General features: G+C 36.6%; 3 protein-coding genes across 7 annotated transcripts; all 3 read left to right on the forward strand.

Annotated features, from left to right (window-relative positions):
• The first annotated feature begins 6,048 nt into the window (after positions 1-6,048).
• On the forward strand, positions 6,049-7,620 carry LOC131032176 (anthocyanidin 3-O-glucosyltransferase 2). The gene has a single exon (XM_057963106.2). It carries the CDS (start codon positions 6,049-6,051, stop codon positions 7,618-7,620), a length of 1,572 nt encoding a protein of 523 aa, XP_057819089.2.
• Positions 7,621-45,691: 38,071 nt separating this feature from the next.
• Positions 45,692-175,444, forward strand: LOC131032188 (uncharacterized). Of its 5 annotated transcripts, none has more exons than XM_057963128.2 (16): positions 45,692-46,246; positions 46,338-46,397; positions 47,787-47,896; positions 50,302-50,421; positions 51,123-51,215; positions 51,336-51,378; positions 86,135-86,244; positions 118,830-118,963; positions 132,435-132,507; positions 142,355-142,438; positions 142,561-142,659; positions 155,965-156,053; positions 156,213-156,357; positions 164,105-164,254; positions 174,757-174,924; positions 175,054-175,444. In XM_057963128.2, exons 1-16 carry the CDS (start codon positions 46,066-46,068, stop codon positions 175,192-175,194), a joined length of 1,800 nt encoding a protein of 599 aa, XP_057819111.2. In that variant the 5' UTR covers positions 45,692-46,065; the 3' UTR covers positions 175,195-175,444. The 5 variants fall into 5 exon arrangements, with proteins under 5 accessions (XP_057819111.2, XP_057819112.2, XP_057819109.2 ...); XM_057963126.2 differs by having other exon boundaries at positions 45,694-46,246; positions 164,105-164,275; XM_057963127.2 differs by having other exon boundaries at positions 45,697-46,246; positions 164,105-164,275; positions 175,069-175,444.
• Positions 175,445-213,487: 38,043 nt separating this feature from the next.
• Positions 213,488-221,140, forward strand: LOC131032180 (ATP-citrate synthase beta chain protein 1). Its single transcript, XM_057963116.2, has 17 exons — positions 213,488-213,873; positions 216,485-216,613; positions 216,752-216,854; positions 216,953-217,018; positions 217,256-217,379; positions 217,617-217,751; positions 218,018-218,078; positions 218,173-218,249; positions 218,471-218,626; positions 218,741-218,869; positions 219,141-219,273; positions 219,376-219,503; positions 219,640-219,745; positions 219,935-220,011; positions 220,160-220,230; positions 220,332-220,616; positions 220,724-221,140. Exons 2-17 carry the CDS (start codon positions 216,514-216,516, stop codon positions 220,797-220,799), a joined length of 1,827 nt encoding a protein of 608 aa, XP_057819099.1. The 5' UTR covers positions 213,488-213,873; positions 216,485-216,513; the 3' UTR covers positions 220,800-221,140.
• Positions 221,141-288,358: the final 67,218 nt, after the last annotated feature.

The raw sequence follows: 288,358 nt of genomic DNA on the forward strand, positions 1-288,358 counted from the left end.
AATCAATAACAGAGTTATGCTGGTAGGGTTGGTCAGGGATGACTATCTGAAAGAAAATCTCCTTAAAGATCAATATGTGGAGCTGCTAAATAGAGAAGAAGTTTATTGGCGAGATAAGTCGAGAGCGTTATGGATTGCTGAGGGTGATCGTAATACATAATTTTTTCATGCGACTTCAAAAGTCAGAAGGAACAAGAATAAAATCACTGCAATCATGGATGGTGGAGGGACTTTGAGAAGTACTGAGGCTGAGTTAGAACAAGCGGCACTAGATCATTTTGTTAAATTATTGGGAAATTATTATTAGACAGGGGATGTGTCAGATAACAGGCTCTCCGAACTGGTGCATAAGTTAGTCTCTGTGGATGAGGCTAAAATGCTTTGCGAACCTTACTCTTTGGAAGAAGTTAAAAGGGATACTTTCGAGCTTCACCCTCACAAGGCTCCAGGCCCGGACAATATGACTGCTGAGATTTATCAGAAAGGTTGGGACTTTCTGGGAGATGATGTCTGGTTGGTCATAGAAGAATTCAAAAAAGAGGAAAGTTTGTAAAAGAAATGAATAATACAATCATTGCTCTAATTCCCAAAAAATAGGAATGCACTTCAATGCACGATCTTAGGCCCATATCGCTATGCAATACCATATATAAAATCATCTTGAAAGCTATGGCTAGCATACTGAAGAAGCTCTTACCTCACCTCATCTCAGAAAATCATAATGGGTTTACCCCTGGAAGAGAGTTAGCGGACAGTATTATATTAGTGTCTGAAGTCATGCACTCCATTCATAAAGAGAAATTAAAAGGTACGATCATAAAGATTGATGTCGCAAAAGCTTATGATAAGGTGGTATGGCAATTCTTGGTTAAGGTTCTTAGATGTTATGGCTTTCCAAACAAATGGATAGACTGTGTTAGTTTCTGCATCTCCACGGTTAGTTTCTCTCTACTTGTCAATGGTGCGGTTTGTGTCTTCTTCAAAGCCACCAATGGATTAAGGCAAGGGGACCCTCTATCCCCGACTCTCTTTGTTCTCATGGCAAAGGTCCTTGACAATTTAATTAAAGCAAAGCAATCCACCAGACATTGGAATGGCATTCGAGTTCACAGACTGATAGAGCTCATCACCCATTCGCAATTCGCTGATGACACAATCCTGTTTGGTGAAGCAACGATGAAAGAAGCCAAAGGTATTAAAGAGGTGCTTGATGAATATTCGAGGTTATCAGGCCAGGAAATGAATGTGGATAAATCGCAAATTTTCTTTTTTAACGCAAGAAGGTTGATACAGAACTGCATTTTGTATTTTCTTGGCTTCAAAATTGCTAATCTTCCTATCAAATACCTTGGGATCAGAATTAACATGGGTAGTAGGCAATCCCAAATTTGGGAGGATGTCCTAAACTCTTGTAAGGCCAAATTGAAGCAATGGAAGAATAGATGGCTTACCCAAGCTGGACGGCTATTAATGATAAAATCTGTGCTAGCAGCGGTTCCAATCTATAGTATGCAATGCATTCAATTATCCACTTTGGTTGGCGTGAAATTAGATGGGCTTCTAAAAAATTTTGTTTGGGATGGGGCCAAGGATCATAGGAAGATACCTCTGATAAACTGGGATACCATGTGCATGCGGAAAGAGGATGGGGGAGCAGGGCTGAGAAAAATGAGTATTCAAGATATGGCACTAGGAGCGAAGCTGTCTTGGAAGTTCACTATTGCAGACACAGACAGGGGCTCTCCTACTTGGAATTTTCTATGGAATAGTAGGGGTATTATCATGAACCACATCTGTTGGAAGATTGGCAATGGAGCTAGGGCCAAGTTTTGGCAGGACTCATGGGATGGGGAACTGCTGCTAACAGAATGCTTCGAAGATCAAGACTGGGTCAACACCATCGAAGCTGCTTTAGACACACAAGTTGCCAATTATTTTGAGAATGTCGAACACCATGGCATGAGGTCCTGGAAAAGGATAGCTATCGACAACCCGCAATTGTGTAAGAAACTCGAGGAGCTACTTAGCAACAAATCAATATTAGCATCAGATGAAGATGATAGCATATTCTAGTGTGCAACAAAGTCAGGGGAGTACAATGTTAAGTTGGGCTATGAAGTCCAAAGGCATAGAGCTTTCAATCCAAATTGGCCTAGCAAGCTATGCTGGAATAGGTGGGTGTTGCCAAAGGCAGGGGATTTCCTATAGATTGCGTTGAATGGGAGGATACTCACTGGGGACAGGTTGAAAACCATAGGTATTCAAGGTCCAAGCTGGTGCGTGTTATGCAACATTGGGGAAGAAACAATGGACCATTTACTCTTCAATTGTAGGTTTGCTCATAGGTGTTGGGATTGGTTCCTAGGAATGGTTAACCTATATACAGCTAGAAGTATGACTCTAAAAGAATTCCTTGTCGCATGGCCACTATTCAGTCAGTCAAAATGGGGAGTCCTATGGTTGATCGGCCCAGCAATGATTGTTTGGGCTATCTGGAAAGAGAGAAATAAACATATATTCAAATAATCATCCAAACCAATGGAATTTGTCATAGACAAGCTCAAGGCAGACATAGAAGAAGTCATTTGTGGCAAGTCACGAAATGTCAGAAAAATCAAATTCAATGATTGGGACATGGAAATGGAAAGGAATTGGTCCTTCAAAAATTCTTTATTTCATTATCCTAAGAGAAGAATCAACAGAAAAGAGGTCAGATGGGAGAAGCCTCATAACAATTGGGTAAAACTGAGCTTTGATGGGGCTTGCAGAGGCAATCCTAGTCTGGCTGGCTTTGGAGCAGTCATTTGAAATGAGGTTGGGAATGTGGTGAGTGGTACGTATGGAAATATTGGCTGCGCTACAAACAATGAAGCATAAATAAGAGCCATTGAGGCTGGGTTATTACTCTACAAAGAGAAAGGCTTATCCAATGTATAGATTGAGGGTGATTCTCAGATAATAATAAACGAGGTGACTACCGGTAGACTACTTAATTGGAAACTAGCCAAATGGTTGCCTCGCATTCGGTCTCTACTCCAAGCAATTAAGCCATATGAAATATCACATATACATAGGGAGGGTAATTGAGTGGCAGACCTGCTAGCTAATCTCGGGGTCAATTCACATGTTGCAGAAGTGTCAGTGGATCCCAAGTCATTGAGTTTGGAGATTACGGACTTGTGTAGAAAAGACTTATTGATAAGGAAATGCGACAGAGTGGGATGATGGCCCTTTTAGCTAGGCCTATGATCGTAGGATAGATGATAGAAGTATTGTGCACTCTACGTAGGTTGATTCCTCGAAAAAGTAGTGACGGCGGTCCGGGCTGCATACGATAGATAGAAGTGATTGAATGAAAGATTCTTGCAGTCTGTGGGAGCTAGGTTGATTACGCAGGAAGAATCTTCTCGAGCTTTGCAAGCCTTTTATTTGCCTTCTGCATGGTTGGAATGTATGGTGAGTTAAGCGCTTTGTTGGGCCACATACCTCTGTTAGTGCATGAACTAGACTGTGACCTTTCTATGACTTACTTTGGAAACATCGGGTGCATGAACTGTGAATAAACATTGGATGCACAACTTCACAACTTGTTTGTCGTAGAGGGACATGTTCATGATGCGGTAAAAGGGCTCGTAGGGATCACACTAAACTTTGAATGCTACTGGTGTGACGTCACGATTTATGAAGTTGTTCTTATGCCCTTGGTCGACATCATTGAGTGTAGGGAAAGAGCGGTGGCGATGCTGAGTGGATTCGTCAAGCCAATCAATGGTAATAGCATTGCAAACTCCATCCTAAGTCTGCTAGAGAATGAATGGATCAACATTCTCAAGACCTACTTCCAGCCAAATTTTTGTCTTCCTTTGGACTTTGAAGAGGAAGAAGAGGAGAGTGAAAATGATGGAAGCGATGGTTCAGATGAGAGTGAAAAAAGCCTGGCAGAGCGCAGACACGTAGAAAAGGAAGAGTTAAAGGATATGATGAGAACATTTGGGGAAGATGCCTGGGAAGTTTTCAGGTGCGTTGTGCAGAACGGAGACATGGCCCCATTTCACAGAGTAACCAACTCAGAAACATGGTGGTTCTCGGCTGGAGCTACTGTTAATGTAATCAACATCAAAGAATTTGCTGGGGTTATCATGCAGACCCTCAATGGTGATCAGTAATATGCAAAATCAAGTCTAGCCCTGTCATTGGCAGGTGGGTGTAAATCGGGTGTCTGTTGTTCGATAGGAAGGGTAGGTAGTAGTACCGACTACATGTAGCAATTTTTGTATATGGTCTTGCTAACAGGCAGTGAAGGTTTCTGTAGTTTCTGTAATCTTGATTTTAATTTATACAAGGGTGCTATCCCCATACTGATAGCTCTTATCATTAAAAATAAAATTATATATATATATATATATATATATATATATATATATATATATATATATATTTCTCATTCATGTCCATTATCGCCCCACTAAATTATCATACATTAATGTAAAGTGAACAATTTAACGTGAGTGGTGGGGCTAATTTTGTGAATACAACAATCTTCTTCATAGCTTAGTCATAGGTTGAAATTAAAGAGTCACATGCAAATATGTGCTTGTATTAGAGGTGAGATACGAACATCAGCAAAACCCTTTGGGTCATAAATAATTTATTGTAGGTTGTATTTGTGAGAAAATGAAGCATGGAATGAGATGTGTGGTTACATGATTCTTATTTTCTTGTTCAAATGGAATCCAAATAAGGAGCTTAAAGTTTTAAAGGAATTCTTGGAGACTCTACAAGTGTAATGTAATCATTGTTCATGAGATAATTCACTGATTGTGTAAGTATTTTGTGGGGTTGAATTTTTTGTTCACGTGAAATTTCTTACGGTACATCTTGTTTCATCTTGATGATATGTTTGTCTTTCTCTTACATTGTAAAATTTTAGAAAAAAATTACTTGTTTTTCTCTTAAAATTATATAAAAATAATTAATTATGACTACAAATTTCATTACAATATCTAAATATATAAGATGCAAGTTCATCGAAAAAAAAATTGAAGTCAATTCTAAAATGTAAATATATCATCTTGTATAACATTTTTAATAAAAAAATTCAAATTACCTTAGCGAATTATTGGCCATTATGTATATCAATTTAATAGATACATAGTTTAAAATAAAGGATCTCTCATACATTTACGTGAGATTGTTTGGTTGCTTATCCTATGGTTGTCACCTCTAAACCTAACCAAAGAAAATTAAAATGGTAAGAGGAGAATTCATGGGACACAAGTGTCTAGTTATTCATTACCAAGAAAAGTGGTAAAATAATTTTTGTCCGTCTAGAAAGACTTTTGTGAACCTACTTTTCACTTTGCCACTAGATTTGGTGATGAAATTAGTTTTCAACAAATGAAATTCAAAGAAAGTCAGCTCTATTACAAGTCTATATATGTTGATATGGCTAAGTTGCCTACATCGTACATGAATGGCGACAAATTGACAAAACTATGCATCAATAATAAGATTGACTTCAAACCACTTCAATTATCATATATTTTTAAATTTTTATATCATTCTTATGTGCAATTATGACTTCAAACCAATTCTATTATCATATATTTTTAAATTTTCATATCATTCTTATGCACCACTTCTATTATCATATATTTTTAAATTTTTATATCATTCTTATGCGCAATTAATTTTGTATAGAAAGAAAGGAAAAAAACAACAAATTTTAATATCTATGAAGTCAAAAATAGTCTATAAAACAACCTGTTCAATCAAAACCCACTTCTTGTTCAATCAAAACCCCACTTCTACAAAATCTTTTCTTATGCAAATTGATGATGAATATAGTAATGTAAAGTGAACAATGTAACGGGAGTGGTGACGTTAATTTTGTGAATACAACAATCTTCTTCATAGCTTAGTCATAACGACAAAGACCTGGGTCGAAATTAAAGGGCTACGTGCAAATATGTGCTTGCGTCAGGTATGATGTTATACGAACATCACCGAATCTCTTTGGCTTATAAAACTGAACAGAGAAACATAAAAATGACGAGGAAAAAAGAAATGAGGTCACATGTGATGATGCTGTCGTCGTTGGGGCACGGCCATCTGATCCCCTTTATGCAACTCGCCCAGAAAATGGCTGCCGAGGGTTTAACACTCAGTTTCGTGACAACCTTTCACCACATCCCTTCATTACGCAAGAAAGTGGAGGACGCCCGGGAGGCCGGGCTAGAAATCCACCTACTCGAAATGGAGATTCCCCGGGACCACATGAACATCAACAGTGCGCAGTGGAACCAGATGCCTCCAATGCTCAGCGCTAACGAGAGACTTCAACCCCATTTCGACCACTTTCTCGGGCGCTTTTTAGCAGGAGAAATAAGCTTCCTGCCCAGTCCTGTCTGCCTCATTGCAGATTTTCTTCTGGGCTGGTCATCCGCTGTAGCTCAAAAGTTCGGCATACCCCGAGTATGCTTCGAGACGTCGGGCATGTACGCGGAGTCAGTGCATCAGGTCATATGGGACACTCTTCCACGGAACCTCCCGCGAACGGAGTCGGGGCAATACTTGGTGCCGGGCATGCCGAGGGAAGTGAGGCTGAGCCGCCTTCAGATTTTGCCCGAGCTGCCCGAGGCGACAACTGAGAACGGGACGTACCAGTTCTGGCTGAAGAACAGGGCTGGGAATAAGCAGAGCTGGAGGACCATCGTCAACACTTTTGACGAGCTCGAAGGGGAGTTTGTCCACCATTTTGAGAGGGTTAACGGAACGCTCAGAACAATCGGGCCTCTGCTCCAGCCTGAGGCGTTTCAGGACGGGGAATGCAAAAGAATCGCCCTCACGGTGGACATGGGCGTGAGGGAGGACGGAGATAAGTGCATGCAATGGCTGGACGCACAGGCGGAGTCTTCTGTGCTTTATATTTCATTCGGGAGCCAGAATTCGATCTCGATCGTGCAGATGGAGGAGCTCGCTTTGGGGTTGGAGTCCAGCGGGGTGAAGTTTTTGTGGGTTCTGCGCACGCCCTCCGACGCCCTTCAGAATTCCTTCGAATCCGTGTTAGACTTTCTCCCAGCCGGATTGCAGGGTCGCATGGTGGGGAATGACCAGGGATTGTTTGTCCTTGGGTGGGCACCGCAATTGGGCATTCTCAAGCATGCTGCCATTGGTGGGTTTCTTTCTCACTGCGGTTGGAATGCGGTTCTGGAATCTACCACCATGGGAATTCCCCTCATTGCCTGGCCTCTTCGCGCAGAGCAGCATTTCAATTCCAAGTTCGTGGTGGATGAGATCGGGATAGCCCTGGAAGCGCCCCAGAGAATTGAACAGAATTGGCTGGTGACCAGAGATGACGTGGAGAGAATTGTACGGTTGCTGATGATCGAAGACAAGGGCAAAGAGCTGAGAAAAAGGGTCAAAGAATTGGCGGCGGCTGCCAAGACTGCGGTGGCCGAAGGTGGATCTTCTTCTCAAAATTTCGATCTGTTTGTTTCAGAAATCATGGCACTACCAGAGGCAACAGATATGAAAGGTAAAACAGTTAAGTCAATCATTCACCAGGTGGGGCAGCCCATCGGTATTTGTAATGAGTGCGATTCTTCAAATTTGATTTAAAAATCATAAGGAAAGACATGGGGATGTTCCGTGTTTAAATTGGTAATGGAAGTCATTTTACAGTGTACAGTGTACAGTGTCGGGTGGATTATAATGCGTATGGGATATATCATTTATAGTTGAAGCTCAACAGATACTTAAAAATATCAAATATTGAGAACATGGTCGATGAGGGATTTGATATTCGATTTCTCCAATATCAGTTTTCAAGTGTCAGATTTTGAGATGTATGAATTGTCAAAACAAGCATCATATTCATTAGTTGTTCGCACCAACTACCATGGAATAATACTACAATCAAGAATCTAATACAATCGTTTGCATCCAAATGACTCTACTCTAATACGATGGTGACAAAAGCGGTCAAAATGCTCCAATTAATTTTGTTTCTCCATAATGTGAACATTTCATTTTCTGTATTAAAAAAAGTTCATTGTGATTACTACTCACTCTACTAGAACCATTCTGAACGAAGCTTATGCATGTTGCTACACTTTGAACTACTTTGCAGAATTCACTTCAAAAACCTGCCAAAAGCAGTAATTGAGTTAAACTAAAAGAAGTAGTAAAATTCATGCAAAAGATATTATTATGTTTATTATTATAATAGAGGACTTGAAGTTAACTCACATTTCAATAATCATAAGTAGATCAACTTTGTATCAAAGATCTAAGTGAACTAGAGGAGAAAAATTTAAGTTTTGGTGTAAATGACGTAGGCCTTAAAATATTTTTCTTTTTTATTATGTCATGGAGATTTGAATGTAATTTATATTTGAGTTTTTAATTTTTTTTTGAGATTAGCAATTATTGTAGGTAGTGGAATTGTCAATTATATGTATTTAAATGATGTTTTTTCTAATGTTGATTTTATATCTAGGAAAGAATAAATTGTGTATCTCATTTCATTTTATTGTAATCGAAGAGTACAATGTTTTTCTCATCATAATCTTTAACTCAACTTAAAATCTTTTATCTTAAATTTTTTCATACACTTTTTTCAAACTTTTTTATTTAAAAATTGTGAAAGAGATTCATTCAATTGATGAAGATGATAGTGTATCTAAATATTCATTAAGAGACAAAATTGATTTCAGTGTATAAACATGTCTTGTAAACTAGGTGTAGATTCTTCAATGGAACTTCCAAAAAAAACAGTTCATGTACACTACCTTCTATGAGAGTTAGAATATATATCCTATTCGAGGCATATATTCAGCTTATAATGTTCCATTAATACTTAAGTACACTAAAATTATTTTTCCATAAATAAATATACTTCTAAATATGTGATCTTTGTGTGTCATATATATTATGTTTAATATATATATGTGCTAGTAGCAATGGGAGATAGAACATGTGGGATAAATAGATTAAATTTATATTAATTATAATTAAGTATGATAATATATTATAAGCATAATATTAAAATTAATAATTCCTATGAATAATATTATATGAAATATCTTTATTACATGTTATATTAATATTATATTATAGAATTAGTATTAGTATTGGTGTTTCAAATAAGTTTAGTGTTAGGTTTAGGTTAAGTGGAATGGTTGGGGATTACAAAGTGCTAGGGTCAGGTTAAGGGTTTTCTTTAGGATAGGCTATGGTTAAGGTTAGATTTGGATTAGGATTATTTAGGTTTCATAGTTAGGTTTATATTTGAAATAGGTTTGCAATCCAATAAAGGTTCAATTAGGATTATGTTTAAGCTTAGAGACTAGTTAAGTTTACAGTTGACTACTTATGGTTTACCATTAAGGGTTTAAGATATATAATTTCTATTATTATATTATTATACAAGCTTATATTTTATTATTATTATTTATCATAATCATAACCCTAAGCTATATGCATTGAACCTAAACACTAAACGTAACAATAATTGTAAACATAATCTTAAGTGAAGTTTTATTCTACAACCCTAACCTAACCCTAAACCATAACACAAATTTAAATGAATTCTAATACAAAAATATATCTATAAGCTTAATCATAATTGTAAAGTCATATTTATCCTAATATTTATATATTCTCAATAACACTTTCAATATAGATATTGTTGACGTCTTTTAGATAGATGTATTTGATTTTATTATTTTTAAAGCACTTTAAATACTTACAAATAAAACATGATTACTAATGGTTTCAATTGTGTATGTGGTTGAATTTTTTAATGAAAAATATGTTGCATTTCACTTCTCTTTTTTATCTATTTCCAACTAACACATGCTTATACTCTAGAGTCACAAAATAGAAAAAAACATCTTTAACCTCTTCATATACAATTATTTGTTAAATCATTATATTTTCTATAAATTATCTTTAATGAAAATATTTAAATTGATTTTTACATATATGTTTTCCATTCTGGAGTAAAAATAATAAATCAAATCATTTATACTACAAACTCTTTTTTTTGGAAAAGGGGTAAAAATTTATTCAGAATAAAACATAAAGTACAAAGAAGATAGTGAAAGGCCTTCCAAGAGCAACCACCAAATAATCAATAAAGGGCCAAAGAGGACCCATAAAATAACACTCAAATAGGTCAGTCATCCATAACTAATCTATCCAATGACTCCAAGTATTCAAGGGGAAGGACCCCCCAATTATCCATATCCCATCCATCCAGGCCCTCAGACGCCCATTTAGCCAAGCAGTCAACCACCTTGTTCCACTCACGAGGAATGTGAAAAAAAGAAATCTGATCAGCAAAAGAACATAGATTCGGGATTTGCTTAACCACTACAACTAACTGTCAAATAACTCCATCCAACTATCGATCATTCAACAGGTCAATCTGTTAGGATTAATGCTAGTCCCAAAGATACTGAGAGGGGGGGCGGGGGGGGTGAATCAGTATCTAATCGGTTAACAGATTCTTTAACCTTAGTAAGTATATTGCATTCCAAAATAGTGTACCGATAAATAAGAATTGATGCAGTAAACATGAACAGTAAAGACAACATAGAAAACACACCATAACACAAGATGTTTAACGAGGAAACTCAGTGTGGGAAAAACCTCGGTGGGATTTGTGACCCACAATATTCACTCACTGGCCAATGAATGGATATTACTTACAATGTGGTGCCTACACATGCAGGAAGGCCAACTGCCTAGAGCTCACTGCTCAATCTACAAAATAGAAGTCTCACTGAGTTACAAAATGGATTATGAGAATCCAAGATAATGTACTACTAAAATTCAACATCTTCTATGCTAGGTTCAGTATCGGTTTAAGCTCATACTATAACCATAACCTTATACAAAATATGCCTTAATATTCGCTCATCACTTCTACCATATCCATCATATGTCCATCATTACAAAATGATTTACAAGATCTCATACATATATGAGTCTATTACAATATACCATGTCGGCTTTACAAAAGATATTTATAATTAAATACAATAAACAAAATTTTATTCCTGTCGGCTGGGGTGTCGGTATGTATTGTTGTCACTGTCGGTGAAGTGTCTGTCAGTGTCGGTGCCTGCTGGTGTCTATACCAGATGAATGTCGGGTGGTTGCCTGAAGGTTGTCGGTAGGTTGCCATCGATGACAACACCTTCAATTCTCACTAGAGTGTAGAATTCCAACACAATCACAATCTGGGAGTTAGACTCACATACAATTCTTCACCATCCCAATGAGTATCCCCTTTCAATCATCTAAAAGATAGAAAGAGCCTCCATAATATTATTAGAATGCTACCTCATATAGATGGAGAAAAAGAACACAATATTACCATCATCATCACACCCAATTCTCTTGACTCCCACATGCTCAGGGTTCCCCCTAGAAGACCCATCAATGTTTACTTTTAAGACACCTTCAAGAGGAGGGAGCCAACGACCCTCCCTATGAATCCTTTGTTTAGCACGACTTGATCTCTTAAAAGCTAAGTGAATTAATCCATTGTCTACTAGCATCATGTTCCTAACAACATCCAAATCATTTCAACAGTAACTGAAAGATCACACTTAACCGAAATAGTCTCCTGGAGCCTATTAATAATCTTTCTCCATAAGAAGCTACTACTTATGCTAGTCCCTTGAAAAATGTGACGATTCCTTTCCAGGTAGATGTTCCAGATGATGAGAGAGGGACCAATGTCACAAGCCACTTGAGGAAAGGAGGACCTTACAGATGGTCTACCCATCCTTTCACATAACTCGGCTAGAGAGGTAGCATGGACACATACATGATTCCACACTGCCCACCATAGATACCAAACCTCTCTGAAATTTTGACATTGAAAAAAGAGGTGGGAGATACACTCCTTATTGATATTACATAAAACATAGATGGAAGGGCCCTGGAAATTGCACTTACACAAATATTCCCTAGTAAGGCACTTATTCTAAACCACCAACCAGATGAAAAAATTACACTTAGGCCATGAAAATCCATTCCAAACATGCTTCCAGTAGGGAACACCAGCTGAATCGTGCAATTGCCTATCCAATTCTGAGTACCCCAAAGAAACTATAAATTTACCTTTAGGATTTGGGCCCCAAGAAAGAACATACCCATCCTTAAGAGAGCTACAAGACCTGTTAGCTAGAATCCTAGCCAATTCCATATGATTTTCCATAGTACCACCCAAAGGCCACATTTGAGGGTCCTTCTGGCAAGTCATCTCATTCTGACCCTTAACCTTAATAGTCTTAAAATGCTCCATTGTCTTCTGCCAGCTGCCATTATAATATTATACAAAGGTTGAAGATGAGGAAACTCATATATAATATAAGGATGGCCATCCCAAGAATCCAACCAAAAAAGAGCAGAAGGTCCCTTGTTGCAAATCCAGAATAGACCATCTTTGACAAGATTAACCCCTCTCTTAAGGGTATCCCAAATTATAGATCCCTTCCTTGAGAAACTATATCGAGGCACCTCAGACGCACAAACCCCCAACAGGTACTTATGAGTGAGAAATTTGGCCCACACCTGATTCAGACAAGTACACCACCTCCAATACATTTTAGCAGCAAGAGATTGACAAAATAGCTTGGTTAATCGGAGCCTAAGACCACTTTCTTGCTTCGGCCTACACACATAGTCCCAACAAACCTAATTTCATTTGGAGGAAACAAGATTACCAGACCAAATGAACTAGCGGGAAAGAGAATCAAATTCTCTGATAAAGTTGGAAGGAGCCCCCTAAACAAAGAACCTGTATAAAGGTAAGGCCTCCACAACCGCCTTCAAAAGAGTCACAATACTAGTAGTGGAAAGCCATCTATGAGTCCAATGATTGACCTTCTTGCAAAATTTTTTAAGGTCTCTTGCCAAATTCTTTTTGATGGACACCTTTCTCAAGAGGAATACCAAGATATACTAAGGGGAGAGACCCAATTTGAAAACAAAGAATGCGAGCAATTCTAGCTTGGATCAGATCAGGGATTTTTAAAGAAGAAGATGGAAGAGTTATCTTCATTAATCTTTTGACCCAAGGCAACCAGATACGTATCCAAAGTTCTCATGAAGTTTGCAGCCTCAATAATTATAGCCACGCCCATTAACACAGTATCATCCACAAACTAAAGGTGAGAGATATGACGGGAATTTTCTGACCATCTCCAACCTTGAAGGAGCCCCTGCTGAACATGGGAATGAATAAATCTACCAAGCCCCTCAGCCATTATGATGAACAAATAAGGAGATAGAGGGTCTCCTTTCCTGTGGCCCCTAGATGCCCTCAGAGGGCACACTATTGATCAAAATAAAAAAAGTAGAGGAAACATGACTCGTGATCCAATCCACCCAATCCGTACTAAAACCAAATGCCAATAAAACCTTCTAGAGGAAAGACCATTTAACTCTATCATACGCCTTAGCCATGTCAAGTTTGATGAAGATGGCCTTCTCTTTGGTGGTCACCATAGAATGCATAGCCTCTAAAGCTATCACAATACCATAAAAAATCTATCTCCCAGCAACAAATCCACCTTGTTGAACATATATCAAGGCATTTAGGAAAACCTTCAACCAGTCTGCAATTAGTTTAGTGATAATAATGTAAACAACAAATTACACAGGGCAATGGGTCAGAACTTGTCAAGCTTGTTTTCACCATCCTTTTTAGGAATGAGAGCTAAAAAAGTGGAATTCATAGATCTCAACATTTTCTTATTTCTATGAGATTCTTGGACAATCTCTAATTGGTCGAGTTTAATAATCTCTCAAAATTCTTGAAAAAACTTAATAGGAAAACCATCAAGGCCAAGGGCTTTACCTTTTTTTATATGGAACGCCACATTTTCAAGTTATTGGAGAGTGATGGGCCGAATAAGAGTACCATTCATCTCCAGAGATATCAGAGAAGGAATACATGCCCAAAATAGATATTTTATCCTCATAAGTTTGGTTAGAATCCTCTGTAAATAGTGCTTGAAAATATTGGGAGGCTTCACGAGAGATGTAACCTATAGAGGAGAGTTGAACTCCTTCTATAGACACAAGAGAAGTAATGAGATTGTCATTCCATCTTGCCTTGACTGAATTATGGAGGAAATACATATTCCTGTCACTCTCCTGGAGACAATCTATACGAGACTTTTGCTTCTATAAAATTTCTTCTAAGCTCCCATTCCTCCAAATATTTGATGGAAGACTACTCTTCTCTTTGCAGGTCCAAAGTGAGCCCCTAATCATGAATTAGGTGAGTAATGTACTATCCAACTGGATTTGAGCATTATCTTTATTAGAGTGAAGATCAAGCCACAACATTGCTTATTCCACCACTTCAGCTTATATTTGACATATTGCAATCTTTTGATAAAAAGATTACATTGCCCAACCATGGGCAAGCTTCCCTTCAAGACACCAAATAGGCATCAAGTCCTGTAGAGAAAGATCATGCAACTACATAAGTTGGAACTTGAAAGAAGGGTTCTTTGAAAATTTAAAATAATTTATCAAAAGTTTGATTGGCCAATCATCTGAGCCTCTCCAATCTAAAATCTCTAAGAAAGTAGACCAATGAACTCCCACCTAGAAGCAAGAAACTAAGAACATGTCCAACCTTTCAGAGATAGCCCCCTCACCACACCTCTTGTTGTTCCAAGTGAAGACACCATTATTTGGCTTAACATTCATAACATTTAGAAGATCCATATTGGCATTAAGGAAGAGAGCAGAGGGGTCAAGCTGTGATATACCACCTCTTTTCTCATCTAGACAATAAATGGCATTGAAGTCTCCAGCTAAGATCCAAGGAAGAAAGGGTGCCAGAGATCGAACATATATGATCCCACAACTGAGACCTGCCCAGAAGATCAGTAGGAGCATAGTCATTGGTAAACATACAAATTTCACCTGATCCTAAACTGGAAATAATCAGAGAAATAGAAGAGTGACATGAAATCCACCAAAGGGGGACCACTTTTCTTGGATCCCGGAAACAAGCCAACCAACCATAACTACCATGAGCCCCAATAAATTGACATGAGACATGATACTATATCTAGGAGCTCTATCCAACATACCATCCACTAACAATTTAGTCTCTTGGATGAAAACAACATCCGAAGAATGAGAAAAAACAAAGTCTCGAACAACCTTTTGTCTAGGGACGTTGTTCGAGCCTCTCACATTCCAAGATAGCTCACTATCATTTATGATACTGGGGAGAAATGTGAATCTATGGTTTTCACTGACCCAAATTCCACTAGAGTATCAACCATCAACTTAACCTTCTCTTGGTCCGTTTTACGACCTATCTTCAATGATTTCTCCAAAGGTCCCTTCTTTAAAGATTTTTGTTCCAAGCCTAGCCCTTGAGAGACCTTATTGTTCTTCCTAGAGTTAGGGATACTTGTTGTTTGAGAAGCAACTTGATCACCAGAAATATTTCGCTTTGGCATCATCTTCCCATTTAGATCTAGCTCAACAGAGGGATGTGGAGACAAGTCATAATCTATATGTCTTGTCGAATAGATCATCGGAGGCAAAGTAGGTACATCACCCACCCCACCTGCATTTACATCTTCTCATATATCCTTATCCCCTGAAGATAACTCCATAGGAGTTCCTTCTTCCTAAGTCAAATCATCCAGCATGTCAAATCGATTATAGATCTCATCATTCTATTTGTCCCTCAAAGTCCTCTTTTGTCCTCTTTCTCTATTGTGGGACTTAACAGGGATAAAACTATCCTTATTTGGAAGCTTTGATTGCACTAAAGCCTTCCCTTTATCCATCTTTAGGTCAGAATTGGAGGGGCCATTAGGAGTCCCCCTTGACTGATCAAAGCGAGGGCACTTCCTTTGCAAATGCCCATACTCGTGACAAACTTTGCATCTAAAGGGAAGTGTCTCATAGTCCAATTGTTGGACCCAAGAAGAATATCCTAAACAAATCTCAACTAAATCTAGCAAAGGTTTATAAAAATCAACTTCAACACAGATGCAAGCAAAGAAAATTACCTTACGATCCAGAGTTTGAGATGCAGATCCCACACGTTTACCAATCAAAAGGGCAATCGGATGAAGAATATCACTTTTCCAAAATTCAAGCGGAAACCAAGGGAGATGAACCCACAAAGGCACATGTGAGGGAATCTCCTCAGCCAAATTAAACCCCACATGCCAAGGTTTGATGAACAACCCGACCTGATTGAAAAATTATGGACCCCCCTCAAACACTCTATTTTGATTTTCCATGCATGAGAAAAAAACTAAAAAATAATTGTTTGCAGCAACCAAAACTTCAAATCTCCTTCAGGGTTCCAAACCCTATGAGCCGATGACTCCAAAACTGGAAGAGAAAGGTGTAACCCCATAAATTTACAAATAAGAGCATGATTGCTCCAATACACAACATCTTCCGCAATTGAATCAGGTTGGATTACCAAATTTGAGCGATTTGAACTCCTTTCCAAACACCCATTAACCTTATTAATATTAGAAGTTCCCTTTGACGATTCACCCATCAAGGGTTTGGATTGAAAATCAACTCCACTTGCATGCACCAAAGGAGAAGAATGCAAGGAAGTCATAGTCTAAGGGATTGTCTCACCCCACTGAGCCCCTCAATCTACCATACCAAAAAAGAGAGGGATTACACACCAAAGGGGAAGCGAATCCCCACCAAAAAACACCAAAAGGAACAAACCCAAAACCCTAGCACCAAGAGAAAATACCTGCACATATAAGAGCCATAGAGTTGTAACCACACGCACCAAACACTAACCAAAATATAGATAAAAAGGGCAGAAGACCTGTTGCACCTCCTACCCAAGCCTCCTACAGAATCCACACCAAACAACACTACCCCCCGACACCCTTCACCATAAAACCCCAAGCACAAACTCCTCAATGCAACGATCGCAGGAACTAGGTTGGCTAGAGTTTTGATTAAGTAAAAGAAGGTATTTGAAAGGTACCCGAACCTTTTACAAGCCAAGAAAACATAAATGCTAAAAAAAAGTGCCTGATCACTTCAAAAAGTCAAAATGAACCCACCGGAAGGGCACAACTTAATACATCATTACATTAAAAACTCGGAATAGATAGCAAAAGGAAAGCAAAAGACAGCAAAGAGTCAGAACCAAGGACAACAACTGGAACTAAATACTATTCAGAATCTCCTCAGCGTGAACAACCATTTGTTTCATGTTGTTCGCTGAGGTCTTCATATCCTCCAGCTCACGACCATCGATGTTGACCTTATTCTTTGTGTTGGCTCCGGTCCTCCTTTCATGACCCTTCTTGTTCACCTGCTCTTTATCACCATCCTTCTCTACATTATTCTCAAACCTGTTGATAAAGATGTTCATGTTGTCCACCGAAGATTTAAGGATTTGGAAATTTTGATCAGCAAGCTGCTTGACATTGTGCTCCAGCTTGTCAATTCTGCTACCAAAATCTTTCAGTTTGTTTTCTATTTCCTTTCTATCTCCCATCTCATTGACCTTTTTTTCCGTGGCTAAGATTTTTCCAACCATACATTCAATAGCTTGCGCATTATGCAGAACGACCACTAACTCTTTAACATGCTCCACCAAGGGCTTGTCACCAACTGTGATTCTTGGCATGGCCTGTGTATCAGTTTTCAAACTATTAATATCCTTCACCAAAGTAGTAATGGTCTCACAGAAAGCCTTAATAGTATCTTTATCACCACTATCACTTTGACCCCCTTTTTCCTCGTTATACCGACTAGTGGTATTCACGGTCTCCACGGTTTCCAAATTATCCTTAACTAGGGTACCCTCCCCTCCTTTGTCCTGACTATCAATCCTCTTATTATCATCATCCTCCTCCTCAGTCTCAACCAGAACATAATTGAGATCAGAATTGCTACCCTTTTTAGTGTTCTTTTTCTGAGCCTTCTTTCCAGAGGCTTTCCCTTTCCTCTTTTTAACAGGTTTTTTCCTCAAGGGATCCAGTTTCAGAATCTGACATTTCAGATTCCACATTTCAGGTTGGCTAGAGTTTCCCCTAGCGGGCTAAAGAAAATTTACTTGAGCACGATGTCATCCTCATTCCATCTATACTGCAATCTCTAATATTTAAAATAAAAAATAAATAAAATATCTTTAATCTCATGAAAAACAGATTCAAAGAGCTTTTCAGTAATATAACATTCCTTTTAAAAATAATTCAAATCTTTCTTTGTTATCATTGAACTCAAAATAGACTTTTCCATAAATTGACATAAGTGAAAATTAATTAAAAAATATAAAAATATCAAAGTCATAATAATAAGTATGGCCACTCAATGAAAAGGAGATAATCCCAATCATTTCTCTAGCCAACCACACAAGAAAGTGGAATAATTACCACCCATAGTTGTAGTTGTACCAACCCTAGACTCTACTGGCTTAGTACAAAAAAGTAAATATAACAACACCACCACCATTTAGTAAATACTACAAGAACCAAATTAAAAAATACATAAATTACTATCCTTTTTTGTCCTTACCAAATCTGGGGACAACTTCTTTATTAATGAGTTTGAAATATACAATTATAAATATGCAAAATATTACATTGGAAGAACAATTGCACACCATTTATTTGCATTTGTTACAATTTATTCATACACCATTGTTTACCAAAAGCATGCAAAGCATCTTGACACATGTGGGGTACCACAACGTGCCTTCATCATTCTCACCACCACTTCCAACTCACTATGATATTTTATTATTGAGTCAAACTTTGGAGGATAAAAAGGCATAATTTTTATAAGGGATATAGGAATGAGGGATTTGACAAAATGCTACCCAAAATTGGACAATTATGGACATCTGAAAGGAAGTTAAGGTAGTGGAACAACTTCCTCCACTAACCTTTTATGAATATTTACAATAATTATAGAAACTTGGCATGATAAACATAAATAGCATGCATACCACAATACAATGATTTACATGGGGAAAGCCCTTTCAAGATAAAATAATCTACTTTCCAAAAGCTACCCAATGTATTATTCAGAATTCAATGTTAGATTATGATATACTTGCATGGCAAGCTTCTCATGGGAGTATATCACCTATAGAGATCCAAAGGAAACTCGACAACTATCAAACTCTCATAATATATCACAATACATAGTCATAGTACAATACTCTCATAAAATAGGGTTGCCTTCTATGGCGAGAAAATCACACAAAATATCCATTGGTAGATTTTTGACCTAATGATAAACAATCAATAAATACAATGATAAATTATACATAAAGTGTGGATTTCAGGGGCGCTACCCCTGAACCCCCACAAGGGCATACTCAACCCTCAAACCCCGCAAGGGAGGTACCCACCCTTCCAACCCCCATGCTCATTTATCAATATAGTAAAATTTTATTATTGTAAGGTTGAGACACCCTTTTTTAAACAAATCTCCCACTTGTCAAACACTTGGCAAGAAAAATGAGAGGGGTATCAACATCATGTTTTAACCGCTAGAGGCTAAGAGGCCCATACACTCTGAACACAATGTGAACTTCTTTGTGTTGATAGCCTTAGTTAAGGAGTCTATAACATTCATCAATTTTTCTACCTTAACAAGCTTCACCTTTCAATATTTGACCATAACTTTAACAAAATGACATGGAACATCAATGTGCTTGGTCCTGACATTCAATGTTGGGTTCTTAGCTAAGCAGATCATACACTAATTGTTACAATAAACTATCATTGACCATCATTTTATTCCAATATTTGAATATAATCTCTTACTTGTCAAATGGATTCTTTACAATCATGAGTAGTTGTCATATACTTTTCTTCAATAGTGGATAAAACAACCACAATTTGTTGCTTACTCATCCAGCTAATTGTACTACCAAATAAAGTAAACAGATAAGCATTGGTAGATCTTCTGCTATCAACATCACCTGCTCAGTTTCAATCCACATAACCATGAATATCAAGAGGAATCTGATCTCCTATCAAATTACCATGATAACTCAAACAATTCTCTAAGGTACCATTAAATTATGTGAAGACTCTTTTAAGTACATCCCAATGAACTCTACTAGGATTAAACCTATATCTGTAAAGAAATCCCATTGCTTGGCAAATGTATAGTCTAGTACAGACCATAACATACATTAAATTTCCAACTGTACTCTAGTAAGACACTCTTCTCCTGTCTTCCATCTTTGATGTGTATGTAGGACAGTCTAAAACAAATAACTTCATTCCAACCATAAAGGGAACACATAATGGTCTACAATCTTACATATCAAACCTCTACAAAATTGAATTCACATACTTACTCTAGCCTAGCCATAGCTTTTCATCCACTATATCTCTTTCAATTTTCATCTCAAGAATGTGTTTAGTTGCACCAAGATCTTTCAATTGAAATTTAGCAAGCCGAGACTTTAGTTCCAAAATCACACCTTTCCCTTTACCAATGAATGAAATAACATCAACATATAATGTAATGTATAGGAAATGATCACCATCATATTTATAATAAATACAATGATCTAATTTAGAATGCTTAAATCCAAAACTTAACACAAATGTATCAAATTTCTAGTACCACATTCTAGAACTTTGTTTGAGGCCATACAACTATTTCTTCAATTTACAAACCAAATTACTCTTAGATTTTACCACGTAGTTCTCTAGCTATGTCATATAAACATCCTCATCCAAATCACCATGAATGAAAGTAGTTTTCACATCCATTTTCTCAAGCTCTAAGTCATAAGCAAGGACAATAGAAATAAAAAATCTAATGGATGTCATTTTTGCAATAAGAGAAAATATCTTATCATAATCAACACCCTTAACCTAAGAGTAACCTTTCACAACCAACCTTGCTTTATACTTTTTAAATGCCTCAATTTGAACAATGTTTTTCTTAAACACTCATTTGCAACCAACAAGTTTTCTTCCTTCAGAAAATGGTGCAAGATCCTATCTATCATTATTTTTCAAAGTTGTCATTTCTTTATCCATAGTAATTTCTAGGATTCTGTATCATTCATACCTAATGCCTTTCTATAGATCTATGTTCATTCATGTTAGCATTGATTTTAACATTTGCATCTACAAAAGAACAACCTTATGAGAATTTTAATGAATTGGGACCTGCTAAATGACCTTCGAGATTTTAGAAGTTAGCTCTTCATGTATTTTGGGGGGGTGGAAAGGGATAAAAGAAATATCAATTTAGAATAAAGTAATCACAGGCAATACACCAAGAACTTTTGAAAACTAATCAAAAGATGAGAAACATGATATTTCAACAAATAATCGCATAACACTACTATTTGTTCATATTTGGAAAGAGAACAAAGCTTATAATGTCATGCAAACACATAACAAAATATTTAGATCCTTCTGTGAAACACATCTATTAAGGCTTGGTAGAGATACATATTTCTCAATAGCTGCAAAACATCTTACTAATCCCTTAGTTCATCAAGTAGCATGATATTATATCAAATCAAATATCACAAATTACCAAAAGAGTGTAATTACACATGATTCAAGAATCTGTGTAATTTAATTGAGGTCATAAGAGCTAGAAATTGCGATCATATATTATACTCATTGTGACATAGAATATTAAATCATTCATCAATGAGATCTAACACACAGTAAAGGCGAACTTGGCACAATCTAATATGTTTTCCTTCATTCATGTATGAGTTTAAAATTAAAGTCTTTAGAGAATTAATAATATCGGTGAACCCTTACAAACTATAATCTATAACTTATAAAGATCAAAATCATTAAGTATAATCAATGAGCATAACAGAAAACATGCTAGCATATTTACCGCGTGTATTAATCATCATGGCATTTGTTGAAACATCTTGAGCTCACAATAAAATATCATCAGAAAGTTAGTAGAGAGTTAGTAGAAGCCCAAAGTGCCTGAGAACATGAAGAAAGTTGTATCTTAACATCTCTTGAGGAGATCTTGGGCCCAATGCATGAGTCAAGATCAGATGGCAAAATATTTGACCATTGTTGTAGACCTGATAAGCAATTCCTTTCGTGCTCCCATGGGTGCCCAGTTAGATATTATGAATAGTAAAGGGTCAATATATCATTTCAATTCAATTATATTTTTTAGTAAGAGAAGGACTCTCTAGAGGTAGGAACATATCCCGTTGCTTCAGGAACTAGTCTTTTCATGTATATTTATGTTGTAATTCTTGATGTGCATAGGAGAAATAACCAAGAGAAATGTTTGAAATGTCTTATTTGGCTTTAGGGTGGTGAAAATATAAGAAAGTTGGGGTGTAAAGGAAGTTATTTTCAAAAGACAGTTAATGGGTCTATTTAGCTTGGTCATTTTTTAGGGTTAGAGTTAGGTAGGTAGGATGTTCTTTTATTTTCCAAGAAATGCTATTGCATATTTACTGTTTCCCTTTGGGATAGTTTTGTACAGTCATTGTGTTTTTACGGTGTTCGTTGGGTGGTGAGCAGTGAGTGTAGTATCTTTTGTTTTCATGAGGTTAGTTTGGGCAAGGTGAATATCATTTGAAATGTTAGACAAGTTATTTTCATCTTGTATAATGTTTTTTTAGGAAAGCAAATGTGCTGAGGCTGGAACCTAAATTATGATGGCATTATTGTATTATTTAACCAGGGTTGGTATTAGGTACCCTCTCCCCTTCACTAGTCGTTGTATACAGTGGATGGTGGCTATCATTATGATTATCAATGTTTTTTTTTTAATATAAGAATGGTACCCATTTGCCTCATGTTCTTTCCATAAATTCAATAGAACTCTTGGATGCTACATTCATCATAAATTGTTAAAGCATGCAGTAAGAAAGAAATGAACACAAATTTTGACAAAATCTATATGCATTTATTCATTATCATAGATAGATATTTACAATACATGTATATGCTTCCTCTTGAAAAATTTTAAGCAAAAGTTGTAATATGTGCAAGTCAAACAAGGAGAAAAGGATTAAAGGGAGTGCAATGTGAGTGAAATATGGATCAGTCTGATGAATCATCCTCCTCTTCTTCATCAGTTACCAAGAGCTCTTCCTCCCTCGATATATTGTTATCCTCTATGTCCCAGCCTTCATCATTGTAGACCAAGGCTCTGAACTCCTCTATCGATTCCACATCGAAAGCCATGTTCACACAGGTTATTTTCCTCAAGAATTTGCAGGTAAGTCTAGAGTGTTCGCAGTGCTCCCTGATGCTCATGGTCCAAATATTTCCCATAAATGGATGTCAGAGCATTGCAGTATTGATTTTCACATATTCCTTTAAGTCAATAGCCATGGGAATGCCAACGACATACTGGGCCACCTCCAAAATTTGATCCTATCCTCTAGTATACTCTGTCCCGAATAACCCTCGCATCATCAAGGCTATATCGGGTTTTGACTCACCCAAATCTAGTAGGGACCCCACAAAACATGATGTAATATCAGTATTTACCTAATATCTATCCTTTCTAGTAAGAAAGTCAACTCCAAGGACCCATTTCATTGCCACAATGATCAGATTATTGTCAGTTTTTAGCAAAAGTTTTAGGCTATGGTCTGTAATAAGTCCTACAAATCCACGTTGGGACTTGTCAGTTGTCAACCTAATTGGGGTATCCATACTAGCTCAGCTTGGATACTTAGCATTGATCCCTCTACAAATTTTTGTTAATTTGACTTATTTTGGAACATTTATCTTTTGAGCTAAGCTTGCCTATTTTTATAGCTAGCCAAAACCTTTTCACATGCACGATAGGTTGCCCAAGGGTTAAAAATAGAGGCAAGAAATCACTCCCAAAGAAGAGTTAAGAATTAATGTTTTGTTATGTTCACTTGGGTAAAAATTGGGCATGACAATTAAGACCTATAATTACTTGTAGAAAACCAAAGTATCTAATTGACGTTGATGGAAATATTTTGAAGCCAATGCCCGATAATATTCCCAAATACATTTGTAGAAGAATAGCAAATAGAATATAGAAAAACTATTTTGATAGATTAAATCAAATTGGAAGATGACAATTAATTGTTTAAATGATAAATAATCTAAATTTTAGACACACAATGAAAATTCTTGGCTTAAGATCATCTGAAAATAGTTAAAAAACTATAGTGAGAAATCTATTTGATGTATATCAAGCAATTGGTTCAAAATCACACATTAAAGATTCCAATGTTACTCGATGTGTTCTTATGTCAATCCTATATAGCAAGGAAACTAAAGAATCTTATTTAATAAGTAAAATAAGTAAGTCATTAAAAATAAGTAGAACAACACTACACCATGCCTTAGGAAAGCATGAGAAAGTTGAGGATCCTAACAATAATTCTCTTTTGGGATTCTTGGGTAAACTTCCATGCAAATACAAGGTTGTTGTTGATGCATTAAGAGCATTAACTAAATTTTTTGACCTAACAATACATGAGCTTTTCCCAATCAAAGAGATGTTGTTAGAAGGTGAATTGGATCTAGAAATTGTGAGCGACATCCAAAACACTTTTTGGACATGACTCAAACACAATTTTATGAGAAATTCATTCAAAGCTCTCCTCATATAAGAATTAGTCAAAGGTTTTTTGAAATAGAAAAACCTTTTTATGTTAAGATAACTCATGCACACATTGGATTTTCCATGCATTATGATATTTATTGACATATATGTTGTACTTTGCAGACTGGCGATGTTTTGCATGAATGTGGTATACAAGTACCTCCAAAGTCATCAAGACATTTTATTTCAAGTGTATTATGTAAAAGAGATGATGGTTACATTTTTATAAGATGATGTGTTTGAAAGAGTCATGTGCTACATGTGGTGGTTTATGACACTTTCAAAGATGTGTGCATTTAGATAGTACACATGAAATTTAAAATAAAGTAGTCTCTTTTAGAAAATATAAGCTAGTTAAACATGGGGTTAAATATGGAAAAGAGTTGAAGAGGCGTGAGTTAGTGAGTAAAGATATATCTATATTCAAGAATTTATGATGACTTTTCAAGAGAAACGAGTTTATAACTATATTATCTGTCGGTTTAGGGTTTATTGGCCTAGCCTCCCTCAGCTGCACTCCTACATTTCAGAATATTGGGAACCTATCATTACTGGTAAAGTTCATATTTACCCCATGGCTAAATGGTTTTTTATAGCAAATTTTGAGAATGCTTAGGACAAATATATTATTATATGTGATCATTATTTTAGTTGGGAGGATAAATTTATGTGGATGATTAAGCCTTGGCACGCTGACTTTAATCATTATTCGAAAACGTTCAACAAGATCCCGATTTGGGTTTGGCTTCCTAATCTTCCACTTCACCTATGGACTAATTCTCTTTTGGAGGAAGAGGGTGAAGCCCTTGGGGATTTTTTGATGGTGGATGATGAATCATCCACCGTATTCTTCATTCCACCTTTGCCCACATTTTGGTTGAAATGGATGTTTCAAATGGGCTGCTTGCTGAGATTTATCTCAAATCTTCCAAGGGTTATTGGGTTCAATCTTTGGACTATGAAGAGATACCCTTCCAGTGTAGAAGATGTTTTAAAACTGGTCATGCGGCTACAAAATGTGGATTTGATAAAAAGACAATGATGTCGTCATGGTGGAATGGGGCTTCTGAATAACATTATATAGTTGAGAAAAAATCTGAGCAACAAAGAAGCTTTTCTCAGATGGTTGCGATGGATTCACAGGGTTTTGTGGCATCCTCTCAAGATGTCACAAATGGAGAGGGTATTGATGTTGTGTTGGATGGTCATGTTGATTCCCCTAATGTGAATGGGAAGGGGCCTTAGAATGTTATTTCTTGTGACAACGTTCCAGTTGTTAATTCCAGTGGCTCTCCTGATGATGTTATGGTTGTAGGAAGGAAAATTGATAATATTAAGGGTAAGAAAGCCAAGCTTTCTAAACCCTTTTTTTATATGACCCTCTGCTCCCACAAGAGTAGTGTTAAATTTAAATCTTGATGGCTTTTGGTTGGGGAGCTTTGGCTAGAAATTTTTTGGTCTTTCTCTGGTGTTGTTTGGGTTATGGGAGCCTATTTTTAAAACCCATGTATTGGCTTTTGGGAGTTTTATTTCTCTAGTTGTCTATTTTTTTCATGTTGCTTCTTTATGACAACTTTTTGTTTGTGAGTCTGTTTTGTGGCTGCCCCCTTAATGTAATTTTGAAAATCATTCTTATGGGGTTGTCTATTTCTTGAGGTTTGTTTTGGCTTAATGTCTTGTTAAGCCAAAAATGATCTTTTTCTCTTGTAAAGGGTTTCAAGGCCCCTTCAAAACCTATTTTTGCCGTAATCCAAAACAAGTTTATGATTATGTAATGCACATACATAGAGCTTGGTGGTTGGATGAGCAATACAAGTTATGTAAGGATACATTTCCTCTTGGTACCATTGTCTCTATTGTATGTTTTTCTAAGAATTATACCACTACAACCTCAAAATAAAGTGAAATATCAATATTACCACTCTAAACAAGTTACTACTTTCATACACATAACATTCATGTATGCACGTGATAGCATGAAGGAGGATGGAAAGATACTAAGAGAGTATGAATTCTACATCAATGATGATCATAGTCATTCAACATAGTTTGTGCAAGGATTCTTCCAATTTTACTATGATGATTTAAGGGAAATAAATATTAGATACAACTAACACATCATATGGTCAAATAAATAAAAGCACAATTCAAGAATGCAAGGATGTTCTATTGGTTGAGTAGGATGCATGTGATGAGTGTTGTACAATATTTTTTGGAATTTTATCGAGGTTGTAATGGAGTTGGTCACTCAACCCACAACTCCCAAAGATCACCTGCAATCAAACACCTATCACGAAACAAGAGAGAAGCAAAAAGTTGTGGAGTCCAAAAGATAATTGATTTAGAAATAAGAATCATATTGATTATCTAATGATTGAATGAATAATAATTGTACAATGAGGTGCTTAAGCAAAAAGCATAACTAAATGTTAAAAAGCAACTAATAGCTAAATTTCTCTAACACCCCCTTAAGTGAAACTTGGGGTGAGTAAAAAAACTCTAAATGCATGAATGTAGTATTGGGTTTTGACAACAAAAGGTCTACTAAGGTACTCATGCACAAAAAAGAAGGCTCTCTAAATGGAGAAAAAGAGAAAAACCACATGGGAAAGTGTAGACACCTAAAAATGTCTCATTAATCGCATACTAATTATTCGTCCAATTAGTTAAATAATTCTTTAATTATTTAATTTAATTAATTAATCTTATTCTTCTAAATTCATATTTCTTCGTTATCTTACTAATTATTTCCATTTCTAATCAATTAATCATTTAACCCTTTTCTAAATATTAATTATTTAATTAATTGTGATTTAATTCCTTTGATCTGAATAAACTTTATTATTTAATTAAATTCAATTTCTAAATAATTAAATAGTTTCTTTAAATTATTTAATTAGCTAATTCAAATTCCGAATCCCCAAATTCTAATTTCATTATTTCTTCCAATTTCATTTAATATCATTAATTCTTCTAATTTCATCTAATTTCACCAATTCCTCAAATTCAAATTTCTTCTAATTTCAAATACATGTGCATAATTTCAAAAATCAAATTGAAAATCAAAGTCAAGTTCTAAATAAATTCAAATAACAAATTGAGTTTAAAATAAATTCAATATTTGAATTATATCTCATGCAAAGATTAAATTGAATTTCTAAATCAAGATCAAGCACATGCTAAATTAATTAATTCAATTATCTTTCCAATCCCTATTTCTATTTTCCACCTTGCTTTTTTCCTAAATGATTTCAATTAGTTAACTATTCCATCTATTTTAACTGATTATTTCAATTAATTGATTAATTACATCATTTTCTTTAATTTCCTCCAATCATTCTTTTTCTATCTTCTAATTAGCTTTTTCTAAATAAAGCTTTCTTTGTCATCAATCAATTATCCTTCAATCATTCTTTTTCATCTTTCAATCAACTTTTTTCTCAATCAGTTAACTCAATTAACAATTCAATCTATTCTATTCCACCTCCAAATCACTAGTTCAACTATCAATCAACATATAAGCTCACTTGAGTTCCACCTCTTGATCAATTTGTTCTACCTCTCAACCAATCCTCCCCAAAAATCTATAAATTGAGCATTCAATCTCCATTTTGAACAATCATGAGAATCACGATCAATCAAGAACAATCACGAACTTTGAATCTTTGTGTCAATTGCAAGTTGCCAGCGTGATATCTGAGAGCCATCATACCACAAAGAAGAGAAGAACAATGGAAGCCATATTCAGTCATGGAATAGGGAGTTTTTAATTGAATATTTTATATTCCTATTGCATTGTTTTCTATTATTTCATTGGTTTATGTTTGAATTGCTTGAATAGTTAAGGAATTCATGATTTTCCTTATTTTCTATTAAGGATGAATTTTAAGCATACACATTTTGGTGAACCTGACATGAATCAACAACTAATTAACCCTCTGTGTTTTCTGTGTGAATTTTGCAGATTGTACGATTTAAAAAAAAAAAAATTTGCATGTTTTGTATGAATTTCAAAGGCAGATTTAATCATCACGCAATGGTGCAGATAGAATCACACAATCGCATAGACATAATTATGCATATGCTGAGACAGGGTGACACATCCATGCAGATTCCTTCATGCATTCATCTAGATAACATTACACATTTGTCAGATCTATTTAGGCAATCAGTTTATTTTGTTTTTCTGATTTTATATCCTTTTTTCTGTCTTAATTCTGCATTAAATTTTGTAAATCTAAAGATTGTTTATCCTTATATGATGCTTTCAATATAACATCTTATGACACATAAGGTAAAATTTAAGATTTCAAGTGCTCGAAGAATAGCAGAACAAAGGAGGCAAGTCAGACACTATCCACGAATTCTAAGGGTAGAAAAGAGGATACAAGACCTAGAGGACCGAACCACTATTGACAGATACAACAACCTAGTTCTTTCATACAATGTGAAATATGAATTACTTAATATAGAATGGTTGATGAGAGATCTGACTAGGGCCTCACAGTCTGTTTTGCAGGTTTCTAATTAAATTTAGGCTTTTTAGATTTTTTTAAATTGTTTGTTTGTATGTCATTCATTCGCCTTGTTGTTTTCATGCATTCGAGCTATCAATCTACCACATTCACCTTGTCAGTTTAACGCAATCACTCAAACAATATCATGTAATCACTCGAATAGTATCACACATTCACTCAAGTATAATCACACATTCGTTTAAATGGTAGTTTGATTTTCTATTTTTGCATTTTGTTTTTGTTATTGATTCCTTGTTTGTAGCATGTGGCGAAATTATAGAGAAGGCTTGATCATCCCAATTTATTTTGGAAACCACTAATAATTTGATTGCGGGATCCTTTAGGGTTAACTCACTTTTGGATTTTGGGTTTAAAATGGACATGCATGCTTTCACACTTCAATTTGGTGCTTAAAAAAAATCTAGTTAAAATTGACATGCATGCTTTCACACTACAGTTTGGTGCTTAAAACAAATTTGGTTAAAATTGGCATGCATGCTCTCACACTTCACTTTGGTGTTTTAAAATAGACATGCACATGCATATCTCACACCTCAGTTTGGGCTTTTAAAATTGACGTGAATCTGGCTTATGAATAGAATAAATCACACATTGCGATATTTAAGGGAACAAGAACTTTTTTGTGTCTTAAGTGGACCTATTGTTGCATTAAGTACCTTTCCACCCACCTTCGGGGTCTTGGGAGAGAGGGAAAGGTGATAATGACACCCACTTTTCTTTTTAGTAGTGGGGTATCTTTGATTGGGGGTTTCATCACCCCACAGAGGTACTTCAAATTGGGATGCGTTGTAGATATTATCTCTCCCAGTGTACTCTCGAGCGGGTCTTTTGAGCCACTATATAAATATATTGGTCAGGTGGCTGGAATGTTGAGTGAATTCGACGTTTGTGGGGGCCTTCCTTGCACTGATAAGCTTAACTAAAGTCTTAAGTGGCTTGCTTTGAGAATTCATCGTTGGATCGGGATCCCTCGAAACTTACAATAAGAACCAACTTAGTAGCCCAAATCTCACATTCATTGATTTCGGGAGTGTGGATCATACCCCATAGATATCCTTCATGTACCTTGCATTATGCGATAGAAATCCCTCAGTGATAAGATCTTCGAATCTTCGGGGTAAGAGAGATTGGCATGCCCGAGAAGTGTGTGTCATGGAGTGGAGCCAGTGCTACCAGACTCTCTAACTGTTCACCTTTTTTCGGTATTTTATTGTAAGGGCCTAATTAAATGGTTTCCAATATACAACCTAAGATTGTCTTTTGTGTTCTTGTATGCATCATTGTGTAAAACTAGTATTGAGTCAGTATTTGGGCTATTTTAGGTCCTACCTTGCATAGCTCTAAATACTTATCTTTAGACAATGTTCTCAGAATCTATAAATAGACTTGTCCTATAAACATAGTTATTTGAAACAAAGTCTACCTTGAAACATTTGACAAATCCAACGAAGTCCAAAATTTTGCATACTTTTGACCATAGGTGTTCTTAGAGTCCTTAGTCCTTGCATAGTCCTCATTATCGTCCTCATTATAGTCCTCGTTTATGTCCTTACTTTTCATAAGTCCTTGCATAGTCCTCATTATCGTTCTCATTATAGTCCTCATTTACGTCCTTAATTTGCATAAGTCCTTGTAGTCCTCATTATAGTCCCCATTTACATCCTTACTTTGCATAAGTCCTTGTGTAGTCCTCATTATTGTCCTCATTTACATCTTTACTTGGCATAAGTCCTTGCATAGCCTTCATCTACGTTCTCATAGAGTTCCCACATACGTCGTCGTAATCTTTGCATATAGTCCTTACATAGTTCTCATTATCGTCCTCATTATAGTCCTCATTTACGTCCTTTGTACAAGTCTTTGCATAGTCCTCATTAAAGTCCTCATTCGTATCCCATTAGCATCCTCATAATCTTCACATAACTCCTTGCATAGTCATCATAATCTTCACATATAGTCCTTGCACACTCATCATAATCTTCACATAACTCCTTGCATAGTCATCATAATCTTTACACAAGTCCTTGTACAGTCATCATAATCCCAATGTTTTAGTCCTTGCATAGTCTTCATCCTCATAATACATAGGGTCAAATCATTATCTCCATTTTGCATTATCTTCAAAATTAGGTTGTTCCTTAGTCCAAGTCCATAGGTTGCATTATTGTTCTTTATGATTTGATCTTATCATTCCTTAATCCAATTTGCCAAAAAAATTCAAAAACATAGGTTGCATTTGTCATCCTCAGTTGCATTTTTCCATTTTCAAAATTCTCAAAATACAAAAAAATAGGGTTGCACTTTCATCCTTTAGTTGCATTGCATTTCATCCCTGAACTTCAAAAATCCAAAAAAAACAAAAAATGGTATATAGTGCGATGGTTGAAGCAAGCTCTCAAAATTCTAGGAGACAACATTACCCTTATCAAACTTCCAACTTTCGTGAGACCATGTCATTGCAACCAAACAATCAATCATCTCAATCCAACATATACATGTCCCAAAACGTGCATCAAACTTATCAAGAACAAATAAGTGTCATACCTATTTCTTCACCACTTGAAGAGAAACTAGCTCGAGAAATAGAGATCTTGGAACAAAATGTTAAAAAAAGTGAAGAGAGTAGATCCCAGATGTTCAAACTATTTCAAAAATTCGGATATTCCAATATAAACTTAGAACCAGATGATGTGCAAGCTCTTATTATGAAATCAAACATACCATCTATTATCACACGAATAAACATGAGAAACCAATATCAACAACAAACACATACAACAATGCAAGTCCAACAACCAATACAACGAACAACACAACTCTCAGCACCACAAATTGTGCAAACAAGTCAACCACTACGAAGGTCACACACAATTACACAATAAATTCTGCCTTCAGTCACATCACATGTCTGTGAATATCCTCCTATGTCTTCAAATACACCACCAAGGGTGTCCCAAACGAATGCAAGTGTATTTACAAACACATTACCCTTTGGACATTAATCGAACATGGTCAATGTGTCACCTATCATGCAATAAGGTCATCTGCCCATGTCTAGCAATGACTCTTCCCATCAAGACTTTGCACCTCAAGTAGCCTCCATATCTTCCACCATTTCCTCATACCCTGAAGTCACACACGAGTAGTTCACACCATCTTTATGCAATAAAGCAACCTCCCAAGGGCTATCCATAATACAAATCCAATCTAATCCAAGACATGATGCTAGTCCTTTCCATGCTTCAAAAATTCAAGATCCAATACCATCAAATATTCCATTCCCAAGAAAACCCACTTCAAAGAGTCTCATTCAAAATCCTTTCTCATCAGGCCAAAATGTTGAAAGCTTCCAACAATCTCCCATTCATATTCAAACTCCTTCCCCATGTCAAGAAGATGATCCAAAATCAGAAGAAATGAGTCCTGAAACAAATAAAGATCAAGAACAAACCCTTCCATCCTACCCAATTTTTGATCAAGATCCCACCAACCAAGAATCTTATGATGATCCCCTCATTCTTTTCTATTCCATTTATAATGATACCCTTTTTTCTTAGGAACAAAGTGTACTTTCAAGTTTCATCCAACATCCATCTCCTAAGCAAGATCAAGACATCCCTTCCATCCTTCATATTAATCCCTTTCCAAGTCAAGATCAAAGTATTCCTTCACCTTCATGTCCTAAGCAAGATCCCATTATTTCTCCAGATCTTGATCCCTCCATTCCTTCATCTCCATGCCATAACCCTCCATGTTCCTCACAAGATTCCCTCTCAAATGAACATATCATTTCTCCTAGCCCCCCTCATGATCCCAATCCCTCTACACAAGTTTTTCATGAACCCCTTATCAATGAAATCACCAATCCTGGTCATACTATAGAGAACAATTTATCAATGATTGTATGTGTGCCATTTTCACATGCTAGTGTGGTGACAGAAACAAGCATAACACCAGCTAATGAGATCAACACCTGGTTGACTTCATCATCCTCTTCAAGTGCATCAATAGAAACAGGTATAGCATCCGCTCATGTCACAACTTCGGAACTAGAATCTATTTGCCTCATACACCCACACTTGATGAACTGGGGGCAAGATGACCTACCACAATTGGATTTCTTTAAAAATGATAAGGCTATAGCTGAATTCACGAGTTTTAGAGCTGGATTTCCCTTTGATGATCCATAAAATCCAAAAACTAAGGAAATCAACATTGGAGATTCTGAACATGTACACTTTGCTGAGTCCTTATATCCTATTGAAAAAGATCTTTATCCGACTCTTCAAACAAAGACCAATGAACTACCTACACAAAACTCACCGACCCTATGAAGAACATGCACCTTAAACGATACTATATCTAAGGGTTGGGTTAGTTTAGGTTTTTCTTTCCGCATTGCATCTCATTTTCTTGAAAGCACTACATCACATATAGTTACTTTTTCAAATGCATCACATTTGCAAAATTCTTGCATTTGCATATATCAACATCAATAAAACAAGGCAATTGTCCAAGTTTATCATTTGTTTGCATTCAAGAGAAACAAGGGTCGTCTCCTTTCTTAGATATTTAGACATGAATTCTTTGAGGTCCTAAGGTCATTCATTTTCAACATTACCCTGTGACGGCACTTTACTCATGGTTGGGGAGTGATTTCACTATTTGAGACTCGTTAACCCAAAATCTATCAATTGCTATATCTTAAGCACATTAACGAAATCTCTAAGTCATTCTAGACACCTAGTTGATCATATGACTAGTGAAAAATCTAAAAATCTACTTTAGCGTCGCTTTAATTGTCACACCCAGGTAGGTTTCATTACTTACAAGTCTAGGCAAGAAAAAAAGAAAAAAGAAAAAAAAAAGTGTTATGTCAAATATTCATCTCAAGGCAAAAGAGTAATGATATATAACTGAAATATCACACATACAGGTGCGACAAAAAGCTTGACTTTGGGAACATGCGAGTAACTCCATCAGGGCTATGGACACCTACTGGCAATGGAGCAATATTTGAGAAATTACAGTCTATAACCTCGTCGGAGCTCTAAAAGCTTGTTGGCAGCGAGACTCTATTCGGGATGGTTTTGAAGTTAGGATAATCCATGTAGCTAGTCATATAGGATGCTAAGGATCTTTAGTGAACACAAGAGATAGAATTAACTCATTTGCACACACATGGGCAAAAGAAGATCAAAGTTTCAAGTTTCAATGGGGAAGTTTTTTCGCATCTCCATTTGTAAATCCTAGTCACTAAGTGTGTTAATTTGGATGTTCCAAGGGACCTCGTGGATCGATTGACCACTTATCTATGAAATGTTTGTACCTCCAATTCAATTGGTGTATTACGAAATGCTAAACAAACACAATCATCCTTGTTCGAATAGGAAATGCATCTTCATCATGCATATTGAAATTAACATAGGTCATGTCAAAAATTCATTGTCTCTGCATGCATTCTACAGATCATCATGTCATATAGGTCTGCATACTGGGGGCATAACTAAAATAATCATAAAAATCATAAAAAGTCCTGAAAAAAAAGAAAAAAAAAGTTAATAAAGTCCTAAAAAAATCCAAAAACATTTAGATAAAGTCTTGAAAAAAAAAACCAAAAATATTGAGATATCTTTCAAAAATACCAAGAACATTGAAAAATCCAAAAATCAATAAAAAATATTCAAATATCAATCCACAAAATCCAAAAATCAATCAAAAACATCCATATACGATCCTGAAAACATAAAAATACCAAAAACATCCATATAAAGTCTTGAAAAAATCAACCAAAACATTCAAATAAAGTCCTGAAAAAATCATTCAAAAACATTCAAATGTCAATCCACAAAATCGAAAAAAAAAAAAATCAACCAAAAAACTAGCAATAAAATATCTCACAAGAATAAAAAACCCTAGCAGATATCCAACAAACACTTCGCACGAAGTGAACAAAGGATACAACTATCCAGTCAAACATCTGCAATCAATTGATCAAGTTGTCTTATCAATCGTCAAATATCCATATCAAGTGATCATTATCTTGTCTTAAACAGAAGAGGATACACTCGAAATCAGACAGGTCAGTCTTAAATGGGGTTCACAACTTTCTGAGATCAAACATTATCAACTATCAGATCAAGCAATCAAAATGAAGACACAGATCAGTATGGCTGCTCGATTTTGTCCTAGTTAGTCTTTATCTTTTATCATTTGGCGATAGGTCATGTTTCTATGCTACTCAAGGATGTCCACAAGTGACTAGAGGAGCCAGGATGGTCATGATATTTTTCTTTGTTTGCTATTTGTGGTGTGGACCAATGAAGTTCTGGGGAAATAGTTCCAATGGGTATCTGTGTTGGTAAGTTCATTTAGCAAATATCCTATGCAAAATTCAAGGATAGTTATGCTTGTGATTATCCCACATACCTTGACCCTTGGCATTATTCCTAGAATGGAGGGTTCACTCCTTGTCTGTTGCATGTTTGTTTCTTCAATAAGATATGTTTACATCTTGGTTCCTTATACCCTGATGTGCAAAGCTTCATTGTTACATAATAAGGCTCAGTGATGAATATTTATTGCACTAGGAATAAAGGCACAAAAGTTCATGAAAACCATCATCTTCATTTTCAGTCTATCATTATCAATCTATCATTTCATATCAAGCATCCTCAATTGCTTCTAATTCTCATCTTTCATTCTATTTCATTATAAGGTTCATTCTCTCATATTCTATCTCAATATCATCTTCACATTACCTATCTCTATCATCTTCACATTACCTATCTCTATCTCACATTTTTCTTCATTCAAGAGATCATTCATACCTTTAATGCATAAACAATCTCTCGAGGGGGCATTGCACCCTAAGCGTTATTGGGGCATAATTTTTTTCGTTTTCTTTGAAACAACATCGTTCCAACATTCCAACATTGTCTCAAAGAGGGGCAAATGTAGTAGACACCTAAAAATGTCTCATTAATTGCATACTAATTATTCGTTCAATTAGTTAAATAATTCTTTAATTAAATTAATTAATCTTATTCTTCTAAATTCACATTTCTTCATCATCTTACTAATTATTTCTATTTCTAATCAATTAATCATTTAACCCTTTTCTAAATATTAATTAAATATATATTATTTAATTAATTGTGATGTAATTCTTTTAATTTGAATAATCTTTATTATTTAATTAAATTCAATTTCTAAATAATTAAATAGTTTCTTTAAATTATTTAATTAGCTAATTCAAATTCCAAATCCCCAAATTTTCTAATTTCATTTAATTTCATTATTTCTTCCAATTTCATTTAATTTCATTAATTCTTCTAATTTCATTAATTCCTCAAATTCAAATTCTAATTTCTTCTAATTTCAAATACATGTGCATGATTTCAAAATTCAAATTGAAAATCAAAGTCAAGTTCTAAATATATTTAAATAACAAATTGAATTTTAAATAAATTCAATATTTGAATTATATCTCATGCAAAGATTAAATTGATTTTCTAAATCAAGATCAAGCACATGCTAAAATAAATGATTTAATTAATTAATTAATTAATTCAATTATCTTTCCAATCCCTATTTCTATCTTCCACTTTGCTTTTTTCCAAAAAGATTTCAATCAGTTAACTATTCCATCTATTTTAATTGATTATTTCAATTAATTGATTAATTACATCATTTTCTTTAATTTCCTCCAATCAATATTTTTCTATCTTCTAATTAGCTTTTTCTAAATAAAGCTTTCTTTGTCATCAATCAACTATCCTCCAATCATTCTTTTTCATCTTTCAATCAACTTTTTTTTCAATAAGTTAACTCAATTAATAATTCAATCTATTCTATTCCACCTCCAAATCAACAGTTCAACTATCAAACAACATGTGAGCTCACCTGAGTTCCACCTCTTGATCAATCTATTCCACCCCTCAATCAATCCTCCCCAAAAATCTATAAATTGAGCATTCAATCTCCATTTTGAACAATCATGAGAATCACGAACAATCACGATCAATCAAGAACAATCACGAACTTTGAATCTTTGTGTTAATTGTAGGTTGCCAAAGCGATATCTGAGAGCCATCATACCACAAAGAAGAGAAGAACAATGAAAGCCATATGCAGTCATGGAATAGGGAGTTTTTAATTGAATATTTTATATTCCTATTGCTTTGTTTTGCATTATTTCATTGGTTTATGTTTGAATTGATTGAATAGTTAAAGAATTCATGATTTTCTTTATTTCCTATTAAGGATGAATTTTAAGCATATACAAAAAGTACCCCTCTCCAAAAGAAAGAGATGGAATGCATGAAAAAACATGATCTTCTAAAAAAGGAAGGAAGGGATAAGAAGCCTCCAAATCAATATCCCAAAAGAATAGGAACATGAAGAACATCCTTGAAGCACAAAGAACCTATAGACAATTGTCAAATGATAATTTCTATAATGTTCAAACCTCTAAAACTAAGACGATGGTTGGGATCAAGAAGAAAACAATATGCATGAGTGCCCCCATTGACACTGCTCAAAAAATCATATGGAAAACAAAGAAAAAACATCTATCCGTTGAAGATATAGATGGCACATGAATCTAGATGAGTGACCTCAACGATACTACTCAACTATGCAAAAATAAACTGCCTGTTGAGAATACAAATGCCAATAGTTTGAATAACACTGACCAATAGAAGATGGAAGGTCGCATCCATAAAACTAGAATATAAGACAAATACTAAACATACATCCCATTCCAAAGCAAAGACAAGGAAGCAATAGCACCAATAGTAGAAACCCCCCCATAATGCTGACAAGGAAGAGAGATGATCCAGGTTCACTAAAAATGACTGTTACCAAGTAGTGCATGAAATAGAATTTGAATGCGCATAAGAAAGTACCTGCAACTAAAAAAAGGTATGTAATCAATACACACATGCATGGGACAAGGATCACAAGGATTTGATGCTTTTATTTAGGGACGCTCATTGGACAAAGGTGTGATGGAAAAACAAAAGGCACTACACAACCCCCTATGCCACTTTATAATATAGTGCATGTACAAATGAGGTACAATACAATATGCAAAATCCCCAAAAACTATACACAAAAGTGGCACTTATATTAGTGCATCTACAAGCAAATAAGTGCATGAAAAGGATGCTCAAAATGTCCAAATATGAAAAAATACTAGAAATACATATAGAATAGCCTACAAGAAGCCATCCAACGTAACCAAAAAGTTTCTAGTAGCCAAAATGAGTAATCATCCATAAAGTGAAAAAAAAAGATTGAATAAAAACTACCAAGGACAAAATATAGAAAAAATAGAAGAAAATTTGGATAGAGAATTGAACCACCTTTCCAATGATATCTGGTTTTTAAAAGAAAAAAAAATTGAATGTGCAAGTTATGGCCTCAGAAGCATAAAAAAGAGAGCTGAATTCAATGACTTGTTGTAGTCGCCAAGAGAAAAATCAAATCAAACCACTTATAGATTCGAATATCCCTCTAAACTAGCTTTCCAATGATATGTGGAAGTCAACAAATGGATGCCATATGAGCAAGTTATAGTAAAAAAACCAACTACATGTTAAAATAGGCTTAAAGGCTTGAAAGGGTTTCTAAATATACAAACTTTATGACAACAACAACTTTCCAAAAATAGAAGCTTCCTAAAAATATAAAAAATTTGAAATAGCAACTTACCAAAAAATTTGGATGCCCATTTTGCTCCAAAAGTTGATAAAAAATCTCCCACCTCTAAATCCACACAAGAAGGCAAATATGAGACCCTACAACACTTATGAGAAAAGAAACCCTCAAATCTTGAGAAGGGGTTTGTTGAATCCACACTATGATACCATGTTGGAGTTTATCACTCATACCATAACTCCCAAACATCACCTGCAATCAAACACTTGTCACGAAATAAGAGAGAAGCAAAGAACTACGGAGGTGATGTAGGGGCATCCTTGGATGCATTTTATGTCATGTTGCACAATTTTGGTTTTTGATGAGGTTTGACTTGTTTTGGGCAAATAAGGTCATTTCAAACCATTTGGGGCCATTCAAAACCATGTTTTAATGTTTTAGTGGTTAGGGGTGAAAGTTGTCAAAAATTGCAAAATATTGTCAATGTTGTTAACAAAAAAGATTTAAAATTTGTCATTTTTGTTAAGAAGGAATTTCCGTATGGGTATCATGGTACCAGGACAAGAGATACCAGGTTAAATCCCTTTTTGAGGTGATGGCATGTGGCAACACTCTTTCCTACACGTTTCCTAGTTCCTTAAGCCTTGCTTTGATTGGCAACCTCTAGTATCTTGTTATCTTGAGCTTTTTGGTTAAGCCTTGTGTTGTGGCATTGGTTATGTCCCTTGTGGCTGGTTTCCAATTGTGGTTGTTGCCTATGTTTATGTCCTTTGGTTGTTAGGTGTCAGCCTAGGTTTAGAGTGTGTGTGGGACCTTATGTCATTCTCCTGAGCACGAGGGGTGGACCTTATTGGTTCCACATGGTCGGGTGGTTTGATGCCTTCTTCCATTGGGATTTCCCTTCGTTGGATGTTTGTGAGCGTGATGTGGATTCCTTATCTTTTCAACTTGATCTTGGATTATTGGAGCAGATTATCATGTATCTTGTGATTGGAGACATCATTGTAATTATATGTACTTGAGATATTAGAATTGTAATTGAGGCTATGATTCATCACTATAGTAGACATTCTATATAGGTAGAGATATTCTTGTAAGACATCATATGAATCTTGGATGATTGTTATTCTTGTAGATAGAGTTTATGGTTCCTTGTTGGAATAGATAATGTTGTTTGGACTAGAATTATGTGTATTGTATGTTATTGAGATATGAATAATGTATTAGAATTGTATGAATTCCTCTACTAGAAAATAGTTAACATTAATACTTTAGAAATTTCATGAATATCTTATGGTTGGGATCATTGGGTAGGAATATTTGGATTTGGAGCTATAAGACGAACCTCTCATATTAGTTGTATTTTATGCTTAAATAACATGAGTTATTGATATTGTGGGTAATGGATTATTGTAGATGGAAATATATCTTATGCTTGAATGATGATTTAGTAAAATATTTATTTGCCTATGAACTTAGTTGTAATGCATATTGGGATTAATGTAGGAAAGAAAGTGGTAGAGTTCTATGATGTTGTTTATGTTCTTAATGTTATGATGAGTAATGGTGTTGAGATACCCTAGGGAATGTTAATTCTATGTGATGTGAGTTTATTTTTACTTGCGTAATTATGTTCACTTGTTCATGTTTAATTGATGTATGCATTTATTGGAGATTATGTTAGTATGTATGTGTAATGACAGATCTTAATTTTTTTTAATCTCTATTTTCCTTGTTAGTTGGTTAGTTCTCTATGGTATTTTGGTGGGCATTACACGCATGAAAGAACTTTGTGGTTTTGTCTCCAACAATGAGAGAGTTCTCTCTAGCTTTCCCCTCGCTAGTATTCCTCTTTCCTAGCAATTAGTTCTGAATATTTTTCCTTCAATTATTTCTCTTTATTGAAGTCTTTTAAGCATATTCCTTTTTTTTATTACTTTTTCATTAGGTTCCTCTAATTCCATTTCTATAATCTCTTTCTTCTGGAATATTTTTTTGAAGGTATCTGTATTCCATTATTTCAATTTATCTTTAATGAAACCTAAACGTTTCACAAAACATAAGCTAATCGTACCTTGAAAAATGTCACTATCCTTCCACCAATTCCTTAATTTGTCCTTTAGAGTAGGATCCCACCACTACATGTTTTCAAATTTAAAGTATCCTTTCTTTGGTCTCCCACCTTCTTTCAGTTTGAGTTGTACGAGGTGGTCCGATAGGGACAAAGGAAGTATGGTAGATACCCATTATGTGTCTTTTCTAGCTCATGTGCCTCTAATAAAAAATGGTCTAACCTTTCTGCAATACTGGTGAACCCTACTCTCCTATTTGTCTATGTCAAATTCTTTGAGACATAGTATATCACTTCCATATTTTGAACGATTAATTTTATTTAGTCCTCCGCTCTTTTCTGATTAATTGAAAATTGAATTGAAGTCCTTGCCAAGGATGAAGAAATCCTTATTTTCCTCCTTGAATCTATGTTGGATAGATTCCCAAAGCCCAACCTTTTCCTCTATTTTTGTGGGCCCATAAACATTAATCAAAGTAAAATTTGTATGTGTTGCCTTGCATCTTACTGTATACATTATCCAACTATCTTCCTCCATATTCATTGTAACCTCTGAGGAATTGGGGTTCCATATAATCCCAATCCCTCTTGAACTACCATGCACATTCACAAATTCCCCCTGCCATCTTCGTTTGTATTTCATGAATTTCTGACCCTCCTCTTGACTGATCTTTGTCTCTTGAAGTATAACTATATCTATTGCAATCTTATCTAGGATGGTGCTTAAGAGCGCATCGCTTGAGAGATTACTGACATTCCATGTGAGGATTTTTATTATTGTCCAAGGGATGCCTTTGCTCCCTTGGATTGTTTTAGAAATGTTGTCACCCTTATCAACCCCTTTTCCCTGGCCTCTTCTTCTCTTTTTTGGTTGTTTGTTTTCCTGTCCCTGCTTTTCTTTGCTCTTCCCAACACTTGATCCATTGATTGGCTAATGCATCTTGGGTCCAAATTAGCCAATTTGTCACTTGCGATCCCCTCATCATCCGTCTATCATTCTTCATCGTTGTCCTTTCCTTTCTCTTTTTTAAAGTCATCTCTAATTTTTCCTTGTTATTCATTGTTTTCCCTTGGGCACATAGGAGAGGAGCTTGGGGCATTGTCATCTTCCATCCCCGATTCCCATCTTTTTCGTGGTGGATCCATTGTCTTTCTCTCCTATTTTTTGTTATTTATATCAACAATTGTTCTAGACTATTCCTTAAGGTTTGGATTCTTCAGAATCCACTTCTCCGTTGTTTTCAAGGCAACTTTGCAGTTATTAATTTTATGATCCCTATGATTGCATCTTAGGTAGAAGAATTTGTCCTCTTGAATTTCTACTTTTTGAATCCAGTGTTTTCCATCAATGCAGAGAAGAATTTCCTTGGAATTTGTTTGACAACTATGCAATATTTATTCTTGCATATAGATATGAATCACCATTCGCCAAGTCCGCGTCTATTTCCATACTAGTCCCCAGTGATCTACCAAGTTTTTCCAAACATTCCTCTAACCAATATTCTAGGGGTAGATTATATAACTGAATCCATAATGGAGATTCATATGGATCCAAAATTAATCGGTTAAAATTTGAAAACCACTTCTGCATGTATAGAGGGTGTCCATCCATTTCCCATAATCGTCACTATAATACCTTCTTCCTTTCCTCTTGAGAGGCAAAAATCACAATGAAAAAACCTTTTGGCATAAATCTTGTAATGACTTTTGTTTTCCAAGAATTTGTGATCTAGGCCCTAATTTTTGCCCTCTCATTCCTTGGCCCAATAAATCTACATATAATTGCCAATTCCTCCAAAAATCTAGATCCAAAGAAGTTTCATCTAATAAATCAATGGTTTGTAGGACATGTTATTTTCACGCTCTTGGATTTGTTGCCTCCTCAAGGGTTCTTCGTTTCTTCACACTCTTTTGCGCCCATTTTTTTCTCTCACCAATTCGCTCCTTCCGTTGCCTTCACTCACTCCATTAGTATTATTATAATTTGATTTATATTTTAGAAGGTTTTTTAGCTAGAAAAAATAATTTAATTAAGAGGTTGGAATATAAATAAGCTTTATGGTTGAAAGACGTAGTTTGTTTTGTAAATACAAAAAGATTGTTCTTACTCTTCTTATGCTTTTATTAAGATCAATTATAATCAATATTTTATAAATATAAATAAAATTATCTAATCTTAAACTAATAATTAATAAAATTAAAGTTTAAGATTAATTTTATTATTATAATTATAATTGTATACATTTTTTAATTAAATTAGGATTATGTTTTTAAGAAAAATGTATATTTTTACTATAATTATTAATACTATATGTTATTAAAGTGAGTTATAATTAATATATGATTATGTCCTTTCGAGATTAAATCCTTTGGGCCACACATTAAACCCACAGACCCCACCTGGGTGCGACTGGGTAACTCGACTCTTTCGGCCAGGACAAGGTTTGAACCTGCATCGATTGTCTGTGTCTTTCAATGGCTCAACCAACAGGTCTACACTTTGTGGGTGAGTTATAATTAATATTACATAAATGTAATCAAAATAATATAATTTTTAATTAACACTAATTTAAAATTATAATAATTAAGAACTACAACATACACATTTTTAACATATAATATAGAAATTATTATTATCAATTTGTAAAACTCTATCCATTTTAAAAATTTAATTTATTTTTAATCAAATTTTTAATATTAAGTTTCAATTTTTTTTTTTGATTGGTAAAAGTCTAGTATTATATTGATACTAATACGAAATTTACATAAGCAACTTACAACATAGATATGGTATCCCACAATTTGATTTTGTTACAAGAAATTACTTCTTCCCCTTCAAAATGGGAACCACAACTTCATACCCAGTTTAAAGATAACATAAACATCTATTACAAGTCCAATATCATAAACAACCAAACCCTAAAATCTAAATCCTTCATCATACTCATCAAAACCACCAAATTCAACAAAAAATCTTACTAGTTCAAATCCTTTCCTCTCGACATCTCTTAGTTGATCTAGAAGTCTTCCTTTTTGAAGATTGTTTTCTAGTTTTCTCTTCTTGGCTTCCTTGGAACTTGAAGCATGCTCCATTTGTTTCCAGTTGCAAAGATACTCCTTGATGTGGTTCCATCCTCCTTGTGCCTCTGTCCAACATGTCTCTCTGTCACTATCTACACCCCATAAGAGGAATAACCTCAATGACGACACAAACTCTGCATCACGAACCCATTCCCCACTCTTTGTGATAAACCCTTCTCCCATCTGGCCATTGCCATGAAAGCATCCATCCCAAACTTCCATTCTTCCCTCACACACTCTCACATTACCCATTTCACGTCTTCCTTATTCCCCAACTCCAAACAAAAAGCAATAAAGATTGAGGCAACATTTGTATTCATGCGATATCTGAGTTCATATAACCCTCTCCCAAGAACACATCCACTATCCTCAGAAATGCATGTCTTCAATCTTAAAAATATTCCTCATTCTCTCTTCTGAGATCTTTCCCATGAATGCAAGTTGTTGCTTGGCCGTTAGGAGTGAAATGTTCATTTCCATGATCGGTTTGAAAGCACCTGTCAATACCAAACTCTCCCTATAAATACCACCACCCTTTCAAACTACACCACTTTCCTAAAATAATTGCTTCAAATACCTTATTTTGTGGTTATTTTATTCTATTTCATCATTTCTTAGTCAATTTACACCAATTCATACGAATATGTCACCTCCATCAATAAATGCAATTACTTCATCATCAGTATTCTTACCAACGATGGTGTACTGCATGTTAATCCACTTCAACATGATTTAATCTTTCTCTCTTTGTCCTCACACACTTGAGGAAACACCCATCCCATTAGTCCTTTCTCCACTCTTACATTACTTCTGCATCAAGTTGCACTTCTCTAAAATCTTCCCATCATTTAAGCATATTGCCTTCTCTATTTACACAACCCCAGTTCAATGGCTTATCCACCACCCTGTTGCCTTCTCGCTTGATATGAGAAATTTTGAATTCTTGAAAGTGATTCAATTTGGAATTAATAATCTTGATAAACTTGTTTAATTTCTAATTTTGCGCTTCTCCCTTCACAATTGAGTTTACTATAACTTGAGAGTTGCCCTCAAACTAAAGTTTTGATACTGAAAGTCGAATAGCTAGATTGATTGCAAGAAGCGCCACATGAGCTTCTGTTTCATTATTAGTTACTTCTTCCAATTTTTGGACACCGATTGCTCATATGTTTCCAGATTCATACTTGGCTACACAACTCGCACCCGAGAGGTCAACAAACCTTTTGACGTCCCCTCAATTTAATTTTAATCCACCCTTTCACTAACCTTTGCCATACAACTTCTTCTTTTTATTGCTAAAGTAGATCAACCCATTGAGACCCATTAATAGACCAGTATTAAGTGTCAAATTTTATTTTTATTATTTTTAACTATAAAATATTTACATATAGAACAAATATTTCTTGAAATTTTGTAAAAAAAATTAGATTATGTTAGTGGATCCCAATTAAAAACATTTTAACTAATCAAATTGTCAAAAAAATAATTTTTAACATATAAATTTTTAAAGTAAATTATTTTTAAAAAATAAACAAATACTTACCTTGAATTGGTTGAAATAAATTTTTTATAACTAATTATATCAATTAAAACTAACAATAATCACTAGATAAAACCGAATACTTTTAACCATGCTCAAAAACTTTCATTCGTTCCCTCATTTATAGTGTGCCAGGCCCATCGTGCTTTTAAAACATTTAAGTGTGTAACGGTAAACAACGTTGAAAGACAGAGAGACAAAGAAAATGTTTGTTGGGGTGAAGGAATGAAGTGAAGGCGACATCCTACATGAAATTATCCGTGATTTTTTTCATCGACAGAACATCGAATGTAGTTTCTCTGAAGCTCCTCGGATGACATAGCGTTTGAGGTGCGTTTTACATGGCTGCATAGCCGCTTTTCCTGAATGCCCAATGAAGGCTGTCGTCAGAGGAAAGCATTAGAAATTTACAAATAAGGCAGCCATTAATCGACAGAAATTACATCAAATGCAGTGTCTCCGAAGCTCCTCGGACATGCCCACCGGAGGCTGTCGTTGGTAGTAATTAGAAGAAAGCAATATAAATTTACAGATAAGGCAGCCAGGCTATGGCAAAATCCAGCTTGTGTTTAAGCTCCTTTACTGTCAATTCCCTCCAATGTTTTCCTTTTAAAGGATATGGAACACACACAAAATATTATCTAAGACTAGGATTAAAAGGCCATGTAAGACAACGCAGACGGTCTACCCTCGCTGGTATCGTTGCCATTTCCTCTGTTGCCTCTTCTGGTAAGTATACGAAAAAGATTCAACATGAATTAGAACTAATTGAATGTTTTATAATTGATAGATGAATGTATATGGGTTTTGATCTTCACAGTAATTGACGCACGAATTGCTGCTGCCAAGTGTACAGGAAGGTTGGACCTTAGTGAATGTGGTGAGTATATCAAAACTTTGGCCCTTGAATTAATGGTGATTATGATAGATGCGGTCGGGGAAAATATCTGAAGAGTTGAACGAATTCTCGGTTTGGGTATTGGTCATTTATAGAAAAGGCATCATCAAAGTGCATTCATATCCGAGATTTATGAGTAACTTCAAAATGAAGCGAATGGAGTAGATTCTTAGGTTCGTTGTATATTTGGTTCTTCTCTCTCTCTCTCTCTCTCTCTCTCTCTCTCTCTCTCAATCAAGTAGTAACAGGGAGAATTGGGAAGCCTCTGGGGTTCTAAAAATTTAACGGGCACTCCCCTGTCTGGCCGTAGGTTAGCTCTATTATGCGTGTTATTGCCAAGGTCCAAACACACAGCCATTATTCACGTCTATCAATGATGTAATTATTTGGTCTATATTCCTGGGTTTTCTTTGGCTCATCATAGGTGAGGTTAAAGATTGCAGGCCTTGGGGTAAGTAACATGGGTAATCCTTGAATTTACTCCATAATTATTACACTGCAATGTCATTCTTTAAGATGCATATATCTGTATCTCTAATAAATATACATTCTAATCGTTAACACAAAAACCTTACCATATATTCCATGAAGTTATAGGTCACCTTACTGCTTGGAGAGGGATTTTGAACTTGAGTATCCCACACTGCAACTCTAGGGATTTCGTGCATGTTATTTTGATTGAAGCATTTTCTTGATGTTAAATTTCTACATGTTTTTTAGAGTCATTCCCTCAGCATTTCCTAATTAGACCTTATAAAATATGCTGAAACTGTAGACCATGAATAGTAACAGTCAGCTATGCAACTGTATCATATTTAGAAGCGAGCAATCTCAGCTGTCTTTATGAAAACAATATTCATATAATGCACTCTTTGAACAAAACAGATTATTGGTGTAGTTTGGATTGTTTATTAAGGAGAATCATAGAAACACCAATGGGTTGGCAGCATATGGAGGCAGGAGAGTACCAAAGTTGTTCCTCTAATAAAGTCAACTTTCTTAAAAATGTTTTCATGTAGACTCTTTTTATATCTTTAGAGTTATTTGGACAGTTATAAATTCTCTAGCCTATTCAAATTGTTATTTAATGATGTTTTGCTTTTATCAATGGAGATCTGTACCGATGCTTGCTTAAATGATCAATACTGTGTCATAGGAACCCCAAAAGCTGGTCCTTGTAACTTTAATTTCCTTGACAAGTGAGCTCAGATATATTATGCCACAAATAATGCTGATAATAGATTGGTAGATGGTAGCATTTGGGATACTGACATCTTACCCGATTTTAATAAATCCAATGCTTTTTTAGTTGGAGCAATTATTTGGCTATATATAGCTATGATCTTGAGCTTATGCACTGAAATATTGCAGGATTAAGCGAAGTTCCCAAAGAAGTATTCTATATTTTAGATCTAGAGGACCTTTCACTCTCGGGAAATAACATCAGTATCATCCCCAATGAGATTGGAAACCTTAAAAGGGTATGCTCCTTCCTTCAGCTTTTTAATTTGGAGACTAGAGCTATATGCTTTAATTGGTTTTTATGCAGTACCATAGACATTTGGTTTTGTATGTTACATACTGGGTCTATACAGGAAAAAATCAAGGTACTAATGATCTTCCTAGTAAGACATGATATTTCAATGGTCCATGAAAGTGTATCATAATGCTTTGGGCAGATTGCATGATTCTTGTATCAGTGTTTGGATCACACTTCATGCCTGTCATCAGAAAGAAAATAAAAGATGATGACTTGCAGAGCCTTGTTAATGGAAGGGGAGGAGGAATATGAAAACTGAGTTGAACGTGGGAGTCCTCTCTCTTTGGCTTAGTCGTTTGTTGGTTGAGTGCCTAAAGGCTCTTGATCTCAACGCCCTTGCATCCCTTCTCTCCCTCCATAAAGCTGCTAAGAAGAATCATGGTAGTGATTTTGATGAGCACATGTAATGTTCCCAGTTGGACAACCTTAGGAAATAGACAGATTTCCTAATACGTGAAAGTTGAAATATAAAATGCCAAACTAGATGCTAAGTCCCAATGAATAAATTCCAAACAGCAGTATAGTTAGCGGTAATCAATTGGAAAACCCTTATTCATAAAAAATATTCAACTATGAGACAGCAGATCTAACATTCACTGTGCTGTCATGAATTTTGGAAACTCTCAACTGCCAAAATATTCAAGTTTGACAGCAGATCACTGGCAGATATAAATATGAACAACAGATGTAAAGACTAGAAGCATTTATAAATTCTCCTATCTGGTTTATGGCAGCTGAGAAATGCCCCTTTTGAAAATATTCATAAACTGTTTGCCTTTGTATTTTTTAATTTAATGCAATAATGCAATAATGAACAACATCAAAGTCAATCCAACATTTTTGACCAAAATTTATGCAACATGACTAGAGACTATTGCCTAGATCCAGTGCACAGCTGATTGCTTTTCAAAATATTCATAAACCCTACTATGCATTTGTATTTTCTGATTTAATGCAATAGTGGAATAATGAACAACATCAGGGTTTACTCTAGCTAACGTGCGATAGGAGTCCTAAATATGACCTCAATACATACAACGTGAAATTTTTTAGTATCTATTATTAATAACGACCAACATCACAACCAAACCAATTTAACCAAAATTTATGCAGCATGACTAGAGACTATCAGCTGATTCCTTTTCAAAATATTCATAAACACTACGCCTTTGTATTTTGTGATTTAATGTAATAGTGGACTAATGAACAACATCAGGATTTACTTTAGCTAACTTGCAATAGGAGTCCTAAATATGACCTCAATACATATGACATGAAATATTTCAGTATCTACTATGAATCCATGCTGTTTTACTATTTGGAAATTTGAATACAATCATGAGAGCATCCATACAACAGGGTTTACTTTAGCCAATTTGCAATAGAAGTTCTAAATATGGCCTCAAAATATACATAAAATCCATATTAACAGAGTATATGGAACTGATCCATGCTGTTGTAGTATTCAGGTACATTTTTGATAGCCAAATATGGATACCGTAGGAGTAATAGAGAGTATCTAGTAACTTAGGCTCAGAGTTCAACCATCAGCACTTCATCAGAGTTTCTGTATTACTATTTGGAAATTTGAAAACAATCACGAGAGCATCCATACAACAGGGTTTACTTTAGCCAACTTGCAATAGGAGTCCTAAAATATGGCCTCGATATGTACATCAAGGCCTTATCAACAGTATATCTGGAACTGATCCATGCTGTTGTAGTATTCAGGAACATTTTTGATACCCAAATATGGATACTGTAGGAGTAATAGAGAGTATCTAGTAAATTAGGCTCAGAGTTCAACCATGAGCACTTCATCAAAGTTTGTTTAGAGCTTGTGTGTTTTGACAATCTTTTAAGTTTTATTAGTATTTCCGGTATATTTAAAAATATAAGTTTAGTAATCTTCAATCCTCACTTCATTAACTGGCCATATTGTTCTTCTCTTAGGATTTATATATATGTTGATTGTTTTGGAAGAGATACATAATTTTTTGTTGTTTGTTGTTTTAGAATTCAACATAAGCAATGATAGATTTAATTATTCACAGTTGTGTAGACTTGGTTTAGCTGGAAATAGGCTGGAGGAACTCCCCGCATCTATAGGAGAGCTGAAGCAGCTTAGAGGCCTTTGTTTTGACAATCTCTTAAGTTTTATTAGTATCTCCGGTATATTTAAAAATATAAGTTTAGTAATCTTCAACCCTCACTTCACTAACTGGCCATATTGTTCTTCTCTTAGTATTTATATATATGTTGATTGTTTTGGAAGACATACATAATTTTTTGTTGTTTGTTGTTTTAGAATTCAACATAAGCAATGATAGATTTAATTATTCACAGTTGTGTAGACTTGGTTTAGCTGGAAATAGGCTGGAGGAACTCCCCGCATCTATAGGAGAGCTGAAGCAGCTTAGAGGCCTTTGGGTGCATGGAAATATTCTGAAGTATCTTCCTGAGGAGGTGAGTTCTGATTTCTAAATGTTTTGATGATTGTTAGCAATACATTAGATATGGACCATTGTTATTATCTTATCGTGGTTTATTAAATTGTGATCATGATGTGATTAATTTGTAAGAGTTGGGCACAATACTTATCACCCAGTAATGGAAACGATTACTCATTGTATTTGGATTAAATATTTTAAAGTATCTTGAGGAGATGAGTTCTGGTTTCTAAAGGTTTTGATGATTGTTAGCAATACATTAGATATGGAGCATTGTTATGATCTTATTATGGTTTATTACATTGTGATCATGATGTGATTAACTTGTAAGTTGGGTGCAATACTTATTACCCAGTAATGGAAACGATTTACTCAATTGTATTTTTATTACATCAAACTTTTTGAGTTTGTTTGGTGTTTTGAATTTGTAAGACTCAATGTTCGAAGGCGATTATGAGCAAACTTTGTGACATTAATTAATTTGTATTTAAGGATATTTTGTTCTCTTGGAGAGTTTATTGTTTTTAATGAATAAGTGACTTATTGAATTGTTGTCTCTTTTTCATCTTACTCTTCAATTTTCGACGAGAGAATCAATTCTAATTTCATATATGTAATTGTTGCTTTGCTTATCAATTACTTATACTGTTTGAAAACCAACATGAGGAACTATATTCGAAGTCTCTCCTTGTTGACAAATTCTATTTTATGTATCAGATTGGTGATCTTCCTCAATTACGCATTCTAGCTCTCGCAGGGAACAAGCTTAAGAGCCTTCCAAATGCAGTAATGGAACTTTCTAATCTGCAGGTAGAATTACTGTTTTACATTTTAAAGTTTTGACAACAAATGAACTGGAAGTTCAGACTCTGATCAATATAATATTTGTTCTGTCTGTTCATTTATTAATAAATGGTGAACCGTTTGCAGGTTCTTTCAGTTTGTGGAAATTGCTTGGAGAAAATTCCTCTAGGTACTATGCATTATGCTCTTATTTCTAGTGATAACAGTTCTATTTACTGTTTTTCCTTCCTGATATGTGAACAGCGAACAAGTGCTGCATATGAAACAACTAGAGTTGACTGAGAAAATGCTTTAAATTTCAAAGTAACTTATCTTTGCCTTGTCTGGTTTTGTTATTACTGGAGTACAAGAGAATGGTTGAATATGTTTAGAACTTCAAATTCTAGAGGGGTAATAATGAAATATTATACACTTAATCTAGCTTTATTAAGGGAATTTGGAATGTATTGAAATCAATCCATAAATCCATTCTTTTAGGTAATTTTGAAACTCTGCCTGCAAAAAAGAATTTACGATTGAAATTGATATCTGCAGATATATTCTAATCATAGGTCCAAATTTTACTATGCTTGTGGGAGAACTGCACTTTGAACAAAGCCGGAGGGATGAAAATGATGACATTATGAGATCTTCCTTTTGAGATCAGCTACAATCATAATTATCAATCTTTATAAATTTTTCACAAAATTACAAACTCATGGTTTTCTTTTCCATAGAAGTTACCAACAGACTTCCCTTCACAAAACGGGGGATCAACTGCTTCTTCAATTTGTGCTCTGGAAGGTCAAATAGCAAGAGCTGCTACTGCTGCTAAAGACTCGGTCAAATCAGTTACCATGAATTAATAGAAGCCCAATCGAAGAAGGCAGTCAATATAAGCATTAGAGTTTGATTGACTTCTGTAGGAATTTAAATTGTGTAGCTCAACCTCTACAAAGAACTTATAGTTGCTAAAGGATTTGACAAACCAATTTACACAAATCAATGTTTGACTATGAGCATTTATTGTTTACTTAAAAGTTAAATGTTTTTAGTGATTACATTGTTCATCATTAGTATAGTGATGCTATACTGTAGGACAAATGGGAAATTTCGGTTGAGGGATAAGACTTCACCTTATGGGTAAGGAGGAGCTCAATATGTGGGACCATGCAATGTCCTGTTTCAGATTTAGAATATTTATAAACTCTACAACTGTTTTATATTTTAAATTTCTATGCAATATTAAGAATTTCAGACAACCATAAACATATTGAATAGTAGCAATTATATATTAAATTATTAATATTAACATAGAAACCCTTAGTTACATCCTATTCTGGCAGCAAACTATATCTTATTAAATACTAGTGCAACAACAAATTAAAGGAATACCTGTACAATATCAAATGATGATCAGGGATCAAACTCACACATTGCATTGTAGCTATCAACTATATGGTGTTAATGCATGATAGCTTCGGTAAGATAAATGATTGAATGAGAGATAAATGAAGTCTCTCATTCAATCATTTATCATATCGATAATTATGATGAAAACCTTCAAGCAATTAATTCTTCATTTGATAGCCATTTTACATTTGCATATAATTAACCTATTCGGTTCGATCAAATGCTTAACATCGATTATCATACTATATCATTGTTTATGTTCATCGATTACTAAATCATGCTAATGCATTCCGATTTGTATTGATTAACATAATTGATAATAAACAAATGATTAATAGAACACTGATTGATATCGGGTTATATGTGCACTGATTAATATCGGGTGGCATGATAAAGTTACACTGATAGTTATCGGTTGTTAAGCATACGCCGATAGTTATCGGCTGTTAAGGTTAAGCATACGCCGATAGTTATCGGCTGTTAAGGTTATGCATACACCGATAGTCATCGGTTGTTAAAGTATAAACATATACCGATTGGCATTGGTAATTAATATGCATCGTTTGTTATTAACAAAGAGGCACGATCAAGCAATGTCTTGATCGGTCATGACCGATCAAGGCATTGCTTGATCGTACCCCGCTTGTTATATATATATATCGAATGGCATTCGTGAGAAAGGACATAGAAAACAACAAATGCTCCTCTCACCTGCCACACAAAAGAAGATAGTCAGATTCATATGTTAATTCAGTAATATATAAAACAAGATAATATTAAATAGAATATAACTTGCATATTGAATGTAAATTGAACATCATTTACATGGTATCAGAGCTATAGTTAAATCGAACCTAAGGCTGTTCAATTTTACGTAAAATTCAAATCAAGTATATATTCAAAATCACAATCCTATCAATGGCTAGCGCTACCAGATTTGAAGACAGGCTTGCAGGAGGTGATGACTTCTCCGCATGGAAATTCAGAATTCAAATGATTCTAAAAGAAAATAAAGTTGAATAATTTGTAAAAACTGAAATTGAAGAACTCGAGACTGAACCTGACAAAGCAATCTGGAGAGAAGGAAATGATAAGGCTATCAAAATCATAGTTGATGGGGTGAGGAACAACATTATGCCCATTATAAGGAAACATGAAACAACCTTCAATATGTTCAAAGCACTTGAAGATGCTTTTGAGATATCTAATGCCAGTAGAACCTTGGCTCTAAAAAGAGAAATAAATCACATAGCCATGACAAAAGGAGAATCAGTCAATGCCTACTTCATGCGAATATCAGCCCTAAGGGATGAACTGGCAACCCTTGGATATGAGATCCAAAGCAAAGAATTAACCCTCATTGCTCTAGATGGGTTGCCAGCATATGGAAAACATTCGTCCAAGGCATCAATGCAAGGGATAACTTTCCAAAGTTCGATAGGCTGAAGGCTGACTGTCTCCAAGAGGAATCAAGACAAAATAAGAAAGGGATCAAACAAAAGAATATAGATGAAGATCTCCAAGTTCTTAATACGAACTCAAATAAGAAAGGCAAGCAGAAGCAATTCAGGAAGAGAAAAGGTCGTCACGACAAGAACTCCTTCAAGAAGGACCTCTCTCAGATTCAGTGTTACAGATGTGACAAATTTGGGTACTATGTTGCCAAATGTCCAAAAAGAGCTAAACAAGCCACATTTGCCAAAACAGGAAAATCTAAAAGGGAAGAGGACTCCGAGAAGTATGTACTCTATTCAACACTAACAAATCAAGCATCAAACAAATTGAACTCTTGGGTGATCGATAGTGGCTCATCCAGGCACATCACAGGATTCAGAGAAGTACTAGACTCCATGAAAGAGGAGAATGATGAGGAAGTAACTATCGGAGATGATTCTACACACCCTGTCAAAGGAGTTGGAACCTGCACCATCAAACTAAGTCAGGTGTATCATTACAACTTAGAGGAGTGCTATATGTTCCAGGCATCAAGAGAAATCTAGTCTGAATATCAACACTGGAGGACAATGGATACAGAGTAACCTTCATGGACAACAAAGTACTGGCTTGGCCAAAGAACTCATCCATCAAGAAAGCTAAAACAATTGGTCAAAGACAAGGCTATTTGTATGAGCTATGTACAGAGCCCAACTTAGCCTTAATTCATGAGACCACAGATGCCAATGAAATCTGGCATAGAAGACTAGGCCACCTAAATTTTAGAGCTTTATCATCAATGAGGGACCTTGTCACAGGTCTACCCAAGTTAAAGCAATATCATTCAGGGGCATGCACAGGATGTGCCCTAGGTAAGAATACTAAGGGTGCTTTTCAGAATAGTACTAGGAAAACAAGTAAAATTTTAGAGTTAGTTCATTCTGATGTATGTGGACCTATGTCCGTACCTTCATTGGGGGGATTTCTGTATTATGTAATATTTGTTGATGACTACTCTAGGAAAACCTGGATCTACTTTCTGAAATGTAAAGAATCAAAAGAGATCCTTAATAGGTTTAAAGAATTCAAATCACTAACAGAGAACTACCCAGGAAATAAAATTAAAACCCTAAGAACTGACAATGGGGGGGAATACACATCAGAATTATTTAAAGAGTTTTGTAAAAATTCAGGGATTAAGAGGGAGTTAACAATACCTTATAACCCCAACAAAATGGGATAGCTGAAAGGAAAAATAGGACAATCGTTGAAGCTGCCAAAGCTATGATTCTTGATCAGAATCTAAATATCAATCTTTGGGCAGAAGCAACTAGCACTGCTGTATATATTCAAAACAGATGTCCCCACTTTCATCTTGAAGATAAAACCCCTGAGGAAGTCTTTACTAAATCAAAACCTGATATTAGCCACCTTAGGATATTTGGATGCCCTGTCTATATTCATGTACCTAAGGAGAAAAGATTAAAACTAGAGCCTTCTGGAAAAAGGGGAATCTTTGTAGGATATAGTGAAACCTCCAAAGCTTACAGGATCTGTATACCTGGCCAAAAGAATATTGAACTAAGCAGGGATGTGATCTTTGAAGAAGACTTAGCCTTCAAAAGAGCCCAAAGCTCTCTAGACCCTGAAGTCTATATCCCCACCCCTAACATAGATAGAGATCCTACTTCTGAGCTTCAGAGGGAGAATCCTGAGGAAACTATAAGTGAAACCCAAAGTCCACCTAGAGAAAACCTCAAGAAAAGACCACTATGGGCCACCAAAACTCTAGCAGAAGCTCAGAAGTTTGTTGCTCCTTCAGGGACCTTCAGGGAAAGCAAAAGGCCTAACAAATTCACTAGCTATGTTGCCCTTATGAATAATCTCTCTAAAGTCGAACCAAAGAATGTATCAGAGGCTCTCGAACATCAAGTTACTAAGGATGCCATGTCTGAAGAGTGTCAGTCCATTATGAAAAATGATGTTTGGGAGATTGTTCCTAGGCCAACTAAGAAATCTGTTGTTTCATCTAAATGGCTTTTTAAGATTAAACATGCTGCAGACGGTAGTATTGAAAAACACAAGGCTAGATTTGTAGCTAGAGGTTTCTCTCAAAGGGAAGGGATAGATTATGAAGAAACTTTTGCACTAGTTGCCAGATATACATCATTAAGAGCTGTATTAGCCATTGCAACAACTAAGGGGTGGAAGGTACACCAGATGGATGTTAAGACAACATTTTTAAATGGTGAGATCTCAAAAGAAGTCTACCTAGAGCAACCTGAAGGGTTTGAAGTCTATGATGCAGAGTCTCATGTGTGCAGACTCAAGAGAGTTCTCTATGGGCTTAAACAGGCTCTCAGGGCCTGGTATGAAAGAATTGACACCTATCTCTTAGGACTAGGTTTCTCTAAGAATGATGCAGATCCTAATCTCTACTACAAAAGAAATAAAGGTGATATGCTAATATTGATTTTATATGTTGATGACTTATTAATCACATGAAATGATCATCTTATAGATCAATGCAAGAAAGATCTATCCAAAGAATTTGACATGAAGGACTTGGGACTCCTTCATTACTTCCTAGGATTGGAAGTATGGCAGAATTCTGACAACATTATACTAAACCAAGGAAAGTATACCTTGGATATATTGAAGAAATTCGGAATGCTGAACTGTAGGCCCATGACCTCTCCTATGGAAACCAATTTACATAAACTTAAAGAAGCAGCAGCAGAGTCACAACCCACTGACTCTACTCATTAGAGACAGATAACTGGGTTCCTGATGTACCTGGTGAATACAAGGCCAGATATCTGTTATGCAGTTAATGCCTTAAGTCAGTTCATTTGTGAACCTAAGGAGATACACCTGGTTGCAGTAAAGCACATCATGAGATACCTACAAGGTACTCTAAACCTTGGTCTCAAATATGAGAAAGTTGACATAAACCTCCATGGATTTATAGATTCAGATTGGGCTGGAAGTGTAACTGACAGAAAAAGCACTTTAGGGTGTTGCTTCAGTCTAGGTTCAGCCATGATATCTTGGATCAGCAGGAAGCAGTCTTCAGTAGCTCAAAGCTCCACCGAGGCAAAATACATTGCAGCTTCTATGGCTGCCCAAGAGGCAGTATGGCTTAGGAAGTTGCTTGTGGGGTTGTTTGGAGAGCCTATGAAACCCACTGTTATACATTGTGACAATCAGAGCTGCATAAAACTTTCAGTAAATCCAGTGTTCCATGACAGATCCAAGCATATTGAGATTCCATACCACTATGTGTGAGATATGGTAGACATGAATGTGATCCAATTAGAATATGTTTGTACAGAAGATCAAACTGCAGATATTCTGACCAAACCTCTTTCCAGAGTGAAGGTTGATCACTTCAGAAAAGGTTTGGGTATGATAGAAAGGTAATTTGCTTTGTAATCTGTATTTGCATATCAATAAGATGTTTAATGTGTAAACTTCTTTGTCATGATAGGACATTTTGGATTTTTATCCCCTGCGTTCTTATCTAAGAGGTGACGATCTCTCAAGATAATGAACACTTGTATGGAGACATTATAAGGTGACGATCTTATAATGTCCAAACCAGTTATCATTTTGGATCTTTGGTGTGTCATGGATGTGCCATGATTGTGTTGTGATAAAACATTTGTATAAAGTGTTAGTGCACATATCACAACTTGGATAAGATGAGAAGTTAATCCTTCTCATATGATTATCCTTAAGTATTATGTGTTTAGGCAATACTGATATCACATGCTTAAGTGATATCCTGTCATCACAAGATTGACGTGATGGACATCTGTATCACGTGTTTTGGTGATACTTCATATCATGTGATTAGGTGGTATGATTTTCTAGAATGTCAAATTGAGTAAAGAATGCTAACTATCATTTGAATTGTGATGCTTGAATATATTGTTTACATTTATCTTACCTAGCTAAGAGGGAGTGTTAATGCATGATAGCTTCGGTAAGATAAATGATTGAATGAGAGATAAATGAAGTCTCTCATTCAATCATTTATCATATCGATAATTATGATGAAAATCTTCAAGCAATTAATTCTTCATTTGATAGCCATTCTACATTTGCATATAATTAACCTATTCGGTTCGATCAAGTGCTTAACATCGATTATCATACTATATCATTGTTTATGTTCATCGATTACTAAATCATGCTAATGCATTCCGATTTGTATCGATTAACATAATTGATAATAAACAAATGATTAATAGAACACTGATTGATATCGGGTTATATGTGCACCGATTAATATCGGGTGGGATGATAAAGTTACACCGATAGTTATCGGTTGTTAAGCATACGCCGATAGTTATCGGCTGTTAAGGTTATGCATACACCGATAGTCATCGGTTGTTAAAGTATATACTATAAACACATACCGGTTGGCATTGGTAATTAATATGCATCGTTTGTTATTAACAAAGAGGCACGATCAAGTAATGTCTTGATCGGTCATGCATACACCGATAGTCATCGGTTGTTAAAGTATATACTATAAACACATACCGGTTGGCATTGGTAATTAATATGCATCGTTTGTTATTAACAAAGAGGCACGATCAAGTAATGTCTTGATCGGTCATGAGCGATCAAGGCATTGCTTGATCGTACCCCGCTTGTTATATATATATATATATCGAATGGCATTCGTGAGAAAGGACATGGAAAACAACAAATGCTCCTCTCACCTGCCACACAAAAGAAGATAGTCAGATTCATATGTTAATTCAGTAATATATAAAACAAGATAATATTAAATAGAATATAACTTGCATATTGAATGTAAATTGAACATCATTTACATATGGCAGTGTATGGCAGCAATAGACTTAGTGAGTGGGCATGACTGCTGGAAAATAGCTGCAGCAAAAACAAAATGGGACAACAGCAGCAATAAGGACTCCTAGATGACTGTACAATGGTCACAAGAGATGATTGGCTGCTGAAACCAGTACCTAACAAAGCAAACCTCTTTATGAAGCACTGAGTTGCTAGTTTAATGCCATAGAAGATATCGCAACTGCAGTACTGGTGTGAATGTGGGCTTTTCTTCCCCACATTCCAAGTGTCCAAGTGAGTAATAGCACAAAATATGTTTGGAAAGAATCAAATTTGCCACTAATGGATACTTCGCAGCATTATAATTCACTGAGAACCTAGGCATCCTAAATTATGCTCAAATTTTTACCAATATGAACATAGATAAATCACTTGCACAACAACCAATAGAATTTAAAACTGGAATCTGCAATCTCCAGCACACAGAAAATCTCCAAAACCCTTTTTTGAACCAATTGAAATTGAAAACAAATTAAATCTTTCAGCAAACCTGTCATGTCCCCTCTTTAGTATGTGTTGATGTGTATTTTGTACACTATCAAACACAGAATAAAATACCTAAGGGTACCTTATCCTCTCTTGAATAAAGCCTCTGATTGCTGAAGATATCGCGAAAAAGGATCAATCAGGATGACTCCAAGGTTCTTGTATGTAGGGTCTCTACGTGTGGATAAGCTCTCTGTGGTATAATGTGATTTGCTGGAATCACAAGGGGACTTACATTTGATGATTGAACGTCTGATCTGCTTTGAATATTGCTGGAACACAGGCTCTTACTAGCTTTGACTTGAAAAAAGGAAAAAAGATGAGGGCGAGGAAAAGATCTAATCCTAACACTAAGAATGTAAGAGCAATGAATGATCTTTGATGAAATTCTAACTAAGTCTTGTTTTGACATCACAGGAACATCTCCACAAGGTTAGTGCGATCTTCGAAGGAAAACTTTATGATGTTCAAATCATCACTGCAGGTATAGACACCATCAGGTTGATGCATATCGATGAAGAAGCGACAATTGAAGTTAAGCTTAAGCTGAATGATTCCAGTTGACTACACAAGGCAAGTCTGCAATCAACAAACTGCTAGTAGTATGGATATACGAATTTCACCATTAATCAAGCACATTTCTTCCACTCATCTAATAACATGAAATCAAATATGAGAAGTATAAAGACCATGCAAATTGTCGAATCGACCCATAAATTTCACCATTTCTTTAATGAAGTTACAAGTCTTTTACAACAACATCTTGGCAACAATCTTTGCCTTCTCTCTCTACTCTACTCCAATTGCTATTCTATCAACTAGCTAATCACCTTCTAACTACTCTCTATCTATCTTCTAACTGTTTCCAACTATATCTCTTATCTATTGCCTTTACAAAATGAAATGCCAGGGCTTATATAGTGCCCTCAATACAATTAGATGGCTTAGATCAATTCGAGATCAATGGCCAAGATTCAACAATGAAAACCCTAATTAGGGTTTGTTACAACCATTACATAACATTTAATGCTTGACCAATGATAAAATTGTATTGCTTGGACACATGTCCTCTCTAGAAAATTCCACCAATGGATAGCTGGGGTAGGTGCATCGGAGTTTGTGCCACCTTCCATGAGTTAGGTACATTGAATCTGGAAATGCTGAGGTGGACCACACTGACTGGAGAAGTGATGACTAGGATGTCACCTCGTCTGACACTTGTAACTTGGGTAAATATTCAACTTGATGTTGTTGAGAAGCTAGCTTTAATTAATTCATCTGGAACTATTTGCTTCTTCAACGAACCCTTGTTCTGACTTCTTGTGTCCTTGATTTGCAGGATGATGATGTACCTCGCCTTGGAATGCTGGATTGGAAGAGGTCGCTCTTATCTTGATGACGTTAGTCCAAAGAATGCCGTCCTTGTCGATGCTAGGCTGGAGGAGGTCGCCCTTGTCCTTGCTTGATCGTCCTTGATCTGGCTTGATTTTCCTTGAGGAGAGTCTTCCGACTTGTAGATTTTTCGAGCTTGGGAGTCACCATCTTGATACCTACACAACATTTCAAAATTAGTAATATATCTTGAAATCTAAAAATTAAACTTTAAAAGAAAGATTCAAGATTTTAATTAGGAAACCTCATGATAAATCTTGAGTTATCATTTCCTAATTTAGGACTTTCAAAGCAAAATTTAAATCTTCAAAAATGGTGCCAAGGTGATTACGCCATACCTCCTCTTGGGAATTAATTCTAAAAAATGATGTAAAAATAGATGAATTTTGCTAGGCAAAATGTAGATCAAGACTCCCTTTAGCAAAATGCGCCTCCTTTAGCTTGGAAAAGAACTTCACCTTCCACTAGCTTCTTCAAGATCTGGAAATTCGCCTTCAAATGTCTTCAAAAATCTGGAAATTATCCTCCAATCTAGCAAGAAAATCTCCTCTCCAATAGCCTTCAAGATGAATTTTGCCCTCCTCAAATTGCTCTTCAAGTTCGCATGAGAGATAATGCAAGAATGATTTGAATTGTGAAAAAACACCTCCAATATATAGAGCGCTCACCTTCCACTTACCCATGAGGCCGACCTTGCAAGTAAAGGCAAAAAAATAAATAAAATTAAAAAAAAGAAGAGGTCGACTTAATTAAGCAATAAAAAATGATACCTCAAGCGCTCTTCTTTTTAAATTTTAATTTAATAATAATTAATTTCGAAATGCCTCCATTAATAAAAAAAAACGATTTTCCAAGGCTCAAAATTAATTATTAAATGCTATGCGCTTTTCATTAAATGCCAATTTAATTAAATTTTTTTAAAATATTTCGAAGTTTTGGGCGAACTTGGCATCTAGTGCAATTTGCTAAAATAAGGCAAAAAAATAATGAATTTTGATAACTTCGCTCTGGTCCCTTGGAGAGGGACAGGAGTGTTTTGCCTTGGTCCCTTGGAGAGGGACAGGAGTGATTTTGCAAATCCAAGCTTATCTGTCCCTTGTTAGCCTTCCAAATTATATTCAATGGATAAATCATGTTTTCCTTGGTCTCTTCAAATCATAAAATTGTCTTGATCCTGCAAGAACAGTGCAAATTTGAAATTCAAGCTCTGGTCCTTCAGTGAGGGACAGGAGCGAATTTTGTCTTCTAGGCCAAAATGCTTCACTTTTCACCATGAAATGTCTTGGCTAAGGAAGATATCATTTTGTTACACGCCATGAATAAGAGTTCAAGTCTAAGAAAGGTCTAAAAATGTGTATATAAAGAAAATCGCTCTAGTCCCTTGGAGAGGGACAGGAGCGAATTTGACCTTTGTAGACAAAAACTCCATCATTTCATGGTCTTTGATCAAGTCTGGATGCTCCATCATGCTCATTTCGTCCTTCACCATGCTTTTGATGTCTCAATTTAACCAAACAAGGCTAGGAATGGCTCAAATAAGTATTTTCGCCCTGGACCCTTGGTGAGGGACAGGAGCGCTTTGCCTTGGTCCCTTGGAGAGGGACAGGAGTGAAATTCGCTCTGGATCCTTAGTGAAGGACAGGAGCGAAATTTGACTTTTTGAACTCTCTATCAGGATAATTTTTATGGAATATAACATTTAAGTATAAGTGACATTTAATAATGTCACTTATACTTTAAGTTATATTCCATATATACTTTCAGGATGTTTGAGAGTGGTTTTAGACCTCCAGGAGTTATATTGCAAAATCTAGTTTTTTGAGGTTTTTCAGTTTCCAGACTCAGTCAAATTTCAAGATCAGGGCTTTCAGACTTAGCCAAATTTCAAGATCAGGGCTTTCAGACTTAGCCAAATTTCAAGATCAGGACATCACTCAAGCCGGACTTGCTATCCTATTGATCTCCCCGACAACACTCAAAATGCAAAGGCTAACTAACAAAACCCTAAAAGACCTAGAAAACAAACCCTAAAAAGCAAAAAGCAAGGGTCCCCATTTGCAATGGGGCGATGTGTGAAAACGTCACAACAGTATGACATGACACTTTACGTGGATTTGCCTATTCCAGACTCTCGTAGGCAGATGGTTGTGATGAGAGAGTCATTTTGGCGTTTATTTGGTGATTGGATGGCTCATTATGCTTTTGGAGACATTATATTTATTATTACTTTTTATTTGGGGCCAAAATGTTATTGAGGTGCACTTTTTATCTAAAAAGTGCAATGAGGCTTCTAGAAGATTCTATCATGGATACTTCTAGAAAGTCATGGATACTTGTAGAAAGACTAAGAGGCTTCTAGAAGATTCTATTATGGATACTTCTAGAAAGTTATGGATACTTCTAGAAAGACTAAGAGGCTTCTAGAAGATTCTATTATGTGTATAAATAGACCCCATGGGTCTCTCATTTGGCATCGAAGTCTATTTTCTCTAGTGCATCTACTTGAGCATTTGTGGAGCTTGAAGGTCCTGCAAATATCATTGATCTTTGGGAACGATAACTCCCTTAGGTTAGCATAACTGAGGAAGTGAAATATCTTCTAAAGGGTTGCGTTATTGGAGATGGTAGTCAGCCATTTCATGTTGGATTTCAATTGAAGGTTGATTTGAGGGCTTGTATTTGGTGAAGAAGGGTTTTTGAATTCATCCCAGCTCAAAATTTGGTACTGCAGCCGCACAGTACGACCCAGGTATGGCCTGCAGCAGGGACAGTACGGTAGTGACAGCAGGGCATTCTTGGGACAGTCCAGTCCTCCTTAATCAGCATTTCATAATCGGAGTTCAAGGAGCGATTTCCAGGTTTCATTGCATGGTTTTTGTTGTCAATTTTTATGATAGAAGTGCACAGTTGTAACAGTCATATATGTATTCAGAAAACAGTCCATTGTAATCAGACATTGCTATCTTGTAGTTGGATTGATATAGTAAAGAAGGTGCATTGCAAGGTCATTGTTCATGTGTGATAGTTTATACATTCTCTTGCCATAAATTCAGTGCTCATGTGTAAGAGTTTGTAACAGTCATACATTTTTAGAAAATTAGTCTACTGAACAATGCAATCAGAATTTGGGAAATTCATGATATATTAGCATTGAAGTCCTTGCATGAATATTTAGAGTTTCATTATTGTTTATTGTGTTATATTTCAATATTGGTATTGTTATCTCAATTGTACTTGATGCTCAAAACAACTATCATATTGAAACACTACATCACAAACAAAACAATTCAGTGCATGCCAAGTGTTTGACAAATTGTCTCAGTTCAGATTTGGGGTTCATTATTGGCCTTTATAGTAAGGGTCATTACAGTGGTATCAGAGCGGTGTTCTTGCCATCCTTTTGGGTAAGAAACATTTATGCATCCATCAGCATTGGGGCATCACAGGTACTACACACGCAGAAGAGCAGCACTAGAGGGTGAACAGGAGTACAGAAACATTCTTACCATGGGTGAGAGACAGTCACAGAGTCCGCCTAGAGTTCCCAGGAATGAGGATGATGAGGCTAGGGACTTTTTTAGAACCATGGCTACTGGACAGCAGGAGATAGTCCAGTCATTGCGTGCTTTGACCACTATGATGGAGAGAGTGGTTCAGCCCAGAGTTCAGGAGCAGGGTAGAGTTACACCTGATCATGACAATAGGAGTGTAGCAGGTTCACAGGGTGCTCCTAGGCATAGGTCTTGGACAGCGGATAGACCTACTCGTCCTACTTTCCTTAGAGAGGAGGCTCAGGAGGCAGGAGAGGGCGATGTACAAGATGAGTTTCAGGATGATCTTAGAGCTGCTACTGCAGAGTGGCAGGCATTACCACCACATGTACGTGAGTTACTTAATTTTGATCGTTACCTGAATCAGAGGAGAGAGCACATGAGGAGTACTCAGCAGAACAGGAGACCTAGAGGCCATGACAGTGAGTTGCAGCGAGCTGCTAGCAAGCTCACTTTACCTTCCTTTGATGGTAGTGGACGGATGACAGCACAGGCATGGATACATAAGTTGGATACCTTCCTAGCATTGAGGCCCATGTCGGAGATAGATGCCATCAGATACGCCACCTTGCATTTGGAGGGCGCAGCTCATGACTGGTGGTCACATGGTATGGTTACTTTACAGCACAACCAGGTGACTTCATACCAGGATTTTGTAGACAGATTGGTGGAGCGTTTTGATAGGAAGGATCCTGAGATATTCTTTCGTGATCTTGCACAGTTGAGACAGATAGGCAGCTTGGAGATGTATATCAGTGAGTTTCAACGGTTGTCAGTTATGGTACAGGATGTATCAGAAAGACGGTTGGTCATACTATTCACTGAGGGATTGTCTGAACTCCTCAAGGGTTGGATCAAGGCATTTGAACCATCGACATTACAGGAGGCCATGAGGAAAGCTCGCAGTATGGAGCTTACAGCACCTTCTAGCAAATTCACCCCTAGGAGTTCTACTTCTTTCAGAGATAATAAGAAGTTTGATAAGGAGAAAGGGAGGAAGGTTGATACCAAGGGGAAATCCACCACACCCTTGGATACTGAGGCACTTAATGACCTACGCAGGAAGAAGCTATGCTTCTATTGCAAAGGCCCTTATGACAGGGATCATGACTATCCGTTGAAGCCTAAGGGTAAGGCCAATAGAGTTATGTGGGCATACTATGAGGACTCAGATTCAGATAGTGCAGTACATGAGGATGAGCACAGTGACACAGAGCCGGAGGTAGAGGCAGAGGCTACAGAGCCTAAGGATGAGCTGGAGTTACATTTGCAGCAAGCATGCTTGTCCAGTATCCAGCAGGAGGGGTCCTTTAGATTGCGTGGAGTTCTAGCAGGATAGAAGGTGATTACCCTAGTTGACACAGGTGCTACGCACAATTTCATTGATGCACGATTGGTTGAGCGCCGTGGCATTGAGACAGAGGAGTTTGAGGGTCTTCGAGTACAGGTTGTTGATGGTTACACTCTTAAGTGTAACAGGATGATTAGAAACATGCCTCTACGCTTGAACAATTATGAGTTCAAAACGGATTACCATGTAGTTAACATAGGTGACCTAGACATTGTATTGGGGATGACTTGGTTACATTCATTGGGTGAGGTCACTCTCAGACTCAGAGACATGGAGATTAAGTTTGAGGTTGATGGGAGACAGCATGTATTGAGGGCTATCAGAAATAGTGATGTTAGAACTATTTCTTGCAGGCGCATGGAGAGGTTGGTTAGACACGATGGGATTGGATGGGCAGCCATGTGTACTCTCATGCCTACACAGGAGGAGCATCAGAAGGCAGAGTATCACCCTGACATTCAGAGATTGAGAGAACGGTATGATAGGGTGTTCAGTGACATTCCACCTGGGACACCACCTGACAGGGGAATAGAGCACATCATTGAGTTAGAGGAGGGTGCTAAACCCGTGATGATCACACCATACAGGCATCCTAAGAGACTCAAGGATGAGATTGAGAAAACCATCAAGGAGCTGCTTGAGATGGGGCATATTAGACCGAGCAAGTCTCCTTTTGCTTCTTCAGTAGTGTTGGTGAAGAAGAAGGATGGCTCGTTACGTATGTGCATTGACTATCGGGTGTTGAACAAGAGGACTATTAAGAATAGATACCCTATCCCACGGATTGATGAGCTGATAGAGAGCTTCATGGGGCATGCTACTTCAGCAAGATAGATTTGAGAACAGGATATCATCAGATCAAAGTTAGAGAGTAGGATGTGGAGAAGACGACATTTAGATGTCATTGTGGACACTTTGAGTTTGTGGTCATGCCATTTGGGTTGACCAATGCACCAGCTACTTTTCAGTCTACGATGAATAAGGTCTTCCATCATCAGTTGAGGAGATTTGTATTTTCTTCGATGACATTTTGGTATACAGCAGATCATGGCAGGAACATCTTAAGCATCTGGAGACAGTATTAAGCATATTGCAGAAGGAGTCCTTGTATGCCAAGGAGTCCAAGTGTGATTTGGGTATGACTGAGCTCTTGTATTTATGACATATTATCAGTGCAGAGGGAGTAAGGATGGATCCTGATAAGATCCGTGCTATAGTAGAGTGGCCTATTCCTGAGAACTTGACACAGTTGAGAGGGTTCCTGGGCCTATGTGACTTCTACCGCAGATTCGTTAGTGGATACTCACGACATGCAGCCCCTATGACAGATTTGCTGAAGAAGGGGGCCTTTGTTTGGACACCGGAGGCACAGACTTGCTTTGACAGGTTCAAGGAGATCATGACCTCATGCCCGATGTTAGCCTTGCCTGATTTCTCGAAGCCATTTGAGCTTCAATGTGATGCATCCGGCGATGGTATAGGTGTTGTGTTGATGCAGGACAAGCACCCTATTGCATATGAGAGCAGGAAACTCCGTGGTCCAGAGAGATCTTTCAGCATCTATGACAAGGAGATGTTAGCCATCATGCACGCATTGGCTAAGTTTAGACAGTATCTAGTGGGTGGTAAGTTTTGTATTAAAACTGACCACAACAGTATGAGGCATTTCCTTAGTCAGAGAGATCTCAACGATAGACAGCAGAAGTGGGTGAGTAAGCTACAAGCTTACGATTTTGACATATCATATGTGAGAGGGACTCAGAATGTGGTAGCGGATGCATTGTCACGTAGACCACATCTCAGTGCATTGATTGAAATATCAGAGGATTGGAGACATATGATAGTGGCAGAGTATGCTAGAGACCCATGGGCGTCAGGGATAGTTGATGGGTCAGTTATTGATACCCGGTATACACTTGTAGATGATTTGATTATCTACAAGAGCAGGATATTTCTAGTCCCAGGATCGAAGGTGAAGCAATCTATATTGAGGGCTCTTCATGATTCACCTACAGTTGGTCACCCCGGGTACTTCAAGACATATAGACAGGTTCGGGAGCGGTTCACTTGGAAAGGGCTTAAGTCAGATGTTTTGCAGTATGTTCGTGAGTGCCCTGTTTGTCAGCAGAACAAACAAGAGCACACCTTTCCAGCTGGGCTCCTACAGCCACTTCCCATTCCGGATCAGAAGTGGGAATGCATATCTATGGACTTCATTACGGGCTTGCCCAAGGCTCAAGGGCATGATTGCATCTACGTAGTAGTGGATAGACTGACGAAGTATGCACACTTCTTTCCCATCACTACTACTTACACAGCAGTACAGGTAGCTGAGGTCTTCTTCAGAGGGGTCTTCAGATTGCATGGGATACCCCACAGCATAGTGAGTGACAGGGACAGTAGATTTTTGAGTCACTTTTGGCAGGAGGTATTCAGACTTTGTGGCACTGAGCTTACACCTAGCACTAGTTATCATCCACAGACGGATGGACAGACGGAGATAGTGAACAAGTGGGTGGAAGGTTATTTGAGGAATTACGTGGTTGGTCAGCAGAGGGCATGGGTGAGATGGATTCATTTGTGTGAGTATTGTTACAATACCACATTCCACATGTCGATTCAAATGACACCTTTCAGAGCTCTATATGGGTATGATGTGCCTAACTTCATTGATTTGCTGATGTCTGATGTTAGAGTTCCACGTGCCGGGGATTTGCTTCAGGAGAGCAAGGACATTGTTGATGCTCTCAAGGATAATATGGCCAGGGCACAGAATCAGTACAAGCAGTACACAGATCGGAAGCGGATTGAGAGGAGTTTTGAGGTTGGTGATATGGTTTACCTCATGCTTCAGCCCTATAGACAGTCTACTCTTAAGAAGAGTGGGTCAGAAAAGCTTAAGCCGCGCTATTATGGGCCTTTCAGGATTATCAGGCGGGTAGGAGAGTTGGCTTATGAGCTTGAGCTTCCAGCAGATAGCAGGGTGCACAATGTGTTCCATGTGTCACGCCTCAAGAAGGCATTAGGACAGCATGTTGTGCCTTCCACAGTGCTACCACCCTTGGATGATGAGGGGAAGTTGATATTGGTGCCAGAGTCTATTTTGGATAGTAGGGAGAAACAACTCCGCAGGAGAGTTATCAGGGAGTATTTGGTGAAGTGGAGAGATCTTCCTGTTGAGGATGCCACTTGGGAGACTGAAGCCATTCTGCAGCATCCTGCATTGAGATTGCTTGAGGCCAAGCAATTTCAGGAAGGGCGGACTGTCATGTCCCCTCTTTAGAATGACATGACACTTTATGTGGATTTGCCTATTCCAGACTCTCGTAGGCAGATGGTTGTGATGAGAGAGTCATTTTGGCGTTTATTTGGTGATTGGATGGCTCATTATGCTCTTGGAGACATTATATTTATTATTACTTTTTATTTGGGGCCAAAATGTTATTGAGGTGCACTTTTTATTTTATGAAGTAACTTTTTATCTAAAAAGTGCAATTAGGCTTCTAGAAGATTCTATTATGGATACTTCTAGAAAGTCATGGATACTTCTAGAAAGACTAAGAGGCTTCTAGAAGATTCTATTATGGATACTTCTAGAAAGTTATGGATACTTCTAGAAAGACTAAGAGGCTTCTAGAAGATTCTATTATGTGTATAAATAGACTCCATGGGTCTCTCATTTGGCATCGAAGTCTATTTTCTCTAGTGCATCTACTTGGGCTTTTGTGGAGCTTGAAGGTCTGCAAATATCATTGATCTTTGGGAACAATAACTCCCTATGAAATGCTGATGAAAGGAGGACTGGACTGTCCCAAGAATGCCCTGCTGTCACTACCGTACTGTCCCTGTTGCAGGCCGTACCTGGGTCGTACTGTGCGGCTGCAGTACCAAATTTTGAGCTGGGATGAATTCCAAACCCTTATTTACCAAATACAAGCCCTCAAATCAACCTTCAATTGAAATCCAACATGAAATGGCTGAGTACCATCTCCAATAACGCAACCCTTCAGAAGATATTTCACTTCCTCAGTTATGCTAATCTAAGGGAGTTATCGTTCCCAAAGATCAATGATATTTGCAGACCTTCAAGCTCCACAAATGCTCAAGTAGATGCACTAGAGAAAATAGACTTCGATGCCAAATGAGAGACCCATGGGGTCTATTTATACACATAATAGAATCTTCTAGAAGCCTCTTAGTCTTTCTAGAAGTATCCATAACTTTCTAGAAGTACCCATAATAGAATCTTCTAGAAGCCTCTTAGTCTTTCTAGAAGTATCCATGACTTTCTAGAAGTATCCATAATAGAATCTTCTAGAAGCCTCATTGCACTTTTAAGATAAAAAGTTACTTCATAAAATAAAAAGTGCACCTCAATAACATTTTGGCCCCAAATAAAAAGTAATAATAAATATAAGGTCTCCAAGAGCATGATGAGCCATCCAATCACCAAATAAACGCCAAAATGACTCTCTCATCACAACCATCTGCCTACGAGAGTCTGGAATAGGCAAATCCACGTAAAGTGTCATGTCATACTAAAGAGGGGACATGACAGTCCGCCCTTCCTGAAATTGCTTGGTCTCAAGCAATCTCAATGCAGGATGCTGCAGAATGGCTTCAACCTCTTTATGAAGCACTGAGTTGCTAGTTTAATGCCATAGAAGATATCGGAACTGCAGTACTGGTGTGAATGTGGGCTTTTCTTCCCCACATTCCAAGTGTCCAAGTGAGTAATGGCACAAAATATGTTTGGAAAGAATCAAATTTGCCACTAATGGATACTTCGCAGCATTATAATTCACTGAGAACCTAGGCATCCTAAATTATGCTCAAATTTTTACCAATATGAACATAGATAAATCACTTGCACAACAACCAATAGAATTTAAAACTGGAATCTGCAATCTCCAGCACACAGAAAATCTCCAAAACCCTTTTTTGAACCAATTGAAATTGAAAACAAATTAAATCTTTCAGCATCAAAGTATTCCTAGATGAAATTGCCAAAAGAACAGTTTTTTGTTCTCCGATCTGGACTAGATATCAAGAGGGGTTTCATCCTTGGGTGAGCAGATGAACACAATTGCTCAATCTTTGAGTATTCTATGCTTTCCCAAGTTTCTGAGATAGGGATGATGGGGGATGAGGGGATGCGTTTCTGATATGGTGTTTTTTTTGCCTTTTTTTAGGGGATGGCAGAGGATGGCTATGAGAAAAATAAGTTAAAAATCAACATATAAGAAAATTTCAAATATTCATATGATAACATTCATAAAGCATTCATTGTTATAGAACCTTAATACAAAACATTAGATTTGAGTTGAGATTTCACGTGAGAATTGATAAACAAATCAATGAAATTTAAATGCTTTGATTGTCAACGTGCATGTGTATTATATAAGAATTACAACAAAATACCCAAAGCTGCAAGTTTCAACTTCAAAATGACAAAAAGAGAGAAAATATATAATTGACTTTAATCAGCATCTGCCTTTGGTAAGTTTGAATCAATATCAGAGTTCTATTCTGAGTCACTCCCACTATGAGGGGTCACCTCATGCAATGCAACCCCAATAAATATTTCCCTTACCTTTGTGTAGCATCTTTAGGATCAACATCCCAACATGAGGTTGAAGTCTGGTGATGCTCAGGGGTCTACTGATCTTGCAACCACAAGGCACTATAATGGCCACTAACTTCTCTAGTCATCTAGATGTAAGGTTGTTTTGACCGACTGATGATGCTATATGTGGATCAATTTCTCTTTGCAGCAGATGAATCGACAACCTGTGAAAGGAGGCAAGTTGCAAGTATCCCCAACTCTAGTGCATTCTTGCAAAGTCACATCCACTATCCAATAGGGTTGGTTTCAGATAATATCAATACCCCCTTGCCTCTGTTTTGCTCAAGGTTGGACCATGGAGGTTGACAAAGGTAAGCCATTATGCAAAATAAAGAAGACTCCTCATTAGTATACATTTTTGGAAGGTCCTTTGTGAGCCCTTCTTTGACCTCTTTATTTTGAGTTTGAGGTAATTTTAGCCTACTTTTATTTCCATAGGCTAATTAAGTTGTTGAAGCACAGGAACTTTTTATTTAATTAATTATTTTATTTTTATAAAGTGAATAGTTAAATGGAAAGAGTGACTTCTGGGGCTTAAAAATATAAAGTTAAATTAATAAAGTCACTTGGTGGGAAATTGAATATTATTTTTGGTGAAAAGCATATAAAAAGAGAAGTTGGAAAGGAGAATGGTATTCTTGACATTTTATTTTACAAACCCTATTGAAATTGGCTCATTCTTTAACCAAAGGATGATAAAAACAATCAAAAATCAGAATTGTGAATTAAAACCCAGCTAGTTGATTGAGCGGATTCACAGGAAGAAACACGACGCACCAGTTGAGAGACACATCAAACATTTTAATATAAGGTTGAGACACATTGATTAGAAAGGATGCATGGGTGTTATTACTAAGAATTATCTTTACTAGGTAGCTTCTACTTATTGTAGATACCACATTATCTTTACTAGGTAGCTTCTATTTTAGCTTCTACTAAAATAGCTGCTATAGTCACAGGAGTTTCTTAATAGAAACTGCTGCCCATTAGATACCTGCTGCACAAGCCTAAAGGGTCATGAAAATACCGGACAGACATGGAAAGAGTCACAATAATCTTATTAAGGCACTCCCTTCAAGATTGCTGTCACCTATCTTGGAGTGTCATCTGTTCTACATATGAACACAACAATGTTATGGTGCACAGGCAGAGTCGTGGGAGTTTAGGGAGGTAAAAGGAGCCGCTGTTTGCCTTATAAAATATTACATATTTAATATTTGCACATTAATTTCTATCTTTATCATCAATTGGGACGTGTGGGTAACAACCAGCCACAAGGGAGGTTGCAGTTGGAGGCCCACAGATTTTGTAGCAGTAGTGGGAAGGTTTGGAACAATGCCCCTGTGGCAATAGTGGTCTTGGAAAAGAAACAAACTGCGTATGACTGATAATAACAATCACAAACTTGGACTCATTATTGAATTGTCAGAAAACTTTGTTAGCAAATGTACTAAAATTTAACTTGTTGTGCAATTTGTGTCTTTTAAGTTGAGTAAATCATATAGATTCTATTATTTCAGTTGTTTGATTCATGCATTTTGCCAAACTCTTCAAACCTTCTACTCAATACAGAATATTTTCACTGCAACGTTTCTTCAAAAACTCGTATTAAAACAAGCAAGTAGAACCCAATTTATTACAGAGCAACCATATTTGCAAGTGTAAACAAGTTGCAAATATTAAAACAAAAAAAAGACTAAAAATTTAAGACTCAAATGATACAGTGAATGCTTATACAAAGAATGAAAGTAATTTACAAGTTAGGAATATTAATAATTTTTTTTTTTCGAATTAATAATAAAACCAGCAATTTTTTATTCCATTTTGAATTAACCAGCATTGGAAGGGAGGTCTGATGGTTGAAAATGAATATCTATTTATCTCTAGCTTCTGTTAGCACTGTCTTCAGCCAATTTATCTTCTTGTTGTTCTTACCATGCATTGTTCAATGCATGAACACAACATGGGGTCAAACAAAGTGTTTGTAAACAGCTTTCATCGTCAAACCAACTAGCATACATACACAAGTTAATTCGGTCACCACTTGTAAAATATTAGAGGATCCAACTTCTTTTATGACATCCTTTAAAATTTGAAATTTGAAGTTTGTATCCTTTTTCTCTTAACAATAAATAGCTCTAAGAAAATAAGAGCCAATTGAACATGTGATAATGATTATGATGAGTGGTCGATTTTTTGATATTGGTTTGCTCATTCATGATGATAGAGCAACCATCCCTTATCCAAGTTTGCCTTATTTCTTCCATCGACACACTCACCTTAGAATATTCTCTATGTAGGGTGGTGCATAGTTTATTTTCTCTAGGTGGAACAAATGAGGCACCAACACCTATCACATCTTTGAGCATTTGTTTGAAATAGGGAGAACGTGCCATAGGAAATGGTATGGCATTGAGTATAAATTTTTTTGGCAATCGAAGACTTTGCCACCTTCCGTGGTGGTGTATTAAACAATCTTGCAACACTAGTAGTTCTCTTCTTTCCTTGTTAGAAGTAGAACTCTCTCACTATAGAATTCCAACATATTGTTTTGATAGGCAATGCCTGTAATGTCCCCTTCTTGGACTTAGTCAGCTGTTGATTCTCGTTAGTATAATCTTGGGTTGTCGTTGGCTAGTTGTTGGTGGCTAGGGGACTCTAGCTTTCTTGGAGAGTTTGGTATCAATTTTCTTGTCTTCTGACAACAATGTTTTGATCAGTTGGTGGCAGCGGTCTTTGTAGTGTTTTTGGCCTTTTGAGTTCTCCATAGGTTTTGGAGGACATTGCTATTTGCAATAAGTCCCTGATTTAGTACCCAACATCATTCTTCAGTATTAGTAACTTCTTGATGTGATCAGTTTCAGCTTTCAATGCCTTGGTGGTACTTTTCGAAAATGTGATCAGGATTATTTTAATTATCACATTAAAGTTATAAAGTAACATTATATTATTTACTTTAGTGTTTTAATTTTAATAAAGTGACGTTATGTCCCCCCATGTTGGACTCCTAGAGGAAAGGGGGACTTGGATTTAGTTAATTTAAAATTGTAAAAGGCCTTTATGAGGGAAATGAATCAATTTGAATTTTTAAAAGGGATTTTAGCTCTTATTTGGATTATTTAGAGTGTACACATAATAAGATGCTGTAGGAGTGAGCAAAGAAGTTCTTGCAGGGATTGATTGAGGATGGAAATCCTCATCAATTCACTAGTTTTAATGGTGAAAGATACATCCTAGCTGGTTGGTTCAATTTTGTACAAGAATCACCATTGTTTTGGCAGATTTTTGTAATTCAGAGGTGTCAAGAAATGAGGATTTTCATAGTTTTTTTTATGGCAGATTCGAAGATGACTTTTGGTGATTTGTAGGGTTTGATGTAGAGTTTTTTGGAGTGTGTTTTTAGTGGACTTGGGACTGACTGTACAACTTCAGGAGGAGGCTTTACCCTATTCTTGGTGATAGAATTGCAAATAGAGGCTGAAGCTGAAGAGGGAAACTTGGATAATCTTATCCATTGCTGGGTGACTCAAATAGGAGCAAATTTCAGAGTATTTGCAGCAGATATCAGTTTCTTGAGGTACCATACCTTCCCAGGGGTTCCTAATGACTCTTCTAGGTCCAAGTGCCCAGGGTTTGGTGCTCAATCTTGGTCATTGTAGGGTGCCTAACTTCGAAGAAACAAATGCAACCAATTTCCGAGAGGATAAATGTTTTATGGAGGTTTAATGAATTTTATAGGAGATGATCTTTGCTCTTCCAGTGTGCTATGGTTGGTCGGGTTTTAGAGAAATAGTTGTTGTAGACTAGTTTGCTTCCATTTTGAAGAGTTTGAAGGTGTTTGAATCGAGTATTAGAGTTGTAAATCTGTCTTGAAATGTTCAGTGGGAATTGCATTCAACATTCAAAGAGTTGTGGAACGTTTTCGCTGTTGACCTGCTTGTAGCAGCATGATTTTGACCCATGTTCAGACCTGTAATTGTCAACTCTGACCTGGTTTGTAGGTATTTTTTAATGGGCTTTCTTATGTCATCTATTAATGTAATGTTTATTTCAGTACTGAATGAATATCCTTCAAGGATTTTGTAACAGCTGTAGCATTAACATTAAAAATCTGTTTCAGAGCTATAACAGCAGTGTGTTTCAGTATTTGCAAGTTTATATTGTGATATTATTAGTCAAAAAACAAAAAAAATTAAGGGGGCGTCTTTACACTGGTATCAGAGGCTGTATTTTCTGCTAGCTTGTGTTTAACCATTTGCATTCAGCTGAACGTCATCTATTTAGTGATAGAGAAATCAGATTCTACAGAGACAAAAAAGAAATCAATATCAGTTTGTTGATAACTCACAAGATCCAACTATTGATCCTCTTTCAAACATTCAAGAGGTACAAGGGGTTTGGTTGGTAGCAGTGACTGTACTATAGGGTCTTCACATCACAACCTACCTAGAGACATGACGGATAAAATAAAGCTGTTTGAAAATGATTGTCTGCATCAACAATAGTGCTCACATAACTGTTCTTCAATATCATTGATGCATAAATTTTAAATAAATAGCAATAGTAAGTCATATTTTTTTATTTATTGTTGATATTCTAACTGTATCAAATTTACAGTATTCGTCTTTTGTGAAAGGGGAATGACAAAAGCAAGGAATCAAAAAACGAATGATGCACATTGCGAAAGACAATTGTAGAAGGTGAGACAAAATATATTTCATCTTTTCATTTGAATTGCACCTATTTTTTCTTATATTTTCTATATGTAAAATAATAGAAAATTAAAAAAATCTCTTTATCCATATTGTGGGATGTTACTTTTTTTGCAACAAATTATTTTGTTTGAGCATTTAATAGTTTGCGTTTCTATTGGCAACAACTAGTTGTTCTCAGTTTAATGGACACATGTAGGTATGGTTGGGGGTTGACTTTTTCGACAAATTTTTTGCTGTTTACGTACATTGATATGCGTGCACATGTTTTTCCAATGTCCTAGACAGTGATGGTTGGTACGAAATTATAAATTTACTGTATTGCTATCCCAATGCTATCCATAGATTGTGGTATCCAACACTTTTACAAGGAAAGTTTATTCAGTGGAAGAGGTCAATAGGATTCCTGAGCATGTTATAGAAAAGGTGAATGAAACATTTCCAAGGAACCAGTTGGTTTTTTATTACACCAATATTTTCACTCAAACATGCAGACCACATAGAGGGCAACAATTTTGGAGGACATGAACAAGGAACTCCACTATGAATAATATGATATGTCTGCAAACAACAATAATAGTCCGTTGTGAGTTTGATGAAGACCTGGGTGATGACCATGTTGACGTCCTCCAAAATTGTTGTCCTCTGTCTTCTTTATGTTCTAGTGAAACTATTGGTGTAATCAAGAACCAATCGGTTTGTTGGAAATGTTTCAGTCGTCTTTCCTATAACATGCTTAGGGACTGTATTGATTACGTGAATCCTATAAGCTTTTCTTGTAAAAGTGAAAGATACCGCAATTTGTGGATAGCATTGGAGCCAATAAAAGACTATTTATCAATTTTTGCTGATCATCACTGTCTAGGACATTGGAAAACCATATCCATGCATCCATTTCGATAGCAATGTACATGGCCGGTAAATAATTTGTCCAGAAAGTCACTCTCAACCGTACCAACATGTGTCCTTCGTTAAACTAAGAAGAACAGTTATCGCAAATAGAAAAACAAATTAATAAATGGTTGAACCTCATCATCTATTGCTGAAGAAAGTAACATCCTACAATGTCAAGAAAGAGATTTTTTAATTTTCTATACTATACGTATAGAAAAATATGAGAAAAAGTAGGTGCATTTAAAATAAAAAAGGTGAAATATTTTGTCTTACCTTCTGTGCTTGTCTTCTATCATATACATCATTGCTTCTTTGCTTTCTTGCCTCTATCGTTCCTGTCCTAAAAGAGAAAGGCTGTAAATTTGAAATATTTAGAACATAGTTGAACTACTCACCAAAAAAAAAAAACGAACGCGCCTAGGCCCCAAAAAAATTCAGCAATAACTCGACGAAAACTTGGCAAAAACTCGGCAAAACTCGACAACTTAAAAATTTGCTTAAATTTAATTAGAAATGCATTTTTTCTCCAAAATTCAGTGAGGAGTTGCATCCAATGAGTCAATAAATGAGTACACAAAAGAAACAAGCTAAGTCTAGATATATTTGATTGATTTAAATGCGAATTGGGTACAAAATGGCATCCTCTTGTGGAATGTTGATGGCTGATAGACTGAAACAAAATGAAATAGCAAGTTGTTTTTGTAAAACTAAAAGTAAATACTACATCAATGTTAAATTTTACACTTTCAGATTAATAGAAAACTCAGAAAACAGAATTAACCTTTAACTTTGATAGTTTGCTGTTAGATTTAGTAAGTTTCAGATTTAGGAACAAACAGAAACATAACCAAAATTGAATAAGACACTTATTACCTTGGGAAAACCTCCTAGGAGGAAAAATCCAGCCAGAAAAGATCCTCAGATCTGATTATGGATTATGAATAATATTCTGATTACAATACCTATCTCAGTTCATCCTTAGGGCTGATATCATCTTCAACTTTCGAGTGGTCTCAGATCTGCCTCTTAACAAGTTTCAGATCTGCCTTTTATTGCACCAACCAGTAGGTATACATAGCAACCAAAGATTTGTCCTTGAATAGTAGATGGATGATATATATGTCTTCAGCTGATGACTGTGACCAACTTCAGAACAGCAGGTCCTTCAACTGTCAGTTCGCATGATGAGGAGAAGACTAATGGATGTAAATTCGCCTTAATGTTTGCATGAATGAACACCACTTTTGTGGAATTCACACTCTCCTAACAACAGAGATAACAATGGAGAGAAGTTGATGGAGTTCGCACTTTGCTGAAGATATTCGCCTTAATATTGATGTATTTCGCACCTCTTGCAGACAAAATTCGCCTTTTGATGTGTGTTCTAAAATGAATGACTTACTTCATCTTGAAGTACACATATATATCTTTCTCTTGGCGGTAGACCTCTAGGTCGGCTTGCAATAAATATTTTATTTATTAATTACTTTTCCCTTAACACGTTTCATTTGGGTGAGAGGCATATCATGAGGCGTGAGTTATAGGGTCGGCCCTATTGGAGAGTGGCGTGTGAAAAGGGCCCAGCCCTAAAGGGCGGATTCCAATGTTGCCTTAGGCAATTGGAATCCGCTCTTCACCCTAATTAAAACTAATACTCCTTCTCAATTAGGGAGAAGAGAATATAATCAGAATGTCACTATCTTCCATCTTGCACACAAGCAAAGAATGGATTACATAATCAGAACATAGTAGACTTCCATCTTGCACACAAGCATAGAATGGAATTACATAACAAAAATCTTCCATCTTGCACACAAGCAAAGGCTGGAGCCACCTTTCATTGCTTGCAGAGGGTGGCGAGGATCTTTTCTACCATCTTACATTGCCCGCAGAGGATGGTAACAATTACTCTTCTCCCTGAGAAGACCACCACCTTACATTGCCCACAGAGGGTGGTTGATGCAACACAATGCATCACTGAGGTTGAGACTCCCTCCCAACCAAGGTTTCATTTTCTGAAACCCCAAGCCTGTCTCTGAAGTACACAAACTTCACCTTGGATAGAGGCTTGGTAAGGATATCTGCAATCTGATCATCAGTGCTGACATACTTCAGCTGAATAGCACCTCTTTGCACCATATCCTGAATGAAGTGATAATGAGTTTCCACATGTTTTGACCTGTCATGGAACACTAGATTGACTAACATCTTTATGCAACTCTGATTATCACAATGAATGACTGTGGGTTTCCAAGGTTATCCAAATAACCCAGCAAGAAGTTTACGAAGCCATACTACTTCCCTAGAAGCAACACTTGCAGCAATATACTCAGCTTTAGCTTTACTTAGAGCCACTGAGGACTGTTTTTTGCAAGCCGAAGAAATCACTGCAGATCCTAAGTTGAAACAGATGCCTAAAGTACTTTTCCTATCTTTTACACTTCCTGCCCAATTTGCATCTGAGTAACCTTCCAGGGTTATTGGAGTTTTCATTGGATACTTCAGCCCAAAGCCAACTGTGCCTCGCAAGTATCTCAGGATGTGTTTAGCCTAAACAAGGTGAACATGTTTAGGCATGCTCATGAACTGGCTGAGAGCATTCACTGCATAGCATATATCTGGTCTAGTGTTAACTAGATACATCAACGATCCAATCAACTGCCTGTACTTAGAAGGATCTGCAGAATCAGAGTTAGTTGCAGAAACACTCAACTTCTTTAAGTTAGATTCCATAGGAGTAGACATAGGTTTACAATCCATCATTCTAAATCTTTTCAGAATATCAATAGTATACTTTCCTTGACTTAGAAAATTTCGTTAGGTCTTTGCCATACTTCTAGACCTAGAAAATAATGCATTAGACCTAAATCCTTCATTTCAAATACTGAAGCTAATTCTTTCTTACATCTAATAATGATTTCATCTTTACCAGTAAGAAATACATCACCCACATATAGAACTAGAATTAGCATTTCATCATTAGATACTTTAAAGTAAATGTTAGAATTAGCATCATTTTTACAAAACCCTAAGCTTACCAAGTACTTATCAATTCTTTCATACCAAGCTCGAGGGGCCTGTTTGAGGCCATATAGTGCTTTCTTTTCTGCAAACATGAGTTTCTCTTTCATGGATCTCATAACCCTCAGGTTGTTCAATAGACTTCTTCCTCAATGACTCCATTAAGGAAGACAGTCTTAACATCCATCTGATGTAGCTTCCAACCTTTAGCTGCAGCAATGACTATTATAGTTATAATAGAAGTATATCTAGCAACAGGAGCAAATGTTTCTTCATAATCTATGCCTTCCTTTTGAGAAAAACCATGAGCTACAAATCTAGCTTTATATTTCTCAATACTACCATCAGCATCATGTTTAATTTTAAATAACCATTTAGAGGAAACAACAAACTTACCTTTACGTCTAGGCACAATATCCCAGACATCATTCTTGATGATTGACTGATATTCTTCATCCATGGCTAACTTCCAGGCATGATGGTTCAAGGTTTCTTCAATATTGCATGGCTCAGACTCGATGAGATTGCTCATCAATGCAACATAGTTGGAGAATACTTGAGGTCTCTTGCTTTCTCCGAAGGTAGCACTGGGGGCTGCAAATCTTTTAGCTTCTTGAATGGTGTTTCTCACCCAAAGTGGCCTCTTTTTGCTAACCACAATGTCACCAGGTACATCCGTGGGATTCATAGGCTCAGGTGGGTCATCATGCACTTCTTGAGGTGGAGGCACAAACAGACTCCCTTTGAACCTCAAGGTTTGTATCAACATTCATATCTTGATTATCATTAGCCTCATCAATAGCAGGAGAACCTTTGACTTCTTAAATGCAATGTCTTCTTCAAAAGTAACATCCCTACTTACCTCAACATACCTTTGACCTGGAATGTAGATCGTGAAGGCTTTGGAGGATTCGCTGTATCCAACTAGCATTTCTTTCTTTTCGGAGGGCTCCAACTTAGTTTGTTTTTCTTTAGGCACATGAACATATACAGGACTTCCAAAAATTCTCAAGTGGCTGATGTCAAGTTTGAATCCTGAGAGGGCTTCTTCAGGAGTCATATTCTTTAGAACACGGTGGGGACATCTATTCTGAATATAGACTGCTGTTCTAGAACCCTCAACCCAAAGAGAAGTTTGCAAGTCTTGATCATGCTTGATCATGGATCATGGCCTTTGCAGCCTCAACAATAGTCCTATTCTTTCTTTCAGCAACTCCATTTTGCCGAGGATTGTAGGGAACACAAAACTCCCTCTTAATTCCTGACTCAATACAAAAGTCATAAAAACTGCAAGAGGTATACTCACCTCCATTGTCAGACCTTAAACATTTAATTCTTTTACCAAAGATGTTTTCAGTCAATGCCTTAAATTCTTTAAATCTACTTAAGACTTCATCAGATTCTTTAGTCTTTAAGAAATAGATCTAAGTTTTCCTAGAGAAATCATCTATGAATATTACATAATAAAGAAATCCACTAGGGGATGCTATAGACATAGGGCCACATAAATCAGAATCAACAAGTTCTAGTTTTTCTTTAGCTCTAGTTTCACTTCTATGAAAAGGACTTTTAACATTTTTACCCATAGCACAATCTTTACATGAATCATGAGATTTACTGAGTTTAGGCATACCTTTAACTATCTTTCCAAGAGAGGGAAGAGCTTGCAAGTGTAAGTGTCCAAGCCTTCTATGCCATAGCTCACAGGATTCAGGGGCCTCATTAATGAGGGCTTGAACAGGGTTAGAGGAAAGCTTATACAAACTATCATATCTATTTCCAATGACACGAGCAAATTTAAAACTAGATTATTAGGCCAAGCAAGTACTTTACCCTCAGAAAATGCTACTTGATAACCTTTATCTTCTATAGCAGAAATAGAAATTAAGTTTCTTTTAATTCTAGGAACAAATAAGATGTCACTAAGGTGAAGTGGAATACCAGAGTCTAAATTTAAAGTAGTAGTGCTAGAACCTCTTACTGAGTATCGAGCATCGTCACCAATTACCAAATGTAGACTGGTATCCTTTTCTACTAAGTCTGAGAGATGTTCACGATAGCCTGTGATGTGTCAGGAAGCACCACTGTCAATTAGCTATGTGTTACTATCTGAAGGTATGTTGCTTGATAAGGCAGAGATGAATAAGAAGTCTTCATTTTGTTCTGAGACTTCATTTAGGTTGGCTTCCTTTTGCATGGGTTCATTCTGACATTCTTTAGCATAGTGACCATATTTGTCACACTTGAAACATCGAACACGAGAGAGATCTCTTGGCTTCTTCCAAGAATACTGAGAGCTACGTGATCTGAAATCTCTACTCCTCTTGGGATTATTCTTTTTCCAATTACCACCTTTCTTGCATTGGGCTGCAAGCATATGTTGATCATCCACTTGAGGACTTTTGAGTTTTCCCCTTGTGGCAAGGTGAGATTCCTCATGAAGGCAATCGTTCCGAAGACAATCAAAGGTTGGGAATTCAGATCTCCCACTTATGGATTGAATGAAGGAGTCCCATGACTCTGGAAGACCATTTAATGATATCATGACAATATCTTTGTCTTCAATGTCACGACCAATTGTGCCTAGTTGATCTTTTAGTTCTGAGATCTTCATGAAGTAAGACATGACTGAATCTTCCTTTGTCATCTTAATATGAAGTAATTGTTGCCTTAATGCAATTGCTCTACTGAGGTTATTGATCTTATAAATACCTTCTAGATGTTTGAATATCTCTCTAGCTGTAGTGAACCTGGAGATGGAGGTGACAAGGTGATCTCTAACTGAGTCAATGATGAGCTTTCTGGCTTTGAGGGCATTCCTTTTGAATTGCTTTAATTTTTCTTGATCTGTGGGCGTAGTCAGCTCTTTGTCTTGCACAAACTGAAGGAGATCATCTTCCTTAAGAGCAAGCAGGATACGAACCTTCAAGGAAACAAAGTTAAGAGCCCCTTCGGGCCTATCTTCAACTTTCAATCCTGTCATTGTTCTGACTGAAACTGAAACAACAAACTTAATAAAAGGCTACTGAAATCTGAAAGTTAATATATATATGTATGTATGTAACCTGGCTCTGATACCATGTTAAATTTTACACTTTCAGATTAATAGAAAACTCAAAAAACAGAATTAACCTTTAACTTAGATAGTTTGCTGTTAGATTTAGTAAGTTTCAGATTTAGGAACAAACATAAACATAACCAAAATTGAATAAGACACTTATTAACCTGGGAAAACCTCCTAGGAGGAAAAACCCAACGAGGAAAGATCCTCAGATCTGATTATGGATTATGAATAATATTCTGATTACAATACTTATCTTAGTTCATCCTTAGGGCTGATAGCATCTTCAACTTTTGAGTGGTCTTAGATCTGCCTTTTATTGCACCAACTAGTAGGTATACATAGCAACCAAAGATTTGTCCTTGAATAGCAGATGGATGATATATATGTCTTCAATTGATGACTGTGACCAAATTCAGAACAACAGGTCCTTCAATTGTTAGTTCGCATGACGAGGAGCAGACTAATGGATGTAAATTCGCCTTAATGTTTGCATGAATGAACACCACTTTTGTGGAATTCGCACTCTCCTAACAGTAGAGATAACAATGGAGAGAAGTTGATGGAGTTCGCACTTTGCTGAAGATATTCTCCTTAATACTGATGTATTTCGCACCTCTTACTTGCAGACAGATTTCGCCTTTTGATGTGTATTCTAGAATGAATGACTTACTTCATCTTGAAGTACACACATATATATATTAATTACTTTTCCCTTAACATGTTTCATTTGGGTGAGAGGCATATCATGAGGTGTGAGTTATAGGGTCGGCCCTATTGGAGAGTGGCGTGTGAGAAGGGCCCAGCCCTAAAGGGCGGATTCCAATGTTGCCTTAGGCAATTGGAATCCGCTCTTCACCCAAATTTAAACTAACAATCAAAACATTTTACATCGTCCTCTTCCTAGATCTAGTGAAACTAGGTGAGAGATAGAACTAGAGGTTCTAGTCCTAGGAGTCCAATGTGGATCCTCCACCTCGCCAAAATGAGGTTGAGGGTAGCACCCCTCTCCAGCCCTTGTGGGGTCTAAGGGTGAGAGAGAGATAGGTCTAGATCTTGGGGGAGAGAGGAGAGAGTGGTAGAGAGAGGGGATAGAGGAAGATTGATAGGGAGATAGATAGGTCTAGAATTTGGGGTATATAAAGTGAGTGAGATAGAGAGTGCTAGAGAATGCTGATAGGAACCTATTGATTACTAAAATTTGACAGTCTGAAAATATAGAAAATCTTCTAAAACCTAGAATTTGCATTATAACTCTTAGAAATTTGAAACCACTCTCAAACATCCTGCAAATATATACATGAAACATAACTTAAAGTAGACTTATACTTAAATGTTATATCTCATGTATATATTTTGATGAAGAGAAGAGACTGACTTTAAAAAAAAAAAGATAATTTTTTGATGTGTTTGGGCCTCTTTGTTTATGCAACTGAGTTTTTGCCAGAGACTCATCAAGTTTTTGTGGCGAGTCAATGGTGAAATTACTCACCTAAGCCAAAAATTCGCGAGTTTTCGACGAGTAGTCCATGTATGAAACTTTAGAATATCCTCAATAACTGAAAAATATGACTTAGTAATGCTAGTTATTTAAAATTTATGCACTAATGATACTTGAAGAACAATTATGTGAGCACTATTGTTGATGTAGACACTCATTTTGGGACAATTTTATTCAATAGACTTTTATAGTACCATCACCCTAGGAAAACACCCTAAATTTCAAGTATCATCTTTTCCTTGTCTGGTTTTGTTATAATCGGAGTACAAAACAATGGTTGAGTATGTTATGAACTTCAAATTTTAAAGAGGTTATAACAAATTATTATACACTTAATCTAGCTTTCTTAAGGAAATTCAGAATGTATTGAAATCAATCGATAAATCCATTCTCGTATGTAATTTTGAAAGTTTGCATGCAAAAAAGGAAGTTACAATTGAAATTGATATCTATTTGCAGATATATTCTAATCATAGGTCCAAATTTTACTATGCTTGTGGGAGATCTGCACTTTGAACAAAGTTGGAGGGATGAAAATGATGACATTATGAGATCTTCCTTTTGAGATCAGCTACAATCATAATTGTCAATCTTAATAAATTTTTCATAAAATTACAAACTCGTGGTAGGATTGTTTTCCATATAAGTTACCAACAAAATCAGTTAACATGAACCTAAGTAGAAGAAGGCAGTCAATATAAACATTACAGTTTGATAGACTTTTGTAGGATTGCAAGTTGTGTAGCACAACCTCTACAAAGAACTTATAGTTGCTAAAGGGTTTGAGAAACCAATTTACGCAAGTTGATGTTTGACTATAAGAATTTATTGTTTACTTGAAAGTTAAATGTTATTAATAATTACTTTGTTCATCATTTGTATGGTGATGGTATACTGTAGGAAAAATGTGAAATTTTGGTTGAGGGACAAGACTTCACCTAGTGGGTAAGGAGGAGCTCAACATGTGGGGCCATGCCATGTAATGTCCTGTTTCAGAATATTTATAAACCTTACAATTGTTTTGGATTTTATGCCATATTCAGAGTCAGACAACCATAAACATACTGAATAGCAGCAAGTAAATATTAATATTTAACATTGAAACCCTTAGTCACATCCAACATCCATATTCTGGCAACAATCTATATTTTATTAAATATTGATGCAACAACAAATTAAAGGAATACATGTACGATATCAAAAAATGAGTTAAAACAAAATAAATTTGCTCTAATTAAAAGGAGCTTTAAAGTATACATCACATGGAAATGTGCCACAAAAACCTATATGTATTTGAACTGAAAATATGATTAACATAAACTTTAGGGCATGATGTAGAATACTATTTTGTTTATTTCATATGGTCTTCTAGGTTACGAGCAATGGCTTACTATGAATTGGGATTAAGTAACATTGTTAGGCTTAGGAGCATCAAACAAACAAGCTGAATCATACTCATATAAAGGATATCCTTAAGTCAAGATATATATCACAAGCAGAAGCAGCAATTAAGTGATATATAAAATGATACTATTTCAAAAATGGTACCAAATGTGATTTGGACATAAGACCCTAACATAGTTCTGGCTTTTGTTTTTTTATATTTTACCTGTTTTGCAGGAATTGGATGTTTACAATCTCTGACATCTCTAGCATTGCATGGGAATCAACTTTGTGAATTACCGGAAAGTTTAGCTCATTTGTCATCCCTACAAGAACTTTGGCTGCAAGTATGTCCAACTTTCTGATTCTTTTTTTTTTAAAAACGACTATAAACCTACTAAAGGCATGTAAAAACCAAGTTGTGTTTTCTGTATTTTGATTGGGCTAATCAAATTTTCTTAATTAAAAAATAAATTACTTTCTCACTAGAGAGTAATTCATACTTTAAATCACTGGACTCAAACTTTTTGATATAATGTGAAACATGGAAACAAACGAATTAAAATCTACACCTATAATAAACTCTACTCACTATATAAGATTTTTGATTTTCAGATACACCCTTGACCGCTTTTTCATATCGATATGACAAGGTAGGGGACAACCAATAATAATTATGATATTATCAGCTTTTGCAATGTTACTTATAAGTTCAACCTTTATTAAAGCACAATTCCATATTATATGGCTTGATCGGTTTTGAAGAATTTGGTTTCCTCAATTAATAGAGTTTAAAAATCAGTATTCATTTTTCTTGAGGTATGACATAATAGATTATAATTATCATTTGATCCAAGAGGGTTAAGTAATATCATTTTATAAATTTTTTGGAACAAGAATATACAGTTGCCGACTAAATAAATAATTGGTATAATCTCTGGGTCAAGCATAATTGTCCTTGGCAGCACAATTAGCTCAAATCTACCAAACTTTCTCAAATCTTAGCTGTTTCTGATCATCAAGCTCTTCACTTGGGCAAGGTGAGAGCACACAGAGACTAGAATAAGGACAAAGAAAATAATCAACAAGATATTGATGGGTAGCCAATCAAATTATATTAATAATATCAAATCTGTTAATTGATCAATGCCAAAATGATAGATAATGATATACAAATTCCGATCATGCCAAACTGGTAGATGACAAGCAAAAATGAATCAATGCCAAAATGACTGGCTATATCATTTGATTTTGATACATGCCAAACTGGCTAATAATGATATGAAAATAAAATGGATCTAGTGGATAAACCTGGCGGGATCCTCTTATTGTGATGGTAGGGATATGACTCTGAATCATCTAGGATCTTAGATCAAATAAAATCCAACTACTTATGGTAAACTGTCTGGTGATTGCAAAGTTGGTTTTATGTCAATATTTATATTCAAATTATTATTTTGTAAATTCTAATAAATTGACAAACAACATTCGGAAAGCTGATAATGAATTGGTACCTCTGAAAATAAGCTGAGTCTGAAACTGAAAGGTCAACATATATTGCTAGAAATTGAAATGGAGAATCCTAAAAGTTGTTCGGCCAAATTAGGAGAACAAATATGGATTAATCAAATTATTATAGCTGCTGATAATGAATTGGTACCTCTGAAAAGAAGCTGAGTCTGAAACTGAATACTCAACATATATTGCTAAAAATTGAAATGGATGATCCTCAAAGTTGTTCAGCCAAATGAGGAGAACAAATATGGATTAATCAAATTATTATAGTTGCTATATGACAGTGTCTTGGTGCTCATATCAGTCAATAGTAGGTTGTGATTCTCTTAGGAACCCAGAGGCCTCCTTCCAAATGCAATGTACGGCCTTTTGAAAGATAGAAACCCAACTGTACAGCTAGTGCAAGGACAAAAAGAGGTTATGATCATAATTAAGTATTGTACGACTAATAGGAACTATCATATTTATTTTGACTTAGTCACTAGTAATGCTCAAATGGTCTAGAATATTGGCCATAAATTGCTATAATCAGGCCTGAAAATTTGTGCATACTATTGGTAATTGTAGGGACCATGTAGGGGTTGTACAATGCTACAAACATCACAATTTTTTCCCCAAAAAGTGCAAATAGTACAAAGGTGCAGCCAGATGAACAATGGTACGACTATGTAGGGACCCAAAAACTTTTCTCAAAATCTGTAAATAGTACAAGGAGAGGTGCGGTGAAATGAACAGTTGTACGACACTCTAATTAGTTGAATTTCCTTATTGGTATGGCTTGCAGTGGAGGTGAAGACTCAACCAAAAACAACTGGAAAAAATGCAACAATTATTATATCACTTTTAAATTCAAACTAGAAATATTTAATTGTGGGAGCTGTTATGATTAATCAATGTTGTATTAAACTATGGAGACAAAGTCTTCTTAAATAGATTTACAAAGACAATGTTTCTAAATGAAACAATCGTGAACAAAAGACAGAAAAGGAAACTACCTAAAACAACTAAGACACCTAGATGACCATTAGAAATATTACAATATTTTAATATCCTCCCTTAATGGTCATCATGCTAACTACCAAGAGAAAAACAAAGAAGGCTGCCCGCTTCTTCTCAGAACATTTTGCGACATGAGCCAGGCACTGACCTTCCTAGAATTTGCAGAATTTTTGGATATCACCACAAATCATCACAAATCGTCCAACCAGATGTTGGGTAACAAAGGTATCACTCCTTGTAGCCAGAGACACCGAGATGAAGATGAAACTGAAACCATGATTTTGAGGAAAAATCGACAAACCCTCAACAAACTTTTACAGATGAGCATGACGCCCTAAAACTATTAGAATAATAATTTCTTATATTGTTAATGGTCAACTTAGGTTGTTAGATTTCATTAATGTATCTACAGTATTAGGTAGATAGAGGTAGGTAATATCATTAATTTCTAGAGTGTCTTCTATTTCTATAAATTGTAATCTTTACCAGTTAATATGAACTAAGATATTTTACCAGTGAATCTGATTTTCACATGGTATCAGAGCTAGGGCACGGAACCTGTTTTTCTCAGAAAAATCTGCATTTTTTTAACGACCTTGGGTTTTTGCAACTTCACCTAGGGTTATGATCCTCTGTTTCAAGGCAAATTTTTTTTTTGATCGCAGATTCTTGGTGGGTTTTTCGAAACCTCAACTGGGTCACCGTTAGATTTTTTTAGGTCTGCAGATTTTTTTTCGCCTAGGGTTTCTGCACATTTGAAACCTCAATTGGGTCACCATCAAATTTTTTTCGCCTAGGGTTTCTGCAACTTCGCCTAGGGTTTTGACCCTCTGTTTCAAGGTGAATTTTTTTTCAGTTGCAGAATCATTGTGGGTTTTTCGAGAGCTCAACTGGATTGTTGTCGGATTTTTTTGGGTGCATTGTTTTCCATGCCTCATTTTTTGAGCTCGCTGATTTGACCCATCATTTTCAGAAAAATTATTTTGATTGCAGATTCTTTTTGGGTTTTTCACAAGGATTTTTGGGTCTTCGTCGGATTTTTCTGGGTCAATCGAAAATTTTACCTCGAAAAATGTGCTAGGGTTTTGAGATTATCTCCTTCATTTCAAGTCAGATTTTTTTTTATTTGCAGAATCTTTATGGGTTTTTTGAGATCTGAACTGGGTTGTCATCAGATTTTTCCAAGTCTTCTGAATTTTTTTTGTCTCGAAAACTGTGCCAGGGTTTCAATTTCTGGCTCTGAATTCGACTTGCAAAAATTTGTTTCTAAAAACCCTCTGTTTTCATCCTCTGGTTTTCGTGCATTCGTGCCTTAACTAGTTTGACCTTGGGCTACGTGATGGCATCGCTGACGGACATTATGCTCGAATGCAGCCAAAAGTTCAATGGCCACAACTACAACACTTGGAAGCAGCGTATGTTGGCGATTTTGGAGTACGGATGTCTTGATGCAGTTGTTCTAGGCACGTTTGAACGTCCAAACACTGTCGGAAAAGATTAGGACAAATGGGATGAGCGCAACCGGGAAGCCGTCATGCTCATCAAACTCTTTGTTACTAATGAGCAGCTACCTCAGGTACTGTCCGACAAAACTGCGAAGGAAATATGGGATCATCTGAAGAGTCTTCATGAAACCTCTGACAAGAGTAGAGCGTTCTTTCTTAAGAATATGCTCTTCACGATCATGATGGATGAGAAAACATCATTCAGGAGCATCTGACAAAGATCAAGGATATTCGCGACCAGCTGGAAGCTATTGGTCGAAAAATGGAGGAAGAAGATATGGTGATCATTACTCTGAAGAGTCTCCCATGCTCGTAAGAGCATTTCATCGAAACACTCAATATCACTTCCACTGACGTCGATTTGAAGTTTTCCGATCTTTGTAACAAGCTTTTACAGCAAGATCAGTGGCGATGACAGTTTGGAAGCAATACTAGTTCTCCCTCCACCGAGCAAGCGTTCTTTGCCAAATCTTCTGCTAAGAACAAAGGGAAGGCTCAATCTTCTCAGCCGAAAGGCTCTGGTTCTTCTTAGGACAGCAAGAAGAAGAGGAACGTTCAGTGCAATTATTGTCACGAGTTTGGTCACATGAAGGCCGAGTGTCGGATTCGATTGGCTTTTGAACAAAAGAAGCAGGGAGGGTCTCAACAAAAGGCAAACATCGTAGAGCACTTTGAGTAGAAAGAATCTGCATTCTATGCTTTTATGGCCAAGAGAACAACAGATCTAGTCCACTCTTCTACGTGGTATATTGATTCAGGGGCTTCACGACATTTTACTCATCGTCAGGATTGGTTCACGAAATTTGAACCATTCTCAGATTCAGTCATCTTCGAAGGAGGAGAAGAGTACACAGTTGCTGGTAAGGGCACTGTCCAGATTCACTCAAGAGTTAGAAATTTAATTTTTCTTGATGTCTACTATGTTCCAGGCATGGAACATAATCTCCTCTTCGTCAGTCAGATCATGAGGCATTCTCCTCAATTAGATGTTGTCTTCAGTTCGTCCATCTGCAGCATCGTTGATAGGGAGACTCGTACTACAATCACTATGGGACTTGAAGATCATGGTTTGTATAGACTTGCTGATTCCGATGATTCTCAAGAGCATGCTTTGGTTGCTAGGAGTACATCCATCAGAACACTTTGGCATCAACGTTATAGGCACATAAACGTGCACTATCTCTCTCAGTTATATCAGGAGGGTTTGGTTGCTGGTTTACTTGAGATCCAACCTCAAAATCATGGAGTTTGTGCAGCCTGTCAAGCAGCATTGGACACCATTCTCAGATGGTGATTCTTGGCGAGCCTCCAAGGTCCTTGAGTTGGTTCACGCTGATGTATGTGGGCCAATGAACACTCCATCTCTTATTGGTTGCAGGTACTTCTTGTTATTTGTTGACGATTTTAGTCGTAAAATGTGGGTGTATTTTTTGAGAAATAAATCAAATGTGTTCAGTACATTTTAGCAGTTTAAGGCCTTAGTTGAGAAATAATCCGGTTCTCAGATTGTCACTCTAAGGTCAGATAATGAGGGGGAGTTTTGTTCCAACGACTTCTCTACATTTTGTGCTACACATGGCATTAAACACCAACTCACCACAGCATACACCCTTCAGCAGAATGGTGCCGTTGAACGTAGAAATCACACCATTACTGAAATGGCTTGTCCTATGATAGAGCATCACAATGTTCCTAAGAAATACTGGGCTGAAGCAGTTTACACTATAGTCTACCTCCTGAATCGGTCACCTACCCATGCCGTCAAGAAGATGACTCCTGAAGAAGCCCGGTCAGGACGCAAGCCTAAAGTGGGCCATTTGAAAGTCTTCGGTTCTACGGCTCATGTATGGATTCTAGATGCTAAGCATGCTAAGCTGGATTCAAAGAGCCAAACACTTATGTTTATTGGTTACAACAACAACCACAAGGCCTACAGGTTGATTGATGTGGAGACAGATCGTCTCATTTTCAGTTGTGATGTTGTGGTTGATGAGACTACTGGTCCATTTATGCCTTCTACTACTCCTATTCCTGTGACTCCGTCTATGAAGACTCTTGATGTTGGTGTTCATCTTCATCTTGGTTCCCATGATGGGAGGGCTTCAGAGCATTCTGACTTTGAAGATGAGGAATCTACCGATCCAACACCACCTGATTTGTCACAGGATTTGCATCCAGATGACTTTGTTTCAGAAACTCTAGGGAATGTTGTTCCTCCAATGCTAGATGTTGGTACTTCTACCCTCAGGCCATAATGGTGGGCCAAGACTATAGGAGATCTTCGTGATGATGAACTTCTTGAGGATAGAGCAGTTCGCCGCAAGAGAAAGCAACAAAATACAGTCAACTTTGCACTTATGGCCAACATCCACAACATCCATGAGCCCCAGACATATTCCGCGGCTAAAGGCATTCCTGAGTGGGAAAAGGCTATGAAGACAGAATACCATAGTCTTCTGAAGAATAACACTTGGGTTCTTTCTGATTTGCCTCCAGGGACGATACCTATCAGCTGTAAATGGGTTTACAAAGTCGAGTATCATGCAGATGGCACTTTGGATAAGTACAACGCCAGATTGGTTGCTCGGGGCTTTACACAGCGGGAGGGCATTGACTACAAGGAGACTTTTGCTCCTACTGCCAAGATGAGTACCATTCGTCTTCTTCTTGCCATTGCAGCTCAGTTTGGATGGAAACTTCACCAGATGGATGTTAAGAGTGCATTCCTCAATAGTGAGTTGTAAGAAGTTTATATGACTCAACCTCTTGGCTTCAAATTTCTTAGTAAGGAACATTGGGTTTGCAGATTGGTAAAAGCACCCTCTATGGCCTGAAGCAAGCCCCTCGGGCTTGGTATTTCAAGATTGATCAGTATTTGGTTGAACATGGTTTTCAGCGCAGCCCCTTTGACACTAATCTGTATGTCAAACTCTTCGGTGTTGATATCCATTTTCTTGTTGTCTATGTGGATGACTTGATCATTACTGGCAATTCAGCACATTTGATCACAGCCATCCAACAGGACTTGTGCCAAGCTTTTGACATGACAGATTTGGGGCTTCTCCATTACTGCTTAGGTGTCGAAGTGTGGCAGACTGGTGACAGTATCTTTATTTCACAGTCCAAGAATGCCCGTAGTTTGCTTGACAAGTTTCGAATGCAAGATTGTAAACCTGCTTCCACACCAATGGAGAAAGGGCTGAAGTTATTAGCCAAGTCTGATTCACCTGCAATAGATGAAATCGAATTCAGGCAACTAGTAGGCAGCCTCATCAACCTCACTACCACTAGACCTGACATTTGTTTTGCTGTCAGCTACATCTTTCGCTTCATGATAGCCCCAATGTTTACCTCACTGGGTAAACAGGAAGAATACAAGAATCGAACAGCAATGCACAATGCAACCACAAAAGAAGTACCAGAATAAGTCTGCCATTAATGTCAGAAGATGTTCATATTATAATCTGTCTCCAATATTACATGCCCTCCAACACCCGGAGGTGGTACAATATATGACAGCCGAAGGGGTGCGACACAACCGTCGCGACTCCAACTACCTACCCGTCGGCTAACTAACTATTGATAATTAACATTACTAACTATACACTTTTTCCCGATAACATCATCCCCCCCAAAAAAAGAAGTCGTCTCCGACGACTAACAACAAAATGGAGACAATGCATATATACACCCAAACCAAAGTCAAGGATGGGGCTGAGGAAGCGTCCTTGAAGTTGAAGGCTGAGATGCGGGTGTCTGGGCCGCCAGGCGGGTGCGGAGCTCATAGACCTGCTGGGTGCGTGCTGCCACATCCCGCTCTGCCACCAACACCTTCTCTAAGGCCGTCTTCACCATAAGCGCAACCTCCAGTAGCTCCTTCTCCTTGGTATCGGCGGACTCTGTCATGCGAACCAACTGAGCCTGAACAACATCTAACTCTTGCTGGACGAGACTCCGCGCACTCTGCTCCTCCGAAAGACGGGTGTCCACCGCAACCTTCTCTGCGCGGGCTGTCTCAAGCTGTGCTACCAACTGTGATCTCTCGGCTGCCCACGAGGCTTGTTGTCTGGCCATGTCCTGCTCTAACTCAACTCGAGCAGCCTCGCGAACCGCAGACTCATGCTGCGTCTGGCGTAAGGCATAGTAGGCTTCCCTGTAAACCTGCTCAATCTCCCGGACGAGAGTCGTCACCCTACTCTCCACGACGGGCTGAGGCACACTCCAAGCCTCCAACATTGCATCCGTCTGGATAACTGGCCACCCTCGTGCCTCAAAACATGAAGTGAAAGCTGCGGGACAGCCGTCTCGCATAAACTGGAGGACCTGCTCTAATTCCTCCACAACCTGCTGCAGAGCTCGTGTCTGAGCCGCGGCCACCACTCGCCGACCCCTCGTCACCATATCTGCCAAGTAAACCTCAATATCCTCCCCATCCAGCCCCGATGTAGGTACAGGAAGCCCACGTGGTAACTCAAAAGTCTCCTCAGGGACCACACCTGTTGCATCCTGCTGGCACAATGGTGTCTCCCCCGCCCCCTCAAGTATAGCAGTCGCCTGCTCTGGGCCGGTAGGAACACCCTCTCCAGTCACCTGTCCCTCATCTGGTGCCTGTGTCTCCGCCGAGGAATCCTCCAGATCCACCACCTCAGTGGGAGGCTCTCGCCGAGGTGAGAATACAGCTGCTCCTATGGGTGGCATCACTGTCATCTGGAATCTCCAGGTCAGCCAACTCCCCATAGCCGCCACCGATGGAGCTGCACTCAACACCTCCGACCCTCTCTCCCCCTCGGAACCATGTCCTGCGATAGGCTCCTCCAACAAGGAGGCAGCAATCGTCACCACTGCCTCGGATCCCACAACGTCCAGTCGCACCTGAGGCTCCGTCTCAACCATCTCCTCTGCCACGCCTCCCTGCGGTGGACCACATGACTCCGCCCTGCTGTCAGTACATGCCTCTGCGGGAGTCGGTCCTGCGGCTGGTGCACGAGCTTGCTGCGGTGGTATGGCGGAAGGTGATGCGGCCGGCTACATGGGCCCGAGTGTAACGGGTGTGCGGCTCTGCCCAAATGCCGGAATCGAAGTACTGCCCACTGAGGACCCCACAAGTGTGCCAAGTGGGAGTGTGGGTGGTGCAAACAACACTCGCTCTCCGGCGGGCTCCATCCTCCCCTCGTCTGTGGCCCGACTGCTACTGTCCTCCTCATCCTCCTCATCCTCCGAATCCTGTGCACTGCTAGAAGTTTCTCGCCCACTATCAGATCTGCTGCTGAGGTGGTCTCTAATATCCTTTTCCGCTTCGCGGAAGAGTGTCCAATGTCTAGGTGTCTCTAGTGCATGATAGGAGGCTCACCGTCTGCCAAAGGTCCCTGCGGCCGTACCTCCAACTCGGCCTCTGGCACAACCTCCCGCGTGGCCTCTAAAAACAGTCCAATGGCATACTGGGGCAGGAAAAACGTGCGATGCTCCATCATCAAGAATGCGCACATCCGCTCTGATAACAAGGTAGCCCAATCATACACGACACCGTTCAGTAACCCGTTCATCAATACGATCTGTGGCAGAGTGATGTCTGATGCCCTACCCGACCCTGTCAACCTGCTTTTGATGACGTCCATTATGCACCGCCAATGACCCTCTGCGACAAAGGACCTACGCATCCCTCGACCCTTCGTGGCATCAACAATGCTCTCCAACTCTGCTGGGGTCAAGTCTCGGGATACTTGTGTAATCCAATGTTCCTTTTCCTCCTGTGTCATCTTCTTAGCCTTCAAGTCCACTTTCTTGCCATGTATGCCCGGGATGCCAAACACTCTAGTGAAATCTGCAGGTTTGAAGGATATGGTGATATCCTTCCCAAGGTACTCGAACGTACTCGTCCGTGAGTGGCTATCAAAGGTATCAACCATGTATCGTAATGCTCCCACGTACTCGCGGATAGCGAACACAGGCATCCGGATAGCCCATTCTACCCCTGCTTTGCGGAGACTCGTCTTCACCAAATCATCATCCGGCGTCTCCTGCCACCATTTCCGACATTCCACCCCATTCAATCCTTCAAAGGTGATACTCTGTGAAGTCAAGGTGTTCTTCCCTCGTGCAGCATGCTGCTGTGGTGTCTTTTTCTTCTGCCTGGCGTCCATTGTGCCACTTGCTGTTCGAACACCCGAAGGAAGAATATGTGTATCCGGCCTCCTATGGCTGCTATCCTGCAACTGTTTTTTCCAATTCCTTTTTCCCGCAGACTCCATTACTACTACCTGGTACCCACTTCTTGATTTTGCCTTGTCGAACGAAAAGCACCTAACTACCTCCTGGCAGGTAGGCCGTACGGCGGTAATCCCCAACTACCTCCGGCTAGTAAAAAGCTGAGCAAAAGTCCTCTTGTCCACCTCCTGCACTATATATATCTCCGCCTATATTTGTGAACACCGCACGGTAGCCTCTTGCTCTATCTTCTGTGTACAGTCAGAGGTAAATTTCAACATCAAGACAATATTAACAGCTTCGGCACAAACAGATCACAAAGGAAAATATAGCTTGTTTCACAAAGGACACGATGACATGCTGCACTGCCTTGCCACAGCAAGCTCATCCTTCATCTCCCACACAAGGTTATGGGTTCCCAGAACGAGGAAGCCTGCATTCGACCCTAACAGCCCTTTTGTAAACCCAGCGGCCCCCCCGTCCAGGTTGCAGGTTTATGAGTTTAATGAAAAGGATGTGAAGAGCGAGAGGAATTGTTCAGGGGCTGAAAATGCTGTTAACCGGCATAAGACCGTCCGCTACAGGGAGTGCCTGAAGAATCATGCGGCTAGCATAGGGTCACATGCCGTAGACGGGTGTGGGGAGTTTATGGCGGGCGAGGACGAAGAAGAGGCGCTGAAATGCCAGGCGTGTGGGTGTCACAGGAACTTCCACAGGCGCGAGGTGGATGGCACGTGGTCGTATGGGGGCCTGGTTAGGCCCTTCGCGGCTTTTTTGTAAAAAATGAAGTGACACAATTGCCTCCTATCCAGAAGAAGCCCTAAAACAAGCCGTTCGGAGAAGAGGCCCCCGCTGCTTCACTTGCCCGACACTCCCGAAGTTGACAAGGAGGCACGGCAGAAGAGATTGATAATTCTGTTACAATTGGCCCTTTGTATTTCCCTGTCACGTCATCCAGAAGGCCGCCCGCGGACATGGCATCGATTTTTCTCGACCAAAAATGAGAGTGCGGTTCGTTTTTATTATTTTTTTTTTTCAACGTGCGGTGTCTTTTTCCTTACCGTGCGGTGTCTTTTATTTCCTCCGTTTGGGTTTGGGCGGCTTTATGTTCACGCTGGCCTTCGGTGACTTCCACCGTCGGTGGCTTCCACCGTCTGTGGCTCCCACCGCACGGTGGTTGTTTTTTTTTTTTTTTTATATATATATATACTTTTTTTTCCAAATTTCCATATATATATATATATATTTTCCATTTTATATATATATATATTTGTTTTCAAATTTTCTAATTTTTAGCTGCGGCCGTCTGACTGGAGGTTCTCAGTTCCCTCCGTTCGTGATAGACCTTCAGTTTGGACCCGTTGACTGCCTCTGGTATCTCTTTCCCATCCAACGTCCATAACTTTATCGCCCCGTTCGTGTTGACCTCACGTATCCGGAAGGGCCCTAACCATCGGACTTTGAATTTCCCCGGTTTAATTTCGTTTCGTCCATTATATTTCAAGACTAACTGCCCCGGGGTGAACCTCGCCCGCCGAATGTGTTGGTCGTGCCAATGTTTCCTTCGTTGCTGGGCCACGTCTGTCACCCATTGTGCCATCGTCCGTCTTTCATCCAACTTATTTAGGGCGTATAGTCTCTCTCGAAGGCTTTCCATGTCGCCTAGCCTGTTGTCAATAGCGATTCTGAGACTTGGCACCATGAATTCCACCGGTACCACAGCCTCTTGGCCGTACATCAATTGGAAAGGTGTCTGCCCGGTGGTTACTTTGTAAGTTGTTCGGTACGCCCAAAGTACCGACGGCAGACGCTCCTCCCAGTCTTCTTTTTCAACCCCACAGGACTTATAAATTACCGACACCATGATTTTGTTGGTCGCCTCAGCCTGACCGTTTGCCCTGGGATAGTACGGACTTGATAGGGAATGAAAAATTTTGAACTCGGTTGTCAGTAGTCGAATAATATGATTTACAAAGTGCCCTCCTCTATCACTTGTCAATTGAATAGGTATTCCATACCGGGTGATAATCTGTTCATAAATAAATTTCGCCGTACTGACGGCAGAGTTGTCTGCCAAAGCCCTCGCTTCGACCCATTTGGTCAAATATTCTGTCGCCACGACAATGTATCTACATCGTCGGGCGCGACTCGGTTTCAATGGACCAACGAAGTCTAACCCCCATCTTTCGAACAACTCTTGAGCATGCGACGGGTTAAGTGGCATGAAATCTCTCTTTAACGGTTGCCCAACACGCTGACATGTATCACAACTTGTCACCCATTCTCTGGCGTCATTATGCAGTGTCGGCCACCAGAAGCCCGCTAGTAGGACCTTCCTTGCTGTCGTATCCGGTCCCATGTGTCCTCCAGCGGCCCCTTCATGGGCTTCTCTCAATACTCCTGGGATTTCCTCTTCCAAGACGCATCGTCGTAGGATCTGGTCAGGTCCCATTTTGTAGAGAAGGCCATTTATAAGTTGGAATGTTTGGCTTCTTAATACAAGTTTCCGTCTTTCGCCTGTTGACATTTCCTTAGGAAATTTTGACGTTGATAGGTATTCACCCACACTCGTGTACCAGGGAGGAAGGATGGCAATGCGGAAAAGATGGGCGTCTGGAAAATCCTCGCTAACGCCTTCGGCTGGCTCTCCAGACTTGATCCGTGATAGCTGGTCGGCTATGACATGGCTCCTGCCAGGTCTGACAATGATGTTGAACGTAAATTCTTGTAATAGCAACAGCCATCGACTAATCCGCCCTTGGATGATTGGCTTGTTCACCAAATACATCAACGCCTGGTGATCCACATAAAATGTGAATGGTGTCGCCAATAGGTAATGTCGGAATTTTTGGACGGAGTATACCATGCCGAGGGCTTCTCTCTCCGTCGTGCTGTAGTTCCTCTCTGCATTTGACAAGAGTCGACTTGCAAAATACACTGGGTGGTCCAGCTCGTGGCTGCCAACCTGTGCCAGGGTGGCCCCTATGGCGAAGTTGGATGCGTCGACATGTACATGGAACTCTTTGTCCCAGTCTGGGTATGTCAAGATTGGCGCACCCACCAACCGTGACTTTAACTCTTGAAAAGCCTCTTCTTGGGCCGTCCCCCAGACGTATGGCTCCCCCCTTCGTGTCAGCCTATCAAGTGGGTATGATACTTGGGCAAAGTTCTTAATAAACCGCCTATAATACCCGATGTGTCCAAGAAATGACTTGACGCCGGTGTCATCGTCGGGTGCCTCCATCTCCACAATGACCCGTACTTTGTCAGGGTCCGTCTTCAGTCTAGCCTTGCAGACGATGTGCCCTAGTAACTTGCCCTGAGGCACCATGAATCTGCATTTCTTGGGATTTAGGGCGAGGCGGGCTCGTCGACATCTCTCCATGCATTCGCCAAGTGTGGCCAGATGTGCCTCCTCCGTGCTGTAAATGGACCAATCATCCAAGAATGCTTTGAAGTTTCCTACGGACATTTTATCGAAGATATGGAGGATTATCCGTTGAAAGGTAGTTGGCGCGTTGCACAACCCGAATGGCATCCGGTTGTATGCATAGACGCCATCTTCTACGACAAAGGTGGTCTTCAATTTGTCCTCCTCTGCAATGGAAATTTGATTATATCCGGAGAATCCATCCATAAATGAATAAATTTCGTGACCCGCGACTTCCTCGAGGATGGTGTCTGTGAATGGTATGGGAAATGGATCTTTAATTGTGACAGCATTCAAACACCTGAAGTCTACACAGATTCTTATCTGATCGGCCTCCTTTTTCAAGGATATCACAATGGGTGATACCCATTCACTCGTCTGGACCTTGAAGATAATCCCTGATTCAAGCATGCGGTCAATTTCGTTATTTACCCTGGCCGCATAATTTTTGTTCATCCTGTATGGCCTCTTCCGTACGGGCACGGCTCCGGGAACCAGAGGGATCCGATGTACACAAAGTTCTTGTGGTACCCCCTTGAGGTCCTTATACGTCCAAGCGAACACATCTTTGTATTCTGTGAAGATTTTGAACGCCGCCGTCTTTAAGACCGGATTCCAGTCGTCGCCGACTAGAATGTTTTTCTACTCTGAAGTTTCTCCAAGGTTTGTAACTTGAAGTGCGGATTCTTCGTATCTTATGGGCTTACTTTTGTCGAATTGGTGCGCTGGTGCATCATCCATAGGGACATCCCCTTCCTTGTATTGTCCGTATTCTGGGGGAAACTCGTTCATGTCAGGTCCTTCAATCCCTAACATATTGCACCCGTACAATAATTCATAAGTCTTCCATTTGCCAATGGAAGAGCCCTTTCAAAGAATCCGTCTCATCCTCAGAACAGGCTTGAATTCCTAAGATGCCTTCGTCATCTGGTTCCCTGCCATCTTTTCCTTCGTCGATATTGTTGTCTCCGTCGGACTCTGACTCTGACGCCAACTCTTCACTGACTTGTTGAGTTTTGAGGTCAATGGTATACCTTCTGCCAGCCTTTTCCATGGACAAGGTGTTCTTCTTCCAATTGTGGTTTGCTTTGGCCGCCACCAACCAGCCTCTGCCGAGGATGGCATCATACCCCTTCTTCTTCAATGGGATGACCACAAAATTCAAGACGAACGGCTGTGTTCCGATCGTCACTGGTTGCGCCATGAGTGTGCCAAGCGGCTTGATGCCATGTTGGTCTGCTCCCAATAAATTAAAGGTGGACGGCCAGAGAGTAGGTTTACCCAATTTTTTCCATGTTTCCTCTGGCAAGACATTTACTCCCGACCCGCCGTCGACAATTGTGTCGGTCAGGATGGTGCCCAATATACCCATTTCCACCACTGCTGGGTGTCTACCATTATTGATCGTCAGGGTTAATGGGTCTGCCGCTGTCTCGCCAAGGTTGTCCTTGCCATGTATTGGTTGGCCTACTGGGGTTATCATTGCGGATTGCAACAATGTCGCTCGCAAGTGCAGCATACTTTCCAGGAGGTCCTTCATTTTGACGGGTATCTCGACCTGTAACAGTTGGTTTATAATGTTTGTTTCTCCTTCAGAGCGAGAAGTACCCGCAAGCCCCTGTGCATCCTTGCTCGTTGACATCTCCTTCTCCAATTCCGCTCGTGCCTCCAATGCCTTTCGTTTTTCCGTGCGGGGATCTGGATAAGTGGCTGCTTTCGTCTTGGACCTTGTTATGGTGAGTACATCCTCCGTTTCTACATTCAACAGGTTCACGCCAGATTTGGGACAATTGCCATCATCATGGTCCCCCGGACCGCACCACTTGCAAAGTTTTTATGGTGCTTCCTCCACTGTACAGTCTCTGGCGAAATGCCCCCATTGATTGCAAGCTCGGCATTGTATCATCGGCCGCCCTTTAGCGTCGTATTGGATTCGGCTTCTATTATTCGTATTGTTATTGTTACCTCTTCCTCGCCTGTTGTTTCGATAGCCGCCAGACGAGGCGTTGTTGCTCATAGGCTGGGACGTGCCGGCTGACGCAGATGGTTCTGTAAAGAGAACTTGTTGGTTACGGGTCCTCATATTGTACGGACACTCCTTGGTAAGGTGTCCGGCAATCTGGCAAATATCACAAAATGCTTTTTTCGGACAAGACCCCTTGGTGTGTCCGTCGGTACGGCAGTCCGTGCACCATAACTCCCCTTCGTCGCCCTTGCTTGTGCTTCCTTTGGTTGCCTTTATCTCTCTCATCATTCGCTCCATATCTTTCTGGAGAGCCCGTACCTTCCGATTAGAGTCGTCATCACTGCTATCACTTTTGTCAGAAGAGGAATCATCCTCCGACGAGGATTTATTTTTCTTCTTCTTGGACGTCTTCTGTTCACTCTCTAAATCCATTGCCCTGTTATAGGCGTCGGAGTATGAAGAGGGAGGTACTATCTTCATTTTTCGTCTAAGGGATTTCTTTAGACCTTCCACGAACCACCGTTTTTTCAGTCCGTCTGCCGGCTGGTTCTCCATCTTTCCTAGCAGCTCTTTGAGCCGCCGGCTGTAGGTTCGAACAGTCTCGTCCTTTCTCTGTTTCGTGCCGTAGATTTCGGCTACGATCTCATTATCGTCTCTTAGGAGACGAAACTCTGCTTGAAATTCCTTCTTCAAGTTTGGCCATGTGCCAATTTTAGCCTTATCCGTATCCGAAAACCAGTCGATGGCTACGCCCCTCAGGGTTGCAGGAAACTGTGTTACCCACTCGTCCTCATCGGTAACACCATTCGCTCCCCAAATTGTTTCACAAGTGCGACAGTGGCGGACAGGGTCTTCTTTCCCATCCCCATGGAACTTTGGAAGTTTTTGTTTTTGTGCCATGCCTTGTCTTTTTACTACTGGTGGCTGTTGTCCTACTCCGGATGGGTCAGATCCTATAAGGGGTGCTTGACTGCCGTGCCCCGGTGTCCCTTCGACACTCCTGGCAGCCCCGGTGTCTTCTCCCTCTCCTGCCTCCTCCCCACTCCTTGGAGTTTTCCTAGCCTCTGGTGTGTGTGGCAAGTCCCTCAAATCCCTCAACTGAGTTTTGGTACACTCTATCCTACGGCGGGTTTCCGCAAGTAACTCCTCCCGACTCCGTGGGTGGCCGTTGGCCTCAACGTCCCCTTCGGAGCGTTCCTCCTCTCTTCGCTTATACCTCTGTCGCCTTTCCGCTTGCTGTTCAAGGATCAAGGCACGTTGGGCTACTGCACGTTCATCTATATATTGTTGCTTATTTTTGTCTTTATTCAGTGTATTGGGCATTAATTCCCAGACAACTTTCTATATACTTAATGACATAAAAAGTAGAACACTTTTATTCATTCATAATGTGGAAGACAAGTTTATGCCAACAATATGACATAATTATTACAATAAGTGTTCTTTATTCCGCCCCGTATGGCTCACGGTTCAAATGCCCCTGACCTGGCGCCATCTCGTTCTGCTTCCCGTTCCTCGTACTGTTGCAAAATTTGTTGGCGTCGCTCTTCCCGGGCAATCTCCTCCAGGCGAGCTTGCTGTGCCAACGATGCTTGTGCTAGCAATCGGGGGAGATGGTTCATCAACCGATTTACCTCCGGACTCACTTCCAACGCTGTCCACACGGCACTTGGTGGGACTTCCGCCCCCACCGCCTCTCGTCGAACGTAGGTCTGAATGGCTACTTGGAGTAGAATTGAAAATTCTCTCGTCGCGGTGTCTTCTCCTACGTAGAGTTCTGTTTGGGCATCATCGACTTCTGGGTTTATTTCACCAACGGGTAGGCCCATTGGGTCTGTGCGCCATCCGTGTCTTCCGTTCCGAGTTCGTCTAGGCAACGGCGCTAAATGTTTACCTCACTGGGTAAACAGGAAGAATACAAGAATCTAACAGCAATGCACAATGCAACCACAAAAGAAGTACCAGAATAAGTCTGCCATTAATGTCGGAAGATGTTCATATTATAATCTGTCGCCAATATTACATGTCCTCCAACACCCGGAGGTGGTACAATATATGACAGCCGAAGGGGTGCGACACAACCGTCGCGACTCCAACTACCTACCCGTCGGCTAACTAACTATTGATAATTAACATTACTAACTATACACTTTTTCCCGATAACACCCAAAAGTTGATCATTGGATTGCAGCGAAGCGAGTGCTGCAATATGTGAAAGGCACTTCAGACTATGGCATTTTGTATGGCAAGTGCAACGATCCAAAGCTGATTGGTTATACCGACTCAGATTGGGCAGGATCAGTGGATGATAGAAAATCCACTTTTGGGTACGTATTCAGTTTGGGTACTGGTGCCATCACTTGGAGCAGCAAGAAGCAATAGGTCGTGGCTCTTTCCTCGACCGAAGCTAAATATCGGGGAACAGTCAAGGCCGCATGTGAGGCAGTTTGGCTCCAAACGATGCTTTTTGACATGCAGATGCCGCAAGCAGGTCCTTCTCACTTGTATACTGATAATCAAGGGGTGCTCAAATTGGCAAAAAATCTAGTCTTCCATGAACGTACCAAGCATGTCGAACTTTATTGTCACTACATCTGCAAGCTGGTAGAAGACGGATTTGTTCAGTTGCACTATGTTCCGACAGCGGATCAGACTGCGGATATTCTCACCAAGTCTCTAAGTCCAGATAAATTTGTAAAACTCAGGGGGTAACTTGGTGTTTTTGATAGATTGACCATTAAGGGAGGGTGTTAGAATAATTCTTATAGTGTTAATGGTCAACTTAGGTTGTTAGATTTCATTAATGTATCTACAGTATTAGGTAGATAGAGGTAGGTAATATCATTAATTTCTATAGTGTTTTGTATTTCTATAAATTGTAATCTTTACCAGTTAATATGAACTAAGATATTTTACCAGTGAATCTGATTTTCACAAAAATAGACTACAAGAAGCCATGATTTTTGATGAAAAAACCGTCAAACCCTAAAACTAAAGTTTAGAAAACATCGTTTTTTCGGAAAAAAACGGTAAAAGCCCTAAGATAGGAACACATGTGCCCATGATTTTTGAGGATAAAATCAGGCAAAACCTGGAATCCCATGTGAACATCATGAATTGTAGATGACCAAACACGATTTTGAGGAGAAAAATCGATCAAAACCTGACACGATTTTTGAGGTGAAAAATCAATCAAAACCCAAGACACAAAATACGAGACACGGATGAAAATACAAAACTTCGTTTTTGAGGAAAAACGGTAAAACCCTTTTACAAAACAATTTTTGAGGCAAAAAATTATTAAAACCCTACCAAATAATCTTTTTAAGGGACAATTCTATGCCCACTGATTAATTTTTTAAGGGCAAAAATTAAAAACCCCCAAATAATTTTTTTTGTAGAAAATTATGAAAACCTAGAAATCCGAAACCCTTGTTGTAGGTTCTTAAAAAAAATGGTGCTAAAAAAAAGAAACAAATAGGATCGCTGCTGCCATTGCCCAAAAGAAATGGGACATAAAACGTGAAAGAACACGACCACTTATAACAACTTTTTAATCAATTAAATATATATATCATGTTTTTAAAATTATAATATAGAAGATATTTTTCGACAGCTTAAATTTAATTATTTCCATTTTTCACCATCCAATCAGCCAATGGAAAAATTGAGAAAAATAGGCTACGGTCTTCATTAATTTTATGTTAGAGCTTGGGCCATGACTCCTAGAGATAATATGTCCTTGATTATGAAACAAGAATAGTTTGACACAAGATTCCAAAGCTTAAGGCTATAGGTTTTCCATAGTTTATTTATCTATAGACATTTAGTTTTTAAGATGTTGAATGATGTGATCAAATTCTTACTCCTGATAAGACAAATCATATAGGAAAACATGTATCCATATTTTCATCTAGTTTTAGATTCTTTTTAAATATTTTGTTAAAGTAGTTATTATTTAGTAATGGTCAATTACTTTTCAATTGTAGGCTTTAATAAAATTGATTTGACTTTAGGATAGGCTTTAGAATATTCTTTCTGCTTTATTGGTTTATTCTTGTTAATTCTACATGCATAAAGTGGCTTGTCAATCTTAATTGTAAAACTATCTTAGAAAGATTTTGCTTATTATTTTATCAATGGACATCTTGGTAATCTTTATTTGCTCAATTTTTGTAATATAGTAACAGAGCTTAGCTAGAGCTTCAGAATTTGTGAGAGCATGAAGACCTTGGGGTTGCTGTCATTAGGGACAGATTGAATGATCGCTAATTGCACATTAAAGAGCCAAAAGGTGTTGTACATCAGATTCATATCATATCGCAATAGGTTTTTTTGGAAATTCATGTAAGGGTCATGTATTTTTTAACTAAAATTGCATGACATTTTTTTGTTGAAATTGTAGACTTCAAATAGTGAAAAAAATGAAGGGTTTTAAAAAATCATGGATATTTAATTCAAACTTTGCCGCCGTTTTTGTGGGATTCTAGGCCATATGGATGGAAGAAATTGTAGAGGTTGTGAGGGTTAGGGGTCTCTAGTAGAAAAGCTGTAAAATTATATTTTTTTGGTGTGACTAGGGCATGTCACTAGTAGTTGCAGAATTGTATTTTTTTGGCATAGCTAGGGTAGGTCACCAGCAGTTGTAGACTGCATTTTTTTCTTAAGGCTGCATTTTTGTGTAAGATTTGTAGTCAATGAGTCTACTGAAATTGCAAGTTTGCAAGAGGGAGGTATTTAAAGGAAAATGGCTTCAATACCCAACATATTTTGAAAGGTAGCCAAAGATTTTTTGGTAAAAATTACAATACATGGAAGCAATGTAAGTTGACTAATTTTTTCTGGAAAGTCATGCAGGGTCATGTGGGTTCCGTATGGTCAAAGAAAATCATATATTTTTAATTAAAATTGTACAACATTTTTTTGTTGAAATTGTACATTTTCAAATTGTGAAAATATCAAGGGTTTTCAAATCCTGTCTTCATTTTGTGGAATTCTAGGCCACATGTTTGGAAGAAATTGTAGAGGTTGCGAGGGTTAGAGGTTTCTAGTCAAAAAGTTGTAGAATTTTATTTTTTGGTGTGACTAGGGCACATCACTAGTAGTTGCAGAATTGTATTTTTTTTTGGCATAGCTAGGGTAGGTCACTAGTAGTTGTGGATTGCATTTTTTTGCTAGGGCTGGGTTTTTGTGTAAAATTTGTAGTCAACGAGTCTACTGAAATCTCAAGTTTGCAAATTGGAGGTATTTAAAGGAAAATGGTATCATTCCAGCATTATGTTGGAAGGTAGCCAAAGGTTCTATGGTAAAAATTACAATACATGGAAGTGATGTATGTTGACTAATTTTGAGTATAGATGCCTCGTCAATATTGTCCTTGGTAAATATTCTCATTCAAACACTATGGTTTTAGATTGGGACAAATTTGATGAACATGACAGAAAAACAATCATGTTGACTATTCACAGTGAATGAGTCTACTAAAATCCCGAGTTTGCAGAAGGGAGGTATTTAAAGAAAATGGGAATCATTACATATGTTGGAAGGTAGCCAAAGAGTCTACTGAAATCCCAAGTTTGCAAATTGGAGGTATTTAAAGAAAAATGGCATCATTCCAGCATTATGTTGGAAGGTAGCCAAAGATTCTTTGGTAAATTACAATACGTGGAAGTAATGTATGTTGACTAATTTTGAGTACAATCATCTATATAGTCCTTGGTAAATTTGATGAACATGACAAAAGAACAATCTTGACTGTTCACAATGAATCAGTCTACTAAAATCCCGAGTTTGCAGAAGGCAAGTTTTTAAAGAAAAATGGAATCATTACATATGTTGGAAGGTAGCCAAAGATTCTTTGGTAAAATTACTATACATTGAAGCAATGTATGTTAACTATTTTTGAGTACAGATGCCTTGTCAATATTGTCCGTGTAAATATTCTCACCCAAACAATATGGTTTAAGACTAGGATAAATTTGATGAACATGCTAGAGAAACAATCATGTTGATCAAGTTATCTGTGATGGATGAAATGCTTCTTGAAGTCCATTCAAGGACGAATTCAACTGACATTTGGAAGTTGTCGTCATTTTTATGACATCCTTGGTCCATCAGTGAGAATTGATTAGAGATATGTTCCATGGACCAACATGTTGTGACGTTTTCACACATCACCCCATTGCAAATGGGGACCCCCTACTTTTTAGGTCCTTTTGGTCTTTTGGTTTTTGTTTTTTGGATCTTTTTGCAGCAATTCCTTTGGTCTCCCTTGCTTGCAACTTGCTTGCAAGTGTTTTGATGAAATTTGATCAAGTCTGCAAGTCATTTGAGCGAATTTGGCTAAGTCTGGAATTCGTTTGGTCCATTTTAGGGGTTTTCCCTTTAGACTTAGATTCGAGGACTTTTCCTTAGGGGTTTGAAAAACTAAACATTGCGTTGGAATTAGGACCCTTCAATGAAGCTACCAGTGAAATTTGAGCGAATTCTAAGCAACTTTCTATTTTTAGAAAGTTCCTATTTTTTATGGAATTTCACTGCCTCTCGGATTGTCTTTATTTTGCCAAAAATCAAACTTATTATTTTAGCAGTTTCTATTTTTAGTAAGTTTCTGTTTGTAGTAAGTATCATCCTGCCTCGGTTTGCCCTAATTTTGATGTTTTGAAGTACTTACTATTTTTAGTAAGTCTATTTTTGCTAGGTTTTTCACAAGCAGGGGTCCCAACACTGAAGACTGAACATTCCTGAAAATCCATTGCTAAATCTAGAAAGTTGAAAAAGCAGACAACTGATAAAAAATGGCTGTTTGGATTCTTTCTTGAAGTGGAAAAAGCATGAAAATCAGTCCAAGGCAGAGCAATCTACATCAAATCCAAAATTGGCATCCAAATTTGGAAAAAGGTGAAAAATGGCTAAGTAAGGGAAGAAAATCAAGAATATCCTTAACCTTGGATGTATCCCAAAAGTAGATGGGCGCTAGATAGGGGTCAGGGGTCTCGGAGGAATTTTCCTTCCGAGACTAAATTTCCCCACAACATGAAATCCACGCACAAGCATGGAGGATGGGCGCCAAATGAAGGTCATGGAGGATTTTTCTTCGAGCAAATTTTTTTCACCTAATGGATTCAACACCCAAGGGTGGATGTAGGGTGCCAAACTGAGGTTGTGGAGGATTTTTCCTCCAAGGCACAAATTCCTGCACAACATGGTTTTAGCACCCAGGCAAAGGTGGAGAGCTCCAAATAAATTTTCTTCCCAAAGAGAAAATTACACCCAAGATGAAAAAATTCTTGGAAAAAGTGAAAAAAGTGAAAATTTGATTGTGTTGGAAATTCCTTAGGACAAAATTCTAGGAAAGTGAAAAAGTGACTAAGTGTTGGAAATTCCTTCCTTCAGGACAAAATTCTAGGAATGTGAAAAATTGAATAAGTGTTGGAAATTCTTTCCTTCAGGACAAAATTCTTGGAAAGTGAAAAAATGACCAAGTGTTGGAAATTCCTTCCTTCAAGACAAAATTCTTGGAAAATGTGAAATTTGGCTAAGGATTGAAGAAATCCCTTTCTTAGGCGTAAAGTAGAATCAAGGTCAAGATTGGGCACCAAAATGAGGTTAAGGAGGAATTTTTCCTCCACATCAATAATTCCTTCACCATGGAGAAAATGTTGCCTACAAAAGGAAGAATAGCAAGTGCCAAAACTAGGTGAAGGAGGAATTCTTCGTCCAAGGCACAAAATCCTACATACCATGGATTTAGCACCCAGTTTAGGAGAGGAGCACTGAACAACAAGGGTAAGGAAGGAATTTCCTTCCATGTGAAATTCCTCCACGTGAAGAAACTGGCATTGGAAGAGGGGCATGGAAATCCCAGTCAAGGAAGAAATCAAAATTGGCCAAGTGAGAGAAGTCTTCTCTCTCCTGAATTTCGGAGCTAAAAATGAAAAATTCCTAAAAAATAGGAAAAGTGAAAAATTGATCAAGAATCTCCCTTAGGACATGATGAATTCAAAAAGCACAAAAATTTCCTTCCTCAAGGAACAAATTTCCAAAATTTCTTCTCCAGTTCCAAAATGTGCCCAAGGTTGGAAGCAAGACGTGAAAATCAAGGTTTAGGAAGAAAACTTCAAGAATTCAAAAAATTCCTTCGAGAAGAAATGTGCTCAAGGTGAAGAATTTCAAGGCACAAAGAAAACTGGCCAAGTGAGAGAATTTTCTTTATCTAGGACTCATGTTGATAAAATTCCTTAGGCGTGGAAGAAGTGGTCAGTTGATTGAAAAACCTCCCTACAAGACGAAGCGTGCACAAAAATTTTCCTTAGGGGCAAAATTCTTTGTGGAAAGATTTTCTCTCTCCAAAATTTCCAGGCATTCAAGAATCCTTCAGAAGCATAAAAGAATATGATATTGCTATCAGGGTTCAACTATGTAGTTTTTGAGTCAAACTCAAATATACTTAAAATACTTTTAGCAGCAGAAAAGATTGTTAAAATACTTTTATAAGCAGAAAAGATTGTTAAAATACTTTCAAGGCAGGAAAATCTTCCAAAATGTCTTTTGTGAGCCCGGAATAGAAAGATTCTTGTAAGGGATGAGTTGGTGACATGTAGAGAGAATATTCCGTATTAATGAAGCACAACCAGAAAAATTATAAATGATGGCGGGGTCCACTTGCATGGCGAGAATCTATTGAACGCATGGCAACATGGTGGCGCATTCATTACTGGAATATTTGACCAAGTGGCGGCTGGGTCAATGCATGCTAAGGTAGTGGAGCATCTTTTTGCATGTAGCCGTCACATTTAGGATATGATGGAGCATTTATGGCATTATGGCTGATTTTTGCATGGAAGAATATTTAGTACACATTAGGCAAATTTGAAAGAAGTGGTGCATTTAATGCACAATAGATGCTATTTTTGGCAAGAATGTAATTAATTGTAAGAAGGCATGATGGGCATTTAATTTTTTATTCCCACCTTGTTGCATCATGTGTGTGGAATCTTTTGGGTCAAACCCTAATTAGGGTTTACATGTAATCAGGGCTAGAGGCCTATATAAGGGGGTGAACCCTTCATTTGTAAAGCAGGGAGATTTGTATGAAATTGTTGCGATAAGTTATTGAGATAATAACAATGATACATTGTTCTTTGATGATGTTCACTTAAGTTATTTTTCAAAACTTGCATGGTTTCACCTTCCTCACTTAGAGTAATTGTGCTTTGATTTCAATGGCGAATGTAATGGTGTTTGATGAATTTCATGGTTCATACTTTTTGCATCTTGTTGATTATAAGTTGCAATGTAAAGTTAGCCCAAGCCACTAAATTTGTGCTAAGTTCGATTGTGGATAGTTGTTTGGATTGCGTCGTTTTGGGTATTCAAATGTAATTTCTTGATGTGAAAATCCTTCAACATCCTTGGAAGATTGCACCAGTTCTTGTGGAGTTATAGTTAATCTTGGAGAAGTAGAACTTGGTTTATTTGGAATTCGTCTAAAAGAACACTATCTATTGATATCACTGCCCTTAGGAGTAGATTTAGATCCTTCTAACCCTTTCTCCTTTAATTTCAGCTCATTCCAATTCATTTCATTTGAAGCAGAAGCATCGCAAAATTGCTATATCCGATGATGATGTTCCAGCCACAGCAAAGAAGTGAAAGAATGATTCAAACGTAAGTCCCCTTGGATTACCAGTCAACATCAAATCAACTAAGTCACGTCCATTGCATAATCAGAAACTTGGAGTCAATTGTTTGAACTTATTGCAATCTTAGCATACTATTGAACTTTGATCAAGAGAGAGTAAAGTGACCGTTGGAAAACTTTATTCTGTGTTTCGTGGTCACAAAACGTACGTCAACAAAGCGCTGTCCCAGTTGATCAAGGATAGGGCCAATGGTCATGAAGTATTAAGTGTTGTCTTGTCGGGAGGCAAGTTTCCCAATTCTTCCCTTCATGACCCCATAATCTAAAAATCCACGAAATCCCAAATTCTTCCCTTCATGACCCCGAAATCTCGGAATCCTAGGTTTCCCAAGTCTTTCCCTTCATGACCTCAGAATTGTTACAAGATTCGGTGTCCCCTCCACCATCATATCAGATAATGCCAGGGAATTTGTTGGAACCCAAATCAATTCTTGTGCAGCTAAGCATGGCATATACTTAAAGACATCATCCAATTATTACCCTCAGAGTAATGACTTAGTTGAATCTTCCAACAAAAACCTCATGAGGATAATCAAAAGGACAATTGAAGACAATCAGAGGTCTTGGCATACTAGGTTGAGGATAGCCTTATGGGCTGACGGGATCACACCCAAGAGGGCAATTGGTAACTCCCCTTTCATGCTGATATATGGGAAGGAAGCAAGACTCCCATCTTCACTGGAGTTACCCTCCCTTGAACTAGCACATCAGTTAGAATTGATAGAGAATGATGCCATGGCAGTAAGACTAGCTGAGCTAATAGAGTTGGAGGAGGTTAGAGGTAAAGCTATGCATATGCTTGAGGATCATCAAGAACATGTCGAAAGAAGTTTTGACAAAAAGGCTACTAATAGGGTTTTCAAAGAGGGAGATCTAGTTCTCACGTGGGATACAGACAAAGCCAAAGCCAAGCGACACTCCAAATTTGATGCTATCTGGAGTGGTCCATATGTCATCACCAGTTGCAAGGAGGCCAATACATTTCATCTCTCCAAGCTTGATGGTGAAGTTCTTACAATCCCAGTGAATGGGATTCATCTGAAGCCTTGCTTCTAAAGAGGGTCTTGATGACAATGTAAATATTAGATTAGTGGTTGTTTTGCTTACATAAGTGCTTTTGCACTTGCTGCATTCTCCTTAAGAGGGTGTGTGCTCTAGTTTCTAGCTTCCCTCCAAGTGATGGCATGCACATGTTTTGGGTCCTTCCAGTGACTCAGTGCCCAATGGATGCTTAAGGCGTATGGATTCCATGCTTAGCAAACAAGCATCCCACATAGGTCACCAAAATGTTGTCATTTTTATGACATCCTTGGTCCATTAGTGAGAACCCATCAAAGATATGTTCCATGGACCAGCGCTGTCCCAGTTGATCAAGGATAGGGCCAATGGTCATGAAGTGTTAAGGTGTTGTCTTGTCGGGAGGCAAGTTTCCCAATTCTTCTCTTCATGACCGTGGAATCCTAGGTTTCGCAAATTCTTCCCTTCATGACCTCGGAATCCCGGAATCCCAGGTTTCCCAAGTCTTTCCCTTAATGACCCCAGAATCCCAAAATCTTCCCAAGTCTTTCCCTTCATTTTCCTGGAATCTCAGATTTCCATGTCTCCCAATTCTTCCCTTCACGACCCCAGAATCCTGGAATCCTAGGTTTCCCAAATCCTTCCCTTCATGACCTTGGAATCTCGGAATCCTAGGTTTTCCAAGTCTTTCCCTTCATGACCCCGAAATCTTGGAATCCCATGTTTCCCAAGTCTTTCCCTTCATGACCTCGGAATCCTAGGTTTCCCAAGTCTTTCCCTTCATGACCCTAGAATCTTAGGTTTCCCAATTCTTCCCTTCATGACCCCGAAATCTTGGAATCCCAACTTTCCCAAGTCTTTCCCTTCATGACCTTGGAATCCCTAAATTCTCGGTTTCCCAAGTCTTTCCCTTCATGACCTCGGAATCCCCGGTTTCTGACTTCCGACTTCCGACTTCTGACTTCCAACTCCTGATGACTTGCAACACTTTCAAATGACGTGATCAACACTCAAGGCTCTTAATGCTCCACCAACCCTTGCGACTTGTCTACTTTCTTTCATGGAGCTACAGGGGTGCATTTAATGTTTTTTGTAGAATGGCCATCGTGTGGAGTATAGGGCCATGTTCATTTATGGTTACTCAATGATCCACCTTCTAGAAGTACTTTCTTCTTGGGATTGCCTTGTCAAGGTATGGCCAGGTTGTTGCTTGCACGCACACCATGCCAAGTTTGCGCATTTCCCTGCCTTCCCTAATTGACATCCCTCTACACACACAAGGGTCGAAGCTTCTCTTCCTTGACCATTGGTCTCTTCTCTGCGACAACTTGCTATATAGAGGCTGTTAAGCCTCATTGTAAAGGGTTCTCTTCCTGTTGGCTTGGAGCTATTCTTTTCTCTTTCACTTCTCTTCAAGACTTGTATTTCTTGCATTTCTGCAACTATAAGTTTGGCCATTGGCCTTCGAATGAACTGAAATTATCTTTCTTGCTTCCCTTCAACTTATGCATGTTGTGTATGTTTCCTTACCTTCATTATAAGTGTATGTTTTGTGGATTTTCTCTCATGTATATGGTGTGTTAACTTGTTTCTGAATGCGACTTGTGGGAAACCTTCTCCCCTCTTGACATTCAACAAATTCTAACCTCCATACATTTGTTTGGGGCCATTCATGCAACTAAATTTTGTGCATCTCCTGGGTATTTCAATTGATTCTTTGTATCTTGGTGCATCACCTCCTTTCATTTTTTGCATTTCTTTCTTCCCTTTTCCTCAGCAAGCTGTTAGGGTAGGTTTAGAAGTAGAATTTGGAGTGTTGAGTTGGTTCAACACCTGCACTTGGATTGAGAAGGAAGCTGGCCTTCTTCGGAGATTCAACCCCCTTGCGCAAGGTCCCACACTTCTGGTTGTTTCCATGTTTCACAAGGTTGCTGAGTTGATAGCTCAACAAGGGCACAAACTTTTGTGACATCGGAAGCATTTGTGAGATTTACATGAGACTTCATAGAGCCTTTTTTTTTGAAGAATATGCTATTTTTTATCACAATGGTTGGGAAATTGTCCTAGTAGGAGCATTTACTCAAGATCAAGGACATCTGAGATTAGTTATTAGCTATTGGCAGAAAAATGGAAGTGGTCATGGTGGTACTCATGTTGAAAAGCTACCATGTGCTTATAAACATTTTATTAAGAGACTCAATATCACCTCTACGAAGTCTGACTTGAAGTTTGAAGAACTATGCAATAAGCACTTACAATAGGACATATATATGACACAATCCAATAGGAGTGATATAGAGGGTGCATAATAGGCATTTGTAACGAAAGACAATGCCAAAGACAATGGTTACAAGAGGAAGGAGAAGACAACAATGATGATGCATCAAAGAACTTGAAGAACATCACATATCATTATTGTGGTAAGATGGGTTATATGAAGAAGTATTGTAGAAAAATGGTTGGCTGATTTAAAATTCAACTAGAAATGGCCTCAAAAAAAGTATCATATCATAGAGCATTTAAAGGAGTCAAACTTCTATGCATTTATGGTCAAAAGACCAACATATCAATCTGAGTGATTTGCTTGGTACATAGATTCAGGAGAATCACGTCACTTCAACACTAGCAAGATTGATTCATGGAGTACCTTACTTTGATATAGTGACCTTTGGTGGTGGGGAGTGTGTTGTTATGTGGCATTTGATAATGCTATTGGGATTAAATTTTGGTTACTTTGTTAGCCACATTTTCCCCTCAAATCAATTGACGAGGGAGTGCAGGGGGACTCTAGGGCAGTGCCCCTGAAGCAAAAGTTGCCCATTATTTAATAAAGGAGTTGGCTATTATTTTTGGATGGAAACCGACCTTTGCAAACCACCAAAAAAGACTTGATAAATAAGTGGCTTTGGAATATGAAAAATCATCAGATTGTAGTTTTCTCTTCAGTAGGTAATAAAAAAAAAGTGGAGGACTATTTCTCTTTGGATGTAGCCTGCATTGGGTGAACCATGTGAAATCTGTCCTAAATTCATAGCATGGGTTCCTTGATTGTTAAGGAATCTTTTTGTCTTTATATGGATTAAATATGTTTGGAAAGTTCAAGTATATGTCTATTAAAATACTCATATAGTTTGAACAAGGCCAACCACCCGAAAATCTCAGGACTTACATACACAAAAGCCTTAAATGGTGTTGTTATAGAAGAGGCATGCTAATGCAGTTAACATCTTTGTAGGATGGAGACTTACTGGATGCAAAACGTGTCCGACAAACTTATAGAAGCCAATATACCAGTCCATACTGTTAGAGGAAACCAGATTGTCATTTTTTCCTAAAGTGTCCTTTAAACCACATGTAAATACAAATCCTTTTGTGGATCTATTCATCCTGCACGATCTTCATTTAGAGAAAGACTGGGTTCTGCTTCTTCAAGTAGAAGAAAAATATAGCTTTTTGTTGAAGTTGAATATGAACATATAAACTAGGGTCTTGATCAATCTTTAAAACACAAAGGTAAGGCCAAAGAAACAAATGTCTGACTTTGCAGAATGATTCGAAGTCTATGTAGAGAAAATACAATGGAATAGTAGAAAGACATAGAAGTTTCTTTGTACAAAACAGAGGAAATTATAAAAGCTCATGATGGATCTGAATATATGTTTCAGTATGATTTCTAGCCTGCAAAAGAGAAAGAAAAAGAGTCTGCTTTTGATTTAGTTCAAACACATAAATTATCTCTAGATTTTGTGACCATTTGCAAGAAAATCTAGATGATATGTGTAAAGATATTTTGTACATTAGACATAGTATAGACAATTTGAATTTTCAAAAGTGGGAAATATTGTTATCGATAACAGCTCAAATATTTTAGCTATCAAGAAAGAAATCTCAGAGGTTATAGTCAAATCAGATCAAGCTCTTAATAATATCCATAGTTTGGGTGATGAGTTCCGTACTGTTATTTCAAAATTCTAAACTACAAGAGTTTGCAACCAGTCTCGACTGGTTGGAATAGAAACAAAGAAAATCTCAACTATTTCCACTGATGTCAAATTGTCTGAAATTTTTCATTAATATGAGAAAGAACTGTCTAAATCTGCAGTACCAATTTCTTATTTATGATGACAAGAAATTTTCCTGTACAAGCCTGTTATCTTAACATTGATGATAATTGAACATTTCCTAACATGGATCAATACTTTCATAACAGTTGGTAACTTGGAGCAAATGGATGTTGTTCACATTGCTAGACTTGTAAACATTTTTGTGGAATCACAGCAGACTGGTGGCCTGCTAAAGATGCTACAGCAAAAACCGCATTAGTTTTTTTTGTCCCCACATTAATAAAAAGTTTTAATAATGTACTAATTGATTAATTTTGTCTTGAAGTTCAAATGAAGAAAGAACAATTGGTATGAGATCCGTACTGTTGCTGTCAAGCAAATTCAAAATAGGATAAGTAATCTCCCATGTCTACATGTGCCTACAACTGATGAAATTGTATTATGTACAGATGTTTCAGATACTGCATTGGAAGGATTTCTTGTCTATATCATAGATAAGAAAGAGCTTGTTTCTGAATATGCAAGTGGAATCTTCTCTAATGATTAAAATTTAAAACGATGGATTTCTTTAGACAAAGATATCCATGGATTTATAAAATGTTTGAAGAAGCTTTGTTTAAAACTCATGCATCTTAAACATTCATCTTCGAACATAGTGCAATAGGTTTCTCACATTCAAAGAAAAATATCATGGCAGGAGAGATGGTCGAGATAAATGTGTGAGATGGCAAGCTTATCTCAATTAGTTCAAAATGAAGTCCAACATATAGCAGGAAAATATAATATTGTAGTGGATCATATTAATGGAAATTTACCAAGTGCATTTATGCATACTCTAGCTAGATTATCAAATCCTGGATTTAATATGGAGAGAAAGTTCTGATGTCTCTTCATTAGACAACTTTTAGAAAATGGATCTGTTATTGTAATGTCCCCAATTCCCTGACAGTCATTTGGTTGTCAAACTCTAGGCTATTCTATTCCCTGGGTTAGAGTTATGAAATAATTAAAGGGAATATGTGAGTGTGGGCCAATAAAAAGCTCTTTTGGCAAAATTATTATTAAGGCTCACTTGAACATTAAAAAGGGGGACCTAATAAATTATAATGTTATTGTGCCTAGGCGGCTATTCATGGGGTCTAACAAACATTTAATATTAATATCATAAGCTTGTCCAAAAACGTGATTTTTGGAACCTTCGAGAAGATCCGATGGCTTTTTGGATGGATTGAATTTATAAAATGGTTGGATGCTAAGGAAGCATTCATGGAGCTTGTTTATTTTTATTTATTCTCCCATTGAGCTTGATAGTGCTCTCCAGGTTGAGACCCCTGGTCTGTATGTTGGGATGAAACCCCCAGCATATGTTCGATTCAATCTTCAGTGATGCACAGAGGAATCAATACTACCAGCGGCTCATCATCCTAGTGAAATCGCAATCAAAGCCTTTCAATAATATCAATTCATGGAAGTAAAAGGGGCAGCTTTTTGTGTGATGCATGGCCAACATTTGTAGGGTCTGCAAGAAGATAGTCCAGAGCCGAGAAATCCTACAGTGAATAGTTTCAGATGCAAGGCAGACTGTCAATCTGAGTTGCAGCTGTGAGAAACCAATTCTGAGCAAAGGTGATCAGCAGTAAGGAGTCAGGACAAACTTTCGATTTGGTTTAGCAACCAGGTTGATCCGGGTATGAAATAAATTCCTTAGTCCATGCATGTGTTTCAGCGATATGGTTAATTTGTATCGAATATGAGATGAATGAGTTCAATAAATGCAATTGAATTTAGTTTGTGCCTGTCCCAAAGTCATTTGATTTTTGAATAAACATAGAGTGCATGTACAATTTAATAAATAAATTTGATAAGAGGAAACTGCGTTTGATCAGAAAATAGAGTTAGAATATTTCAGTTATGCTGTAGAATTGTCCAACAATCAACCGAAGTACAGGCATTCTTATCAAGTCATTGGGTGCTGACAAATTTGTAAAATTTTGGGATGAGCTTGGTGTGGTTAATAGATTGACCATTAAGGGAGGGTGTTAAAGTAATTATTATTTAGTAATCGTTGATTAGCTTTTATGCATATGTTTTAATAAAGTTGTTTTAACTTTATGATTGACTTTAGAATATTCTTTCTGCTTTATTTTTTTCCTTTTTTATCCCACATTCATTAAGTGGCTTGTCGCCCTTCATTGTAAACCTATATAAGAAAGCTCTCACTCCTTATTTTATCAATGAATATCTTGTTAATATTTATGTGGTCAATTTTCATGATGTAACTTAATGAAATATTTTATCAATGGTCATGTAGAATAGTAACTATTTTCCATGGGAACAGTACTAGATTTTTGAAAAGGCTTTAAGATGATTTAGTCAATTCTTTTGACTATTATTTATTTTCTTGGAAATTGTCCATATTTTCCATTTTACTGCTTATAATTCATGTATTCTTTGTTGAGTAGTAGTCAACTAAATATTTGTAGTCCTTGTTGCCTGACACTTTTTTTTTTGCAATTGTTAACCATTTAGGGTAATCGATTGGAAGCATTAACACTTGACTGTGGTTCTCTCAAAATGCTGAAGGAGTTGTCATTGGCTGACAACAAGATTTCTTGTATATCAGAATCTATTGGTGAACTTCAAGCTCTTGAATCTTTTTGGTTGTGAGTTACTGTATCCTCCACTTTGAAAACAAAAGAAATAATCAAAAGTAAATATTTTATTGCTGGAGAAAAGAATATTAGAACATTTGGGAGGATGGCTCTGTGTTATTTATTTGTTTAATATGTAAAGGTTCTTGATAATTTCTTCTAATTGTTTGTTTTCCTTCTTACATTCAAGTTTTCAACAGTGTAAAATAAGAGATTAAACTATTGTGTATATTTTAACAATTTGCTGTTCTCTATGGTTGTAATATTGCTTTTAGGATTTTTTGAAAATAATATGTATAGTTTTAAATTTTTTTTGGTTATGAGAATGATTGAAAGCAAACCGAAAATAAATACTGAAGTTATTAGTATTCAACTAAATCTAATTTCTGAATTTCACTTGCTATCTGAACATAATAATCAATGTCTGGGGTAAGCAGCGATCAGTACAAATGGATATGTCAGGTCTGATTCAAGTAATAAATAACTGAATTTTAATGGCCTCTTAAATTCCTAACCCTGACAACCTTGACAGCAAACTAAAATGATATTTGTGCCTCAACTAATGGCAGCTTTTAACAATAATTTTTTTCTTTTTGCAAATCATTAGTCAAGTAGAAATATTTGTTGAGATTACTATTCAGATTTAGGTTGCAACAGACAGCATCGTATAATGCAGAGCAGTTGAAATTAAAGATAAAACGTGGTGCTGGACAACAGGACCAAGAATTCAGCGAAATTAGAACAATGAGTAGTCTGTATATTATGAACAGCAACAAGAACTAAGGTGCTGAGCAACAGTATCTATCAGGAAATATGAAACAGCAACACAAAATCACTGACCATATAGTGGCAGCTGATCCTATTTCTGATTCAGTTTGGTGCAGCAAATAATGACATAAGTTTGCAAAATTCATCTTTACAATTTGCATTTAGCAGATAAAGAAGAATTGAGAGCTTTCATCCCCAATTCAGAATGACCCCAAGAGAGTTTTCGGCCCCTCGGAATTGCCAACAACCAAGGGTTTCCGCCCTTGAGATTTAAATTTGAAAATTGAATTTGTGATAATGATAATGGATGCCAAAGGAGGGTGCTAGCTTTTTCCTTAATAGGAATTTTTATTTCTGCCCTTACTTTGTTTTTCCCTCCAAAAAACAAATAAATAAAGTACCTTTTGAGTAACTAAATAGATAAGCCAAAAAGTATCATTTAGACAGCCTCATAAAGTAACACCAAAATTTCCCAAATAAAGCAATATTCTGGCCGCAAAATCTGACCAAAATTGTCAATTTTAAGAAGGGGACATGACATTCGTACTCCAAAATCTTCAAGTATTTATTGAAATGCTATTGTCCCGAACAATAGAACCCTTGTAAAATGTCATTGCATATGTTTCTTCTGTAAGTCTACTATGAAGGAAGCTGTGTATGCTATGGATTTTATTAGAGCAATGTTTGGTGTAGATATTAAATCATGGTTTAAAAACCTACTTAACAAAAATTTGATGAGTCCAATATTTGATTTGGACTTGAGATTTGACAAATTTTTTAATATTACATAACACATGAATTTGTAAAGAAGACTTTAAAAACGTGTAAATGGTAGGATTAGGTGCTGAACATTTTGCAAATCTAGTTAGATATTGTATTTATTCAAATATTGTATATGTTGTGTTTTGAGCTGCATGAAAGAAGGTTGCCCCACTTTGTAGAAATCCGAAGATTCTTGGGGATGAGATATTACTCCACATGGCATTTTTCTTATGATGTGTGTAAGAGCACCTATGACATTGTTAGATGTGTAAGATAATCTATGATGTTTAAGAACATGTAATAGGGAATTACAATTTAGACTAGAAAATTCATGGAAGACCTTTGACTAGTTTATGATGTGTAAGAATGATGCATAGGAGTATCTTGTAAGAGGTTTGAATGGATAAAAATGGAGTTCCTAGCTTTGGTAGGTGGAATCTATGACTATCAAGAGTTACATGCTATTCTCAACGTGTTGACTCACCATGAGAATGGTGTTGGAATTCGGAAGACCAATTTGGGTGCTTGAATTGGGCTTATTGATTTGGTTCATGGTTTTCGGTTGGGCCTATAATAGATGCTTGGAATGGAGGTATTATGCACTTATAGATATGTAGGGTTATGTTGCCAGATTTTCTTCAAACATAGATTGAAGGGATTGCTACTTAGATATTGTATTGTAATTTGGGTGTTGAGATTACTTCATTGATTTCTCCTTTGATATTGGGTTTTTTTGCAAAGAGTTTTCTTAGAGTACCCCTTGTGTTGTGTTGCATGTGTCTCATTCTTTGTAGAATTCGTAGATCTATTCTTGCTTATCGTTACTTCTTTCATTGGGTCCCAAAACCACTGCTCTGCAACCTAGAATTGCTGTTCTAGGGGTTTCATCAATAGACTTAGGAGGATTAAAGATCAATTGATTATAGTGGGTAGACTCTCCTATATTTCGGGCTCAACTTAATCTAGGAGGGTGTTCCTAGAGGTGAGCTTGATAAGATCTTTTGTAACAGCTCAAAAATAAATATTTAATAAATAAATTGTAGTAATACCCAAATGCAAGTTTTGATTCCAAAGGTTGTCACTAAACAAAAACCAACCATCGGTATGACCTCTTATTTAGCTGATGAGAACATCATTGCAAGAAACACAAGATGATGGTACAAGGACACTATTCACTAAAATGGATAAGTTGATAAGGCTCACAAATAACTTTTTCTTGTTTAAACTTGTTGAATCATTAATTGCAAAGGAACCTACTTCTAATCCTAAACTATTGGATTTTGATTTGTGCTTTTAAAGGAATATGATGAGTCATATATTTCCAAGTTCGATGCTTGTCCATTGGGTGTCAAAGTCACGAACTATCAAAGGAAAATCACATTGAATTCAAAAGGAATAATGGGCTATGCACTTATATACATCAAAGATTGTAATAATAGTAACAAGACATTTTTGTTAATTTATTAAAAAATTGCATAAATCTGTGTACAATACGGAAGAGACCATCACAAGGCTTGACATACATTAGAATGTTGTTACATTCGTCAAATCCAGTGTTGCACTTGTGCCAACAAATGTGATAGAGAAGAAACATTAGATACGACTATACAACTAAGAGATTGTAATGTCCCCACTTTGAAATAGAATTTAATGTTAAATATTAATAATAAAATTAAAATTTAAAAAGAATAAAAATAAAATTAAAATGAAAATATAAAAGAATATAATTAAATATATAAAAAAAATTAATTAAATTAGTAAATGGGCAAAAGGCATGAAATGATAAGTTGTGACTCTTCCAAATATGAGTTATAAAAGGGAGAAGAGAGCCTCATTCCAGAGGGGATAATGTGGGAAATCAGAAGTGCAGAACTGACTTAAATAAGAAGTGCAGATCTGATTGTGAAAGGTTGTGTCCCTTTCAAAGGGCAGAAATAATGAAGAGTTGCACTCTTTCAAAGAGTGCTGATGGTGAAAGGGTGCGTCTCTTGCCAAAGGGCATACATGATGAAGAGGTGTGACCTCTCCCTCACATTGAGAGTTATAAAGAAAGGAATCAAAGCATCTAGTAACATCACCATCGATCAGTTCAGATTAGAACTGTTATTAAGTTACAGGGAGTAACATTTTTGTTCCTGGTGGTATGCATAGGAATGAACTTAATATGTATGCTTAATACGAAACCTTATAATGTTCATACTGTCATATCTCCCTCCGATATTCTGGTTAGAGGAGTTTTGAATATATTCATGTTTTATTATGAGCAACCGATAATGATTGCATTTAAGGGTATCGCTGCCTTAAGGAAGAAGAATCAGATTGAAGAATGATTAGTTAAATTAGTGATAGGATCCTTAAACAAACAACCAATAATGATTGACACGACCAAGCAATAACAATTGAGGGAAAGGCAGTGACCTTTCAAAGGGGTTGCTGTCACTAAAGTCATGACCATTTGTTGGTGGCCTTCCACCATGAATGGAGGGGAATAAATAGCCTCCAAGCAATTGAAGGAAAAGAACAGAGAACCAATCTGCAGGAATAAGAATCGAAGAAGGGAATCGGGTAAGATAGGGAGGTTGCCGGCAAGGATTAACAGCGAATAGGATCAGCAACAGGTATGTGAGGATTCTGATTTAGCATTCTGACTTAGCATTGGAGCGTAACAGCTGATATATTCCTATCTTAAAGTCATTTATATGGTTGAAACTAAATTGCTACATATGATCCTAATTAAGATAGATTACATTAATATGATATAAGGATGGATAATACCACCAAAATCTGTTTATAATCTGGAATAATACCGTATTTCAATGCAGTGCTGATGATATAAGGGACAACATAACAATTATAATGAAATGATAGCAAATAAAGGACTAATGATGATAACAAGATATTATTAACATAAAGCATTGATGATAACCTGATATAATGCACTTAGATAATATAATGGAACTTGTGATAACAATATTAAGTATAAACAGTTATAGTAACTGTATATCTGTGATGGACTGAATTGGACGTTAAATATAATTTCATTGGAATATCATAAACAAGATTGCTCATTGTATATAAGGGATCTTGTAAAATTCCCTCTTATTTTTTTTTTGGATTTCAAGCACAACAACATTACAATGCACCTGTTAAAGTTAGGAAATATAATTCCAATGCCACTGAAAGGTAACCCTTCCACTTTCTGATCAGCAAGAGCCCAATGTGGGAAGGTGAGAGCATACGGTGACAAGGGGTTCATTAGCTTTCTAATCCACTGGAAATTACAATGCAATTACAAAACTGGGCGGCAAGCCAACCCCTTCCACTTTTCAGCAGGATGAAGAACACAAACTTGGCGGTAAACCAGCCAAGGCAACAAAGCATAATAGAACCAAATAACTCTACCGCTTATGCAGCGGGAGGACTTTTAAATGAAACTATCACTCAACCGCATATCTCAGCGGGAGGACAATATCACTCAACCACTTGCTCAGTGGGAGGACAAAACTGAATTACAAACATACAGGCGGCTAAGCCATCCTCTTCCACTTGTTCAACGGGAAATACAACATAGAATGAATTGGTCAGTACTACTGAAGCAATTCTTACAATGATAGAAATGTGAAAGGAGATAGAGTGAAGTACATATCTTATGGATTCACTAACACATTCTAACCAATAATACTACTTGCTGTTTTGAAATCAATTACAAGGAAAACGCAGAACCAGCCATCCCGAAACCCACTAAATTGCTTGTAACTCACTCAAAACCCCATAGAGTCATGCCAAATCAGAAGCAAATGAAGTGTATGACATAAGCAAACAAAACAATACCTCGAAATTGTAACTGCAGAGCGCCAACAGCAATGCACGCATCCCAATGCAATTCTGGAAATGGTGTTTTTGCTGAATAGTTCGATTTGCAACTAAAAATTGGAGAGTTCTCCAAATGCCACGCCAATATAGGAGACTCATCGTCTCCCCGGTACGCTTCCAACGAGCTCTCACCTAGAATGATGCATTCAACACACAGGCAGCTACGAGCAAAATACACTTTCAGCCGGCGCACACCAGCAACACCAGAAAACCAGCAGCACACAAATATTTACCAACACACCCAAAAATCACCAAAAAGCTCACAACTATGCACCACAGCTAGGAGTGATGTCTCACACTTGAAACCGGAAGGAAAGATCTAGGAGGTATTCACCCTCGAAGAATGTCTGGAGTCATTCCGACAGCATAACGATATATTTTCTCTGGATACCCAAATGAGGAGCCCAACCTCTGTTTATATAGCTTTTCCAATCTGAAATTCAAATGAAACTGCCTCCCAATTTCGCCTCATTCCAATTGCATTTCATTTCATGGTGGACCCAAAGTGGTGCCTACTTTCCTAAGTCAAAATCACGCCAAGGAGAGGGGCCACGATTTTTGGCATTATAAACTTTTTTTAAAATATAAAGAATGAAGTCTCCTTTTAATCTCCAAATAAATCGCCCAGGCATGACTTAGGAAAAATATCATATTTTGCACAATTTCCCATAGCATCAATAAGTAATAAAATAATTAAATAATAACCTTAGGATAAGGAATAATATTTAATTAAATTGCTTATAGTTCCAGTACTGATTATTAATGGAATCCAGATGAGGCTGAGCAATGAGGATCACTGAATTGTGCTTGGACAGGACCAAATCCAGGACTGCCAAAAATAGAATGCCCCAAACTGCTACTTACTAAAAATAGTAAGTCATGAAATAATGCTCTAAAAATCGTTGTCTTCGCAACCAGAGAAAGATCTTGGCGAGCTTAGCAACTCTGTACCATCCTGACAGTAAAACCCTAACTTACTAAAAATAGTAAGCTCACATTCCACCCCTGACAAGTCTGGTCGGAACTCCAAGGAACATGGGAACCCTTAATTCACCTTTCCACATAGCCTACGGGTCTCCGAGATAGGCCAATGGACCATTGAATGCAACATCACAAGGAAGGGGACATTACAAAGAATGCCACTCCATAGTGGATGCTTAAAACCTGCCACATGGAGCCAAGAGGGGTATAGCATATGCTCTTGGGCTTAAGAGAGGAGGTAGTTGTGATGAGGGGGAACGGTGATAGGACACCTCACTGGGTATGCCACTCCATGATGGATGCTTAACACCTGCCACATGGAGCCAAGAGGGATGTAGCATCTGTTCTTGGGCCTAGGGTCGAGGATCTCTTGGACACCCTATCCAACTATCCTACCCTAGTGCACTAAGATTTGGATAATAAAGAATGGCAACTAACCTGCAATCTGATTTTATCTAGTAAATATAATACTAATAGTAGTCAATATATCAAAAAATTGTATCACTCAATCTAATTCATTAGTATATGTTTCAATTTATAAGTATTTTTTTAATTTATTTAAGGGGTAAATGCTTTTCACCTAGAGCTATGAACCAGTGAGGCCACAAACGGGGGACCTCATCCCCACACTTCACTTGTTCAAATCCGCGAGCACAATGACCCAACGAAGGCACAAAGGCCCAGTAGGGATTTGAGCCTTGGTGGCCGCTTCACCAACGAAGTGTTTTAACCGCAACACTACATGTCCGAAGACTCAGTTTATAAGTATTACTTCGTATGTGCTCTCTAATTTTGTGTTGCAAGAAACTAGTATACAAAGGTACCTCCATAAACTTCAGTACCTATTTTAGATTTGGGCAAATTTAGGTTAATTTAAAGTATAACTAATTAGGGGACATTACAAAGATTCCTTTAAAAATACACAAACTATCATGGAGACATTTCATTATAATTATCGCTTACAATATTAACCTCCTTTTAATTTCAAAGACATCAATGTTTCCAAAATGAATTGGATTGGCATGGTTTGAAAAATATATATGAAAACATGCCCAAGATATTGAATTGTGTTTCTAGGTAGGGAATTGACTTTGGAATGTTGCAAAGATCAAATTGAAGCCTTAATGGTGACCTGGAAGTTGTTGGGGTAGATGGACGAGTGAACAATGCAAAATATGGGATGTTTTGGGGGTCAGGGATTGGGTGTATGGCATGTCAAGTACCGTTGGAACAAAAAGGCCAAAAAACTAACAAGAATAATGGAAAAGAGTGGGAGATGGGGTAGAAGAGGAATGGGGGATTGGGGGACTAGGTACCCAGGTTAGGCCAATCTTGAAACTTCAATGCTGAAGGGGAAGTGGAAGGAATTGGGGTTTTGGAGGTCTCAAGGATGAAGGAAATGGTTCTCGGGGAAGAGAAACCGAGAAAAAGTCAGGTTTACCTTTCGTTTCGTCAAATTTTGTTATGTTTTGTCTAATCTACAAGGGTTTCAAGTAGGGTTTGAAGATGCTTGATCCAAGAGGTACTTGATTATTCAGAGTATTTTGAGCCTAAATTGTCTTTTTTGTTGCATCCAGGGGGGTGAACCAATGATTTTGACTATAAATTTGCCTATTTTTGGAAAGGTTATTTTTGAGGCAATTTTTTTTGCCTAGGGCAGGCTATACAGCCTCTTGAGTGCAAGGTAAACATATTATTTTTGTCAAAAAAATATTTTAATTTTTGTGCTTTATTTTTTGTATGGTCGGTTGGAAATATTTGTTTAGTTGATTTCAAAAATTTCATCGGTCAGTATAAGTAATAATAATAATGTGTTTTATAGTCCATGATGCCAGCCATCTATGTATGGGTGTATAGATGGGTTACAACAGTATGGGACTACCTCGTACTCCTTGCGGGAGGTACCTAACTGCACTACAAATGAGGCATACATACCTTACCCCCTTGTGGGATTTGAACTTGTGACCTCTCTTATAAAAGCATTACGAGCAAAAATTAAAATAATAGGGTATGTAAACAATACCACCAACTTTGTAGTTGTCAATTCGTTTTGCATTCTGATTGGCTCCTGATAGTCAGCCTGAGTACTTTATTGGCAATGTTTTTTATTGTTTGGCAAGTGCTTTACATTTACTTTGGATAGCTAACATCTTTTTTGGTTAGTGCATTCATAGTCGTTTGTATTGGTTAAGGCACTCAGGGCCCACTCATATTGTATTTGGGTGTGTGTTTGTTTTGGTGTAGATACCTTTGGCACTCGTAGCATGGTCTAGGCATTAAGCACCCTTAAACCCCTACCACCTACATCCCTTCTCTTCTAGCTACGTGATCTAACACTTAGCACACTACCACCCACACACCACTCTACTGGTGGCGGAACTCTTTTTTGCTTGACAGATAGGGTCATATGGGTGCTTAGGGGGGCCATAACTTTCACATATGGAGTGGGTTTTTCAAAAACAATATATCTTTGGAAAGTTGGTGCAGTGTACTTTCCAGTGGAGTAGGTATTTTTTGCAAGTTCTATTTGTGTCCTTTGTATGAAGGGAGATTGATTGGATTTGTGATGGATCTATTTCATGATGGATGTAGTTCTTGGGGGTTATCATTGAGTCCTCCATGAAATCCTTGATTGTATCTTTTCTCTCTTTTGGAAAAAGGAATTTTGTTCCAATGGGTTTTCTACTTTTCTCCATTTACGAGGATTGCATTTGCATTGTGCATGGTTACTTAACATGACCTAGTAGCTGGGACCCATAATCATCATAATAATCTTGTATCGTTGCATAATAGTCTTCTCCCTAAGTTGCTGTTTAAGCGTGGGTATTGGTGTAATTAAGGTTTTGAACCTAGTAAAGGTCTTCTACATAGAGTTTTTCGCTAGTTCCTAGAAGGGGACTTCTTCACATGACTTAAGTTTACTTAGGTCCTAGTTGTTCTTCTAGAAGATTGATTAGTCATCACATGATCTTATTTATCTATGACAACTACTTTTAGTTACCTAGGTCAACATTGTAATGTCCCCTCTTCTTTATTTGCCATTCAGTGCCCAGATTCACCTGTCATCCATCTCCATAGGTGAAGTTCGGTGTTCGGAGATGAATTTGCTAGCCAAAGGGGACCTAGACTTAGTCATTTTATGACTTTGGTGGAAATAATAAAGTAACTTTATAATATAAAGTTAAATAAGTCACTTTTTTCTAAAAATAGATTGTATATATGTAGTCGTGGACAGACTGAGATTGTGAACAAGTGGCTTGAGGGGTATTTACACAACTATGTGTCAGGACAGCAGTGTTCATGGGTTTGTTGGTTATATTTGGGGGAGTTTACTACAACACGACACATCATATGTCTATTGACATGTCTCCTTTTCGTGCACTATATGGTTACGATGCTATGACATTCATGGATTTGGCACTTGGAGATAGTAGAGCACCACTGGCACATGATTGGCTTCAGGAGAGCCAAGACATACTTAAGGCACTTAAGGAAAACATCCAGCGAGCTCAGAATCAACAAAAGTTATATGCTGATCGCCATAGGATTGAGAGATCATTTGAGGTTGGGGATATGGTGTTCTTGCGCCTCCAACCTTACCGACAGAGTTCTATGAAGATGAGTGGGGCAGAGAAGCTCAAGCCCCGATTCTATGATCCGTACCGTGTTTTGAGGAGAGTTGGGGAAGTGGCATATGAGATTGAGCTTCCACCAGAGAGCAGGATTCATGATGTCTTTCATGTATCTTGCCTCAAGAAGGCAATTGGACAGGGCACAGTGACTTCTTCAGTGTTACCTCCCTTAGATGAGGAAGGGAAGTTGGTTATGGTTCCAATTGAGGTCTTGGATAGGCGGGAGAGGACATTGAGGAACAGGGTGATCAGAGAATTTTTTATTAGATGGAAGGATTTGCCCATAGAGGATGCCATTGGGAAGGAGAAGTTATTCTACAACATCCAGCTCTTCAGTTGCTTGAGGACAAGCAATCCCGGGATGGGAGGACTGTAATGTCTCCTCTTCTTTAGTTGCCATTCAGTGCTTAGATTCACCTGTCATTCAGTGTTGTTAGAATAATGTCTACACTTTTACACTTATAGAAAATTGAATATGACAATTCTTCTGTATAAGGTGGATGAAACGCTGGTTATCTTTCTTCTTCATGTCTCTATATTCCCCCCCCCATTTTCTCAATGCCTTTTTTAGATGGTCAACTTCCCATTCTTAAAATCAGTCCCCAGTTGTTTTGTTCTTCTCCTGTTAGAATATTCCCTACTGTCTATGATTAAGGGCACATCCTCCTTCAAGAATGATCTGGCCATTTTCTTCTGTCCCTGTTTTCCTATTGTAAAGGTCTTGGGATCAATTCATTTGCCCTAAAGCCATATTATGATGTGGAAGAATAATTTCATCATGGCACACAATTTGGTCATCTATAATAATGAACAAGTTCATGTTGGGCCGTTTTTATCCAAGATATGCTTCTATTCAACTTTGTTTGACCCCAAATGTAAATCAAGATGAAGCTTCAATAAATGCCAAGTGTTTGATAAAATAACCGCAGGAGGATGATGCCCATTGAGAAAACTATAGGACCTTGTTGACAACTGGAAGCTTAAAGAAGTCAATCTGGATAGAAGACAACAGCAGGTGTCCTCTGGAATGCATGCCACCAAAATCATCTCTGTCAATAGTCAACATGTCTTGCTGCTAGAGCCATCCTTGTTGTGGCTGATGTTATGTTGCAGCTGAAGTGAATACAAGATCTTGAAGTTACACGTAGCTTGCTGCCAAATATGATATTGTTGCTGTTGGATTAGTTGTCATTGATGTCAAAGCCATCTCAAGAAGGGTTTCGTTGTCTAAGCATTGTATCATTGATGTATGGACAAGATTATTAGAAGTTTGTCATTGATGTCAAAGAAGAGATCCAAGTATGTGGTGCCACAATGTCATCAAGATTATGTATAAGATCGTGGAGCAAGATTTTATAGTTAACGGGAATTATTCTTGTGAAGACTAATTCTTGAAATTAGTCAAGCTTATTCTGAAAATATAACTACATATGGAAATTATTCATCTATGATACAAGGAGGACTGTATTTATTGGGAATCTTCCATTTGATGTGAAGGATGAGGAACTATATTAGCTACTTGTTGGAACTGTACCTATGTGTCTGGTGTTGAAGCTGTTCAGGTTATAAGAGATCATGAACAAGTATGGAAAAGACATTTACATATTTTCAAGAGCATGGATGCTGCTAATCTGGTTCTAAAGAGGAAAGACTAGAAGTCTTAGGTGGTGTATGGCTCAGCCTGATTCAAATGAAAGGCCAAGATATGATATGACTCCAAGAGATCAAGCAGCAGTGATTGACAGTGATTAATTAGCATAAGGTTTAGCAACTAAGGATTATATTGTAAGAGCAGCGACTCCTTTACAAGGCAGAAATATAGAAGCATCTATTTATTTTGTAGACAGCAATTTATAATAAAGAAACAGCAACTACCGTTGGTAAGATGGAGCAAATTATATGAAAGATTAAGTTTAGATTTAATTATGGTTGCAGCATGTGAAATTGTGGATTAAAGAATTTCAAACAATAAAATGATTTGAAAGTGAGGCCAACTCTTTTTGAAGTGGTGCGATTCCTCATATAGACAAAATTTGTCTTATTCCTATTTTTTCCTAAGGATTTTGTCTTATTCCTATTTTGTCCTATTCTCATATGAAGTATGTTAAACGAAGGATTGTATCTATTTAAAAGAGTGCATCTCTTTACAAAGCTTGGAATGATATATTATACAGAGTCAAAGCAGATCTAGGGCAAATCTTGAAGAATTTTTTTTGTAGTAGATTGTGGTAAGTTAAAGATATATCAAAAATTACATCAGAAAAGACATGAGAATATATATGCAGATATAAAGAAAATATATGAAGATTCATGTTAAGGAACATGAAAAGATTGATGAATAGGAATATGTGAAGATTCGGAAGGAGAATGTTTGCAGATTTGGTAACAAGAATAAATAAAGAGAACAATATGAAGTGAGTGTTGAAAACAAGATAAAATATAAGCACACCAGCAGGCTTATAATTTGTGTGAAAGATATAACAGCAGATCTAAAAAAGATTTAAAGAGATTTATGAAGCATATGTGAGCATATTTGTGAAATGTATTCAAGCATATTTTTCTGATGTATGAAGAGCAGAAATAAGGACTTATTACAGCATATTTATATCACTTATGTGAGTAGATTTATGAGATTAAATTAATCTCATCCTGAGGATGATTTTGTGCAAGTTGTATGAAAGTTGCTTGTGGTGATTTGAAGATCTTGAGCAGATTTATGAAGCGTTATTGATCAAGAAGTTTTCCCTCATTCATATTCTGTTGTAAAGGGATCAAAGGCTGGAGTCTTATTGCGAAAGAGATTGGAGTCTCTTACTGGATTGGAGTCTGGTGATAAGGGGATTGGTGTCTACGAAGCTTGTAAGAAGATAAATATAAAAGCAGTATTTTGCCATGGTTTTCTCCTGTAAGGGTTTCCATGTAAATCGTGTGTGCATCTTGTGCTCACTGCTGTTAGATCTCACTTGTATGGATGCTTTTGATCAATGTTTTGTGATTGCTAAAGTTTAAATAAATGGAAATTGTTGTATGCTGATTCACCCCTCAGTATAAGTGTGTGTGTTTTCTTTAGTTTCCAAAGTGACTTGGTGTTGAAGATGCATTGTGTTATTGTTGTTGCTGAAGTCAGTTGGAACATTGTGTTGATCTTGTTGATTCCTCCAAATATCCATCAAAATCTATAGACAGCCAAAACTCTTCTCAGCTTATTTTGTTTTTGGGTGAGTAATCCAAATGATCCTAAATTGTAGATCTGTCTCCATGTCTTTATTGTTAATAGAGTGAAAGAATCATTGATGTATGATTTCAAAAATAGAATAAAATCTTCTTGAATTAAGTTTTCTTAATCATTTATGATATAATAACATTTTTCATCATCTATGTATTGAACTTTGGTATCTTTATGCATTTTACATTTTTAGTTTTTATATTCATATCATTATAATGCAATTACTTACTTATATGTGTAGGTATGGAAATATGCTCTCAAAGGTTCCTTGTAACCTTGCAAATATGAAAGCACTATCTAATTTATGGCTAGAGGTTAGTTGTTAGCTTCTATCGTTCATGTTGTTTTTGTTAACATACAAATAAAAGGAAGTGAGATGTTCCTTTTTTCTGAAGAAAGCATGGCAAAAATAAAGTGATAAAATAATAGAATTTTTGGAATTTTCTACCCATTTCAGTTTGCAAAGAAACTTATCCAAGAATTGTCCACCGCAATTAATTGATCATAATAGTCTTAATAAATAAACAATGCATGGCCTACAGTTCTAAAAGGTTTTGGTAAGATTATCTGGAATTTCACTACGTGAATGAAATCATCAATACTAAATCTACCTTGAAATTGAAATCCATTGTTTAATAGTTTTGAGTAAATTCCCCAAGTGAGTGCAACCATTGTACACCCAAGACTCTATACATTTCTTTTATCCCCACAACATTGAAATCATCCTTAACTTGATGCCTTCCCATGTAAGTTGAGTTGCTATATTTGCTTCCAATAAGGAATAATGTGACCATCTGCAACCATGACATTAAACCCATTCGAATATTTTGTATCTAAACCTTTCTTGAAAATGAAATCTGAATTTATGAAGTTATAAGTAGGCCCACTATCGCCGTCACTTCGTCACCTTGCAAAACTCCTCAAACTCGAAAAAGATTGTATTTGGGCACTTCAAAAAGAATAGTTAGGGTGCCTCTTGAGGACTCTCTTTATTCCTTGCCCTCGTGCGATATCTCATCAATCACAATCCTAGCCTCAGGTTCTTCTTTCTTTGAATCCTTGTTTGAAAAACCTCTATGTAGTGTATTTTCCTTTTCCCAAGCATCTATTTCCTGGCTCCCATGGCTCTTTCAAGAAAAGCACATTTTCTTCCTTTGAAATTCATTCTTGGATTCTTTGACCATGCTTGGTTTTGGAGGTAGTGCCTTAGTTTGAGAGAGTCCTTTTTGAAATGGTTTCTTATGCTGCCCTGTTGGGGGAATCTTGTAGTAAAATTTATTCTTGGCCACTTTAATATACACCCTGTTTTTCTTTTGTTTTTATGTTTTCTGTTTTGAATGGTTTTAAAGTAGACGAGGATGCAGAAATAGTTTTCACAATAAACTCATTTGCAGTAATATAATAACAGAAATATACTTCGAAATTGTTGACATGGGACCGCATAGGTCTGAGTGAATTAGTTCTAAAATAGATTTTGATTTGTGCTCGCTTGAGGGAAAAGAAACTTTCACATTCTTTCCCAAGGCACATCCTTTGCAAATGCCTGTGTGTTCAGATTTTAGTTGGGGCAGTCCTGAAGTAATCTTCTTTATGTTGGATAGAGCACTATATCTTAGGTGTCCGAATCTTTTGTGCCATAATTCATTATTATTTGAAACTTCAAGATTTAGTGCTTCCTTTTGATCACTGCATAGTTTGTATAGGCTACCATCTCTTGAACCTATTGTTATGGCATTTTTGATATTTGTATTTTTAGGCCAGAGTAGAACTTTATCTTCATTGAAGGTAACCCGATATCCTTGATCAGCTAGGCCTGAGATTGAGACTAGATTTCTTTTTATTCTAGGTACAAACAGAACATCCTTTAATTGTAGAGATACTCCATTTCTTAGTTTGATAGTACAGGTCCCAATTCCTTTCACAGGATATGTGGAGTTATCTCCAATAGTAACCTCTTCACTTGAGTGCCCGTTAAGTGTTTCAAACTTATTTCTGAATCCAGTTATATGCCTTGATGCTCCACTGTCTACGATCCAAGTGTTTTTATTTGTATTTATTTCGCTTGATAGGGCTAAGAAGAAAAGTGAGTTTTCTCCTTTGACTTCGGCTAGAGTAGCTTGTGTTTTCTTCCTTTCTGGACAATTCCTATGAGTGTGCCCATATTTGTTGCATTTGTAACACTGAATTTTAGACATATCTCTTTTCTGATGGTTTTTATGTCCTCTCTTCCGTTTGGAGAACTTTTTCTTTTTGTTGAAGGTATTTGTATTAAGTGCTTGGATTTCTCCTTTATTTGGCCCTAATCCTCTTGAGATTAGTCGAGATTCCTCTTGAATGCACTCATTCTTAAGTTGTTCAAATTTGGGTAAGGCGGGTGTCCTGCTAATACATTGAATGTAGGATTCCCATGAAATTGGTAATCCTCTTAGGGCTATCAGAGAGATTTCTTGATCATCTACCTCATTTCCAATAGTTTGTAATTGGTCTTTTACTTCAGATATCCTTGAAAAGTATGTAGATATTGTATCATCTTTATTCATCTTTATGTTTAAAAGTTGTTGTTTCAAGGTTAACATTTTGCTCGCATTGTTAACTTCATATGTATTTTTAATGGTTTTAAATACTTCATATGCTTTAGGCAGTCTGGCTATAGATGGAAGAATATGATCTTTGACTGAGTCAATAATTATTTTCTTTGCTTTATTATTACGCCTTTTCCTGTTGGTGTTGGAAATAAGCCACACTCGGACCGACAATGGACTGGTCCAAGAGGGGCCAGTAGCTCAGTGGTAGAGCACTCCAACAACGTATGGAAGGTCCTAGGTTCGAGTCCTAGCTGGTCCATGTCTCAACATGGTATTAGAGCCAGGTCCAGGCTAGGAGTCCCAAGCACACTAGAGGTGTGGCTTAAGGGGGGGTGTTGGTGTTGGAAATAAGCCACACCCGGACCGACGATGGACTGGTCCAAGAGGGGCTAGTAGCTCAGTGGTAGAGCACTCCAACAGCGTATGGAAGGTCCTAGGTTTGAGTCCTAGCTGGTCCATGTCTCAACATTTCCAGGTAGATTTCTCTAGATCATCATTTGGCATGTCTAGATTTTCTTCTATGTAAGACTCTAATTCTAGTTCTTCAAGAATGGCAATGATTCGTATCTTCCAAGAAACGAAGTTGGAGGCTCCTTCGAGTCTATCTTCCACTCTCATATTACTTGACATTTTGAATATTTTCTTAGTCGGATATATCCTCTGCGTATATAGCCTCTGCGTCAATTTGTTATTTACTTCCGATAAATGCTTATGAGTAATATGGCTGTCTAATTTATTCTCTTAATAACTTGGCTCTGATACCATATTGTGAAATATGGATCAAAGAATAATGACAACGATTCTGGAAGACTGATTGCCGTGAGTTATTGATCGTCTCCATCATTGAATCCGGTTTAAATACAAGAGGAAAGGTTGCCTACGTAGGGACATGTCCATACGTGGCAGTTGCCACGTATGGACGTGCCCCTACGGAGGCAACCGTTCATAACAATTAGTTTGTTTATGTTTAATTTCCGAACTGCATGCTCCGTTAATATAATGCGATCGAGAATCACAAACTATCGTGCCCACTGTGATTACATTGCAGTGTATACAAGGTTTATGTCCATCTGCATATCGGGACTGTGTGTTAATAGCACTCTCCAGAATGACTTTCAGGCATCGATCATATATATATAATAACCGATTTACCATCAGTTAGATTCATGAGGGCTATATCTTAACAAACATTAGACTTCTGTTGTTCATCTTTAGTAGATTTTGAGCATTGACCTTCATGGCCAACGCCACTTTTATCAAGAGACTATTTATGAGAGCTTAACAAACCATCCAAAGTCATAGTACCTTTTTGATAAATCTTTTCATGATTCAATAACTGTGAAGATTTATCCAGCTTTCTTAAAGAAACAACTTCAGCTTGAAGCTTCTCACAGTTTTGTTTTTTGTCCTTAAGCTGTTTTCCAAGATCCTCTTCAATTTTCTTTGCTTCTTCAATCTAAATCTTCAGATCAATGATCAACTTTTTTGCCACCTCTAATGCAAGAGATTTTTTGAGAATTTTTTGTTACTCTCTTCTTGTAACAACTTTAAATTTTGATTTTTCTTTCTTAACTTCTTAATTTTACTTAGAGCGCTTATAAGTTCTTGCTCAAGATCTACTTCTTCCTCTTCCTCATCAAAGTTGTCTTCTTCGTCTTGATTTTCAGTGAAGGTCTCTTTTAAAGTCATGAATAAAATCTTGTCATTCAAGGACTCCTCTTCACTACCATCTGATGAAACAACTTCCCTCTTTAGAGTAGAAACTTCTTTTGAAATTACGAGTCTTCTTTTCTTTTCTTTTCTCATGAATTACTTAGGATCCTTCTCATAGCTGTTGTCCTCATCTTCATACGGACATTTGGCTGCAAAATGTCCTACCTTGCCACAGTTAAAACACTTAAGAGGCAATTTACCATTATATTTATCAGAACCTCTCTTCAACTTTCTCATGAACAATGCCTCTTCAGATTTGGAACTATCATCAGAACTATCACCAGAAACTTGTACCTTTTGTTTACCTTTCTGAGAAGCTTTAGATGTAGTTTCTTTCTTCAAAGAAGATTCGGTATTCTTTCTCATCTCATAGGCCGTTAGGATGCCATGAAACTTGTCAAGATCAGCCATATCTTCAATAGCTAAAACTTCAGCATCAAATCTTAAAGGTAGAGACCTTAGGATTTTTGGAACCACAGTCTTATTTTCAATCTTTTCACCTAAGCCTTTAAGAGAATTTACAACTTCGTCAACTCTTAAAAAGTAAGCAGCAACACATTCTTCTTCCTGCATTCTAAGGCTTTCAAACTGTATTCTATGAGCTTGAAGTTTGGCATTCTTAACTTTTTCATCTCCTTCATATGCATTTTGAAGTTCTTCCCACATAGTATGAGTTGTATTCATAGCTTTAGGAGTATTTTCAAATGCCTTCTTTCCATCAGCATTTGTAGGAGGTGCAGAAGGAATAGTATAACCATTTACCACGCTCATCCAAACGTCAAAACCAAGAGACATCAAATAAGTCTTCATTCATACACTCCAAAAAGAATCTCTATTAGTTGCAAGTCCTTCAAGAACACCCATGCCGTTTGCAAAATCGATCAATCCTTCAATCTTTTAAGCTTTAAAAGAAGGTATCCGACTCTAATACCAATCGAAAACCAATTTAGAAGTACTGAGAGGTGGGGGTGAATCAGTATTACAAAAATATTAACAAATAAAGCCAAACCAAATTAGTAGATTGAATATTCAAAGAGAAGACACAAAATTTATCTCGTGGAAAACCCTCTCGGGTAAACAACCATGACACACAATAGCTATCATTTTCAAAAAATGGCCTACAACCCAATTACATACAAGAGATACAACTCTTAAAGAGCATCGACTCCATGCAACAGAGGCACCAACCTCTAATTGAGCTCCAACTCAATATAGAAAAACAATATTTTTAAGAATATCCAACATACAAAACTACTCTATGCTCTGTCAATTCAAACAATGAGTATAAAGAGAATATATAACAACACCGTTGTCTTCAAAACTATCAAACACACTCCAGTGAACAAAGACTAAAGGTCTGAAAAAAGTTTTCCAGTGCTTAGTAGGTTTGTCAATGGACTATCTTTGTTATAACAACATCATGAAAGACTATAAAAGCACCCCTCTTTGTGTACAGTATCACTGTGTTAACATACTGCTGTCAAACGTCACCATCTGAAAAATAAAACACATTATTCACAAGTATTCTCCACACACGCCTCTTCAACAAACTCAGAAATTTCTTGTCACAAAAGTTCTTCAGAAACCCGGTTAGAGAGAGGATAAACCTGATATAAAATATTTATTAAGCCATAGTGAAACCCACACATACTTCATGCAACCAAAAACATGTTGTGTTTCCTTATGTTTCGAACAACATTAACACACCAATTTTAACCTCACAGAATTACCGACTTGTCATACCATAAAAAAGTTAAAGTTTGGATCACCTAGTATATACATTCGACACAACAAATGTCAAAGTAATTCTTTTTTTAAAAAAACACTGAACACTTGCCACCACTCATAAAGAAAACGCCAACACAGAAAAATGCCATGCATAAGAAGCAAGTCTCACGCACGCTTAGATTTTCAAACATATTCACCACTCAAAAACGCACCAAGAAGAACTTGCTTTGACCATCTTCCAACAAGGATACAAACCTATCCAAAAAGAGCTAAAAAATGCATTCCATACTGCGGTAACAAATTTCTGAAGAGGACAGCACTAGAAAGTAGAGTAAAAAATGTATTTGAACCTAACAAAAACAATTGTCATAGTGTAACATATGATGTTGTTGACAGGAAACTACCACCACTTCACACATTCTGCAAAAACAAACAGTCGATTTAAACTCCATTTCTAACACACACAACAGACATTTAAAAACATAAACTTTGACTGCTACCACGTGGGCATAGGAAAGATAATGTCCTGGATGCTGCAAACACAGTCATGAAAACGAACAGTTGAAAAGCTGACGTTCACTCAAATTGACATTCATCTTCTCCCTTTTTCAACCAAAGTACAACTTCCATGTCAAAATCTCACAACCGAATTCATGGCAAAGGGAATGAAGATGATTCGATACAAAACCAATCTTCAAAACAACTACATTCACATTCCAAGCACCACCTTGTATCAAAGTGAAATAGAATTCCCAAAACAAGACAAGTAATCACTCTGACATAAGGATATCATAACAGCAATACTAAACAGCTCTGAACACAACAATCCAACCCAAACGAACTGAACAAAACACAAGATAACATCTGACATCTGATTATCTGAATAGCCACTCTCCACCAATCTGAAACAAGGAACAATGCAACTCAACAAGACTGAGTACACACCTGGACATCAACCTTGGACATCAATGACGAAATACTCAACACTTGATTCATACAAGACTGAAAAGTAGCTAGTGCATTGGTCAAACCAAATGACATCACCAGAAACTCAAAGTGATCAAAATGGCATTTGAAAGTTGTCTTTTTCTATATCTTTTGTTCTCATTCTAATCTAACGGGTAAGTTGATATCAAATCAATTTTAGAAAAATAACAAGCACCATGCAGGTCATCAACCAACCCATCAATTCTAGGAATAGAATACCTCTTTTTTATTTTCTTTTTGTTCAGAGCCCTATAATCAATGGACATCCTCTTTGTGGTTTCCTTCCTTTTCACCAAAACTACTGCTGAAGCAAAAGGGCTCTTGTAATGTGCCCCATATCTAGTAATTCCTTAAAAGCCTTTTCAATCTCATTGGTATGCTTCTTCAAATGTCTATATGGCGTAGTGATTATTGGTTTGGGACCCTCGTCTAGCTCTATCATGTGCTCAATTCCCCTCTCAGGTGGGAGTCCAAGTTGTATACTCCCAAACACATTGCTATGCTTTGGTAGCAGCTTCTGAACTTTTGGATGATAAGTATTCGTTTGTTGATCTGCAATTTGTTGAATATTTTGTCATCGATGTCAAAGCTAGTCAGCGATTTTCTTAATTAGCGGCAATTATGTTTTATCTGTGCTACTGTTTGATGAAATAAATATCATCTGTTGGACGTGGTAATATGGTATTATTCTTGGTGTATGACGTCTGCAAGTGTCAGTATACTCTGATAGTTTCAGACTTTGATTCTTGGTAGCGCATTAATTTATTTATTCTTTTTGAGCGACGGCAAATTCTTTGTTTCACTGTGAGTGGGGCGGCTTCTTCGTGACAACAGTTGTGTAACGTCAACATTAAAAAGGGAATCATTTTGAATTCCGAAGTAAATGATAAATACCTCAGTCATTCCTTCCTTGTTTAGAGTTTATGGAGACAATCATGTATGCTGCCTGTTAAGCTTTTCAAGATTATTTTTCTGCTGTTAACCGCTGTCTTCATTTTTGGTGTGGGATATATTTTGGTTGTCTTCTCAACTTGCTGCAAATAAGAAGGCAAGAACTATTTTAGCGGGATGTGTATAATTTCTGTATGGTGATTGAATTGCTCAGTGTATTATGAATAGTGTTAATAAGTTTCAGTGCTTTCGAGTTTGTGTGAAAACTGAAGTTGGTGCTCTCTATGGGCTGGTGCTCACTTTTGTAATCTGGGTTGGTGCCCATTTGGTTAATGAAAGCTATTTTGTGTCGTAGTTTTTTACCCGAAAGGATTTTCCATGTGAAATTCAATGGTTGCATCTTGATGTTTGCTCTCTATGTTTTATGTGTTGACTCCCTATGGGTGCATTATGAAAAATCTTCAATATCTTCACCTTAAGTTGTGAATTAGGCACCAAATAGATCCTCTCCTTGTAAATAATTAGCTAATTGAGCATTGTGTACTTGTCATTGTGAATAGTACCCTCAAGGATTGTTGCTGCCCAAGAGTCCTTAGTATACTCTACTGAAATCATCTCTCTCCAGTCAGTAGTGATCTCAACACGAGCATAAATGAGGCCTCTTGGAAAGTGCATCAACAACTACATTCTTCTTTCCCTTAATACACAATACCAAAATTGTAGGCATGTAATTTGCTCACCCACTTATGTTTACTATTGTTGAGATATTTTTGATTCATAAAATATTTGATGCTATTGTGATTTGTTTTGATGATGAGTTTGCTCCCTACCAAAGATGGTCTAAACATGGCCAATGCATGCATGATGACCACCATCTCCATGTCATATATAGAGTAGCTCTTCTACACACCTCTCAACTTCCTGCTCTCAAAGGCTATGGGACACTTCTTCTACATCAGTACAACACCAATCCCCTCTCCTAAAGCATCACACTCCAACACAAAAGGTTTGTAAAAAACTAGAATTGAAAATATTGGGCATGCAAACTTCACTTGTTTGAAGTGATCAAAACACTTTTGTGCTGCATTGGACCGCCTGAAAGCTCCCTTCTTTGTCAAATTTGTAAGTGGAGCTGCAGTCTCTAAAAAAACCTTAGCAAATCTCCTGTAAAAACCATATAGACCAAAGAATCCCTTAAGTTGAGAGAAATTTGTAGGTGTAGGCCACTCAACAATAGCCTTGATGTTCTCAAGGTCAACTCTCACTCCCTCTGCACTAATAATATGACCAAGGCAGAGAAGTTCTATCATGCAAAAGTCACACTTGGACTCCTTAGCATACAAGGACTCACTCTCCAATATGCTTGAAACCTCCTCAAGATGCCTCATATGTTCTTCCCACGTCTTGCTAAAAATCAAGATATCATCAAAAAAGATTAACACATACTTCCTTAATTGCTTCTTGAATACCTAATTCATATAGATTAACATAAACTTCCTTTGCTTCTTGAATACCATAAAATCAGTAATAAATAAGCAAATTAAGCATTAAATATAAGTACATTCCTCAATTCCTGGTGACAGCTCTAAAGGATGTAAGGGAGTGAAAACACATCAAAATATGCACTACAAAATATTGATGTCACTGAATTGTATTTGTTAATTCTTGTATAGATGATATTGGGGATAAGTGAACCACAATAAGAATCAGATAGATAGTCATGTTTAGACTGAGCTCACAAAGACTCGATGCCATCAATTGATTCTTCCTTATGCTCATGGCAAGCATTCATCTCTTACAAGTATGTGTATGGGACTGAGAATTTAATTACTGGCATTTGTGGATGTATCTCATATAACAAAATCATACAATCTGCTTAGATTAACCTAAATAGCTAGATAATTGACCAATAATCCATGGATGCATTTTCTTAGCATTTTTGGTCTATATGTATTATGAATAAGAAGTATGAACAAAATTTTTGATTGGATTTTTTTTTCTTTCATTTTGTATCATTTAAAAGTTGTATCTCAAGAATTAATGCATCTTTGATATTGAGACTTTTAGTTTACGAGCTTGAATTGAAGGATCAACATTCCATATTTGATGTGTGACCATTGTTGAAGAACTTTTTTTCTTAAATGGTTTTTTCTCATTTTCATATCTAAATTTTTTGCATATCTGAAATTATTCCTTTTTTTTTCTGATTATTAAAATGTTTGCTTATCTAGTTCTATTTTCTTTCTGCCAACATCAGGGAAATATGTTAGATTCTGTACAGTTCGAAAAATTATTACCAAATTTCAGTCATCTAAGAGCTTTGGGTATAGACAACTCTGTGGTTAGTATTAATTAAGAACAAAGTTCTTAGCATTTTTCTTTTACTTCCATTCCTTTTTGGAGATGTTTTTATAGCATCTGTTCATGTATCTCTAATCAACATCAACATTTGTTTACCTCTAGAAACTTGGAAGAAATGTGCCAAGTGATATGCAAAAAGTCCTTAAGGTTTCAGAGATTCTTGGAACAGGGGCTGCACCACTATGCGGTGGTTATTTCAAGGTTAGAAATTTCATTAGTAAAGAATATTTCAAGTTTACTACCTGCCAAGTATGCATTCGTATGCATATAACAGTCTCTTTTTTTATTTTTTTTGTTTTGTTTTGTTTCCAGCATGTTCATTGATATTGGTCCAATTGGCATTGCCTTGTCTGGCCATTTAGTCTTCATAATTAGAAATGAGGAAAATTGAACTTCTGAGTTAAGATGAATTTGGCAAACTAAAGGAGGGTCAAGTTAATCATATTTTCACTAGAAAAATAATCAGGGCTATTGGGATTATGTAGGAATGCACATTAGTGATAGAGGCTCTCAAGAACCTGGATTTGATAGGACAAGCCATCATGCATTGATGAAAGAGACTGAAAAATAACAATTTTTTTGGAACTAGAAGAGTTTAAACATTCAACAAGATTATTTCCGTGGAATTTTGTCAATGAATACCACTACAAGAGAAGCCAATAAGCAAACTGTTCCTATTTTGACACTTGGAAGGGTTGCTGTTCCTCTTGGAGCAGAGAGGAGGTGAAATTCGGAGATTTGGCATTGAAGGAATTCGACTTAGAAAAGGAGACAATCCCCAATATAAATGGGGAATTGGTTCATTGGAGGCTTCACACATCCTATAGTGATTCAAGATTCAGTGGTAGTAGAAAAAGCTATGAGAAAGACACCAAAGAAAATGTTAACAATTCAAAAAGAGCATGATGGAAGACGAAGGAAAGGTATCCACTTCTACAACCCCATCAATGAAACATTATATCTAACACCATAGAGGTAGATGAAGTCCAATATATGGAAACTTACATGAGAACATTGCAAAAGCAGTAAGGAGAAAAACAAATAAGGAGATGTGGTACCTATTGTATTGTTACCCTAAACTTGCACTTGGAGTGATAATATGCACGTGTTGATTGACAAAAGCCAAGGTGCATAATGAATTGATGATGCACATATTTGTCAAGAAGTGGAATTTTCATTAGCTGTTTAGTGCTATGTGTTCAAGAACTTTGCTGAAAAGAAAGAGAACATGGTAGTGGAGTACAAGTTCCTTCACATCTCGTATGAGTTAAAGGATTGGGCATGTCTAATGGGGCTTCCCAACATATGGAAGAAGGTGGAAAAGGAGATAAATATTCCAAGTGAAGCCAAACAACCATTCGTTGATGAATTTTGTAAACAAACTTTAAACTGTAGAATGAAAAAGGGAGTAGAGTGTTATAAATTTTACATTGGTAGAGATGACATACTAGAGGGCTAATAAGTGAGATTAGAGACTTTGACTAGGCCCTTTGGCTCATTCTGTAATATCCCTTGTCCAATTGATGACTGAAACAAGGAATATTTTTGCCAATAGTTTCCGAATTTGGTTTATATGAGCTGCTGATATGTTTGTTTCAGACTGAATGCAAGATGTTAACAGTGTCTATGAACAATATAAGTGTCCTTAAATGTTTGGAAGACAAGTCTAAGATGCTTATACAACTAACTTGAGAGTGCATTACCAAATTAGCCCCTTAGAAGACGCAATAACTTTTTCAGTCAACTGACATTTTAACAAACACTTGATGTGTGTCCTCAGATAATGCACTTACAATATAATGCAAACCCAACTTCTTATTCATATGATAAATCGAATTACATTCCCATGACAAGACTGCTAATCAACAAATTCATTGACTGTCATAATCAGATTTTTCTGAGTACCTAAGATCCTGCAGTCATATATATATAAACTCATAGACTGAAAACGAGTTAATGTGAACCTGATTTATGACATCTTCAAGGAGCATTCGTGAATAGTTTTTTTGACCTTGCACCATACCATATCGGACTCTTCCTTGGCCGCCCCTGCTGCTGCATAGTTCGGACTGAGATCATAGTGAATGACAGCTGGTATCACCTCAGACTTTCACCAAAATGATCGCTTTGTTGCATCAAGTATAGCGCCATTCTCAATATGGAATTTGGAGGTCAAACTGAAAAAGATAAGTGCAAAATCAATGGGTAATGGCAGACCTGGTTTGATTTTGTCTTCAGTCCATATGTGGCCGATTATACCCCTATTCACCTTCAATTCATCCAAAGGGAAATCGCCTTGATCTTATCATCAAATCGCTGACCTCCAATTTGACCTTTGTAGCTGCTATGAGATGATTTGGGCAAAATCGTGAAAATATGACAGCCTGATTCAAATTCTGAGAAAACTCTGATTGGTAGTTGATTCACTTGCAAATTGCCCATAAATGAATCGCCTCTCCTTGCTGTTCAAATCGCCTAACTCAAATGATGAGTTCGAGGCCTCTTGACTAGTAATAAATAAAATCGAGGGCTACAGCAGTTGATAAACTTCAGACCTGCAAAGGTAAATCTGCTAGCTGTGGTCGCCCCATAATCTGTCTGAACAATTAGGCCTTTCTCCCTTGAATGTTATTGATTAGCTATGAAAGCCAATATCGCCATCTCTATAAATCCTTCAAGATAATCACCATGGCAGCAACAAAATCTCAGTAAGCACAAATAAGAAAGACTGAAATGTCTCTCTCTCTCTCAGCTGTAAATTTGTCTTCAAGAGAAGAGTTCACAAATTTAAGCACCGATGTAGATCCCGTCACGAACCTACTCCAAGAAGGAAGAACTAGGGTTTCATCCAGCCCTTCCTCAATCTGCTGAAGGTTTGCGCCCTCAGAGATTCAACCAATGCCACACATTAGTCATGTCATCCTATTAGCCAAAAGGCTAAAATTGGGGACATTACAAATCCGCCCCTCCTGAAATTGCTTGACCCCAAGCAATCTCCACAGCTCAACCAAACACTCTGAAAAAATATCACCACCTAGATCCCAAATGAAAAACTGTGTAATGTCCCTGTCAACATGCCAAAGCTCATGTAACACCAATTGTATCTGCTAAATCATTTCGAACACCTCATCATGTGCCATAGGAGTGCAAGCCTCAGCCCAGACAATACCTGGATCCCAAACCAATCCATCAATCCTACCATATATGACGAAGATGAGATGACTCCTCAAATCACCATGAATCACCCATCCATGAAGGTTGACCGTCAATGAAATGTGGAAATGAACTCCCACATGCCAATGAAACAACACAAACAGCCACTCAACATTGCTTAGATGATTCAGATCAGCAACATGAATGATGTCATAGAAGTCAACATACCATTGTAAATCAAAGAGATCCATCTCATACTTACTGCCCTTCAAATAGGTATGTCCGTACACACTCTTGTGCTAATGAACAGCTGATGTAGTCCATGCCAAATCTGAAAATGCTTTGGAAAACAAATCATGACAGCCACTAACCCATGCATAATCAAGGAAGATTAAATCACCCAGCAAATAGATAGCTGCCATATCATAAGAAATAGGATGACAATGACAAGGGATATCGCTTTGTAATGTCCCCAATTTTAGCCTTTTGGCTAATAGGATGACATGACTAATGCGTGGCATTGGTTGAATCTCTGAGGGCGCAAACCTTCAGCAGATTGAGGAAGGGCTGGATGAAACCCTAGTTCTTCATTCTTGGAGTAGGTTCGTGACGGGATCTACATCGGTGCTTAAATTTGTGAAGTCTTCTCTTGAAGACAAATTTACAGCTGAGAGGGAGAGACATTTCAGTCTTTCTTATTTGTGCTTAAATTACTCCTATTAGCCAAAAGGCCAAAATTGGGGACATTACACATTCTCTATGTAACGCCCATGAAAAAAAATCTTCAATTGGAGAAGATCAAAGCAACATTTATGTGTTAGAATGATTATATATATGTACTCTATGACAAGGCATAGGAGGTTGATATAGTATACAAGAAGAATAATATTGATCTCCAACCAGCTCAAAAGAACACTAAGTTGCCCATAATAAATAGGTGGAAAGTTATGAGATTAGAGATATCACAACATGTAATGTCCCCACTTTGAAATAGAATTTAATAATAAATGATAATAATAAAATTAAAATATAAAATAATATAATGAAATGTGATTAAATATGATTAATTAAGTTAATGAAAAGTCAAAAGACATGAAAGGAAAAGTTGTGTCTCCCTCAACAATGAGATATAAAAGGGAGAAGAGAACCTCATTTGAGATGGGGATAATTTGGAAATCAGAAATGCAGAGCTGATTTAAATAAGTGCAGATCTGATTATGAAAGGCTGTGTCCCTTTCAAAGGGCAGAAATAATGAAGAGTTGCAATCTTTCAAAGGGTGCTAATGGTGAAAGGGTGTGTCTCTTGCCAAAGGGCATACATGATGAAGAGGTGTGACCTCTCCCTCACATTGAGAGATATAAAGGAAAGGAATCAAAAGCATCTAGTGAGAGCACCATCAATCAGATCAGATCAGAACTGTTATTAAGTTACAGGCAACAACATTCTTGTTCTTAGTGGTATCCATGGGGATTAAGAAAAAGAAAGGAATGAGCTGGAGATTAACACGGCACTCAGAAATCTAGAAAAAGCAACGAAGGTATTCAGGGACTGGTATGATATAATCCACTCTGAATATTTTATGAGTCTGAAATATATCAAATCTCTCATTCAAACAATTTAATAATTATAATCAATCACAAGTACAACCATAGTCATGTACCATAAAGAAGGAATAAATACAAATAATAAGGTTACAGAGAAATGATCAATCTGTTATAATTTCAGCATTCTAACAGTGTATCAGTATATGATCAGCATTAGTCATTGACGGAACTATAATGAAAATATTATATTGGCCTTTCATGTACTTTCTCACTTATCATGTATTATGCATATCAGTTTCATATGAATAGAATCTAGTGCCCATTCTGATTTGATTTTAGTGCCTGGATATTACATATTCAAACTCGTCATGGAGGGAAGGATGAGGGATGTAGGAAGAGGGTTAAGGCTGCCAACTAAGTAGGCCACCTTGTTGGGTGCCTAAGTTCTGCCATCAAGACCAAGAGGGTCAATGTTCCGCTCTTGGGCTTAGTTCGGTTAAGCTGAGAATTCCACTACATTCCCCCCTACTGGACCTACCTTGATAAGTTGGTAGCAAAACGGAAGATAAGGCATGGATAGGAAATTAAGACCAGCATCTTGCTAAGTAGGCCACCTTGGATGGGGCCTAAGCCTGCCACCAAGACCAAGAGGGTCAATGTTCCGCTCTTGGGCTTAGTAAGGTTTGGCTGGATCACTCTTATCATGTCCAATCGCAAACCTAGAATAGGTTTAATATGATTATAGCTAAGTAGAATATTGATTTGCATGTTCTAATTGTCAGCATTAACAGCTTAATTTGTATATATATATGCACTTGTGTTTTATGTGTGATAATTGGAAGGCTTAAAAGCCAAGAAGTTGTTGGAAAGATAATTATTACAAGTAATTCCCTTAACCCTAATCTCCTGAATTTGCATTTGTAGGGTTTAATTTGAGGCAATTAGAGTAGGGGATATTACACAACTACCCTAGTATGAAGAGAAGCTTGAAGAGGAGCCTAATGAGAAGAAGGTGGAGGTAATGAAAATGATCAAATTTAAGATATCTTTGCAAGCAAGGATGACATAAATGTCCAAAGTAGACCAAATGTAGAGATATTTTGGTGCTTCTTATATAAAAGTATATGAAAAAGAAGCTAATTTACAAGGAAAGGGGTCCAAAATGAAAAGTGCTAGCTTTAGAAGAAATTGTAGAGGTTCTTTAAGATGATGAGGATGATGGTGATATGTCACACAAAGATATGTTTTTGTATTTGGACTATGGTTTGGATGATTCAAGGGAAGATCAAGCTGATAAGGAGGATGCACATGATAATAATGAGCAAGAGGAGGGTCAATATGTAGCATTACCCCCAAAAATGCTTCAACACAAAGCAAGGAGTCCACTAGAAGTGGGAGGCATAATGCGTCACACTTTGAGTCTCAAGTATACACTATTTAGTTTAGTCTTTGCTCATCATGAACTAATTCACTCGTGGGGAGCACAAGGATGGGGTCATTACTTCACATATTATGTATAGCAAACCCTATGTTGCCAATTATTTAATGTAGAAAGGAATATATAGGAATAGAATGTATCACATAAGGATTTTGATCCATTTGATTATCCATGGGGTATGGTCAAGATAATTTTGATCAATGTAATCATGATAATGTGAAGAATGTAGACAAGGATAGGAACGTGATCATGATGTTCTTTGAGAAAAATTGAATTAGAGTTGCATGATAAGATGCATGCAAAATTGGGGCAAGGGAAAACATTTTACATGGAAAACATTTTGGCTTAGAGAGCTTGGCAAACACCAACCATTACTCCAATTTCAATGTCTTCAAAGGATTTAATCTTTGGAAGCTTTGGATTCTTGGAACAAGTACTATGTGATCCCATGGATTGTTAAATCACAATTGTCAACAATATCAGCAAATGCTCAAGAAGAGGATAGATGTGGGAAGGTGTATAAACTAATAAAGTATTGTGATAGAGGAATTCAGATGTGTTTATTTTGAATGTGTTATGTACACATAAATTAACTCTTGTAGTCAAGGGACTTATATGGGCGATGGTTGTTCTTTATTTGGGGTACTCCTTTGTATTGGAATATGGCATATTAGTAGGCATAAAGGGTGATGTCGTGTTAATGTCATACATGGAAAGGCACTATGTGGATAGGATCTATTTGCAAGGGATGTATCCTTGTCTAATGTGATATCTCCGCTATTGTATTACATGATATGGTTTAGGAGCATAAGAATCTTTCTCTATATTGTGTGTTTTATGTGATGTGAACTATACTCATATGTGTATGTATTAGTGTGCACAGTCACTTAATATGATGGCAATGCAAATACTATCACCTTCTTAGCATCCCTCAGATTACAAGATTCTCTTCAGGTCAAACACTATGCACCCTCCCATATCCCAGAATCACCTCCTGATTATTGTAAAAATATGCCTCATCCTGTCCTCCTACTTAACTCAATCATTATAGCTTGTCTTTCTGCCTCCAACATTGTCCTTAGATGTGCTTTTTCTTTGCTTCCATATACTTAAAATATTATATACATAAGCAAATCTAGGACGGACCCCTGAACTTTGAATGACAAAGGCGATGGCTATATAAAATATAGGGAAAATTTAAAATATATAAGAAAATTCTAAATGTTCATATGAAAACATGGATAAAGCATGCATATATACATTAAATTCATATGAAAACATGGATATAGCATGTGTATGATACTATGAAAACATTTTAGAATGTAAACTTTGAACATACAACATTGTCAATAGACTCAATACTCAATATGCACTCATAATTCAAAATTTCAATTCATTCACACTGTCAATATGCATATGATAATAGATATTAAAGAAATAACATACAAAATGCCCAAAGGCTACACTGCTGCCATATTGTTTCATTGTCAATTGCGATATGAAAATCAAAATAGTACTGTAGACGTACACAAGTACTAAGTAAATACAAAAAAGCAAAGTATAATGCTGCCTCTAATCTGCATCTCCTAACATTGCATCAAAATTAGAGTCCTTTGAGTCTATGCCACTGTCATGGTACACGTCCACCTCATCCAATGGAATCCCAACCGATCCATGTGGTGTCTCCTCATCAACCTAGGCCACATCTTCGGGATCAACATCCCATCGTAATGGTCGAGTCTATCAATACTCTGGAGTCTAATGATCCTGAAGTCGAAGAGCACTATGCACGGCCACTAGCTTCTCTGCTCGTCTAGAGGTAAGTCTATTCCTCTTGATAGAGTGGATAAAGCCATATGTAGACCAATTCCTCTCTGCAACAGAGGAACTAGCAACCTGTGAAAGTAGGCGAGTGGCAAGCAATTTCCTTTGTGGTGTATCCCTCCCATGCCATGCCCACCATCCAATAAGGTCTCTTTGGGCTAATATAGCTATGTCCAACCTCACCTGTGGTTTACTCAATGTAGGACCACGAAGATTTGTGAAGTCAAGGAATTGTGCACGAAGTATGGAAGCCTGCTCCTATGTATATATCTTATGAATGGCCTGTGTGAACCCATCTAAAACCTCATCATCATCACATGGAGGCACCCTTCCATCTCTTGGTGCATACCATTTGGGATTCACTGCATAGGCTGCCATATGAAGCGAGATGTTCATTATGTTCCACCTCTGTGTCACAATGGGCCTAATATGTTGCTCATAAAACCCTAAAGTAGGATCCTTAGCCAAAATTGTTTTCTTAATCTTCCCAAGCATACTGTCAAATGTCTCATATATCTCTCCAAGACTAGGAGAGTCTGTATCAGCATATTTGATGACATCTACAATAAGTGAGATGACAGAGCAAACATATCTACAAGTGCAAAGTTCAAAATATTAAAATCAGAATATGAAAATTAGCAATCTAATATTTATTTTTTAAAACAATCAACAATTTAATAATAAAATCGGCAATGTCTTACCTCATAGTGGACTACCACTTGTCATCAAGAATCTTTCGTATGGCAGAATTTCCTTTAGTAGAGTTTGATTCCCGCCATCTAGCGCACTCAGCATTCACCACAATCAACTATAGAGGATCATGCACCTCAAGCATCCTCTCCAACAAGATGAAGTAAGTGGCATACCTACGTTCATTAAAATAATAAAAAAATTAAGTGGCATATCTATATTTTATTCAATGAGAATTAAAATAAAGAATGAGAATTAAAATAAAGAATTGGAAGTTTGATACAAAATTAAGTGGCATTAGCAATTTAGCATACCTTGTTTCAATGGGTTTGAGGAACTCCTTTGAAAATGATCTAAAGAGAGCAAGTGAGGTGTGGTGGTTGCAAATGAACATTTGAATGTCTCTAGCTTTTGCCACCACTTGCTTCACCCAATCTATTTTTCCTATGCATTTTTCAATGCATGAACACAACATGGGGTCCAAAAGATGTGCTTGTAAGCACCCTCCACCATCAAACCTGCTGATTTGCACACGTGTTGAATCAGTGATCACCTCTACAACATTAGCAGCCCCAACCTCCTTTATGGCATATCTTAAAATGCCAAACTGGAACTTTGCATCCTTACGCTTCCCTGAACAATCCACAACTTTCAAAAAATAAGAACCAGCAGGGCATGTGACAATGATATTGATGAGTGGCCAATGTCTAACATCAGTCCACCCATCCATTACAATAGAGCGACCTGTCCTCATCCAAGTTCGTTTCATATCCTCCATTAACACATTAACCTTAGAATACTCTTTGTCTAAGAGAGTAGTCCGTAGCTTATGATTTCTAAGGGGTGTGACTGTGGGACCAAAAGTGGCTATATCCATGACCATTTGTTTGACATAAGAGGAACGTGCCACATGAAATGGGATGGCATTAGCAAAAAAGAATCTACCAACGGATGATTTTGTAGCTTCCCGTCCTTTTATATTAAACAAAAATTCTATTGACCCTCCCTTCTCACTACTCAGCGTCCTCTTTCCTCTTGTCTCAATTTGACTACTACCAATAGTGGATGTCATAGGCTCAAATGTTTGTGAAGATGCAAAAGAAGGTATTAGGACTGCCACACCTTGTTTCCCCATTTCTACCTCCATGTGCATTTTATTACACTCTATCCTCTCCTCATCTGTTAACTTTGGACAAGATATGACCCCATGGCCTGGAACACCCAAAAAGTGAGATTTTACCCTTGTGTAGCTGCCCCTAAATTCTTTCAAACAAATATGACAATCCCACACCCTACTCCCTCCAGAAGTTTTTTTCCCTTCACTCGTAGGCCTAGGTGTAACATATTGGAGAAGAGGTTTGTTTTTATTAAAAGGGCCCTCTGCATATGTTCCCATAATTTTTGAAGGGCATTTAAATATGTGAGGTTGTTGCCCACTACTTCCTTGTCACTACTACTGTCACCCCCACTGTTGCTCATTGTTTATGATTTTGATTTTTTGAATGAACTAATAAAAATAAATAAAATCAAACATTTCTCTCATAATATATCAGATGCTAAAAGATTCATTGAGTATAAAAAATAAAATACAATGGTACTGGTAGCAATATATGCCCTAAAGGCTAGAAATTTAAAAACTGGATTCTCAGAAATTAGTAATTACATAATGAATCATGATAAAATCTGAGAATCTAGTTTTTTAATACCTAGCCTCTATGGCATGTATTTTAAATTTTAATTTTTAATTATTAAAACTTAAAAGTTAAAACTATAAATTAAAATAATAAATTTTAAAAGTCTTTATCCATTGTCAGTTAATGGTGAATGGACAATTTGAAGCCAAACGTTGCAGCAGCCTGAAGACCAAACAAATTTGAAATTTGCTAACCCTAGGCGATGCTACGTGAAATCCACCCTGCAGCAACCAGTCGGTCCCTCCCTCCCTCAATCACTAGTCAAAGCCCTGAAAATTGCTGGTAATAGAGCAATATAATATTGAACGTTATAAACTTATAACTTATAAGTTATATGATATACATATACGATATATATCATATATGATTATATTGCATGGTAAGACTTAAGAGTTAAAACTCAAGAGATGAATTAATAATTAATTATTTTCTATTTATAATTTATTATTTATTAATTTTATTTTTATATGTTTGCCCCATTTGAAACATAGATATTAAATTTTAAAAACGTTAACATTTAATATTTAATAATAACAATTTGAATTAATAATTTAACATTAGCTTATATTTAATATTATTATATTATTAATTTATTATATTAACATTAACTTATATTATAATATTAATAATTTATTAATTTAAAAACGTTAAACATTTAATATATAATAATAACAATTTGAATTAACAATTTAACATTAGCTTATATTTAATATTATTATATTAATAATTTGATATTCATATTATTAATTTATTATATTAACATTAACTTATATTATAATATTAATAATTTATAAATTTAAAATCGTTTCCTTTTAATTTTTTTATAATTGGAACGATTTAGGGGGCCAATGTGAGAAAATTCAAAATAAAAATTGAAAATATGACATTTTTTTAATATTTTTTACTAGTTTTAGCTATGGGGGATGTTTGGGCGTCCCCGGGAGGGATTGGGGACGTCCCAACCATTCCCATCCGTCCCCCATAGCTAGGGCAAACGCCCCCCCCCCCGTTTCAGGGACGTCCCCCATAGCTAGGGCAAACGTCCCCTCGTTTCGGGGACGTCCCCTCCAAATTCTGGCAATTTAGGGATAGGGGGAAACGCCCCCTGGCTGTCCCCCATTCCCAAAACATCCCCGGGACTGGGATGGGGGTTTTCAGGCTAGGGATGCGTCCTCGGGTTTTGTAGGTTTTTTTGTCTGTCAGGAAACACAATCATAAACACTGGCTGCATTAGTGTAATTAATTTGATGACTTTGTTTTCTAGTTGGATTATGTCTTGTTCTCTCTATTGGTGCACTTTGCATGATAAATCATTTTATTGCTCTTACACAAATCTTACGTCAACGGATTGTTGGTCATCAAGTGATCACAATGATTGTTCCACAACATATTGTTTCAAACAAGTTCAGGTATAACCATGGTTTCTTGGGCCTTCTCTTGAAAGTATTGGTTAATTGCACGTTCCAAGCTAACTAAAAAATTAGACCAACAAATATTATCTTGTTTAGTTTGTGGCACCTCATATTCTCCACCCATAAAATCTTCCTATACTGACACTTTGGACTTTGTCTTCTTTGACTTCATTATGTTCTACAAGCTTTGGTTCATAAAGTGTTTACTGTCTGGTCATAGCTAAATTTGACTAGGCAGTAGCACCAAAGTATAAAATAATATTTGAGTTCTTACATCCAAACCAAGTTGATAGACACATTAATATTAATGCCTATAAAAGGAATAGCACTTGATGCTTTATTTATATACTTTTTTTTTAATATTCCAGATCGTTTACAAATATTCTGCCCATATAAGCATCAACTTGAAACCATTACATGACACTAATATTTGCTCATACTACAACCACAACCATGACACTAATACTAGCTCATTTTGAGCAACTACACTAGAATCAACCTGTGGAAGACCAAGTGTCACAAATTAGAATCCACTTATTAGAAACCACCATCAGCTCATTTCGAGCAACCACACTAGAATCAATCTATGGAAGACCAAGAGTCACAAATTAGAATCCACTTATTAGAAACCACCTAGAAGCCAACTGTGGAAGACTAAGAGTCACAACTTTGAATTCCATATTAGATGTCCCTTTGGGATTTGAACTTTGATCTCCACAATGAGAACTCAATGCTTTTACCAATAGAACACAACCCCTTGGACTTTATTTATATACTTGAAAAAAAATATGTATATTATGGATTCTATGTAAGATCAATCACAACTAATGAAAATAACAACAATATCCCCAAACATGTGCCTTTTCGTAACGTGTATAGATGCCATGAAGAACATGTTGGCTGGACAGCTGTCCAACAACCACCTGGATTGGACAGTACCAGTCAATCATAACTAATTCAAACACTAATTACATCCTTACATACACATTCATGGTCCAGAAACATAACATGCCAACTTACTCAATTATTACACTAACTTGAGCATAACAAAACAAATTAATGATATCAATCTCAAGAATTCCAAATCACTGTATTAAAATTGATGTCTGCAATACTGGAATGCCTCCTGAAGACTAGTGTATGCAAAACAGTTCAATAAACTGACCTTGCACACAGAGTGTTTGCTCAGCACCACAAACTTGTATGACTTGTGCTGGTTTTTGCACAGAAGCAACAACTCATTTTTTTTTACAACAGTAAGGTGATGTCTTTGAAGAATCCAGCATCAGTTTGATCTCATCTTGGAATCTCTTTCCAGCAGTTCTATATAATTCATAAGCTGCTATAGGAAAATGGATACATTTGGACTCAGATTCAAGATTTAATTGACCAATGGTTCGTGGTCTGTATGTGTCGACTATCATGCACTCAACAAGGTCACTATTAAGTACAGGGATCCTTAACCGTGCAATTGCAACCTCCTTACTAGCTTCTGAGGTGTTGAATACTTAACAAAAAATAATTTATTACAAACATGTGTTTACTTTAGAAAAAATGTTTAGGGTATATAAAGCTACTGAACTCTTAGGAAAGTACAAAGCTCAACATTTCAATGTAATTCCTAGAATTTATCTCCACATTATGTACGCTATTCAATTATAAATATTATTTTCAGCTATAAATAAAATTTTCTATTTATATTTTTCCTTCTTAAAATGCATGTTGAATGCTCTTTAAATTTTGTTTTCAGCTAGAGCATTCTGTGGGGACAGATCAGGTCCAAATCAATACAAACACTGTTGTAGTTGCATTTGGAAGTGCACCTGGGGTTCCCAACTGGTAAGAAACTTGAAGCATCTTACATTGGGACCTTTGTCAAATCATATATGTTATTTGTCTTTATTTTATTGATTGAAATTTTGTTTTTGAGGTAAATATTGTGATTCTTGTGATTTGTGATGGTAAAGGATACAGCCTAACTTTGCTTATATCTTCCAGGGGTGGATTATTGCGCAGAGTGAAGGCAGAAATGACTGCAAGTAACATTCTTCCAGCATTTGACATATTGTATGTGGTTGATGGTAGACGCTCATGGTATACAGAACATCAAAACATGATTAAAATGCCTTCAAAAATAATCCCGGTAAAAATGGATTTTATCTTGTAAAATCTAAGTTTCCCTGTGTTTCTGAGAATATAAAGTTGGACGGCTAGTTTAAATAGAATCCTTTTTGATAACCACGTGATAACTGGTACTATCTTAATCCAGTCCTCTAAATGGTTAGAACATTGCTTTCTTCAATCATTGGAAATTGTGGCAGATATTCTTAAATCCCCAGAAGTTTGGATAATGTCTTGTAGCTACAAAATTAATTTCCCTACCTACCTTTCCATTGATTTATTGCAATTTTAGGTGCCACATATTCTTATATACGAGGCAGTCATCTTCCTTGATTCCATCATCCTCCTTGAACTCCTATATATTATGTTTTAACTTTGTTTTTGATCCATTTTCTAATGTGTGTGATTTTCTTATTAAATTCCAAGGATGTTTTTTATTGAGGTAAGTAGGGGTTCTGAAAAGGCCCAGACCCCTTTACAATAGAAGGTTTAGCAATAAGAACAGCAGGACAACAAAGGACAGCCAGGAAATAACAAAGAAACTGCAAAAGACAAGACATGACAGAACCTAATAAGCACCCAACGCAAAGTTAGAGTGGCTAATAAAATTGTTCCAATGGTTTTTATTTAACCGCGGTAAAAGCAATCCAACCTTGTACTGTCCATAGGAGATTTTCCTTTATTGTCTTCCTCTTGAACCTCCTCAAAGGATGTAATAGACTTCTCAATAGTAGCAAGAGTATGCTCCTTTTTCCTCCAAACAAAATGGTGTTTCTTGTTGTTCAAGCAACTCATAGAAGTATGCCCCACTTTATAACAACAATGACAGATAACAAGAGAGTGTAGAGTGTTCAAATTCAATTGTTGCACCCAAACACCATATTAGGAAGATATGATAACCCGAGTAGAGAGGACCTTGTTCTTCTTTAGAAACACACAACATCTAGCAAACAACAAACACTTTTTGAATTTTGTGATCAGATCAATAGCACTGCAATGACTAAATGTATTGGCAATAAGCGTAAAAAAAAATTCATTCTAGAAATCCAAAGGCAGCCTGAGCAATCTAACACAAACAAGAAACTCGAAGCTAATATCATTCATCAGATTAAAAGTCCATAGACCAATTTTTAGGACAAAGGCCATTCTTCCCAAAAAACCAGGGACCATTAGGAAGAATCTTTGAGCAATCTTCCAAATTGAAAAAGAAAAGAGGAAAAGATTGTTCATGGTAGTGTTGTGTTGTAAACACACACGCCTCATTGCAATTGGGGACCCCCTCTTTTTTGCTTGTTAGCATAGGGGTTTTCTTAGTTTTGTGTAGCTTGGCAGTGAATTTTGTCTCCTAGCTCTGAAAAGGAAAGTGATATCTTGTCAATCTGAATGAATGCATTGGTTAATCTATTAAGCAAGTGTGAAGTTTGTCTTTGGAATGGCCAGGTCAAGTCAAGAATAAGAGAGTCAAATTGGGAATTCCAGCACTTGGATGAGGATGAAGGAAGAAACCTTAAAGTTGAAATGAATAATGAAGAGAAAGTTCCTAGGTGAGAGATGGAATGAGCAAATTTCTCAAGAATTGAGTTTTACAAGGTAAAATCCATGTTGAGGTGCTAGATCACAACCCTCCAAAATTCCAGGAAAAAATGATGTAAAGTTCATCTTCATCATGGAATTCCACTTCGAGTTTCGTCTCCAAGATGGAATTGTGCAACAAAATCCTTCATCAAGTCCTGGAAAGGTTAGAAAATTCTTGACTAAGACATTTTCATGCCCCATATTCCTTGGCCAAGTTGTGAGAAGGTAAGTAATTCCTTCTCCTAGTCATGAAATTGCAATAAATTCCTTAGCAATTCCACTTCCAAGTCGTGGAATACAAGAAATTCCCTTTCCATCACATGGAAATGGAACAAAATCCACCTCCTAGTCGAAATAGCGCTCAAGGAATTGCCTCTCAACCACATGGAAATGTTACAAATTTCCTGTTGTGCGTTGCACACACTCCCCATCGCCGACAAGGTCCCCCTTTCACTTTTTGACTTGTTTTCGTCTCACCCGGTGTAGGATTTTGATTTTTATCCGCCATTTTGAGGTGCAGCAGGTAGTTGTGAAGCAATAATCCTGCAGGAGAGTAAGCCCTCCCGTTTCCTCCAGTCCTGAGGTGTTCGTAAGAGGTCAGCAATGATCCCCTCCGGGATATGAGGGGATTAAATCATGAGCTATGTAACCATCTCTGAGACCTTTTCCTTTTGTCTTTTATTTGAAGTTCAAGTCAGTTTAGTATTCCAGTTCTAGCAAAGCACAAGTCGCTTTGTGATATCAACAAATCATATCATTCACTAAGTGCATCCAACATAAAGTCGAATTGTTCGCATAATAAACCTTAGGGTTGCCTTATTTGATCAAATTGTTTAGCATTTGAGGTTTCCTTGTTCAAGAGAGGATAGAATACTTGTTATTTTAGTTTGTGTTGGAGAGTCACAATCAACAAGTAGCAAACCTAAACTTTTGTTTTCCAACTTTGAAGCATCCATCTTTCGACAGCATCAAGGTTGTGGCAATTGCCAAAGAATCTCCCAATAAGTGATTTCCGAAGCCAAGAAAATAGTAGTAAGGGAATCCAAGATATCAATTTGAATCAGCACTTCCACCTCATAAACCCTAGGGCAATGTAATGTCCCCTTTTCCGCTCTAGTTTGTTTTGAGGACCGTTAGCCTATTTCGGAGACCTGTAGGCTAGTCGGAAGCATAAATTAGGGTTTCCTACCTCTGGGAGGATGTTTCTTCATTTTCGAAGGCTTGCATGATTGGAATTTGTCATTTTCGAAAAGTTATAAATATAGGCCTTTGGCTCCCATTTGGGTATCCATGAAAATTTGTATAACGAAGTGCTGTCGGAATGGTGCCAGATTTGTGCTTCGAAGTCGCGAGCTTCCTAGCCTATGTTAGTTTCATGCTTGAGATATAGCACCTAGTTGTGGAGAGGCTATTTCTCACTCAGAGGAATAGATAGAGCATATTGAGAAGAGTTTGCATTAGTTAGTTTTTTGTTTTGTGTGAAATTTTATGTGCTTCCTGGTTGCTGGTTGGCGTCATGGCTAAAGCATATTTTCATTCCTAGTTTCCTGTGCGGGCTCCTATTGATTTTGGGTATTGGCTCTAAAGTTTTCTATGTATCCAGCGAAAAGATTTGTAAGTTTCTTAGTTTTCAGACCTTAGTGATGAGTTTCCAAATTTTAAATGCAAATCGTATTTTCCAGCCTAGACGTATTTATTAGGGAGGTGCATTGGGAAGCGCATTGAGTGTTTGGGGTCATATTTCTGTTGTTTTCCAGTTCGTACTTGGTTGCTCAATGCTTATTGTTGGTTTGGGTGTGTTGTTGGGTGATTTGAGTGAGTTAGGAGCTTTTTGGTGTGGATTAGTGTTGCTGGTTATGCATTTCCAGCCTACTGTCATATATATTAGATTTTTGAAAGTTGGATTTTGGGTGTGATTTTGAGAGTGTGAGTAGATTGGGTTGTTAGATGGTGTTTGGAGGTCTTGTTGCAGCTGTCAGCTCATAATCAGCACTTTGTTATCAAATTCTATATTCATTGTAATGCTGGTTAGTAGTACTAACAACAACATTTTGGCTTTCTGCTATCCCATTGCATAAGTGGAAGAGGCTGGCTTACCGGCCTACCGTAGATTAGCAATATTTCTTATATTCATAAATCTCTATAATGAATTGTAAAGCTAGTTAGTAGTACTAACAGCTATCTTTCTGATTTCTTATTTGGTTCCCACTGCATAAGTGGAAGAGGCTAGCTTTGTCGCCTATCTTGAGTTTGTAATATTGTCCTCCCACTGCACAAGCAGTTGAGTTGATTGTAATGTTGTCCTCCCGCTGAATAAACGGTGGAGTTGATATTAATTTTCATATCTAGTCCTCCTGCTGCACAAGCTGTTGAGTGATTGCATTCTTCAGTTATTTGGCTTGTCCTTGGCTGGTTTATTGCCAGGTGATTGCATTGTTTTCAATATCCCGCTGTATATGCGGAAGGGGTTGGCTTGCCGCCCGAAGATTGTAATAATTTTCATTTATTGGCATCTAACGATCCCCTCGACACTGTATGCTCTCACCCTTCCAAAACACTGTATGCTCTCACCCTTCCAAATTGGGCTCTTGGTGATCAAAAAGTGGAGGGTTACTTTCAGCAGCATTTGGTTTTCATTTCCTAACCTTAACAAGTGTTGTGTTGAATGTAACTGTGGAAAAAAACTGGAAAAAATTCAAGGGGGATATTATAGGCAATCACCCTCTTTAGTAGAAACCCTAGGGTAATCACCCTCTTCAAAAAACCCAATAGTCACATCATTGGCCTCCATCTCACAATGTTCTTTCAAAACCCTAGTGGCCATTATAGGAACAACAATAGGTGAGGAAGAAATAAGAACATCAATAGGAGATAAAGAAACATGAACAACAATAAGAGAAGAAGAAACAACACCCATCTCAACAAAAGACAAGTCCTCAACAGATGGAAGGAGAACAAATCCCTTACACAATCTCAAGAATGGAACACCATTATCGATCTCCACCACATTCTTCCCATCTACCTCATGCCTTTAACCCTTTTTATGAGCCTCAAAAAGAATATCAAGAAGTTTTCCCTTCTCTTTAGCAAAATCACTTGCCCAAACATCGTCCTCAATTACAACAATACTAGAAACTCCATCCTCAACAATCGAGGCAAATCTGCCATCGCAAGAATAGGGAATGAAATCTGCCGCTAGGTATTGTTCCATTGTTGATGGCAGGTTAGCAGCAAAAAGTCCTCAATGCCTCCATGGGCCCAAACATCTTCCTCCCCAGTGCCTTCGAGCACCCAAACAACTTCAACAAGAAAGCCATCATCAGGATCGCCATCATTAGCATTTGTTGAGCTGCCATCTCCATTGTTGGAAGAAGATGGAGAGCTTGATGCCTTTCCTAGGGTTTGAGAGGTAGTTGTCCTTGCCATTCAAATGTTTAGATTAGCCTCTTGATTTGACTATAATATACAGGAGGAAAATTAATGAAGAATGGCATGGGTAATGTTGTCGCACTAGTAGAACTTGCTTAAAATAATATCGAAGACATTTATTGGATATCTTGTTTTAAAAAATTTGGCATATTAACACCAAGGTAAACAGTCTCTGTTGTTGATTTCTTTTTCTTCTAATATTTTCTCTTTATTTAGCATGATGTGCTAAACATAAATTAAAAAGTTACATAGAACAAAGAACCACAATATGGCTTACAATTTAAGCTGCAATGAAATCACCACAAGCAGCATGATGTATTGTGCTTCTTTTTGGAATGTTGCATCACTAGACGTGTGTTGAGAGCCAAAAAAAAAAATCTTTATTGTGACCTCAAAAAGAAATGGCGATGAAGTGTAAAAGATCCGTTGCTCCTTTGCAACAACATTTATAGAACTATCACCGATCAATGAATGAGAGGCTTAAGAAAATTCAGATTTCATTCTCTCTCTTGAAAAAAAGGCTTTATTGATGGTCACAAAAATAGATGGAATCATTGTGACCCAAGAAGCTATAGTTCCATGAAGATATCTAAATCGAAATCCAAGTTCTTGAAGATTTTTCTATTGAAGGCATATGATAAAGTGGATTGATCATTTCTAAAATAACTAGTGTCTCTTTGTGGCTTCTTCTAAGTGTGGTTGATAGCTGTGGCAACTTCTTTCTCAGTTTTTTCCACTGGCATTTCTTGTAATCTACTGGATTGGAGCATAAAAAGGGTATGGCAGGGGAGCCCTTTTTCCCTTACCTCCCTCATTATGGATGAGAGTTTGGATAGATATTACTGTAGGCTTAGTATAAAGCATTATTCAAATAGTGAAAATTGGTGATAGGATTAGGAACTGCATGCAGCTCAAGTTTGATAATATGATACAGAATTTTTCAGTAGGCTAAAATTCTGGAAGAGAAGATACAAACCTGAAAGGCCACTTGAATGTCTCTCAACTTTCTTGACAAATAAATGAGAATGTAATCTGCTCCCTGGCCTTTGTTGTGTCTGGCTCATCCCCTAGGTACCCTTGGAAGGTGTGTAACATTGTCTAATGCTAACATTGACAAGATAATCCAAATAAGAATATCAAAGATTTTAAAATTCCATTCGGTCCCTTTTCCAATGATTCTTGGATATTCCATTTCTGCCCTCTTCAAAAATACTTCTAGAGAGAGCTGGTGAGCAAGTTCAGCTCTAGGGTCAATAATAGGACTAACTGATGGTGAGAAAATGCTGATCATGGTGATGTTGTACTTAAATTTTGTCTTTTGCATAATGATTTGCATTTGGGTGATGGATGTACGCAACGAATTTGGTTGCTTTGTCATCTTCGCTTTGCATTTGATGCAATCAAGGATAGGGGACCCAATGAAGAGTAGCTTTCTCCTTGTAGCAAGACTACAAAACACCACTTATAATAGTCCAATAAGGTCCCTAAGATACCATGGAACTTGAATTTGAAGACTTCAAAAAGATTCAACTCTACGCAGAAACTGGACTCATCCAGTCATCGAACAAGACCATGAACACTCTTATAACATTTAATTTACTCATTTTAAACAGAAATAATTTTGAAATCTTTTTCTCTGTAACTTGCTAACACATAGGTAAATTGTGAACACCAATCATGCTGATTATATTACCATGAAAGATATTACACGGTAGTGATTTGGGGAAATTAGGATAGTATATCCTCTTACAATAGATGTATATCTTATCCAAAACTCCAAAAATATGCACGAGACCAGATCTAAACACAAAACAAGAATTACATGGAAATAGATAGTACTATTTTAACAATAGCTCCAAACGATGACTTTGAACTTCTACCTTGAACTCCAAATCTGCAAATAATATCTACAAATGTGTTCTTCCCTTTGCTTGTAGATTGAAGAATAGGCATCATTTGTTCCTAATGTCCTTTTGCTTCCTTAATCAGAGCTTTGTGGAAATCTCTTTCAATGGCTTTGTTTCTTATTACAGATCTGAAAAATGAGAATCTTCCTTTTTTATTGAAAGTCCTCCACATAGTCAAGGAACTTAGCCCATCAATTGCTAGGTGCAACTATAGTTGGAAAGGAATAGACGAATATTTTATAAATTTCAACTCTTGACTCGTCAATTCAGGTTTGCAGTGTTGATAAATTTGACAAAACTTTGTCTGCCCTTTTTGGTAAAATAGAGTTATCCTTTTAGGCAAATGTGTTCCCTATACCATAACTAGCATAAGGGTTAACTGGGAAGGAAACACACTTCACATATTTTCTCCTACAGTATGTACAACTTAGAAATTGAGGTGAAGAAAAATGATAGCCATTTCTTTTTCTATTTGATTTCAAGTCATATATCACATGTTCTAGATTTTAAATAGAAATTTAGAAAAAAAAACTGAAATTGAAGAACTAAAGAATGAAGATCATAAAGAGTCATTTATAGGGCCTAATTAATGTCACAATGTCAACTTGGAAGAAAATACACACTGTCCATATCATGCTTATACATTCTATACAACTTAGAGATGGATTTGCAAAAAATGAAAATAGCAAATATGAATATTGCAAGGCAATGAAGCTTCTTTAAATGAAATGATATTTTAGAGCATGTGTGAGTAAACTTTTAAAAGCTTAGTTTGGAATTGTACTAAACTATCTACATTCTATTTGATATTTATAATAAATGCAAGACATCTATGATCTGTTTCATTTGGTTTTGTAGAAGCCATTACATGAAGAGAACAATCGAAGGATCTGTCAGTACTTTTATAATGAGCTTGAGGAGGCCTTGAAAAATTATAAGGCAATTTTGATGTTGGGGGACTCCATGGGTGCTTCTGCAGCACTCACATTTTCTTCTTTGGCAACATCGGTGATTGCATTTTGTCCTCAGGTTTATGTTTTGCTTATTCTTTTTATGGTTGTATTTAATTGGCTGCCAACTTTATATGTTTTGAATTACATATTTACTTGATTGTTAGAAATTTTTTACAACATGATTGTCAACAGTACTTTGTGAAGTGATTGGCACAGCATACTTATATTGTTCATATAAGGACATGCATGCCATTATTAGCTTGGTAAGTGCAAATTGACATTTGAAATTTGAGATGTTAAGCATCAGAGCATGCGATAAACACCTCTTGAAGCTGACTTGATTACACATCTATTCCCTTGATGATAGATTTTTCATATATCAATGAAACTTGCCCAAGGTAAAAAATAAATTTGCCCTAATTCTCAATTTCCAAATAAATAAGTGGGTTTAGAGAATACCTTTCACGTGATTGAAACCCTGCAAACAGATTAGAAACTACTTACAACAAAAATTCCAATAATCAGATTAGCACAATTAAGCATCAGTAAATTCATAGCAGAATTATTAATTCAATCATAAAGCCTTTTAAAAAATTTAATATCTTTGGAAGGCTCAACTATATGAGAGCATGGGAGAGTGTGACTTCGATGGGGTGTCTTGAATCATCTACCCTAGGCCCAAGAGCGGATATACGATCCCTCTTGGCCTCATGTGGCCCATGCCATCCATATGAGGTGGTCTACCCAATGAGGTGTCCGCTTTCCTTTCCCCCTCATCTTGCCATCCCTTTACCTTTCTCTATGATTGGTCTGCTTGTATTGATGCACCATGATAGGGGAATGGGGTTACAACAGGGTGCCCTGGAAGCCATCTCTTCTAGGCCCAAGGGCAGTACCCTCTGTACCCCCTTGGCCTCATGGGACCATCTAGTCCCCACCTTGAGGTGGTGTACCTAGAGGAGTGCCCCATCACCATACCCCTCTTGCAATCCTACATTCTTTCTACCATGGCTGAAAGCACTCAGAAAATATGAAAGAATTCATATACTTTACATATAATAAATAAATTATAGAAATTCATAATTCAGATGCAGTTAATGTTTACTGTGGTATAATCATAACAGCAGTATAATATTCAATCATTAGTGTTCAGAGGTATACTTATTAATGCAGTATTTATTCTATTAGTTACAGAGAACTTGTACCAAACAGTATTATTCAATCGATCTGCTGAATATCCAATGCCTTATCCAGAATTAAGTGATTGGTTCAATAACTGCAATTTTCTGTATTAAACTCGGAATTTGAATTTATATTCCCTCCTCTTTATATCAATTGATTACTCTTTTTATACCTTCATACCTCATTGATGAGACACATCTCCTTGGAAAGAGATATCCCTTACAAGGTAATGCCTCTTCATTTGTCTTACTATTTAAATCAGATCTGCACTTCTGATTGTAGATTCATATTGTTGTTTCAAATGAAGTTCTCTCTCCCTTTTATACCTCATGTTTGAGGGAGTCACAAATTTTCATTTCATGCCTTTTAACCAGAGTTCCCAAACTCGCCGCGAGTCAGGCGAGTTCGCTGAGTTGGCGAGTCGAGCCAAGCTTGGCGAGTTTTGCTGACTCGGGACTCGAACTCGGCAAGTTTTGACCATAACTCGCCGAGTCCGAGCTCCAAGACTCGGCCATGACAGGTCAATGTTTTGACTTGAAAAATTCAAAAAAAACATGAAGTTGTCTCTCTGTCAGGATTCATATATGGAATATAACATTTAAGTACTTATACTTTAAGTTATATTCCATATATATTGTCAGGATGTTTGAGGATCCTTCAAATTTCCAGACAGTCAAATTTCAGGCCATTTCAAGATCAGGATGACATTCCAGACTTTTAAGGCGAGTTCACTCTGACCTTGATGTAAGGGACGGGACCTAGGAGGACACTATGTATTCAACCAAGGTTTGATTTAGCAACTTTAAGCGTGACCGGATAGTACACAAAAACCCTAGGAATGATCTAGATTCTAAATAACCCCTAATCACTCAACTGACCTAACCTCCTTCACTCCACCTGACTTGATGACCTTTGAGAAATGTAGTATCCCAGTAATTGTTTTTTGTTTTTAGGCCAATAACAATTCATCCACAACAAATAACCCGTTAAGGTTAGAGAAATAATCCAAACTACTGAAAGGGAACCCTTCCACCTTTTGTTCACCGAGAGCCCAGTCTGGGAGGGTGAGAGCATACGGTGTTCCAGGGATCGTTAGCAACAATAATCAAACTGAAATTACAATGCCTAGGCGGCAAGCCAGCCCCTTCTGCTTATCCAGCAGGATAGAAACCAAACTCTTGGCAGTAAACTGACCAAGGGAAAATGACAAGAAACTGAAATTCAATCACTCTACCGCGTATTTCAGCGGGAGGACATTACATTAAGCTATCACTCTACCGCATATTTCAGCGGGAGGACCATTGTATTGAACTTATCACTCGACCACTTATTCAGCGGGAGGACTAAGTACAAAAACTGAATTACAAAACTGAGAAGGTGGCAAGCCAACCTCTTCCACTTATGCAGTGGGAATTACAAATGAAAGCAGAAAGAAGGGATGATCAGTACTATTGAAACAACCTTACAACATAGAGATGAGATGAGAAGAATCACTGCAGATTTCTACAACAAGGATATAAATTTCTGTTACAACCAATCTGCAGGCTGAAAGTACAAACCAGCAGCCTATAGAAATACCAAAATACTCATGACTCCCTCATTTTACATCCAAATCAACTCAAACCAGTCCCAAACCCACCGTACATCATAAGCAATGACAACCAATCAAACCCACACCCCAAACAAACCCTAATTTATTTTGCACGCATCCCAATGCAACACAGAAAACCCATGCCTAGTCTAAGAATTTCGATTTGGTATTATAAATTCAAAACTCAAACAAACGTGCTAAAAACTTACAAAGTTTATCGCCAGTGCTGGGAAGGAAGATAGAGCTGATACCCATAACCGTCAGTCACTTCAACAGAGAGGTATGATAAAAAATATGCTTCAGCCACAGTCAAAACCAGCGAGTCTCCAGAATCACTTCAACACCAAAATTGTCTATGGTAAACTCTGAGAATGTAGGAGAATACAATGCACAGTTGGGTACTGTATTTCAAGTACGAAACTGGGTAGCACTAGGGAGACGCACTCCGAAGCCTCAAGTTCTGTCGCCAAACCAGCAGCATAACATTACAAATTTTCAAGATGCTGCAAATGGGAGCCCAAGCCTCATATTTATAACTTCACCCTTCAAATCCAAATGCCATTCCTCCAAATTCCACGCCTTGCATTTGAATTTCATTCCACTACAAGTGGACCCAAGTGTAGCGCCACTTTCTTCCTAAGTCAAGACTCACGCCAAAAGGGGGGAGGGCCCATGTAAATCACTTGGCACATAATGGAGATGCAACATGAAATAATGTTCACCTAAAATATTTCGACATCCCATAGTACACATGAATTTCGCCACAATTTAGGATAAAATAGGCATTAATCCCAAATTTAATAAACCAGTAGCCAATAATCAGATTAATTAAATATTAACCTTAGGATAAGGAATTAATATTTAATTATGTCGCAAATGACTCCCGTACTGATTATTATCACAACCAGGATGAAACTGAGCCCGGACGACCACAAAACTGCTGTAGAATCAGAACCCTATCAACTGCTAAAAATAGAACTGTGCCACACAGCCACTTACTAAAAATAGTAAGTCAAGAACTACTGCTCAAAAAAACATGATCATCGCGTCCAGAGGTAAAACATAGAGAGCTCAGTAGGACAGTGACACCAAAATGGCCATTCCCTGACTTACTAAAAATAGTAAGTCCTTGTTTCATCAATGCTGGACCCTCATTCTTCATTCCACCTAGCCTACGGGTCTCAAGAATAGGCTATTGGACCATTGGAAGGTCATCAGTGAGAAGGGGACATTACAAGAAACTCAATCCCTTCAATGCAAAGGCTAAGACACTAAAACGACCAACAACAAAACTAAAAGAGCTAACCCTAGAAAGCAAAAAGTAGGGGTCTTCATTTGCAATGGGGCAATGTGTGAGTACCTCACAACAGGGATGTTTCTTAAAATTTTGAAAAAAGGGGGTGAGTTGGGGACATTTCCTACCTGTCCCCACATCCCAAAAATTCCCCCCATGGGGCACAAGGTTATTTTTGGCAAGAGACATGTCTATAAGGAGCATATTTTCAAACCCTTCTGGCCTCACAATTCCCCCTTCCATCCAACATATATATAGCCTAAAAACTAAGAGGTCCAAGAAAGACCAAGGTCAACTATAGTCCCAAGGTAAAACCTAAGTTCAACAAGCACACTATTTAATGCTACCATACACAAGCACTCCTTACAGTTTCCAAGTGAAGATGTTCATGATGTCTCATGTTGGTGCTCCCAGAATTTCAATTTAGCCAAAGAAAATACTAAACAAAAGCCCCAAACAAGTAGATACTCTACCAGCATGTCTTTCATGGCATAACAAGCTAGCACACATTATAATTGGGCTTTATTCAATAATGGGTGCATGAAACAAGTTTTAAATTGTTAAAAATCTCTTAATTTCAAGGGTTTTTTTATTTTGCCGAGTCGTAGCCGAGTCATAGCCGAGTCACGAGTCGAGTCGACCTTGCTGAGTCCGAGCCGAGTCCGAGTCTGGGAACTATGCTTTTAACCATTCATTAAACTTAACTAAACTTTAATTATTTTAATTTTATTTTTATTTTTTAATTTTATTCTTCTATATTTTAATTTTATTATTAAATCCTATTTCAAACTGGGGACATTACACTTTGGGCTTTCACCTGATGTGCACTATTTTCATGAATTGAGGTAAATATTGACTTCTGTGGCTAGTTTCGAGTTACCACTTTAGAAAATAAACTACCACACTTGAACCAAAGGTTTTTATTAAAAGAATAGAAATATTCAAGGGTTTCATGTAAACATTTTTCTTATTTCAAGAAATGTCAAGTCCACTGAAAGTCATCTTAGGCTCAAACATATCATCACCTAGATTGCAAATGTTAATTGTAACTTTATTAAGGACATAGAAAAAAAACCAAATTTGTTGTTGGCTTGTGTTCCTTGTGGCACTCTCCTTTGTTACATGCATAGTTGAAAAAATCACCAATAGCTTTCAAGACCTGTGAGTACTCGTGGGTTAGATAGGATCTGTGAGTAACTCATTGAAAATCTCACTCGCACATTATAGGTGAAAACTCACCCAAAACTTGCAAGTAACTCACCAATAACTCAAGAGTCCAAGTTATAAAAGTTAGTCAACATTGAAATAAAACAATCCATTCAAAAAAAGGTCATTTTCATCATTTTTTTTGGGGTAGTGGTAGAGGTAGCATTGGTAGGAGCTAACACTAGGTCAAGTTGATCTGGTTCTAGCAAGTGGATCCCTTGGCAAAGACACCATCCAATCAAATAGGGGTATGTGGGAGGATAGCTGTAGTGGCCCACCCAACAACAACTATTCAAACCGGGTGGGAGGGAACTATAGTGGTGGGGGCTAAAGTTCTCCCGCCCACCCCAGCAAGCTAAAGTGAGAGACATATCCAGTTAATTCATCATCAATTCCTTTTTCTAAAGAGAGAGATATTCAGTCCGAGTCAGATACACCTCTGGAGTCTGATGCTCCAATAAGGGAGATACAGGTTCCTTCACCAACCAGTATTAATTCCAATAGTAAGGTTGGGGAATCATTGATCAGTAGGATATTGAACTCCCGCCATTAGCAGGAAATAGAAAAGCAGTAGGCTACTCCACTCCTTCCATCAGCAGTCGATGGATAGAGGTAGTAGTCTATTCCCCTCCTGCCACTACCAGTTGATAGAGAAAGGCAATAGGAAGTTCTCCCCTAGCCACTAGACTGGTAGATTGAAATTCCTTCCCTCCTGAGACAAAATTTCAATCCTGTCCCATCCAAAGAAAAGTATTTTGGATTATCCTAGCTCTCTGGAAGTGACTTTGGGCATGAATAAAGGCTAGTTTAGTCTTTTCGAACATTTGTATTGGAGAATCAGTAATCACACATTCTTGTTACTTTAAAAGGATTTCCTAGTTGCTGTGCGAGAGATCATCATTACTTGACAAGGGTTTTTGGTGGTTGTGTAAGAGACTTCTCTGCTGTGCAAGTATCATTCTTGCTGCATAAAGTATTTTTTCAGTTGTACAAGTTGTTCCCTTGTCACACATGGTACCCTTGGTTGCACAGCCTTTTTTCTTGGTTGCATAGCCTTTTTCCTTTTCTGTGCAAAACAAACATTCTGCACATTCCCTGTGATATTATTTTGAAAATCAGAAATGTGTCATGAGTTAAAAGATTTCCTTTCATGTGTTGAGAGGTTTAGCAAGTTTCTTTGATTATAATAATTTTTTCTTCAGCTTTTCCTAAATATCTTTATTAGATCTGCATTTTTGTTTATATACTAAGCTTTAGGAAAGATTTGATATCTTGCATATTCTTTTGCAAGACGCTAGTCAAAACTAACATTCCTAGATCTCAAACAATATTGAGTGTGTCGAACAATTGTTATATAAATAATAAATTAATAACATATATGCACATTGTCGATGAAAACAATGAAATTTTGTTAATTGGCACATTACCATTGACTCTCATGTGAATTCTCGATTCAGCTTTAATGTTATGTAATATGACTATAATGTATACAATGAATACCTTTTATATGAACAATTGAAAATTTCTTACATTTTTAACTTTTCCCTTTTTTCGCCATCCCCTACCGTCCTCTAAAAATGCCCTCCCATTCCCTACCATCCCACAAATGCATCCGACTTTCCTTGTCCCAGGAACTCTGTGAAACATAGGTAATATGTTCTCTAAATTCCGTAGCATGCATGTTTTTGAAGACTATTTTTACAAATTTACGGTTTTTTAATTGGAAAATTTGCCAAGACCAAGTTTCACAACAATGCTTATATGTATAGTTCAGCTTATTAATATTCAATTCTAAAAGACATAAGGAGGGTTCTTTATTTATTTTCAGAAAATGCATCAAAATTTCTTTTATCACACCAAAGGAACAAGAGAGTTATGTCACTTGGGCAACCAAAGTGCATAAAAAATATCATCTAATTAAAACCATGAATGTTAAAGCCTGAACCTTTGCCCCAAGGCAAAGCATCTAGATTTCACTGGAAACAAACAGTTCTTACCTTAATCAGCAAATTCAAATCCCCTTTAAAATTACTCAATTCTCCTAATTTAATTGGATCCTATCTTCATGAAAGGTAACCTTACATGTTTATCTTACAAAAGATAATCAATAGAAGTCTGCCTTTCCATGCTTTATTTCACTTTGCATCTGTTTCTAATCCTGTCCGTGTCCCCTAAGGTGCCTCATCTGTAGAAAGGAGTGATGGAAATCTGATTAAGTTGTACCTTAAGCCATGAGATGCCAACACAAGAGGGTGTCAACCATGGTTTGATAGGAACAAAAAAGGCTAGGTCACCTTCCTCCAGAATTTTAAAGACCTAAACAAGATGGAAACGTTGGGGATTCAAGCTCTTTCGAGTACCTTTGGCAATTCAACAACCACCAGGGCTTGAAAAGCAGTTTGAGCTTCTAGAAGAATCTTCAATGACACAGACAGGGATTATGACAGGATGGTAGAAGGCAAAATAATTCCAGATTCTTCCTTTTTTTCCATAGACCACTGGGTCCTTGAAAGCCAAATCAAGGCTAAAAATTTAGCGGATAGATTACTGGTTCTAGAACATACTTGTTGAAGTCATACATTCCAATACTAATATGGTAATTGTTAGGGTTTTGTAGGAGATACATTTAACATTTTATATTATATGTAACAAACAATTCATTAATATAATAATACTTCAGTGAAGTCATTGAAATCGACCTACATTAGGAAGTTACAATATAAATCTAAAAATTAATCCAAATCAAGTGTTGCCATAGTTTCTCTGCATTTTTACATGTCATAGATGTGAAACAACATGATATTGTAGTCCATGCAAGATAGATGGTGTTCCCCAGCACAACGACAAATCTGTGAGCTCTTTAAATATCAATATCTAATTATCAGCTGCTGGAAATGGAAAAAAGGAGATGCAGATTTGCTACCACGAAATTTTAAAGAAATCTTTAAGACGAAAAATTCTCATAGGCAAAATGTGGATGCTCTGGAAGATTGTTTTTTGTAGCACAGAAGAAGATTTTAAAAATAAAATCACATAAAATGTGTCCTAGACACAGATGATAGGAATGACAAAGAAATATGCTGTGAAAACGTGCTGATCAGAAACTACAAATTGGTATCCATACTATAAATTTCATATTGTGTACAATTCTATGCCACAACTTAGTCGAATTTCAGTCATGAGACAAATTCATAGTATAAGCTTGTCCTTTGTTGCTTGTAATCTCTTTCTGAGTCTTGTTGCTATTAGTTGTCAATACTATAATCATTGATTTTAGCTAACACCCGTGCAGGGCCTTTGAAAGAAGATTTTCAAGCACACTGGACATGGTGACCACTGTGAGATACAAGGAAAGGCAGCGCAGTGGTAGGTTAGTGGACATAGCTTCTAGGGCATGTTTTAATGAAGCAAAGGCTCCTCAGGGAAAATTTAGGCCAGGAAAAGGCAATCAGACCATCTGAAGTGTAGCTAAGGTAAAAGAAGTCATACTAGAGATGAAAAATCATGTGAAACTGAAAAGTGCTCCAAGAAGCTTAGGTGCACCTAGAAGGGGTCTAGTGAAATAATGGAAAGCAAAACTCACTATGAGTCATAAAGTGCATGCAATGTTCAATGTCAACAAAGAAATAGATCACTCAAGTGACCAAAAGGCAATTTTGCCCTTAAGTGGCAAAACACTTTTCCACTTACAAGTTAAATGTCAAAGAAGAATTAGAATGAAAAAGTGCACTTTCCAGCACTCCAGTGATTACGGCTGCCCATGGACTGAATGCTTGAGTCTGCTCTTAGAAGAGTGATTTTCATTTTGTCATGATCAAAACATGTCAAAAATCAAAAATTGTAAACGAGTGACCAAGGGCACCCTCGTAAAGGTAATTGTTGAGTTGTCAACTCACAAATTAGATCAAAAAGTGCAAGTGCTTGGGGGCACCCATAGACCTCCTCATTTCAGAGTGTCAATAGCAAATTAGAGTTAAAGTATATTCCCACGCTGAAGAGTGCCCCTCATGACCATATAGCCAATTTGTTAATTGAAAAACATGTGAAAAGTGCATCTGTGTCCTTTGCCATGCCTGTACACCTCCTAATGTTAAGTGGCCAATTGAAAAATAGAAGATAAACTGCCTTCAAGTGCTCTAGGCATGCCTAGGAGAGGTTAGATGCTAGAGAGTAGATAAGGCACAAGCAAATGTCCAATTTCCTTTCAAAGAAATCCCAAGTTTAACAACCTCACAAACAGTGAGTAATGTCTCTAAGCTTATGAAAGAAAAATCCTTTGAACTCTTTGTTTTCTTTTTTCTCTTTTCTCTTCCCCATTTCTTTAGTTTCTTTCTTTTCCATCCTATCCCCTTCACTAAATAACCAAGTTGGAAGTCAGGCCTCATTCCACAACAGAACCACAAGAATCTTGGTCTCCACAACACAGGAGCAACATGCAACCAAACAAAAACAATGAAAATTAATAAAACTTTTTCCTTGCTACATAATGGGATATAAAAACGCGTGTTAATACCTTTATTCTAAGCATTTATTTTATAGCGAAGACCAAAACCACAAACCAAAAGTGATGTTTAAAATTATGCATTGAAACTATTTAGTAAATTAGATGCCCAAGATCATGGTGAGTTAATGAATGGTTAAATGGAAAGTTATGTTTTTCTTAACTAAGGCATTCCATCTCGGTCTTATTCTCTTTTTTTTCTAACTCACACTTTAACTCACTTTATAAGAACTGTTACACACATTTCAAATATCATAACTGCATTGTAACAATTTGACACTAAATGAAGCTTACACATTGGGTAATACAAACTACAAGTGGCACATAGGACCACTCCAAATAAAAGGCTCCTCTTATACGATATACGATATGAAATATATACAAATTAATTAATAATTAATAAGTTCAACATTAAGATTAAAAGTTACATGACACCTATTCCAAGTTTTTCCTAAACTTAATTAAACTGGGAGCTTTATTCTACCCGTAACTTAAAAAAAGTGGGACAGCTAAGACAGCTTACAACTTTTATAAAGAATTGGTTTCAATACGTAAAATGCAGCACTCATCCAAATCTTAGGGATATGAAGGTCAGCGATTTTTATTTATGAACTGGCAGAATGCATTTCCCTTAATTCTTCGAAGAACAAGTAGAACTTTATTACAAAATTATTTTTTCTTCACAATATAACAATTCAGAACCATTGTTTCAGTTACATCTAATATTCGTCACTTTCTCCATTGAATTTTATTAGCAAACTGTAATATTTTGCAACGTAACAGGTTGACTTAGAATCATCATCAATCCGTCCTGCGAAAGATAAACAGTGGATGAAAGCTTACAAAGACGATCTCCTCAAAGCAGTATTAACTACAAAATCTCGGGTGACTGTACATTGCGGTAGCTGGTCTCATGATATTCATCAAGCAAATTTACTTCCTTCAAACAAGGTAAGGCGTGAATCTTGAAATTGTTTTATATGAAATATACGCTGTGGAGACATAATAGATATTGGGTACTTATTTCCTCTCAAATCATTAATCCAGTGAATTGATAGGTGGGTAACATGAATTTCGTAGCTGTATATATGGCAGGTAAACATAGTGACTCATGGGATAGATGATCATCGTTTGGCGAAACAATTGGACAATCAGGGGAAACTAATCAAAATTGTAAAGTCGGAAATATTGGCAGGGATGGATGCTCAACAAAATCTGTAAATTTTTCTTCTTTTACTTTGGGAGGGTAACCATCTTACATATGGATCAAGTGGTTCAAAGTTTGGTGAGTATCAAGGGCTTTTACTACTACACTACTCTCACAGGTATACAACACCATTATCGTTGCATGGACACAATTTATGATCTCCCTCTTAAAAGAGATGATGAAGAATAAATCCTAATAGAAATGATAAATTTCTAGTAAAAATGTTTGAAATTATTATAGCAAATACTATTTATGTTTTTTTTTCATTCATTTATATTCACTTGGTAAAGGAAGTGAAATACTCACACGGAAAACTAAAAGAATATGTTTTAAAATTACTTATTAAGAATAAGTATCAAAACAATAAATAAATTTTTAAGTATACTTTCACATATTTAAAAATTTTTAAAAATTAAAATATATAAACAATATCACACACAATTATATTGATAATAAGCTAGTCAATGTATCTTTTTAAATTATTACAAGTATTAAAAGGTTTGTCAACTAAAAACAAGAGAAAAAGTGATAAGTAAAAATAATGCAATTTTTTAGTTTGTAATTCTTGAATGTAATATATGGAATTGTATTCTTATTCATCGTAACAATTTATGCATTTGTAGTTATGAGCATTTTTTTTTATTTAATTGTCAAGACATGCCTTGTAAGAGTATAACATAAAGATTTGGTCACTCTTTCAAGCATTAATTTTATAATGTTAGCATTAAATGTTTTTTGTCACTTTAAAATGATGAACTTCAACTAAAATCCACAAGTTAATATATTGTCATTCTACTCTTTGATGTTGGGATTAAGGTGTCTCAATCTTTTGAGTTCTAGCATTTATTGTTTGAGTATTATTTGTTTAATATGTTACATATTTAATAATATCTTAAGTAGACACTCACTTGGAAATTAATATTTTTGCAAGTGAAGATACATTGAATGTGGATGCATTTGAAGATACACATTTGAGAAGTTGCTATTTTTTGCATTGTAAGCTCTATAAATACAAGTGCTTATGAGAAGAGGTTAGATGAGAGGAGTTCATTTTGCAAGGGTTATGTTGTCGAATTTTCTTTAGGATGGAGCAAGATGTAAATCTTCGTGTAAAGGCTTAGAGCCCATAGATTATATTGTAATTGTATTATGTTGTTGAATAATGCAATGGTTCTACGTTTTTTAGAGTGGGGGGTTTTTCTACCTGGAAGAGTTTTCCACATGTAAATTCTATGTTCTTCTATTTTTTTTCTTGTTCTTTTTGTTTAATGATTTTGTAATGTTGATTCTTAATGTATGCATGCTACTAAAGCTGTTTAATCTAGCAAAATCTAAAATTACATGGAATTTCCTCTGAGGTATTAATTGTGGGAAATAAATTGTCTAATTTCACTTTATGGCATGGTAGTATGTGTTTGTATTAGTGTATTGTCATTTGTTTATGATGAAACAATAGATATTGGATGCGTACATTGATCTCATATGGTCATTTTGGGATGCTCCATTTCCCTTCATTTGGTATTAGAGCTCTATTCTAGGATTCGCAGGTTGCTTGCATATGCTTTTTGTGAGTTGCATGTCACTTGCATGGGCTTGCATGTTAGTGCATGTGAAGATCCTTGGTGTTTTAGGTTCTAGGTATTCCTTCTATGAAGATTTCTAAGCCTAGCAAGATTGAGGGAATTTAAAGGAATTGGCTAAAGATTGACCCTTTGGTGAGTGGAATTCTTGTAGTTGTTTTAGTTTTAGAACACAACACATAGTTTGAAGGATGGTGAAAAAAGAGAAAATGGAGTTGATTATGTTGAAATGACTTCGATTTGAAGCTTTTGTTTGACAATGGAAAAATCCTTGAGGCATGGGGTGTGCTTTTTTATATATTTTCATATTGGATGTCTATGAGAGGTTCCTTGGTGATATGGAGAAGCTTGGGTTGTTTCAACTATGGAGTGATGTGCTTATGTTGGGTGTTTGTTTTGCCTAGTATTGGAAGGCATTGCTTTTGTTACCTTGAATGCATGGAGGCTATGGAGTTGATTGCTAGACTCAATATGCCTTTGATCTTTTCAAATTCAGCATTACCCATGCAGTGGGAGTTCCTAGATGTGTTTGGTCTTCATCAACTAGTTTGCACATAGAGTTTGTGGTCGTAGTTTATGGGTTGGTTATGTTGGTGGCATGAATTATTTATGTTAGATGTATTCAAGCTATGGGTGATTGGATGGATTAACACTTGTTGTGGGTGTTATTTTTAAATGCAGGAGCAATTAGTTTGATTATTGTTTTAGTTGATGTTTTATCTTGTTTTCTAAAGGACTACATTGTAGTTGAGTTTTGGTTGTAGGCTTTGAAGTTGATGTTGTTATTGCTTTTGTATAGCTTGTGAGCACAGTGGAGTGGTGGTAGTATCTTGTAGCCTTTGATATCATTGGGATCTTATTCATGTGTTCTTTGGACTGGTGCATAATCACCTTGGCTTGCTCCTTTCCTTCCATAGGTGGCATGTTGGAGGATGACAAGGATTGTTTCTTGAGATGGTTGACATATTAGATGTTGTGGTAGGCATTTTGATAGAGAATGATAGCATGTTTGGGATCTATGTGGTTTCATGGATGGATGTGATGATGTGTTTTCATCGATTGGCTCTTAGTAGTGTAAATCTTGGTGTTTCCAATGACTCTCAACAGATATTCGACTAGTGGGAGTTGGGATTAAGGTGTCTCAACCTTTGAGTTCTAGCATTTATTATTTGGGTTTTATTTGTTTAATATGGTACATTTTTAATAATATCCTAAGTTGGCACCCACTTGGAGATTTAAGTTTGGAAATTAATATTTATGCAAGAGTTATGCAAAAAGGAGTTTCTAATTGCATGTTGAAGATACATTGAATGTGGACGTATTTGGAGATACATTGAATTTGGACACATTTGAAGATACACATTTGATAAGTTGTTATTTTTTGCAGTGTAAGCTCTATAAATACGAGTGTTTATAAGAAGAGATTAGATGTGAGTTCTTCATTTTGTAAGGGTTATGTTGGCAGATTTTCTCCGGGATGGAGTAGGATGTAAATTTCCATGCAAAGGCTTAGAGCATGTGGATCAAATATTGTAACTGTATTATGCTACTGAATAATGCAATGGCTCTATGTTTTTGGAGTGTGGGTTTTTTTTTGCCGAAAGGGTTTTCCCCACGTAAATTTTGTGTTCTATCTTTTGTCTTGATCTTTCTGTAATGTTGAATTTTAATGTATGCATACTATTGATGTTGTTTGATTTAGTAAGATCTAAAATTGCATGGGCTTTCCTCTAAGGTTTTAATCATGGGCAATCAATTGTGTATGATCCTGTTTTATGGCATGGTAGTATGTGTTTGTATCAGCATATTGTCATCTATTTGTGAAAAAACCATTTATTTTTTATATTTTTTTGAGATATTTATTTATTTCTTTTGGTTTTAATTATTTTGTTGTAGCGTTTTATTGATCTTCAAGCTATTAAGTCCTTTGTGAACTTAGAATAAGTTCTAGGTTTCATTCCCCTTTTGGGTCTCACCCACCTTCAAACCTTTTATGTTCTATGTTTTGTGTTTTTTGTGTTGGATTGCAAATCTTAATTAGAACTTATGATAGTTAATTCTAGGTCCTAGTTGTCTCTTGTGACTTGGGATCCACATGACCTAATCATCATCAATGATGCACCTATGAGATAAATATGTTTTTTATAATTAATTTTTGTCGCGTTCTTGCATTTTGCAGTCAAATTACTTTCACTTTAGACTCTCAATGATGAACATAAATTATGTCTATCATATTATTACATTAACTCAACATGTTTATTCTAATTTGCACTTTAAATTTTGAGTTCAAGGTTATAAGGAGTTTTGTTCATCTCCATTTTTTCTTGTGTTCAACTCCATTTTTTCTTGTGTTTGCATGCCATTGTTGTTACCAGGTATATTTTAGTAACCTTTCTCTTTGTAATGTCTTAAATTTTTCTCATCACGTTTATCATTCTTTCGTGTACCATGTTTACTTGTGTTATGTGGTCACTTCATTCAATTGATTGTGGGCTATCCTTGTTTAAGGTGGGGTTTTTTAATTTAATAGTTCAAAGTCATTGTTATAGGTTTATTTAGGGACAAATTCAAGGTTTATAGTGCTAAGGCCTTTGGCTATTAGATTTTGTGGCATAAAATCAATATTTTAATGAAAAGATTTAATGAACTTGAAGTCGTGACTTTGGGATTCAAATTCAAAAAAAAAATTGATCTCTTATTATAAATCCATTTAAACAAAACTTAAAATCTCCAATGTAGTCTTTGGACCTCATTCCAAATTTAAGACTTTAAGTTTCACGTCCTAAGTTTTGTCTCCCTCTCACAACCCAACATTAGTTTCTTTTTTAGCTAGCATGCATTTAGATTCAAAAGTAGACTTGAAAATTTAGATTCCAAGACCTTAATCCACTCTAACCTCTACACCCCACTATATAAAAAATCTTACCATCCTTCCAAATTGTAACATCCCTAATATTTAAATCCTTTAAAATAAAATAAAATTCAAATAAAAAACCAAAAAAAACTTAAGGTTCCAATGAACCAAAAGTCGTGTCTTTGAAATGATCAAAACTTTGCAATATAAAAGAAAGTAGTCTTAGAATCCTCAAAATTCTTGGGTTAGTCTCATAGGTAAGAGAATAAAGGGAGTTTTCAAATAAAAGCCATGGGCAAAAGAAAAGAAAGAGGATCGAGTGGGAAGCCATTTTATTTCTGATTTGACGATAAATAAGACATTCTAATAGAATCTTCATGGAAATGTCTAATTAGCATAAAAAATGTACTTTTCATCATGATTATTAATGATATAGGTTAATCTCCACACAAAATAGCACTCCAAAAAACCTTTAGATATGTAAAACACAGCATTTTTTCGTCAGATTTTTTGTGGTTTAACAGCAATGGAGATGTAGAATATAAAAATTTCACTCTTAAAATTTTGCAGAATCTATTGTATTTTACAGATTTTAAAAACTATTCAGAATGCTATTTTGTGTAGAGTTTAACAGTTTCTATTATTAATTAATTAAAAAAATTTAAAAATATTATATTCTAATTTCTAATTGATAAATAAATAAGATCAAAGTACATACTTTTACTGCATAGATAAAAGTAATCCTGACACATCAGCAGTGATGACTCGTGCCCTGCAAAAAAATGGTGACCCACCAGAAGTTCCAACGCTCAAACAAACATTTCCAACAGGGTTTAAACACGTCCAGGGTAATTTTACTATGCCCAACAAACATTTTTAAAGCCCAGCGCCAATTATGATGCTCAGCAACATTAATGGCGTCCTGCAATAGCATTCTAATTGTGCTTGATAAAGATTCACGACTTGCAACCAAAAAAATGGCGGCCCAGATAGCATTTAAACACCCCAAACTTCATTTCAAATATCTGCAACGTTAAATGGCGGCTTGCACATAGCAAATAGTGTCATAACTCAGTTCAAACGCATGTTGTGATCATTCTCCCCCCTGCAATGAAAAATGGCGGGTTGTGAGCTTAAGTTAGGATTTGGAATTTCAGTTCCAAGGTCTAATCCAGTCTGGACTTCTGCCATGATAAAAACAAAACAAGAAATTCTTCTGAAATGACGGGTTTCGGACTAACGTGTGGACTTGGGATTAGTTCCCAGTCCTAAATTCCGTGGTCCTGAGTTCATGGGATTAGTTTGTGGTCATAAGTTTATGGGAAAAGTTAGGTTCTAAGGTCTCCAGATTAGTTTGTGGTCAGAGGGTTTAGGATTGGGGAAGAGTACTAGCAATCATTACAGTTTCAATAATTATGTATTTCTTGTACACCCAACATCTTATTTACCAATTTTAAAGGAATCAAATAAATGATAACTAAAAGTTCATTAATAAATTTCACATGTACCAATAGCCGCTTATTTTTTAGCTTTTTTGGATCATAATTGGATTGTTTGTGCAGGGACATTTGTGCATAACTACTGGAACATTTGTCCGTAAGTATTGACAATTTTAAGTGCACAGTTATTGGGGCATTTTTAAGTAGGTATCGAATGATACTTTGAAATGTGTACTTTTTTACCCTTCCACACATAACAAATCTCACACCCCGAGTCTTTACTACCCAAAAGCCAAAGCAATAACTATAAGTAGTTAAGTATCATAATCATATGATATGAGACACAAAAAGTAAATGGCAGGTAAATGTTCTTTAAGTAAAATTAGCTAAGTGTGAATAGGGCCTAGGTGGGAAATGATTAGGCAATATACCCTATTCACACCAATATAGGTGTAGTGTCACCATCATGAATAAATCATCAATCAAATCAACATGGTCCATAGAATGGGATATGATACACATCCATGGTCATAATACTAAATGACATCCTTCAAAGATATTCTTCTCTTTTCACCACCTAATGGTATTTCTATAGTGGTGACACCTTAAAGATATGAGCATGATACCATGCTACATTTTATCTTTCAAAGCTATCGTTATCTTATCACCACCTAATATTTTTTCTATAATGATGTTACTTTAAGGATTTGGGTGTGCTAATCTTTTCAAACCTAACTTATCTACCTTTTTTAATAAAAATAGTTGTATTTGTGCAATTGCAATCTACAACAACCTTGCAATCTTAGCCTTTTGAATCCCATATAACCTAAAAGAGGCTTCTTCATTACATTAGCTCATTGATATCCCTAGGTGGCTTTAACAATACCCTCTTCATAACAAGGGTCTCTTTTTTCTTTGGTTCCTCAATCCATCTTGGTAAAACAATGGACTCTTCATCTACTTGCATAATGTGAACGCCAAATCTTATTCTCCCACACTCTTCAACCTTTGGTTGGGGACACTCATAAGCTTTGTGACTTTCTTTTCTAGAATAGAAACATGTCTCTAGGAATCATTTTCCCTTTCAAACTTGCTCACCTCTTCTTCAAGATGGATTGGTTCATCCTTGACCATTACTCTAGGTTTGAGAAGTACTAGCTTTCCTCCTTTCCTATACTAGCCTCTCCTAGCATTAGGTTGTTTTTATGCTCTAGAAAATTTGATTCCTTTGACCTTACTTTATTTTATCTTTAATAAATTCTCCTTCCATTTTCGAGCATTATTGATATTCTTACTCTATTGGTATGGTTGCAAGCATACACATCTCCTCATGGATATTGAGCCTCGACTTATTGATGTATTTAGCTACCTTATTTTAGTCAACCTCATGTTAACTTGGCACAATGTATATCTTGTAGATATCTTTAGTGTAATCGTTAATATCCATCTCCCTTTACCCTAAATTCTAGAGCTTCTTCAACAACTCTAATTGGTAATCATTGAGTAGGAAATTTCCCCTCAAATTGGTAATGATTCTATCCCAAAAACTTATTCTCTCCTTTTCCCTTCTTATTTTTTCCAATTGTAACTCCCCCCATACAGTTTCATGAATTTTTAGGTTGGTTTGTATAACCTTCATCATATTCGAGTCAAGGATGTCATTATTAGAAATCATTTCATCTTGGTGAGTCAATCAATTAGTTCATCTAGGTTAAAATTGTTAAGAAAATTTGTAGATCCATCATTGTCCCTTTCTAGTTCTTGAGATAGCCCTCAAAATTCTATCTTCCCCTACATCTATCAATAGTCCTCCTTGCACTTATTATTCACTATTACCTCTTACCATCCTTGATGACATTTCAATCATCTTCTCTTTGAGAAAAATAATTGTGTTTTTCTTCTTCCGCAACATCTATTTTGGCTTGTGTGACTTTTAACATGTTTGCAATCGTGTAAACTCTCCTTTCTATGTTGATATCTCTTGGTGTACCTTTACTAGCCATTCTCTCTTGGAGGCGTGTTGATTAAGTTCTCTTTTGGCTATTTAGTGTCTATTGATAAATATAGGGAAGATATTATGCCAAGGGGAACTAAATAAATCTCGTTCCTAAAATTGGCAAGTATAAAAGAAAAGAGAATGAGATGAAAAGCTAAAATGATTTTGAAGGGTTACTTTGGGATAAGCATGGGGAGGTAAGGGGGGGGCAAACAAGAAAGAAGAGAGGGATATTTAGAAGAGGAAATGAACAAACAATATGGACCATGCTGAAAAAAATGAACACGAAAGAGGAATCAACATCAAGTAGAAAATCAAGTCGGGAGTCTCTTGAAGCCATTTGTAATGGGATACCAAATTTGGCTTGCTTCCAACCTTTGTCTCTATTGAGACTATTGTCACAATATTTGCTTGTCTCAAAGGTTTCATACAAATATCATTTACAATAGTTATATCTAACCATCAATACTTGAGCATCTTCAATATATATGATATATGTGCTTTTGGTAATATTCTCTCTTTAAACTAATTCGGTTATACAATCATACTTAATGACAACTGCAAATTCTCTAATTCAAATACAACTAAATTATAAAATATGTTTTAAAATATTGAAATGAAAAATTGTAAAATTATTAAAATCAATTTTAAAAATAAAAAATTGAAATAAATATACTTTTATGATACACTCCACATAAATCACTAATACATTTTACCAAAAATATCGTTTATTTACACGTGTACCCAACATAAAAATAAATAAAAAGTAAAATTTATGAAAAAAATCAAAATCAAATCAAATTGTACTATTTCATATAGACCCACCCCAAAGAAAAAACCAAATATATTGATTAAACATATGACAACCTAAACTTTAGCCATATTAAAATGCAACCTCTCCATAGTCGTTGAGTCGCACTCACGTGCAAGCCCAGATGAGACCCTTTTTTGTCAAAATAAATAAGAATCACGTGCGTAATTGGACCAAAATATTTTAAGGCAAACTTTTCAAAACACCAAAAAATGAAGTAAAGCATTGGATCAATAGAGTATTAATAATTATAATTATTAATTTGACACATTTGAAATGAACAATATAGTTTATGAACAAAATTCAAGGGTCTCAAGATTGTAGCAGATTTTAAATCTACATAATATTTAAATCATATTTAGGAGATCAACGTATTTAATATTATTTTCTTAAATAATCCTCTCTCATGAAAGCGAAGTGTATAGATTTTTGTGGAACTTGAAATTATAGATGTGAAAAGTTCAAAGGTTAACAACTTTAAATATTTGATTCAAAATCAACGATCAAGATTCAAAGTGATTGAGTGGTAAAGAGATTTTTTTGGAGAACATTATATTGATTCTTAGGTGATTCCAGGAGAGACCAATTTGTCCATACTGAACAACTTTTAGTGATTGTTTGAGGGTGAGTCCACATTAAACAACTTTGAGATACCAATTTGTCTTGTTAGGCGTTTCAAATCAAAATACTTCATTATTGGTATAGGTAGAGTTCACTATGTACAATTTCATATCAATTTGTCTACATCAAATAATATTTGTGGGCCTTTTTTAAAATCTATTAATTTCATTATTTTTATGGGCGAGGTTAATTGTTTGCCTTAGGATATCAGTTTGTGTGTTTGATATACAAATATGTTTATTTTGTTGTTAGTATGGGTGAGTTTGTGATGTATAATTTCAGTACGTTTTTTTAGATTGTAAGGTTTATAGATAAGATTATGTGTTCTCAAATTTAAAATTATGTAGGGTTGTATATTATAGTAAAAAATTGTGATGAAATAATTTTTAGTTGTAGAGCAAAAAGGATGAAAGTGTTTTTATTATGTAGTATACTATTTTTTAATGAATAAGGACAATTAATGTTACTTAAAAGAAGAGATACTATATACCAACTTATGAAAAAAAAGGTAGATGGATAAGGATCACATCTTGAATAATTTGAGGCTAAGTTTTAAATAATATCTTTTTTGTCAAATCGATATGCAACAAGATATATCTACAGCGGGTGGGAGAAGGTGGTGGGTTGTAGTTAAAGGGTTTTCCTAGCCATCTGGGAGGTCTTGACTATTAGGAATTAGTTCCAACCCAATAATAAAATCTTCTTCATTTTTTACATAAGGTTATTGTGCATTTCTCATAAGAGAGATCACGAAGGAGGAAGCTTCTAGATGAAGACAGAAGATGGGGTTATGCAAAACACTGGGCACAATTTTCCAACCACCTAAAAGTATGTAAATGACAAATGTACATCTCCAAATGATTTCCCATTCAAACCTCCTAAGTTGGGCACCCAAAATTTACAATCTTGAGGTATGACAAATGCTCTTACACCTCTTAAAATTGACATAAGAATAATAATTAATGATAGCACTTGCAGCTATAAAAGAATCAATAATTAACAATAGAAAATACTCGTACTTATTGTCATAACCCAACTTGGGCACCTTCCTTCTCCATGCAAAAGGTATCCCATGACATTTGTCCATTCTGTCATAGAATATGTCATAAATTGTCATAGGTAGGTGTGTCATAGAATCTTGTCATATTTTGACATTACATGACCCTTGTCACCCACCTCCACAAAAGTCCAAGGTCCTCTAAGTGGGATGCCTCCCTCCTTGTGAGGACAAGTTAATCTATGTCACCTTCCTGGTAGGATGACAAGTCAGTGTTCCAATTCCCACTAGATGATGAAATAGCATGTACAAACAAAATAGTCCTTGTGGGCTCTTAAATTAAACCAAATATGAAATAAAATACCAATGTTAAGACTTGCAAAGGTTGAGACACCTTAATCCCAACAATCTTGATGCCAATGATGTTTGGTAAGGATATGTAGAATGGTATTCTCATAAGGGCAATAGATAGAGTAATATACCCATAGGTTGAATCGTAATGTTAGTGATAACCCATGCTAGTGAAGTATTAATTAATGCAATATCCCCATAACAAAATTGTATAGGATGCGGATCTCATGAATAAACCCTAACACATTTAAGTGTGGGGCTCTAATAGAATCAATAGCTAATCAATCTAAAAAAGGAAATTAATTTATCTAGATAGTCACTTGTCAATTTCTTAGAGATTTATTTATATGTAGATCACATGCACATGTACATTTAATATATATGAAGTATATCATATAGAAAATCTATCATTGTCTACATGTAAAGAGAAAAAATAACACATTCATGCATATAAAATATAACTTCTATAAGGAATCACATGAATGATGTATCCTTGAACCTTGTAAACTTATATAATGGATGTTCATAAAAACACATATAATATGTAAATTTATTATGCCAAACTAAAAAGAAAAGTTATTAAATATATATCATGTATAAGAATATGCACTTAAATAAATTATCTCACCTAAAGCGTGACATGATCATTGCTACATTATGTAAAAGTTTGTCTCTAAAAGCAACCCCCTATTAAAAAGTAAATTTACTAAAGTATTAATCTCCATATAAATATGATAGACCTTGGATATGTGCAACCAAGAGCTTGATATGCATCATTTTCATATACTAATAGTGGTTTTAGAATGCCTTGTTTATGAAGTCCAACACGTTGTTGTTGTAACCCATGTTTTGACAAATTATGTTTGTCATAAGATATTTGTTTCTTTTAAAACAAGATATAAATCTATTGTTAAGTAACCATGAATTAGTAGAGAGGTATATTTGTTATTTTGTGAGAAGGCCAAATCATATGAAGGGCATTAAACCCAAATTATAGGTGTTGGCATTGAAGTTGTCATTGATGTCAACATGTGTGTGTGTAGGGCTGAGTTGATGAAGTTGCAGAGAGACATGCAGGATACCCACTAGATGAATATGCAATAGGCATGCAAAGTTGATTGATGTCAACAATTGAGAAGTTGCAATGGATATAAATGTGGGATGATGTCCCAGAGGGAGATCAAATTGGTTGATATGGTGTAGCACATTAGGTTGGCAACAAACATATGCAGAAAGAACGAAGTGATGATATGCAAATGTGTTAGGTTCATGTGCCCTAGACCTAGAAATTATTCTGTGTTGGCCTATCGTTGCTCATTGGAAGTCTTGCCACCTATTTGCATTAAGTTATTATATTTGACTTCATTTCGTCCTTCGATCTCTGATAGTGGTCATGTGTTAAATGTTTATCACACCCTGCATCCTTTGTGTTATTGGGTCATCGTTCCTCATTGGAAGTGTTACCACTAAGTCTTTTTTTGTCGACAAGCTTCGTTCTGCTCGATCCCCCGACCTCCAACAGTGATCCCCACATTTGCTTCTTTGACTTGAAGTTTGTTGTCTCCTTTGTATTATCGCGCTATTGTGCTCTATTGGAAGTTTAGTCGCAAGCCTCTTTGGAGTTCTTGTCTTCCGGATATCTCTAATCTCTCGGCTCTCCGATGGAAGACCATTGTGTGTTCGCGACTATGTGTTGGATGGTAATGTGTTTTTTAGGCCTCGCCTTGGTTGATATGTTCTTAGTGTTGTATCACACTATCGATCATCTCAGGAAATAGAGCCCATTTTAGTTGTGTTGTTTCAATCGTCCTATTTTCTCCGACATCCAGATCCTTCGACAGTTGGAGACTTGTGTGGTGAGGAAGAAACGAGTGGTTCCCACCTCAGTACAGGTGTCAAGCACGATAGCCAGGTCCACGTAGTGATGCGGTTTGTTTTCAGCATGACTTGGTGTTTTGATGAAAGATTTTTCACCCCTTATCGCCCTAACACATCCAAATAGAAAAGAATAAGTTATTTTTGTTTTCATGTTGAGTTCCAACCAGCCTCAACCCCCAAGAGTCAGACCCATGTTGTCCGAGTGTTTGCAAATGTCCAGCTAGCGACTATGTATTGGCTCTACCTGATGGTGACGTGTTCATGTGGGACCCTGCCACCCCGTACCATAGAACGCCAGAGTGATATGACCGTGCAGGTTAACAAGGAGAAGGGAGAGATGTCTCTTGCTATCCCACAACTAGCAAAGTCAAAGTTAAATTGTCCTGCAAGGTAATATAAAAGTGAGAAAATGGCACTCCCAACCATCTCGTGACATGCAGAAGGATGAAGAGAGGATTTTGCAGGGTAAAAAAAACAAAGATGCGAGGTGCATCTCGCCAGCCCACAGGAAGAGTGCTCTCACGAGAATGCGTATTATATGTGTGTTATACGATCTGCAAAACACATCAGTGCAACTTGTGAATCTACATGAATGATGACCATATGACTTTGATGGAATATTTTGATGCTATAGATGCATGCCAATAGGCAAATAGATTCATGTGGTGGTCGACCAAGTTTGACCAAATGATCTTGACAACAAATGAGAAGATTTTGACGACATGGTGCATGTCGATAAACACAGTTTTACATGGCAGTTAACCGACATTAACTAAGTGATTTGGATGTCGAAAATGAAGACAAGTGCCTTCCAAGGATCAAAGGATGAATCATATACACAGAAGTTGGTGACTACAAAGGTAGTGCATTTAAAGGATGTTATTGTCGATCCAATCAAAGCACGTGGATGGAGATTTCATTAATGGCAAATTTGTTGCAGATGGTTGAAGGGCTTGAGGTGATTGACATAGGAAGAATATCAGATCTTACATACAGATAGAGATTACTAATTTTAGTAATCTGAGCACAATGGCAGTTTAGGTTGCTAAGCTAGCAAGCATATCAAATTGTGTGGTAGATTTCTTGGAATCTCAAGAAGACTATTTTAAAATTTCTATTGGTGGGAAGATCTGTGTGTTCCCAAAATAGAAGGTAGTCAAAAAAATTGGAGAAGTTTCTAAAAGAAGAAGAAAGGCAACATTAAATGTGGACGGCTACCAAATTGGGATGATGTGATAAGGCAGATCATGTAGTGGTTGGAGAAGATTTTGTTTGATTTGTCCTTAAGTTGTTTTTGAGGGAAACCATTATTGGTATGGAATTGATTGAACATATAAATGATTGATGATTTTTGATAGCTACAGATGAGGTAGTTGATTTGGTAGATGTACACAAGTGGTTGGTGAAAAAAATAGAGATATGAATTCAGACTGCAAGGATGGTTAGGGCGAAGAGTAGCAAGGTGTGAGAAGCTGAAGGAAGTTTTGAGTTGCAGTTGTGTGAGTGTTGAAAGTGAAGGAAGAGATAGTAGAATGCAGTCATGAAGAGCAGAGACCAACAACCAGAGAGTGCAAATCTGAAGCAGATAACACAGTGGGTTATATACACTATGAGAGGTAGAGAAAGAGGATTGAATCGAGGAGAGGTCAAAGGGCTTAATGCAGAGATAAGAAGTAGACAGAGATCATAGAGCAGAGAATAAGAGAAGACATAGACAGAGAGTTTAGAGCTGAGATTGATGCCAAAGATCAGAGAGAAGAAGATATTCAAGTCAATCTCAAGAGCAAAACAATAAGGTGTTACAAAACCTCATTTGTAACAAGGTGCATAAATTGTATTTTTAAATTATCTTCATTAAAAATCTCTGAGTGGGTGCTCAGAGTAAGGTTGGGTACTCTTTTGGGTTGGTGCCCATAAAGCTAGGGGTTGGTGCCAATAAACTTCAAGGGTTGGTGCTCCTTTGGGTTGGTGGCCATAAATATTGTAATTAGTGATTTACTTGTGAGGCTGGATTGGAGCAGTAGACTCCAGTAGCATTTCTCATCGAGGATTTTCCCCACCATTAGTTTTCCTCGTATATCTTGTGTTATGAGTTTTCCTTGTGTGTGTGTTTGAATGTGTTTGATATCTTTTCTCATAGTTTATTGATTCATGTTATTAGAGCTTAAATCATTTAGATAAAGTTTTTTTTATTACCACTGATTCACCCCCCCTCTCAGTGGTCCATTTGTGCTCCTTCAACTTGTTACAAGTGTGGTTGTTATTACACAAAAAGATCAACCTGTTAATGTTTGATACAACCACTAGACTTATAGAATCCATAGGAGGCGGTTAAGCCATGCCACAACCCTGACCACTGCATTGCACAACACAAGGAGACCAAGGGCACACACCTTGCAACAATAGGATGATTGTGTTTTCTCCTTGTTGTAATTGTCTTGATCAATGATATGCTCAATGTAGCCAATCTTGTCTTATGCATCATCATGCTTGATAGGATCCATGTCATTTGTTTAATCATTCATGTGACCAAGCGTGGCAAGTGTCTCATCTTGGGAAATGGAAGTTTTTGGAGTATGGATGTGATCAAATTTAATTTTATGGTAATAGATGGGAAAAGGGTGGAGGAGAGGATAATTTTGATTTTATTGGTCATAAATATGATCGTGGTCAACAATTGGACTAGTTTAGATAGGATTTTAATTTTAATGATTGGATTAGCTTAGATTTGATGATCAATTATGAGGATCATTCGAGTAATTTGATCTTGATTTAATATTAGATTGATTTGGGAAATGGATGGACTCAAAATTTTGGCATGGAAATAATGGATTTTGGATAGTGAGATATTGAATGGGATTGATAGGTGATGAGATGCTTAATGGTTTTTGACCTAGGATAGGCATAGTGGTAGGACACTTGTTGATATATGTCATGGACATGGATTGTGTGTATTTGTTGTTTTGTTGTTATCGCATGTGAGTAGTGCTTGGAAAAAATATATAGTAGATGGATGAGACCAATGAAGCTTCCAAGAATGAATGGATTTTAGATAGGGCTGGTTAGAGGACTTGGATGAGGGTGATTTTTAAGCTATAGAGCATTTAGAGGAATCAAAGGACTTGGGTGAAAATGATTTAGAGAAGGTGTATGCAAATGATTTGGAAGATGTAGAGGATTTGGAAGATTTTAGAGAATTGGGTGAGGATGATTCAAATGATATTGGTTGGGAGATGGAAGATATTTTTATAGGATGATGTTTCCATTTCCAATGGTGGTACAAGGATTAGTAATGGATATTTTATGTTGTTTCATGAGGTACATAATGCTAGGGAGGTCCTAGTTTTGAAGGACATGTGAGTTAATAGTTGGGTGTAGGCAATCTTTGACAATATAGTCCATAATAGTCTCATCAATGGTTTCTTGGTCAAGGCTCTCATCGTCATTATAAGGATCACATTAAAGTTCTTCAATGTGACCATCCTCATCATCATAGGGATCATATAATGCTTGATCAATAAGACTATCATTATCATCATATGGATCATTTTTTGATTGATTAATTATGCCATTATAGTCATTTTGCTTGGCTTGATTTGGGAAGATAAGTTGATCTAAATGGTCCTTGGTGTTTATTTTCCCCTCAATCATGATTGAAGAAGTTGAGGAAATACAACTTCAGAGATCCCAAGAACACCTGCATGCAAATACCTGTCACAAGAGAAGAATGGAGGCACATAAAGCAAAAAAGCATAAATGCTCTGAAGAAGAAAATTATCATTCAGAAAGGGAATCAATTAAATGAACAAGTACAATACAATCGTTATAAAAGGATAATAGAAACCCTAAAGGTATGAAACCCTAAAGGGATAATATGTATTTAATAATTAGAATAATTATTAAATACCTACAATATTTATTACCTAAGTTTAGCTTAAGCATAGAGTTTAATAGACTAATAATTAAATAAATAATTATTAGCCAATACAAGATAACTAACTTAAGGGAGTAGCTAAAAAACTAAATGCATGAAGCAAAAAATGCAACTACATGATGAAGGCAAATTTGGGTCCCAACAACAAGGCCTGATGAGGTACCCAATCACAACCAAATCTCTATGAACTGGAGAAATAAAGAAAACCACATGGGAAAAAACTCTACTCCAAAAAGAGATGGAAAAGCAAGAAGAATACCACTGAAGTAGGAAATAGCTGCAAACACTGCCGAAGGCTAACTACTGATCTGAAGAACCTCCACTAAAATAGAACATGACCAGGTAGAGAAGACTGTAATCTGCATGAGTGCCCTCAAATGGCACTACTCGAATCAGATGGCAAACAAAGGCAAACAACTGAACTCGAAGATACAGATGGCATGAGATACCAAAGCCTAAAGAGATGATCAATCGAACCAAGGAAGCATTAGAGCCAACAGGACAAACCTCCCCATAATGCTGAAAAGGGAGAGGGACAAGAACATTGAAAAGAACGGCCAACAAGAACTACATGACGACGAACCAGGAACATCGAGGGTGCAAAGAAAGCACATGGTGTCGTGGAAGGAACACTCACTTGACACACATCATGAGGCGAATGTCATGGAAGGAACACTCACTGGACAACGGTAGATGGCAAACAAGGCAAACATCAACCCCCCCATGGCACTTTATAAGTAGTGCATGTACAATAAGGCATAAGAGGTGCAAAATTCCATGTAAATAATGCATGATGGCATTTTATCTTAGTGCATTTGCATAAATACAAGCTACAATGATTAGAAGACTGGAAATAGAAACGAGAACCAACAAAGAGACATCCTACCTAGAGAAGAGATCCCAAGACCTGAAACAACCAAGATATCCACCAGAGTGTTGAAAAGCAAAAAACTGAATAAAATATGCATGGAGCAGAATCTGGAAATAAAACTCATATGGGTGGAAAGTGCACAGAACAAGCTTTCCAACGATATAAAGTTTTCAAAAAATGAAGTTCGGATGCTCATTCTATGGCTCCTGGAATGCAAAAAAGAGACTCCACTTTGACTGGGAAAAAACATAGTCAAACAGAAAAATTGGAAAAAATTACCAACATGACGAGGTCCGGCTCGGAACTAGCTTTCCGACACCTATTCGTTTTCGAAAAAACAACTCCGTATGAACAAGATATGGCCAAAAGAAAAAAAAACCCTCTTTTTGGGCATAAAAAGGGTAAAATTTATTTATTTATTTATTTTTTTGACGAAAATTTTCTGACGCATTTGCAGGTACAGCCATACGGATTTTTGTGCCTCGTAAAGTGTGCTAATGAAAAAATCATGGCCTAGATGCACTTGTCACCGAAATAGGTCGAATTATATATCAAAATGAATGGAAACGTCCTTTGGAAGCCAACGGTGAGGTTTGTTTTGGCCCAAACTGCTCTGATTTTTTTTTTTATGAATTTCTTGAAATTCGTGCCAAAAAAAGGCAAAACCAAAGAAAAAATTTCAGAACCCAAATTTGTCAAAAATTGACAAATTTTATATGGAAATGGGGGTTTTGGGGCGTTCTGAGCTCAACAGTGAAGTCCGTTTGAGCCCAAAATGATCAAAAACAAAACAAATACCCTAGATCCAATAAAAAACTCTAAAAAAACTTGAAACCCTCCTCCAAAAATTCTTCTGAAAAATTAGGAATAAGCAGCAGCAGATGTAGGCTCTAATACCATGAAGAAGTTGAGGAAATACAACTTCAGAGATCCCAAGAACACTTGCATGCAAATACCTGTCACAAGAGAAGAATGGAGGCACATAAAGCAAAAAAGCATAAATGCTCTGAAGAAGAAAATTATCATTCAGAATAGGAATCAATTAAATGAACAAGTACAATACAATCCTTATAAAAGGATAATAGAAACCCTAAAGGTATGAAACCCTAAAAAAACCCCAAAGGGATAATATGTATTTAATAATTAGAATAATTATTAAATACCTACAATATTTATTACCTAAGTTTAGCTTAAGCGTAGAGTTTAATAGACTAATAATTAAATAAATAATTATTAGCTAATACAAGATAACTCTAACAATGATCTTTATCCTTGCTTTGATTATGATTTTTGGACTTTCTTGTGCGGGATATGGGTCCATTATTTTAATTAGGTTCTTGGATTTTGATTTTTTAGAAGTTTTATACCTTGCTTTGGGTTGCATGATGATTAATGTCATGTATGGAATTTTGGATTAAGATTAGATCAATTGATCTTTGATCTTCCAAAAAAATATTTGAGTGATAGGATGATGGTGATGGGTATTTGGATGACAAGGATCTATAGCCTTTGTATTATTGGATAGCTATCTTAAGAGGGATAATAGATCTTAAGAGTTGTTCAAAGGGTAATGATAATTTTATGTATATTTTGAATAATTTAAGCAATGTGAGGTTAAGTATTATGGGTAAATGACTTGGATGGATTGATTTAGAGAAAATACAAGATTTGGAATATTAAATATTTAAGCTTTGGACCACTAGCCAGAGCAATATAACCAGTTAATAATATCCTATATTCTAAGCAGTAGAGAATTCAAATGATATTCCATTTGCACCTTCCAATCAAAATAATTTGTGCCATCAAACTTTGGTGATTTGAAATTAATCTCCTGCATCATCTCGTACCCTCCTCAAGCAGTTAAGCTTATCCTAGAGGATCCTTTCTCTGATACTAATTGTTGAACACACCATATGACTGAGAGGGAGGGGTGAATCAATCCAGACCTTAAACAAATTTATCTTTAAGACCTTAAGTTTTTCTGCTTGGTCTCCAGCCTCAAAGCTACTAAAAAAATCTTTCGAATTGGACCAAGGAACAATTCAAAGATATTTTTACAGGAAAAACATCGGATTGAAGTTGATATGGCAGCATTGAATGAGCATGTTCTCAGTGTGGGGATGCATCGGGATAGATTTTTTTTGGAAAAATGTCTTCTTCATGAATATGAGGACATATTGGCTATGGAAGAAGTTTTTTGGAAGCAGAAATCCAGGGAAACGTGGTTGGAGGATGGTAACAAAAACTCCAAGTTTTTCCACAATTCAGTTAACCAAGGAAGGGCAAAAACAAAATAACCAAAATATGCAGAGAAGATGGCTTCGTCTTAGAAGATACAACATTAATAGAAGAAAGTGTTGTTGAGTACTTCAAAGGGATGTTAAATAATTTGGAAGGGATTGATCTAGTCAACCAAAGATGCCTTCTCCAAAACATACCTAGGTTGATTGATGATGAGAAAAATTAGATGCTTAATGCAAGAATAACTAAAGTGGAAGTTGAATGTGCTTTAGCTCAATTCCAAGTTGATAAGGAACCAAGTCTGAATGGGTACCCATCTAGATTATTCCAGAGATGTTGGGACATTGTGGGAAATGATATGGTGGAGGCCTTGGTTGCGACCCAACATGTTGGAAGGTTTCTCAAAAAGATCAATAACACTTTCATAGCTCTAATACCCAAAAAGGAAAATGCATCAAAATTGGAAGATTTTTATCTTATCTCTCTTTGAAATATGTTGTAAAATTTATTAGCTAAAATTATGGCCAATAGACTTTAAAAACTCTTGTCTCTCATCACATCTGATGAGAAAACTGGTTTTGTTCCTAACTGATCAACCTTGGATGGTCTCATTATTGCACAAGAGGGGATACATTCCATCCAAAGTCAAGAATCACCCAGTATGATCATTAAATTATACATCAAGAAAGCCTATGATAAGGTGTACTAGCGTTTTTATGTATGGAGGTATTTTGTTTTTACAAAAAATAGATCAATTGGATTTATTTCTGTATTTCAAGCCCTCAGTTTTTTAGTATTGGTCAATGGCTCCCCAAAATGTTTCTTTGAAGTGTCTAGAGGGCTAAGACAAGGAGATCCTTTGTCTCCTTTTTTTAATAACTATGGCAGAAGCTCTTGGGAGAGGCATATGCTCTGCTAATAGATTGGGTAAAATTGAAGGCATTTAGATTACCAGTGGGGTGGAGGCCAAAACTCATCAACAATTTACAAATGATACTCTACTGTTAGGAACTGTTAGTAAGAAAGAAGATTTGAAATTCAAGAAAATTCTTAAAGTGTATGAGAAGGCTTCAGGGAAGGCTGTAAGTAACAAAATGTCCAAAATCTTCTTCTTCAACTTGGATCTAAGAAAGGAAAGAGAGATTGCCATCAGTATGAGTTTAAAAATCAATAAGCTCCCTTGCATCTACTTGGGTATTCCTATTGATATGGAAATTCATACATCTAAATTATGGGACCCTTTGAAGGAAAAAATGGAAAAGAGGTTGTCATCTTGGAAGGGAAAATGGCTCTCTTGGGTTGGGAGATTGGTCATGATTAAGGCAGTGCTATCTGTTATACCAATTTATTTTCTTTCTAGGCTAGCCTTGTTTGTTTGGACTGATAAGAAAATCATTCAAATCATGAGGAGGTTCTATTGGCAAGGGATCACAGAAAAGAAGAAAATTGCAATGATTTTATGGGATAAGATTTGCAGGGCTAAACAGGATGGTGGCACAGGGATTAGGAATTTGATGTGGCAAAATCAAGCCCTTGGAGTGAGGCTAGCTTACAAGTTATACACACATCCACACCTAAAATGGGTGAAGATATTTCAACAAAAATATCTAGACTTAAATAACAGAGAAGGAATATTCAGAACCTCTAATCCTCTAAAAGGCTCTAAAATATGGAATTTCATTTCGAATAGTATAAATATTCTACTTAAACAACTCTCATGGGATATCTTTGATAGCCAACCTACCCTCTTTTGGGAAGACTCTTGGGGGGCCATCCTCCTATAGATAATTTTATGAATAATCAACCTTTTAAGGAAAGTTTCACTCAAAGATGGGGTAGTCATCTCAGAAATTATTTGGAATTGAATGAACCTCAATCATCTCTAGGGTGGATATAGAAGGACTTCTCTTAATTTATGAACCATGGTAATTGGATAAAACTAAAGGATATACTATCAGGGAGAACCTTAACATTTCAAAATGGTTCTAACAAACTGATTTGGGCCAGCTCTAAGACTAGTCAATATAAGTCCAAGGATGATTTTTGGTTGGTATACAGTAAATCCATTCTAGTCAAGGACAACCTTCCCATCAAACTGTGTTGGGATAAACAATGCTTGCCCAAGGCGGGTGTCTTCTCTTGGGCAACTATCTAAGGAAGAATTCTAACTACAAAACACTTTAGGAAACTTGGTTTTGAGGGACCATCAAGATGTGTTTTGTGCAAAACAGAGGAAGAAACCTCTTGTCATTTAATCATCACTTGCCCTTTTTCTCAATCTTGTTGGATGTGGTTGATCAACAAATTGGGATGGTCCATTGCTCTTCCTTAAAAAAAAATTCAATGGTTTTAAAGTTGGTCGATATTAATGAAGTCTAGTTTGCTTGGCAATTAGTGGATTTGTTTTCTTTCACTCATTATGTGGGAGCTAAGGAAAGAAAGAAACCGTAGAATATTTAAAGATAAGGAGTTGACATTGGATAGGTTTCTAGTCAAGGTTGAGGCTACTATTGTTGAAGTAGTGAATGGTAGAAATCTGAAATACATAAAGAAAGATTTTTAGGTTTTCTAAATGGGATAACCAAATGCGCAAGAATTGGCTTGGAATAAGGATCCCCCCATTTTTTGGAATTGGATGCAAAGCAAATCAAGATAATAGAAAAAATTGTCTTTGGACTCTACCCAAATTTGGATGACACAATCTTAACTTTGATGGAACATCTAAAGGATTCCCTAGTAGGGCCAAAGCAGGATGCATTATTCACTCATGGGATGACAAAATTGTTGCAGAGAAGGTAATTTGCCTCGAGCATGCTACCAACAATTATACAAAGATATATGGCCTAATTGAAGGATTATCATTATGCAAGTCAATGGGCATTACCAAGGTGGAGATCAAAGGAGATTCAATAATTGTAGTCAATGCCTTGAGAACAAGATCTACTCTTAACTCGAAATTAAAAAGTCTTCTAGATCAAGCCCTTGAAATTTTGAAATCCATTCAGAAATTCACAATAAATCATATTTATCGTGAAGCTGATTACCTTGTAGATAAACTAGCAAATCAAGGTGCTAATGGGGAGAATATGGATACCTCTGAGTTGGGCATTAATCCACATCATGACATCTTTGGGTCATGATGTGAATATCACATCGTACATTTAGCAATTTGGGTGCAATCTTCAATGGTACCAAATTGTGGCATGTATGTTTGTGTGATGGTTATTCCACACCGTTAGAAATTATAACATTTGTGATGGGAAAGGTGTAAACTTACTTCTCCACAAGTGAATCTCTCATGAATTCACACCCATTTTTGGGGTTTGAACCTTGTTTTTGGGCTTTAAGAAGGACATGGTGATGTTAATTAAATAGTGTTAATCCTCCTAATCTAAGTGTCGAGCATCTTTGCTTATCCATTCAACATGGAATCCACCCTGTGACTCACCTCTGAGAAGCCTCAAATGTCCTTTTTGGGTGAAATCAAACAGAAGAGATGGACTAAAATTCTCATCTCAGAAGATGATTTCGTGATTCAGGTTATTAAGGAGATCCTTAGGGAGGAATTTATTAGATGTGATCACCGCTATCGAGTTAATTGTGATATCCCAGTAACATTTTTGTCAATCTTGTTGGTCATGGTTGAATTGAATCTTGCAATTAAGCAACTTTGTCGAGGGGTTTCCACAGAGATTTTTTGGGCGACTTGAATCTGGCAATGGGGAATGTGGATGACAATATGATGGTCTCATTTCTAGTGGATAATCATGTCATGAGTGGTCCGCGAAACATTAATGAGAGAAGGGTTCAAAAATTAAAACACCTTATACTCATAGTGAGGGACAAAGCAACGTTTGAAGCTAGGAAACCTAGCATTGCAAGAAACATCGATTTTTCCACAGAAAAGGCTTAGACAAAAGGTGTTTGGAGGTGGTGATTGGTGGAAGGAGTACCTCATAGTGGAGGGATATGAGCCATGGTTGACTGAGGCTGAGGAGCTATAAGGTCAAATGACAGAAGAGTTGCCTGAGGAATCATGCAGGCCTCTAATGAAAAAGCAAGTGGCTCGTGGTCTAGGTAAGCAATGGGCCTTGGAATCACATGTTGTTGTGAAATGCCTTCCTCCACATGGTGATTGCAATTTTGTGGATCAAAGATGCTTGATACCTAGGGTTTGCTTTAGCCAGTTTATGCTTGGATTTTGTTTCTACCATGCCTTGTGTGAATAATATCCTAGGGTTGTAGCTTAGTAACTGTATGCATGGATTTTGGTATATAGCCATGCTGATAGTATACAAATGCTCCAAATTACTAGAGTTCACTCTAGATAGTAGATTTATAAGACTTCATAGATTAGTTGCACATGTAGCATTTTGTAAGCTTATATTAATATTAATAAAATTTATGATACATATATTATTGATAAAATAAATAAATAAAAATACTACTTCCATTAGGGACATAATTAAATTTTAAAATTACCATTTCCCTATTATTTTACTTTAGCTCAAGAAATGTGAAAATTGGACTCAATAATTGTTTGAATCAAATCAATATGAAAACTCAACTTAATAATAGTTGAGTTTGAATCCCCCTAACTAAATTTATTTAATTAATTAAGCTATGCCCTATCAATTAATTAATGTATCTCTTTGATCATTTATTTAATTAAGTCCCCCTTCTTCTATTAAATAAGACAAATAAATTTAAATTTATGTAGATGTTAAACTTAAAAATTAGATTGAAATTGTTTATTAACAATTCATGTAAAAAAAAGGGTTAAAATTACCAACCAAAAATTAATTTATGGTGTGAACTGCCAAAAATTTGAATTGGCAGCAATTCCTTAAGGAGTAGCAGGGTGTTTGCAGTGCAAAGTATGACAACGGGCATGGAGTGAATCAAGGCGGCGTGGGCATCTGGGCATAGGAGGCAGAAGATGCTATCCCCATGGAAACCATCCAGGATCTAGCGGAGAAAGAAAAATGGAAAACTTCGAGCTCGGATCCCACTGTTGCTGCATGATGGTATATATACAGGCATGTATCGGCCCCAATGGGTTTTTGAAGGGGGCAGATTAATTGATTGATGCCATCCTTTTTACCAAAAACAACTTCAAGTGGGTCCTTCCCTAAGCAGAGATCAAATCACAAGACAAAATAAGTGTCTGAAAAATCTCTGGCGTACATGGCCCAGGTGGAGGTCGATCCCTCAACAGAATCTAAGGAGGCAGGATACCTTTCTGAGTGATAGTGTATTAGAGCACCTTCAAAAACATGGGTTTAAGAAAGGCAAGAGTGAGTGGTTCAGGCAAACAAATATTCCAAAATCAAATCAGGTTGACAATTGGAGATCCAGGAATCCAGGAATCGTCGTCTAAACAAGTGAAATTTGGAAAAAGAATGGGAGATCTTAAAGAAACCGGTGAATGCTCTCAGAAACATACAGAGTTTCAAAATCAAGTGAGTGGCCCCTCCACTCGACAATCCTTTTGAATGATAATAGAATTAATAAAATTAGGGAAGATCTTCAGAATAGATGCATTTTCACCAAATGGGGTGGGGGACACTGGGGCAGGGGCAAGTTTGCTAACTGGTGTAGAGATCAATGGGGAAATGGGATTAAGGTCAAGTCGCTCCCTAATGGTTACTTTTTGGTTGAATTCCTAGATGGAAATGAAAGATGGAAAATCCTAAACAGTGGCCCCTATATATTGGACGACATTGGAGTTCATTTGATAGATTGGCAACCAAATTTCAACCCTAGGACACATATTTTGCCTAAATGTCTGGTGTGGGTAAGGCTATACAATATACCATCAAAATATTGGAATACAAAGTCTTTGAAAGAAACTAGCAATTGCTTCGGATCTTTTATATCTACAGATGAAATCCTGGAAGACAGGATCTGGGGAAGTTTTGCAAGGATATGCATCAGTGTCAACCAAATTTCAAGCATGTCGAATAAAGATAGGATCTTAGGTAATGGGGAGGTGTGGATGCAGAGAATTGATAGAGAAGATAAAATGTTTATCTGTCCTAAGTGCTTTTCTAGAGAATATATTGGGGTGGAGTGTGAAGTTTCATCAAAAATCTATAGAGAATATTCATGCACACAAAAGACAGAATTGCCACATGTAGATAACAAGATCAAAGAACAGAGTAAGGATCCCCCCTCTGACTCAAAATTACTAGAGCAAATGAATGAAGTTATGGACAACGCAGAGCCCCAAAGGAAATTATTAGTTGAGGAAATTATGGGAGTTTTTGAGATCCCTACCATCCCCACAAACGGATCTCAACAGGAGATGCCTCATCAGTGCGACATAGTTCAAATACAAGTAGACAAATAAGTGGAAGACAATATGGCAAACCTACAAACACTACTTCAAGAGGAAAAATATCTGCAATTAGAGATAGAATTGTAGATGAGGGTTTCACCAATTCCACACAGTGAGGAACTGCCAATTTCTCCAAAGGGGGGTAAGGAAGAGAAGACCGTCGTGGAGAGATCAAAATATGAGAAATAGGGACTGTGGGAGGAAATATGCATATAGCCTGAGCACATCATTGGAGAACATGATGTAGGCACAGGTGCAGATGATTTGGAAGTCCATCTGGAATAGATTAGGGATGAGGATTCTAGATCAAAGTGGGAAGAGGATGATGAAAGAGGAACTGGGTGATTGCAGCATGAAAAGGTTTGAGGTCACTATATCTAAAATAAAAAATCCTAACATCAAACCCAAGGGCAGGAGAGGGCGCAAGTCAAACAAAGCAATGTTGAACTTAGCAACAATGGCTACTAGAAAAACCAAACTTTTGACAGGTAAGGGTGCTCCCCTTCCCTAGGGGAAATGAAGATCATGACCTGGAATGTCAGGGGCTTGAATGCCCCTAACAAATGGCGCTTGATCAAGTGTCAAATTGATGAGTCAAAAGGAGATATTTGGATTCTCCAAGAAACAAAGTGGAATAGAATGGATATCGATAAACGAATGAGGCTATGGAGTCAATGGTCTGGGAAATTTGTGGAAGCTGAGGGTGCCTCGAGAAGTATTGGCATCATTTGAAATCTGCTAGTGGTCAAAGGAGAAGTTGTGGATGAGGGGAAGAACTGGCAACAATGCAGGATAACTTTGCTAAGTTGCAATGACTCCTTTTTTATTTTCAATGTCTATGGGCCTACTGCTACCCCCCAAAAAAGGGAACTTTGGAATCTCATCACAAGCAAACTAGATGGATGCAATAGGGCAAAAAGTATAATTGTGGGGGACTTCAACGCCAAGGCAGGTGGTATTCAGAGATACAATATTGTCCAAAGAGATCTCTAGAATTTTATTGACTATAATCAAGTTATGGATATTGTCCCCAATAATGGTGTTTTTACCTGGACAAATAGGGGGGCATGTTTTTCTAATATTGCAAAAAGATTAGATAGATTTTTGTTGTTCAAAAATTGGGCTACACAGAATCACTTGATAGAAGCCCTCATCCTTCCTCTTTCAAGATTAGATCATTATCATGTTTAGTTGGATATATCCTCGTGCCACCCCGAAGGAGGCATCCCTTTCAAGTTCAAAAAAATGTAGAGCAGGGACCCCAATCTGCAGAATTTGGTCTCAGTTTGGTGGAATAAGATTGATGTGGGACATAACTCACACATGTATAAATTATGCAAGAGGTTTAAATACATTAAAATGAAGATCAAAGAATGGAATCAAGAACACTTCAAGAACATTTTTGTAGAGAAAAGAAGAGTGATGAAAGAACTTGGGAGAGTCAATGAAATTGTCATTTATAATGGCATGAGCAATGAGGACTTCCTCAAATAAAAAATTCTACAAGATGAGCTCAACGAGATCTTGAAAAGGGAAGAAATTCATTGGAGACAAAAATCGAGAGAGATGTGGCTCAAGGAAGAAGACAAAAATACCAAGTTCTTCCACATATCCGCAATTGCTAACAGAAACAGGAGCAAAATTTCACAAATAAAGAAAGCGGATGGTAGCATGGCTCAAAATATGGAGTAAGTCAGAAAAGAAGTAGTGAGCGTTTTTTAATCCATTCTAAATAGAGGTAATCAGGTGGATTGAGTGGCTAGGGATAAGATTTTAGACTCCATCCCAGTGGTAATATCTAAAGATCAAAACAAAGAGCTATACAGATGCATTGATGAGGAGGAAGTCAGGAAAGCAACCTTCCAGCTTAACCCGGACAAGGTCCCTGGTCCTAATGGTTATCCTCCAGCCTTTTTCCAATCCTACTGGGGCATCATAGGTAAAGATCTTCATCGGACGGTGGAAGAGTCAAGAAAGAATATGTCTATGTTGGGAGCTATAAATCACACCTTCTAATCTCGAATCCCAAAAAAGAGTTTCCCTTAGGAGATGGACGATTTTAGACCTATTGCCCTTTGTAACACAATATACAAGATTGTAACAAAGATCATTGCAATCAGGTTGAAATGGATTATCCATCTCATTATTTTTTATGAGCAAAGTAGTTTCACCCTGGGTAGATTGATTATTGAAGGTATCATTATGATTCATGAAACACTTCACTCTGCTAGAAAAACCAGGAATGCCTGCATGATTCTGAAGTTGGATATTATGAAAGCATATGATCTAGTGGATAGGGAATTCCTTTTCGAGGTCTTGGATAAATTTGGATTTGGAGATTGTTGGATTAAGTGGATAAAGAGTTACCTATCTATCCCAAATTTCTCTGTGCTAGTAAATGGGTTTTCTCATGTTTTTTCTCCTCCACCCAAGGAATAAGATAGGGAGACCCAATCTCCCCCTTTCTCTTCATCATTATGGCAAAGGCCTTGGGAAGATCTTTTGTGGTTTGTACTAGGATGGGAGTTGGGTGGGGATGAACGTGACAAATGGGGTTGAGCATACTACTCACATCCAATTTGCGGATGACACAATCCTCTTTGGGGCTACGAGAAGGAGTGAGGCAAGAATCATTAAATCTTACTTGGATGAATATTGCAAAGCATCAGGATAGAGCATTAATTGGGATAAATCAGAAGTCTTCTTCATCAATACACAACCAGGGCTACAAAGAGTCATGTCTAGGATTCTAAATCTAAGGGTTGCAAACTTTCCAAGAAGGTTTTTGGGTAACCCCTTGTTTACAGGGTTGAACAAGATTAGCTATTGGGACATGTTGATTTCACAATGTAAGTCAAAGCTAGAGAATTGGAAGGGCAAGTGGCTATCTTTGACCGAGAGACTCACTATGATCAAATCAACATTGGTTGTGATCCTTGTATTCTCAACGACATGCTTAAAACTCCCTACGGCTATTGAAGATGACCTCATTTGGATCACGAGGAAATTTATGTGGAACATAGTAGGTGAACAAGATAAGTTTCCCTTGGTTGCCTAGCAGAAAATTAGTCGACCCAAGGAATCAGGGGGTGCAAGCATCCACCAACTATCTTTAATGAATCTAGCCATGGGTGCAAAACTTGTATGGGCAATGTGTAGTGGGGGTGATAAAAATGGGTCAGAATTCTAAATAACAAATACCTAGATTCAGTTGAACCAAAAAGAATTTTTGCGACACTTAACCCTCTCAAAGGTTCAACAATTTGTAATTACATATTGGAATGCATGGATATTATCAACAGTCATGTTACTTGGGAGATCCAAAACAAACATAATACATCCTTTTGGAATGATTCATGAGGAGGAGGGGAGATATTGAGATTGCTTCCAAATTTAAATGAAATTAAGGAGGAGATATCTTGGTTATGGGGAAGCAAGGTCAGTAATTTTGGAGAGATAGTTCAACAAAATGGAGTAATGAAATGGAGATGGCGGGCTCTTGACAATTTGGATGTGGATCAACAACAAAAAGATAGCTTAAATAATATTCTGAATAGTCGTACGATCATCCCATCTGGGAAGGAGGACATTATTCGATGGTGTGGATCTAAAGATGGAAACTACAAGGTCAGCTTGGGCTTCAAGATCAAAGAAGTTGCTAGAATTAATCAAGAATGGTCATCAAAGTTATTGTGGAACAAGTATTGTTTGTCGAAAGTTGGGGTATTTACCTAGATGGCACTGCAAAAGAAAATTCTAACTAGCGATAGGCTCATGAATTTTGGAGTGCAGGGTCCCAGTAGATGTGTTCTATGTGGGAAGAATTCAAAATTGGTAGATCACCTATTGATGTTATGTGAATTCTCGAATAAGTGTTGGTGGTATTTCATGCAAAAACTAAATATTTATTGCCCATTCCCGACATAGATCAATGTGATAGTTCTGATACTAATTGTAAAGTACTGATACCAATAGCTAACAAGATGAGAGGGGGGGGGTGAATCATACAAACTTAAACTTCCATGAAATCAACAGATTCAACCTCGGTAACATATGCTTCAGTAATATAACCAAAAATTGTTAAACATGCAAACTCATAAACACATAATCATCACAAACATATAACACCAAATTTAACGTGGAAACCCAAATAGGGAAAAACCACTGTGGGATTTCGGACCCACTAAGAAATATACTCTTCTAGAGTATGCTCGGTTAAAATCAAATCCTGTTAAAGATTACAAACACATTGCTAGATGTGACCCGATTAAGGGATTTCCCTCAGATCTGTTAGGATCTTCACTTTGTTAGAAGTGACCTTGTCAAAGGATTTCAAACACTCATTTAGAATGTTACCTTGCTAGAGGGTTTACAAATAAGACTATTAAGTCCACTCGCTTAAGAGATTTCTCTGTTATTCAGAATAAACAACAGTAGTAAATATATCTGCAGCTTCATTCAGCAATATAACCAAAAACTGTTAAACATGCAATCTCATAAACACATAATAATCACAAACATATAACACCAGATTTAACGTGGAAACCCAAATAGGGAAAAACCACTGTGGGATTTCGGACCCACTAAGAAATATACTCTTCTAGAGTATGCTCGGTTAAAAGCAAATCCTGTTAAAGATTACAAACACATTGCTAGATGTGACCCAGTTAAGGGATTTCCCTTAGATCTGTTAGGATCTTCACTTTGTTAGAAGTGACCTTGTCAAAGGATTTCAAACACTCATTTAGAATGTTACCTTGATAGAGGGTTTACAAATAAGATTGTTAAGTCCACTCGGTTAAGAGATTTCTCTGTTATTCAGAATAAACAACAGTAGTAAATATATCTGCAACTTCACATCTAAAATGCTAAAGCAGATTCTTATTTGCTCAAAACAATCTAGTCATAAGACTTATCTAGTCTTCTGTTGGGCTCCTTACTCTGTTATTCAAACAGGTCTTCAAGCTTTTGTGCTCGATAATCACTATGTAGAATCCATGTGCTTACACTTGCCCGCATACATTGTTTACCAACAATTTCTTATTTATAAACAATTCTCACCGCTTAATCTCTTTGATCACATTTCCCATGAACAATCTTAGCCATCAGATCTTTAAACTTGACCAAGTTCAATGTATCCTTCAATCTGAAAACGTTTTACCTTGCCTCGGGACTTGCAGTCCTTTCTTGGAACTTGCACAAGGTTATTGCGGTTCAATCTGCGCTATAGATCTTCCTGCCGATCTTTCATTGCCATAGATCCTTAACAAACTTCATGTGCGGCATACCAATCATTTATACATCTCCAGCTCATCATTGTCCTTCATTAAATAATGCTTGTATTCATCCAATGCGTTCTGTCATAACTCGGTTGCAACTCGGTAAATACTAAACTTGGTAGACATTCCGCCTTCATTAACCGATATCGATAACCTTAGGGTTTACCGACTAGGTTCTTTGCTCGGTGACATAGTATAGTATTAACCTTACAATCAACAACATATGTAGGACATCAAAACAATCTAAACATCATGATCTCATCATTGTCTAACTCGGTAATAGTTGCCCATTGAATAACTTATTCCTCCCCTTTCTTATCACATTCTTTCTGTGTCACTTACCGACCACTTAATACTCATCAAAATAATCTTCTCAAAATATGGCAAAATCATACTGAATCAAAAAATCAATTTCTTGACATCAATGACAAAATAATGTTATAAAGATAGTTATCATCCTTTTTCAGTTATATCAATAATTTAGTCTTCAACAACCTTCTCAATATCCTTAATGAATATCAACAATCTTTCTTTCTACTAAAAATGCCAACACAATGAATGGTTTAAAATGTGGCCACAAAGAACCACGAAGGTAGTATTTGGGGATCTATGGTTGATTCTCCCACCCCTCCTGATTTGGGAAATATGGAAGGAGCGTAATCGGTATATTTTTCAGGATAAATCTATGGACTCGGGAGTCCTCTATCAAAAGATTGAATCCTAATTGATTGAACTAACTAAGGAAGTTGCCAAAGGGAAGACTTTGAAGAAGAACACATATACAGGATGGGATTGTAGATTTAAACTCACCTTTCCAAACCTTTTAGTACGTACTCTCTTTGGAATTAATTCTAGTAACCTCTCGCTTATCTCCAGATCCCCGATTCAGTGGAATGCTCCAGATCCTGGCTGGGTCAAGGTAAATTTTGATGGGGCTTTGTTGGGAAACCCGAGCCCTAGTAGCATTGGGTGTGTTATCAGGGATGAATTTGGAAATTCTTTGGAGGAAGTTTCAGATTACATTGGGCATACCACAAACAACATGGTAGAGTTTCGGGCTGCATTACGTGGCCTCCAAGCGGGGCTCAATACAGGGGCCCAAAAAATCTACTTGGAAGGCGACTTCTTAAACATGGTAAATGCAATTAGAAAGAATGAAACTCCAAGATGGATTCTAAATCAATGGCTTCGACCAATCAAATCCCTATTGGACGAATTGGATGATTTTTGCATTAGCCACATGTATTGGGAAGGGAATGTGATGGTGGATAATTTAGCTAAAGTGGTGACGTTGTCTATAAATTCATGATTTAATGGTACCATGATCACATCATATTTTTAGTTGGTATATGATTATTTTCCCTCATGCCACATCTCCCTCACTTTTCTTGGACAATGGGATCATTGATCTTTGTTACTACCCATCTGGATAGATTTGATTTGACATTTCTTAGCAAGAAACAGATATAATGTATTACCACCACTACAATTGGGATGACTTATGAGTTGGTTGGAATGAGAGATCATTAATGACATAAGTGCTAGGACATCCCACTTTCCTTAGGCGATCATGAGAGTGTATGTATGGGTATATTTATAGACCCTTCACCTCTATTTTTCTCACATTTCTTGGTATAGTTAAGCTAGCTCGGAGTGGTTGGGTTTAGTGTGATAGGAGGGTTAGGGACGGATACGCCTATTATGTTGGAGTCTACCAAGAGACAAGGCCTTCTTGGGGGAAATATCTGACAAGAGGCTACTAGCAGTTATGGCCATGAAGCATCCTCTTATTTTGCATGTTGTGAAAATAATTTTGGGTGGTGATTTTCTTAGATCTTATCACCATTACCAGGTAAACTCGGACATCTTGACCATGCTCGTCACCATGCTGGTTTATATGGGGGTGAGAAAGTAGCGAGTCAAGAAAATGAGTCATATGATATTTAGGCATTGCTTCCTCAATGAGATCAACATAGTCCTGGATAATATTGATGTCAATTTGCACACCCCATTGCCACAAAACTACTATATGTCTCTAGGAGCGGGAGTGGAGGTCAAGAAGTTTATGGTGGTGCAAGCCCTAGATCAGGGGAGCCTAGATGCTGAATGGGATGGGAAGGATTGTGGTGCAGGAGAACCTCATGACTAAGATGATAAGAGAAATAAAGGATAAAGGTCACACATGGGAATGTGACCTTTCAATCTATGTAATAGGGTAGTCTTGTTTGTTTGATTTTTGTAATAAACCCCACCTTGTCACCCAATGTCATGGATTTGGCAAATTGATAAGCCACCATGGGCATATGGGCCTAGGGGTATTTGGTTGAGTATTTTATAGGTGTTTATGTGTTGGAGATGCCTTAGGAAGGTTTAGGAGATGTTGAAACATCTATAGGTAGGCGGATTTAACATATGTCAAAAGTTGTTCAAACTTGACAACTTTGTTGACAACTTTTAATGACAAACTTTTGGTTGCAAATAGCAACTTCTTTCCAACGGTCACCTCAGTTCAAAAGGTGGTTGATAACCTTTGAGGAAGGTATAAAATGTCATTCCCAATCATCATTGGGAGGAGATAATGATTTTGTAAACATTTGGCATTATTGAAGTAATACAATTCTGAGAATTTCTCGCAATTTTGTTATTCTACATGGTGTACGATACTGTACGGATGCTTTGGGATTAGAAAACCACTGGGATATGTTACAGTGGACAATCACCTTTCAGATGCATCAAGTCTGAGGTCCTAATTTGCCAAGATAAGGAAGAACCCTGTAATTTTTTGGAAGTAGTCTAGACTTGACAATCTTGCTTAGGGTTTTGCAAAGAAATGGCCTCATCTTGCCGATCCTTCATTGGTAGTTCATGAATTTGGAGGGGATGAAAGTATGGCCAATTTATTTTAGTATTTTTAAGGCCTTTTTTAGGTTAGGACTTGTTGGAGGCGAGGGTTTGATGCATTAAGGTGGGCAACTCCATGTGGCCACCATGTATGTGTAAGCAAACAGGTCTCACATCAGGGGTTAGAGGTCTGAGAATGGCCTAAGACTTAGGAATTTATGTATTTTCAATGTCCTAAGAGTTTTCCTTGATTTGGTTTGGTGAGTTAAGGTTTGTGTCTACACACTCCTTTGTAAAATAGGCCTAATGGGCTATTAGGTCTCCTAACAAAAATAGGGCTTGGATTCTTGTGTTCCCAATTGGTCAGAACCCTTAGGATATGTTTTGTAACTCCCAAAAGGGTATCCAAATCTGAAATTTATTTCCTAAGTCTTTTGGGGAAATAAGGAGTTAAGTGCGGAAAACCGGTCTGGCAGGGCTACTAGGATTAACAGGCCTTGTTGCAGCAGTTACCCCAAACCGGTAGAGGGAACCTGAATTTAATGATTGAAGGAGGTCTCCTTGACCTAGGGGACATCAAACCAAACCTTAAATAGCCATTGATGCATTGGAGAAGGGACCAAACCATTGTTGGCCATAGGATCCTTAGGAGCCTCTTGAAGACCTTATGAGATGCTCAATGAAAGAGACCTTGTGAGGAAGTCTTTTTGGAAGGAAGAGATGTGGGACTTTTAAAACTAATATTCCTTGACCCCTTGTATTGTTTTGTGATTTCTAGGGTCCTTGGTGTGTTCTTGGGTTAGGGGAACCTATCCTATATCTATACCAGGGCTTTGCATCAAACTAGAATATTTCTTTCTTGCTAAAGGCAATTGGCATTAAACCCGGCCTTAGCAAGGCATGGATGAGGCAGTTTGTGTTGGTGGAGGATCTGAGTAAAAGACAAGACATAAGAATTCAAGAAAATGATGAGGAAGACCTTGGAAATGATTGGAGGTTTAGTCGCGGTGAAGAATGGATATCGGATGATGATCATCTCCTGGAAAAAAATGGCAGATTATGAAGCCCATGCAGACTGCAGAATGGAATGCCCTGTGGTGTTGAGAGCGGTCCTAATTCTGAAAGCTAAAGAACACGAGTAGAGCATGCATGAGGAGGAGGGCAGTGAACTAGAGGTCGTTGGTCCTAAGGAGCTGGATGTTGGCTTTGCTTGAGCCTTAGGTTGTTGGTTTTTTTCTTTTGTTTTTATTTTCTGGTATTACTATCAGGCAGTAGACCAGAATTTTGCCTTGGCATGATACTATATAGGGTGGTAGGATTTTCTATAGATAACAATATTGTTCTCTATGGCAGTTTTTGATTTTATCGGTTGTATTACATGGGCACTCGACCATTTTGGTGATAATAGGTAGTAGGAAAGCTAGACATAGTTCAAAAACATATATATGTAAAAATCCTTTATATTAACATAATGGGTGCCGCCCCTTTGCAACTATTTACCTATCAAATAAAAAAGATAAATAAATTTATTTGTCCTATTTAATTCATTTTAACCTTTTCTTCTTTGTCCTCCCATTTGAATTAAATAAATTTATTTAATTATAATTTGATCACATGGCTCCTAACCCTAACCCACTAACTAACCCTTGGTTCTAACCAACCTTATCCTAATATGTGCACATTCCCATTTTTAATAAATTGGAAAATAATCCAAATTTGGGTGTCTTACTCCCAAATTGACATGTGGTTTCCCTTCTGCATGTCATCCTTTGCATTGCCACTTGGCCTCAAAAAGGAGAAGTGTTGCATTTTCAAACACCTTCACTTCCCCCTCCATTTCTATTTAACACATCATTTTTCCTTCACAAATCATCACTCTCGTTTGCATAGAAAAGTTATCACACCATTTTGAGTCCGTAGTTTGCATCCATATTAGCTTAACTTTTGCATCTTATCATCATTTTCATTATCATGGAGTGATATTAAGAACCCTTGGGTATCAAAGTGAGCACACATCGAACCAAATCGAAGGACAAATCTTCATCAAAAGGAGCTTGGAGTCTGTGTTTCTTACTCATTTTTCTTGTTAATTTAGCTTCCTTTTTAATGTCCTTATCTTGAGTGTTTGCTTGATATTTATTTTATTTAGGTTGTTTACATTGCATTTCAATCTTTAAATTGCTCACATTTATCTACACACAAGTGTAACCATATGAATGTTTATACAATTAGAACTTAAACCTTTTAAAAAATGCAATATTTTTCTTGCAACCAAACAATATCAAGTTATATGTCGAAATTAGTGTCTCAACTACTTTAGATGCATCAGTAATATTTGTTTCACTCCTAAATACTCCTTGAAAAATGTAACCTCTAAAACCAATCAAAAAGAGTAAGAACTTGCAATATTAAGTTAGCCAAAAACTATTGCAATATGCACACCAAATGGAGCTAGATAAGTGGTAGAATCCCTAGTAGAGTCACCGGAATGTAAGCCATAGTTTAGAAATGTAAGTAGGAAATAACTGAAAGTACACAAATCCTATTCCAAACCAGAACAAATCTTAGACATAGCATTCAAAAGAAGTTCAAAAAAAGAAACAAAATAAGTATTACCATAAAATCTATTTGTAACTTTGATTTTCTCCAATGATTTGGGATGTGGATGTTCTAGTGCACAAACATTACCTATTTTTACATCATGTAGTTTGCATATTTGGAATGGATTCAATGCATAGGATGGTTTCTCAATCTATAGATTTTTAGAGGAACGATGGATGATAGAAATGTGATAAGAAGATTAATGGGGGAGAATGCATGAGAAGACATTCCTAGGATTGAGGGGAGGATGGAGAGTCATGATGGAGTTGGTTTGAAGATGAAGGGATAAAATTGCATTTACCAAACATATTAAGTTGTTGCAAGCATTAAGGAATGTGAGGGACAAGTACATTTAGGTATTTTATTCTTTGATTTTGGTAGAGGAAATTTAGAGGTTCAATTAAATAATAAAACTCTTTGATTGTTTTTGTCATGTGATGTGGATAACAAGATAAGTAAGCGATAAAATTATTTAATTATGTGTGAGAGGGAAAATAACTAATTTAATTAGGTGGGATACACATTAGGTGAAGTATGAATTAATCAAGTAATATTATTTAGCCAATTTTAGAGAAGACCTTACTAGGAAAGAATTAGGTATCCACAAAATGATAACACAAATAATTAGTGAGAACTAGATGGATCTTTGCCTCTATATTACAGATTTTAGATGTATCAAAATGAATTAGATTTGTCTTTCTATATGCCACCCTATGATACAAATAATGCTTAGTTGGAGGGGAATGATAGGAGATCAATTTAATTTTTGAATTTAAAATAGATTGGAGCCAATTTCATGCTACAAAATCAAACTATAGTCAAGTTTGGAACATATAATCAAATCATGTAAGTATATAAATAAACCAGGGTTTGGAATTGGTTACTACAAATATGTTGAGGTATAATTGGACCGATTTTTTGGAACAACCAAAGTGGTAATTTAGCTTTTCCTTGGAGCTAACAACCAATCGAGTAGAATCGGACCCAAGACCTCCCATGCAGGAGGTTTGCAACTAACCGCTACATTGTGGGGTCATCTCCCACTTATATGATAGTTATTAAGAAAAGGTAACCTAATCAATGCGAACTAAAACTAATGAGAAAAGTGCTCGAGTATGCAATTTTCACCATTACCCTAGTAAAGTCTTATGAACTTTAAGAAAGAGAGAACAAAAACCTATTCAAGACATTAGACAATTTATCATTGTATTCACAACTTACAAAAATAGTAAATTTAATATTAATAATGACAAAAAAGATAAACAACACATGCATGTTTGGTGAATGCCCACAACACTTATACCCTAATTATTGCATTAAACCAACAAACTAAAATGTGAAAAATAATGAAAAAAAGAGTATATACTTTTCATCATTCGCTTAATAAAAAAGCTAAGTGTTGAATAAAAAATAGAACATAATTATATTAAAAATCTCGAATAATTTATCCTTATGTTTATAACCTAAACTGTAATTAATTTAATAATAATAAGTATAATTAAAATTTAAAAGCAAATCAATATTTTTAAATAATAATAATAACCGATCGAATAGGGAAATATAAAAAAACATCAAAAAGATGAATACAAAAATTGTAAATAAAAATCCATATGCAGGCCAAATAGATAATTTTTTTTTGACTAGAACAAGGAAAGGGTGGTCAGCAACACATGCATGTTAGGTGAGCGACCATTCATGCAAATTAGATCCAAGGCTCCCCTCCGTTTTCTTCTTAAAATCAAGACAACCAATCCAAATAAGCAGCCTTAATTTTCGTAATAAAAAATTCAGGGCTCTGACCGGTATGCTGGTCCGCAGAACGTGTTCACCCGTCAACAATTTCTTGTGCTATAAATTTGTGAGCCCACACAGAATTAATGCAGCTACATCTACCCAGCTTTGCATACCTGCGCTTCTTTGTCCATTCACGTGGTTTAAATTAGCTACCTGTGGTTCTTGGTTAGATAGATGAATGCGTGCTACGCTTAAGTAGAGCTTTGTGTGGGCATCGCATTGCCTTCTCAGATCTCGCAGCTGCTGCTTCTTCTTCTGCTTCAAGGTATGTTGTTTTTAGATTTGCTATGGTTGTTTCCAGATCTGTTATTTCTTGCATTGTCTGTGCTTCCACTGGTCTGAGAATTGGTTCTGTGTTAATTGGCTGAAAAACGGTTTTCTGATGGATCGGAGGAACGTTTAGGGTTAATTTATATCGTGTGTTTAGCTGAAGTGATGATATGCCCGATCTGGTGTAGAGGCCCTTCGCTGCTTAATTTCTAAGTTCTCCGTATAGAGTATACTACCTTTGGCTTAGAGTAGACCTTTTCTGGCATAATTTAGTAGTACCACTTTTTAAATGAGGTGTAAAGTACCGTTTTCTAATATGAGGGCTTAGTATCCTGTCCCACCATGTGGCCTCTGGTCTTGTCCTTTGGGTTACATCATGCCCAAAGTTGGGTGCGGTATTTTCCACAGCTTCAATACTGAAAATGTAACTTCAGCTTGGAGCTACTGAAGTAGGCTCACTGGCGTACCCCTTTGAGGATTCTGGCCTGTCTGTTGGGGTATGTCGCAACCAGAATTGGATGCCATAAATTAATTTTAACACTAATTTGTTTCAGAGATTTGAACTTGGGGCTTACATTTACCACTTCAGTTCGTCCTTGTTTACTAGATGCTCTCGCTTCTGGAAAAAGACTTAGGTTTTGCTGGAATTTCAGCAGAAAGGGCTAGTTTGAAGTGTTTATTTTATGGGAGTTGAGTGGGATTCTTGTAGGCCCCTCAATACATAACTGGATGGCACAAGCACACAGTGATCAGTCAATATGGGCATTGAGAATTATGCTCATGTGTCTAAGGCCCCAAACCCTTTGTAAATGCCATATCATATTCTTGGAACAATTTTCAAACACCGCCTTACTTGGGAACACACTAGATCCATAAGTTTAATGATTCTGAAACCCACCTAACATAGCCTAGTGTGCCTGCTACTTGACATGCGAAGTAGATTTCTTTGTGAAGACCCTGGGTCCTTTTTAATCTCGATTGTTCAAGAAGGGCCATCTAAATTTTCTGCTATTGTGAATTTTCTTGGATTCTAACCTGTGGCTTAGATGGTATGAATGAAGGGTATCTCCTCCTGTGGCTTGGGCCACACTGTACACCAGAGTTGGATGCATATTTTATCCAATTTCAACACTTAGCAAGTTAGCATGTCTTGTGGATTTGAACTTGAGGGTCTACTACGAAAACCTTGCTTACCTCGTAAGCTCTATCTCATATCACCAATCTAACACATGACTGTTTAAATGTACGTCAAGAACAGAGACTAAAAATATAACATGATCATCGGTCCAATTGTCAATTTCCAAAGGGATTGGCTATGACAGTGACTTACAGAACTTTATCATTGGGAGTTAATTTCCACCATAAGAAACCAAAACATCCCAGAAGAAAACCAACAGGGCCTGCAGAAACAAACTTTTACTAATGAACAAACTAATATATACAACTAATCCACTTTATTACCCCACTAAAGTTTATAATATAAAATAAAGTTTTGCAGTCAAACATATTCTGAGGAGAAGAAACTAAAGCTAGTACCATTTGGCAAACTAAAGAGTCATTATTGTTTTTTCATCAATGCTGGAACTGGCTCCCTTCATGTACATCTTGACAGAGAATCTTATCAAATGATTCTAGTATGTCTTAGAAGACCCTGGAACTTGTATTCCTGGTAGAAGAACAAGAGCCAAACAAACAAGCGATGGGTCAGTGTGTTAAAATTTTCCATTGAAACAAGTGTAATCATTTTCTTCTGCATCAATAGACCACAGAGTAAATTTTCTATGATCTTTACAATCTTTAAATGTTTCTTCCTTCATATTTTGCTGCAAGCATACACGATACACCGTTTTCTCTTGTTCTGGTACTAAATCAGCTGCAATCTTCCCTAATTGAGATGTTGATATCATTTATATAAAAGCTATAAAAATAGTTTCAGTCTATCACTTGAATGGAAATGCGTAGAATTCACTCTTTTGCATGCTCACTGTGGTAACTTTATGTTCTATAAAGTGCCCGTGATGGATATTGTTCATTGACCGTCCCTTGATGAGACATCTGGGTAACTATGTTAATGGGAATTGATATTTTGTGTGTGTTTGGTTACATTGGTAAAGTCTTCGGTTTTTTGTGAAGTTCTTTATTACACACTCTTTGAAGAGGTTTCCTTAACAGACATTAGTAAATATTAGAATTCTGTTGTGGCTTGTAGTATTTATTGTTTTATTATGGGCGTGTACTTGTGTCCACTGTCAACTATTACATTAAGTGTGTCCAGCCATCTCACATCGTGTTTTTTAGTTAGACTAAGCAAAACATGTGGCTCAAATAGAGAAGTGAAAAAAACAATTTCAACAAATGATTCTGTAGAGGCTGAACTGATAAAGGATCTTTCTTAAGACATGCATGAACCCAGAGTGCTAGAGTACTTCACCTATGTTTTTTTGATATTCTAGCTATTAGAGATGTTGACTTGAATCTTGATCCTAGTTGCATGAGTTTCATGGAATGCTTTAGACTTTCCAGCATGGTGAAGAAGCTTTGAACCGTTTGTTTTTAAGTTCTCCTTAGAATTGAGAAAAATAAATAACTGATGAAATTGTTTGCAGGGTGATTGCCAAATTTCCCTTTGCTAAACATGGCAACAGGGCAGCTTTTCTCTCGCACAACTCAGGCATTATTTTACAACTACAAACAGCTTCCTATCCAGCGCATGCTGGATTTTGACTTCCTCTGTGGTAAGTTCCCCTTAAAGTTCTCCTTAGTACTTACATTGCAGTCGCTTGTGGAAATAACTTCGTTTATGTGCATTCTATCATGTTTGGCTTTGAACCATACCAAATGTCTTCTGAGGTCAATCTTGTTTATATTTTCAGGCAGAGAGACCCCATCTGTTGCTGGAATCATTAATCCTGGTTCTGAAGGATTTCAGAAACTCTTCTTTGGGCAGGAGGAAATTGCCATACCTGTTCATTCAGCGTAAGCTCAACTTATTTTGCAGCATCTCTCAGGTTTATGCTCAAAAATCTTTGCAATTTTCCTGATTGTTTATCATTTTTTTCTCTCTTATTGCGCAGCATTGATGCCGCATGCACAGCCCATCCAACAGCTGATGTCTTCATTAATTTTGCATCTTATAGAAGGTATAGACATGTTAACATAATTTTTGACATCCTTACAAGTTCTTTCTATAAAATTTTGTGGGAAACCAGAAGGCTCAAGGCAACATCTTAGCTTAATCAGATCCTCTTGTATCTTGCAAGGCTGCATTTCCTGCAAATGTTACTGATTATATTGTAAAGAGAACCAGTTGAAATGATGAGTGATATATGCTTTCTTTTTTTGGAATTAAAGAGAATGCATTGTAACTTTTTGTGCAGTGCATATGCATCTTCCATGTCTGCCCTGAAGCAGCCAACAATTAGAGTAGTAGCTATAATAGCTGAGGGTGTTCCAGAAGGAGATGCTAAGCAGTTAATTGCTTATGCACGAGCTAATAATAAGGTATGAATTATCCTTTTTAATATTATTCATCCAACAATTTCCGAGTACATTATATTCCATTGGTAGATGTGAACCTATCCATTGCCAAGCATAAGGAAGAGGGCTTGGATTCTTTCTGGGTTCTCTTTGCATGGCAAAGTGCTCACATATTTTGGACATATTACATAGTCTGCTAAAAGCCTAATTCAGATCAGTTCTATCCCGGTTAATGCTAAAGGCTTGGAAATTGAATCGCAGGTTATCATTGGACCTGCTACTGTAGGTGGAATTCAGGCTGGGGCATTTAAAATTGGTGATACAGCGGGCACCATTGACAATATCATTCAGTGCAAGCTGTACAGGCCAGGATGTGTTGGATTTGTCTCCAAATCTGTAAGCTCTTTTGTTGCCATACTTCTAACCAGTTTTTACACTCTCTTAAGCTCTGGATATTGGACGTGCCTTAAGCACTTCTGTACTACATTGTGTGTAATGTCTTGATTGCCATCTTCAAGTGTGCCCTGCATTTAGATATTGTCTTTGTGTTTTTGAAGTGATTTTCTTTTCAAATGGGCTTTGCTGACTTTAAAGGTGCAAATTTTTGTTTGAGTGGTTTAGTTGCTTTTGAATTTAGAATGTCTAATATTTTTATCCTACAGGGGGGAATGTCAAATGAAATGTATAATACAATTGCACGTGTTACTGATGGGATATATGAAGGTAAGTTGTTCACAATGTTTCCCATTAGTTATTTCTTTCTTTTCCAAATTTTGTTAATATTTATATCATATTTTCTTGAAATAAACTTCTGTAGGTATTGCAATTGGTGGGGATGTGTTTCCTGGTTCAACATTGTCTGATCATGTTTTGCGGTTTAACAATATTCCACAGGTAGATCAATTACATTCAGTTCTTTATGTAGATTGGTTGGCTTTTTCTTAATTTTTTGCTAAATAATTTCTATTTATAAGTATATTTACACTTTTGCTTGGTTAAGTGTTTGTTTGCCTTGACATTGACATTAAAAAGAAGAAAGATAAATTTGTTAAAGCCTCAGGTATGACACATGTACTTGAAGTAAATAAATAAATCATTGCAATTGACTGCTCCAGATTAAAATGATGGTTGTACTTGGGGAACTTGGTGGTAGAGATGAGTATTCTCTAGTTGAAGCCTTAAAACAAGGGAAGGTGCAAAAGCCAGTTGTTGCTTGGGTTAGCGGCACCTGTGCACGCCTCTTCAAGTCTGAAGTACAATTTGGCCACGCAGTAAGAAATGATTGAATGCTTATACCATCATTTTTATCTAGTATGTTGAAATCTAATTGAAAGCATCTTGATATTTTGAATTTTCATATCTGACAGTTCCTTTTTGTCCTGTAGGGTGCAAAAAGTGGAGGTGACCTTGAGTCTGCACAAGGAAAAAATCAAGCACTAAGAGAAGCAGGTGCAATTGTTCCCAGCTCTTATGAAGGATTGGAAGATGCTGTAAAGAAGACATTTGAATCTCTTGTAAGAGAAAAATGTTATCAGAAAATAACTATAATTTTCAGAAATATAATAATTGTTGTTGATGTATTTGTCTCTGTGTTTTGTGGTTAGATTAGATTGTGGGGTAAGAGTGAGCTCAGTTCTAGAAGTTTAATGATCTGACATCAGTTATAATTCTATTATTTGCTGAACATATGTAAATTCATTTCTCACGTTTACTTATTTAAAGATCTCCGTACTAGGGAACTGCTTTCAAGCTGAATTTCAATTCCTATGTGACTGTTTTTAACAGGTTGAGCAAGGAATGATTGGTCAAACTCATGAATTTAAGCCTCCTCAAATACCCGAGGACCTGAAAACAGCAATTAAGAGTGGCAAAGTCAGGGCACCAACTCATGTTATTTCCACCATCTGTGATGACAGAGGTTAGACTTTAGTCATTCCATACATTCTTGAAGTCCACAGATCATTCGATATGACGGCCAAAGATTTAACGGCATCTGCTGTTTTCTCTGTTTTCACTGCAGGCGAGGAACCAACGTACTCGGGTGTACCCATGTCAACTATTGTAGAGAAAGGTTATGGTGTGGGTGATGTTATCTCACTATTATGGTTCAAACGCAGTCTTCCACGATATTGTACAAAATTCATTGAGGTAATCATGAATTTGATTTTGAAAATTGAGGTTATTCATGAACATTTTATTATAGTAAAGATAAATTGTTTATTTTGCTTCAACGGGAATCTTTCTTTTCATTTGACTGATTATAAAATTCTAATTTGGTTGCCAGATATGCATCATGCTTTGTGCTGACCACGGGCCTTGTGTATCTGGTGCACATAATACAATTGTAACAGCAAGAGCAGGGAAGGATTTGGTCTCAAGTCTCGTGTCAGGTATATACTTCAATATATGTGTCCTGAAGCTTCTTGTGATACACACGTGGCTTTCTGTTTAAATTATTTTTTCTACTAGACTCACAAAAGATGTGAAATGTCAAAATGGAAATGACCTTTATATTAAAATTAAGATCAATAGGGTCCAAGATAAATATAATAATATGTGGTGCTAATCCATTGAAACAGGTCTCCTGACTATTGGCCCAAGATTTGGTGGGGCTATTGATGATGCTGCAAGATACTTTAAAGATGCATATGACAAGGTGGGATATTGACATTTATTAATGAATGGGCCAAGTACATTGGGCTTAGTATGAAAGTTGTGGAATTTATATTCAAGGATAGAAGAGTGGGCCTTTGAATAGAAAATATCTTCAAAAACCTCATCATGTTTCTGTTTTGTTTACCCAGGGTTTATCGCCTTATGAATTTGTTGAAGGGATGAAGAAGAAAGGTATTCGTGTGCCAGGGATTGGTCACAGGTATGCCTTTTTAACAAAGCAAGATAGATCTCCTTCCATCCTCAATACAGAGTACAGTTTTTTTATTGATGTGGTCTAACAATCTTTCTGTTATGCTGAAGAATCAAGAGAGGCGACAACCGTGACAAAAGAGTAGAGCTCCTCCAATTATATGCACGTACAAATTTTCCTGCTGTGAAGTATATGGATTATGCTGTACAAGTGGAAACCTACACTCTTTCCAAAGCAAACAATCTCGTCCTCAATGTTGATGGTGCAATAGGGTCTCTTTTCTTGGACCTTCTCGTTGTTAGTGGAATGTTTAACCAACAAGAGATTGATGAGATTGTGGAGATTGGTTATTTGAATGGTCTCTTTGTACTTGCACGATCAATTGGTTTGATTGGGTGAGTTTTCCTTTGCCACGCCAAAATTTTCAATTCTGTTTTGCTATCTAGACACTGGAAAGTGTGACATTTTATTCTAACTATTTGCTTCCATTTTTGAACTGTAGGCACACATTTGATCAGAAGCGGTTGAAACAGCCATTGTACCGACATCCATGGGAAGATGTTCTGTACACCAAGTAGATTTTCTTAGCATGAAATAGAGTTTGCCAAAGCATTGTCCGGGGGAATTTTTAGTGAAACTACAAGTTTCCCAATTTCTTTGTGTTCTGGGAGCAGTTCAGAAGTCTTGAGCCCCAGCATTTTAGTATACCTTGTCATCTAATAGACTGATGAATAATTATAATGTGCTAGAGTTGCTCTGCATAAGCAAATGGTTAGGTTATCTATGTTAATGGTGTTTTCTCAAATAATAATGTTCCTTCCTGTAGAAGGATGCATGTTAATGCATTTGCAGATTTTGATTGTAAATTGATGATATTTGCTTTGATGAAATATGTGGAGTTTCACATCCTTGATTTTTATTTTCTGTGGCTTGTAAGAATGAACACAAATACTAGAAATATCATTTTTCTTTGAACCAGGGCATAGGCCTTAAAATTTAGTTTCCATCAGCATGCCATCCTGCCTCCAGTGTTAAAAGGAACGAATACATGTTTTTATGCAATAAATAAATTGAATTCTTATGAATATACATTATTAGTAATAGGACCTTTTCTTTGTTGATTATCCTAATTCAGTCCCACCTACAGAATCTGCAACCATTTTGTTTGCATTTTTCAAATCATATTATCCTTGTTACAGTTATTGCTGTCACAATTTCACCTTGTCATTCAAATCACCAGGGTTGATGAGACTCTGATTTGTTGCAAATTTACCTCTGTATGATAAAGTTTCTGGGATCCCTTTGGGGAACCCTGGAGTGAAAAGAGCTATAAAAGGTTATTGGGATATGCTAGCCATGACAATAAACTATCGAGTTAGTACTAGCTGTATTTTCCTATACTTAGCATTATCCTGCTAAGATAATATTGCAACATCATATTATTTTGTCCAAATTATCTATATTGAAAGACAACAAATAGAACAGAATTTCTTCAGCCAAACGATGTTATTATCGTTAGAAATAAAATTCTCTAGCCAAATAGTCTTTACTATATTTGGAAACAAAATAAGATTACTAAGAATGCAACTGAAACCTTCAGATGTGGGTTAATCTTAAAACTAAGTACGTACCCGCATCATGCGCTTTCTTCTGCGGTTGAATTTAGGTGCAGAGTTAGAAAACGTAGACATGAAAAGACACACACCAGTAAAGTGCATGCAGATTGTATGTTTGATTAAGAACCAAAATTTAGTCGGTTACCTCTCGGTGACTATCTGAAAATTTATTAAATACCGTCTGTAAGGAGATCGTTTCAAATCTAGAATGTTAATCGTTAGATTTCTTCGACGAGGTCTTCTTTAAAACTAGAAACAAATTGACGAGTATAAAGTCAACGAATGGTAAAATATAAGCCAGAACTGTACATGTTACACCATTTTTAGTACAGCGCAGAAAAGAAGTTACCGACCATGCAAATATGCATTGATTTTAGTGGTGGATGCATGACAATTATGAACTCACTCCAAGTGGAATGTATTATGAAGCCATCATCTCCAAAGGAGATGTGTTGAAGTTTGTTGTGCTCACCTTGCCGCTTCACTGAAAAGGACTAGAGCATGGTTTGAAGATCGAGTAGACAGCCTCTATGAGGCTACTAGTCGAGTCCTTTGATCTATATGTCAAGCACTCAATACCCATTTGCTCCTGGAGTGCTTAAGTGATAGCTGGTAGGATAGTATATGGTACGGTGTTTCATTGTGACACATGATCATTATAGAACATGCAAGCTCTTTGCCAATGAGAGAGGGACTCGATGGGAAGAATCCTGGACGTGGAGGATGAGTTCATTCCTTAACCGATGCAATTTCCTCCTGGATTAATGATCATGGACCAATATGCCAAGGAGAGGGAGAACCACATTATATTGAAAGGATGCGAAATGTGATCTAAATTGGATCACGAAGTGTTAGCAAAATACACAAAATCACTACTCGCAAGAAGACTGAAATGCAAACTCGTAAGACACTTTTGATTGATAATTTACAAATTAGTTTCAATAAAAAATGGAGGATAGAGAATGTGGGTTGTTGGATGTCAAACTTAGCTCAATGAAAATCTAAAAATGCAGAGTTTTGTGCATGGTAGTGGAAGTGCTAGTGGAGGTGCGTAATTGCCAGTTCATAACGGTTAGTTGAAGCAAGTGGATGTTGGAAGTGCTAGTTCAAATAGGTGGAGGTTACTTAACTAGGAGACATAGTTTTTCCAATCCATGATCTATCATGAGTAAAGCTCAAATAGTTGTGTAATGGTTTTAAGATCAACATGTTGGATCTCATTCCATGATCTATCATCACGAAGAGGAAAGTTTTTGGTTAGGTTGTGGATCTTGCTTCTTAAAAAGAAAGGGGAACCAAATGAAATGGTAAATACTAAAATGGAATGAAAAACTAATAAGGTAAACACATGTTGGATCATACTCCATGTCTATTATCACAAAGAGGAAAGTTTTTGGTTAGATTGTAGAACTTGCTTCTTAAAAAGAAAGGATAGACAAATGGAATGGCGAACAACAAAAATGGAATTAAAAACTAGTAAGGTAAACACACTAATGTTTAAAGACATACAAGCAATTGCACTTCAATGTGCAATGGGTGCATGGAGTGTGCTTGCTATAAATCTTTGGTTTGTCATAGCAAGACATAAACATAAGTCTTTTGTGGCAACTTGCTTTGTGATCCCCTACAGATTTTGTGTATGTAAAGGTGATATAATTTTACATGCTGTGATGTAATGGAGATAGATATTATGGTGAACACATTGATTGCAAGTGCCCTCCTTATAACTAAGGTTTTAGGGCCACATCAACATGCTTTTTGCTAAGGTGTCCAAAACAACCCCCAAAAAAGGTGAGACTAATAGTTGTGCATAAGGGGGCCCCATACTTGTGTTGTTGATGTGGCATCGCATGATTGGTTGCTTTTTACAAGTAAGGGTACATTTCATTCAATTATGGGTATTAAAGTCACAACTATTGGTGCAATGTTGTCAAAAAAATTGGACATTAAATCAATAAGTATGAGTATTAAATCAGCAACTACTATCACAACAATTGAAACATGCTCAACTACTGGTCCTCTCCCCTAGTGCATCATGAATATGCAAAACCTACTTACAAGAAAATTGAACACTTTAACCAACTATGCGAAGGTTTGAGGAGAAAGCTATTTGGATGTTGGGGCAACAAGTCCAAATGTTCCTCATCAGTCCACAATCCTACAAAAGACTAGATTCTTTTTTTTTTTAGAGTAATCAATTTAAATCACTTCAAATGACCTCAAATTGGAATGCATGAAACTTAGCCACCATTTTAGTTTCAAGCATCTTCTCCAAGACTAAGGGAAGGAAAAAGAAAACAAGAGAAAGAAAAACCAAACCAAAAACAAAAACAAAAAAAGAAGTCTACATTTATCCAAAAGCAAAATGGGGCTTGCGTGCAAGGAACAACAAATCTTCACAAATGAATTGAAGTTGAAATTATGAATAATTGACCATGATGTGAGAAAAGAAATCCAATATATCATATGGTTGACAACTTATTACTAATAGAAAGAGCATTGCTTATGAAATCCATTAATTATATATATATATATATATAATTTTAGCCTTAATGATAAAGCCCTGTTTGTTTATTTCCTAAAAACCAAACATAGGTGGTGGCCAAACCTCAACAACCATTTTAAAGTTCATGCTTCTTATTTGGGCTATTGACTACTCTCACCATCAATCTCAAAAACTCATTGCACTCTCTATTTTACGAAGGATTTAGGTTACCCAATATCGACAGTGCATTTTTGTTTGACCTAAAGAGGCTCTACCTATGAAACACATGGCGAGACTTATAGAATACATGACGAATATCTATTTGTCCACATGACCATATGTGACGCCCTAATCCATACCACATCAGTTTTTATAGCATGTCACATTAGTTTCTCACCCATATTGATAGGATTAAAGGCCACCTTACCATTTTCACATCAGTTTCTCACCCATATTGATAGGGGTGAAGGCCACTTACCTTTTTCACATCAGTTTCTCACCCATATTGATAGGGATGAAGAGCACCTTACCATTTACTCTATATAAAACATTAGGTTACAAAAACCTGAAATTAAGACATTCCTAAGAACATCTTGTTTTTAATCATGTGGTGATCTCTATACAAGATTCAATCTACTTCATCAATCACATCTCTTTGAGGGATTCTAACAAAACGTCCACATGCCTCGTCTATACTTGCACATTTTGCATCTACCAGGGTAACTGCAACTTTAACATCCTACAAAATCCCCCTTGATGATTTGATGGATGTCCATACCTTTTCTCGAAGATTCCATTTTATCGTAGGTAGGGAGGTTGTAGAATTCGGCTTTACAACTGCTACTTGCATATTCTTGCAACTTTCTACGGCCTTTTCAACAAATATATTGTGTGGATATCCTACAATCATGGCAGTCCACGAGAACATAACAGACGTTATGACAAACGGAACAGGCGCCTTTGCATGAAGTATATTTGTACGTTTGGATGATTGTGTGGCTCCAATCATGCCGTTCGTTCATTGATGACAACTGAAAAATAATTTAATATTAATGTAAAGATTAAAAAAAAATTTAGAAATATTGTAAAAAATTAAAACGAGTTTTTAAAAATTTGCTTCCAATTCATAGTGGAGTTCAAATAAAACAGATTTTGGGAAGTTATCTAAAGGACATATAGATAAAAAAAATATAGAATAGTATAAGATTGCAGAATTTACCAATAAATTTTTTCTAACACTTGATAAAGATATATGAAAGGATATGCTTTATAATTATAGTGTTAGAATAGTAAACCAATGTTATAGTTGTGATAATGGATTCAAAGTTAGAAATAAATAGAAGATAAAGTGTGAAGAGAATTGATTTAAAGAAAGTAAGTTGTGGATTTGGGGTGTGTGTGGTTGAAATGTGGGTGCGAAGGTAAACAGATTGAAATAACAACTAGCAATCCAAGCATACACGAATTAATCAAACACCTTGAGATAAGGATGCTAAAAAGGAAATAAATGAAGCACTATTGACAAAAGCACTAAAACTGCAAACTTCATATTGTTCCCTTGATTTGATTATCCTTCCATTGGATGTGTGCTCGATGATGTAGTGGATGCTTGATTTTGCTCCATGACGTGGGCTTACGCAAGTTGGGTTCAAAAGATGAGTGTAGGATGATGCGATGAGTATGAAAACTAACATGGTAACTGTGTGAGCATGAAAAGATGGATGAAAATGCTGCATTACGATGATATGGATATATGAAAGGTGGATGATTTGCTTGGAAAAGGGAGGATTTAAATAGAATAGAAGGGGAGATGAGAGGAGGTTGGAAATGAGACACTTGTCCTCAAAGATGACAAGTGGCAAGCCTCAAGGAAGGACAAGTGTTCTCGAGGAGGACAAATGTCAAAAAGAGGCATGACATGTGTCCCAAAAGACACATGTCAATTTTCGGATTTGACCACCCAAAATTGGTTGCAATCTCCTAAATATTAGGAAATAGAATGTGCACACACGTCAGGGGGTAGGTTAGAGAGGATAGGGTTAGTTAGATGGATAGGGTTGGTTAGAACCCCAGAGTTAGGCTATGGGTTAGGTTATAAGGAGGCTTAAAGTTAGGAGGCATGTGGGTGAATTGATTAATTTAATTAATTAATTCAAGGATTAGAAGAAAAGGATGGAATAAATAAAATAAAATAAATGACTTATTTTATTTAATAAAAGAACGACTTAAGGGATTTATTAATTAAAAGATTAATCAATTAATGGGACATGACCTTATTAATTAAATTAATTTAGCCAAAAGGGATGCTTGATTTTAATTAAATAATATGGTTTGTTTAATTAATACAAGCGACTTAGGAAATTTGATTTGATTAAATTAATTAGTCAAATTTAAGTGTCTACATTTTGTCCCTCTTCATGGTGGATTTAGAATAGCATCGATGCAAAGACAATAAGACACCAGTGAATCGAAGAATAGGCGCATAAAGAAGCAAAAAGATGCCCCAGACTAAACCAACGATGGATGGAGTACAAGGGAAGGATGCCCCATCAAGAGGGCGCATGGGAAACAGGGGCCTGGGTGGTGTCTCAAAAGAAACATTGCCCAATGGACAGGGAGGGAAAGAGGATCGAGAAATAAGACCAGGAGGCGAAAAGAACCAAGCAAATGCAATGCAGTGGGAGGATGTAAATGGAAACATCATGGAGCATGAGCACTCCCAATACAAGCGACTTAGGAAATTTGATCTGATTAAATTAATTAGTCAAATTTAAGTGTCTACATTTTTGTCCCTCTTCATGGTGGAGTTAGAATAACATCGATGCAAAGACAATAAGACACTAGTTAATTAAAGAATAGGCGCATAAAGAAGCAAAAAGATGCCCCAGACTGAACCGACGATGGATGGAGGACGAGGGAAGGATGCCCCATCAAGAGGGCGCATGGGAAACAGGGGCCTGGGTGGCATCTCAAAAGAAACATTGCCCCAATGGATAGGGAGGGAAAGAGGATCGAGAAATAGGACTAGGAGGTGAAAATAACCAAGCAAATGCAATGCAGTGGGAGGATGTAAATGGAAACATCATGGAGCATGAGCACTCCTAGAACAAAATGCCATGTAGCGAGCACTTATTTTGATTTAGCATTGTATGTGAGTCACCAAGGTATAAGGAACCAAGGTGGAATTTCACAACCAATGCATGTGCTGACACATATGAAGAGGCATGCAAGGATAGTCTAGCACCACACAAAGTTATAGAGACTGTGCAAGAAATGGTACGAGAAAAACCACAAGCACAATAAATGCCCTAGTGTAACATGAGATAACTAAGACCTCATGAAGGTACAACAAGGGACACATCAAGAAAACATGCCAAGAAAAACTAAAACCAACAAAGATCACATCCCCAGTTGTGTTACTCCCAACACACCATGATATAAAGGATCATGGCGACCAAGAGGAAACAAAACAAAGGAGCCCAAAAATATAGACAAAGATCAAAGAGAATCAAAGTCAACATGGGCGTCTCAAATATCTTTTGCCAAAAGGATAAATGATGGACTAGATTTGACGACGTCTGACTTGAGGAAGGGTACATCCTGCATAGACCAATGATTGGATAAAATATTGATGATGATAGGATGACAAAAGGTACTTGATACAATCACGATGACAAAGATGCTCTAAGATTCTTGTTGAAGAACCAGTTGATGGGACATGATACCCAAAGGATGAGACCTAAGGACACATATGTACAAGTGAATCTAGATGTAGAGATACGACCGACACTATGTACAATAAACTATTTACAAGATGTACAAGAGATATGGATGATGGATGAGGACCTAAGGATAGACATGATGTTGCCCCAATGAAGATGAAAAGCCATGAGAGATTGATGGTTGATGGGGTGTTGCTGATGTGAGGATGATATATCCCGAAATAACACAAGGATTGGGAAGGATGCATCTCAATGATGATGAGAAATCAAGACTTGCACCAAGGTTGGGAACAAGACTAACGATGTGACTGGATGAATTAATTAATGCTTGACTATGGATAGTTGAGGGATATGGATAAAATTCGCACACGATGGTGGATTCCGAGGAGTAGATTGATTGATTGGATGGATGGCATTGGATTATGTGAGGGTAGTCTAGAGCTAGATACTAATGATAAGGGATGTAAGAGGCAATGGAATGATATGAGAGGAGGGATGAAAGGATGGAGGATAGGGTAAAAAAATATTTGGATATAGAAGTATTATGGATGTGGCTGGGAGATGGAAAAATGATGGACGAAGGGATGGAGGAACTGGGAAACAAAGATTGGTGTATGAATGAATTAGTGAATAGACGGTAGGTGTGATAGGGTCTCCAGGGACTGTCACAAAGGGATAAGATGCCCCTTTTAGGATATGTCATTCATGATGAGGCATTAGGAGGGATATGATAGGAGGACAATAAGTTGAGGAAAGTGAATGGAATATAGGGTGATGGGTGGATAAGAACTATGGAGGTATGGAAAAGGAGTATAGGGATGGGAGGAAGGATGGGTGGATAGGAAGGCGAGTGAAGGAAAAGTGTGGTGGGGAAATGGATTCCAAGAGATGTTCAAAGCATGTATACATGGTGGTTTTTTCTTTTTATCAAGATCCAAGGGAGGATGGAGGAAGTGAAATGGATACGATACAATGGGTATATGAGGTAGATGGAATGGACGGGGTGATGGCTAGATGGTTAGAAGAATTATCCCCCAAGTATGGAGAACAAAAGGATGGAGGGATTTACACACCACGCCTGTTTGTGAGGATTTCATCATGGTACTCGTCCAAGGTGCTTGTTTGCCAAGTTTTCACCATTGGACGAGTTTTCTCTTTACTACTTTTTTTTAATTTTTTCTTTTTTCTCAATTTTTTTTTTTGGGAGGAAATTTATGCATAGAGATGGATGAGGATAAATGGATTTGGAAGATAGGTGATAAGAATATGGATGGAGGAATCAAGCATCAAGTTCCATATCAAGGTAATAGGAGCCCATTTAGAATGATCACTGGATGTTGGTACAACTTTATTAGGAATGAGTGGATTAGATGATTTTGATGGCGAATGTATGTGGTGTAAGGGATATGGTAGTGGAAAGTGTACATATGGAATCAGGGAAAGTGAGTGTGATGGGGGGATGTTGTTAGGACCAACATTGGCACATGTTGTGGATGAAGTGGGATCACTAGTACATTTGGGGTTCATTTCGGATGGCCTATCATCAGAATTTTGACTATTTTTCATTGGACTGCCGACAAACGAACCCGTCGAAAACTCGTCGTTGGACATTCCGATGGTGCTAGCTAACGTTGAAATTTTGATGACACTCTAAACTCTTCCAACGACAGCCATGACTGCTCATCCAATGAGAGAAGGACGTCAGATGTAGAGTATCCTCGTTAGATGGATGTCGAAATTCCGACACCTACAAGGAACCTGCACCGATGAGGATTATGACGAGGTCCCACTATAGAGTGTCGTCAGACATACAACATCCTCGTTGATTAGCATCGAAATTCCAATGCCAATTAGGAACTATGCATCGATGAGGATGTTGTTTGTTTGACAGTTTGGTCATCGGTGTAGATTCTGGCAGATGTCAGAATTCTGATGGTGATTTTTTATTTTTTTTATAAATAATACGCATGCCAATTATAATGGTGCTTGTTGGTTCCCTTTTAGCATGCCCTACTAGATGGACCCAAGTAGTTCAATTTCAAGTATACTGGGATGAATTTCAATGCCATTTGGAATCCCACATGAAGCCACATTGATATTTTATCCATTAATGGTATTCATAATGCCAAGGGTGGTAGGTTGAGAGGGGTAATAAAAAATGACAGGAATACAATTTGAAGGTAGGGATTGGAAAAAGGGATCGATGATGGCATGTACAACTCTAAAGTACCAATGAAGAGATGAGTGAAAGAAAGTAGTGGTTGGGAGCTGTGGTAAGGGAAGGTTAAATACCTTGATGGGGATAGAGAGAGAAGTAAAATTGAGAAGGGAGTCATTTTGGGAAGGTTAACTTTGTCACTCTAATTTCTTACACAAACTCATGAGATTTACTATGCTTTCATACTTTGACCTTTAGGGGACTTAGACCAACACTTGGAAGATAAAGGGAAAGGATCTACGTGAAAAGTGATATCAAGGAAAGTTTCAAAGTAAAAAAATGTGTATTTCAATCCATGACATGAGTTACATGAAAAGGGGACATGACAAGTCTAACCTAAACAATTTATCTTTCCCTCGAGCAATTCAAAGCTTGGATATTCAAGAAAATGTGGGCCTTCCCATGTTGCATCCTTAGTAAGAATATTATTCCATCTAATCAAGTACTTGGTTATGGTTTTTCTCTTGAATTTCCTTTTTCTGGTCTCTATGATTGTCTTAGAGACCAAGATGAGGAGGTATCTTCAAGGAAGGTTCAATATGTTTTCCTAGTGCCCTATTCAATTATAATAAATAAAACACATTATGCATTTTAATTTCATCTAGTAATTACAACTCATACGCTACCTCAACTACCTACTTTTGGACCTTATATGGCCTCTAAAAGTGAGGACCAAGTTTTTCATATTTGATTGCCTTTACGAATGACTACTTGCAAGGCTATAATTAAAAAAATACCAACTCTCCTATTTCAAATGTTTCATCCATATGATGGCAATCAACACACATATTTTTTTTGATTTTATGGTTGTTGGAGATTATTTTTGAGTGACTTCAAAATGTATTAGCCTTGTAGGATCAAGTCACTTGCTCCTTGGAACATATTATCAAAATAAATAGGGTCAACAAAATTTTTAATCTTCATATCCATATAATATCATGAAGGGGTTCAACTCAATGACAATATGATGAGTTGTATTATAGTGGTACTTCCCTAAGGGGAGCCATTTTATCCATGCATTTTTCTAGTCCATTGCATAGTTTTTTATTGCATTCCACCCATTTATTTACTATCTTAAATTGTTCATCCAGTTGAAGGTAATTGTTAGTGTTGGGCATGAATTTGGTTCCGACCAAACAAAAGAGCCTTTTCTATATGCTCAAGGATTGAGTATGTATGTCACTCATAATTCTCTTTGGTGGTCCATGAATCATAAACACTTCCCTGAAGAACACTTTAGTAACCTATCGTGCCTTTTAATTCAAAGAAATGATAAAGAGGTATACATAATAAATGGGTTTTTCCACAACCATGTATATACAATCCTTGACTTGGACCTTGAGGAGTCCTACAATGGATTCCTCGAGGCACTCACCCATTTTTATTAATAATTGGCAAGGTATGAAACAATCTTATTGGAAATGACTACTTTATTTTGTTTCATTTGCAAATAAAAAAATCCTTGACCTATTAGAGGATGTCACCTCGGAGTCCCTTCCAAGTGCACCTATCTTTGATTTTCTTATCAGTTTTAAAATACTTCTAGTGGCTCACAAAAAGCAAGTAATGGATTACCCTTAGAAATTTTGTCTTAATCTCAGATTCCTATAATCTTGTCGTTTAGAGCATGAGGTCATTGGATATTAAGTACTTTTAATATGTTATTTCACTTCTAGAACGCGAATATTTAATGTACTCTTTGTGTATTATGTGTCGCATTAGTTTTCCAATTTGCGGAGATTTCGAACATTAAGTTCAAGGTTGCTCTCATAGATAAAGAATTAACAATACTATTTATTTTTCCCTTCACATACTTGAGATCAAAATCAAATGCTTGAAGTTTAGTTTACAATTTTTTGTTGTTTCTCATTCAAATATTTTTGGTTGAGGAAATATTTCAAGATTTCATGGTCCATCTTGATCTTGAAATTTGACAATATTTGCATGAGGGCCAAAATATCTTTATCATAGATTGAGAATCTCCTTTTTGCCTACTTGGATTTATAACTTTGAAAGGCAATTGGGTGATTTAGCATGAGCATGACTTTGATTCCCTCTCCAAAATAATTAAATTCCAAAATAAATGGAAGAAAGAATTTAGTAATACCTAATAGAGGACATGACCTCATTACCACCTTTAGCTTGTCAAAATTCTATTGTTTCACTTTCATCCACTTGAAGGCTCCTTCCTATTTTAGGTTGGTTAAGGGAGTGGTTAGCTATGAAAAACCTTTATAAAATATTTTGTAGTAACTCTATTGGCCAAGAGGTAGAGGCAAACCCACAACCCACAACCACCTTGATCTTTTCCCAGTCTACTTGCACTCCCTTTACACTGATGATGTGCTCTAAATATGTAATTTATGCCATAGAAACTTCATATTTAGACTCTTTATCAAAAATAGTCTAGGAATCCAAAAACCCCAACACTTCATATATGTACCTTAGGTGCACTTCCAATGTCTCGCTATAAATGATAATGTCATCAAAGAAAATGTGGACAAATCTCCTAAAATATTTTACAATCCATATATACAAGAGTAGAATGTTGTAGGCACATTTTTCAAGCAAAATAAAATGATAAATATTCATAGTGCATATAGTTGCATCTAAAGTTGTCTTATATATATCCTCCTCTCAAATATGGGTTTGATGGTGACCCAATTCAAGGAGTATTTTTTAGAAATAGATTACTCCATGGAATTTGTTTATTAGCTTATCAATCCTAGGGATTAGGTACCAATTTATTATTGTAGATACCTATTTAGTATTTTGTATTTAATGCACACTCTCACTGTGTCGTGCTTCTTTCTTACCAAGACCACCAAGGAAGAAAAAGGGCTAAATCTAGGTTGAATGTACCCCATTTCTAATAACTCCTTTATTGTGTTTTTCATTGTATCCCTTTTGTTATTTGAGATGAAGATAAGAGGTAGTGATCATGCTCACAAAGTACAATACATCCAAAACCACACTCATGATTATTATCCCTCTTTCACTCATTGGAATATGCTCACATAGACCTCTCCAACATGTATGAATCCAAACCCCATGTCTTCTAACGCTCCAACACCATAAGACCTTCCACTAGTCACTCACCCTAGTACATGATCAATTAGGACTTCCAATCCCCATTCAAAGCATACGATGAATAACCCCAATACATATACTTCATAGGCATCCCAAGAAGGATTCTCAACATACACAAAAGGGATCTCTACTCCACCAACCAACCAAAGTACAAAGGAAGTCTTACTGTTACACCGTTGTCCTTTTGTGCTAGTCATGTAGGCTTGGGATAATCATGAACATGGCCTTCCTCCCCTCTCCTCAGTGCCTCCAAAAGGCTTCTAGGACTTTATAGGGTCCACGTACTAACCTTCCCAAAACTCCAACCATTGAACTTCCCATCACACCCTATTTGGTAAACAAGAAATTGTTGTCTCACTGGTTTTGCTAAGATAGACACAATCACTGTTAACTTAGGATAGCCAAAGGTTTTCTTAGTTATTGGTTCTACAACTTGGTGACCCTTGCTCTTGTCAATGGTTCCCTCACACATTCCTCTTTCCCTTCACTAGACTCCCAAGAACCATTGATGCATTCACACCACTTCAAACTCCATGAAATCACTGTGTTTTAGACTGTGACTTAGAAATTAGTCCCTTGCATTCAACTAGCATGTGCCAAAATTACTCATGAGCCCCTGCAAACACCAAAATATGAAAATGCATGATATTTTACAAGTTCCCACCAGTTTTGGTGGTTTTCCTATGGCTACCAATGATGCATTACACTATTTATGGTCATTGTTAACCCTAGAAAAGGTTTTGACAGTGCTTTACAAAAATTGGAATATCTTTTTCAAAATAAAATAAAATTGGATGAAACCAAAGCCAAAATCTTGATGTCCAAATCTCTGCAGGGCTCCATGTCAAGAAAGGTACATCCAAAAGGTGTGGAGAAATCATTATTTTCCGAGTCTCAGTCAAAATGACACAACAAAGACGTGGTTTGGAAGGTTGAATGTAAAGCAAGGGTCTTGGAGGGCTATAGAGGGTTTAGAAGGGAGTGAGAGGGTGCTACACATTTGTGTCAAGGTTTGAAAACCTTTGAATAAGCCAAAGTGTTAAGGTTTTGCTGACTGTCCTTAATGACACCTATTTGTAATTGTGAACAATGCTACCACATCAGGGTACCTTATGTCTTTAGGGTGGATGGGAGGGTGAAGCATGTTGTTTTGGTTATGAGAGAGAGTCATTGATATGTCTTTGAGTACCCTTGGGTTTGTTAGCACATATTTTTACAAAATACTTTGTGCTATATATAGATGCCCTTTTTCTTATCATTTGAGCATTTACTGCGAGTGTTTTATATGCAGGAGCATACTGAATAAAATGGAGCTTTCCAAAAATTAATTGGCATCACCAAGACTCCCAAACCTGTGCATATAGAATGGTGGAAAAGGCTTTGGAAACTTTCAAGTGTGTTGCGCTAGCAGAGGGAAAGCCTTTATCCCACATGGTTTGTGGGATGACATTGTTTAACGTTTAAACCCAAGGCGATTCAAATTATAACTGTTGAAAGACAAAAGGCTTTTAGCATGAAGAAGGCTAAAGATGATGGACCCCACGCGCACGTGTATCCTGAGGAAACCAAAGTTTTAGAACAGACTGGCGAGGATGGAGGATAAAGATTGAGCTGACTGATCGGACGGTGATCGCGGAGGATATAACGACCGTCGCTATGTCGCAAGATAGAGATGCACGCTGGTTTAAACCTGTGACTTGGCAACTAAGCACGTATGGAAAAGGGGAGGTTAACGAGCATGCAAGTTTGAAGTGGATCAACGACCGTCGCTATACCGCAAGATGGAGTTGCATGACCTATATCCCCCGCGACATAGCGACTGCCAAGGTGGTAGATGAGGTGTCATCCTGGTAGATTTGCAAGCAAAACAGGATGTGCCACGTGGTGGAGCACAGAAGAAGAACCTAGGTCCAATGGCGGATGAAATGCAAGACAGATAGGGTCCAATGGCAGTCAAGGTGGATCCGCAGGTGACCCAAAAAGTGACACGCGACACAGACAAACAAAGAGAAGAGAAAGCCGCTCTGGCAAGATTAAAGGCCGGGCAGATAAGGAAGATCAGACGGTCGGACGAATCGATCCAATGGTGGTCGCTATACCATGATCGGAAGGTGCTCGATGTGTATTCGCCATGACTTGGCGACTAACCGCTACCGGTAGGAGGTAGAATGAGGTGGTTAAGGAAAACAGTTGAAGTGAAATAGTCCGACGGTGCTGAGCTTATCGAACAAACTCAGGATGCAATGGATCTCAAAAGGGACTCACCGAAAGCAGCGGTTTCATCGACATGAAGTTCATCGAAGAAATCAACAGCAATCCCATCAAGAATAAAAAGTGTCGATGAGATTGTAGAATTGATAAGACCAGTGAACAACTCGCCGATAAGGAAGTTTGGCTGAGAGAAAGATATGTGGCACGAATGGATGTGCAACAAAGGGAAAAATTAAAGTTAAATGTATAGATCAGACTGTAGGGTGAAAATGCGGCTGGAATATTGATTCACAGATGTCATCTTTAAAAGGGAAGTATTTTATTTTACTTGTCATATAAAATCTTTTACCTTAGGTTATGGAAAAACTATCATCAGGGTAAATTATTTTATTTAAATAAATATTTACAAGTCTTTAATACTTTGATTTAAATGAATTATTTTAATAAGTATTTGTATAAGGAAATAAAAATTATTGATTCTTCCAATTAAGACTTAATTTAAGGTGGAGTATATTTAATTTTCAAAATTAAGGAATTTGATTGGCTTATCTTTTGTTGAGGAAATAATGAGAGGATGATGAATATTTGCTAAAGAATTTTATCGAGATGGAGAATAGAAGACACATTATTAAAGCATAATTTAGTATTTTTAGGGTTCTCATATGTAATTATTTATTAAACCAAAGGGTGTGTCCTTTGGAGGGAAACTGTCTGTAACTCCCTTTTGTGTATGAAAGGGTGTGTCCTTTCATATATGCCTTTTGATTCACATACTTATAGGGAGTCATTTTCTATGTAAAGGGGGGGGGGGGGGGGTGGAATCATAAGAACAACATAATGTTGTAGGGATTGGATATAATTTTGTATAAGAGAAGTCTATAGGAAGAAGAAGTATCATTTTGTGTAAGCAATCTGTAATGAAGCATTTACACGTGCAACTTATGTATGCAATTATTTCTTGAAGATTAATATACAAGGTTCATTGTCTCTTTTTCCAAATATTGTGTACACTTTTATGTTAATGAGTTATCTTTTTCCTCTTGATAAATCTGTTTATAGATTTGCTATGATGTGAATCACATGCTGTTGCATTCAGTGAAAGATTGAGTTCTTATTGTTTGTGTAATGCATACTGAACCTTCATAGTTGATGAGAAATTGTCTCTTGAGTTGATAAGATATTTTTGTCCACAAGGTGTCATATATATCCCTGGATAGAGGCACTGGTCTGTTATTGATCTTTTGAGGTTCTGATCTATATGCATTCAAGGTCCTTGATAGAGAAACCTTCTTCCCAAATCCTATATGAACTGATCTATGCAAATTTTATTTAAGTCCTGATAGCAATCTCATTTTCAATATACATTCACGATCATTTCTTTTCAAAGCATTCAGTTAAAGAACATAATAAAGCATAGTTGCAGAACAATAATTTGCTAGTTATGTAAACTTGCTAAAAGGTTTAAATCCACTATAAATAACCTCTTTTGTGCTTGAGAGGAAGAGGCACACCCACCTAGGTTTAGTGGAGCCTAAAGTGTAGAGGGATTTGGTCTTCGACCATCCCTATTCATTGGCCAAGGCTAATTGGACTACTTGAGGATTTGGCAAGTCTTTGGGTTTTCAAATTTGTGGTTTTGGGCACCAATAGATTGGCGACTCTACTAGGGAGTTGTCATACATAGTTTGACATTCAGCTAGAAGCTCTGGTGTTTTTTCACTGAAGATTTTATAAGTTTTGTTTTCCCCATCTGAGTCACACAAGAGATTGGCGACTCTGCTAGGGAGTTGTTACAAAAAGTATTTAGAATTTTTGGTGAGCTTGTTTCAGATTCTGCTGGAGGAAGAAGCCCAGAGAGTAAATAAAAGTATTATTCCTCTTAGGAGGTGGTGACTCTACCTAATAAGAAGTTTTTATTTCAATTGGTGACTCTACTAGGGGAAGAGACCTAGAGGGAGATGAAAAAATTCCTTTTTGAAAATGTTTCAAAGAAAACCTTTTATTCCAGATGGCATCAGGCCATTGGATCTCAGAAGCTTTCAATCTATTCCAAACAAGTTGTTCCCTAAAATTTCACAACTTATACCAAAATTCCATGGGGAATATGATGAATCAACAATTGATCATTTGGATGTATTTTATGCATTTGTAAAAGATTATGAGGTTTATGCAAAAGATTATGTGATGAAATTATTTGTCAGGACTTTGAAGGACAATGTAAGAGAAGCTTATGAATCACTCCCTACACATAGCATCTCATCATGGAGGGAGTTGGAGCAATGGTTCTTTGATGTGTTTTATGATGCAGGTGAAGAGGGAAGTATGAGCTATGAGCCAAAGGAGGATCAACAATACATAATAGAAGCAAAAGTCTATATGTCTCCTTTGGATGAATTTCTTGACATATAAAAACAGGAAGATGAATCTACAACACAATTATTTATGAGGATGTTCAATATATACACAAAAATACCTTCAAATATCAAGCCCCCATTTTCAACAAAAATGCATGAGTTGGGGATTTATCATGATCCTCAGGTAAGGCTTCTACTTGAGATTTTATATAAAAACATGTTAGAGGAAGAATCTGATGATAAAGAAGAAATTATGGATTTAAGCAGGAAAGAATCCATATGTGTAGGTACAAATATAAATAATAAAGAGGAAACATTCCTCGGTCCAGAAGAAATTTTGCATTTGTTTGATAAATAATATGAAAGATATGTTCAGAAGAATGATCTAGTTTTTTTCCAGAATAAGCAGACTAATGGATTAGGGCACATTTAGGGTCTATTTGATGAAGAAAATGATGATTCCCAAGAAAATAATACATCAGGGGAATACACATATAGTGAGGAGTGTAATAGGAAATGTGTCCTTGAAAACCCTTTTGAAAATTTTTAAATCCTTAGTATCATGAAATTCCACATGAATGTGAGGAAATGATTTTTGTGAATAATTTTTTAGTCCCTCCTATGAAATTATTGACTATCTAGGAAGTGAAGGCAAAATGGATTTACATTCAGTACACAAACATGAAGAAACTTCAGAAAATAGCACTTATGAAGACATTGTTCCCGAAAATAAAACATGTGATGGAATCCAAGAGGATAAAACACTTGAAGATGATGTAACAATAACTGATTTCCTAAATGTTTTTACTGTGTTGGATAATAATCTTAGTGAAAAAATTTATGTATAGTAAGGCACTTCAACGAATGAAGACATTATTCAAGGGGATGATGACTCTCAGGAAAATTCCCATGAAGGTATACCTAAAATTTCTGTGTTTTCGGGTCCATTATTTGAAAAGGATATGGGAGAAGATATATCATGAAGTAATGTTTCAGAGACTATGAGAGAAAAGGAAATAATATATGAGAAGACAGATGTGATACCTCAACACAACATTGTTAAAAAAGATATGTATCCAAAGTCTCTTTGTGCGAAGGGTAAAATATTTCCAAAGCATAGGGAAATAGAAAATATGTTTGAAGGTGATATTTGTTCAGGTTGTCATTTTCATAAAATCATATATGATAAAGATTCCTACGTATGCCCTAATTTACCAGTTAAGAAAAATGAAATATCTTTTCAAAGTAAGGAGGTGGTAAAAATGAACAATATGGGACATAATCTCAGAGGGATAATTAGTTTGAATTATTGCAACATGGGTTGTGTTAAGTTCAATGCGGATATTGCATTGGGAGGACCAAATATTTTTCAAGAAGGAACAAGTAGACTAAATTTTGTTTTCCCTCCAAAGAATGTTGCATATTTAGAAAATGTGTTATACAATGAAAGGAGTATTTAGATTTCTAACATTGAGAGTTTTTATGAAAGTGACATTAGGGTACAATCCACATATGATAGTAAAAGTGATGGGAAATATGTTTTCAAGGAAGTGAGGCATGGTGAAATATTAGGGTTTTCAAATAAACATTGGATAAATGTTTTTAAGATTACATATCCAAAAACCAAATGTGATAAAGGATATGAGTATAGTGATTTGATGATGATGATGGGATGTGACTATAGCAAAGTGGAAAAAATGAGTACATCAATTCATATGGTTAGTAAAAAGGATGATCATACAATTAGAAGGTGCATATTGCTGCAGGATGGGAATCAAGTTTTTGACAGAGGAAAGAAATGATGTTCATTTCCGGGGGCCTGGGGCCACCGATTTAAACTCAGACACAAATCTATAGAAAGGAGGAGAACATGCATAATTCTTGAAGAATACTAATGGTGAAATGTAGGAGTTTTCAATCCATACTCAACATCTCAAACATTTCTTCTTTTAAGTATTAGGGAGTATTTCTTGTACCTTAGTAGCATAGGTTCCTGTTCCTCGTCCTGTTTTTGTTTTATATGTATTATGGTATGCTTTCCAGAGATAACTAGAATCTTGCTATGTCCTTAAAGAGAACATACATCCCCAGAAAGAGCCACTGTTAGCACGTATTTTTACAAAATACTTTGTGCTATATATAGATCCCCTTTTCTTATCATTCAAGCATTTACTGCGGGTGTTTTATATGCAGGAACATACTGAAGAAAATGGAGCTCTCCAAAAATTAACTGGCATCGCCAAGACTCCCAAACCTGTGCATATAAAACGGTGGAAAAGGCTTTGGAAACTTTCAAGTGTGCTGCACTAGTAGAGGGAAAGCCTTTATCCCATGTTGTTTGTGGGATAAGCTCGTTTAACATTTAAACCTGATGCGATTTGAATTATAACTGTCAAAAGACAAAAGGCTTTTGGTGTGAAGAAAGCTGAGGCCGGTGGACCCCACGTGCATGCATATCCCGAGGAAACCAAAGTTTTATAATAGACTGGTGAGGATGGAGGCTAAAGATTGAGAAAGTTTTACTAATCGGATGGTGATTGCGGAGGATCTGATGACCGTCACTATGTCGCAAGATAGAGATGCACGCTGGTTTAAACTCGCGGCTTGGTGACTAAGCACGTGCAGCGAAGGGGAGGTCAACGAGCATGCAAGTCCAAAGTGGATCAAGGACTATCGCTGTACCGCAAGATGGAGTTGAATGACCTATATCCCCCGCGACATAGCGACTGCCAAGGTGGCAGATGGGGTGTCATCCCGGTAGATCTGCAAGCAAATCAGGATGTGCCACGTGGTAGAGTGCAGAAGAAGAACCCAGGTCCAGTGGCAGATGAAATGGCAAGATAGATAGGGTCCAATGGTAGTCAAGGTGGATCCGTGGGCGAACCAAAAAGTGACACGCGGCACAGACATACAAAGAGAAGAGAAAGCTGCTCTGGCAAGATTAAAGGCCAAGCAGATAAGGAAGATCAGACGATCGAACGAATTGATCCAATGGTGGTCGCTATACCATGATCGAAAGGTGCTCGATGTGTATTCGCCACGACTTGGTGACTAACCACTAGCGACAGGAGGTAGAATGAGGTGGTTAAGGCAAACGGTTGAAGTGAAACAGTCCGGCGGTGCTGAGCTTATTGAACAAACTTAGGCTGCGATGGATCTCAAAAGGGACTCACCAAAACCAGTAGTTTCATCAACATGAAGTTCATTGAAGAAATCAGCAGCGGTCCCATCGAAAATAAAAGGTGTCAATGAAACTATAGAATCGATAAGACCTATGGACAACTCGCTGATGAGGAAGTTTGGCCGAGAGATAAAGGGTGATTTTCCAATGAACCAGAAGAAGATACGTGGCATGAATGGATGAAGAGAAAAGGGAAAAATTAAAGTTAAATGTATAGATCAGACTGTAGGGTGAAAATGCGGCTAGAATATTGATTCACAGATGTCATCTTTAAAAGGAAAGTATTTTATTTTACTTGTCATATAAAATCTTTTACCTTAGGTTATGAAAAAACTATCATCAGGGTAAATTATTTTATTTAAATAAATATTTACAAGTGTTTAATACTTTGATTTAAATGAATTATTTTAATAAGCATTTGTATAAGGAAATAAATATTATTGATTCTTCCAATTAAGACTTAATTTAAGGTGGTGTATTTTTAAGTTTCAAAATTAAGGAATTTGATTGGCTTATCTTGTGTGCAGGAAATAATGAGAGGATGATGAATATTTGCTGAAGAATTTTATCGAGACGGAGAATAGAAGAGACATTATTAAAGCATAATTTAGTATTTTTAGGTTTCTCATATGTAATTATTTATTAAACCAAAGGGTGTGTCCTTTGGAGGGAAACTGTCTGTAACTCCCTTTTGTGTATGAAAGGGTGTGTCCTTTCATATATGCCTTTTGATTCACATACTTATAGGGAGTCATTTTTTATGTAAAAGGAGGGGGGGAATCATAAGAACAACATAATGTTGTAGGGATTGAATATCATTTTGTATCAGAGAAGTCCATAGGAAGAAGAAGTATCATTTTGTGCAAGCAATCTGTAATGAAGTATTTACAAGTGCAGCTTATGTATGCAATTATTTCTTGAAGATTAATATACAAGGTTCATTGTCTCTTTTTCCAAATATTGTGTACACTTTTATGTTGATGAGTTATCTTTGTCCTCTTGATAAATCTGTTTATAGATTTGCTATGATTTGAATCACATGTTGTTGCATTCAGTGAAAGATTGAGTTCTTATTGTTTGTGTAACACATACTGAACCTTTATAGTTGATGATAAATTGTCTCTTGAGTTGATAAGATATTTTTGTCTACAAGGTGTCATATATATCCCTAGATAGAGGCACTGGTCTGTTATTAATCTTTTGAGGTTTTGATCTATATGCATTCAAGGTCCTTGATAGAGAAATGTTCTTCCCAAATGCTATATGAACTGATCTATGCAGATTTTATTTAAGTCATGATAGCAATCTCATTTTCAATATACATTCACAATCATTTATTTTCAAAGCATTCAGTTAAAGCACATAATAAAGCATAGTTGCAGAACAATAATTTGTTAGTTATGTAAACTTGCTAAAAGGTTTAAATCCACTATAAATAACCTCTTTTGTACTTGAGAGGAAGAGGCACACCCACCTAGGTTCAGTGGAGCCTAAAGTGTAGAGGGATTTGGTCTTCGACCATCCCTGTTCGTTGGCCAAGGTTGATTGGACTACTTGAGGATTTGGCAAGTCTTTGGGTTTTCCAATCTATGGTTTTGGGCACCAACAAGGTTGATGTGTGCCTACTTGGCATTAGGAGTTGTGTCTAAAAGATTTTTTGAGTTGGTGTGTTTCAAGGGTTGGAAAACCTCATGATAGATTTGGGAAACGTGAGAATGCCTAAGGTGATGTATGTCAGTGGTTGTATGGGACTAGGGAGTAGTAGTGAGTCTTTGGGGTGTTGAAGCAACTTGAGGGGCTAGTAGCTTAATGAGGGCTTGGGGTTTGTTTCCTATTGAATAGGTGAGTTGGGAGAAAGATCTCCCTAATTGATTGAGATTGGTGGATGCTTTGCATAACAATACTCCAATTTTGACGTTACCTAATTATTTGTTGCTCATTGAAGCTTACACAAATGCTACTGAGGATGTCATGGGAGCCATCTTGTTATAAGATGGTAAAATAGTATGCTACTATTCAAAGGTTTTCTTTTGAACAATGAAGGACTATCTAGCTTATAATTTAACTTTATGCATTAGTCTAGGTGATGAGAAAGAGTATAAAAAATAGTATGAGAAAGACTCAAATTATGGGGAATACAAATAGCAAGAAAGTATTACTATATAGCCGAGCAGAATTGAATATGTCCAAGGCATGGTTTCTACTTTTGGAGGCACATAACTCCAATGTGGCAATTAATTTTGGTGGCAGAAAAATAGTGATTCATTTGCAAAGTTGCATGCACTTTCAAGGATGCAAGTAGTAGCAAAATCCGTTAGAGGATATGAGTTATGATGCACTTGCAAATCCAAGATGCATAAAAAAAGTATATAGAACTAAAGAAAAAGACAATAAGTTGTTGAATGAATAGTTCAAAATACGAAGCAAAAAAGAACAAATGAATAGTTTAAACCATGAAGCAAAAAATAAAGATAGAAGCAGTAGTAATATTATATCACTTGGTACCAATTTGAATGCTTGGTTCCTCCCCCTATTACTTAAATGATAATACTATGCTCTAGATGTCAAAGAAAATTTGGTTATGTGCATTGACCGATACAATTTGGAATGCAAAAGAGGGAATGTACTTGACAATCCACTACAATTTTAAGAACAAAGATATTCTATGGCACTGAGAGGTTGCAATCGTAGCCTATGATGGCCATAAATCTTGTTGCAGCAATAACAAGATGTGAGGTAGTAGCTATAAAATTTGGATGAACTCAAAGAGACATTTACAAGTACAACCTACCCTTTATAATACCTAATTGAAAAAATGGATGCAATGCAAGTCCTTTTATTGATAATGTCTGGAAGATAGTAAAAAACTAGAACAATAAATTCCATATAAAAGAGGTTAGACTTAAAATGATAAGAAAAATTTAAAAATGCTAAAGAAAATGTCAACTAATAAAAAAACTTACAAGGATGAGGCATATTCATAACTTTTGTAGTATCGCCATGGATATCAACACTAGAAGCAACTCATACTGTTAGTGTACATACAAGACAATATGGGAGTTCATTATACCCAACAACTTGTGGTGTTGTTGTTCGTGTTGGCTCTATTGGACTCTACAATTAAGATTCAATATACATTATTCAATAAGATTAACTGTGCAACATAATGAAATATTGAAAAGTGTGTTATCTTATTGAGATTCGCTTGGTTTCGAGAATAGTTTAATATTCTCTACTTAACAGGGCCAACCACATGAAGGTGGAAGCTCATTTGGCCCCTCCCCCCTCCAACATCACTCTAAATTCCCCGTTAACATCTAACATTCATTCATTCTTTCTACCATTAATAAAATATAACATTGATTCATTAATATCACATAACGCTCATTAACAAATAACATTGATTAACATTAATTAACACGCAACATTCATCAATATTAATTAACACATATCATTCATAACCATTCATTAACACATAATTACATTCATTAACACATAAAAATTAGTCATTATCAAATAAGGTAGATTACAATCATTTATTTTTTTCTTTTTTCTTTGAAGCTATGTAAAGAATAAGTGAAGCATCATTTTTTTCATCATTTCCCCCCTCTTTAGTTGTTCTACCCTCTGCTCATGATCTTGGTGTATACCTAGTCCTATACTGAGGATGAGGACACTGAAGCGAAGGGGGGTCCTCTACAATAACAAAGTGTAGTCACATAAATCTGTCCACTTAATTAAATGAATATTTAGTATTTATTTGATTATTTAACCATCAATCAATAATTAATTAAATTAATATTTAATTAATTCATCTTAACCCTCTTCTCCTATTAATTAAATAAATTATTCAATTTATTTGATTTAATTTACTTAACCAAATTTAGACCATTAATTAAATAAATAAATCATATTTGTTTAATTAAATCTTCTTTCACATTTAAATAAATTAATATTTATATTTATTTAAATCCCCCAAAATCCCATCTCTAACATTTATTTAAATCACCTTTATCCTCCACCCACTTGTATTTTCCTACAAATGTAAGTTGGACAGCTATTTTAAATAAATAAATAATTTATTTAAAATCCTATTTATCCTCACCCACTTGAAACCTTTAATGGTTTCCCTTAAAGTCTTCAAACTTAATGGCTTTTTTCTAGAGTCTTCTCAAGCCTTTAATGGTTTCCCTTAAAGTCTTCAAACTCAATGGATTTGTTCTAGAGTCTTCTCAAGCCTTTAATGGTTTCCCTTAAAGTCTTCAAACTTAATGGCTTCTTTCTAGAGTCTTCTTAAGCCTTTAATGGTTTCCCTCAAAGTCTTCAAGCATTTAAAAGCTTTATCTTCCTTTTTCTCGTGTAAATAAATTAAGATTTATTTAAATCCAAAATTCACATTCACATTTAAATAAATTAATATTTATTTAAATATCTATCCAAATGCAAATTACACCATTTAATTGAAATAAATGATTTTATTTTAATTGAAAATCCCAAAATTCCTCCCACTTGCATTCTCCTAAAAAATCCACTTGCATGCCTAAATCCCTTCTAGATTCTTCTAACTCCTTCTAATTAGCCTAATCCTATCCTAATCATTGTCACATTCCTAAATAAAAGGAAGTCACTTCTCAAAAACCTCCAAAGTCTTCAATAACCATTGAAGGCTTTATGTCTTCAAATGGTTAACCTCTAAAGTCTTCCAAACCATTTATGGTTAACTCACCTTTTACCTTTGTTTAGAGACTTGCCTCTAACTTAACCATCCTTTTGACTCATGGGTCTCTTCAAAGCATTTATTTCTTTGACTAAAGTAACCATTTAACCCTTGCACATTCATTTATCCCTTGGATAAAAGGAATATCCATTAACCTAACCCTAACCCAACCCCCTAGGGTAACCATCATGTCCCCTCAAGCATTTAATACTACTTATCTCTCCTCTCAAGCCTCATGGTGACACTTGTCAACATGGGATTGGGTTGAAAGTCTCACATGGATTGGATATCTTTCAATCCTAACCCTTGTTAAGATTTCTCAATCTTAACCCTTCATTTCCCCATTTCTTCTATAAATAGAACCCTTCTCCTCAAGCAAAGAAGGAAGCATTAGAGTATTATTGTTATACTAGTATTAGCATAAAGCTTTTTCATAGCATCACTATCTACACTTGCATAGCATTTGTTTATCATATTCAACCATCTTGAATCTCCATATGACATTCATGGCTAGTGCTAAAAGTTGAGAGCTACACTCATGTGGAGCTTGGAGAGGAGAGGAACAAGGGAGGAGCAACTATGAGCATCTTGGTTAGCATTTGGAGGAGCATAGTTTATTTATTCTATGTTTGTATGCTTTTTATTTCATTCTCAATATCTCTCTTGATATGCCTGTTTAGAATAATTCTTGGTTGCTAACACTAACATTTGCTTCTTGTGTTCTTGTGTGTGTTGCCATCAAACTAGATTTTCTAATCCTTTTTGCAGAGCATCACAAAGAAATGGGTTAAATTCAAAACATTTTTTATTATTGTTACAAGTATTTCATTAATTTAAAGAACATAACCGTGACACTCTTTACCTGATGGGGCCACATCATTTTGTCTAGCCTCAACCTCAGCATGCTGAACACCCTCTAGATCCTCTGGAGTTGAAATACTAAAGGTTACATTAATGTTGAACACCAATTGCAATTAAATTTGTGTAAAGGAATAACAGTGGTGCTCTTTACCTGATTGGGGAACATCATGTTTCTGATGTTGTGTACCCAGATCATGCTCCACTTGGTCATCGCCGACTACATGCTCTAAAATATTAACAAAAAAGGTTACATTAATTACTACACTAATTAAAATTTAAGATGTTTAATTGTATTAATAATTACATAAATAAATTTGAATAGCAAATGAATACCTCCACTATTGGGATGCACATCCGGACCTTCATGTGCAGGTCGTGTTTTACGATCAGCAGGTTGCATTCCAATGTCATACACATTGTTATCATTGCTTGCTTATTTAAAACAAATATAGTCACTTTATGTTGGAACTCAACATCAATTAGATTATTGGTAAAGTATTCAATTTGAAACAATTTTCATTCAGCTTATTTACCTGTGTGACAGATGCACTAGAATCTAGTGTTTGCCCACTCAATTCTTGTAGTCGTTCAGCCATGGCTGTATGGCCTTGCTAGTAGGAAATTCTCTTGTCATCTTTTGTGGGCACTCTATTGTATTCAGAGCCCTGTATTTTTGCTTGGTATCGTGAATTTTTCTTGCATTCTTTGATAAAAAAAATCATTTACAATTTATAAATATTTTGATGCGATATTTCATTTACTGATACTTACAATTCATGTGGCAAGTTTCATATAACCACCAGAGCTGAGTTTGTGTTACCCGTGCTTATCTTGTCTTGCCTTGGTTGCCTTTGACGTGTTACTTAGTCTATGAAAAGTTTGAAATATGTTAAGATTATATAAATATAAAGAGTAGTTAATTAGTACATAATTACATTCTTAATAGTATCCCATACCTTCTTTTGGTGTTTGCTGGTGTATTTCTTTTTTTCCTTTCAATTCTCTCCTTGGCATCCAAAATCAAGTCCTTCCACTTTCTCTCTAGAATCATGGGGGGATGCTCATACTTTACGTTATTCTCTAAATGGGTCTTGTATTGGTCCCTCACATACTTTAGATATGTGCCGACGTTTTCAAGGAGCTTGGTTTTGTCGAATGTGTCATTTCCAAACAACTCAACCATACGGTTTGTCAATTCATCTTTTAACCTTTTTTCTTGGTCATTCCACCTTTTAAAGCAAAAATAAACCTGTTAGGTTCAGAAATGAATTGAAGGTACCTTTATTATAATTCAAGAAATGGATCAAAGGAAAACTATTCTACCAATGATATGAAATCAAAATAGTGGATTAGGGTTAGTTCACATATGATGTTCCACCTTTTACATATGGTGGGCCCAAATATCTGCAATGCAATGTCATTAAGATTTTAATAAAAAATATCATTCCTTGCAAAAAAATCATGGGACCATTAGTCCAAAATGAGTGATCAATAAGTAAATTACAATTAGACTATATATAATAATAATTTTAAAGTACCCAGAACTTTCTGTATCTTTAAGGGAATCAATTCTTCGTCGCTCACTACCAATGTGGTCTGTAATGTTCCCATACTAGCAATACGAGAAGATCTAGGAAATGATGGTATGTTATCAGCAATAGTCGCCTCTGGCGCATCCTCATGTACATCTCCTGTTGCAGAAAATGAATCCACTATGAAATGCCCCCAAGAAAGAATGCTTGAAGGGAAATAATCACATAACAAAAGATAGAGAAAAAGAGGGATCTATCAACAATGGGTGGGCCAACATGACGTGCAATAGAGGATGTCTGCATGCTGCATGTTGCTGACATTGCAGTCGACAATACAGGTGGGGTTAACCTCTGAGGAGGCAACATTTGCATAGGAACATTGACAACACCTGAAGAATAATATATTAAATATATGAAAACTGTAAGAATTATAAACAAGGATAAACCTTTATTACGAACATTGATAGTATCAAGTATGATGTGTTTTGGGTACTCAATGTGATAAGCCAAGAAAGTGATAAGCCAAGAAAATCATCATCACTTGAACTACCTGCAATACCCTGATCATGGCCACCAGATTGATGAGGACACATAAAATCCTGTAAAAACAACACATACATATTTTGTGAATGACATAAAAGAGAATAAGATATAAACCATTATTGAACTTTTGTTATAATTAAAGCTTTCATTACTGCTTGCTAGTTTTGTGTTGTTTGCATCAAATGTTGCACCCTCTCTTTTATTTCGTCTGTCTAATGGCTCATGGATGTCAAAGCAAGAATCTCTCTATTAATTTTTCTAACAGACTTTTTCATCATTTCTATAGGGTTTGTGGTTAATGTGATGTCATCATCACATAATACTGTTGAGTCCACATCCCTATAGAGGTGCTGAAGTACCGCAGGTCCCTTTCCCTTTCCCCGAACATCCGTTAGTGACAAGAATATTATTAACACTATCAAAATTACTCCAAAACACTCAAGAAAAGAACATAATTTTGCTTCTATCTAATTTGTACAATTACAATGAGGTTTACCTACTCGATAGAAGTGTCACAATCTACATCCCTGTGTGTGCTATGTGATGGATCCATGTCGCCCTGTGACAAAGAAAAAATATAAAAACATTAGCGAAATGAAACCAATAGACTTAGAAAAAAAACTTAATAATAAAATGGTATATTGGAGTCATTAATTGGAGGTTGGTTAATTTAAATGGTATATAGTACGTACCACCCCCATGATAGTAACTTTGTTTGAATCATATTTTGTATCTATACGATTCAAATTGTAATCGATTAGCAGCTCTTTCCCTACACTTATTGATTTTATTGCACATACAAATACATGATTTCCTTCGTACACCTCAAATATGCAATTGGGTTGCATATTAGTTGACCCAGGTCGCGTACTATTTATAAAACCTGCAATATTCCCTGTTGCTTTTGGCCTTCCATCAATGTATACATCCACTCATTTACTTTGATCATTATCTTTTTGTTGTATATAATTTGCTGATAGTGCATACCTACACATACTTTTTTTATATCAAACAATCTGCATCCAATTATTGTAATTGTAACAAGGTCCGACAAACTCCATCAATTCAACAACTTTGTTGTAACAGACCTTTATGTCGTCCATGGAAAATAGGCCCAAACTATGTAACGACGAAGGTGCTATGCGATATATCCTATCGTCAACACAAAAATAGGTGTTTATTGGAGGAAGTTCCTTGGGTACCCATTGTTTCTGTAGATGTTTTTACCTCAAGGGCACCTCAATGTTGCCTTTGGTCTCATCATCATAAGAACACGACCCCCTTGAGCAAGGAAAAAATTCATGTGTTTATTGAATTTTCTTCTAATCTTTTGACCTCTAGTTGATCTCCCTATCGTAGACCTACTACATGTCTCACTTTCATTTTCTATTCGTACATTTCCCTCACTCGAGGAAGACACATCTAACAAATACCTATTTTGTGGTACCTGCACTCCATCAAATGAGAGAGTTAGTTGGTAATGAGAGAGATATTTTGCAAATGAGGGTAATGTTGATGAAGAAGTCGACCCTAAAGTTGATGTTGAGATTAAAATTTGAATAATTCCAACTGGGGCCTCAAGTGTTGATACTGTATTAGATTTGTTGCTAATGTCGAGGTTTGAAAAACTAAGGAAGTTTGTTTTCCAAGTAATTTAAAAAAAAAAACTATTTCTATAGGGTGTATTGACTTATACCTGCCGATCCATGAGATTGTGCAGGATCCTCGTCAAAGGGGTTCAGGTTCCTGCACATGTAATTCAATTATCTTATGTTAGCTAAAAATTACATGATACGTATACTAAAAATTACATAGTACACAACATGAACAACATGGGCTTTGTAGACAAGAAGAGTATTTAAAAAAAAATGTTGTCATCATAATCATTGTAAATTTTTTAATTCCTTACCTTTACTTTATGTAGACTATGCAGGATCCTCAACTAAAGGGTTGATGATGTCTGTAGTCAATTACTTGTTTCCACCAAGGGTGATAGCATCACACAAAATTTATACATGAAATCAACACCATCAATTGAGCATCATAAGCATTACATTTGTAAGTTGATAAACAATAAATACATATGTATAATAAGCATCATAAGCATCACATATGTAATTGAGCATCATAAGCATCACATATGTGTCATCATAAACATGTAATCCATCACATATGTATCATAAATCACCATCCATCACATAGGTAATAAACAATCCACATTCTATAAATAAACAGAAAGTTCAAAAAATGTCACATGTATCATCATAAACATGTAATCCATCACATATGTATTTTAAAACAACATCCATCACATGGCTAATAAACAGTCCAAATTCCATAAATAAACACAAAGTTTTAAAAATGTCACATAAATAGTCACTCTCCCTATCTCCATCTCCTCGGGGTGACATAGTTCTACTATTAGGACCTGCCAGAGATGGAACATGAATTAAAAACATTAAAAGGTGCATCATGAATTAATTATGTAATGGCATTCGAATTTAAAACATAATGAATTAATTATGTAACCATATAAGTGAAATAAATTTCTATCAAGAAATCAATATTAAATAGATAATATACTAATCGCATACCTCATACATTTCATTCATGTCATTGATCTTCTTCTTCATCTAACTCATCATCATCATCATCATCATCATCATCATCATCATCCTCATGAACACCACCACCACCACCACCACCATCATCGTCTTCATCATCGTCATCACCATCACCATCACCATCACCATCACCATCACCATCACCATCACCATCACCATCACCATCCCCATAACCACCACCACCACCACCACCACCACCACCACCACCACCACCACCATCATCATCATCATCATCATCATCATCATCATCATCATCAACTTCTTTTTCTTCATCATCATCGAGTAACTATCGATCGTGATCACCATCTACATCATCTTCTACTTCTTCGGTATCTTCTTCTTCCATCACATTATACTTTATCGACCTTCCTCTTGGATCATGTCTGACAACAAATGACCAACCTGACTTATGTGGAACTTCTGAGTAAAATACCTGCTCACATTGGCTTGGAAGAACATAGGGCTCATCCCCAACTGGTTCAAATGACCTTGTATTAACCATTGTAAAACCATTATCATGTTCAATAGCAGTTCTATCAGGATCATTTTTATTCAGTCGTAGCCTGTACCATTTGACGACGAACAAAACTAATTTGAAGGAATTAAAGTCACACTCAAGTATATCATCCAAAATGCAATAGTATCGATTTTGAGACTCTTGAGGATGTATGCCATTTCTCGATGAAATATTTGTCACCTCAAAGACTACAGTTATCTTAGAATCACAAGTTTTCTTTGTGTCATCCAACTTTTTGATGCGAAATTTATGACCATTGCAGCACATAACGTTGTGGTGTTTGACCTGCAATATGTCAAACATGTAAAAAATATTGCATCACGAGTTGATAAACATAGGGGTGACTAATAAATTTATACGTACCTGTTTATCTCTTAAACTATATGCTAAATCAATTTCCCTTTGCGTAACATTGGAATCTCCATTACGATGAGCTTCTTTAACCAATGAAGTCACACCTTCCCATGTTAATGTGCGACCATAATATTGACAATGTTCAATCCATACCGTCATCCAATCAAGATTGTTTGGAATATACAAATGTAGTGCATCCCACTCTCGACCAACTGTACAAAAAATAAATAGACATCTTACAACCGATTTATTTTGAAGATTAAGAATTAATTAACTACAATAACATCTTATAATTACCTCTCACTTTCCTCAATCTACCTTTCCCTATCAAGGACTCCCCTTCGAATTTGTTAATGGAGTTGGGATCCCAAATGTAATCCACGTGGATCTTTGGTGCAAACTTAGGAAGATATTCAAAAATGTACACCATAGTCTGGTATACCATATATCCCTCCACCATAGAACGCTCAGGATGTTCTCTTTGTCGAACCAAAGCCTTAAAAATTTTCAATTGCCTCTCAACCATCCACATTGACCTAATGTGTACAGTTCCACACAATTCAATCTCCTCAACTTGGTGTATGAGGTAGTGTTCTTGTGCATTGAAAAAAGCTGAAGGTAGACACTTTTGCATTTCACACATTAGATGAGGAATTTTTCTCTTCCAACATTTTATATCTTATTTATGGATTTCTTTACATGACAACCACCTACAAGATATTCAAGACGCAAAAATATATATTACATAACAAGTAAAACAAATCGCAAATATAATATCTATACAACGAATTGAACAAATATCACTACTTACCTCATGTATTTTCCAAGATCATATATGACTTGCTTGACATTATTGTTGAAGTGGTCTAGGAGAGATATAGGTAGAACGTACTGCAACAATTATAAAATTATCTTTTCATTTTTTCTAACATAATACAATGAAAATTACATGGGCAGTATACAAATATATAGTAAATACACAAGAACATGAATTACCTTAATGAAGGTATGCCAATCATGCGTTTTCATCCTTGACCCAAATTCACTTTTCTTTGATATGAGATTGTTTATGTTCGCAGCAAATCCTGTGGGAAATTGAATTTTTTGTATGGCTTCTTTTATAGAATTGCTTTGCTGGTCTATTAATAACCAAGGAAGGTCACTTATATTAATATGGTCTCCATGGCTATTTGATTGAATGACATTTTTCATTGCATGATTGTATTCCTGAATGTCACTACAAATTTTGACAATTTTTTCTTTGTCAGGCCTTCCATCCAATATTTTCCATAATGTCTCTATTATATTCTTTCCAATATGCATAGTATCAAATAAATGCATACTTTGTAATTTCTCATAGTAGGGAAACCTACTAAATTGTCGGGGATAACTTTATAGTCCCTTAGGAAGGTGGTCATTAATGCCTTGACGACCTTCATGATCATCAATCACATCATCGGTAAATAAAACACAATAGAAAATATGTTTTATGACATAAACCATTAGATGGAATGACATTACCTTGACGATTAATTCTATTATATTCCAACTTCCACAGGTGAGGTGTCATTCTTCGTGGCTTTGATGTATTTTCTTATTTCCCATTGAAAAGATGTTTTTCAGTATTTCGATACTTATGATTTTTGTGGAGAAACTGCTTATACTCATCAAACATTTGCTTCCTAAACTTTTTGAATGACAAGATTTCATCTTTGGACCACAAACTGGACATGCAAATTTTCCCTTTGTTTGAAGACCTACAAGATAATGTATAATTGGATTAAATATGTTAATTTTTTTAATTATAATTATCATGTGAAACTTGAACACTATAACATACCACAAAAATGTGTTAGCCCTGGGGCATCATGTATTGTCCATTCAAGCATCACATGGAATTGAAATTTTCTTTGTCCTATTGGTCTAGAGATTTCATACATAGTGACACCATTCTATAACTCCAACAACTCGTCGATAAGAGGCTCAATATATATATTCATATCTTTAACTTGGTACTTACCTAATCGAATGAACAAAAACATTACATAATTATTATGACCATTTTACTGCAATATTTATAATTAAATGTAGACGACTATTAAATGATAAAATACTTGGAACAACCATTGCCAACATTATGTGCTCCCTCTTTATTGACATCCATGGAGGAATGGAATTGTTGATATAAAAAATAGGCCACACTGAGTAAACAGATCTCAACTCTCCAAATGGATTGACATCGTCCGCTGCCAATGAAAGCCTGAGATTACGAGGTTCTTCTTTAAAGTGTGGCAACTTTTCCTCTATGTCCATAAATGCTGAACCATCTTGAGGAATTTGAATAATGTCATCTTGACTTCTATTGTGTGCATGGTAATCCATAAATTGTGCCACGTTAGTGCACTTGAATAATCATTGCATACGTGGAATAATGGGAATATAACGAAGAACCTTGCGAGGCACCTTTTTTGTTATTTGATTTGTTTGATATCTACTGATATGACATTCAGGGCATTCAGTTTGAAATTTATGTTTTTTGTGATATATAATATGATCATTGGGACAAGCATCTATTGCTTGATACTCCATTCCAATATCTTTCATAATGGCAGATAATTCTCGGTATGAGCGAGGTAGAATATTTGATGGTGGTAAAAAAAATCACCTATCGATCTACAACAAAAAAATATAATTTGTTAATATAAAGAATATTAAATGGTACATGATTCACCATTTAATAACTATAATGACATATATGACATACCTTAACATACGTGAGATTGTTATGTTGGATAAACGATTCATAACCTTCAAGTTCACCAACAACAATACAACGGAGAGAAGAGTTATTTGGGAGCCTTCGTAAAGGGCCTCATATGTCTTCTCAAGTAGAGGTAAATCATGATCAGTCGCGCTAGTACTAAATGTGTCATGGATCAATGTATTTGTACCATCATCTTCAATTGTGTTTTGTGGCTCATGATCGTCATCTTCCATGTGATCATTATCTTCAGCTTTGATATTCACACCTCCATGTTCCTCCACTTCGAAAACCATATTCTCCAGGTTGTGTTGATCCATATCATGTGCTCTAGGGTGCTCGACCTATATAAAAATGATAAACATAAATAATGATCATGATCTCATCATCAAGTGATTTCTTATGTATATAAATTGTTAAAATGATATAATGAAAAACTTACCAGTGGATGATAATCATGTCCCCCTTCAATGTGACCATGCAACCTACAATGTTTCTTATCTGTTTTGATTAGAATTCTTCTAGTCTTTAACCCTTTACAAATTTTGCAGGGACAATAACATTTTCCATCACCTTTTATTTTCAAGTTAGACCACAATCTAGCAATTGTCTCCTTGTTTTGTTGTTCGTTGATATTGTTTGACATGGTCTTTCTTCGCAGGCAAAAAAATCGGGCTATAAAACTAGTTATATAAAATTTGAAATGTTAGTTATGAAATCACGTTTCAGTATAATATACCTAATTAAATTAATTGAACATAGAAATAATGCAAATTGAATCAAAACCATTTAACTCTTCTTTTTGATCTCAAAACATATCTAATGGCTTTGTGGTGATTTAGAGTAGGTGATATACTAATGGCTTTGTGGTATGCAATCCTTGTATCATATCTTAAGTTGACTAATGTCTAATTGGGCTAATCCATGAGTGTCTAATGTGAATTCGTTATCAATGTTGTGAATTCATTGAGAGTATGGTGATAGTCATCCTTATAGGATGCTCTCAATACTATCCAAATCAGTCTAAAAGGAAAGTAACTATCCATTCCCTTGCTCATGCATAATTACATGAGTAATGTTGCCCTTATGTATCCTAAACATTGGAGAGACCTTATTTGACTTGCCTAATCAATGTGGTTGTTGTCCTAATATGAAATACTGAGTTCTACCCTTGCCTCTGCATCAAACTTCTCACATCATGTTTCTTCAACAAAACACACTATTTTGATCCCAAACTTCATCAATACCCTCAATGGAGGGGCATGTATAATGGTTTCAACATACAAAGTCAATGATCATACAATCCATTCTTTTAGACACCCTTGGATACATTACTTGGCTTCTAGGCTTGGGAAAACTAATATGAATTGAGCCAACACCATGAGGATAGATCCAACATCATTCATCATCCAAGTGAATGTTGTTGACGTAGTGATTATGCTAAAGGGTATCAATAATCGCTCAAACAAGCCCTTCTTGGACTCAAAGAAAGTTTTCCAAATGTTAATTAGCTCAACAAGGAATTGATGGTTCCTTGATTTCAAATCAATCTTGTTGAAAAATTCATCTCCTCAGAGCTGGTTCAAGAGGTCAGCAACTCGAGGGATCAAAAAACTTGTTCTTGATAGTGGTCTTGATTAGGACACAATAGTCAATTTGAATCACCATGTCCCATCTTCTTCTTGGAAAGTACAAAATGGGCTTCCACAAAGCAAAAGTAGTTGGTCAATATGACCCTTTTGAATCAAATTATCAAGTTGTTGTTAAGTATTTATGTATTTTCAAGACAACCCATGAATCCATTACATGTCCACACTTGGGTTTACAAACACAACTCTCTCAAAACAAAAACAATATCACTAGTAAAACTATGACTGTGACAATTAATACCCTTAGGATAGTCATAGAAATTTAATATATTTTCTTTGTTTTGATCCACAAACCCTTCTGAAGGTTGCATAGGGTCCCCTTACCCCTCTCTTTGTCATCAACCACTTCAAAATACCAATCGCTTGGTCTTCCCACCAAATTCTTCACTCTTACTGCCTTTTACTGTCTGATACATAGAGATATTAGACTGTCCTCATGCCCAAACACATATCAAATCTAATTTGGAGCCCTCCACATAACATAATATGATACATAGCATGAATACAGGTCTTTCCACACATTTGGGTGAATTTATATGCATGGGAGACCAAACTATACATTATTACTCCTCTTGGTAAACCCTAGGTAGGGTTTTGACAAATTTTGGAAAAACTATGATATATTATTTAAAACACAATGAAATTCAATGCCAAAAAAAGAAAAAATGAAGTTAACTCACTTATCTACAACATCCAATTGACTTACCATCAAATTATGATGATTTTCACAATGAAAAATGAAGAGAATCAGACCGAAACGTCCAAAAATGCACAAAAAGCCCCAATTTCATTAAGTAAAACTATTAGATGGCCTGCCAAAGGCCTATTTATGCCCATCCAAGTGGGTTACAACCTCAAACCACCATAAACTAACTTTCCAACCATATTTTTAAGAAGTTGCTCCAAGAAATGCAAAAGTTGTCATGGCAAAATGACTACTTTTTGCCCAATGGACCTCAAACTTTCAAAATTAGGTCCCAATACATCAAAATGGCCTCAAATGGCCTTATTTTCAAAAAAGAACACAAAATAAAAAGAAAATCAAATTTTGACCTCCTTGGCCAAACCTAGGGTGCTACTGCACCATAGACGAAGTTGAGTATGATATGGAAGGAAAAAGTTTTAGCCATATGCAATAATTACTCAAAACTTACAAGACTTGAAAGAGAACACTAATAATCACAAACAATGTGGTGATTTTCAAAATAAAGATTAAAAATATTAGGTTGGGGAATTTGTATTTACATATATATAAATGTAATAATTCTAAGAGGGAACCCCTCACATATTAAAAGAACCTCTACACATTGAAACATAAGTTAATAACATATTAAAACATAAGGTGATAGAACTATGCAGGGTTTTTTTAAGGGGATTTATAATAGATGTCCATGAGATATAACACTAAGACAATATAAGGAGAAAAAATATACAAGAAAATGAATATTTGAATGGTATGGAAGCTTCCAAAGAGGGTAAAGCATGAGGTATGGATAATGAGGATAATGAAGACTTGAGATATTTTCTACATTGCAACACCACTTCCACTTTAAGCTATGGCATTTCAAGCTTCATGGTAAAGAGTAATTCAAAATAGTGAAAGAGTTTTTCTTCATGGAATATAATAGTGAGTAAATTGAGAGCATGATATGCAATGACCACTAGTTTCAAACAACAAATAGACAGTGTTAACATCCATTTGACAATCATATAAATAAAGTTAAAGCATCAAATATCAGTTTAAGGCCAAAATGGATAGAGCATTCAAGATCAAACCAAGTCCAATAGGGAATATTAGAAACAATTCACAAAATAGCATAGTGACTGTCAGTACAGTGAAATTTAAACAATCTATAGTATAGTATATAAACATCCATCTACATATGCAAATGTGATAAGGCAGTGTGCTTGGGATCACCCATACATAAAATTGAAAGAGCACAATCATTTAATTCATCATGAAATCAAGAATAAGGAGCAGTCTTTTCAAATTTTTACTATCTAAGCAAGGACATTATAACATCCATGTGCAAGTTTAGAGTTTGTATAGGCATTAAGGTGCAGGTGCAGGGTCAAGAGTCCGGTGATTTTGTAAGCAAAGAGCAGTCATGTTAGCAAGGCATAAGTCACATTGCATGGTGTCAAGAACATGCATGATTAAAGGCATTATGACTACACCTAAGACAATGCATTTGTGACAAAATATTGATTGCTTTGAAGCCAATGGTAGTCAGGGATATAGTGTTATGTATAGTGCAACCCTTGGAGATTTAAAATAGATGACAACCTAAACCATGGGCAAAAGTATACAAACAAATCCAAATATTGTACATGCAGTGTTTGGTATCTTAACAATCTTTATGAAAGGTTTATGAATAGCGTTGCATCCATGTGTAACCTGCTTAAAATATCTTCAAAGGTGCTGATAAAAGATCTTCATAATGTGTTGTAATTTTATGGTTTTTATTATGAAGTGTTTTTGTGTACTAATATGTTATTGTAGAAAAAATAGTTGAAACTCCCTTTGTGGGTTGCTTGTTGTTGTTTCAGTAGAGCCAACAACAATTCCTGCAACTTAGAAATAGGTGGACTCACTCATGTTCTTTGGTGAAGTCCAAGAAATACTTAAAGACATCAAGCTTCTTCTCTGCAACCCTTGCATATTTTGGTTTATACTCATTATTTCTCTTCAAGAGCTCTCCTCAGAGTGGCTCAAAGTTATTATGGTTGATTTCCTCCAATGGTGCATGTATATATCTCTTGATATTTTTGTGTCGATCAAATCTCCTGAGACCTTCGAAAAAGATTCACCTAGGTATATTTGTAGGGCTTTGTTAGGAAATTTGGAAAATATATGTTGTGACATTTGATGTTATCTACACACTCAAGATCTCAATCTCTTATACCATTTGATGCAAGTACATAAATATTCCTCTACCTAACTTAGAAACTAAATAATAGTTAGCAAAATGTATAGATTCTTTGCACACAAATTGAATTGACATAAAGATTACAACAAATATTCATTCAAATATGCAATTAACAATATCCATGCACATCAATCCTCTTCACATTTAATGTCTCTTCGTAGCGTTTCAATTTTTTAGATAGTTATTGATTTGATCAAACAAATGGCAATTATATTTATGGTAGAGTTTCAAAAGCCTTTATGTTTTGATGGATATCATACCCTACTCTATGGCTCAACCTTGCATCTTTTCTATTCTTGTTTCTTGCATAACTTGTCTCTATATTGTGCCACGCACCATCTTTGGAGGCTTCCAAAGTAGTGTTATGTTTGTTCATTGTCCCTTTTACTAGACTATATAAACTGCAATCTTGTATTTATTTTTAATTGATGCTTTCCTACATTGTTTGATTTGCCATCTTGTTAGAAATCTCCTCTCTATTATGCTTTGATGGATGTCGCATCTTGTTACAAACCTCACATTTTGGCACTGGCAGAAAGGATATTAGCAAAGGTTGTGGAATATGGCTTTTACATTCACCAATTGTCATTCCATCTTGTGCATATGACTTTTACATGTAGAAGAAATACATTTGATAAATAGGCCATATGGTGGATGATAAGTGGAGGATGTAAGTACTAAAGGTGTGGCACTAGTGGCTTTGGTACATGAAGGCGTCTAGAGGTTGTGGAAGGAGAAATGGTGGAAGTTGTATCTATGGTAGAGGTGGGAGTAGATGTTATTTACGCATGAAATTGTTAAGCTAATACTCATAAAATAACTAGAAATCCAACTTAAGGCCTTCTATTTGTTAATAAATTTCTCTACCATTGAGCTATTGCCCAGTTTCTTACCATTCCATTGTTGGCTTGAGTGTAGATTATTTTCAACACCCATTATAAGACACATTATAGGTTCTTGGGGCTCCTAACCTAACCTAGCTTTGATAACATTTTGAGCTACTACTCATGGACTAGTTAGGTTTCCAAGCTATGACCTTCTATTTGTTGTTAGAATGCAATCTATGACTAAGCTTCTAGCCCCTTTCTTGCTAGTCCATTTTTGGTCCAAGTGTTTCTTATTTCCAAAAATTAAAACCATTTGTAAATGTTTGGGTCATGTAGATTACTTTTAAATATACCATGAAACATATCTACTAGTGGTTCTGGATTAGCTACAACTGGAGCTGTTGGTAGTGCTTCTACTGTTACCTTTGTAATTGGTGATGTTTGTTTAGATGGTGATGGAACCACATATTGGTAGCAAGGACGAGGGAAAGAACATATTGGTAGCAGTGGACAGGGGGAAGATACATGACAAGAAGCACACACAAATTGATGAACTTCTACCTCAAGAAGAGGGATTGATGAACATCTTATATAATTTGGCGGATCATCAAAGAGACCTATGAATGTGAGCACTCTTGGAGGCCCTACAGATGAATTGGTTGATTACCTCAGAGGTTGCAAAGTTGCAAATATACTAGTCATTGCACTTGCATAGAAAGAGACAATCCCATTATTGGGTGGTAAACTAGTGTTCACTTTAGTCATGAGGGGTCATCAAGTGTATGACCGAAAGCTTTGTGCACTAATACGTGCAATCAAGAAATCGAAACGCTATCTACTAGGTAGGGAGACAATTGTTCACATGTGCCCCGCCTGGGCCCCCTAATTCCTAAACTCAAAATGTTTCTTGAGTAGTACGAGATGCTCAAGAAAAACAATCAGGCCCAGGTACGACTAACCAAGCTCGGCCAATTGGATATACCAATTCAAGTGCTTACCCACCTTGGATTCCCATGAGAAAGAAAAAGAAAGGTGGATAACTACAAGCATTTTCCATTTACCCAGGTGCATTGATGAATAAGCATGCAACTCCATGAACATGTTTATATCACTTCCATTCCCTATTCATTAGGGATTCAAGAGTGGAGGTATTGAAACTCGACTATAAGCCATTATAGTATTTTTAGGTTCAAAGCAAGTTTTAGTAGGCATGCTATTACAAGTGGATGCATTTTCTACAATAAATGTTGTCTAGGCTACCAATAATAAAACCCAAATCAAGTCTAGGTACAATCCCATAGCTGGAGCCATTTAATATAGAGGCCTATGAAGAAGAATATGCGGATGACTCAGATTTTGGGAAAAAAGTACAAACAACTCCAAGGAAAAGGGGTTGCAAAATAAGGTGAACATTCTACCTCGAATGGTGAGTGTCGTTTGATCTAGAACATGTGAAAGTATCTCTATGGTGAGTGTCGTTTGATCTTGCCAGGGGTTGCCAGAGGTCGATGAAGCTTGCGTGGGATTGATTGCACAAATGACTTGCCCTCCTTTTTTTTTTTTAAGTAATGCTCGTTGTCATCGGAATTTCCATGAACGTGGACACTTTTTTTCAAAAAAAAAAATTAAAATTTCATTACTAATGCCTTCTCTGTCGAAACCAAATGTGAAATTATCGTCAGAATTTCGATGAATTCGGGCATTTTTTCAAAAAAAAATCAAATTTGGTCACAATACACCTTCTCCGTCAGAATTATGATAGGTAGCTTTGGGACATAGGGACCCAAAATAGATTTAGGAGATGGAGGGGAGGAATGTTTAGCTTGCATATCAGTGACTTTGGATTCCATTCTAGATTTTTCTTTTGGATGCATTGCTTCTTTTTTCTTTGGGATCCACATTGTTTTTTATTTTGCTTCAATGGGCCTTTGTGGCCTTTGGGATTCATTACATTTTTGTATCAGATTTTTCTTTGTGGGAGCATATCTTTTTGAGTGGACATGGTCATCGTTATATTGTTGTGGATGGTTAGCTTCATGCATTTTTCATTTGGCATCCAAACTATTGCTAGTAGCCTTGGAAGGAGTGTGTCAAGGTGTAAGGGATGGAGGGAAAATGGGTGAAGTGATAGATGTATGATGTTGGATGGAATGTGGGGATATATACCTTTATTGATCCTGATTGGGAATTAAAGGAGAATGATGTTTATGATGGGAGATGGAGATATGCGATTTGTGCATGAGGAGATGAGTGGGGCAAGATTGAGAATGGGGTTTTGGGACACAAGGGACCAAAATGGATTTAGCATGTGGGGGATATATGATGGTGGATTTTGGGATATAGGGACCCAAAATGGATTTAAAGGATGAAGGAGGAAGATGGATGGTTGTTTTGGATTTATATGACAGAGGGGGGGGGAGATGGCGGAAAATGATTTGGAGGAATGATGGGAAGATGTGAAGGGTGTGTGAAGGTGGGTTTGGAAGAATAACTAGATTTAATATTAGTTGTACCAACATTTTTTAATGAACTGCCTTGAGAAATATAACCAAGACTATGAGACCTTGGATGTGCTTTAACATGGATGGGCTCCAAAGTACCTTGCTCGTGTAGGCCCAAGCCTTTACCTTGATAGTTCATTTTTTTGAGCATTTTATCTAACAAAGGATACTTGTTCCCTGGGTAACAATATGTGAGTCCTTTATTAGATGGAAGAGAATGGATGGTGTACATGAGATGTTCTTATGCTGCTAGTGAACTGCCATGGATGAATGTAAGCAAAACAAGGGGATAAAGTGAAGGTGGTGGGATGGTTTGGATAGGAGGAAATAGAGGATCAAGAAGTGGAGTATATGGGACAAGAGGATCTTGAAATGGATGAGAGGATGATAAGGGATTGCGAGATGGGGTAGATGGGATGGTAGGATCATGATGTAGATGAAGAGAGGATAAGGGATCTTGAGATGGAGGAGGCGGAATGGTAGGATCTTCCTTTGGATCAATAAATATTTTAACATGCTCTAGAATAAGATCTTGGCATGATGGGATTGGTGTGGATGGTGTGATGAGGGGTGAGTGGGTAGATTCTTAAGATGGGATGGATGGAAGGATGAGAGGTTCATCGACTATGATAGACGAAGTGGATGGAAGGATGGGAGGTTCATTGACTGGGGTAGATGGAGTGGATGGAAGGATGGGAGGTTCATCCTCCACGTCTACAAAATAGGACTCACAAAACAAACTAGCAATGTTTATCAAGTGCTCATCCTGAGTAGTTGTATCTAGAAAATGATGAATAGCCTATTGCATCAAACCACTAAAATCTCTAAAACAAGTGACTCAAAACTTAAAAGTAGCAATAGTAGATGTAGGAGTATCCTCAAATATAGATGAAATACTAGATGGAGGAGATGGTGTATCCTGAACTATAGATATGATAGTAGATAGAGGATATGAATCCTCCTCAACTATTAATGAAATAGTAGATGGAGGAGATAAGGTGTCCTACGGATGCTATTATATGGCAAAAGGGATCCTAGGCTAATCAAAGAATTAAACTAGATCAATCCTTCTCCCATACAACATTAGGATAAATGTAAATAGACTTGGCTACTCTCCTTAGGAGAGAGCTAAGCTACTCATTTTCAGACTCCTTTTTGTTGTTCTGCATGATGGGGATTGTTGAGTGTATGCAATGAACTATGCTAATGATGACTAAATTGAATAAGTTTAATATAATACATATTGTATAAGTTGATGGTAGAGCCAAATGATGCAACAATCATCTACAAGAAAATTACCTATCACACAAACAAGTTCAAGCAAAGATTAAATTCTCTATAACAACTAGAGAATTTTGTATTATTGCACATATTGATTGAGATTCACAATTACAATGAATGAATGAATGAATCCTTATAAAATGATGAATGAAACCCTAGATGCAAAATCCTAAAGGCTAGATTAAATGAGCATGCACCAAGTGTCACAATCTTAATGAATGAGACAACTTATGCTATTATTAGCTTAAGTAAATAAAAGGAAAAAACACCTAAGTTTAGCTTAAGTGAAAAATAATAATTAAACGACCTAATTAATAAATAATTAGATAAATTGTTCTAATTACTCCAACAACCCCCTTAAGATTAACTTAAGGACAATATAAAAATCTAAAGATGAATGCAAATTTCATGCATGAATGAATCTTGATAATTAAGCCTGATTAGGTACTCATGTACAAACCAATGTAACTCTCACAATCAAAGAAAAGAAGAAAAACCCAATGGGACAAAACTCCTCTCCAAAAGAGAGAAAAATAAAATATTGTATTAGAGAAAGAAGGAGGACTCAATGTGACCCCCCAAGGATTGCTTCTTGACAATAGTACAATGAATGTCCCCCATGCGAGAGAGAAAATGAGGATAGGAATCCCCTGATGAAGAAGGAGCTTCTATGCCAATGATGAATGCCCGAAGACAGAACATGATCCACTTAGGAAGAAACAAATCCATAGGAGATATGAGAATCCACTCCCATAAACTGGAAGATTTAGGAATTCAATTCCAAATATATGATGATGTCTCTGCAAATTTTTCATGTGTTGCCAAGTCCTTAAATGATGAAGATGCCACAAACCAATCAGGTACATGCCTTATCACAATATGTTACATCCCTCTTGTGCCCTAATATTTTGATAAATTTTAATGCATTGATACATGATATTCTATATTGTTAAATGGTGATTCATAATGCATATGAGAATGATTTTGTTCAAAATCGTTAAGTTTGAATGAGCTATTTTATCATGTTTAAACATGTTAGAGTTAATGATGAGATTCCAAACTAATTACATGGTTTTGACCTAGTAGATGCAAGGAATTTGTTATCCTTCGAGAAGGGAGAGAAAGTATCATTGGGAACGAGAGGTAAATAGATGAAGGATCTAATGCTATTTGAAACCCTCAGTGTGTAAGTTATAGACTTGTTATGTTGAGTTAGGGTTAAGGGTGTGGTGTCACAAACTAAGTACCTATTTTGGTTAACCCTGGACGGTTAGTCTAGTTGTTAGGGTTTTATAGAATTTTTATCTTGAACTCTAGCATCTTTTTAAATAAAACTTTAAAATTGCAAATACTTAGATAAATAATTATGAATCCTTATTTAATTCTTTATATTGACAAAAACAATACATAAATGATTATGTATAAATAGAATAAGAGAATATATCTATATATACATAGTCAATTATGTATTAGTTTGATTTATACAACGTACTGAATGGACCATACTTAAAGATAAAATATATGAATCATATTAAGTACCACATACCTTGTCATAATGTGAAGGAGTAATCGTTTTAGTTAGTGTCGAAATTAAGAGGTTTGTTATTGACTATGAAGTAGATATGTTGTGATTAAGCAACACACAGATAAGCATAGTGGATGCCATTGCCTCCCTATTTTGGAGGAATCAGTTTAAACTCATCTTGACGATAAAAAATCCGATAAAAGGATTTGAAATTTCGGAGAAATGATATGAAACTTTCTTCAAATGCATTGAAATGTAAATAGCTGTTTGATTATTAAATAAAACTTGGGAATTTTGAAATCCGTATGTTAAAAAATGGAAAAGAGTAAGCTTTGAAAACTCACGGTTCTCATAATACAATTTTGAGAGTTCTTATTTTTGCTCACTGAAAAAAGGAAGCTTAAGTAGATAACCGCAAAAGAGAACAAAGGCCGACAAGGGAGGCTTATTTTTTGAGATTAGATAGAGAGTTCAAATCAACCAAGCTTGGAAGGTAGGAAATTGTGCTTTTCTTATGCAATTGAAAAGAATTTAACTATGATGAGAGGTAAATATAAGAAAGGCTTTCATTTACATAGTCGATAAATATTTTTAAGCTCATATCAATGCTTATTGTTTATCACATGGAGATGAATATTTGAACATAAACATAGTTGAGATGTAGCTAAATTGTTTAGTAAAGGAAAACATACCTTGTTTGAAATTTTGATAAGTTTATCAAAAATATAAATAGACGTAAATTAATATGAGAAATTGTTATCATTACCAAGTTATGGTATCAAACATATTATTAAACTTAGAATTTCCTCAAAAAAGAAACATGGAATGCAAACAACATCTTTTGTTGAGATGAAAAGTTGCGACTCATTTGGAAGCTAGAGAAAATATAGTAAAGTTTAACCTGGAAAAGTGTAGTCATGGTTAGAACCAAGAATTATACACACTGAACTGGTTCTTAGAATAGAACAATGGACGGAACTAATTAAAAATCAGAATTCAGTTCTAAAATTTTATGAAAGATTTAGCATAAAGTTTCTGTGACTGCTACAAATAATTAAACATTCTGACATGATGAGAATCTTGGAACAATATATAGTTGGAAAGATAATTTCAGCGTAGTGTTATATTGAATTCACATACCTGTGATCATGAGATAGAAGGTTTGCTAGCTCATGAGTACAATTATGAAACCAATAGATAATAACAACAAGTAATTAAATAAATAAAAAGTATTTCATTGAGAATGATAGATAGCAATGTTCTTAAAGTCTATTTTTAAAGGTTAGGAGCATAAATTTAGAGCCTAGTAAGTCTAAAATTAAGTTAGTATGCAGTTAGCATAAGAGACAATCTTGATGGCTGAAAAACTAACACCAATTTTGGTCTAGCTGAGTAGGATGGTGAACCATGATTACATGCTTTAATCATGTTGCAAACAAGTAAAACCTTTGGCCAAGGTGATGCTATGATAAGTATGTGTTTGTCAGTTCATATGGTCTAGATATACAACACAATCAGAGGTCATACTAGTTAGGAGCTACTATGGTGTGTGATGGATTAGGTTTGTGTAGGGTCAAACACCAATCTTAGATGGCATTAGATCTATCATCTATTTAGTGCTAGCAAAGGGGAGGCCCCTTCCAGTTGTAAGAGGCACGAGGGATTGTTAAGTCTATGGTTGGGTAGAAAATCACCCTGATGATACTTTCCCTCTTATCAAAATGTAGTGATACTTAACGATTTAGAATGGAATCCAAGAATCAATAAATCCTAAACTACTCTTGTGCTAATTTATAATGTTGTTGATACTTTAGTTCTTATTCTATTTTAAGCATAAGTAATCATTCATGGTTATTTGTAGATATTGCAAGTTCTTTAGAAAAGTTAAATTTTCATTTCCTTTTGTTTCTAAAAAAAGTTGTAGCTATTTTCTTTAGTTTTTATTAAATTACTTTTCTTTATTCTTTTGTTGTATAAATAGCATGTTACACAATAGGTGACAAACAAAGAACCAATGGAAACTAATTTTGTGAGCAAGTTGCAAAGAGAAACATGATGTGACAATAGTTGTGCTATGACAATCATCAAATAGGAGAGATAAACCTCAAATGTGTCCTCCAAATTTGAAATTTGAGATTCCAACAAATAGGAATCCCAATAAGGAAGACAAATAAATAAATTATCCCGCTTAACAAGAATAAGAGTCTCAATCAATGAAGGTACACCAACTATCTCTATAGTTAGAGGAGCAACTTGAGGTTTTAATGCACTCTCAAGAAAGAGTTGAAAATCATAATGTGAGAAATTAGGATACAACTAATTCTTATATTGATTGCTCCCACAATATTTACATCTACAACCCTTATACATGATTCAGTCATCAAGATAGTCTTCAAAATGGTACAAAAACAAAAAATCTCAATACAAATAGAAACTTACAAAGGAAAAGATTAAGATCTTTGAGTACCTTTTAATTTTTTTTTAGAAAAGGAATTGAGATCTAGATAGGGGACTTTGAGAGATTTTCGATGATATTTGGTTTTCGAAAAATGAAGTTCAGATGTGCAAGATATGGCCTTAGAAGCACAAAACTAAAGACTAAATTTGGAGGCTTGGTATGGAAAATTGGTGTTTAATATAGAAAATCCATCTATAGATTTGGATTGGCACCAGAATTAGCTTTCCAATGATATATGGTTTGTGTGATTCTAAGCCTATATGCTCAAGTTATGAGTAACAAACTAGAGGTAGGTCAATTAGGGTTTGAAGGCTTGAATTGGGTCAAAGGGTTAACTGACCGCTGATGTCAATAGAATATTCCTCTTCATTGGAAATAAATCCCTCGTAAAAATATTTCATTAGAATACTCTCCCTCTGTACAATTATATTCCCAAAAAGAATCCTTATCTCCAAAAATCTCCAGCTAAAAATAGATGCCTCATGAAATTTAGGGAAGGGCTAAATATAGGAGAAGAGCTGCCAAAATTGGTAAAAATCCTAGTATGCCCTGCATGCGTAGTGGTCAAGGTTGAATGCTAGTATGTCCATACTATTATTTAGGCTATAGAAAAGATTTGATGTAACCCAAAAAATTCACCTCCCTTTTCTTTGAAAAATTTAACAATTTTTTTTAATAACTTTGAAAATATTAAGGAAAATTTTATTGAGCACTTAAGTTTTTTTTGTACAACAGATGGAAAATATTTTTAGGCGTACACAAGGGTATGAGTCCATATGGTCATACGGATCCATATGGTACGCCACAAATTTTTGTGCCCCCTAAAAAAATTTGCAATTTTTTTTCTTGATCTCCAATTTTGACAAATTGACAGGCATTTTTAGGGTTCTCAACTCTTTTGAGTGCAATGGAAATATATGTTTCACTCCTGAGTGCCAATATTTTTTAGCTAGCCTTGGATTTTCCCTCAATATTTGTGCCCTTAGCTAAATTGACCCAAAACTTTAACTACTTAGATTTTGACTAAATGACAATCAATCTTAGGGTCATGGGATGTTGTGAACACAATGACAACCTTTGTTTGAGACCAATGTGCATAGAAAAATCACCCAATGTTGGATCCCTCAAGCATGTGTATAGGAACTTGACAAATATGCTTTGATACCATGTAGAAGTTGATGATACAACACATGTTCAACAAGAATCACTTGCAAGCAAAATGCTTGTCACAGAAAAGAGATCAAGCAAAGAATGTATGCTTTATAACAACCAAAAAATTATGTATTATTGAACAAATTGATTGAGATTCACAATTACAATGAATGAATGGATCCTTATAAAAGGATGAATGAAACCCTAGATGCACAACCCTAAAGGCTAGATTAAATTAGCATGCGCCAAGTGTCAAAATCATAATGAATGAGACAACTTAAAGTATTATTATCCTAATTCAATAAAAGGAAAAAATACCCAAGTTTAGCTTAAATGAAAAAATAATTAAAGGGCCTAATAAATAGATAAATAAATAAAATATCCTAATTACTTTAACACATGTGATATATAACATAAAGGTAGATATAGAAAGTAGATATGAGAAAGTGATACAAAGAAGAACCTAGTGCTTCAAATTGAAGCTAATGGCTAGGATGGTAGTGTGAGGCGCTAGAGTCTAGGTGCTATGCAAACATGAATAGTGAATTAGAACAAACTCGATAAAGGTGTAGACACCTATCTTTAAAAACTTGGGGCAAAAGTGGTAGGACAATAGTGTTGGGCACTAGCGTCTTTAAGTTTTTCTCAATTCAAAGTCTAATGATCTCTATTAGAGTCTAGTTTATCCTTGTATATCTCTATCATAGTTAGAATCACTTAGATTTATGCATGTATACATGAAAGAGAGAAAAGGTTATGTTATACATGGGCTTGCATCGATCAAACCTTATGGTGGTGCTCCCACATCCACAATATTGATGATGGTGATGATGATAAATAGTGCATACTCTCAAGGAGGCAAAACAAATAACATAAATATTGTAATGATAAACATTACCTTAGATATGTAACAATTTCTTGGATTCCACACAAGGTGATGGAAAACTACTTCTTTGAATTCTTGGAAGTGTTTGTGCATAACATGATAATAATAATAAATAATAAATAATACTTGAGTATAGTCATATTTTATAGATTGTAGTGTGCTCTCTTGATAATTCCTCATTTGATTCTTCTATGTGATTGGTCTAGTTGTTTCTCTTTAGTTTTTCTATACTTTGTAAAAGGAGAAGGAAGTCACACTTTATACAACTAACACCTTTCCATGATAACTTTATAGGTTTAGGCCAACAATAAGGTCATTTTTGTTAAGAGCCCAAGGCAAAAATTTGAGTCTAAAAAATTGACATGTTTTATTTGGGACGCTAGTACTAGGTGCTACTGTCCTTGTGAAACTTAAGCTTTGAAAGGCCAAGAAATAGAGGATTTGACAAAGTTTTCCAAACAAAATATAAAATAAGTACATTCACACATTATTAGGCATGTACACTAAATGGAAGTTAAACCTAGCATGAAATTGTGAGCAATGATAATTTATGATGAGTTGAGACATTAGCATCTTTTTATTCCCAAAACTCATAAGTTTTTTTCTCATGTTTTGATTTATATGATGGGATAGTGATGATGTATTAAAAGTTGATTATATGCATTTCAGATGTTAAGCTGAACCTATTAAATCATATTTTGTCTTTGCCAATTGTTCTTGCAGCCATGTGATTCATTCATGTTGCCATGTGGATTGTCTTAAGCAATATCGTGTGTGAAATTAATATATGTTTTGATTAATTAAAATAGATGTGTATGTGCTTGTATGTTCTTTCTTTTGAATTGTAGGAATAATTATGATGCCGTGGTGAAAGCTCTCTTGTCACGCCAATTGCAGTAATAGATTTTCAAGGAGGTGACTGAAAGATCAAATCAACGGAGAAGATGATGAACGTAAGGAATGATAGAGGAGAAGTAGGCATGCAATACTCATTGATGTCTGACTCAAGTGGGAATTGGTATTGTAAATACCACTATGCTATGTTATGGCCGTGGTTTGGTTTAGATCCACATTATCAATGGCTTAACTCCGACTGTTTCCCTTCATGAATATTATCCACCTCTTCTCATCGACGTGATCTGTGTTGTAGGAAGTAGTTGTTTTCTTTTAAATAAGAATCTTTGTCTCTTTTCAGAGGTTAGAAAGAGAAGAGAAGAAAAAGAGCAGAAGGCTTAGAAATAAAGTGACATAGCATTTTGAGTTTCTTTTGACTCTGAATAATGTGTTGACTTTTGAGGAACAATGAATAAAGATATGTTATTCTGAGCACTTAGAGTTATTTTTGGAAGCTTGGAAGCACTCATCCAAGGGGGCTCACTTGGCGAGTGTTCCTATGCCTTTGTTAAAATTAGTTTTCTTCTTTAGCTACAATAGACCTTCTTGCATTGACTATTCCTGCAACCATTGGAAATAGATCCATTGACTGTTCCTACAACCAAAGCAAATAAAGTAATTCTTGTTTATCAGCTGTGGTCTTACTTAGTATTTCTTAAATGAAATTTATGTTAATGCAGCGCTTTTCCTGTAGCCATTTAGTCATTTCAATTCTTTCTTACCTTTCCTGCATAGATGTTAGTTGCTGCAGTAACGCAGGGTAGCTATCGCAGGAACTTAGTGCATATATAGTGCATATCCATTTCAAGTATTACGTCCCTGGGTTGACAATCAAATGAACACCAACTATGGAGATAGTAACTTCACAGAGTGAATGTCCAAACTTTGGGTTGAGACTTTAACTATAGTTATTATTTTTATTGTTGGGCTGAACATTTTTGGCGCCGTTGCCGGGGATGGTGTCAAACTAAGACCCTGTTATGGTTATTATCTCTTTAGTTTTCAATTTAATTGTTTCTGATAGACCCGATTGTTAAATAATTTTTATGAACCTCCATGCATAGGCGAAGAAGAGATGCTCAAGGTAGATTCCTACCCAGTTATCCTAATCATGCAAGAATTGATCCCCCAGATGTAAATCCTTTTTCTGAACTTTATCAAACCCCAGAGAATTTGAACCATCCTGAATCTGAATTTCCTAAGAACAACCTCCATTTCCTTTTTGGACTTCGAGAAGAAGAACTTCATCTAGTAAACTTCCCTAAAAGTCTAATGCAAGGAAATCCACCTCCTGGTGGGAATAATCCACCCCTACCTTTGGCACCAACATTTGAGTTTCCTATCTCTGATCAACATGATAATGCTAATCTCAAGAACATTCCAGCTTCTTCCCTCCCTAAATTATATGGATTAGTGATAGAGGATCCAGACACATTCCTGTTTGAGTTTGATGTTCTCTATAGGAGTTTTGATTGTACTTCAAATGCCCATAGACTCAAGATATTTCCTGCCACTCTGAAAGAATCATCTTTAAGATGGTTTATGAGCCTAGGGAGTAGCACAATTACTACATGGGATGAGATGAAGCGATTGTTTCTTGCAAAGTACAAGGATTATTGTAGAGGCATTGATCACCATGGGGATGATATTTTTAGAATGACACAGAAAGAAGATGAGAGTCTTGAAGATTATCTAGAGAGATTCTATTCAGTGTCAAAAAGTCCAAGCATAACACACTAAATGAAGATTCCCTCAAGCTGATATTTTTGAGAGGAATCAGTGATGAATGCAGTGATGCTTTGGATCTTATGGGAGGAGGTGATATAACACAATCCACATGGAATGACATTGGATAATTTTTTTCGGAAGTATTCCAGATTTGCTTCTAAAAAAATAGGCATTTCAAGCTAGGAGTTTCTTCATCGACATCTGGTACTAGAGTTTCTAGAGTGAAACTTAGCCATTTGTTGAAGGACTTTAAGGAGGATATTATAAATAATATGGCTACTCAATTGGATACACTCTCAGCTAAGAAGAAGCATGAGGAAGTTGATATAGTTCTTGCAGAATTCTGCCCTCATTGTAGACAAAGGAAAAGAGATCGCAGATGTAAAATGGTTGTAAATATTGAAGTTCCTGACTTCAAGACAATACAAGGCGATGATGAAAAAGTTTTCTATGTTTCTCAAAGAAGGCCAAATTTTTAAAGACAAGGTATGCCTCTTGATCCACTTTGTTTTTCTGGTTATAGTGGATATTCCTATGCACCAAATAATCAATGACAATCACCATATGCTCAAAATTTTAGTAGTTATCCAAACTGGTATGGTCCTCAAGGCCAAGGGCAGAATTTTGCTAGTCAAACTCCACAGTGGCAGCAACCACAAGGAAATTGGTCTCTACCTCAGGGACAATGGCAATGATTTCAAGGAAATTGGGAACCTTCTCCTCAATGGAGGGGGAGTCAACCATGGACCAATCTGTCTTCTGGATATCAACAGCCTATTCAACAGCCACAACCACCGGCAATAATGCGTTCCCCTGCAACCACTACTATTCCACCTAAACCCACATAGTTGCCCACTCAACCAATTCTGAATCCTAATAAAAAATCTCAACAACACCAACAAGTTTATTCATCTGATCCTAATCAATACCCAACCTATTCTCTATCTATAAGTGATATTCACCTCAGATCTGGGACAACTCCGCCTAATCCATCCCCTCCTATTGTAACTAAAATACCCAAAGAACAAGAAATCTCTAGTCCAACAGTCCCAATACCTCAAAAACAACAACTACCCCCATTTCCTCAGAGGTTGCAAGAAAAAGAGGTTCTTCCAGAATAGGAGCAAGGTTTTGATATTATAGATCAACTGAAACATGTATGTGTTAAAATCCCATTATTACAAGCAATAAAGGATGTTCCTGTATATAGTAAGGAACTTAGGGAAGCATGTCTAAAGAAGCCTGGCAGAAAGAAGAAAGATATGCAAATAGTGCATGCAATGGGTCAACTGGTAGATATTATGCTGGGAAAGGTTTCAATTCCTAAGTATGCTGATCCTGGTAGCCCTGTTGTGAATATAGTCATTAATAACACTCAAATAAAGAATGTTTTGATTGATTTAGGACAAGCCATTAATGTTATGAAAACCGACAACTAAGGAGAGTGTACAGTCTGTACTAGCACAAACCATTTTTGAGCAAGGCAATGTATTAAATACTGGAAATACTATGGATAATATTCCATTTGTAGTAACCGACACTGCACCAAGTGGTGAAGCCACCGGTGCAAAAGAGGTTGATATGGACAAGGTAAAAGCAACTGAGTCTATATCGGCAGGTAAAACTGATTCCCTGACAAAGGTTTTGGCAATTGACACTTCTCAGGTTGAGAAGAAATCAGTCTTTGAGTTGAGTCCAACTGAATTAATGATGATGGATACTCAGAAATTACCGAAGGAAGGTCCTGTAGATAGAGGATTAATTGATCAATCGGTCTCAATATTGCATAGACTAATACCTGACTGTCAGATTGAAGATGGAGCAAGTCCTTCCGAAAAGCTCAACACTCTAACATAGCACATATCCAATAATTTTCAATCTCTGAGGCAGATTGCAGACTGACAAGCTTTGGATAATTTCACAACAACAAAAAGAAAAACTTTTGATAAGATTATAAAAACAAAGAAGAAGAAAATTGTGGACAAACTTATTCCTATTGAGGTTTGTTTAAAACAATGTACAAATATCTACATAGTGTGTTGTAACATAGAAAGTCTTACAACTAATGTAGATAGAAGATTGAAGGAGTTATATGATAAGATGGCTAAAATTGCTAACTCTTTTGATGAATTAACTGCACTGACCACATCTATTGATGGACAAATTTTATCTTTGGAGAACCAAATTTTTGCATTTGAGAAGGAGAGAGATAAAATCATGAGAAGAGAAATAAATCTAAGAGGATTGGTAAGTCCTAGACTATATTCATTGGGTGTTCACAAGAAAGAGTGCATGGATATGATAGCTAAACCCACACCGATAGTATCCAAGAGAAGGAAACACATGCCCATTTACTAAGTGGACTTGCATCTATTTCTGATACCTTCAAATCTGATTGGGATACATATCTTCAATTATTACAAAAGGCATACTCGGAAATCTTGAAGATGACTAAGATCTAGTGAAACTAACAATATTCTTTTATTCTTTCAATTCTTTCACTAGTATTTGGCATTAATGTCAAAGGGGGAGTGTACACATGTGAAAAAAACTAGAGAAAAATATCAGAGAAACACATTGGAAGGATATCAGATGGAGTGTATTGCTCAGGGGGAGCATATCGACAGGGAATCCATTTTTCACATGAGTGTTGCCATCAATGCCAAAGGGGGAGATTGTTGGGAATTGACAGTCTTTGGATTCATTTTGTTTTCATTGATGGCAACAAGATCTGATGGAAGTCATAAACTGGCATTGGGAGGCATATATTGACAGATACCAACTTTGGAGCATTTAGGGCTACACCGACACCAACACCGACACCGACACCGACACTGACACCATCATCAATACTTCTTTGGAAGCCAACATCAAGGAGGATTTACTTAAATCATTTTGTAATTAATATTGTGAAGGCCAACATTGAATATCTTTGTAAATGCATTGTAAGATGACATAAGGCATATCATTTGTAATAGATATATAGGTCAACCTGCTAGGTTATTTTTATATAAGTGATGTGATAGATGATATGTGTGGGTATAGGAGAATATAGCAAAACTGTATAATGTGAAATATATGTATGAAGATTATTTTTTATGCAAATTTTATATCATGCAATGATCTGTAGATAGCTTGGAAAGAATTCTTGGAGGAGAAGACATACTAGTAGCAATTCAGAGTTTATGAACTGGTACAAATCAGAGACATAACCAAAACTCTATTTGGCATAGCGAATGCATTCTTGAGTTCATTTTTAGTAATTTACTTTAGCAGAAAGCTTGTAGTCAGTGAGGCTCTTTAGTGATGAGCAGTATGCTCTAGGTAATGTGCCTTCCTGCAAGTGCATGCCCCTATTATATGTAATATATTTTCATATGGCCAATGAGCTAATATTGTGGATCACAAATCCCACCATGGTTTTTCCTCATTGAGGTTTTCCACGTATAAATCCTATGTGTTATGGTGTTCATTTATGTGGATGGTTTATTTGCTCCTTGTTATATGTTTGTTTGTTTACTGGTTTATATATGCATGGTATAAAAGGATAAAAACTGTTCATTCCAACAGAACACTGATTAACCCCCCTCTCAATGTTCTTGGATCCCAACAAGGAGAACATCAAGTTTCTCCCATTTAATCAGACAATTTTGTCTATCAATCATATATCCTATCAATCAAATATTTCAATAAAATCTTATCTATCAAGCAAATCACGCCATCAATCAAATGATCACCATGAGTTGGATCACTTAAATCTCCTATCAAATTAATCAAACCATCAATCAAGGTTTCAACAAATAGCTATTCTATCTATCAAAACATCTATCAAGCAATCAAATTGTTTATCAATCAACAATCTATCTATCTATCAATAAAACATCAATCTATCCAATTGTAGAATCAAAAATTAAATCAAAGTGGATTTAATCATTGGATCAATCAAAGTCCTCAATTCAAAACAAAAGCATTGTGCATTATAACATATGTCGACTATCAAGCATAAAGCAGTCAATAGAATGAACAAGCTAGTTGTGGAAAGTGGGGAGCTGGTCAAGGAGGATGAAATAAGGAATGAAGCTAAGAGGTATTTCTCGGACCTCCTAAAGAGGGATCACAGTTTGGATGCTGAAGCCCAATCCTCTTTTCTTCAGAACATTCCTTGTCTCATTGATGCTCAAAATAATGTCTCCCTCTCTTCCATTCCCACTATCTTAGAAATTAAAAATGCTGTTTTCTCCTTTGATGGTAACAACGCACCTAGACCTGATGGATTCCCAATGTTCTTTTTTCAAGATTTTTGGGATATTATTGGTACTGATGTTGCCAATGGGGTTAAGTAATTCTTTGGGGCTAGAAAACTCTTGAAAGAAATCAATGGTACTTTTATTTCTCTTATCCCCAAGACTCAAGGTGTTGACTTTTTGGACAAATTCAAACCTATTAGCCTCTGCAACTCCTTTTACAAGATTATTTCTAAGGTCCTTACCACTAGAGTTTTGTCTATCCTTCCTACCTTAATTAAACACCAGCAAAATGGGTTTGTTCCTGGAAGACAAATTCTTGATTCCATTATTATAGTTCATAAGAACATTCACTCTCTTGTTAGAGCTAAGAAGTAGGGTCTCATCCTTAAGCTTGACCTCTCCAAAGCCTATGATAGGGTTGACTGGTCTCTTCTTCAGAAAGTTCTCACTTCTTTTGGGTTTTCCTCTAGAGTTGTGGATCTTTTCTCCCAACTTACTACCTCTGCGTCTTTTGCTGTTCTTGTCAATGGTTCTCCTTCTACTTTTTTCCAAGCCTCGAGAGGTCTTAGGCAAGGCGATCCTATCTCCCCCATCCTTTTCATAATTTTGGCAGAATGCTTTGGTCAGACCATGGAAAAATTGGTGTAGCAAGGATCCTGTAAGGGCCTCCAACCTTCTTCTGTTGACCTTATCTATTCCCACCAGTAGTTTGTTGATGACACTATTATTATGGGGGAATCAAGTATCTCAGAAGCTAAAGTATTGAAGAGTACCTTGTGTAAATTTGCCTCTGCTACGGGGCAGCTTATCAACTAGGCTAAAAGTGAAGTCTTTTTCATTAATACTCTAGAGAGAAGACAACAGAGGATCAGCAAAATTCTGGAGTGTAAGATTGCTGACCTTCCTGCTACCTACCTTGGACTCCCCATGTGGATTTCTCCTCCTGACTCCTTCTAGAGTTCTCTAGTTGACAAATTTCATAAAAAACTTGCTGGTTGGAAAGGGGCCCTCTTAAGTCAAGCTGGTAAGCTCCAACTCCTTAAGGCTACTCTTCAAAGTATTCCTATTTATGCTCTTAGTCTCTTCAGAATTCCAGTCAAGTATGCTAAAGCAATTGAGAAAATTCAAAGAAGATTCCTATGGTCTGGGGTTGAGGAAAAGCAAAGAATGTCCTTGGTGGCTTGGGATCAGGTTTGTAGGCCAAAAAGAAAAGGTGGTCTGGGTCTCAGGAGGATTCGTACTTTAAATGAAGCTCTCTTGTCCAAAAAAGCTTGGAGATGGTTTCATTCTGATTCTAAATGGTGCAAAATTTGGAGAAGTAAGTACTCTCTTCTGTCTTCTTCTCTCTCTTCTTTTCTTAATTCAGATCTCAGCATAAATGGATCCCATATTTGGAACCATGTTTCTAAATGTAAAGATGTGATTGCTAAAGGAGTGATATGGAAACTTGGAAATGATAGAAAAGTTAGATTCTGGGAGGATCCCTGGCTTTTTGATAAACCCCTAATGGACTTCCATGAATGGGCCTCCCATGCCCCTTCCTATATTGGCTCTTTTGGCTCCTTAGTGGTAGAATACTGGGATGGGAACAATTGGCAGAACATTGATAGTATCCACCCTAGCCTTTCTAAGCTTAAGACTCATCTGTCTGCTATATCGCTGAATAATGAAGAGGACTCCCTGATTTGGAAACATGATCCCAAAGGTACTTTAATTATGTCTTCAATGTATTGTGTCCTTTCGCTCCCCCCTCCTATAAATCCTTTTTGGTCTAAAGCATGGATAAAAGGTCTCACCCCCAAAATCAATTTTTTCTTCTGGACTATCCTCCAAAATAAGATCCTTACCATTGACAACCTAAAAGGCAGAGGTTTTGCCCTTCCTAACAGGTGTGTGTTGTGCTTTCAAGAGGAAGAGTCTATGGACCACCTTGCCCTCCATTGTTCCTTCTCAGCCTCTGTTTGGGAAAGTTTCCTCAAGAGCTTTAGTTTAGCTTGGGTGTTTCCTAGTAACATCAGAGATTTGTTCTCCTCCTGGCATATTCAATGGACTAACTCTTTTTTGAGATGTATGTGGCAACTCTCTCTTCCTCACATCTTGTGGGGTCTTTGGAAAGAAAGAAACAACCGAATCTTCAGGGATGTCTCCCTAAATCAAGATACTGTATTCCAAAAAATTCAAAGGGCTATCCAGGAAAATATGGGAATCATGAAGGGTCCTTATTACTCAAATAACTCCCTGGAGTCAAATATCTTAAGGGCTTGGAATATGAAGATCACAGATGGTCCTAATCTTAGCTACAATAAAAGGCTTGAAGCTAAATGGCAAACCCCTCCCCAAGGCTGGCTCAAAATCAATTTTGATGGTGGAGCCAAAGGTAACCTAGGTCCTTCAGGTTGTGGAGCTATTCTTAGAGATCATAGAGGAATTTGCAAAGAGATGATTGCTGTCCCTATTGGAACCCAAAATAACCATAAAGCTGAAGCTATGGCAGCTCTTCAAGGCATTATCCTAGCCAAAAAATGGAATTGCCCCTATCTATGGATAGAAGGGGACTCAAATAATATAATAAAGTGCCTCAATGGGACTTCAAAACCCTCATGGTCGATTCATAACATAATCAGTTCTGCTATTGACATTATTAGAACCTTTAAAAAATGCCATATCTCCCATATCTATCAGGAGGCCAACTATTCTGCTAATTGGGCTACCAATGTGGCGGTTAAAAATGAGACAATTACCACATGGAGGGTGAGAGCGGACTCCCCGAAGATGTCAGACAAATCATAAGTGATGAGTGATATAGAAGTACCCCAAAGACTCTTGATTGACAGGATAATAATGAAAAGTACTGATGTGAGCACTTTGAGTTATTTCTATAATGAGAAAATCACTCATTATAACATCAATGCCATCAACTCCCATGCTTTCTGGGTAATTGTTTTAGCTTCGAAAAGCTCTCTGTTTAACCAGCTTTGCAAGTTTCAAAATTTGGTTGTGAGAAGCGACATCATGGGTGGAAATAGGAGATGATATGAGCCAAGTAGTTGCAAGGAATGGAAACAGAAGGAAGAGGTGTGGGGTATTTTGCAGAAGGGTGGTCTCTCGAACTTCATAAAGAGACTCCATGGCCATGATGGAATGGTAACTAGCCTTTTCTGCAAAAATTGGAAGAAGGGCATGTTAAAAATGGGTGACCAAATGGTGGAAATTGATGAAGATTTAATTGCTAAAGCTATGGGTCTCAACAGGGAAGGCTGCAACTTTTACAGAGATAGGAAGGTCAACAAGGAAGCCATTGAAAGGTACCTGGTTACTGAGAAAGAGAAAAAATGACTGGTAAAGTTGAGCAAAACCTACTACCCGCCTAGGGATTTTGCCAAACCCTGGCGGGAAATTCTCTTTGTTTTAATGCAGTATATTACTCTAGATGCTAGGTTTACGAAAGTCTATGGGTATCATTTTGTTCTGTTAAACCACTTTAGGCATAATGATAAGGTGAATTTTCCTTATTTCTTGCTTTTCTCAATGAATGCTTCCCTTAAAGCCTACAAAGAGAATCCTCTGGGCGATACTGCAATGCACCAAGGCCTAATGGTCCTTATTTATGACCATTTAAAGGCCAGTCAAATTAACGGGATGCAACCCTCTGTGGACTCTGAGGAAGATATGTCTGATTCTACTTTTTCAGAGGAGGAGGAATCCGACAATGATTCCTCATCTGATACTGAGGATAGCTTTGGTGATTCAGAGTATGAGAGTAGTAAGAAGAGGAAGACAAGACCCTCATCTTCCAAGGGCAAAAAACTTCAAATCAAACCCTTGATCAACATCTCTTCGGAAGAAGAGGATTCAGATTATTCTGAGGAGAAGAAGAACCCTAAAGGGTTGCTGAAGAAGAAAATTAAAAACCAAGCCCAGACCCAGAAAAAGCATAAGAAAAAAGAGGAGACTGGCAAGGAACCGGAAGCTGACAAGCAAGCTAGGACCCTGGAAGCCGAGCACAACCTGGAAAAGGAGACAATGGAAGAGACTCTCAGGGCTACCGACACTATCTCCACCCTCGATATCCCTAAAGATGAACATGTAACCCCTGGAAAAGTGACTCCCCCCTATGACCCTCCTCCTGAGGGCTTGCATGGTTTTATGAAAACTATGGAATGACTCATTGATGGTTACAAGAAAGCTGTGGATGAGTATAAAAAACTATGCAACAGAGTCCTGATTCTGGAGACCATTAATATAGGGGAGGAGAATACAATGGCTGACTATATTGAGGATCCGAAAAACACTATTGCTAAAGTGGAAGACATCAGAGATGCTTTCAACCCCAGGTTTGAGAAGATTGAAAGGAGATGCTAGACAGAAAAAGCCTTGCGGAAACTAGTGAAAAAACACTCTCAGATACTGTCACCAAAGTGGAAAAAATTGAGGAGTGCCTTAAGAATATCGCAAAGCAGAGCCTTAGTATTCTGAAAATCTCAGCCAATAATACTCATACCATCATTAGTAAGCTTGATGATGACAAGGAAATCTAGCAAATTGACCTGGACATTGAAGGTACAGGGGAAGCTCAAGTTCCCAGAATCTGCACCAGAGGCAAGAGGAAGGAAAAGAAAATGAACAAGGATCTGGAAGAGCTGAAAGCTGTCGGGGCTACCTATGATGAGTTGGTGATAAAGGCAGAGGACCTGCTAAAGAAAATTGCTGTGTAGCGTCTCCTCGGTTTCTTTGCTGTGTTTTGTTGTTTTGTTTCTTTGCTATTCTTTCTATTCACTAGTCTTTTGGCCAGTTGTTATGTATGTGGAATTTTAATCCTTTTGCTTCTCTTTCTCTTTCTATGATGTAAGGGTTTCGGGTCCTTAAAACCTGTTTTTAATCAATCAAAACATATGTACGACCCAAATGAGCATGGGTGCAAAATAAAGTAAATGTGCTAACATATATCACAAATGTGTGACCAAAACACACAAAAGCACAATGCCAAGTAAATGCACAATCCTAACTAGCATATGCGTGACCCTAGCATACAAATGCACAAACAAAGCATAAGCGCTAACCGACATCACACATGCGTGGACAAATAGGATGAATGTGTGAAACACATAAAAGCAATAACCTAATGCATAAAAGGGCCAATCTAACTAACAAAAGCATGAAACAAAAGCGAGTAAATTGGGAAAATTTGAAACAAACCCTAAATCATGTAGAAATCATGAAAATTTGTATGAAAAATCAAGAACAAATCTCGAGATAGGCTACTCATCGGTGGGCTGTATTCGACAGGTCACTGATATCGATGAACATGCTCAAATATGTGGTTCTCATAGAATATCACCATCTTGCTAGCTCAACTCCTAATCAACTCCTCCAAATTTTCAAACAAGACAATTTACAAGTGAGGAGAAAAATGGACCCATTGTCATTATATAATTACCTTTTTTGATTTTTTTTGAGAAGGGTAATTAGTTTTTTTTAAATTGGGGCAATTTTATTTATTTTTCAAAATGAATTTAATTGAAACACCTATTTAATCAAACTTTTTCATCATTTTATCAAGGTTAATCGCTCAATCAAAATCTTTCAAAAAATCACGATCAATCTCCTGAGGGGGCACACAATTAGAATTTTATCACCGACGGGGGTAGTATCAAGACTTGATTTAATCTTTGAAAAAATGTTGTCTCAACATCATTTCAAAGAGGGGCAAAATGTATACACTTAAAATTGGATATGAGTAATTTGATAAACTTATAAGGCATTGAGAGAGGGGGGTGAATCGGTGCAAGGAAAAACTTAATAGATCTGATTACACCTTTTATCAACTTGAAAATCAATAAGCATGCAAGAAATATAGCCACATAAGAAAAGATTGAATGAGGCATGCAAACCATAACACAATGATTTTCATGTGGAAACCCAAATGGGAAAAACCACAATGGGAATTAGTACCCACAAGGATCAACTATTTGCAGTATAGAGATTTGACTGGTTAAGGTCATACAACACCCTGTTAGGAGTGACACTCGGTTAAGAGTTCTTTAGCCCGATTAAGATCTATTACAATAATGCCTATTAGGACCCAACCCTATCAGGAGCTACCTTAATAGAGGATTTATAAAACACAAGCTAATGTGTCACCTTGTTAAAGGATTTAACCTTCAAACTTGTTAGGATCCTACTGCACCTTGTTAGGAGTGACCTTGTGAGAGGATTTTACTGCTGCAACTGTTAGGGAACAACAATTTATACTAATTTGTTGTTAGCACCTCTGTGCCTGATTAGATTCTCTTTATATCTTCTTCGAACACTGACTAAACATCATAACCTAACTCCTTTCACCGCATGATCAAATTCACACTCTTGATCTTATAAAATCTCATGATATACATCATCTTATAAAAACACTGTTAAGTCGGCTAAGAATCCTATTGGAACAATTCCCTAGGTTCAATGAACCTGGTCAAAATGCACAACACACTTTCCTTATGTCGGGAAAACATAACAAAAGACTACCGGTGATTGATCAAACTGTCTCTGCTTTACCGGTTCTGTGTTCTTCATGACTGTCATTGTTCTATTAATCATAACTTGCTCCAAACTCTAAATTTGCTGATGCGGTTGCAATCATAGAGTCATATCAATGTCATAAACATGTATTCCAAACTGCACCACTTAATTCTTCTCCAATCGTTCGTATTGGTTGCCTGATCATTGCACTGCTCTTGTTTACCGGTTCGGTTTATCTTGCAGTCAACCGATTCCACTACCGATTAGGCTTTACCAGTGAGTCTAAATGACTTAGATGACTAAAAAAACATGGTTGCCATCAATTAAAACACAAATAAAGTCATCACTAAACCTATTGCAACAAAATCATCATCATCAAGCTAACAATCTCCCCCTTTGGTATTGATGACAACACTTAGGAAATTATTTGTCTAAGTGTCACATGCCAAAAATGACTCAACTCAAAATACATAGCCAATACTCAAGCCAAACTCCCCCTTAGCAATTACATGCTAAAAACTATACTACTCCCCTTTACAAAATTTTGACCTTATACTACTCCCCCTTTGACAACAGTGACAAAGGTAAGCAAATAGAAAAAAATAAAAATGAATACAATATAGTATCAGAATTTGCATTACCAAATATATATATATATATATATATATATATATATATATATATATATATGAATTCAATAGTTTTTACAATGTCATCTTAAGAAATATATCTGCAAAATTAGACTTCAAAAGTTTCAAATCATTATCCTAAGTCTCCAAAAGTGTCCCTATGATCTCAATATGTGTCCTGATCTGATATGCAAGCTCCTCTATTGCATCAAGTGTGCTCATCTCCGGTGTAGCCAAAATTGCCTCTGTTTCTTTATAACCTCTTTGCAAAATTTGTAACTTGGGGAATAAATGAGTCTATAATTCTTGCAATGATGATATCCTCTTTACCTGCTCTTCCTCAAAAGCCTTTAGCTTCTCTTGTATATTAATAACCACTCTACCAAAAATGGTTGCTAAATCATTTAAGGGGTTAAATGATTCACTCAAACCTTTCAGCTTCTATTGTTCTGTCTTTCTCTTCTTATCAATATCATCAAGGAATAATGTGAAGTTGTAAATAGTAGACAAAATTTTACCTTCAATTTGTAATGCTTCCTTAATCTGGTCCATGTTCATAGCAAGACCAACTCTGTCTCTATCAATATCCTTCATCAATTTTTTAATTCTCCTCTTTTCATATTCCTTTTCCACATTCTTGACAACAACCTCTTCAAGATTTTTCATCTGTTCTCCTGCTGATGTTACCAAGTGGTCTAGTTTCTCAATAGGAGTTGCAAGACTACCAGTGTCAGTCTCTGGTAGCAGACTAGAAAATATTTCAACTGCAGTCTAAATTGTATGTACCTCTCTCTTCTGATCTTTCATCATTTTCTTCTTAGACTTATATTGCATGGTAGATGCAATCTCCATCAGCTCAGTAAGACTCATCATGTCCATGTTTATTGGTCCTTGAATGGATAGAGTATCATCTTCTTCATCATCATAAACAATCTTCTTTAAAGTGGATGATTGGGGGTTCACTTTGTGCTCATGTTCTTCTTCTTGCTTCTCTTCTTCCTTCTACTTCTCATCTGTCGTTACTGGTGGCTCTTTAGTTTGCTCAACATCTATCTTCACCGGTTTCTCAACATCTATGTGTACACTCTCCTAAGCATCTTTCCGCATCTCCTCACCTTTCTCCCATGACTTAGTTACATGTACATCATAAACTTGTACAATTTATTCAGTCACCTCTACATCTTTACTGATGGAAATGTCTTTCGGTAGCACCGTTTCTTCATTAGTGATAATGATTTTTTCTTTCTTAGTGTGTGTATCAACTGGCATGTCATCAAATACAATTTTATCTGGTAGGATATCATTAATATTCAAAGTGTCAGTGAGATATGCTCCCTTAATTTTCTCCGGTTCTTCTTCTTCAGATACCAATCCTAAAAATTTCTTCAAGATTTCTTCAGTCTCATCTTAGACAGATTAGGAATCACCGACAAGCAATCTAGTTAACCTCTTCTTTTTCCTAAACAATGATTTTTAATTATAAAGAATATTCTGTATATCCTCCGTAGAAGTTTCTGGTTGCAAATGAATAAGAACAAATTCAACTTTCTCTATCCTGCCTTATTGCTTCTTGCCATCTAGCTTCTAGTTTACTGTAAGGGGCGCTTCGATAATCACATGAATGTCAAATCCCCCTTCCTTTAATTGTTGTTTGTGCCTATGAATCCTTGGTCGAATTGCAGAATTCATGTAGAATATGCCTATACTATGCTCTATACCATGCTCTATACTATGCCTTATACTATGCTTTATACTATGCGCATGAAGATCCCAACCTTTAGGTCGATCGACAACTTAGTTCAACTAGGATAAACAAATAGGGGATTCCCCAAGCTCTCTGGGCATTACAGAGAGAGAAATCATTAGACTAGACTAGCCCTACTATTCTAAAGGGGGGCTGCTTTTAATCTATCTAGAATATCGAAGCTATATAACTAGGTTGGTTCTTCAATATCTAGATCAATAGATCTAGGAACAGGGACCTCACTAAACGGCTCTACTCTTCAGGTATCTGGCCTTGCAATTCAATTAGAGCTTTACTATACTTATTCATTGACCGAACAATTGCATCTTCAAAGTGATTTTGTTCTTCTTCTCCAAAATTGTCATAATGCCTTTTTACACCAACTAATATTCCATACTTCCTTATTTTATTCAACAATTTCTCAAGTGAAATAGGTTTACCTACCGGTGGCTTAATAGATTTCATTGTGGATGCTCCAACCACCTTTAAAATTCTTGCCACTAGCTCTTAGTTCTCTCTTTTCTCCTTCCAATTCTGTTTCCTCTCCTTCTTCTTCAGCAACAACTCTTTTGCTTGTTCCTTCTTCCTTTTTCTGGTGGCTACCAGTGCTGGTGCCTTGATTTCTTTACCTTTCCCTCTGATTTGAATCTTAGGAGGAGGAGGAGGCTTCTCCTTGACAACTTTACTCCTTGTCTGTCTATTGGTGGGTATACAAGATATTTTGGTCTTCTTCTCTTCGAATCTTTCTCTTGCTTCAACAATCATCTCTTTTGTAAAGCCTTGTTCCACAATAAATTCTTCAACTTCTTTTCTAACTTTCTTATCAATCACTGGTTTGGCCAACTCAGAATGCACTTCTAATGATTTTTGTTTAAAGGTTCCAGTCCTGGTTGCACTCGGATCTACCGGGTTAGATAGAAGATGATCAACATAGGCAATCAAAATATCAACTTCTACCTCATAACCCATGGGAATCACCCATGATTTCCTAGGGTTTGCTTCCTTCATTTGACAAGTGTCAGTATCAACCATGAAGTAGACAAAATCTTCACATTTCTTCACAATATGCTCTAGTATTATTTCTCTATCATGCATTCTTTTCTGGAAGTCTTTGAAATAATCCGAGATCATCTTTGTGAAATCATTTCCAAGCATTTTGATATTGTTCTTCATCTATAACATTGCTGGTCTATCGTCTGACCACTGAATATCATTGATACTGGGAAAGGAGTTCTGGAAATAGAAAAATAGACAAATGATTAACTGCCCAAATTTAAATTTTCATCTCTTGTCATTCTTGATTGATTCAAGATTCAATATCAACTGGGTTCTAAAAGCTTCTGCAAGATCATAGTCTACATTTTCCTTCAACATTTGGTAGGCTGTGTGGATTGCAGCTCCGAGAATGTTGTTTGTTCTGCTCGAGTGATAAACCCTATGACCAATGACCATAGATGCATACTTTACTTCATGATCATCAATCTCATTTATAGTCATTGCACGACCACCCCATTTAGATTTTGTCAATCGATTGACTTCATCCTTTGGGATTGTTCTCAGGATAGGAACTTCACCAGTTGCCCACAATCCAGTGTCAACATGGATAGATTCCTTTGTTATCTTATGCGAGTGATCCAACCACATGAACTGATCATGTAGATCTGCTCAAAACATATCTAAGATGATCTTCTTCAAAATCATCAAGAAAATTCACAACATGGTGAAAACCCTTGTCGGTAACTCTTTTGAATTGATCTTTTATTACTCCTTTATCACACAATTTTAGGTATTGGTTAAAGATAGAAAAGGTTCCCAAATATTCTAGTTTACAATGAATATAGGATCTAATATCATTGAAATGCAACATACCATAAGGTACGCTAGATAGGGTTCCAACTGGATCGATTTCAATCAACTTATGTGGATGCCTCTTGAATTCTAGTCGAGACCTTTTAGTAATATCTACAATGTGTGGTGTATCCATTGTAAGAACTTAAACACAAATTTAGAATTCCAGATAAATACCTTTCAACTTCTTCATTATTAGGGTTTCTGATCTAAATACACTTTTCACCGATACACTTTACAACAAATCTTCTCAATCTATTGTCAACTTCACCAGTGCAACAATCAAAATATCTCCTCTACTTAAGTTGCTCTCCAAATTCTCTCAAGAATGCAAAGGTAACAAATGGAACTTGTAAAACACTTTTATTTACCTTTTACAAACTGCATTTAATGAAATATCGGTTGAACATACCCTAATCACCGTTCAACCCTAAAAGTTTCTACTAGTTCTCATATTACATTCAACTTATCAGTTTGATCACAAAATCACTTCATAACAACATAAAGCATCAAAGTATGTAGATCTAACTTACCGCACAATC

This window comes from Cryptomeria japonica, chromosome 4 (genome assembly GCF_030272615.1).
Source record: "Cryptomeria japonica chromosome 4, Sugi_1.0, whole genome shotgun sequence".
In the NCBI taxonomy this organism is placed as follows: domain Eukaryota; kingdom Viridiplantae; phylum Streptophyta; class Pinopsida; order Cupressales; family Cupressaceae; genus Cryptomeria; species Cryptomeria japonica.

What these genes read in the sequence shown, in the direction of transcription:
- LOC131032176 (XM_057963106.2), top strand. Translation starts at nt 6,049, where the DNA reads ATGACGAGGAAAAAAGAAATGAGGTCACATGTGATGATGCTGTCGTCG.
- LOC131032188 (XM_057963126.2), top strand. Translation starts at nt 46,066, where the DNA reads ATGGCAAAATCCAGCTTGTGTTTAAGCTCCTTTACTGTCAATTCCCTC. An exon ending in TGAAGTATCTTCCTGAGGAG is followed by an intron (nt 50,422 to 51,122) that starts GTGAGTTCTGAT and finishes TTTATGTATCAG; the next exon opens with ATTGGTGATCTTCCTCAATT. An exon ending in TGCCTTCAAAAATAATCCCG is followed by an intron (nt 156,358 to 164,104) that starts GTAAAAATGGAT and finishes TTGGTTTTGTAG; the next exon opens with AAGCCATTACATGAAGAGAA.
- LOC131032180 (XM_057963116.2), top strand. Translation starts at nt 216,514, where the DNA reads ATGGCAACAGGGCAGCTTTTCTCTCGCACAACTCAGGCATTATTTTAC. An exon ending in GGATTTTGACTTCCTCTGTG is followed by an intron (nt 216,614 to 216,751) that starts GTAAGTTCCCCT and finishes TTATATTTTCAG; the next exon opens with GCAGAGAGACCCCATCTGTT. An exon ending in CGATCAATTGGTTTGATTGG is followed by an intron (nt 220,617 to 220,723) that starts GTGAGTTTTCCT and finishes TTTGAACTGTAG; the next exon opens with GCACACATTTGATCAGAAGC.